This window comes from Balaenoptera physalus, assembly GCF_965194825.1.
Source record: "Balaenoptera physalus genome assembly, chromosome: 2".
Lineage (NCBI taxonomy): Eukaryota > Metazoa > Chordata > Mammalia > Artiodactyla > Balaenopteridae > Balaenoptera > Balaenoptera physalus.
In genome coordinates, this window is record NC_138883.1 from 25,245,666 (window position 1) to 25,529,114 (window position 283,449).

Sequence of the window (283,449 nt, forward strand, 5' to 3'; positions counted from 1 at the left end):
ACTTTTAAAAAAAAATAACACAGTGTGTTATTAAATTTTTTATTATTATTAGTCTTTTGACTAATCTGATAGGTGAAAAAGGTATCTTAGTGTAGTTTTGGTTTTCATTTCATTCATTATCAGTGAGGGTGAACATCTTTCCATAAGTTTAGAAATTATGTGAATCTCTTTTTCTGTGCATTGTGACACTAGCTTGCTATGTCACACCACTGCAACCACAAGGCTTGGACCCTAGGTGATGTCAGGTTACCAAAGACCTCCATGTTGCCAAATCCAATGATCAATCTTTGATTATTTTATTTATATTACTAGCAATATTTAACAAAGATGGCCAGGGCTCTTCAGACACTTACTGTGCTTGACTTCCAGGACCCATACTCTCCTAGTTTTCCTTTTGTATGTTCCATCTCATTTCCCCACCTCTGTAGCATTGGGCTGCCTCAGGCCTCAGTCCTGGGACCTTCTCCATTGACACCCATTCACATGTGCTTTCGTCTAGTCTCAGGGCTTTCAACCATTTCTACACTGAGTGTCCCAAATTTGTATGTCCAGCTCCAACCTCTCCCTTATTCAAAATCCCCACTTGGATGTTTAAAAGTAATCTCAAACTAACATGTCCAAATCAAAACTCAATGCCTCCCTTCCAAAAAAAATAAAACCTCCTGCCACGGTCTTCTCTATCTCAGTTAATAGCACAACACTGTGTCGCCAGTTGCCCGGGCCAAAAACCTAGCAGTCATCCTTGACTCCTCTCTCTATCTCGGCACTTCCTCATCTAATCCTCGGCAACCTACCAGCTCTACTTTAAAAATTTATCTAGAACACCATGTCCACAGCCCCGTCATGGTCCCTAGCTTATTGGAGTGGCCTCCAAATGACTTCCCTGCTCCCTACCATCTACTGGCAGTGGTATGCCTACCGGAATGATCCCATTAAAACATAAGTCCTATCAAGTCACTCCAATCAAAACACTCCATTGGATTCCCATATTACTCTAAGTAACATTCAGCTCTTACAATAGTCTACAAAGCCCTTTTTGATCAGCCCTCTTGGCCAGTACTTCTCCAATCTTATCTCTACTACTTCCCTTTCATATACTCTACTCCAGTCATACAGGCTTCCTGTACCTCAAACAGACCAAGCACATTCCAGCCTTAGGGATTTTGGTACTTGCTGGTCCCTCAGCCTGGAATAATCTCCTAGATAGCCAAGCTGCTGGTCCCTTATCTCCTTGGTGTTCAAATGCCATCTCATCAAGGAGGCCTTTACTTATTTAAATAGTAACGTCTACCCTCTCTCCAGAACTCCCTGTCCCCTTTTCCTGCTTTCTTGTCACAGCACGTATCATGACTTGAGACACTGTCCACCACCACCCCCACCAGGATTATAAGCTCCGTGAGGACAAGGAGTTGAAGTTATTTTATTTATTGCTAAATCCCTAGCACCTAGAAAGTTATTGGCACGTAACAGGCACTCAGTAAGTATCTATATGACTAAATCAATGAATGAAGCTAATATAAGACCTGTGGGACTTTCGTGTAAACGGGACCAGAAGATGTAAACTTGGGGAGAAATGGGAGTGGATGAAACTACCTTAAAGGAGGTAAAGCTGTAGATGGGAAATACTAGGTCACAAGTCTTGTTAAGAGTTAAGTGTCTAGTCAACTATATTTCAATTGAAAAAAGTTAAGTGTCTAAACTGGAGATGAAGAGTTTATTGAGAACAAGATGAAAATGCTGTAGGCAGGTGAGGGTCAATAGTAAGAGCCAACACATAAGATATGTCAGGCACTTTATATGTATTAATTTACAACAACTGTAAGGGTTCAATACTATTACTATTTCCAATTTACTGGTAACTAAATGAGCAGAGAGCACTGGAGACTCGGCCAGGGCCATTTGGCAAAGCTGCAGTTAGAAACTGGGCTTTTAGTCTTCGTGTTTTTCCCACTGCACTGTGACTGCCTTGATAAGAGCTTATTAGGACAGCACCAAGATTGTGGAGGACCCCATCTCCAGTCCCCATCACTGTGCCCAACAAGAAATGCAGGAAGAGCACACTTAGAGTGAGCCGAAGAGGTCCATGAGGGCTGAAACTCATTACCAGAAAGAGCTTTGGGTGGAGGACCAGGAGACACGGGTTCTCATCCTGGCTTTGCCACTAACTCTCAGGAACCGGGGACTAGTTACTGCCCGCTCTGACCATCCCCTTCCTCATTCTGCAAAGAGGGAGCCAACTCATACAATCCAGTTTGGAAATTCCAGTCTATAAACAAGCACCAACTCCATTAGCAAGTGAGAGTAGCACATACCATAGACGCACCTTTCCTGTAACACCAGGTACAAGGCGTTAGGGGAAAATCAACAAATAATTGGCAGTTAGTAGAAAGACATTTTCTGATGGGATCAAAAGCTCTAAGAAGCTTACTAGGAATCATAACTTGGAAAGGTGGTGTGATGGAGAGGACTGGGCAACTGAAATGTCCCTATACATCGGCACTGCACAACTTGGAGGTGTATTTGTAAACGGAGTTCTTCCTTTCATTATTATAATGATGAGCAAAAATGGAAACTCTGCAACATGTCAAGGGAGAAGTTAGGAATAAAATTTAATTCCTGAAGACCTGGATAGAACCTTATAGCAGCCATGATCCTAAAAGGAGGAGTTATTATGCATATACATAGATCTATAAATAACTGGAAGTTTGTGTTGACTCTACACATACCTGCCCACATCCTGTGTTTTGTGTACATGCATATATACACATCACATGTGCACATCTAAGAGTACATGTGTATCTATATATACCCACAGGAGTGGCCAGATCTATATTTATATATTAGAGCCTGGCTTAAAATGGGGGATAATGACACTGAAAATTATTCTAAGCTTTTCAAAGACATAAATGACCAAAACGCCTCCTGACTCCTGAATTACATTACCCAGAAAGAACTTAATAACATGTTATTATCGCTTCTCCTCACTGACAGGATTTCAGGGCTGAAAAGACAAATAAGAAACGCGTTCGTAATCACCAGCACAGTCACCTCTGCCGAGCTGTGGCCACTGCTAATTCCAGGTAGGTGCTGTTGGGTGGAAGAAAGCCTGGGGCTGGTAATGTGACTTGGTGCTTGGTAACTGTCACCAGTTCAGTTGGACTGTCACCATCTGAGAGGGCGTGGCTATGGGGAGCTCATGGAACAAACAGAGAATCCCATGGGTGAAGGTCAGAGGAGAGAGAATGCATTATGGGAACCAAAACAGAATTTCTCGGTTCAACTGACATAATGGAGGTGAAATTCCTTGTAAACTGTAAAGCGCTTCACAAATGTCACTGTAAATGGGAAGGGCTATCATTAATGGGTCCTGTTTGAGTTATCAAGGCTGCCATGTATAGCTGTACAGGCTGTGCATTGCTCAACTTCTGAGAATGTCATTAGTTTATGTGAATAGTGCCCCCTGGAGTTGTACATTGTGGCAGCCTTGTTGGTGGAAGTGGGGCTAAGTTGGTTGACAAAGACCAATATGGGGGCTGATGTTCCCCTCCTGGACAATGCTTGAGCCCCAGTGATGAACAATCCAGAGAGCTGGTCAACAATTCTAACAGCAACTTGCCAATGGTTTGGAAAATTTGCTGCAGGGTTATTAAAAGGCAATTAAAAATAAGATCCTTGAGGGCAGGAGCCATGTCTTATTCACTTAGTATCCTGAGTCTTACAACATGTTTGGTATATGATAAATGTTCAGAAAATGTTTGTCAAATGTAAGAATGGATGGATATTGAATGAATGAAAGATGGAGACTCATCAGGGTCAGCTCCTGGGGAGAACTGGTTGTAGTGATTGCAAAAAGCATGTTTAGCTCAGCAGATGTGACTGCACACTCTGCCCCATGTCTCGTCTCCCATGATTCGGGTTATGACAAGCCTTTTGTGAAGTGCCATGGGCAGGTCATGAGTTCAGCAAGGGTTTGTTCAAGATTTATGATATGCCTCACCCGATGCTGGGTGCTATGGGCCTGTGTAGTGGTGATGACAGTGGAGCCAGCAAACAGATCACAATGCCTGCCATCAAGGATCTTACAATCACAATGGTTTAGTCAGATGTAAGGCCATGGAGAAATGAAATAATGCTATAAGTGATATGAGCCCAAATGCCAATGAACAGCAAAGATGGTAAGTAGTATAGAAGTTCAGGACAAAAAACACAGATTTCTGCTCTGCCACTTGCTGTATGCTCATGAGAAATTTACTAACCTATTCTGAGACTCCCTTTTCCAGTTTGTAAGACTGAGGTAATCATGCCTACCATGCAAGGCCCTTAAACAGAAGATTAAAACAGATAATGTATTTTAAATGCATAGCATAGTGCCTGGCACATGGTAGAAATTTCCGGAACGTTGGTTCTTGTATAAGGACTCTCCAGTTAAACGTGACAGAATCCCAGATGATCCCAACTTAAGAAAGAAAAAAAAAAAAAAAGGTGTGTGGGGGGGGTTGGTGTGTATATATAACCCCAAAGTGAAGCAGTATGAAGGCTTCTGGCATAGACGGATCCAGGAGCTCAATCAGTACCACTAGGGTTCTGCCTGTATTTCCATTTCTCATACAAACTTTCTCTAGAGCTTTTCTAGGGTAGGAACAGCTGCCAGCACCCAGAGTCCAGCTTAGCCTCAGAAAGAAGAGCTCTCCTCCCAGAAACTGGGAATAGGAAAGTCTCAGGGAGCACTCTGATTGGTCCAGCACCACCCATGAAACCACCCCTTATCCAATGGCTGTGGCCAGAATAATGAAATGATCTGATTGGCGAGGCCTGAGTTGTTCCCGCTCCTGAGCTTACGGGAGCGGTGGGGGGGGGGGGAGGGTGTTTAGCCCTATCCAAACCTTGTGGAATGACTTTCTGAGTGGAAAAGTGTTGCCTATTTCTTCTATATACTCGGAAGAAATAAATAAAAGACACAGCCGCGTGTGTTTAGAAAAAAAATATATATATAGGAGAGCTAGTTATTTCTTGACAGAAGCAAAAAAAAAAAAAAAAAATAGATTCCTATTAGATAAATATACAAACACCAGGTGTATGTGTGTAAATTCCCTTGGCCCCTGGACTCAGAAATGGTACCCACTCAGCTGGGGTAAGCGAGCCAGGACTTTGCGACCCCTGGTGAGCAGGCACGAGCGCTACAGTTACACTCCGCAAAGCAGGAGGCAGGAAAGCCAATTCGGGTGGGGTCACGAGAGGCTGTGCGAGACCAAAAGCTGAGCTTTGGTCAGCTTTGTGGGGAGATGGTGGCATAGGAAGGGGAGGGAGACAGTGACAAGCCCCGTCTGGCTGACCTCCTGGCCCCTTCTGCAGGACCCAGGGACGGGCTCCAGAGTCAGCGTTGATCTAAGTGCCTATTCCAGACACGCACGGGGCAGGGACGTCCTGGCGCCCAGGGAGGAGCCGCTCGTGGTTACAGCAGCGCAGAGGGTCCCCCCCGGCCATGACAGCGGGAGGGGGCCGGGCCGGGTGGCTGCACAGCCTCTGCACAGGCCAGTCAGCCACTCTGAGACGCCGAGAAGCCTCCTTCCCTAATGTTCTGTTCCATTTTCTTGTCTTGAAAAAAAAAAAAAAAAAAAAAGAGTGGGGAGGGGGGGATTGTTTACTTAAACATCCTGTAACTGTGGCCTTGAGTAACCAAGCATTTAATGTCAGAGAGCAGAAGGGAGGGAAGGGAGAGAGAGGAGCCGGAGACAGAAAGAGAGAGAACATGCAGCACATACATAAAACTTGCCATCACTATCGTCATTTTAAATCACTTATCATGCATTTGTTTGTCACTGCATATTTTTCTAAATTCAATTTAGGACAGGAGTTAGAGCAGGCCCCAGAGTCAAAACACACCGGTTCATATCCCAGCCCCCTCTGTAAAATGCAGTAGTTGTGAGAATTAGAATAAAGGATGTTAAAGTACTGAAGAGCACCTGGCATACAGAAACTACCATGGTCATTGACTTTATGGTGCTTTAGTCAGGGACTGCCCTCAATAAGGTCCCCACCTTCTTTGAGTTTATATCAACTCGAACATAGAAACCCAGTTTGGAGTTTCTACTTGTTATGATATCTACCGAGCTGAAAGAGATGTTCTGTGATAGACTGAATTCTAAGAGGGCTCCCAAGACTCCCACCCCCTCAACTGCCACACACAACCCCATACATCTTGTATAATCCCCTCCCTTTAAATGTGGGTGAGACTGAATATGATGGGATGCCACTCCATGATTTGGTCATGTTACTTGGCAAAGGTGGAAGGATTTTGCAGCATCCTTGAGTTGGAGATAACCAAAATGGAGCTTATCCTGGGTGGGCCTGGCTTAATCAGGTGAGCCCTTAAAAGAGGGACTAGGTCCTTCCTGAGGTTAGAGACACACTCTCCTGCTGGCCTTGAAGAAGCAAAGCCATGTTGTGAACTGCCTGTGGAAAGGGGCAGCCTTTGAGAGCTGAGGGCCTCCATGCTACAACCACAAGGACCTGAATTCTGCCAACAACCTCACTGAACTTGAAAGAGGGTCTCAAGCCTCAGAAAAGAACACAACCAGGCTGACTCTGTGTTCAGCCTTGATCATAACCTTGTGAGACCCTGGGCAGAGGACCCAGCTAAGATGTGGGACTCCTGACCTACAAAAGTGTGAGAGAAACGTGTGCTGTCGGAAGTGACTAAGTCTGTGATATTGTTACACAGCAACAGAAAACTAATATATATTCTATGTCTGCTTAAAGCCTTGTTGAACTCTGTTTTAAAACGGGGTGTTCCTGAGTGTGTGTGTGTGTGTGTGTGTGTGTGTGTGTGTGTGTGTGTGTGAGGAAGAGAGAAATGATTTAAAACATGGCCCCAGGGACTTCCCTGGTGGCACAGTGGTTAAGAATCCGCCTGCTAATGCAGGGAACATGGGTTCGGGCCCTGGTCCGGGAAGATCCCACATGCCGTGGCCCATGCGCCACAACTAATGAGCCTGTGCTCTAGAGCCTGCGAGCCACAACTACTGAGCCCACGTGCCACAACTACTGAAGCCCGTGTGCCTAGAACCCATGCTTCACAACAAGAGAAGCCACTGCAATGAGAAGCCCGCGCACCGCAATGAAGAGTAGCCCCCGCGCACCGCAACGAAGAGTAGCCCCCGCTCACCTCAACTAGAGAAAGCCCGCACGCAGCAACAAAGACCCAACGCAGCCAAAAATAATAAATAAATAAAAAACAAACAATAAAAACCCCAAAAAAAAACAAAAGCAAAAAAACATGGCCCCATTATTTTTGTTATAGTTGAAAATATGGAGTATCATTCATTCAACAAGTATTTACCGAGTACATACTTACTATATGCAAGGCAATGGACCAGGAACTTAATCAGGATCAGAAACCAAAGCTGGAAACTTGTCACTGCTGCTTCCTAAGAGAATTAAAGGGAAAATGTTTAATGTTGAAACATGTCTTCTTAAACCACTGTTATCAGAGCTTATGTTTGTCAAGGATGAGTTTCTTTGAGATAGTGAATGAATAATAATAATAGTAGTAGTAGTAGTAATGATAATAATAGCTAATGTTATTAAGGGCCTAGTATGCCCCAAGCCTCTTCCCATTCAATCCTCATAACGCTAAGAGGTAGGAAGTTAGTATCTTTATTATTTTTGTATTATAGAGGAAGATACGGAAGAATAGAAAGGTAAATGACTTGTCCAAGGACCCACACAGCTGGTAGAAAGCAAAGCCAGAGTTAACCCAGCTCTGTCTGGCAAATTCCATGCAAACAAACTTTTGTTGATCACCTACTATCTTGTGGGATCTTAAATGGTTCTTTTTGCTTCTTATCCCCTTCGCCACCCACCTTCCAGAGGATGTCTCTCCCTTCCGTTTTACTGAGACAATGGTGGCTACCCATGTTTGTCTCCCCAGATTTGCTCCAGAAACAATAGAGAAGAAGAAGAAAAATTAAAGCTACACAAAAACCACACCCTCAGCATGGCTGGAAGACAGAGAATGCCTAAACTTCAAAATCACTGTAAGTCAAAAAAGAAGGGACTTCCCTAGTGGCACAGTGGTTAAGAATCCACCTGCCAATGCAGGGGACACGGGTTCAAGCCCTGGTCCGGGAAGATCCCACATGCCGCGGAGCAACTAAGCCCGTGCGTCACAACTACTGAGCCTGCGCTCGAGAGCCCGCGAGCCACAACTACTGAGCCTACGTGATGCAACTACTGAAGCCCGCGCGCCTAGAGCCCGTGCTCCTCAACGAGAGAAGCCACCGCAATGAGAAGCCCGTGCACTGCAAGGAAGAGTAGCCCCCACTTGCCGCAACTAGAGAAAGCCCGCGTGCAGCAACAAAGACCCAACACAGCCAAAAATAAATTTTTAAAAATAAAAAAATAAAAAATTCCCACTGAGTGAACTTTCACATTCCTGCTTCACCACCAGAGCTCCAGTGAGCTCAGGGAAACCTGCACGCATGTATTCTGGGGGAGAAACAGGGCCAAAGGAAGGGAGAGGCGTCCTTTGGCAGTGGGCTGGTCCTGCAATTCAAAAGAGAACTGAAAGATCAGAAGTATCTCATTATGCATCCTTTACCAAATGGAAGACTCGGTATATTGTGACAGATTAAGATTTTTGCACTCTTCAGTGCTGGGACCCTCCCCTCCCCATTTGCTGTTCCTGCCCTTTTCCGCATCCCCACCATCAAGCAACAACAAGCCTTCTCCCTTTTACTGGCTGGGAAGAGATAAGACTGCAAAATGGCAGGGGGGGGGCCTTTACTAGCTTTTGATTCAAAAAGCTAGCTATTTGGATTTTTCTTTAGGGGATGGAATAGGCTCAAAACTTAAGCAAAGGATCTGGGAGAAAACATTAGGATAAAGAGCAAGATTCCCTCCTCCCCCCACACCCTCCAACACGTCCCCCAATCCGACCCCAACGACAAAAAAAATTTTTTCCCCAGAGGTGGTAAGAGGGGAGATAGAGGAACCTGATGAAAGCTGAGGCATCACTGGGTCCCAGAGAAGGAGCCCTACATCCTCTACCTTACTCCTATTTTAGGTCTCAGGAGTCCAGAGGGGTGTGTGGTCAGAGCACACGTGTGAGCATTTCCTAGGTAGAGCTGCCTCTGGACTGGAGAATGGTCACCTAGTGTCTCTACTTTTACGGTCTCAGCGCTTCCCTGTGCCCCAGTGTGGCTCAGGACAGTGGTCCGTCTGGTGACTGCTGTGCCCAGAAGTCACGACGAAGTTGCCCTGAGAGGGTGGAGAAGAGAGGAATGAGGGTCATTCTGGCAAACATGGTGTTACAGGTTCACAAGGTAAATGTCTCCAGGAAAGGTAAGCAGTAGCCGAGGACTGGTCCAGCCCAGCGAATGCCTGCATGGTCAGACAGCATCAGGGGGACGTCGGCCCCTGTGGATGCTTTGGCCCCATGGAAACCCTCAGAACTCAGAAACGGGGGAGAAATGACTATGATGAAACCTCTCCCTCCTGGATGAATGGGCTTCAGGCTGAATTGCAGAGACCCCGTGGCCTTCCTGACCCCCGCCTCCTTTGTGAGAGAGGTAGAGCATGGCTGTGGAGCACTGCTTGGGGAGCCGAGGCAGGGAGAAGCAGGCGGAGGCTGAGCCAGGAGGAGAAGGTGGTCCCACAGCTCGGGGATTCTCAGGCTGATGAGACATCATCAGACCTGCTGCAACGACAACAGACATGATTACAGCTCTTCCTCTTTGAGAAACAGCCAGTGGCCAGCACCCCATTCCCTCTTTGATTGTCCAGCAACAGGGTGTTACTGGAAACTGAGGAGGAGGGGTGGAGGACAAGGAGAAATGCAGAGGCAAGTGGAAGGAGACAGGTAAAGAATTCTGGGAGTGGAGGCTTTCCATCTGACCAGCTGGTTCCCAGATGACCCTCCGACTCAGGTTCCCAAGTGGACCAGGCTGCTCGCATCGCTGGGAAAGTGGACGTACAATCACCTTGACGCCAGGGCACAGCTGGTCCTTAGCATCCCCTGGAACAGAGCGCCACACAGGTTGCTCCACATGGGGTACTGATCACATTGTAAGACCATGTGTTTGTTTGCTTGCCTGCCTTTCCCACCCCAAGGGATATCTTTCTTTTTACCTCTGTCTCTCCTTTTTCTATAGGACCCAGCTCCTCCAGGGTGGACACGAAGTATTCGGTGAATTAATCACTTCACAAACGCCTAACAACCTCTGGGACGTGTCACCTTTGTCACCACCTCTGAACTCACCTAGTGAGCTACTTAATACAGCCACTACCAGCAGAAATAAGAACACATGCCCCATAAAGAAACACAGCGGACAAGGAGGAAGTAACCCCAGTGCAATTGGAGAGTAACTGTCCCGCTCTGGGAGACCCCTGACTGCAGTTAGGTGTCATAACTTTGCTTTGGCTTCTCCCTCAAGGAGAAGGAATGTCAGCACCTGAAAGGAGGGTAATCCGGTGATCCTGGCACCTTGCGACTCAAGGTGTGGTCCCTAGACTGGCAGCATCAGCGTCACCTGGGGGCTTGTTGGAAATGCAGGACCTCAGGCCCCACCCAGACCTGCTGAATCAGAGTTTGCATTTAACAAGAATACGGATTCAGGTTTGAGTAGCAAGGCCTTTGATTACAGAGAAAGGTTAGGAGTGGGGAGACCAGTGAGGTGATGCAACTAATTATTATTCAACAGTCAAAAGAAAACCAAAGAGACCTAGAGCACAACGTGTGACATCCCATGCCAAAACCAGCCTGCCTGATCCCAGCATGGCCGTTGTGAGATTTTTAGCCTGTGAACATTCACAACTGAACTAGAAGGCCAGTGGGTTGTACGCACCTGCCACTTCCCCAGCAAAGCCTTGGTCACTACCCCTTGTCGGTAGCAGGCCTGTCTTGACAACCCTAACCCCCCTCTAACCCCTCTCCTCAGGAAAAATTGACCATTTCCTACTTTATTCCCAGCACAAAGTAGGCACTCAATAATTGTGTGCCAAATAATGAAAGTGTTGTGCTAGCAGGCTTGGATCAATTAGTGATTGTAACTGAAGCTGAATGTAATTAATTATATAATTTTGGGCTGTTCAAGTTTACTTCTACTAAAATTACATCATGAGAATGGGGCATGAGGAAGGATTACAGAGAGAAGGAGGGGAGGTAAGTTTCCACGTACGATAGTTGCCCATGGAGTCAGACACCCCTGCCGACAGTCAAAGATGCATGTGGCTGTGTATGTAACTAGGACATTCTGATCCTGAATCCCATCTGGACACAGAGTCCAAAATCAAAGACTTAACCCCAGTACCAGGGTTCTGTGGCAGTGGGCACTCTCAGCCACAGACTCTGCTCAATTAGGGGACCTCAATCCTTGCCTTGATCCATTGCTACTGCTGCATGTTTTCCATTATTCATGCCAAGTGAGTCTCCTCTCTACTCACACTCAGAGGATGTCAGAGCTAAAAAGGCTCTTTGGGGATCTCTAGACCAGTGCTTTTTAGCCCAGTCAGACCTAATGCACCCTTTTTACAACAAATATTTTGCAATGCCCCTGACCATCCTGAAATAAAATCCATAGAAACTATAATCTATCTATGTATATATAAAATTAATCTACTTGCATAATTTTTGAAAGTCAGACTGATGCAGGTACACTGGCCATTCAAATGCAGGCTCTGCATTGTCATTGGTTATGTGCTTTCCCAGAAGAGTGACCAATAATTCCTAAAGAAACAAATCACCCCTCAACGCTCACGGTAATTGCATTCCTGGAAAATTCAACAGGTATTAATACCATGAAAAAAAAAAAAAAGGTTTGCCTTTATATGTAAAACAGAGTTAGGCTGTAGATTCAGTTCAGTCGGGATTTTTACCACATGAATATCCTGGACACCACACTGGTCACAGGACAATTCTTCGTTGGGTAAAGCTGCCCTGCCCATAGGAAGATGTCTAGCGTCCCTGACCCCACCTGATCGGTGCCAGTAGCAATCCCTTAGTCATTATGATAACCAAAAATGTCCTCACACATTTCCAGAAAGTGCCTGGGGGTAATAGCACCCCCATGGAGAACCACTCATTTAGCCCAGTCTCCTTAATTTGCAGGTAAGAAATCAGAGGATTAGGGAGGAGAAGATTTGCCCTAAGTGACCAGCTGGTCAGCACCCACCGGTCTCCGGACTCCCATTCCAGGATCCCTCCTAGCTCCACACTGCAGCTTCCAAGCTGAACCCTGCGGGATGAGATCAGGCTTTTGGCCGGAACTCCTTTGGTTCCCATGCACAGATTCGTTATTTCTCCCCACACCCCCAGAAGACCAAAGTCCCTACAAAGGAAAACACAGCCATACAGTGTCAAATAAAGTCCTCTAAGCTAGGGAATGACATCTCAACGCCTTTCAATTAATCTGCCCAAATGAGCCCAAGATGTCTCCTCCCCACCACCAGAAAGCTAACTTGATCGTCCTCCTGTCTTCATTTATGAGAGCTCTGAAACTCTCCCAGGTAAAGAAAGGATCCTACTTTGAGGCCCAAAACAGCACTTAGGCATTACATGCCAACACTGCTCAATCAGGAGCAGTTGACGTGTGTGCTGTGTTAAGAAGGATTCTGGAGCCATATCCCAGTTCAACTTGAGAGGATACAATGATCAACTTGTGGAGTTTGCATTGGCCATGGTAGGGGCCAGGTGTTTGTTATGTCTGTCTTAGAACCCTAGACAAATCCAATCTATTTTCCTAGGTCAAAAGCTTTGCCAATGACAGTCTATTTTATACCACTGGCTTCTCTGTTTAAAACTTGAGGCAAATGTCTCCTTCCTGATGGTTGACACAGTTGAGTCATGAGACAAATTGCTTTGCTACAAATGGCAGTACTAGACTCTCACCTCAGAATCTCACTCATTCACTCAGGACCTGTGAGTTGAGCATACACTATGCATCAGTCATTGGCAGTGGGGAGATGTAGCAAACCTGTCACATTGCATGTAAGAATCATCCTTTTCCAAGGTCTCTAATTCATAAAATAGTATGCACCACACAAAACTCAGCATTAATACCCACCATTTTCCATCTGAAATTGATGTACCCTTAGTTAAGGGATCAAGATGACACAGTGCAATATACCCTGAGAAAACCATAATTCAAAAAGAGACATGTACCACAATGTTCACTGCAGCACTATTTACAATAGCCAGGACATGGAAGCAACCTAAGTGTCCATCGACAGATGAATGGATAAAGAAGATGTGGCACATATATACAGTGGAATACTACTCAGCTATAAAAAGAAATGAAATTGAGTTATTTGTAGTGAGGTGGATGGACCTAGAGTCTGTCATACAGAGTGAAGTAAGTCAGAAAGAGAAAAACAAATACCGTATACTAACACATACATATGGAATCTAAAAAAAAACAAAACCAAAAACAGGTTCTCATGAACCTACGGGCAGGACAGGAATAAAGACACAGACATAGAGAATGGACATGAGGACACAGGGAGGGGGAAGAGTAAGCTGGGACAAAGTAAGAGAGTAGCATTGACATATATACACTACCAAATGTAAAACAGATAGCTAGTGGGAAGCAGCTGCATGGCACAGGGAGATCAGCTCAGTGCTTTGCGACCACCTAGAGGGGTGGGATAAGGAGGGTGGGAGGGAGACACAAGAGGGAGGGGATATGGGGATATATGTATACATATAGCTGATTCACTTTGTTATACAGCAGAAACTAAGACAACGCTGTAAGGCAGTTATACTCCAATAAAGATGTTAAAAAAAAAAAAAGATGACACAGTGCATAGCAATTGATTATAATTAATGCCTTGAATATTTTTTTTTTTTGCTAGGACAGCCATATTTTAAGGAAAGCGTCTTTAGAAAAAATGGCTAAATATTGGCTATCTTTAAAGTTAATGAAAATAGGTAATCTAGAAAAAGATGTCCATAGGAATACAAAATAATCATTCAAAGAGCTGCCTGTTTAATAAATACTTATTAGAAATACAAAATTAAGTCAAATACTCTTGCAGGAATTGGTTTAAAAAATCTTTAAAGTGAAAAAAAAAGGCAAGAAATAATAGGAAGGTTAAATGGATCTGAAAACATCCAAGAATACTTAATTTGAGGTAAACTGGTCTTTGGGAGAATTGATCCTTGGGCAAACAGGTTTTTGGCCATATGACTGTAGGCAAGTTGGCTTTAGGTGAATTGAACAAGAGCCAGTTTGGTGGGACATGTTGGGAGGCTAGGAGACCGATGAGGGGATCAGATCTGAACCAGGATGCTGGTGGTAGAGTGGGAGAGGAAAGGATACAGGACATACAAGGTGATATAGTTTATGGGGCATTCCTATGAAGGTCAAGACCCTCACTTCAAAGGCTGACTCCTGGCTTTTGCACCTCGGTGACTGCTGGTGGCACCAACCACTAAGACAGTGAATGCAGGTCCCTTGGTAAAAATGAAATTTGGCGAAATACTGGCCCCGAAGAGAGATAGAGATGGTCTCATCAAATCTTGCTTCCAGGTAGAGCTGCTGACCGGCATCACTGGTCCCCAAGAGTTGTTTAAATCCTTTTCTCTCCTCCCAGACCACAGACCTCCTGGCTCACCACTGCCCCCACCAGCAGGAGGCTCTCTCCTTACCCAAAGCCAGCTGCTCTTGTGAAAGATACCCCAGTTCCTTAAAGGCAGGCGTCATGTCTGATTCATCTTGTCTCTCCACTCCCCTCCCCAACAAAAGGGCACTGAAGGAATGCATGTGACATACATGAATCGAGGCATGTGTAAATGGCCACGTGATGACCAATGAAAGGCTTACTATGGCCTCCACTGTCCTGGTGCCAAAGAACATGCAAGAGACAAAGAAGTGGCCCTTGCCCTCCAAGGACTGCACAGGGCAGGTAGACAGTTGAGTGTGGATGGTGGGGGTAGAGAGACGTATCAAGAGAACTGGGAGGAGGAGGAGGAGGAGCTCAACAAGGGCAGTGATCTTGGGAAGTTCCCTATAGAAGGCAGGACTTGAGAGCTGTCATGAATATAGAAAGCAGAGGGCTTGGATATAAGGAAAAGCAGAGAGAGGCAGAGTGAACACCCAGAGCAAGACCATGGAGATGGGGTGAGCCTGATGTCTCTAAAACATCAAGATCAGCCTGTTTAGGAATCTCACAACCCAGACAGGCAGAGAGAGACGACAACCCTCAAATGAGCTCTCATCTCACTCAACCGGACGTGTGAAGTAGGAAAAGCAGAAGAAAGAGAAGCTTCCACACACACAGTCCAGTTCCCAAACTCATCCTTGGTTAAACATGGGCTCTGTGAACTGGCCAGCTCCGCTCTCAGGCCAATGCGGAGCACCTACGTGAGGCTGTCTTTATCTTAAATGCTCCCAGGATGTCTCTTTCGAACTAATACTGTGATTAAAGAAAGAGCTCCTGCCAGCTCTCTGGTGGCAACCTGGGTGGAGAGCAACTAGCAGAATCAATAAGAGAAATTAAGTCTATTTCAGCCAAAAAGCCAGTTTCTAAATACCCCATGGATCATCAGAAAATAGCCGTGACTATTATAGAAAGTGTGTCCATACAACTGGTATCCAGCCAGAATGGCATGGCCTTTGTGTTGGTTTTGACCAGAAAATAACATATAAGGTAACCAATCAGCAGCCCTCACTCTCATTTTCCCAACAACAGCAGTAACAATAAGACCTTACTGTAATTTAACTCTGTTTTCTCTTGCTCAGCTCTCTGGAGAGTGTCCAGTCTATAATCGTCTCTTTATTTTCTATCCCTGTAGACATGTCTATTATTCTCCTCTAGACTTCCTCTGGGCTCTCCACATCTTCCGAACGTGGGTCCAGGGCCCTTAAAGATAATAGCTGCAATGATAAAGGCACTTTTGGTTAAAACGCAAATACCCAATTTAAAGTAACACACAAAAAAAGGGAGAGCCAGATTTATTGGCTCATGTAAATGAAAAACCAAGGTGGATCTGGCCTGCAGGAATGGCTGGATCTAGGAGTTCAAAAGAGAGGCAGGCAAGATAGCCACTGGAACTTAGTAACCAATGGAAAGATAGTCATCCTCCATAGTCTTTGCTGAAAGTCACAGGAATGCCCTTGGAGTCATGAGCCCATACTGGAGCCAATGTCTGTGGCCAGAGAGATGGCCATCTGTCTACCCCCACGGCGTGTGGGAGACACTGGATCAGCATACTCGCAGGAATGGGCGTCGCTACAGGAGAAGGGAGTTCTGTTAAAGCTGCAAGGGATGCTGGGTAGATAAACTGTTCACTTGCACGCTGTGTACCTGTGAGTTTCTGAGTGTTGCTTTTCCCTGTCGCTTTCACTGGCACTATCTGTTCACATTCATCACAGTCCTCCAAGAAAGGCAACCTATGGACAACCACTCCATTTCACAGCAGGGGAAGCAGAGGCTCAGAAACCAGAACAACCTGCCCAGTGATAGCAGAATTAGGTTGATGGGCCTGACCTCCAGCTGCCCGGCTCAGTGTAGGCGACACTGGCCCCTGTCCAGAGAATATGGTCCAGGACAAAGGTAGGAAAAAGATCAGAGCCTACTCTGGACACATTGTGCCATCTGATTATTATGGACATAAGCTGTTACAAGTCAGAACTCACTTCTCATCAGCTCATTATAACATCCTGAATGTTCCTGGTTTCTCTCCTAAATCCCATGTCAGTCATCACTTTTCCCTGCATACCTGAGGGGAGGCAGGAGGGAGAGGAAGAAGTGAAAAAGGCAGAACCTCCTCTACATTCTTACTTACCATGGGGCAAAATTGAATCTCTGCCAATGTCAACTTCCCTTATAAGGATTTCCCTAGAAGGGGGTGCATTCCAGCATCCAGAGCTGCCCAAGAGGCTTGATGTGAGGCCTCGTTGGCTGGGTGAGCTCTGGGCCATACAGGCCCACCCTCTGCAGAGAAATGACTACTCCTAGGGTGCCACTGACCAGCTGCACTCACTGCAGGAAGCACAGAAGCCCACCACTGCAGGAACCCACTAGCTCCAGACTGAGGAGGCTGCAGGAAGGCAGGACGGGTCCAACCTCTAGCAGGCTCAGTGGAAGCAGTCCACTCCAGCAGAGGAAAATGGAAAGTCAGGAGTTGAAAGCCGAAGCTCTGGCTGCAGACTACCTTGGCTCAAAGCCTGGCTCCACCATTCACTGCTTGTGTGCCTCTAGCAAGCAACCTAAGCCTCTGTGCCTCAGTTTACTCACCTGTACACAGAGGATAATAGTGGTCCCTAGACTTCATAGGGTTGTCACGTGCCTGGGAGGAGTGATGTCCAGCATCCAGCAGAGGTTGCTACACGCCCAAATAAAACATCAAGTTGTACCTACCACCTCAAGATCACAAAACGGCTGCTAAAGTTCCAGACATCCAAAACCACACACCAGTCTCCACTGCTGGAATGAAGAAGAAGGGGCAATACTAACAAACTATACCTTTATCAATATCTAAAAAAAGAACTTCCCAGAATCGCTCCAAAAGATTCCTCTTCACCTGCCATGTCATATGCCACCACCAGCTGCAAGGGAAGCTGGGAAACCAAGACCTCACTTTTTCAGCCTCTCAAGTAGAGGGCAGGGTTAAGAAAAGGCGTTGCGAATACGGTCTGCCATGGGGGCTAATCATAAAAATAAGTGACATTTATTGAGCATTTGCTATGGTTTCTTTTCTCTAAGCATTTCTGCAAGTACACTGCATATATTATCTAACTTCATCCTCCCAATGACCCTGTGAGGTAGGTACTATTATTCCCACTATTCAAATCTAGGAATTGAAGCCCAGAGAAGTTGTGTTGCTTGCCCAAGATCACACAGAACACTGAGGGCAACAGGATTTGAACTCAGGCCAACTGTAGAGCCCAGGCCCTTGGGCCGGAGGGCATCACCTCCATGATGGTAGCAGCCGCTGTCAACAGATGTTTGTAGATACTCTGATGTGCACATGCTTACATTTGGCACAAAAAGGAGCAAGCACCCAGGGGCCAGGGAAGAAGACCCCCACCTACACACAGCCCTGGAAACTCCAAGAGGGCAAGGAATACCCAGAGCCCCTGACCTCTGTCCCCAATTCATCAACCTGGAAGGACTTCATGTCCCACCCAGTGTCACCTTGGAGGGAGGAAAGTCCTGCTGCTGGCACACCATCCTCCAGCCTTCCCTCTCTGTTATTACTCACCTAGAGGAAGGATCACCAAGCACTTCCATCATTCATGGCTTGGGCAGTCAGTCGTGGGCTAGAAACAGTCGGCCACCAGCCCAGCTGAGACTCTGACTTCCCCTCTGGGCACTGGGAGGTGGCTGCCAGGCCAGGCTGATGCAGAGGACACCAGGCCCACCACTCAGGGGTGACTGGCCAGAGGGCTCCCTGCCAACCTCCCACTAGTGATTTCCATGTCTAGGACTGCAAATACACCTGGAAAACAAAATTGCTAGTGCCAGGCCTATCTTTTGGTGGGAGGGGTTTGGTGCTCACGCTTCTGATGTTACATCCATTTGTCACTACATTTGTGTGTTTGCTTAAAGAGTTAACGTGTGGTAAATGTAAACATTAAAATTACACAGCCATTTGTATTACCTTGTGTTGGTATAGCTGCATTTTTTAGTTTCCTGGGAGCCTTTTAATTTGGAAATAGCCAGTCCTCCCTTAACCTCAAAGAGGCTCTGCCTAACGCCCACCTGTGGAGAAGTTCACAAGCTGCATTTCTTCCTTCTCCAGAAGATACCTGGAAGGTGCATGAGCCTAACACTGGGTCCCAACCCTGGCTGGGGAGCTTTAAAGAACAAAATCAGTACATCCCCCCCCGTCCATATGATGTTTCCCGGGGTGCGGCATGATGAGGGGTGTTCCTCCTTTGTGGTGTTCTGCCTCAAACCCGTAATCCCATTCTCATCACAAGAAAACATCAGACAAACCAAACTTGAAAGACGATCTACAAATACCTGACCCTTCCAAAGTGTCAAGGTCATGAAAAACAAGGGACATCTGAGGAGCTGTCCCAGAGCAGGGACTAAGGAGACGTGACAAATGAATGTAAATTTCGTCCTAGACTGGATCCTGGGACGTGGTGAGGACATTCGTGGGGAAATTGATGAAACTGGAATAGTTTAGTTGATGGTGTTGTACTAATGTTAATTCTTAGTGTTAATAAAGGTACCCTGGTTATGTAAGTTGTTAGCATTAGGGAGAGCTAGGTGAATGCTATGTGGGTACCCTCTGGGTACTATCTTTACAACCTACTGTACATCTAAAGTTATTTCAAAATAAAAAGTTTTAAAAAATTGTTTTAAATGCCTGGCCCTCATTCAAACCAAGTTAATCAGAATCTTGGGCATTCAGAGCTCTCCCGGTGATCCCGATGTGCAGGTAGAGTTGAGAACTACAGACCAGAGATTTCAACCGTGAGTGTGTACATCAGAATTCCCTGGAGGGCTTGTTAAAACAGACTGGTGGGTCCCACCCCCCGAGTTTCTGCTTCAGCAGATCTGCATTTCTCACCAGCTCCTGGCTTATGCTGATGCCGCCTGCCCCGGGACCGCACCTTCAGAACCACCGATCAGAACCTTGCAGCTCAAAGCATCATCCTCAGACAAGCAGCGCCAGCAGCCCCTGGGAGCTGGTTAGAAATGCTGAATCTCAGGCCCCACGCAGACCCACTGAGGCAGAGCCTGTGTTTTAACACGAGCCTAGGTTACTTACATGTACAGGGAAGTTTGGAAAGCACTGCTCAGGAAGAAGGGATGAGGAAATGGGAGCTGAAATGTCAGGGGTCAGGGGGCTACTGGTACCCATCACTTCACCACTTCACCAGCCTGGACTTCCCTTTACACACGAGAAAGAGAAAAACACCAGAGGCTCTTTGCTATTATTAAGCCAAAGGCAGAACTGGGCAGAACGAGTGCTTTCTGTCCCTGGCAGTGCTGGCCAGGGGCACGGTGACCTGGCTAGAAGAGGAGCTAGCCGATGACGGGGGCTGAGGCAGCCTCCAGAGAAGTCAAGTAAACCGGGCCAGGAGGCACTGGCCGTAGGAACATGGACATCACAGCCCAAGGCTTAAAATTTACTCTGCTGAGGGCCCCTCATCCTTCCTTTAGAAAAGGAGAGAGCAGCTTTGTAATAAGCTTTACTCCACAGGAGGGAAGGAGGGAGGGAGGGAGGAAGGAAAGGAGGTGAGAGCAGAGCCTTTCTGAACAAATGGGTTTTTACCAAAATATTTGCAGACTTAAGGCTTAGGAGACGGGGCCTCCCCAGTCCCCCTTGGCCAGTTACAAACAGCAGCGGCACCAGGTCGCCAGGCATTCAAGGCCTCTCACCCCCGATCTAGCCCAGCAAACATCACCCCCAGCAGGCCAGGCTGCCAGGAACTCTCTGCGACCCTGTTCATCCTGTCTATTCAGATCTTGCCCAGTCACCAGTTCCCAGCTCAGACCCTAGCTCTGCCTGGCCACACCCTGAGACTGCTGAAGCCCCAAGTGTCCCTCGGCAAGGCTCCATCCCACCCTTCTCACATTTGCTTACACTGAGGGTAATTCCAAACCTCCAAAGCACTGCCCCTGAGGATTTGTGCCGCTTGGAGCCACACTCATTTTCTGAGATGTCATTGGAAGTCCCTACAGCCGTGAAGTGGTGGAGGACAGGGGCACCTAGCAGCCCATCATGCTGAGATTGACCAACCCTGATCCCGGGAGTGGGCTCGGAACACTGCGGAAATTAACCGGACAATCAGACAAGGCAGTGTTCCTAGCAGAGGGAGACTGGCATGTGCAGCTTCTTTTTAAATACACAGGTTTCAACTCCCTTGAAAAGACTGACGCATTCTGAGAGTCTAAATATTTGCGTGTTTATTGAGCACTTACTACAAACCAGGACATCCGCACTTCCTATGAGCTGGGTACATATTTGAGAAGCCAAATGGGCCATCGAGTTGGAATTCTCCTCCGGTGGATGAGAAGAGGGAAGGGGAACTATAGCCATGTTGCCCAAATCAAAGAAGCCAACACCTAAATTGAGTAAGGATCCAAGGGTTAAAAGAGAAGGCGCTCTTCGAAGTAAGCCGGTGCTGACTTTCTGACACATTGTAACTGCTGGGAGAAGCAAGCCGCAGGATTTTACTGGAAGCACCGAAGCCAAATCAATGTATGGAAGCGCCACAGGACAGAGAAGGGAGCAGGGCAAAGGCCCCACGTACAAACTCACGTGCGCACTCTCTGAACTGCAGAACAGAGATCTTGAGATGGATCCACCAGAGACGGCTCCACCTGGCGAAGCAGAAGGCGCAGACCAGTGGTCAGTCGATAAAGACGCACCTCAGGCCAAGTACCCAGGATGGGGAGACACCAGAGTGCTTGTTGTATAGTGAAGAATCTGCCTGGTCTTTGTTGCTTCGTCTGCTCCTGGGAGACGACCTCTCAATCCTTGGACTTTCTTAGTGACGGGAGTATCTTTGTTATTCACGGTGTGCCCCCTGGATCACACCTGAGCTTATGCTAAATGACTCAGGATGGGGTTGAGAGCAGCCCCACCTTCTCCAGGGAGGGAAGGCGGGGCTGGAGATTGTGTTCAATCATGTGGTCAATGATTCAATCAATTGTGCTTATATAATGAAACCCTGATAAAAACTCTGGACACGGAAGCTCAGCGAACGCATTTCTGTGCCAAGAGGTTCCTTTCACATCAGGAACCCAGAAGCTCTGCATTCAGGATCCTCCCAGACCTCACCCCATGTGTCTCTTCATTTGCCTGGTCACAAGTGTAGTGCTTCCCTGAGTTCTGTGAGTCATTCAGCAAATTATCAAATCTGAGGGGGTTGTGGGAACCCCCAAATTTGTAGTCAGTTGGCCAAAAGTGTAGATGGCCTAGGGACCCCCAAACCTGCAACTTGTGTCTGAAGTGAGGGCAGTCTTATGGGAACTATGCCCTTAAGGGAACAGAGTCTGTACTAACTCCAGGTGATCAGCATCGGAATTGCACTGCAGTATCACAGTGGTCCAGGTCCAGCCTGTCTTAGGCCCGAGGAACATGCAGGACTCAGTCTGCACTTCCAGAACTTTTTGTCTCCTTTACCCATCCACTCCCCCACTTCCACTGAAAACCCAACTTTCTCTGAAGTCAGGGTGTTAGAGTCACAATTCAGGCACATGTGACAGCTCACGGAGCAGGCGTAATCCATATCTCCAGCACTGTGGAATAAAAAGCAAAGCATGGACCCCCATTCAGCAGCTGTGTGACTTCAAGCAAATTACTAAACTTCTCTGAGCCTCAGTTCCCATCTCCGTGAGATGAGGCTAACGACCCCTCGCCCTCATAGAGCTGATGAGACAAATCAATGATGTAACTTATTTACAAAGAACCTAGCATGTTCTCTCACACATGGAAGGCACTCAGTAAACACTGACCCCCCTTATTCTCAAACTGCTCTGTACCCCAAACTCTCCCAGCCTCTCAGCTCTCTCTGGATAACTGTTCTGGCAGCATGCTGATGTTTTAGATCCCAAGGCAGCAGGAAGCCAACCATTAAACCAAAAGTGAAAAGCAAGTAACCATTACCTTGAACAAAAAGGACATTTATATTTACTTCAGTGGCTATAAAAGACACCACAAAATGTAATATGCAGCGTGCATCCTCATGACTCATAACAGATCTTGCAAATTATTCTCTCAGGTCTCTGGGTGCATCCAACTGGTCACTAGGAACAATTAATTCTTTCAGGAAATAAAGGGATTGCGAATCATCTCTGGTCAGTGAAAAATCTGCTTGTTGTATTATGAATAAAGAGAACAGAAAATGAGACTTAAATTTAGATTTTTTTCTGCCCTCATGAATGCAGTGAAGTAAGATCGGAGAGATTCAAACACAGTTACTCTCTGTGAGCCTGGGTGCTCAGTGAGAGCTAGGACCTGCCATATCTGGGGTCTTAGGGATCTGGAGACCACACAGACACAGGAGTTAGAGCAGGAGTTTGCGGGTGTCCCCAAAACAGGACCAGATGATCGAGTGGGGGGAGGGGCAGGCTGGCAACAGGCAATAAGGTAGAAGTAGAGTCCAGACAGGTGACAAAGAGGTTTCAGAGTGGAAGCCCAGCCACGGTGACTGAACTTTAGACTACAGTCTCCAGGACTGGGGGTATCAAATGATGAATCCAAGGGCTAAGTCAGAAGCCAATTGGTAGAACAAGGCAGGTGCCAGGTCTCAGGGAATGAGGTGAGAAGCCGGGGGAACCAAAGTCAGAGGTTTCAGCTGAGCCTCTGAGTTCCTGGCCTTGGGCTTCCTAACAACTCCAACCAAGGTCTCAGTCTTAGAAAGTGAGAGAAACATACAAGAATCAGAAAGCTGCTGCACAGTGGAAGGGTGGAAGGATTTCAGGGACAAGAAGCCAAGCAGATCACAATGGCACATGGCACACGGCATTCAGATCCACTCCTACCTAGTGGCCAAAGTGGATTCACTCCCAACCTGGAATAAAAATCCACTGACCAAGCTCTGCTCTGCAACCCTGAAGGGGTTTTTATTGAATCACAGTACATAAAACACCAAAGGGGTCACCACGACAGCAGTGAACTCACAGCTGCAACAGAGCCTGGCTCGGGTGCCAAGCCACCTGGCTAAGGTCGGCACCTCTGGGGAGTGACAGCGCAAGGAGAGGAGACTGCTCTCCAGTTCAGAGACCACGCTCCCCTCCAGCAAAATCAAACTTCCTACAAGTTAAATGTGCCCTCAGTGGGATTCATGGTCCATCCTGATAACAGGAAGGGTTAACGGAAGTGGGGGGCATCCAACCCAATGGCCCACACGGGGAGCGGGAAAGCAGACTGCCATGCCTTCTCCCTGGATACAGAGAGAAAGAAACCTATCACACGGCGCAGCTTGGGGGGGTCCCACGACAAGGGCTCCAAAGGAGAGGAATTTCAGAGGTGGAGCGTAACGGTGCCATGGACAGCAACCCTGGGGCTCCAGGCCACCAGCTGGCAGAAACGGGGCAAGTGGGTAGAGACATGATGGAAGAGCGAGGAGTGAAAAGACCCCCTGGCCACCACAAGGTCACACCGGGAAGGGAACAGCAAGTCCACTCAGTGTGGAGCAGGCAACAGCCAGCAGAGCAGGGCCAAGACCCAGCTGGCCAGCCTCAGCCCCTTCACACGCAGAACGAGTTCATGAAGGTTGATCTGCCATAAGTTGAAGGCCTCACTGAAAGAGATCTGAGTCCTTCTGAAGAATGAATGGGTATTCTTCTTCTTGTGCCTGCAGGAGGGGCAGGAAGGAAGGAGAGAACAGGAGATAAAGAGGTAAGAAATACTCAGTATCATCAGAAAAATGGAAGATGGTGGCTTTGCCAACTCACCAGCCCCCTGCCCCAGTGGACAACTCCTGGTTACGGATCAGACCACGGCCCACTCAGGGACCAGAGGAACTCAGCTATTCCAAAGGCATTTCCCAGGTAAGTGGGGTCAGCAAAAGCAGTTGTTTCACAGCACATCAAAGGTCTAGTGGACCCAGTGGGTAGCACGTTCCAATGTTTCCCTTTTTCCAAAAGTACAGTTAATATCTATCAAATCAGAATCCCCCAAACCCTAATGTAAAAGCTTTCCCAAAATTTCTGAAGGTAAGAATCACTTGGAAACCTAATCAAGGTAGCCCTGGGAGGCTGGGGCCACTGTGGATTCAGCCCAGCTCAATCTCTTCTGCACCAACAAAAGGACATGACGAAAATTGGTGTTTATGATGACCACCTATTCAAGACTTGTTTCCTTTTTCTTTTGGCTGTGCCGTGTGGCTTGCAGGATCTTAGTTCCCCGACAAGGGATTGAACCTGGGCCCCGGCAGTGAAAGCATCCAGTCCTAACCACTGGACCGCCCGGGAACTCCCAAGACATTGTTTCCTGAACCTCAGAGGAAGAATAAATCATGTTCGGCCCTTTGTGTATGCAATCTATTTTCCTGTAATCTAACTCAGTATTTGATAGTGGGTGCATGATGTATGTGGTCAACACTCCCTTCGCCCATTTACCAGAACGACCCATTCACTGCCTAGAATGGACGGGCTCGGAGCTGACCACAGTCCAGGCCTGCCCTCTCAGGTGAGAGCATTCAGCCAGAGCTAGGCCTTCCTGTGTATTTGCTACTGTCAGGTAGGAGAGCCTAGAACCCTCTTTCCTCTGTTGCTACCCCCCTGAGGAAGCACCCTTCCCTTCCTCGTCAACACCTCAAGGGTGCTGAGACATCTAAAAAGACCTGAGATTCCAAGGTGGCCTGCTGGTGACACTCTCCTGAGTCACAGCCACACTTGCAGGGAAAAGAACACTGGCCTCACTGCCTGGCCAACGCTGGGGACACAGTCCCGGGACCAGCTAGAGATGGGATGCGAACCCGGGCATCCCGATCCCAAGTCCGGGGGACGCTTGAATGGGACTGAGATTTTCCGAAAACACTGTAAACTTTACTAAGGGTAAGAATCACCTGGAAAGCTTGCCCGGGAGGGTGAGGTCCTAGAATCCACAATTTTAACAAGTAGAGGCGGCTCTCTGGACCACCTTAAAACACAGCCCCGAGGCATCAGCCAGGTCACTGGAGCTGTTTTCTGCCCCTAACTTCCTGCAGGGAGAGCTGGAGATTGGGGAGCTCAGGCACGGCCCTGGGGACTGGTGGGAAAAACTGGAGGTGTGCAGACCCCTGGGGCTGGTCGGGGAGCTAGAGGGGAGGAGGGGCCAGAGCCCACACTCACGCGGCCAGGGCCTTGATGCAGCAACGTGACATGTTGAGGAAGGAGCTGGCGCTGGCGCGGGTGCCCAGGGCGGCCTCGATGCCCCGCAGCAGGTCGTTGGTCTTGAAGATGAGCAGCATCTGACGCGGCACGAGGTTGAGGAGGTGGCTGATCTGGGGGAGGTAGTTGGCCGCATTGTTGCGGATCTCTGAGTCCTGAAGCAGAGACAGGAAGACAAACAGACGGCTGGCATGGGAAGTGGGGTCCCGGGTGGCGGGTGGTCTGGGCAGCCTGTGACCTGAGGGGCTGCAAGGAAGCTCCGGGAGGGAGCGTCTAGCACAGCTGCCTCAGCAGCACTGGGAATCCTCCCCAGAGGGAAGCCCAGCCCCAGGGGCTTTGTAGCCGGACAAACCTGGATGGGACATCTCACCCAACTTCTAGCCAAGCACCGGACACAGTACAGGAGCAGGAGCCAGGCCGCATTTCTGCCGCCTCTGCCATCCTAGCTCCTGGCAGCCGAGGTCACCCATACCCCGCCCCAAGCCCCCAAGCCCACACTGACTGGTGCGTGAAGTCTACCTCCCCACCAACCATTTGATGAGTCCAGCCTCTCAGTCCGGGGCCCACCCTTGTGTGATTTTCTAAGGCTTCTTCGCTGGCCACCAATTTCAGGCCAGGCCTGGAAGGAGCCTTGGAATCTGGTGCTTCTGAGTCGTGTCCCCCCATCCCTCCAGCCAAGCCCAGGCTGGTGCAGTTGAGAGGTCTGAGCTGCTGACCCCAAACCCAAATCCAAAGTCCTGGCCCATACCCTGCCTGGCCCCGCGCCCCACCAGACCTGCGCGCCTGGCCACCGCTTATCCTCCAGGCTGGAGCCAGCGTCAGCCCGCCCATGGCCCGAGGTCCTCCTGTCCCCAGAGCAGGATTCAGGGTTAGCCCCTTGCCCCATCCTGGTGGGTAAGTTTGGGGTCTGGCTTCCCAGCCTTCCCCGTCCCTGAGCTCTGCATGGTTCTGGGCAGATAAACTGCCTCTAGCCAGAGTCCTGAGTATAGAGTGAGGCTCTGATCCCTTCTCAGTCTCCAGAGAAACAGTGATGGTGACAAGGACGACAACGGTCCACACGTACGGAGCATCACTAAGTAAGCCGGGCACTGCGACAGTGCCTGCACGTGCTAACTCATCTCATCGCACGGCAACCCCGGTAGGCGAGCGTGTACCCCCATGGGAGAGGAGGAAACTGAGGCACTGAGAAGTTAAGTTACCTCCCCAAGGTCCACAGCTAGTAAGAGGTGAGTCAGAAGTCAAACCCAGGCCGTGCAGCTCCCAAGCCCGCACCCTCACCACTACACTGCCTGTCATCTCACAGAGGACTGTGTGACCCAGTGTCCTCCCCAAAAAACTGGGCATGTTAACACCGTCTGTGCCCACCTCCCAGCAGAACCCAGAGGGTCATCAGGGATAAGGTACGGGGAGGCGCGTGGGGCACGTCAAAGTCACCCCAAGGGGCCCAGCAATGCTGCCAAGCGCTTCACCCCGCCCAGCCGCTTTCTGCAGCAGCAGCAGAACTCTCGGCTCTTTCAGCAACACGTGGGCACCGCTGACAACTGAGCCGCTGTGAAACCTGAAATGTCCCCCAGGCAGGAGCTATCAGACTGGAACATCTCAACACGAGCCAGACACCAAGAGGCTGTCTGCCTCCCCGCCACCTCCCGCACAGCTGCAGGTGGCCCTGCTTGCGGGGGCTAAGGCCAGATCAAGGTCCCGCTCACCAGACCCCCTCTCAGCCCAAACGGAAGCCCCTGTGTCCACCCAGGCTACCCCGAGGGGCTCTTTCTCAGAGCAGCACAGCCTTCAAGCTTGGAACCTGCTGGATGTCTACCCGACTGCAAAAATAAAACTCTAACTTAGTTAATAAAAACAGGTATCATTCACTGAGAACCTACTGTGTGCCACGCAATCTTGTCCGTCCCTGTGGCTTTAACACCATCTATACGCTGAGGACTCCCAAACTTGTATGTCCCGAGGCTGGATCTCTGAGCACCAGGCTTAACTGCCCACGACACCTCTCTCTGAACGCTCACGAGAACTACTGACCCTCCCACCCCGAACATGTCCTTCCCCAAGTCTTCCTATGTCAGGAAGTGGTGCCCCCTCCACCCCATAACTCACCTCAAAAAGCTACGATGCAACTCTGACTCTCCCCTTTTCCTCCCCTCACGTCCAAGCCGACAGAAAGGCCTCTCGCTCTTATGTCCAAAATACACCTCGGCTCCATCTGCTTCTCTCCACCTCCAGTAGCGTAGTCTGAGCCCCATGATCTTTCCATCTGGAGTCCTGCCCCACTGCTCATCTTGCCCCACTCCAGAGAAACACTTAACATAGCGAGTCTGAGCACATCCTTCTGTTCAAAACCTGTCAAAGGCTCTGCTTTGTCCTGAGAATGAATCTGAAATTCTCCCTGTGTGATGCTCTCCCAGCTCAGCCCTCCAAACGCTTCTCAGTCCACCATCCTCCTCTCACACTCCAGACCACCCAACCCTGCCCCCTTAATGCATCGCATGCCCTCTGCCTGCAGTGCTTTCTCCAAGCCCTTCCTGTGGTTGGTGCCTTTCTTGTCCTTCGGGCCTCAGCTTACATGTCAACTCCCCAGAGAGACCTCCTCTACAGCATCCCCCCATCACCCATCATCACGGCACCCTGCTTATTTCCCGCCCCCCCCCAGCACCTCTAACCTGCAATTATTCCATTTACCTGTTTATTCACTTGTTTACTGTCTGTCTTCCTCTACAAGTGCAAATTACATGGAAGTCCTGTCTGTCTGCTCGTCACTGGATCCACAGGCACCCAGTCCAGGGTCCAGCAAAAACAAATGTTTATTCCATGAACAAATTTCAGAAACTATGAGGAGGCATTTTACATGCATTATCAATAAAGCAGAAATTATCATCCCTATTCAACAAACGAAGGAGATTGTTTTTCTTCTCCTGAGATGATGAGCTGAAAGCTGTGTAAGCCTGGGGTAAAACTGGTGATCATCTTTGCCACCAAGTTTGCTGGGGAATGATGTCAACTTGGAGGAAAGCAGAGCCAAGAGATGGCAAGAGGTGGTTGGTGGTTTGGTGACATCGCTGGAGACTCTGGACCCAGCCATTCCTACAGCCCCCACCACAAGGCAGCTCGCAAGGGGGGACTCTGAGGCTCAGAGAGGTGACTAGAACCATCCAAGGTCAGGCCACCAGAAGCAGGTGCTGGAACCAGAGCCCAGGTCTTTCTACTGCGCAAGCAGGACCCTGTCCCTTGTGGTGCGCATAAGCCCCTCCCCACATGGACACGGGCGAGTCTGCAAAGGTCTGCAAACTGACAGACTGGGAAGACAGAAGGCAATTCCATGAGGGATTAAGAAGCCTGGGAGGCAGCTCTCCCTGAGCCAGGAAGAATGAGCTACCCGGTAAGTCCCTACTGGAGGGGCAGAGGTAAGTACAAGTACAGGGAGAAGGTGTTCCTAGGATCGGTCTCAGCCCAGACTCCAGATCCAATGGAGGAATGAGCTACAAACAAGACCAAAAGAGCTGTTTCACTAAAAACTCCACAGGAATGAAGGGACAAGCAGCCCTTGGGTACGGCATGAGGAGTGAAGCCCCCTGCCCAGGAGGGTGCCCTAGAGCAACCCCACGATGGGAGATGGTGCCCAGCAGGAGACAGTGGGTGGTGCCAGACGTATTTACCAGACAGTCCCTGGGGAGTCCCAGAAGTCCTGGGGGAGAACTTGGTGGAAGCCTGAAATCTTAGGAGAGCAGGTTGTAGTGAAAGTCACAGAGCCTGGATTATACAGTTAACGTGACCTACTTATATTCCAGGTTGATAAGGCCAGGAGGGACACAGTGGGACACCGTCCCCTTTCCCGCCGTCCATCCAGGCACACTCTTTCTCCCTCCCTCCCTCCCTTCTAATCCAGTACATCTCTAATTCTGCCCCCTACTCCATCCCCACAGCCCACCAGTATAGAACCCCAGACCCTGGGTTGGCAGGGCTCCAAAGGCCATCCCTGGCCCTGTCCCTTGCATCCGGGACAGAGCAGGACCAGGGTGGGGCACCCACCTCAGTGGCGGTGACTGGAGTTTGGCCAATGCCCCTGTTGACTGAGTCCCACGACCGGGCTGTCAGCATGCAGGTGAACAAGGGGTAGAGGTCCCCGGCTCCCAGGCGCTGGCTGTACTTCTTCACGTTCTTCATGTCGGTCCAGATCAGCGACTGCCAGAGGTGGCAGTAATCCAGGCGGAACTCCTCCGTGAGCACCTACAGCGGGGGCAGCATGGCAGGACCTGGGCCCCCTCTCCCCATGAAAGACCTAGTCCCTGGCTGGTGTGACCACTACAAAGGGGAGCGGAGGGAGACCACGGCTCCTGCACAATGCCTGCTCCTCTCCCACAGTCAGCCATCTTTGAAGGTCCAAGTACAAAGCCACTATTTGGCCAGCCTTGGTCCTGAGTGGCAGAGGCTACCAAAAGCCCACCAAAATCTATATTTCCCCCTTCGTCCCAAGTACAGTCTAAGATCCCCGCCTCCCTCCTAGTTAGATGGAGCCTTCTGCCTGAGCTCTGACCAATGGAATGTGGCAGAAGCTCCACTTCCAGGCCTGGTCCATGAAGACTTTCCCATGCATGCTCCTCTGAGCCCTTCCCCTGCTGCTGGTGGATGGCGAGACCCCCAAGGAGACCTGGGAGCAACAGCCTCGGTCAGCCCCTGCTTTCAGGCTCCTCCACGCACCCCAGACTGGTGTGTGAGCAGGCAATTAGACATCTGTTGTGTTTAGGCCATCGTTCACTTGGGGGCTGTGTCTACCTTAAACTAACATGCCCAACATCACTGAGCCTTTCAAAGGAAGCCCAGATTTGGGGATGTGGGATCAGGGCTCTGAGGGGAGGAGCAGGAGACCATCGGGGAAACCTCCCCAGGACCACCTGCCTCATGGAATCAAGCCAGGACCTGGGTCCTGGGATTGACACTGAACTTCTCAACTTCCAGGCAGGAACACGTGGCTCGCTGGAACCAGCTCTGTGTCCCAAGTTCCAGAGGATAGTCAGGACCATCCAACCCCTATCAGTTCCCTGCGCCCTTTCCCATTACATATGACCTCCTCACTGGGGCTGAGTTACCCTTCCCCCTGAAGTCCAGCTCATGTAAGGGCAGCTCACCTCCCAGGGTCTGGCTGGCCGGCCTGGGCTTCCCTGGGAAAAAGGTTTTTTTTGCAGCTGACAAAGTCCATTCACACATCCAGGCACAATCTCATCTACCCCTCACAGCTGCCTCTAAAGGAGGTGTTATCACTCTCACTCTATTAGGAGGAAGCTGACGCTCCAAGAGCTTGGAGAGCTCATATGACCTTGACTTCCACAAAATAACAGCTCTAGGGGTAGGGCTGGGCCCTCTTCAGCTACCTTGCTATCTGCTTCCCATTTCTGTGGCCAATAGGGGAGTTCAGCGGGCTCTGAGCCCAGGCAGGACCAGACCCTGGAGGGGAAAGGGCTCTCCTACCTGGTAAAGCCCATGGTCCAACAGGACGATCTCCGCCTTTCCTGTGCCCGGGCACTTCCGCACCAGCACATTGCCTGGGTGAGGGTCACAGTGCACGAAGCCGTTGACAAAGATCATCTCACTGTACATCTTGCCCAGGTGGCGCGAGATCTGAAAGAGAAGGGAGGCGGGTGGGAGTTGCACCTCATTACCACATGCCTCAGACATTTCTACTCTGGCCCCTGAATCTGGCCACTCTCAAGAGGAAGGCCTGAGCAATCACGGTGGAAGGGATGGCTTGAGAATGCAGAGTTCTTGATAGATAGAAGCTGAACGCTCATCCAGCTTTTCCTAACTTCAGCTGCACATTAGATTCAGCTGGAACTCAGAAATGTTAGGGGTGGTACCCAGGCATCAGTATTTTTTTAAGTGCCCAAGGTGATTTTAATGGATGGCAAGGTAGGAGAACCGTTGTTTCTAGGTTTTCGGAAGGCTGTAACACCCACCTCCCACACCTGCCCCTCCACTCTTCCCTGGTTTTTCTCTTCTATCAGTCCCTCTTCATTTTTTCCCCCAAAGCTGAATATGGGTTGGAAAGCTGGGTTGGGGTAGGGATCACTCTACCTGCCCCTTCTCCAAAGAACAAGGCCAGGGGGCTGAGGAACAGGAATAGATGACCCCATCACCCTCTGGGGCTGCCCCAGCAGCTCCAGGCCAGTCCCAGGAGGACCCAGAATCACAAGCCCTTCTCCCCTCTCCCTCAGGCCCCTTTCCCTACTCCCCTCCCTGCCAGAGTCCAATGCTAATCTGATTTATGATGTCTGCATAGAAGAAATGACACTGGAGAGGCCGTTTAAATCATCCTGTCACTGCTGCTCTCCCTGCCGAGGCAGCCTCCTTATCTCTACTCCCTTTTTATTAAAGCTAAAAGCCTCTTCCCAGCTAGGGAACAGCTGCTGAACAGAGCAAGACCCGGACCCACAGATGGTCTGCTGATGGGTTTCCACGGGACAAAGAGATGCTTAACCCAGGAAGCTGACGCCCTAGGACACACACTGCCCTTGGCATGCCTCAGCCTTGGCTGGACCCCATGGTCACTAACAAACATATCCCAGCTAGAGGAGAGAAGCTGGGGCCCGTGGGATGGGGAACATAGGATTAGGGTCTTAAGATAAAGACTCAAGTCCTTTCCTTGGTTTACAAAGTCCTGTACAACCAGGCCCAGTCTCTCTCCCTGGTCTCATCTTGTGCCACACTGACATTCCAGCCATATTTGCTCTCTTCCTCTTCTCTAATAATCTCTGTGCCTTCCTAACTCTGGGCCTTTGCACATGATATTCCAGGAACATTGCTTCATCTCCCCTTCACCTGGTTCACTCCTCTCTTCCTTCCCACCCCAACTGAGCATCACCTCCCTGGGGAAGCCTTCCCTGACCTCCTAGACTAAATGATGTTCTCCTGCCATACACCCTCACACTTTTCTATCACTAGCACACTTTTTGTATTATTATTTGATTAACAACCATCTAGCCCGCTATCATAAGCTCCTATATGATGGCAGGAACTGGCTCTATTTTGTTAAACAGCTTCATTGCAGGCCTAAGTTACATATCATAGACTGGTTTTATTATTCATCCCCTTGCCTGTAACAGGCCAAACATGTGAGTATAGGACCCTGCCTTCAACATGAGTGAGACCCTTGTCTCTCCACGTTTTTCTGGGATGCTGAGGTGCCGGCCTCTGATGCTTATCCTAACCCCATTAGTCTCCTCTGAATCCCAATCAATGATAATTGGCCTCCAATTAAATCATCAAGAATAAGTCTACTTTAGTAACAGTAGTTGTCATCCTTATTAAAAGCCCTAAAAGTAAGTACAATCATGATCCCCATTTTGCAGATTAGGAACTGAGACTCGTCAAGGTTTAATGTACCCAGAGCTACCTGGCTGGAAAGAGGTGGAGACAGAATTCAAACCAGGTGTGACCCACAGCCTTCCAGTAACCACTATTCTATACTGGCTCACGCCGACTTCTGCACTTCTCAATTGAACTTTGTGACCTTAAAGAAGTTAGTCATACTCTCAACTTCAGCAAAATGGAAATAATAATAGTGCCACTCTCACGGGCTACTGTCAGGTAAATGAGAGTATCATGGTGCTTGGGACCTAGTAACCTCTCCTAGGTGCTCCTGATTCCTCATAACACTCTTGGGAGGGCGGCAGACTAGGTTTCATTGTACCTTTTTAAGATATGATGAAATCAGGGTTAAAGAGGCTATCTAAAGTCATGACACTTAAGACTGTCGCTCTGTGCCCTGCTACCACACGCTCCTGACATTTTTCTTGGGGGAAAGGAATGCCCAGTACTCAGTGTCTGTGGGCATCAAGAACAGAACTTTACCCCGTGTCAAGTTCCCAGACTCAGGCTGAGATGTTGGCTGCCCCAGGGCCACCATTTTCTGTTTCCTGGGAGAGGGGGCCCAGCCAGAGCTGATCCTGGATGAGCCAGCATGTCCCCACCTCGGGACCACTGAGAACCCCTCCTGTTAGGATATTTGGAGCTCTACGGAGACGAGCTCTGAAAGGCCATATTTGCCAAACCAATTGCATTTATTAAGTAATAATTCATTTTTATTTGTCAAGGATGCCTATAAGGTCCGATCAGGGCTCCTGATCAGCCCAAGATAAGCAGGGCAGCCAGACAGAGCTGACAGAATTCCAGCCAAAAGCAGAGCAATGACATTTCATTTAGTCTGGGCAGACCTGTCATGGGGAGATGTATGACCTCCCTTAAGCTTTCTGAAATATTGCTAGTCGCTGCGGGCCCCCTGTTACTACATTGAAAGGTGGCCCCTAGGGCTCCGGGGACTCAGGCTGGGGGAGCCTTGGCCCATGAGGAGTGAGCGGCTGCTATAGGAGGAGGAGAAGAGGCTGCCAACTGCGGCCCATATACACGCAGGCAAAGCCACCAGAGCAGCCCTCCCCTTCCAGCGGCCCCTACCTGGGTGTCTTTCCTTTTATGGGCTGTTCCTGATGTTCATTTTAACCAGATCTCACCGGGATAGGCAGGTGTGGAAGGCAGAAACAGGAGGGAGAACCAGCCTATGTCACTGGCTTCACTGTGGGGCCCTGTTGGCCCTGCCACCGTGGGCATGGGTGACCTGGGGGACAAGTCACCTCCCTTCTCAATCTGGGTCTAAGTTCCCTGAGCTGTTTGGTGAGCCTAGCCCCACCTACTCTATTTCCTCACAGAGCTACCTAGAGATTCAAGGTCAAAATGTGATTGCTTGTGGGAAGGCACTTTATCCGCTACACTCTACGACACAAACGTGCTTGTTTGTTTTCTGTCATGTGGTAGCTTACTTTAAACCTGGAAAAAAATATACCCACTATCACCATCAAAGAGTAATTTTCGAAAAGTTAAAAACTTGACTTTCACACAAATATAGAATGAGCACATGTCAAACATTGTGTAACTCATCAGTAAAGGAGCAAGTAAGAAAGTAGAGCTGGTTCAAAGATAATTTTAAGGGACTGGGTATTTATGGGTATTTAAACAGGAATAAGAGACTAAGATTCCAGGATTAGATACAAAACTGGTTACTGGCCTACTGGGCAATAAGGAAATCATAACCTTCTGGGTTATCTTTTCTAGTAGGGAGAAATTATTTGCATCTCTACTGGATAAGATCCACAGGTTGACATATGACTTCAGTCTGAGCCCTTAATTAATTGTCAATAGCAAAGTCAAACAAAAGTACATTCCCTTAGATATGAAAAAATCCTCAGGTAGGCTGCTTGAACAATGCCCAAGAATGACTTTGAAAGGACAAACCGCACACTCCTTTTTCTGAATTTTAGGTAATTTTTCTTAACATCTATCAGAGTTGCAGTAAATAGTCTCTGAGAACCAATTTGCCCAGAGAAAGGCAGCCAGCCCCCTCCTACTCACAGAGGCACTGAGAGTCCCAGGAGAAACCTAAGGCCATCACTGGACACAAAACCCTCTCTCCACCCCTTCCATATACTTAGCTATGTCTCCTCCTCAAGAACAGACAATTGTAAATAAGGCTGCAATGAATATGGGAGTTCAGGTATCCTTTTAATATTGATTTCATTTCCTTCGGACGTACACCCAGAAGTGGAAATGCTGGATCATATGGTAGGTCTATTTTCAGTGTTTTAAGGAACCTCCATACTGTTCTCCATAGTGGCTGTATCAATTTACATTCCCACCAACAGTGCACGGGGGTTCCCTTTTCTCCACACCCTCACCAACACCGTTATCTCTTGTCCTCTTGATGACAGCCATTCTAACAGGTGTGAGGTGATGTCACATTGTGGTTTTTATTTGTATTTCCCTGACAATTAGTGATGTTGAGCACCTTTTCATGTGCCCCTTGGCCATCTGTATACCTTTTTTGGAGAAATGTCGGTTCAGTTCCTCTAAGGCTGCCCCTTGCCCTGTTAACGGCAGCATCTGCATACAGAAAGGAATCCCACCTTTTTAGAAAGGTAACAGCTAACGCTCTGTGCCATGCACCATTCCAGGTACGTTACATGGACTCACAGCCACCTCTGCAGTAGACAGGTGAGGGAAGCGAGATACAAAAGGAGGAGGAAGCTTGGTCACCTGGCCAGCAGTTAGTGAAACCGGGATCCAAACCCAGGTGGCCTGGCTCCAGGGAACAATCTCTCAATCACCAGCCCCTCCTGCCTCTCCACTCACTGGGAAGCTTCTTCCTGGTGGCAGGAGCTGCACCAAAACCCTCTGCAGGTCCCCACGGCAACCAAGAAAGCATTCCGTTTGGAGAAAAGAGTCGCAGTGGGAAATCCAGAGCTGTTTGTCTAACCAAAAATACACTGTTAACTAAAGCCATACTACAGCTCTTTTCATAAAAAAAAAAAAAAAAATCAGTGACAAGTCTTTAATTGTTCCATGTAAAAAGAATGTGCCGCTCACGTAAGTGATTTCCATAATTACGCAATGCCTTTATGTTCTAACAGTAGGCAGGGGAAAACCCAGGAATCTATAAAAAGTCTGAGTAAAGAATTAATTTAGTAAATAATATTTAAATCAAAGAGTTATTTTTGGACTTTTCTCAAAACTTGAATTGGCTGAAAGTACTTTAATTATCCTATAATTGCATGGATGAATTTATTCCCACCCCCAAGGGAAAGTCTATTAATGTTCTTGGGGGGTGTCAAGGAAGCAAGGTCAAGATCTCTGAAAGAAACAGGAGCATGGTGTTGCAGGGTATTAATAATCACACAAGTAGCCCGATATTAAGTATAAGGAGGTTAATAATTCAAGCTCTCTTTGCCCCTCCCCTGGAGTCTGCCCAGGCTTCTAGAGGCAGAACCACAGCCCCAAGGACCAGACTGGACCACTGCCTAGAGCGTTTTACTCTCCAGCCCACCCCACCCCCAGGAACCACCCCTGGGATGTATAGACCTCAGGTCCCTCGCTGCTGCCCATTCACGGAGCGGGTCAATCTTGGACCAGCAAACGCTGAGATGAAGTCCCTGAGTGTGAAGGCAGTGGGAACTTCTTCAGCCACACGTGGTGTTGGGAGCGGTAATGAGGAAGAAAGAAGAGGAGCCGGGTTAATTACAGGAACCTGGGGGAGTTTTTCTAATCTCTGAGCCTCTAGGAGCTTGGTGAAAGCTTCTCTAGATTCTGCTTGAACCGGGACAGCACCTGAGAGCCAGGGCATGGGGTATCCACAGGCCAATAAGGGCTCCTCAGGGCTCCTGGCCAGTGAGACTCAAAGGGTCACGGCTACCAGAGTGGCGGGGAGTGGATCCCAGGGGCCACGACTACTGGAAGACACACATGATGACCTCTGACATCCCTGCCTCGGGCAGCAACTCACTCCAAAGAAATACGTCCACATCTGTCCACCTTACCTGGGTCAGGATAAAGAAAATGAGCAAAGGGTTTCTTCCCTACATTTCCCCCTTCTTCTGGCTAATATTTTACTGCCAGCACCACAGAGGGAGCCGGGGGTTAGAATTCCAGCAAAACAGCCTGTGATGAGCACGGACTGTGGGCACTGCACCAGCTGCTTCATGTTTCAATCATCAAACAATCCAGTACTATTTTTTTTTTTTTTTTTTGGCCACACCACACAGCATGCGGGATCTTAGTTTCCCAACCAGGGATCAAACCTGTGCCCCTGCAGTGGAAGCGTGGAAACTCAACCACTGGACCGCCAGGGAAGTCCCTGACACTCTCTTGTATCCACTTTACAGCAGGAACCTGGGCCTTCCCAAGGGTGATGAGCTCCACCGAGGCAGCACAGCTCGCAAGCAGCAGAGCCAGCAACAGAAGCCAGGAAGGCCACCTCCAAAGCGATGCCGTTCCCCACTCCTGACACGCCTGCTGTTGGGGAAATAAGTCTCCAGGAACCCATCTGTGCACCTGGACCCCTCCAACATCCCCAAGCTTCTCAAGATTTGGTGTGAGAAGGTACAGAGGGTGGACGATGGGAGGAGGTGTTTTCATTCTAGTGATTTCAGTAACCCGGGGGTCTTTGTGCCCCTCTGGCTTCTCTTCCCTAGTCTTCTGAGCGCCTTCCAGCACCGAACCAGAGTGACCCGCCAGGTGGTGGGTGATGCTGAGCACAAAGCAAATGTCCTACACAATCCGAGCCGGTGTCGGGAGACAAGAGGAAACACGTGGGCAGCGTGGCTTTTAGAGATAGGAAAGGGGGTGCCCATTTGCTCAGTCAGTGACCACGGATCACCCCGGAGTCTACATACTCGTGGACAACAGAGGTAGGTGGACAGGAGAGGAGCAAGAAGATTCTTGGAGATTCTGTGGAGGAAGACATGCCTCTGTGACTAATAACCTCATGAATTATAAAGGACTTTTTTTTTGTTTTAACAGAACTTCACAGCCTGCAAAGCCACACAACGACCCTGTGAAGGAAGTATGGTTATCACTCCAACTGTACAGATGAGGAAACTCAGACTCGGAGTTTAAGTAACTTACCCAAGGGTACCTGGCCAATAAATGGCAGAGCTACACACAACCCCAGGTGGCCCGACTTTGAACCCTCTGCCCCTCCCATCATACACGCAGCCTCGGTGACGCCTGACCAGCCCACTTGTCCCACACTCTGTCCACACCTCTCCTACGGCACTGACATGAGGGGCCTGCACCTAGCAGGTGCTCAAGAAGCGTCTGCTGAAAGACGCGTTTGAGATGCTTTCACTGCTTCTCCAGTGACACGGAATAGAAAAACGACTCGAAGGAAGAAACATGGCAAGGGCAGCTGGCTACACATAGCAGATGGAACCCAGGCACTGACTGCATTCCCTCACCAGCCCCGCTAAAACGACTCTAAAAGCAACAAATAAGGCCGAGACCCCACTGCAACAGAGAGTAGAATGGCCAAAAACAGCACACAAAGAGATCAGCCAGGCTGTGCTTGCCAGAGGGGAGCAGACAGCTACTGAAAAATGGCTCAGCAGGCTAGACGACAGGGCACCCTAAGCCGACAGTGGGGGAACTTGATGTTTGCTGTCTCGGAGCCGAGAGAGGCCAGAAACTCGGGCCCTGGCACCTCCGATACATGGGTTGGGAGTCCAAAGCAAGAGCTAAACCTCCAGATCCCCTTCAGATCCTTATGGAAGACAAGATTTACTCTCTGGAGTGGTAAAAAGACGGGCTCTACAAGCCACACCACAGACCAGAGGGCCATCATGGGGACAGAGGACCCGGTCAAAGTCCACATAATGACCACTGCGGAGCACCCGGCCTTCTCTCCCCAGCAGGCTCCCGGGCCCCCGCGATGGACAGACTGGCGTCTCTTGCAAGCCCGCCATCCCTGCACCCAACCCGTCCTTCACAGACTGTGGATGTCGCCCACCAGGCCTCCAGTCCCTGCCTCACCCAACCCCAGCTCCGGACTTTGTCACCTTTCTCCCAGCTAATTTCACACAAATTCAATTGGGCCTCAGCCCATGTGGGGTCTTAAACACACACTCACTGAAATCCAATTAACGTTCGATAAAGGTCCTGCAATCAATAGTCGTCCTGTGGCTTAAGGAGGCTCCATTCAGCCCAGGAAAGCGTGCTCCTGCACAACCTTTATTCTTAATGAAATCAATGACAGTCACTGTCACCAGCTCTTAAAGTGACTGGCAAATATGATCACCGGGTCAGGCCCTCAATAATATGCTGCTTCTGGGCTCAGAGCACAGACAAACGAGGGCCCCTGCAGGCTGCTGGCTCCCCAGGCTCCGTGCTCCCTGGCCAGACAACACACCTGGGCAGGGCCTGGACGTGCAAAACAGTGGAGGTGAGGCTTGTGGGCTCACCTGGGGCAGCCAGGGACCCCCTGGTCTTGTGGCAGGTGGTTCCTGAACTCCAGTGAGTGCCTGAACCACCTGGAGGGTTTGTTAAAATGCAGATTCTTGCAACCCTTCCCACCCCAGATTCTGATAAGTAAGTTTGGGGTGGGGCCCAGGAATCTGCATTCAAGTCTTATCTCCAAGCAAGCCAAGAGTCGCTGTTCTGTAAAGTATCCAAGCAGGACAGACCCTTAGAGTCCAGCTAACCCAACGCCTTCAGTAAGAAAATTGAGGCCCAGAGGAGGGGAGTGATGTGTCCAAGGTCACACAGCGGACCACTGGCAGAGATGGAGCTTGAACCCAGGTCTCTTGTCTCCTAAACTGGTGTTTCCCTACCTGAGCCTATGGGGAACTGGCCACTTGGACTGGTCTTCAGGTCCTCACATACTAGCCCAACTGGGCTGGGATGCTGCGGGGTGAGGAGGGCTCTTCAAAGTGGAGTGGGGATGACTAACAAGTGTTTGGAGGGGTCTAGAGCCCTCCTCACCCTCGGGAACAATTCCTTCTAGAGCCACTTCCTGCTGAGCCCCATCTTCCAGCTGAGTCAACAACTTGTAGCAGCCAAGATGCCACTAACTATCCTCTCCCCCAGGATTTGGGGTGCGATCTTTGCCCCTTGTCACTCCTATCTGTCCCCTGTATTTCCCTTCCCAGGCAACACTCACAGCCAGGCTGTCCTCAGGAGGGAGAGTCACTCCAGGGACAGGCCCACTCAGTCCCACAGTCCTAGACAGGTTTTAGAACCTCAGAATTTTTTTAGAAACTTTCAGTCATGTGGAGTCTTTCATGCTACACACACACACACACACACACACACACACACACACCACTAGTCTTCCATGAGGCCTGTGGCTTTGAGGTTGGTTGGTAAGAGCCATAACAGGTTAATTTCTGCACAGTAGGGCCTGTCCCTAGTCTCCCAACCTCACCGATTGTCAGCAACGGCACAGTAGAGCATGTGGCCCAGCGCCCACTGCCCAGCCTGAGGTTCCTGTGGAAGTATTTAATGACATCATTTCAGAATACTACCAAGGAGGCTCCCAGGTCATGCAAACCCTAGAAGCCAGGGGCAGGGGATTAAGGAAATAAGGAATTAAGACAGTATGGTTATTATTGCAAGGACAGACCAACAGACCAATGGAAGAAAACAGCTTCCAGAAAAGACCCACAGCCAATTGAGGACAAAGATTCCAGGCCTAAATTACTATATGGTATGATGCCATTGACATGAAATTCAGTAAGGGAGAAGGTGATCTATGGTGACAGAAGTCAGAATAGCGGGAGCTCTGGTGGGGGTGAGGGTATCAACTGGGAGGGGGCAGGAGGGGGCCTGCCAGGGGGCCAGAAATGGTTTGTCCCTTTATCTGGCTGGTGAGTAACACAGTATATCCATATGAAAACTCACTGAGGTGTACCATGAAGATCTGGGACCTCAAGTAAGTTTACCTTCCCTCTCTGAGTCTCTGATTCTTCATCTGCAAAATGGAGACAAGACCTCCCTCCTAAGTTTGTAATGCAGATCGGGCCCAGCACCCAGAGTCAGGCAGTCAGTAAACGTTAATGGTCAAAGGCGGTAACGGAGGAAAGGACAGGGCCCAGTGATGATAAGAATAATGAAAACAGCAACAACCATCAACTAGCTACCAGTTCAGAGTTCTAGCCACTTGCCAGGAGCTGTGCTAGGAGGGCTCATCTAGTCCTCACAACATCTCTAGAAAATGGAACAACGTTTGTAATATGAACTTGATGTAAGCTAGAGAGAGAAGGGCTGCATTTAGATGGTGCCCTGGGAGCTGGGCAAAACTTCTGTCAGTATTCCAACTCCTTCTTCAAGGAGTTACTGGCATGGCTGTCAACCAGGTGGCCCCAGGATCCACTGCAGCCCCAGGCAAATCGTTGGGAGGGAGACAGAGAAGGTGGAGGAGCAAGGACTTTGAAGTCATGCAGACCTGGGTTTGACTCCTGACTCTGCCCCTGCTAGCTGTGTGATGTTGGGCAAATTGTTTAACCTCTCTGAGCTTCACCTTTCTCATCTATAAATGGGGTTAACGATATATCCTTGGAGGACATCTGTAAGGAGTAGAGATTATATTTGTCACATGCTTGGTACATATAAGTTGCTTATAATAATTATTGCTATTGTTTTTCCCAAACTACTCTGATATCAGCCTGCCCGACTCTGTATGTCCATGGAAACAAAAACCAACACTCTACCCCAGCCCTGCCTCATAGAGGCCAATCCAGGGCATGAGACTGGCTTAATTTGTTTACTAATTCATAGGATGTCCACCAAGGGTCTGCTCTGCACAGAACGCTGGCCTTATCTGCAAAGCTGGTTCAAGAGGGTTGGAAGCAGGAGCAGATGAGCCCAGGCCCTCAGAGGGCATCACCCAGCCCCAGCTCCCACCAGCCACCTCCAACCTCCTCCCAGGTACCTCACTCAGCCAAGAGCAAGCAACTACACCAGAGCACATCTTTGTCTGCACTTGTCTTTGAAAATCAAAGCTGCCTGATTAAACGCCGTTACAGCCCTGGGTTCACTGGATCCAAAGAGATTAATGAATTTAGGTGTGCTGCTGGCATGAAAAGCCCACCGCAGCTGGCAGTAACTAAATGCCAGTAACCTGAGGCCCCTCGAGTCTTTCCTGATCAGCAGGCAGAGAGACCCTGCTCCCCTTTAAGACTGTTCAGGATAAACAAGAGGTGACTTCCCCTCCCCTCCTCTCCCCTCCCCTCCCTTCCCCTCCTCACTGGTGCCAAAGACTTTGTACTCAAGAGTCCTGGTGGACAAAGGACAAAGGATCCCTGGCTAGATGCAGGGACATACCCCCACCCCAACCAACAGAGGAAGAGATGGGCAAGCAGGTCTTACCACTCCCTCCTCTGCAGGAAGCTCTGCCCAGACACCCCCTAGCCAACAGTGAGGGAAGCAGAGTCAGAAGCCCCAAGTTGTGCTACTGCCAGGTGACCTCGGGAAAGACATTTGCTATCTCTCTGAGCGTCCCCTGAATTGGAACAGTAGTTTTCTCATCCTCCCCCTGCCCCCAGCCCCCGAGCAGCAGATCTCTTCCAAAAGAGCCCAATAGGCAACTCAGGCGATGGCAGAGCTGCCCTGGGTGAAGCAGGGTAGGGAGTAGAGAGGCCCACCCAGCCTCCCCACCCATCCAGAGGCCCCTGAAGGGTTCTGGGAGCACTGTTCCCTAAGTCAGGGGACAATAGCTGTCCCCAGCATCCAAGGCCAGCTGTGGCTAAACATGCTCCTGGCAGCAGCTCCATACCCTCTGCTGCAGGCCCTCCTTTTATGAACTAAGAGGAGTACTGGAGTCATCGAGACTTGGGTTTCAATCCTAGCTCTACTAGCTGTGTGACCTTGGGCAAGTTACCTTCCTTCTCTGAATCTCTGATTCCTCATCTGCAAAATGGAGACAATAAAACCTACCTCCTGAGTTTATTATGGAGAAAAGGGCCTGGCACAGGCAGTCAGGCATTCAGCAAACATTAACCGTAAAAGGAGATAAAGGAGGAGGAAGGAAAGGCCAGAGCCCAAAGAAAAGAGTGAAAACAACAGTCCTGCTGCCATTTTGGAGTGCTCAGCATACACCAGGCACCGTTCTTTTTTTTTTTTTTTCCTCTGGAGCATCAAGTTTATTAACTAGAATTGGAAGAACCAAGGAGTTCTTGGAACAAGAACTATCCCCCTCCCCCACCAACACGGAAGACAGAAGAGTAGGGGAGGGGAGACGTGCCCCAGGAATGACAGTCCAGTCTCTCAAGTTTCACTCAGGTGGGGGTTGAGGGGCAGACCTGCAGCCACGGTGGCCTCGCTTTCGGTCGCCCGGGCTGCTCTGGACCAATCCTCTGAGCTGGCCAGGGTCTTGGATACGATGCTTCTGAAGGCCGCGCGGAGAACACACTCCTCTTCCCCTGCACCGGGCCCCAGGGAGCGCGGCGGCCTGACCTTCCTGCCTCGGTGATCCATGGGGTTCACATGGGCTCACTTTATTATGACGCCTCATGCTGGGCAGCTTGCAACAAAGATGTTTCAAAATAAAGTTCCAGATTCTCCCAGCCACCCCTTGCTTTTTCTGGCTCTGGTCAGAGACAGTGGATGAGGACACACTCTCAGGCTGCCCAGCGTGGGAGGACCTTCCAGTGTTGGATACACCCGGGGGGCAGCTGCTTCCCTCTGGGGCTCCAATCCTGCTGCTGGTGGAGGGGGATGTCCCAGTGCCACACTGGGGGGTTGGGCTGGGGGTGGCAGTCCTCGCCTCCAGGCTGGGTGGGGGACAGGCAGACTCACCGGTCTTCTGCCCTGCCTGCTGGTCTTCCTGCAGCTGCACATCGTTTCTGTGGTAGAGCCACCTGGTTTGCAGGGAGGACACCACAGGGCTTGGAGAAGGCTCAAGTTCACTGCCACGGAGGTCCCCGCAAGAGAAGGGCTTCAGAGTTATGATGGAGACCTCCACCTTGGGTTTCTTGGCGCTCACACTGCCTGTCCCAGTGTCCTGGATCTGGTCGCAAGTCAAGCCCGGAGTCCTCACCATTGTCACCTCCCGGTCCTCTTCACAGGGTGGCTGGAGTGGCTTCTTCTGGCCCATCTTGACCCATGGATGCTTCATGAGGTCAGGTAAGGTGCCTCTGTCACTGGGGTTGAGGGCAATCATTTTTTGTAACAGATCCCTTATCTTCAAAGACAGATAAGGTGGGATGGGGTACTGCCCTTGTAGGATTTTCTTCCGCAGCTCCTGGAAGTCTTTTCCCACAAAGGGCCGGGACCCAGTTACCATGGTGTACAGCACTGCTCCCAAGCTCCACACGTCCACCGCAGGGCTGCTGGAGCTCTGCCCCAGGAAGAGTTCCGGGGCAGCATAAGGGTGTGTGCCGCAGATCGTGTCCAGTTGGAAAATGTCATCACACTTGTTGCTGAGGCCAAAGTCTGTAAGTTTGATATTCATCTTGGAATCAAAGAGGAGGCTCGGTGGCTTCAGGTCTCGGTGCACGATGCCCCTCCGGTGGCAGTGCTGCAGGGCGGAGACCAGCTGCTGGAACGGGCCTCGGGCCTCCGCCTCTGTCATACGGCCATGGATCTTCAAATAGCGGTACATGTCCCCCCCACTGAGGTACTCCATCACCACGAAAAATGTCTCCTCTGTGTCAATCACCCCCAGCAGTTTTACAATATTGGGGTGATTCAGAGCCTTCAGACTGCACACTTCCCGGAAAAGTGCCTGGACACTTGAGAAGCTCTGACGCCTTTTCTTTATGACCTTCACAGCCACCTGTGTCCCGGTCAGAATGTGCCGGGCCAACTTCACTTTACCGAAGGTGCCTTCACCAATGGTGTGGAGGATCTGGAAGTCATCAATATGAGCCTTCTTGCCAGCAGATTTGGCTGTGAGGCCCTGCATCCTGGTGATCTGCTAACTACACTGACTGACAGCACTACCGAGCAACGCTAACTACGCTAACTAACAATGCTAACTGTACTAACAGGGCTAAGTATGCTGTCTCTACTAACAACGCTAACTACGCTAACTGTACCAACAGCGCTAACTAGTACTAACTACACTAACTATGCTAATAAACTATTAACTATACCAACTGTGCTAACTATACCAACAATACTGACTATGCTAACTGTAGAAAGAAAAATGAGACAAATAAAAAAGAGTAGAGAAAAGAGAAAAAAAAATCAACAAAATGGCAGAAACAAGGAAAACACAAGCTAACTGTAGGTCCAAGGCCGTCAGGTCACCAAAAGCAGCTTCCTGGGCTCTAAGGACCAAAAACCTGGGCCCACCTTTCTCTTTAATAGGGCTTTGTGAAGTACATCACAATGGTGCACTCTGAGGTCAGAGCAAGAAATGGACCCATCACCGCTGGGGATACACCACAGTGGTTTTCTCACTTTTTGAGTTCAAGGCCCCTTTACACTTAGGAAAAAGGATCCCAAAGAAATTTTTCTTTACGTGTGTTATTAGATATTGGTATTCACTTTGTTATAAATAAAAATCTGCAGGATGCTTCAGTGGCCTTTTTATTTCTAGTTTGAAAATGCGTAATAATTTTAAAGACCTCATAATGTCTACACTTGAAATGTTCAATTCCTTTTCCTTAAATTCTGGTCTCAAAATAAGGTTACAACTTAACTGACTTCACGATACTATACAAAATGTTCTGTTGCATAAGACATGATACGGTACATTATGAAAGTCTATGAAGCTGAGAGAAGATTTGCCAGAAAGGTCATTGAGCAGATTTCTCATCAGGAGCCTCGGAGGCCAGATGGCATGACTCAATGTACTTGAAGTGTTGAAGGAAAGAAACCGTCAACCAAGAATCCTATATCTAGCAAAACTTTCCTTCGAAAATGAGGGAGAGATCAAGACATTCCCAGTTAATCAAGAGTTGAGAGAGTTCTTAACCACCAGACCCGCCTGCCACAGGGAGTTCTTCAGGTTGGAGTCAAGGACCCTGGACAGTAGCTCAAAGCCTTACGAAGAAATAAAGACCTCTGGTAAAAGTAGACAGACAGGCGACGAGAAAAGCTAGTACTGTTGTAACTTTGGTTTGTAGCTCCACTTTTTGTCTTCTATTTGATTTAAGAGACTAATATATAATAAAACACACACACACAAATCAAAAAAAAAAAAAAGATCACGTCTTCACCTAGAAAAGTTACTTCACCCCCACTTTAGCCTAACTTTGGGAATTCCCATCAACAACATTCTTCTTTCCACGGTAGGAAGCAACGCTGCCAGAAGCTATGGCAAGCAGAGCCTCTTCTAAAATGCCTTTGATGACTGCAGCAACATGGATGCAACTAGAGATTATTAAGTGAAGTAAGTCAGAAAGAGAAAGACAAATACCATGTGATACCACTTACATGTGGAATCTAAAGTATGGCACAAATGAACCTATCTATGAAACAGCAACAGACTCACAGACATAGAGAACAGACTTGTGGTTGCCAAGGAGGAGGGGGGTGGGAGAGGGAAGGGCTGGGAGTGTGGCATTAGCAGATGTAAACTATTATATATAGGAGGGATAAACAACAAGGTCCTACTCTACAGCACAGGGAACTAGAGTCAATATCCTGTGATAAACTGTAATGGAAAAGAATATAAAAAAAGAATGTCTATATGTGTATAACTGAGTCACTTTGCCATACAGCAGATTGGCACAAGATTGTAAATCAACTATACGTCAATAAAAACAATAAAATAAAATAAAAAATGCCTCTGATGATGTACACAGACCCTGCTCCTGCTGACTACCTCTCTGCAGCACCCAACACTGTGAAACCCCGCCCCCAGCAGAGGTCACTCCAGTCCTGTGTCTCCTTCCTTTGTCCTCTGTCTCCCACCAGTGTTTCTCTAACAGAAACACAAAGAACTCCTGTGTTTTCACTCAGTCTCACTGTTCACGTTCCCACGCTTGATTTGGGCATCAGACCTGCAAGAGTTCAAAACTTACTGGGTGGTAGAACTGCCATTTCTCTGCCTGTCTCTCATTATAAAGAACTTCTCTGAAATTCTGAATTCACTGGTCTGGTCATCCGTTCACCAGCAAGTATCTAGGTACTGGGGTTAAGAGCTAGGAATGAGATACAGTTGTTAGTAAAGAAACAACAAACCCCAAATGGAGTCACTTGTGCTAAGTCCCATGTCAGCAAACCGAGACTTAATAGCTAACCTAATTGCAGTTTCAGCCTCTCTCAGGAATGGGACCTTTCACCAATAGATCTGGAATTACCTGGTCAGCACTAGAGGGGTGACCCCCCCCCACCTTCCCCCAAAAGGAAGGTGACCCTGCCTGAAACAATCCACTCTTAGCTAGAAACTTCCCTTTTCTGCCCCCTCCTGCCTGTAAAGTTCTTGCATTTTTTACAGCTCCGCAGAGCTCCTTTCTACTTGCTCAATGGGATGCTGCCCGATTCATAAATCATTGAATAAAGCCAATTCGATCTTCAAATTTACTCAGTTAGAATTTTATGTTTTTAATACAGTGATGAGCAAAACAAATAAAAAGAGAGGCACCAAACTCTTCAGAGAGTGTATCCCATTATCCCTCACACTCTTGGAAGCCTGGGTCAGCAGAAATGGAGGAGAGCCAGTGACAAGAAAAAGCCTCTTGAAAACCAAATCAGAGGTCCTGAAATACTACAGACTTACTTGTACAAGTGGGTGGGAACAAGCAGAGAGTAGCAGTTGTTTATTACTGTACACTGTAATCGAGGGAAACATTTGGAGTTCAAGAATAGAGATTTAAAGATGAGATGCTAAAATTCATAACAACTTGTCCAAAACAGGCCAGAAAACCTTAAGTTTTCGCCTTGTTTAAAGGAAGTCCTAAGTAAAGGGAAAATCAAATATTATGAAAAATTTTGGAGACATCTCACACACCAACCTTCCCTTTATTTGAATTACTTCATTATCATTCCTTTAGAGTTATGTACACTCATAAAAGTTCATTTATTCTGAGTTGAGAAGTCCATTTTATCATCATGTGTATTGTGCTTACATTTTAAAATCAGAAACAACTTCCCCAAGATAAAACTGATTCTTCATCTCTTTTGGTTTTACTATTCCAAAATAGATTAGGTGACTTGGGGCATTATTTTTACCCTATGTTGATTTGCCTACCTTGTAAAGGAGCAAGGAACTTTTCCTTCAACCCTTATTTTCCTAGTGATTTGTTTAAAATGAAAGGTAAATATGTGTTTGTGGGCATATAAGTGTGTGTGTGTACAATCATTTTTATATAGAGATCTATTATCTCTCAATTTATTTTGTACAAGAGGTTTCTCTCAGAAAATCAGTGTCTTCTTTTTTTTTTTTTTTTTTCACGATTCATATCTTTAATACTCTCTGAGAGGCAAGTGAAAAGCAACAATGGATTGTTAAAAGGACCATGTCTGACACATGTCTGACAACACTGAGTGTGGGGGAGGAGGGAAGTTAACCAGCTAGCACAGTGCCTTGCATGTAGTAAGCACTGCAACATTTGTTAAATTGCAATGACTTGAAGTTGAAGATCATGATATATATATATATATTTTTTAGATTTTTAGAAATTTCATGTAATGTCTGAAACATTTATATTAACATATTTCCATACAAATAACCCAATGAAAGTTTAGTATTAGTTGTTTTGTTTGTTTGTTTTTTTATACTGCAGGTTCTTATTAGGCATCAATTTTATACACATCAGTGTATACATGTCAATCCCAATCGCCCAATTCAGCACACCACCATCCCCACCCCACCGCAGTTTTCCCCCCTTGGTGTCCATATGTCCATTCTCTACATCTGTGTCTCAACTTCTGCCCTGCAAACCGGCTCATCTGTACCATTTTTCTAGGTTCCACATACATGCATTAATATACGATATTTGTTTTTCTCCTTCTGACTTACCTCACTCTGTATGACAGTCTCTAGATCCATCCACTTCTCAACAAATGACTCAATTTCGTTCCTTTTTATGGCTGAGTAATATTCCATTGTATATATGTACCACAACTTCTTTATCCATTCGTCTGTTGATGGGCATTTAGGTTGCTTCCATGACCTGGCTATTGTAAATAGTGCTGCAATGAACATTCGGGTGCATGTGTCTTTTTGAATTACGGTTTTCTCTGGGTATATGCCCAGTAGTGGGATTGCTGAGTCATATGGTAATTCTATTTTTAGTTTTTTAAGGAACCTCCATATTGTTCTCCATAGTGGCTGTATCAATTTACATTCCCACCAACAGTGCAAGAGGGTTCCCTTTTCTCCACACCCTCTCCAGCATTTGTTGTTTGTGGATTTTCTGATGATGCCCATTCTAACAGGAGTGAGGTGATACCTCATTGTAGTTTTGATTTGCATTTCTCTAATAATTAGTGATGTTGAGCATCTTTTCATGTGCTTCGTGGCCGTCTGTATGTCTTCTTTGGAGAAATGTCTATTTAGGTCTTCTGCCCATTTTTGGATTGGGGTGTTTGTTTCTTTAATATTGAGCTGAATGAGCTGTTTATATATTTTGGAGATTAATCCTTTGTCCGTTGATTCGTTTGCAAATATTTTCTCCCATTCTGAGGGTTGTCTTTTCGTCTTGTTTATGGTTTCCTTTGCTGTGCAAAAGCTTTGAAGTTTCATAAGGTCCCATTTGTTTATTTTTGTTTTTATTTCCATTACTCTAGGAGGTGGATCAAAAAAGATCTTGCTGTGATTTATGTCAAAGAGTGTTCTTCCTATGTTTTCCTCTAAGAGTTTTATAGTGTCCGGTCTTATATTTAGGTCTCTAATCCATTTTGAATTTATTTTTGTGTATGGTGTTAGGGAGTGTTCTAATTTCATTCTTTTACATGTAGCTCTCCAGTTTTCCCAGCACCACTTATTGAAGAGACTGTCTTTTCTCCATTGTATATCTTTGCCTCCTTTGTCATAGATTAGTTGACCATAGGTGCGTGGGTTAATCTCTGGGCTTTCTATCTTGTTCCATTGATCTATGTTTCTGTTTTGGTGCCAGTACCATATTGTCTTGATTACTGTAGCTTTGTAGTATAGTCTGAAGTCAGGGAGTCTGATTCCTCCAGCTCCATTTTTTTCCCTCAAGACTGCTTTGGCTATTCGGGGTCTTTTGTGTCTCCATACAAATTTTAAGATGATTTGTTCTAGCTCCGTAAAAAATGCCATTGGTAATTTGATAGGGACTGCATTGAATCTGTAGATTGCTTTGGGTAGTATACTCATTTTCACAATGTTGATTCTTCCAATCCAAGAACATGGTATATCTCTCCATCTGTTGGTATCATCTTTAATTTCTTTCATCAGTGTCTTATAGTTTTCTGCATACAGGTCTTTTGTCTCCCTAGGTAGGTTTATTCCTAGGTATTTTATTCTTTTTGTTGCAATGGTAAATGGCAGTGTTTCCATAATTTCTCTTTCAGATTTTTCATCATTAGTGTATAGGAATGCAAGAGATTTCTGTGCATTAATTTTGTATCCTGCAATGTTACCATATTCATTAATTAGCTCTAGCAGTTTTCTGGTGGCAGTTTTAGGATTCTCTATGTATAGTATCATGTCATCCACAAACAGTGACAGTTTTACTTCTTCTTTTCCAATTTGTATTCCTTTTATTTCTTTTTCTTCTCTGATTGCCGTGGCTAGGACTTCCAGAACTATGTTGAATAATAGTGGTGAGAGTGGACATCCTTGTCTCGTTCCTGATCTTAGAGGAAATGCTTTCAGTTTTTCACCATTGAGAATGATGTTTGCTGTGGGTTTGTCCTATATGGCCTTTATTATGTTGAGGTAGGTTCCCTCTATGCCCACTTTCTGGAGAGTTTTTATCATAAATGGGTGTTGAATTTTGTCAAAAGCTTTTTCTGCATCTATTGAGATGATCATATGGTTTTTATTCTTCAATTTGTTAATATGGTGTATCACATTGATTGATTTGCGTATATTGAAGAATCCTTGCATCCCTGGGATAAATCCCACTTGATCGTGGTGTATGATCCTTTTAATGTGTTGTTGGATTCTGTTTGCTAGTATTTTGTTGAGGAGTTTTGCATCTATATTCATCAGTGATATTGGTCTGTAATTTTCTTTTTTTGTAGTGTCTTTGTCTGGTTTTGGTATCAGGGTGATGGTGGCCTCATAGAATGAGTTTGGGAGTGTTCCTTCCTCTGCAATTTTTTGGAAGAGTTTGAGAAGGATAGGTGTTAGCTCTTCTCTAAATGTTTGATAGAATTCACCTGTGAAGCCATCTGGTCCTGGACTTTTGTTTGTTGGAAGATTTTTAATCACAGTTTCAATTTCATTACTTGTGATTGGTCTGTTCATATTTTCTGTTTCTTCCTGGTTCAGTCTTGGAAGGTTATACCTTTCTAAAAATTTGTCCATTTCTTCCAGGTTGTCCATTTTATTAGCATAAAGTTGCTTGTAGTAGTCTCTTAGGATGCTTTGTATTTCTGCGGTGTCTGTTGTAACTTCTCCTTTTTCATTTCTGATTTTATTGATTTGAGTCCTCTCCCTCTTTTTCTTGATGAGTCTGGCTAATGGCTTATCAATTTTGTTTATCTTCTCAAAGAACCAACTTTTAGTTTTATTGATCTTTGCTATTGTTTTCTTTGTTTCTATTTCATTTATTTCTGCTCTGATCTTTATGATTTCTTTTCTTCTGCTAACTTTGGGTTTTGTTTGTTCTTCTTTCTCTAGTTTCTTTAGGTGTAAGGTTAGATTGTTTACTTGAGATTTTTCTTGTTTCTTTAGGTAGGCTTGTATAGCTATAAACTTCCCTCTTAGAACTGCTTTTGCTGTATCCCATAGGTTTTGGGTTGTCGTGTTTTCATTGTCATTTGTCTCTAGGTATTTTTTTATTTCCTCTTTGATGTCTTCAGTGATCTCTTGGTTATTTAGTAACGTATTGTTTAGCCTCCATGTGTTTGTCTTTTTTACGTTTTTTTCCCTGTAATTCATTTCTAATCTCATAGCGTTGTGGTCAGAAAAGATGCTTGATATGATTTCAATTTTCTTAAATTTACTGAGGCTTGATTTGTGACCCAAGATGTGATCTATCCTGGAGAATGTTCCATGCGCACTTGAGAAGAACGTGTAATCTGCTGTTTTTGGATGGAATGTCCTATATATATCAATAAAATCTATCTGGTCTATTGTGTCATTTAAAGCTTCTGTTTCCTTATTTATTTTCATTTTGGATGATCTGTCCATTGGTGTAAGTGAGGTGTTAAAGTGCCCCACTATGATTGTGTTACTGTCAATTTCCTTTTTTATAGCTGTTAGCAGTTGCCTTATGTATTGAGGTGCTCCTATGTTGGGTGCATATATATTTATAATTGTTATATCTTCTTCTTGGATTGGTCCCTTGATCATTATGTAGTGTCCTTTCTTGTCTCTTGTAACATTCTTTATTTTAAAGTCTATTTTATCTGATATGAGTATAGCTACTCCAGCTTTCTTTTGATTTCCATTTGCATGGAATATCTTTTTCCATCCCCTCATTTTCAGTCTGTATGTGTCCCTAGGTCTAAAGTGGGTCTCTTGTAGACAGCATATATATGGGTCTTGTTTTTGTATCCATTCAGCCAGTCTATGTCTTTTGGTTGGGGCATTTAATCCATTCACGTTTAAGGTAATTATCGATATGTATGTTCCTATGACCATTTTCTTAATTGTTTTGGGTTTGTTTTTGTAGGTCCTTTTCTTCTCTTGTGTTTCCCACTTAGAGAAGTTCCTTTAGCATTTGTTGTAGAGCTGGTTTGGTGGTGCTGAATTCTCTTAGCTTTTGCTTGTCTGTAAAGCTTTTGATTTCTCCATCAAATCTAAATGAGATCCTTGCCGGGTAGAGTAATCTTGGTTGTAGGTTCTTCCCTTTCATCACTTTAAATATATCATGCCACTCCCTTCTGGCTTGCAGAGTTTCTGCTGAGAAATCAGCTGTTAACCTTATGGGAGTTCCCTTGTATGTTATTTGTCGTTTTTCCCTTGCTGCTTTCAATAATTTTTCTTTGTCTTTAATTTTTGCCAGTTTGATTACTATGTGTCTCGGCGAGTTTCTCCTTGGGTTTATCCTGTATGGGACTCTCTGCGCTTCCTGGACTTGGGTGGCTATTGCCTTTCCCATGTTAGGGAAGTTTTCGACTATAATCTCTTCAAATATTTTCTCTGGTCCTTTCTCTCTCTCTTCACCTTCTGGGACCCCTATAATGCGAATGTTGTTGCGTTTAATGTTGTCCCAGAGGTCTCTTAGGCTGTCTTCATTTCTTTTCATTCTTTTTTCTTTAGTCTGTTCCGCAGCAGTGAATTCCACCATTCTGTCTTCCAGGTCACTTATCCGTTCTTCTGCCTCAGTTATTCTGCTATTGATTCCTTCTAGTGTAGTTTTCATTTCAGTTATTGTATTGTTCATCTCTGTTTGTTTGTTCTTGAATTCTTCTAGGTCTTTGTTAAACATTTCTTGCATCTTCTCAATCTTTGCCTCCATTCTTATTCCGAGGTCCTGGATCATCTTCACTATCATTATTCTGAATTCTTTTTCTGGAAGGTTGCCTATCTCCACTTCATTTAGTTGTTTTTCTGGGGTTTTTTCTTGTTCCTTCATCTGGTACATAGCCCTCTGCCTTTTCATCTTGTCTATCTTTCTGTAACTGTGGTTTTTGGTCCACAGGATGCAGGATTGTAGTTTTTCTTGCTTCTGCTGTCTGCCCTCTGGCGGTTGAGGCTATCTAAGAGGCTTGATGGGAGGCTCTGGTGGTGGGTAGAGCTGACTGTTGCTGTGGCGGTCAGAGCTCAGTAAAACTTTAATCCACTTGACTGTTTATGGGTGGGGCTGGGTTCCCTCCCTGTTGGTTGTTTTGCCTGAGGCAACCCAACACTGGAGCCTACCTGGGCTCTTTGGTGGGGCTAATGGCAGACTCTGGGAGGGCTCACGCCAAGAAGCACTTCCCAGAACCTCCGCTGCCAGAGTCCTTGTCCCCACAGTGAAACAGAGCCACCCCCCGCCTCTGCAGGAGACCCCCCAACACCAGCAGGTAGGTCTGGTTCAGTCTCCCCCAGGGTCACTGCTCCTTCCCCTGGGTCCCGATGCGCACACTACTTTGTGTGTGCCCTCCAAGAGTGGGGTGTCTGTTTCCCCCAGTCGTGTCGAAGTCCTGCAATCAATTCCCACTAGGCTTCAAAGTCTGATTCTCTAGGAATTCCTCCTCCTGTTGCCGGACCCCCAGGTTGGGAAGCCTGACGTGGGGCTCAGAACCTTCACTCCAGTGGGTGGACTTCTGTGGTATAAGTGTTCGCCAGTCTGTGAGTCACCCACCCAGCAGTTATGGGATTAGATTTTACTCTGATTGCGCCCCTCCTACCGTCTCACTGTGGCTTCTTCTCTGTCCTTGGACGTGGGGTATCCTCCTTGGTGAAGTCCAGGGTCTTCCTGTCAGTGATTGTCCAGCAGCCAGTTGTGATTCTGGTGCTCTCGCAAGAGGGAGAGAGAGCACGTCCTTCTATTCCGCCATCTTGGTTAATCCCCAATAATCACCAGGCACCATTCTAAGCACTGTTGTGCACTAACTCTTGAGGTCCTCCCAACCTTCTTAGAAGTAAGGCTATCATCGTCTGCATTGCAGAGGCCACACAGGCACCCAAGGCCTGGGCTCACAATCTGCACACTCTCCTGCCGTTCCCACTGGCTCGTCTGCTGAGCCAAAGTATGGCTTTTTCCTCTGGGCCACCACTGGGACCCCAGGCTCATCTTCGTGTGCTGCCCGAGAGGGAGTAGCCAAGAGCATTCACTTCTACTGGGTCTGGTCCCTTTCCTTCCTTCCTCCCACCAGCCAGAGGGGTCACGTCACTGCACTCCTCACCCTTCAGTGACTCCCCAGTACCTCGGGGTCATGCCCAAGGCCTTCACCATCTGCCTGCAGCCCTGCAAAACCTCACCACTCCTTTACCCTTCCTTGCAGTACCACCTCTGCGCCCCCAACTCCTCCACCCTGACACACACACACACACACACACACACACACACATCCCTGGCAAATTCCCGCTCATCCTGCTGGGGAAGCCGGCCTGGGGCAGAGGTGAGCACTTCTTCCTCGTGGCTCCCTGGGGACTGGCTCACCCCTCGTTGCATTGCCTGAGAGATGGCTATAAGGATAGAGTTGTGTGTCTGACTCCCATGCTAGGCTGGGAACTCCTTGACAAAGGGAATTGTGTCTAGTTCCTCTCTGAACCCTCACACCTAGCACAGAGTAGGGACTAAAAAATGATGAATGCTGGTGGAAAAAGGACAACCCCATCCCTACCTGTGGGACCCCATGGTGACCAAGAAGAAGAAAATGGGGTACAGGTCCCAGCCCACCGGTCAGCTTTCTCTGAGGCCAATCAGGTGGCAGGCGGGAGACAGAAGCCCCTCTTTTTTTCACTCTAGGCCACTAGCTGGCTACTGCTGAGCCCCTTTGGCCTGATACCTGGAGATCTGGGGAGGGCAGGAAGAGGGAGGAGGTGCGTCCAGGGCCCGCAGGGCAGAGGATTAAGTCCCATGGATTTGCACCACTGTTCTTCAGTTTCTCTGCACTGCGGGGCTCAGATGGCACAAGAAGACAGATGGTAATCCCCTGTCCAGGCAGGAGCTTCTGGGGGGGGCAGGTGGGGCTCAGTACATGCCCCACCCCACTGCCTGCTGCCAACCCCAGCTCTTGGAGATGGGCAGAGAGCTGCCATAGAGGACCTGGAAGGCTGCTTTGTGCTCAGAGATGTTATAATTCTTCAGACAACAGGCCCCACTTCAAGGCCGTGAGACCTCACCCAGACACACCTGCCCTTGCTAGGCAGCCCCGCCCAAGCCCGCGTCCCTCGCCAGCAGCCAAGCATCCTTGACCTTACCTCATTGACGTCAATCTTGTTCCTCTCCATGTAGTCTCTGTCGTTGACCTGCCCGCCGTCCACAAACTCCATCAGAAGGACCCGCTTGGTGGACAGCTCCCAGTAGATTTGGGGGACCTGGAACAGGAAAGGGCAGGTCAGAAGGAGGCAGGAGGCTGGAAGCTGCGGGCAAGGGCTGCAGACGGGCGCGTGAGCCAGACATCAGCACACGTTCCTCCCAGGAACAGAAGGGAAGGCCCCCCCCCCAGTAGGGATTGGTGGGGGAAGCGGGAGGCAGGCCAAGAGAGAAGGGTAGGCTGTTCCGCCTCCACCAGCGAGGCGCCAGGCCTCCTTTAGTGACCCCTCCTGCCTGGGGACCAGAGAAGGGCTTCCCACCCTCCTCAGTGCCTTCCAGACACAATGAAGAGCCCACACTAAAACTGGGACTTAGGGGAAAATGCATGGAACCTCTCATATCTGAGCCAGAGTTGGTGTTAGAAGCTATTTCTCTCTCACACCAGGCTTATTTCAGGCTCCTCATGTGAATATAAACTCTCTGCCTCAGTTTCTTCACCTGTGCAATGGGTGTTATTATATGTATGATTGATTGAATGAATGAATTTTTGCTGAGTGATAAATTTTTCAGTCACGAAGTCATGAGTTTTCTCATGCCCGTTTCCTACAAGCCTCCTGTGGCAGGCAGTGCTGAAGCCTAACCCAACACCTATTCCCAATCCTCCTCTTCCCCCGAGACAGGGGAAACTAAATACTTTCCCTGCCTGCCTTGCAATAATTATGGCCACGTGACACAGTTCTGGCTTATGAGACATAAGTGGAGGTCTGTTATGGGGTGTAGGAAGGTTTTTATTTTCTTAATAAAAAGGGATGTTTGTAAATATTGCAACTCTTCTTACCCTTCTCTTCCTACCTTGAGAGTGAATGTGTTACCTGGAGCTGCAGCAGCTATCTTATAACCATGAGGAAAAGTCTAAGAAAATCACAGAGATGCCAGCTCTGATACTGTCAAACCACTGAGACAATATCAACAGGCAACTGCTACAAGCCTTCTTGCTATGTGAGGAAAATACATCCTTTTTGTTTAAGACACTCTGAATGGAGCTGTCAGTTACCTGCAGACAAATGCATTCCTAACTGATATGCTCTCCAACCCCCTCTGACTCTAAGGACACCCAACAGCCAAAAAGAGAACAGATTTCCCCAGGAGTAGCCAAGAGATTGGGCTGCACCAAGGACTGCTGGGCTGCCATGTGAGTGAGTGACACCTATGAGACCCACCATGGCCAGGAGGGAGGAATGACCAGGATTTCAGCATGCCATGATTCCCCAACAACTTAATGGGTTTATTCCACTTACAAACGAAGAAGCAAGGGCACCTAATTCAAGTGTTTTGGGGAATAAGGACTTCCCTCATCCCAACCCCCAAAGCTCAACTAGCAGTAAGATAGCAGCCCTCAAGCCAAGAAACCTTTCTTGTTCCTGGTTCTGCTAACAACTGTTGTGTCTGAGTCCAGACACTTAACTCCTCCATGCCTCAGTTTCCCTCATTAGAAAGGAGATTGTTCCTGCTCCATCTCAATAAGGAGCTCTGGGGACAAAAGGTGCCATACATACAAGTGAACACACTGGGCTCCCTGGAACAAAAGTTCCTACTGAAATCAAGGTGTCATTTTGGTTTGCTCCTTTCCTGCAGTTTTTGCCATTTGAAAATCTAGGCCATTAGAGAAATTTGTGACCCTATGTTACTTTGAACTCAAAATTCAGTCTCGCTTGGCATTTTTCAAAAAATCTCTTTAAAAATATGAGTGCAAGTTTGCTGCTGTTGGCGGTGGCTTCCAAATGAAAGGGACATATTTGGGGGTTAAGTCCTTCCCCTGCTTTGTTTGGGACCCAAGCTTGGCCGTGGGTGCCTGGGGCTCTGGAAACTGGAGGTCAGACCCCGCCTCCATATCCGCCTGGGGCAACAGGGAAAACAGCCAAGAAAGAGCCACACACCAGAGAGAAAACCCAAAAGCTGGAGACTCCCTGGGCTTGTTAGTCAGGGTCACCAGTGTACTGGGTTCCCCCTCTTCCACCTTTCCCCCCAGTCTCCCCCCAGATGCAACCAACCCAGTCTCCCAGTGGAATGTGCGCCTGCTTCAGCTGCTTAGCTCTGAAACAGCAGAGACAGCAAAAAAATGGGAGGCAGAAGGGTCTGTCCTGGGAGCTCAGGGAGGGCTGCAGTTGCCCCTCGATGGATGTAACATGGAAATGACTGCAAAATGCAAATGTGCCTCCTGCTCAATTAGGAGAAACTTGGCTTGACAGGGGACACAAGGTCAAGTGACTCGCTCCTAAATCATCATGTGAGCAGGAGGCTCTGGGGCTGTAAGGTGAAATTTACTTCACCCCAACAGCAATGCTTCACCACCATTCCTTCCTCAGCTTCTTCCATCAAGGAATGGAAAATTAAAGAGAAAATTTTTAAAGAGGCGATAAGAACCACGCTGTCCCCTGCCCAAACAAAAATAAACCCCGAGAGGCTCCTGGCCAGGGTGCCTGCTGACCCCACGGAGGCCATCAGGACCTCTGGGTCTGGCGTCTAAACTCCTCACCACAGAGCTGAGGCCCCACTCCTGTAGGCTCTGCCTGCCCCCATACCAGAGCCAATCCTGACCCCCGGAAGGAGGGCACAGATTATGGAAAGTTCCAGCCCCAAACCCTGGCCTCAGCCTCATTAACTGGCCTGTGCTTCCTCTTTGTTCCTGTGCTTGGTCAGCACACCCGGCTTGTCCGGGCCAGCCCCCGTCATCGAGGGCCACAGTCGTCCCATTAGCCGAGCCCAGTGGGGCAGAGCATAGACCTGAAGTCAGACTGTCAGGCTGGAGCCCCTGCTCTGCCACCTCCAAGCTGTGTGACTTGGGTGAGTTTTATAACCTCTCTGAGTGGAGTTCCCTCACTGTAAAAGGGTGACGACAGTTACAAGGAAAGCGACGCTCCTTACTTCCTACTAGCACGTGTGAGGTCCTGGAGCTCAGCACGGCAGCTGCCATATGACAGCCACGTAGAATTTCACCGGTTCTGAAACACAACCGGGGCTGAGAGCTAATGCAACAGACAGTTCAGCATAACTCAGATCTGCCCATAAATTATTATGGAGGGAGAAGAGCTCAGAGGTTTAACATGCAGGCTTGGGGCCAGGCTGCCTCTGTCCCTTACCAGGAAACCGTGTAACCTTGGGCAAGTGGCTTCATCTCTCTGGGCCTCAGCTTCCCCGCTGCTGACATGGAGCTAATAATGGCATTTCCCTTGTGGGGCTGTATAAGGATTAAAGAGTAAATATACATAAAGCACTTTAAAAGTGTCTAACACAGCATAGGCATGTAAAAAATATTAACTAACACTAATTATTACACATCAGCGCTTCTTAAGCTTTGAGAGTCTTAGGAAGTTATGGTGTTTCACCAAATGCATGCTCATCTCCTCAGCGTTCGCCCACGGTTTCTGGAGTGTCCCAGGCCCCTTACCTAGCACTAAAAAGCCCTGGTGTGGCCCCTGCTCAAGAGACAACCTCCCACCAAGCCCCACCTCCACATATACAGACACACCCTCATCCCTTCCAGTCCCAAACCCTGTGGTTTTAAGGCTTCTCCCTCTATCTTGTCCCAGTTGTCCCCAAGGTCAGTCACAAACCTCACTGCTTGTCCTGTCCCCTCCCCACAGCATACACACACGCTGATGCCAGATCTACAAATGCCCTGGTCTGACCGTTAGGCCTGGCTGCCCCCTCGCCTTCTCCCCGTCTCCCCGACACCACATTTGCATTCAGTGCCTGTCTGAGGCTCAGAGATTTATACCACAGGGCTGAGGTTATTAAACCCCACTGCAAGAGGCCTCACACACCGAGAGGTAAACTCTTTGCTGAGGCTTAATTATGCACAGATGTTGTGATGGGGTGCCAGTGTGCAAAAGCAATCTATCTCCTGTTTTAAGAGCTGAACTGGGTTCGCAACGCAAAATTTGCTTCCCACTTGTTATGTGTTTAGAGAAAATTAATTACTCAGGAGCCTTAATTCTAACATTGTCTTAGGAATGGTGTGAGGGTTTCAGAAGCAGCAGGTCAAATCATTACACTAATTATTTACCCATTTGGCATCCTCGTTTCAAAAATTTGTGTTATTATTATTATTATTACATGTCTTGGTCTGACAGATGCTAGTTGGCCCCAGCCAGGGGACGATTTTGCTGTTTCCATGGGAACAGTGGAGGAGATGGTTCTGCTTGGCGCGGAGGACCACCCCTGCCGGCTAAGAGGCAACAGAATGTCCTTAGACGAGCCTCAGAGTTGAAGTCAGAAAATCCTGTTTGTACCCTAACTCCTCTCCTCTAAGATTACCATCTGTAAAATGGGATGATGGTTGTTGGAAGGATTCAGTGTCCTAGTATCAGCATAGTGTTCAGTGCCACAGAAGAAACATTCAGTAAACATTGCCCATCCCTTTGTACAATCAACACGTCTTGGAAGCCCCCTCTGAGCTCCTTATCTGGGTGGAATTAAGTACTTCCTCTTGGGCATCCACAGAAACAAAGATCAGTCTCTGGCATAGTGCTAACCAACCTGTACGATAACAACATGTTGTGTGTTTGTCCCCCACTAGATGGGAGGTCTTCCCAGGCAGGAGCCAACCATCTCTTACTCATCTAGGTACCCTCCAGATCCTAGCACAGTAACAGGCTCAGAAAATGCTCAATAAATGTGGAATAATGGAATGAAAGAAAAGGAATATGTAAGTGGAAGCATAATTCAGATCCCACAGCATTATTCTAATTAGTTAATATTATTACTTGCATTAGAAAGCCAAGTTTTCATTGAATTGGTGGTTTGAAGCTCAAGGCTGGGGCAATGTTACCAGATCATCCGGATTTGCCCAAGCAAGAGGGTCTGTACAAATAATGGCATTTGCCTTGTAGGGCTGTTTAAGGAAAAGCCAGTCAAGCACACTGGGGGCATCTTGACAGACCTGACCCCCAACTCACTCAAAAAGCTGAACTTTGCCAGTGGCTACACCTTCCACCAAATCAGCGTATCAAGACGCCACACTGATCATCACAGTTGTAGGTCTTCCTCCCGTGCACCAAGCTTTAGGACTCTCAGGCAGCTAGGGTAGATGCACCCTCAGTCTCCCCATCTCTATTAATCAATCCGGATAGCAGAAGTACAGTATAAACACGGTCTCTGTTTCTCAGGGTGCTCAAGGTCTTGCAACTGTAGGTCATTCAATAAAAAAATATTTGTTCAAAAAGTCAACAATCCCCTTTGCTAATTTGTATCAATAACTTTGCCTTCAAGGGCTTTAATGTGCATCACCAGGGACAAATCAGTCACCCTCAGAGAGAAGATTCAGGAAGGAGACGTCCCCGCTCATGTCTTGCAAGGCGGGATGCTCAGGGTTGGGACCAGTTTTCCCCTGCCCTCTTCCGCCCGACCACCAGGGCCCCATGGCCCTGACCTCCTACCTTTAAGAAGTCAAAGTGTTTGAGCATTTGGGCCACTTTCTCGGCGTTCCTCCCCTCGTTGAGGAAATCCAGCTCCAAAGGCAGGTTCTTCTTGGCTTCATCCACCAACCACATGAACTCAAACTCTGGAAATAGCTGCTTCACAGCCAGGACAAGCACCTAAAACCCATCAAGCACCCCATCAGTCTGTCCATGGCCCCCACCAAGGGAGGTACATTCTCTGTCCTCCTGCTTGGGTCTGGGCGTTGACAAGTCCCCAGGCCGCCCCTGGAGTAAGGGTGGGTGGGGAAACGGTTCCCCTGGGGCCCATCTCTGCAGTCCAAATCCAAGATTATGAAAGCCCAACAGCCGCGAGCAGAAACCTCCACCACCATTTACTGAGCGCACCCCACTTGCCCAGCACTGGGTAAGCACTATTACCTGCCTTATTCCTCCATTTATTCTTCACAGTGTCTCTGGGAGGTACACACCCTTATCATCTGCATTTTACAGATGAAGAAAGTTGAGGCTCTGAGAGGTTATGTGATTTTCCTGAATTTGCCCAGCAAGGAAGCAGAGCCAGAATTCCCCTTGGGTCTACCCAGCCCCAAAACCCTTGTGCTTAAGCACATTGCTGAATTGCTGCCTTTGCTTCTCCCAGATTTGTGCTTCGTGGTCCTGTTTATAAAGGGCTGGGAGGGGGCAGCAGCTACATTTTATTTATTTCTTAGGCTGAGTGGTTGGTACCTGAGCATTTATATTATTTTCTATGCTTTTTGTATTGAATACGTCTAAAATATTTCATGATAAAAAATCAAATTGGAATAAGAAACCAAGGTTGGATAAGACAAGAGGAGTAAGAGATAAGGGATTTGACCAATTGGGTAAAAAGCTTGGATTTTTGGAAATCTGGGCCCACTGTGCACTCTTGAGTCAGGACATGATGAAAGAGTGAGTTTCAGAAGACTTACCTGGCATTTCAGTTGTCAGTTTAATTATGTGAAACAAACATCACTGGCAGAGAACAAGAGCCCACAGACATCTGCAGAGCACACCACGGCGCCTCCGTGGGCAGGGACTCAGTTCTGAGGCTACCCCACCACTGGAGCTCTGGATTTGAGATGGTCTCACAAGTTCACAGACTATAGCACTGTAGTGGGTAAGCAAGGGTGATGCCAGGGACATGGGGGATGTTCCAGCATTGGGGGGGGGGGGTGGGGGGGGGGGAGAGGGAGGGACGCAGAAGGCACCTCTCCTGTTCTTCTATAAGCCCTCCTGTTGGTGTTCAAAGTCGGTCCTGGGGAGAACCACTGACAGATCCTCCCAGTAATTCTTGGTATAGATTATGGTTCAAGTTCTCTGAGAATCCCCATCTCTAGCCCTGGCTAAAGCAGAAAGATAAGGAACAAGAACTAAAGAACCATGGACTTATTGGTACCAAGAGACCTTCCCCATCTGTTATGGACTTAATGCTTATGTAGCCCCCAAATTCATATGTTAAGCCCTAACCTCAGGGTGATGGTGTTTGGAGGTGGGGCCTTTGGGAAGTAATTGGGTCTAGATGAGCTCATGAAAGTAGGGCCCCTGTGACAAGATTAGTGTCCTTATAAGAAGAGAAAGAGAGATCAGAGCTCTCCGCTTCTTCGCCAGGTGAGGACACAGGGAGAAGGCAACCATCTGTCTACAAGCCAGGAAGAGGCTCCTACCAGGAACCGAGTCAGCTGGCACCTTGCTCTTAGACTTCCCAGCCTCTAGAACTGTGGGAAATAAGTGTCTGTCATTTAAGCCTCCCAGTCTATGGTATTTTGTTATGGCAGCCTGAGCTGACCACGACACCACCCAGTCTATCCAGAAGGCCTTACGGAGCCCCAGCTATGAGCCTTGTCTCATGCTTCTGTTTGCCCTGGTCTATGATATGATGTCCAACACTGTACTAGGCACGTGCAGCACAAAGAAATAAGTCTAAAGTAGGGCCATTAACTACAAGGCATTTTACAGCTTTGTTTTTAAATCCTATGTCCAAGGCAATGTACCGGACGCCATTCTAAAAGAATCATCACACAGGGTTATTATACTCAATTTCTCTCAAACGCTTTTTAATTACATTCGGCTGCAGTCTAATTTCCTTTAAGTCTTGTCTAGTCTTTCAGGGGCTAGACCTGTGACCTTATGATAATCGATTTAGTTTATGTTTTGTTTCTGTTTCCGTCACACGAAACAAGAAGGAAGAGGTGGCAACAGTGAGGCCCAGGCCGCATGTGTCAGAGCCGGGCATCCCGTCTCGTCACCGTGCCCTCAGATGGCCCTCAGCTGTCACCAAAGGGGAGGCAGAGCTGGTGCACAGGAAACAGAAGCACCTGCCTGGCCCAGGCCAAGGGCACACCTGTCATCCGAGACCCCTGAATTCCAATCTCTGGGCTCTGAGTTCAAGCAAGAACCCTCTTGGGTGTTTTGCTCCAGCCTAGATTCCAGAGCTTCTCACCCAGGAGGGACAAGGAAGGAGCCACAATGAGTCTCACTCATTTGTTCAATCAAAATGTACTGATTACCTTCTTGGTAATGACTTTGGACCAGACGCAGGTATACACAGAGACCCACATGTAGCCCAGTGGAGTCTATACCAGGAGATGAGGCTTCTGGCCACACAATAACTCCTCATCATTTGTATGGTCACTGTTATTTGTGAAATTTTTAATTATCATTTACATCCAAACAGCACTGAAAGGCACTTTAAAGACTCTTCTGTTACTAATCAATTATGTGATTAGTCATTACTAGTACTATTGATTATTATTAATACTTAATGTCATGAATCATAAAAGCAGCCAAAGACTTTATTGATTGATATTAATTGCTAATAATTAATTAGTAAACTAATTCATAACCCAAAAAACTTTGCACTACTCATAAAACTGGTTTCAAAAGCATTCTGTGGTGGTTGGCCTGTCACTTCCTTGGTTACTTTAAAATGAGAGGGTCTGTTTGAATGGAAGTCAGGGGTTCTTAGCTTTATAGGACACCATCCCCTTTATAGGAAGTCACCAATTTGAAATTTTGATGCCAGCTATGAAGCCCAGAAAATGTAAATACTCCCATAATTTTGTACATAATTCAGGGGGGTTATCAACCCCTTGAACTTCACAGTGGGTGGAGAGAGGGGTCAGGTTAAAAGTTGTCTGGTCCAAGTCTAAAACGGTTTGGGCTGCTGTCACTTTAGACTTTTCTTGGCTTGGGAAAATAAAATAAAACTCCTCAGTTTCACCTTCTGTTTTTATTCTATTCCCTTCTTAAGAGCCTGCCCTAAGTAGATTCAAGTTTTTCTTTTTTGACAACAGATGCAACCAACGAAAATAAAACAGGTGTTGTTATCAATTTGACTTTTTGATTTTTCTCCCAAATTTATCTTCTCCATAAAATTCTTCCAGCAGCCAATTTTCCACCAGTGCCTAGCACGTACTCAATAACCAGCAGATGTTTACTGAATATTCACATGAATGAATGAGTGAATGAATAAATGAACATTCCAAAAGGTTTGCCCTCTCCCCAGAAATAATTATATGTTCACATGTGCATTACCCAAATGCATTAAGTTTTTATGCCTCTAAGATTTTGGTGGAGAAAGGACTACCTCTGAATTTTGGGGAACCACAGTTTTAAGATGCCTGAGAATATTCTACTTGATTTGGAGTCTTGTTAATCAATCAAGGTATATTCAACAATTAATACTTCCTTCAAGGTAGAATAATGAAATCATTCTCCTATAGGGCTATTGGCTCACAGTAGGAAAAATAAATTATGAGCCACACAGAAATGTAATGGAAAAATTGAGAGTCACATAAAAGTTTGAAAACTAGTGACTGCTATTTATAATAGCAAAAAAAAAAAAAAAAAGGTAATTATCATTATCCAGGCATAGGCACTGCGCTATGAGGCACTTTATACACATGCTCTCATTTCTTCCTCTTCTTGCCCATTTCACAGAGAAGGGAATCAGATCCAAGAGGTTAAAGCATTTCTCAAGGTCACATAGCTTTTAATTTCAAATGCAGGACTTGGACCCACGTGTTGGTTTGTTTTTTTTTTTTCACTTCTTTCTTTATGCAGCCCTGTCTCAGGCAATACAATACAGGACAATACAATAGGAAGCTTGAGATAAGGCATAAAAAGAGCTTTGTAAACTGTAAAATGCAACTGAAATTCGAGTTACTGCTATCAAGTTATTATATATTATAAAAGAAATAATGTTCTACGGAAAAACAGGACACTAAATAGAACGCCTACACGGATCTGAACTGGTAAAAATGGATGTTCGACAAGGATCGAAGATCAGTTCAGAGTGATGTAAATAGCTTACCATTCATGGGGTTTATTAAAGTGCATACTTTTTAGAAAGCAGAATTACAGGGTGAAGAGAAGTTTCCATGGGATGGTCTACATCTCTGGGGCTTTTAAAAATGTATTTAAAAAAAATAAAATCAGCTGTTGGATTCTGTGCCGACACAAACATTACCTAGCCACCCACCGTTCAATCAACACATTCAGAAAAGAAACAAGATGACAGACAGCATGCATTGAAAATGTTGTTCAAAAAAAATCAAAAACATAACTGTCACAGGTCTTTACTTTTAGAGTCCCTTGGTATGGGCTGGATGACATCAAATGGTGGATGGGATTCTGGTGCTCAGATCAGAGAGTTCTACCCTAGTGCTGCAGAGCACCTTGGGGACAGGTGGTACATGAAGGGCAGGGCGCCTGGCCATGAGTTAGATTCTTTAGGGGGTGATAGAGCACGGGGGTGTTCATCATCAATTTCAGAAGCTTAAGAGATAACAGGGAGTGATACGGGATAGTGCTATTGGGACCTGGGAATGATGGTCTTACTACCGCCTCATGGGTCAACTGAGTCCTACCCTGTTCTCAAACGGTGAGTGTGGCAGTGAGACCCGGCCTGCTAAGCTCCCTGCTATCGTGGGCAGGCAAGAACTGCTGCAAAGCCAGCCCGCCAGCAGACAGACTCTGCCTTGTCAGTTCTCCCCTTGCTGCTGAATCACTGTTCCAATCTCTGGGCCCAATTAGTCTGGCTCTGGACAGCCACTCAAATCAATAAGAGTCACTGGTCGTGCATCTAGAAGTAGAGTTGCCCCAAATATTAAAGGGACAATATCAGGTGATAATGACAAAGCTGAAAACACCCTTGGCCGTGCCTTTCTCTTTTGTGCAAAGTCACCGACACCATCAGGTTCATCACCATTTACTGAGAGTCAGTCTCTGTTTCTCTAGCACTGGTCAACAGCTATCACCGAGACCATCCCCTTCCCCAAGAGGAGGAGACACAAAGCACCAGGGTGGCACATGCTATTGGGTGCCAACTTCCTGGCTAACAGAACCTCAATTTTCTGCATCTTTCTTGTCCTTCAAGGAAGGCAGGCCTTAGCCTGAGAAGGCAAATCATGATTGGTCTAAGCCAATCAAAGTGGTCCCAATCCTCTTGCCAAGACTGATTCAGGCTTGGGGATGTGGGCCTGCTTCTGGCCAATGAAAACTGAAAGGAATTCTATTAAGGGGCTACTTTTTAATATGAGGGAAGAAACAGGCCCTCTCTAGCATCTGGACGTCATCTACTTGTAATAGCAGGAACCCTGCAGCTGTTTTGCGGCTATAAGGGGCACTACCTTAGAAGGACACGCCAGGAAGCTGAGCTGGCAGAGTGGAAGACATAAAGAACCTAGGTCCTTAAAAACCACAAAGAAGTGATAGATTAGTCAACCTTGAAACAGCTGACCCTACTTCCAGATGTCTTGTAATGTAAGATAATATAGGTTAACTATTATTTATACCACTTTTAGTTGGATTTCCTGATACATGCAGTTAAAAGCATACTAACTGATATAGCTAGTAGCCCCCACCTCCTTATTCTCAAAAGTCGCATTCCTGCAAACCTCTATCCTTACAGCAGATATGTGTTTGGATTTACAAGCCCACTTCTTAAACTGCAAATATCCAGAGGTTAAGCCTATTAGCCACTCTCTCCTTAGTATGAACTACTTTAATCAGGTTTTCTTCCTCTCAAGAACAGGCTGTGATCAATCACAGGGTTGGAGATGAGAGAGCGACAATAGTGGGCAGTGGGAGAGAAGCATGAGGACACACAATACCTGGAATTGGCATGAAAAGAAACACCAGAAGGCTCTGCAGAAAAGTAGCTTTGCCTCCCCTCTGTCTCTAAGTTTCTGGTGGGTACGATAGCCCTAATGCCTCCTAGAAATCATTTTTTTCCTACTAAGCACACTGGAGCACGTGTCATTCCTAAAATCAAGTCACCATTTAGGTCTGGACTCAGAAAAAAATAGTAATACTCATTTCAAATATAAAACAAAATGAGCTTTCCAGTTGGCACCTCTTAGTTGTAAAGCAGAGAAGGGTGACCAGACGGGACTTTTTCCCACCAGAGGCCAAGCCCAGTGACAAGGCAGTACCACTGTGTGCTGCTGCTAACGCGGACGGTCCATGGAGGTGGTGACCTCCGGCCTCATTTCCAGCTTCTCTCCTGAAGGCTGTGAGTGCGGCTCTCTGATCTGCCTCGCGATCCCAGCCCCAGCCACTGCGAAGGAGCCGCTCTGTGCTCTGCACGTAGTCACAGGGCTGGTAATTTCCACGAAAAGCATCTGATGCTTATCTCAGGGAGGAAGATGCCAAATCTTTATCACTGCTATTATTGATAGTGACCTTACGGCCACCATTACTTAGGGAGCAGTGAGGCTCTGAGCAGAGAAAAGAGAGAAAAGATGTCAGCTGTCCTCCCAGCCCCAGTGGGTCTGCTGGCACCACCGGGCAGAGACAGGTTCCCAGCTAATGCAGGCATGGCTGGCTTCAGAAAACTTCAGAAAACTAAGGTTTCCAGGTGGCTGCCCCATGCCACTCGGCAACCCCGCCCCCGAGCCCCGGTCAGCTCCCTTTTCCACTGCACCCGGCAATATTCCAAACCTTCATCTCCCCGCTCAAGCCTCCATGCCACCTCCTACCCCCTCTTTCTCAGCAGATGGTCTTACCTCCTACTTCAGAGAAAAAATAGAGGCTATCAGGCTGGTACAACTCAGCTGTCCACTTTCTCCACCTTCCCCCTCTGCCCCACTCACTCATCTGTAGCCAGCCCTACTACCTTCCTCTAGCCTCAAACAAAGGCTGCCAAAGCCTAATGTTTCCACCTGTGTCCTTGGAGCCCAATCCCTCCAGGCTCCTCCTAAACCAGATCTATCAGTTACTTCTCTCTCCTAAATCTCCAAGTCCCCAACTCCGCTGCCCCTTCCCCATCAGCTACAGCCTGCCCCAGGTCCCCGCCGCTAATCCTGTGCTCTGCTCTAACCACTACGCTCACCCTCCCCCACCATCCATGGCTAAACATGAAAAGAGTAGTCTACATTAACCGTCTCTGCTCCCTGAGGCCTCAGTTCTCTTCCACCCCACTCACCCCACTCTCCCTGCTCTTCCCAAGAACTCTAAGTCGCCAAATCCAAAATACTCTTTTCAGAGCTTTATGAATTTATATTGCATTTGACAACATGAAGTAATTCTGACAGACTATATTCTCCAAAATGGCTGCAACAATATCTCCCACTCTAATGCTCTTCTGGAACCGTGCCACTCCCCCATCAAGAGGTAGAGTCTGTTTCCCTGCCTCTTAAACCAAGGGGGACTTTGTGACTCTTGCTCTTACCAATAAAGTAAGGAAGAAGTAACCTGCGTGACTGCCACGGCTAGGTCATAAAACTATGATGTGCTTTCAGCCTTATTCTCTTGGGACACTCCCTCTTTGAACCCAGCCACCATGCTGTGAGGAAGCCCAACCAGCCTTGGAGAGGCCTTGGTGAGGATCTAAGGCCCTGACCCACAGTCCCGGCTGAGCTCCCAGCCAACAGCCAGAACCCACTTGCCAGCCGTGTGAGCGGGTCCTCCTGTTGCAGTTAAGCCACCCCAGCTGGTGCCACATAAAACAGAGATGAGTCTCTCTACCACACCCTGCCCAGATTGCAGAGTCATGAGCAAAATACACGACTGGTGTTTTAAGCCACTACGTTTTGAGGTGGCCCATCACGCAGACTAGTGGCTGTATCAGTTGGGATGCTAGATAACTGACAGCGCTCTCTTCTTTACATTGTTTTCATTGGATGTAGCTGCTCAGTCCTGGTTCTCCTCTAATCCCTCTGACCACGCCCTCTTAGTTCCCTCAGGAACTCATCCTCCTGGGCACACTCCCCAGAAGATGCTCCTCACCATTCTTTCTTTGCCCCCTCCTTTTATTTTTACTCTATACAGCTAATCTAAGTCATCTCAGCTACTGCCCCAGATTCGGCTCCCATGAGTCTCCTTGCTGATAAATCCAGAATCTGTATTTCCAGCCTGAACTGCAGACCGACAGAGAGATCCTGATCTAAAACTACTGACGGCAATGTCTTACAGAACATAGTTGCTCCATCACCCACTCCACTTGCTCTAACATCCAGCCCACCCCCTTAATCTCATAAGAAACTACATTCCCCAGGCTCCCTTGCCAACTGGCTTCCAGCTAGGTTTGGTGCAATACGGGGGGTGGGCGGGGGGGAACAGGAGGAGGTGAAACACCCACTGCCTCAAACAGCATCTGTGGCTCAAACCCCAGGTGACAGGCCCGAGGTCTGTGGTCCACTCCCCTCAGGTGGCCCCAGCACCTGGGCTCCAGGGAACTACCTCTTCTCCTTGTCCCTCCACCTGGAGGGTGGCAGTGGCTTGCTGCTATTGGTGACTATCTCACCATTCCACTTGGCTTCTCAGCAATTCCATCCCCTGTGAACCCCATGTTCTGTTTTAAATTCCCTCTGAAATACCTAGAGCAAGTTCTTTTTCCCCCCCAACTGAATCCCGACTGATACACATCGTTAAAGGCACCTAAGTTTAATCATTTAAGCCAGAAACTTACAATTTGTTTTCATTTTCATTCATACCAGTATTTTCCCCCACCCCACGTAAAGCTGGTCACAAAGTCCTGACGATTCCACCCTGTGAATCCATGCCTCTCCTCCACCCCCATTACACTGCCTTGGTTCACATCATCATTTCTCTCTCAGACCAAGACTGCAGCCCCTCAATTAGTCTCCCTGGCTACAGTCTTTCTGCCTTCCAATACATCCTCCAGACTGTCAACAGACTTTTATTTCTAAGGCACATCTGATCACGACATTCCCCTGATTAAAATTCTTAAATGGTTCCCCACTGACTACAGAAGAAAATCAGATCTGCTCGGTTCCACAGTAAATACGTACTTACTATGTATACCATTCTGCGCCTGAGCCTGGAATACGAGGCCTTTCATGTTCTGTCCTGCCTACCTTCCCAGCCTCATCTGCACCCAGGCCCAGCTCGTTCCATCTGAACCAGCTGAAGCTCTCCAAGCACACCCTGCTCCCCTAAGACTCAGGGCCTTCGCACAGGCTGGGTCATCCTTCCCCTGCCCGGCTGTCTCGTGGGTGCCTTGGTGAAGCCCCCCTGATGCCCCCAACGGTCCAGGCACAGGGTTCCACGGCACTCCGCAAACACCCCCTTGACGGAGCTCATAGTCAAGGGCTGTTTTGTGTACAAGCCTGTCTGCTCCACTAAACGGGGAGCTGCCCTGAAGATGAAGATGCAGGTCACTCACTCTTGTGTCCTATGTCCGTGTTAAGTTTAGTCAAAGTGAGCTGAAAGAATAAACTATGTGTCCAAAGTGAGGAAAGGGAACCAAGGAAAGGGAAAGAGAAAAGGAAGGAGCGGGACAAGCTGGCAGGGTAGGCAGACTGCTGACCTCCACTGGGGGTGCTGGCTACCGCCCAAGCCCAAGGCCGCTCACCCTTTTTCCTTGCTCCAGGAGTGGAGCTAGAAAAGTCCAGAGGCACAGTCCCCACTACAGCTGTCCCAGGGCCATTTTAGGGCATACACGTTTTGTTCATTCAAAACAAAATATCAGGGAAGCAAATGTGCAACCTGCATAAATATTTCTATGTGATGTGCCTGTCATCTCCATATCCCTTGAGTGACCACATGCTCCCTTTTGTTATAAGTTAACAAATTAGGAAGTAACTTTTTCTACCCCCAAGGAAATCACCTGTGGGTCATCTCATTTCTACAATATCCCCCTGAGGTCTCCTTGGCCCCGGCAGCTGCCCACCGTGTTCTGAGACCACCCACAGACAGTTCCCAGGAATGAATCAAAAATCAAGCAACCCTGCCATGGTTCCCCTGGTCACAGCGCTGTCATGACACCTTTGTGGTCTCAAGCTCTCCTCTTTCACTCTGCTGCTCAAAGGGCCACACACACTCCAAACTATAGGCCTTGAACCAGTTTCACTGGGACTGCCTGGATCCCAGGGAAATGTAGAATGAGTATGAAGGAACAGGAAGGTGGAAGGCTCTCACCTCCATCAGAAGAATGTCCTTTGAGCTCTGAGCCTGCACCTTTGGGTGCTGGACCTTCACGGCCACCGTCCGCCCATCATGCAGCACTGCCTTGTGGACCTGGGCCAGGGAGGCAGCTCCCAGAGGCGTGTCGTCAAAGCTCATGAACAAATCATGAATCTGTCAAGAGTGGAGAGAGAACAGAGCAATTAAGATGACTCGATTCAGTGAGAGGGGCCAGGAGGATGGGCCAGGGCCAGCACTGCCCAGTGCCCCCAAGACAGATTTTCTCCTCTATCAGTTGCTTTGCCTGGGCCCTTTACTGCCATGGAAATTCACACCAGCCACGTGCAGGGAGTGAGACAGAAAACACACGTGGAGGGTGGGTCTCATACCTGTGCATGGGTACCCTGAGCACCTCCATTTAAAGCCAAAAAAGTGCCATCTCGAGTGTTCAGAACCGTGCGACATCCACCCATTTAATTACCCACCGTTGTGTCTCCAAGGCTCTCACATATGGATATGATCAAAAGTTAACAGAACCTGGGTCCAGGGCAGCCCAAGCCCGGAGATCATATGGAAGATATTCCAACCCCGCCAATCTGGAAAGCTCAAGGAAGCCCAGGCTAGAGGCTCCAAACCCAACAGCTACCACTTGTTGCTGCCTGAACCTCAACGTGGGTCCCCAAGTCCGCTCTTGACCCAGCCACCTGGCAGAGATCTCTGCACACCGGAGCCCTGCTTTCAGTCTTCATGTGTGATGCCGCCCCAAGTACCTTGGGCAGATCCCTGCCCCTTCTGTGCCTCACTTTCTCTAGGAAATGGAACATATACCCCTTACTCTTCCATCTTCTCTTCCCTTCTTCCTTCCCTCCTTCCCTCTTAGAAATGCCATTCCAGCTCTCCTGAAGGAAAAAGTCTGTCTGACTTGAGTGGTCAGATAAATGGTCCAGATATGAATATTCTACCAGATGGGAAGGAGGGCCCCAAAAGCCTTTTGCAAAATTGTCCAGGCCTGAAATTCTCATACCCTCCATTTCTTTTTTTTTAAATTAATTAATTAATTAATTTATTTATTTATTTATTTATGGCTGTGCTGGGTCTTCGTTTCTGTGCGAGGGCTTTCTCTAGTTGCGGCAAGCAGGGGCCGCTCTTCATCGCGGTGCGCGGGCCTCTCACTATCGCGGCCTCTCTTGTTGCGGAGCACAGGCTCCAGACGCGCAGGCTCAGTAGTTGTGGCTCACGGGCCTAGCTGCTCCGCGGCATGTGGGATCTTCCCAGACCAGGGCCCGAACCCGTGTCCCCTGCATTGGCAGGCAGATTCTCAACCACTGCGCCACCAGGGAAGCGCCCCCCTCCATTTCTTGAATTCCCTGTATAGCCTCACAATTCTGGAAAGGCCAGACATTCACACACACACACACACGCGAATGTGTATATGTATGACACACGCCTCCCCTCCTCCTCACACCGCCCAGGCTCTCACGCTGAGGTCCGCTCAGTCCGTGCCCCTGTTGCCTCTCTTTGTCCCCCTCCTGCAGCAGCCACTCCATCCTACCCCTCAGCCCCCCTCCTCTCCTTGGACTTCAGAGGTCACACGACCCACGGCCACCACCCCATCTCTTTGTTTGCTAGGCTGCACCATCACTTTGCTAATCTCATCTCATAAATCACTCCCTCCAGTCCTGTCATCATTTTGGTGGCTTTCACTAACTCCATGCCATTTATCAACATCCTGCGGGGACCAAAGGTCCAGGCAACACGGGAGGGGCCGACCCTTTTCTGTCACGGGAGATGGGTACAGATTGGCTTCCCGTCCCCCTTCTTCCTTATTGGGTTTTTATTTGTACCCCTCCTATTGCCCCCTTCCCCAACTTGCCTTTTTCCCTCTCTCGTGAGTTCTGGGCTCCCTAAGGGCCAGATTCTTCCCACATCATCCCCCTGAATCACCCTGGGTCTCTCCACACAAGAACCCTTTATCCTGGACCTGGGCTTAGATTAAGAACGAAAGGGCCATCAGCCCTATAACGCGTTAGAACATCAGTTCCAAATAGGCAGCAATTTTTTTCTGTTTTGTTCGCTGCTGACTTCCCTACACTTAGAACAGGACTGGAACTAGTCAGTGCTAAACAAATATTTGTTGAAGGACTGAATCCACTATTCTTTCTATTGGAGAGGGATTGTATCAGCTCTTTCCCCCTTTTGAAATGGCTGGACCATCCTGCTCCCACACTGCTACTATCCCAAAGGCCTCAAACATAAAAGCCCATGTCACGAGTGGGATTTACCTAGGTGGACTCCACCTGTTACTCCAGAGTGGGGTGAGACCCTGGCCTGATCAATCAGAACCCCGGGTACCTCAGGCCACACTGATTACATCAGAGATTGACACGTGACCCAACTGGTCCAATCAGACTCAACTGTTTTACTTTTGCTTGAACTGTAGAAGCGCTTTTCTTTCTTTCTGCTCAACTTGAAGCTGAATATTGAACTTGAAGCCTGGAGCTACCAGGGGTCACACAGTAGCAACAAAGAGGAAAGCAGAGCCAAGAGAGAGAGTGAATCCTGGTCACAATGGCTGAGCCCCTGGGTCTAGCCATGCCTGGATACCCACCCTATAGTATCTTTTTCTGCTGAAGGTAGTTTGAGTTGTTTTCTGTCACACACAACTGAAGGGGCTCTGACTGACGCAGTGTGTTCTCAGGCCCCAGCAGGGATAGATGAAAGAAACCTGGGCATGGTGCCCGGTACCCCCAAGAGGCCAGTACGTGAGAGTTCCATTTCCTCCCCACCCTCTTGCTGGGACTGGGATCCAGGAACCGAAGGGAGATGGAACTTCAGCAACATTCCTGTCCGTTACATAATGAGATCAACACCACTTCCTTGGAAAGCCTCTGGTGATTCCTGAAGGAGCACCAAGGAGAATGTTTTCTGGAGAAAAGCTGTGAACTCAGACCCTCACCTCTGGCAGCTAGGATGGGCGAGGGGACCTGGGGGTCATCTGACCCCACTCCCACCCCAAGCCTCCGCCTGGCTCCCTGGGAACACTTGCTCGTTCTCTGAGAAGGACAACCAGTCTTCAAATCAGAGTCATTGCAGGGACGCTGCAGAGTCACTGCAACTGACGAGTGACATGGCATCACTAGGGCTGTGTGGCAGGAACAGCTGCCAGGAGCGCTGCAGGGGGCGGGGGGGGGGCGGGGGGAGGAACTCGCCAAGGCAAACATATCCCAATCTTCAGGGTAAGAGGAAGACTGGTCCCCCATATCCCCAGGGAATGGGGAGAGGGGCCTCCCACAGTTCCCTGCTCCCACCAGGGGTCTGGGGGGGGGTCCCAAGATACCACCAAAGCCCAGGTGCCCATTCAGCACCCTGCACAAGGCCCAGCTGTAAGGACTTGCCCAAATCCTCAATTTGACCAGTGGAAGCAAAGAGGCATGCCAAGTGAGGATGCACTACTCACTCGGCCCAGGGAACCTGTTGGGCAGATATCCTGCCCACCCCACCCCACCCCACCCTTGCACGTCCACCACCTCCGGGGTGCCCCTGCAGCCATCCTCTTCCCCTTTATCAGTAAGCACGTCAGACACCCACACCCTCCTGTGCTTACACACACTCACACACAACACACACACACAATTATTGATTGCTAGTGAATGTTCCTAGCCGGCTTATAAAAAACCGTAATTAAAGATTGGGGCTACAGGCTGTAATTAAATATGAATAAAGTATCTCTAAATGGAACCTTGATTCAAAGTGTTCGCTGGAAGTACTTTATGCTGATAGAGAGTAAGGAAAAATAGACCCTGTCCCGAAAGCAGAATTTTACCCCTCGTGCAGCTGAAACAAACGTCACCCCCCTCCAATCAGGCCTCATCCCCCAGACCTTTAGCAGAAAACCATTAGCAGAAACAAACTGCAGCATTTGCAGCAATTAGATTCAAGCAGGGCCCTCAGCTGACTCCAGTCACTCGCAGAAACCTCTCTCCCCTTCTAAGGCTTTCTTTCCCCTGTTCTTTTTTTTCTCCCTCTGGGTCTGGCGGCAAAATCAATTAACTAAAACAACTACATTTTAAAATGACGTTATGTGCTTTTTAATTACTGTCAGCCCATGATTCAAATATATCGATGTCCCTGTCTGGAAAAGGAAAAATAATCAGGGAAAAAGTTTCTCTAGCTTTGTATTGGGGGAGGTGTGTGTGTGTGTGTGTGTGTGTGTGTGTGTGTGTGTGTGTGTGTGTGTGTGTGTGTGTGTGTGTGTGTGTGTGTGTGTGTGTGTGTGTGTGTGTGTGTGTGTGTGTGTGTGTGTGTGTGTGTGTGTGTGTGTGTGTGTGTGTGTGTGTGTTAGGGGTGGGGAGTTTATGAACATCAGAAGGGCAAGAAGAAATGTGTCACCTCCTAGGGGCTTAGCTGACCAGGGGCTCAGGTTAAGACTTCAGCACGTCTATATGAGATGATGGATGTGAACTAAATTTACTGCAGTAATCATTTCACAATATATGTAAGTCAAACCATCACGCTGTACACCTTAAACTAGTACAGTGATGGATGTCAATTATACCTCAATAAAACAGGAAGAAAAAAAAATGTCAGCAGACTGCCTTCAGCTGGGGTCCAAGAATCAAGAGACCACGTGACATGATGCCCTAGTACTGGGCAGAATGAGAGACCCTCCAGAAAATCAACCAGGAGGATTCCCATAAAGCCAGGTTACCAGGCAATGTTTCCAAAATGCCACATTAAGCAGCCAAGCACTGGCCAGGTCCTCATTCAGCCCAAAATAAGGAGGCAGGAAGTCAGGATCTTCTAGAGAAGCCTCAATATGACCCCTGGGGGGAGTTTCACTTGGGTCTCTTAGCCAGCCCCACCAGAGCCTGCAGCCCAGGCAGCCCCAGCCTCATGGGGACTGGCCCATCAGTCACAAGATGGGGGATGTCCCAGATTTTCCAAGATGGTCCAATTTCAAATACTCTATCCTGTTGTCCCCATACTCATTCACATCAGACATATTCTGGATTCAGAAACTACATCACCAAAAGATAATGCTAACAAATCCAGCAAACCCTGAACTGGCCAGCTCCGGATGAAGACAGAAGCAAATCCAGGCCTTGATGCCAAGGCCAGGCAGTTCCCACTTAGGAGCCAGGAAGGCTGCCCAGGGCACCTGAGCAGGTTACCATGGCATCAGCAGCAAACAACATCTGGCTCTCAAGGTCTTGAGATGGCCCACCCCACACCTGGCTGGGTGCCAGCAGCCATCCACTGCTGCCTGATGGGGAGAAGGACAAGTCCCCGTGCTAATGAAGTGGCTGGAGTGAACCGTACCCACCCCAGCCTGAGGCAGACAATAGAGCTCTAGCTGGCTAGGACTCTGCAAAAACACTGATGTCTGATGTCTGCCTTGGGCAGAAAATCCATCCCCCCTCTCAGCACCAGGAAGCCCTACATCTCACAGTCACCCTATCAGCTGATACCCCATTTTGCTGCAATTCCTGCCCCTCAAGTAGAGGCTGGACTTAATGACCCACTCCTAACAAATAGCACATGGAGGAAGTGACAGTGTCCAATTTCCAAGACTGTCACCAAGATGTCCTCCTTGCTTTGTCTCTTGGAATGCTTGTTCAGGAGGAAGCAAGTTGCCATGTCATGAGGACACTCAAGCAACCTGTGGAGAGGTCCATGTGGTAAGGAACCGAGGCCTCCTGCCAACAGTGGGCCATCTTGGAAGCAGCTCCTCCCTCTCCACTCAGGCCTTCAGATGACTCTACCCCAGCTAACATCTCGACTAGAACCTCATGAAGAGACTGAGCCAAAGCTATCCAGTAAGCCACTCCCAAATTCCTGACCCGCAGAAACTGTAAGATATCAAATGTCTGTTGTTTTAAGGCACTAAGTTTTGGGGTAATTTGTTATGCAGCAATAGCTAATTAATGTACCCCAAGCACACCCTGCCAGACATCACTAATCATTCACAGCCTTCATTCCTGCTGGGCCCAGGTGATGCCTCAAAATCTCTCTCAACCCCAGTGTTCCACGCAGCCACTACCAACTGACAAAAGGTAAGATATGAAATGAAACCAATTTGCCATTTCTTAGCCTAAGCCAATGAATATTTACTGCAGGCCCATCAAATGACAGACGCCATGCTAGGAACATGGGCCAACAAAACAGGCAGTCCCTAGCCATGAGGAGACCTTGGTCCAGCAGAATGTCCTACTGGAAAAAGGCAACAGCCTCTGAAAAACACACCTGCATTTTAGCAGTACCTGCTGGAGAAAGTGCCCCCTGCCCAGTGCTGCTTAACCCAACCCTGAAAGGACCGTCTGGCAAGGTAAGAAGAGGGGACCTCCAATATCACCATGTAGACCCTGGGGGGTCAGGGGAGGGGACAAGGCATCCAGGTGTCTCTCCGTCTCCCCACTCAATAGCTGCCCTGCCTCAAGGTGGGAGCAGCCCCATCTCCAGCTTCCCACTCAGAACAATTTATTATAATAAAAATCGTAATGACAATAATAGCTCAAGGACACCTAGAACCTGTTTTCCATGGAATCTGTGTTCTTTCTGGGGTTCTAAAAGATCAAAGCGTTGGTTCTGCAGAGCCATTAGCTATTGCTACCGCCAAGCTGGGCCAACAGCAGAACTTGAGGCCCTTCTCAACAAGGGTCCTCCCCAGAAATTACAAAACAGCATTCCTGTCTAAGTTCTGGCAAGGAGGCTGGCACGATGCTAAACTCTTACCAGTTTGCTGAAGAGCCTCCAGGTACAGGATAATCATCCACCTGGCTCTGCCAAGGGCATCACAGGTCAGACCAAGCTTCTTTTCTCCTGCAGGATGGTGACAAGTAGCTGACAGAAAGAGAAGCAAGAAGCCAGGAGCGGCCCACCCTAGGATGGCCATGGGCATGCTCTCTGGGAATGCCCACCTGCTGGCCAGGACAGGCGGATCTGAGAGGCAGCAAGGCATAGTGATTCCAGTGCAAGCTCTGGGGCAAACTGCCCCGACTCAAATTCTGGCTCCAAGGTGCATCAGCTTCGGCAGTGACACAATCCCTCTGTACCTCAGCTTCCTCATCTGTAAAATGGGAATTTGGGTACCTACCTCATAGAGTTGTATGAAACAACATACATAAAGGGTCTAGAATAGAGCCTACAGAAGACCCCCAATAATTGTAGCAGGAGTAGTGGGTGCCCCACCTGATGCCTCCATGAAGAGGACAGAGTGGTCTAATGAAAAGAGCACTGGATAAGGAGGCTCTCAGGTCTGTTCTCTCAGTGAGTAAAAGCCACCATCCTCTTCTACCCAAAGACTCCTAACTGGTCTGCCCACTCACGTTCCTTTCTGTGCCAAGCCATCTTCCCCATACAGCTAAGGTAAGTTTTCCAAACATAAGCTGATCATGTCACTTCTTGCTTCAACTACTTCACCAGCTTCCCAGGGCCAAAATCCTTAGCATGACCCACAGGGTCTGACCCTGCCTACATGTCCTGCCCCTTCTCCTCCCTCTGCCCTCCCCAAGCTCCATCTGCCCTGAAGAGATGGCCTCTTTTGACCACCAGCACACTCCCTCACTGCCCAGGGCCTTTGCACGTGCCATCCCCTCTGCCGAGAAGGAATGAACAGGAATTCTTCATCGAGGGAATTCCTACCCATCCTTCAAATCACAGCTCAACTGTCACCTCCTCAGGGAAGCCTCCCTGTGTACATTCTCAGAGTTCATTGCCTTCCTCAAGAGCAATTACACAACTGCACTTTTGCCTCAATTTATATTTGCTTCATCTCCCTCCTTCCTTCTAGATGATAGACTTCTGGTTTTGCTCAGCATTGCATGCAAGGCACCTGGCACACAATTGGTGCCCAGTATGTATTTCCTAGTGAATGAATGGATGTGAGGTTTGACTTCCCCATCCTCTTCCTGGTGAGGGGTCTCCAGGCCTTCCAGCTGATCCAGGAGAGCTAAAACACCTCCCAGAAGTGGCTACAGTTCCCTCAAGGTGGCTGGGCACTTTGAGAGCTGTGGGTAGAGGGACTCTATGGAAATGTTGTGATAATAATGATTAATAAAAAGCAGATAAACACCCAGTGTGGCCGGCCAGCCCGGGAAGCCATCCATTAGATCTGTCATTCATTAGAGGTGGGGGAGGGCACAGTCCAATCAGATCTTCTCAGTTTAAGCAAACCTTCTGTAAATTGTAGGCTGCAGGCACTGACATTTGATAAATTATTCTTCATAACCCACCATTGGCTGTCATAAATCTAATCTTTCAACATTTCCCATCTTAATAACTTGTCCAGCTGCACAGGGTGACAGGTCTATGTCTCTGCCTGTGACAGAGATCTCTGGGGTAAAGAGACCAGAGATCCTAGGCAGTGCTGTATGAAGCTGAGGACTCCCACAGCCCGGGCCCCACCAGGGCAGGCATCACCTGGGTTATCAGAGTACAGAGGTGATGAGCTGTCCGTGGGGCTGCAGAGCGCCCGGGGAGTCCAGTGCTCACACCCCATCCCAGGGTCCAGAGACAGGCGGTGCCAGGAGCTCAGACCCAAGAACCAGGCAGGCTGAGCTCTACACCCTCCACTGCATGCCTGCCCATGTGAGGACTCACCACTTCTTCCTTGAACTTGAGCTTGGTTGGAATAAGGGATGTCAGGATATCTTTGCTCTGCAGGCACTGAATGCTCAACCATGGGTAATTCTTTGTATTTGCATAATATCTTGCTCTTATGTAATTCTCAACCCTCTCTTGAGGTTAAGGTAGAGGAGATACAATCACCTCCATTGTACAGAGTAGAATATATTCCCTAAAGGTCATTCGTTTATTCATCCAACAAATGCTTATTGAGTGACTACTATGTGCAGGGCCCTGTGCTGGTCAGTGGGGACTCAGTGGGGAGTGAGTCCAAATCGGGTACAGCCACCAGCCTCTGGAGTTACTACAGGAACGTGAAGTCCAATAGGGAGACAGGAATTAATCACGAAATCACAAAGAAAGATAAATGGCCAGCTCTGATAAGTGCATGAAGAGAGAGGTAGCTGGTACCATAAGAGCCTGTGTTCAGAGGATTAAACCCAGGCTGGGAGAACTTCTTGGAGGAGGAGACAAAGAACTGAGCTCTGAAGGATGAGGAACCAGTTAACTAGTTAACTAGCTGAAGAAAGGAAAGAGGAGCCTTCCAGGCAGAGGGGACAGCCTGTGTGAACCACGAATACGGGGAATAAGTTATGGAGACAGCAGAGAGCCGGAGAGAAGATGACCACCAACTCCCAACCTGGAATCAGGCCCCCTTGGGCTCCCCGGGTCTCCCCCCGGTTGCCGAGGAGGGTCCTCAGCCACAGCTCATGCCCACGGCGGAGAAAGCCTGGCCGTAGTGACTCGCATTCATACTTCTAAAACCAGATGGGCTCACCCTCACAAAACCCCAAAGGCCTTCTCCCAACAACCTTCAGATGTTCCTACATCCAAAAATATAGGAAGGCAAAAACTAAAGCCTAAGCATTCTTTGCTTATAGCGGCACCATTTGCTGTCAGGACAGACTTCCTTAGCCTTTGGGAGGTGGCAAAATGCCACACGGCAAATGAGCCCAAGCTATGTTCCTATGCCTCAGAGCCCCAAACAAGAAGGTTCGCGTACCAAAGCCCTTGCGATCTTTCTATAACACCTGAGCGTGTTCCATCCAATAAGAAGTTTCCCAGATTTACTTTGCATGTGACAGCAGCAGTGCCCAGGAAACTTAGAGGGAGGTAAACCCAGACTTGCTGGATCTACGGGGAAGATAAAGCTCACATTTGGGGGAAACCACGCACACTCCTGGCTAACCCTATCTGCCAACATATAGCCAAGTGGCCTTGGGCAAACTGCTTAGCTGCACTAACGTTCTGCAAATGGGAGTGATAATAATACCCATTGGTAGGGGAGTTCTAAAGGTTAAAGGATATTATGCATCTAGAGAGGGGGCCAGGAAACTATAGCCCATGGGCCAAACTAGGCCTCTGCCTGCTTTTCTGTAGCCCACAAGCAAAGAATACTTTTTTACATTTTTAAGAGAGAAAAATCAAAATGATAATATTTTGTGACATGTGAAAATTACATGAAATTCAATTTCCATGACCATGAATAAAGTTTTATTGGGACACAGCATGCCCATTCATTACTTACTGTCTATGGCCACTCTCATCCTGCAACGGCAGAATTAAGTAGTTGCAACAGAGAGTGTGTGGCCTGCAAAACCTAAAATATTTACCATCTGGCACTGTGGTAGGCAGAAAAATGGCCCCCTAAAGATGTCCATATCCCAATCCCCAAAGGTGTGATGAAGGTAAGACTCTTGAGATGAGGAGAGTATCCTGAATTCCCATGTAGGCCCAACGGAACCACAAGGGTCCTTATAAAAGGGAGGCAGGAGGGTCAGTGTCAGAGCAGAGATATGACAATGGAAACAGAGGTGAAAGGACAAGAGAGAGAAAAAAATTTTAAGAAGCTAAGCTGATGGCTTTGAAGATGGAGGAAGGGGCCACAAGCAAAGGAATGCAGGCGGCCTCTAGAAGCTGGCAAAGGCAAAGAGATTCTCCCACAGAGCCTCCAGAAGGAACGCAGCAGCCAGCACCTGAATTTCAGGGCTTCTGACCCACAGGACAATAAGATAATGAACGTGTATTGTTTTAAGCCACTAAATTTGTGGTAATTCATTACAGCAGCAATAGGAACCTAAAACAGGCCCTGAGATAGAGCATTAGTGTAACACTCTCAGTACAAGTCGGTTTTTATTGTTTTGTTGCATTTCCCAGGACAGAGGCAGGGCTAGAAAGCTGGGGAATGTGACAAGGGGCTGCCCTGGCAGTGGGGGGAGCACAGGTCAAGTGCAAACCGTGAGATGTGGAAATAGGAAGGGCACATAGCTGCTCCCAGTTCTGCTGTGCCAGGTGACACACCTAGAGCCAGTCCTGTCCTCACCCGCTTCCCAGGGCAAGGCATCCTCTGCCCCCCCCAGCTGCCGCCTACATGTCATTCCTTCCCAGCCCCCAGGCCGAAACAGCATCTTCCCCTCTTCCCAAGGAGCTTCAGTCCTCACGCAGAACTACCTGTCATCGGCTCACACACCAAAGATGGGAGGAGCAATGGGGACCCATGAGAGACCCCTCATCACAATGCTGATGACATAGTTAATTTGCAGAAGCTGTTCCAGCTGTTCAAGTAACAGCTTCTCCTTCTACAAAATCCGTTACACACACACACACACATGGCCCTGGAGCTCACGTCAGATCAGGGTACTTTTTTAATATCTGGAAACCAGGAACCCAGTGCTGGATCCCAGTCTCTCAATGCTGAACCCCAAATTACTCAGACCCATGTGGACTCTCCGGCCTTCTCTGACCACTAAGGAGAGAGGGGGCCACTGTGCAAACCCTAGCCCTGTAGAAAGACCCTTCCCCAAACTGCTTGCAGGCTGACCTGCTAACACACCCTCCTCACCGTCCCCTCCAGTGCTGTGGTCAGAACCCCAGGAGGCCACTGTGGCACCTCCCTCTCCCTGGCCCCTCCCCATGTGAGTCATCCTTGAGTCCTGTTGATTCAGCCTCCAAAGCACGTCTGTCCACTCCTCGTCCAAGTCACCATCACCTCTTGCCTGGACGACCACAGGAGCCTTGTAACTGGTCGCCCAGTTCCACCCTGATCCCCTGCAAGTCTGCAGGCTGGGCCGCGCCGTCCTCTGCAGGGAGCCGGTCAGTGCCAACCTCGGCTCCCCCGAGTGGGCCCAGCACCTCTCCAGCCTCACCTTCCAGGGTGTCTCTCTGTCCAGCCACTACCACCCCTTTTCTGCCCCCAGACAGATCCACTGTCTTCCCCACCCTGAGGCCTCTGCATTCTCTGCTCTCTGTGCTGCCTCCCCTTCCCCTAATTACCCTCTGGCCTCAGCTTAATCCTCACGTCCTCAGAAAGGCCACCCAGCCCCACACTCAGAGCACTCCTCCTCTCTCGTGGCATTTATCACAAGTGTCGTTAGATTTTCATTTTCCTCATCGCTTGTTTAGCATCTGCCATCCCCACAACTGGATCACAAGCACCCTGACGGCAGCTTGTTCACGCACACAACCCCCGGCGCCCGCACGGCAGAGCTCAGTACGCATCTGCTGAGCCAATAAATGAAGCAGCAAAAGATCGGTGACGTCCTGGAAGGGAGGTGGAGGGTCCACACACGGGAGCCCCAGCCTGTGGCGCAGCCTCACCAGCCAGGCCCAGAGGTACAGGCTCCCTGATCTGGCTCAGATTCAGACGCCTCCCTGAGATCCTCAGCCCTGCCTCTGCCCGTCAGCTCATGCCACTCCACCTGCCCAAAGGCCCTCTCCAGGCCTTTCTGCTCGTTCTCCTTTTACAGCACTGAAGTCCCACTCAGGTTTCTCCTCCCTCAGAGAGTGTCCTGATTCACCCCTCCCTAAGACCCTATTCACTGATTCCAAGAACACCTGAAAAGTGTGGCCCAAACTTCAGAGAACTTTCTCTCAGCCTGTCTTAACCTCTCATTAAGTTACATCTACAGCTCATTCTGTACCTAAAATACAAGCTCCTCCGGGATGTCAGAGTTGTATGATGTCAATAACTCAAGGAGAGCAGCCCACACAGTACCTTTCTCTGACTCTGCCCTGCTTGTACTGCTGTGGAAAGTGTTCTGTCCTCTGAATAAGGGGGTCTAACCCCACCTCTGCCACCAACCAGCAGCGTGACCTTAGGGAAGTTGCTTCACCTTTTCTGGGTCTTAATTCCTCACTTGTAAAAGGAGGTGTCAGGGGACTTGATCCTTGATCACCCTCCCACTTCTGTGATCCTGTGACACTTACCTTCCATCCAACGCTCCCCTAATTGTTCCCCAGCCCATCCCACCCTCTACACAGGCACCCATGCACCCATGCACACGACATCCGGTTCTCCACCTGGAGTCAGCTTACCCTCTCTGGTCTCACACACACACACACACACACACACACACACGGAGTCACCTCCAAAGTGGCACAGGCCAGGCACCCAAGAGGTTCTCCTTGAAGCTGGGCCCCCCTACGGCAGAAATCACCAAGGGAGCCTGGCCTGGGACATGGGCTTGTTCCTAAAGCTCCATGAATAAAGAAGCAGGCACAGCTGGCCTATTCATAATCAGCATAAAAAATTGATTAGCCCTTTCCAGATTAAACATTATTGTTTCAACGATGAACATAAATCAGGCGGACGTGGAGGGCTTGCCTCCCTCTGCTGCCAAGGAGCAGCATCAGGTAGACGGCGAGCGGGGGCAGTGGGAGGAGAGGGGGGCTCCTCCCTGGAGAAGTCCGTGGGGGAGCAGCCCACTCCCCCATCGCCAGCCCCTGCCTGCACACACACAGGGGGAGCACCTTGTCCAGAGGTGAGATGGAGAGGAGAGCCTGATGACCTCCCTGCAGGCTCCTTAGAGCACCTCCTCAGCTACCATCGGATTGGCTCTCGAGGCAACATAGGCCCAGGGCCAGCCCAGGGCTGAAGGCAAGAGGGCAGACTGGGGTGATGTCAGAGGAAAGAGCATGGCCCTCAGAGGCAGACTGGGTCCCACAGGCCCATCAGCGCGGCCTTGAACCAGCCCCTCGCCTCCATGAAGGGTGTGGGTCTCTGGAGTCAGACAACACTAAGGTTCAGTTCCCAGTTGAGCCACTGTCCTGCTGTGTGATACTGAGTAAGTTACTTAGCGTCTCTGAATCTCAGTTTCTACATCTGGAAAAAATGGGGAAAGGGATACCTACCTCACTGAGCTGTTGTGAGGACTAAATGAGACCTTGTGTTTGAAAACACCTAACACATGCTAGGGAAGGAGAAAACACTTAATAAACATTCAGTTCCTTGACCTGCCAGGTTCCCCATCTGCCTGTCCTGCCTCCCACTCAGGAATGCTGGGAGAATCCATCAAATGCCAGAAATATGAAACCTTGTGAAAAGCACAGCGTTCCTTACAGATAACAAGGGAACGCAGTGGTTAGGAGCTTGGGTTCTGCAGTCAGCCCTGGCTTTTGCTCCTGACTCTGCCTGGTACTCTCTGTGTGACCTCAAGCGTGTGACTCAACCTCTCTGGTCTTGGTTTGCTCCTCTGTAAAATGGGAATAATAATAGTACTTCCCCTCATAGGGCAGCTGTGAGGATTATAGGAGATGATGCCTGCAAAGTTTGCCAGTGTCCCCCCATTCCCTCAGGTCTTTCCTCCTTCTCTGGCCTGATTTGTAATTCTCTGTATTTGCATCTGTGCCTGAGGACTCCTCCTCCAAAGCTGCAGGAATTAACAGCCCTCTGGGGCAGCCATCACTCAGGAAGTTAGAAAGCTGGTGTATAAACACCCTACCTTCTCCCTTGGCTGTTGGGTGGGATGATTCTAAGGTGACCGTTTAGCACCGTTTCCCAGTCTCCCCACAGCATTAACCTTCATTCACCCACTGTGGCAGCTGGTTTAAGAGCACACAGCCACCGGCTGACTTCTCTTCCCTGGACCACGTTCCCACTTCCTACTGGAAGACCCTGAGCTTCCCACAAAACCACTTGCACTGGAACCCTTTTCTTGGAGTCATCTTCTGGGAACCCCCAGCTAGGATGAGCACCTCTCACGCCATAAGCACTGGGCCAAGGTTGGCAATTACGTCCCCTGTAGGATGCGGCAGAACCTGGGACTCCTCCAGACCATCGCTTCTCCACCCGCCATCACCAGTAAAGACAACTGCTTGGCTCACATGGAGACAGAAACCACTGCGAGCACATCCAGCCGGCCCACACCACCAACCCCAGCCCTGAGGGTTGCAAGTGGAGACCCACCCCTTCTCCCTGGGAAGGGGAGGAAAGGCCACAGTTTCGTTCAAGGAGAAGATGAGGACCCTGCAGTCCCTCCAGCAGTCCCAGAGGGCATGGGGTCAGCTGTCCGGCCAGCTCCTTCAAGAGCAGTGACCGTGGCATTCATCCTCTGGCTTGTAGCCTCCTGACTCACTGCCCAGCTCGGGACATTTGCTCGGAGCTCCAGGGGGATGGCGAGAGGAGAAACTGGCCAAGCCCCAGGAGACAGCTACAAAAGGCTCTGTAGGGGGAGTTCACCTCTGCCAGATGTGGATGATGGGAAGAGCCCCTTCCCACAGCTCCTGCCTTGGGCCCCTCCATCCATCCTGCCACGTTGGCTAACTCTGCCCGAAATGTCTTTTTCCATCAGTCACGGGAGCTTGCACACACGTACGCATGCACGCGCACACACACACACACAATTAGCTGATTTGACTTAACATTACTTCCTGGGGCCTGGGGCCACCCCCTAAAGCCTACACATCAAGGCCCAACACTTATGTCCACTCTAACGCCCTCCGGGAACCAGTCCCTCAGGGCTAGCAGCTGGAATGCAGGAGGGGCAAGGCCTTAGGCAACAGAGTTCAAAGCCTGGCTCTGCTTCCTTCAGCTATGTGACTGTGGCTGTTACTTAACCTCTCAGGGTCTCTGCTTCCTCATATGGAAAATTGGAACGGCAAAATCTATCACACTTGCAGAATTATTTTTAAGGGTTGGAAACAATATCTGTAAAACATCCTGCCAATGTGTACTACATAGCAAGTACCAAATAAAAAGAAACTAACATTATCATCCACTGACATGAACATCTCCGGTTCTGTTGGCCTTACGCACATTTATGCCTTCTTCTGCCTTGCTGCTTCCCGGGAACCCGACCCCAACTCTAAACCTTGGGGTTTAAATGAGGGGGGTAATTATCTTACAGACCCCACCTCCTCCGACCACAGTGATTGGTCCGTATGGAACAGACAACTGTATTTGCTAATTAGAGCTACCACACCAAATTACCACTAACTGGGGGGGCTTAAAACAACGGAAATTTATTGTCTCACAGTTCTAAAAGCTCAGCTCATCTGCAGTCAAGGTGTTGGCAGGCCTGCGTTCCCTCTGAAGGTTCTAAGGGAGAATGCTTCCTTGCATCTTCTTAGATTCTGCTGACTGCCACCAATCTTCAGAGTTCCTCAGTTTATAGTTACATCACTCAAATCTCTGCTTCCACTGTCACATGGTCTTCTTATAAGGACACCAGTCATTGGGGAACCACCCTAATCCAGTGTAAACTCATCTTAAGTTGCCTAATTACATCTGCAAAAACCTTATTTCAGTCTCAGGTTCCAGACAGACATGAATTGGGGGTAAGAATGGGGACACTTTATTTTATAAAATGAAACTAGAGTGGTGGGGGGAATTCCTCCTGGGGCCACAGCTGGAAAGAGGTGAGGCTGAGAGCTGCTGGTGCCAGGTGGTCATGGAGGGAACATGAATGAAGCTGACCTGCAGGAAGAAGTGGAGAGACAGAGAGAAGAGTCCGGGAAGAGCTCCCCAAAGGCTCAACTCCACCCCAAGCCTTCCTAAGATGTGGTTACATTAGACAAGATGCCTTTTTGCCTCAGCTAGATCAAGTTGGGGTTCTGATCCTCACAACCACAAAAGACCCAATGCACCCATCTGTTATGGGTTGATTTGTGTCCTCTGAATATGCAGGTGTTAAAGTCCTAACCCCCAGTACTAAGAACATGAATTTATTTGGAAACAGTGTCTTTGCAGGTGTAATTAGTTAAGATGAGGTCATGCTGGCATAGGGTGGGACCCCTAATCCAACATGACCGCGTTTATGAAAAGGGGCAATTCAGACACAGAGACAGACACGCACACACACACACGTGCACACACACACAGGGAGAATGCTAGTAAGAGCGAAGGCAGAGATCAGGGTGATGCTTCTACAAGCCAAGGAACACCAAAGATTGGCTTCCAAACACCAGACGCGAGGGGAGAGGCAGGGAACAGATTCTCCCTGACAGCCCTCAGGTGAACCATCCCTGCCAACACCTGGATCTTGGACTTCCAGGCATCAGAACTACAAGACAACAGAGTTCTGCTGTATAAGTCACCCAATTTGTGGTACTTTGTTACAACAGCCCTAGCAAACTAATACACCCCAACAAAGTTCCATGTCATTCCAACCCCACTGGTCTGCTCTCGGCACAAAACAAGCTGCGGTCAGCCCTTGCCACCACACTGCCCAGCCTCATGTGCTATCGTACTTTCCCTCCTTAAATCTAACTCATCCTCTAAGGGCCAGCTCAAGGCCCACCTCCTACAAGAACCCCCTTCTGAACTTCCCCCAAACCTTTCCTTCATCAGCCCCACTGAAGTGAGGCCTTAATTGTTCTCTAATTACTGCCTCTGTGTATTGTTTTGTCTGCCTGGCTTTGGGGTGGGAGGGGGGAGGCGGGAGGGAGTGACGTGGCTTTGACATTTTCTGTATCCACCACAGCGTTGGCACAGAGGTAAGAACCTATCAGCTGCTCAACAAACCTGTATTTTCTGAGTGAGCAAAGCAGCAAGTGGTCGCCCCAACCTTCCTGAGTCAGTGAGTGGGACCACCATGAGCTGAGGCCCTTTCTTTCTCCACGGAACAGCCCAGACACAGCAGCTAAGCAGAGGGTTTGGACACCACCCTGCAGGACAGACCCCAGAGAAGGGAAGCACCCCAGGCGTGGCCTGTGGGCCAAAGGTGAACTGGTAAGCGCATGCGTATAATCTCCCCAAACCACAGACAAGGACCGATAGAAGGATACGAAGAAGAGAATCCATCCCTTTGAGGGATGAACTTAGGAAAATACAGCTTCCTGAAAGTCCACAAGAAACTACAAGGTCCCAAGTAGGGTGGAAGCTACCTGAGGCCCTCTGGGTTTCGTTGAGAGCAAGACCGGTCTCATTTCCTGTGCGGGGCCTCTCCTTCTGGGCACTAAGCTTCCAGCCCTGAACAGAACAGTCCAGGAGCACTAGCCCTGGACCAGGAGTCATGAGACCCAGGTTCTAGTCCTGCTTCTACCACTAAGCAGCTGTACCACCCTGGGCAAGTTACTTGCCCTCTCTGAGCCTCAGTTCCCTCACCTGTGAAAAACTGGGGTTGAACAAGATGATTTCTAAACCCTTACAATGCGTGAGTTAGTGACGCTCTTGGATAACTTGTGTCTAAAGCAGCTGTCGCTGGACAATGAGGGCTGAACGAGAAGATCCAGTGTTTGTCAAACCCCAGGAAGATCCAAGTACCAGGTGAGGTGCTGGATATAATCTGAGGGTCCCGTCTTATTGCTTCAGTTCTTCCTCACAACCTTATACACGACAACCACAGCTAACAGCTACTGGGATTCACCATACGCTGCGCACTGCATTTTAGATGGGTTAATCTTTCAATCCTCATCACAGCCCTATTAATACAAAGGTTTTATTACCACTCTTGTTTACAGATGAGGAAACTAGGGCTCAGAAAGAACTAATGATACAATTAGAATATGGTAGCATTTGGGATTTGTGCAAGGCCCTCTGAATTCAGAGCCTATTTTATTAACCTTCATGCCATGCTGCCTCAGAAATGATCCTTTTGCTCCTTCTAGAAGCCAGACCCTGACTGAGCCTCAGCCTGTAGTTTATTTTTTTATTTTATTTTATTTTTTTTAAAGACTTTTTTGATGTGGATCATTTTTAAAGTCTTTATTGAGCTTGTTACAATATTGCTTCTGTTTTATGTTTTGGTTTTTTGGCCCCCAGGCATGTGGGATCTTAGGTCTCTGACCAGGGGTGGAACCTGCACCCCCTGCATTGGAAGGCGAAGTCTTAATCACTGGACCGCCAGGGAAGGCCCTCAGCCCGTAGTTTAGATAGCCCCAGACGCACCCTCGCACGGCCCTCCACAGGCTCAGATGGGAACGTCCCAGGGAACAAGGGGGCCAGTACCGAGCCAGGGGCGGAGCTGCCCACCCCAAGGACCCCAGGCCCTCCAACCCCACACCACGATGTCCTACGCTGGATGGAGTGTCTCAACGTGTGTTATAATCCATTATTAAGCATCTTTTGTGTGCCGAGCACTGGACAGAGCTCTGAGGAAACCCCAAGATGAGTGGGAAGAGACCTGCCATCCTGAGAACATAAACCGAGCTCTGAGATGACCAGACGACCAGGCTGAAGTGAGAGGACAGGCCTGTTCAAGGGGACAGGGGCATCTGAAGTAGTTCTACAAGTCAACCCAACCACATTCTAACACCTACTATGCACAGAGCCCACACAAGGCCTCATAGGGGACTCAAGACGGAAAAGCGACCGATCCTAACGCAACAAAGAACTGCAACGGGGGACGCGCAAAGGAGCCATTAATCCTGACTGGGAGTACATGAGGAGGCCCAGGGGGACCACTTCACCAGACACTGTACCTCAGTTTCCTATCTGTAAAATAAGGAATAATAGTATCCATCTCAGAGGGTTCTAGTGAGAAGTGAGGTGATCCATGTGAAAGCTTTAAAGCAATGCCTGATACCTGGCAGGCATTGTGTGTGTGTGTGTGTGTGTGTGTGTGTGTGTGTGTGTGTGTGTGTGTGTGTGTGTGTGTGTGTGTGTGTGTGTGTGTGTGTGTGTGTGTGTGTGTGTACACGCACACGGTCGTGGTTATCATCTTTTATCAAAGGACGATAAAGAGCCTGAGAAATAAAGGAGGGACATGAGAGGACAGGCCTGAGGTACAAACGCAGGTTGATGGGAGAACCCTGTGCAGCCAGGGTGCAGCTGCGGGAAGAGTGGAGAGGCCAGCGGGGCTGGAAAGAAAGCAGGGGGCGGGGGCAGCGCTTGAGTTGCTCTCCGGGGGCCTCCATTCCATAGGCGTGAGAGGGACGTGGCCCAGGCTGGGTAAGGTTCACCCAGGAGCTGCAGAAGAATCGGACGGTAGGCGCCCCAGAGACCGGCATGGGCGCCCGCCCACCCCAGAGGAGGAGGCCTGGAGAGGGGTGTAGGGCCTGAGGTGGAGCCGGGCCAGGAGGCCTGGGGAGGAAGGGCCAGTGTGGCTGCCTCAGTCTCTCGCCCAGTGACTAATGGCACGCCATCCGTCCCGGCTGACAGGAATGCTTCCCGCCAGCCATCTCCCACTCGTTAAATTACCATTTTATGGCCAAAATCTCTCTCTCATAATTGATAAAAATCTCCTTTTGATGTTCAGCATTATTGGGGGCAAAATGTTTTTCTATTCTTCATTATGTTTTTAATATAAATGTATTTTTTATTGAGAGCTGCTGGGAAGGCTGGATGAGCCCAGGTCGGGAGGGAGGGTCAGCTCCCCCCGCCCGTCCCCCCCACCCCATCCCCTCCGCATTCCAGCTCCTTCTGTTCCATTCCCAGAACGCTCACACGGTAGCCTTGGGGAGGAGGGGGTGCTGTCTGGGGAGACAAAGAAACCAGACGCCAGAAGAAGACCGAAAGAAGCAATTCTACAGACAGCTGAAGCCCTCAGGGTGGTCCTCAGCTGCAGGCCAGTGGAGCAGCCCAGGGGTGGCAAAGGGTGAGCTGACCTTGGCCCGGCCCCCGCCAGTGTGTGCGAGAACAGGGAAGGAGCCCCAGAGGGCGGGACCCCCGGGGGCGGGCATGGTACCTGGCACGGAGGAGTGCTCCATAAATATGTGTGAACAAATAAGAGACGGAGAGGGAGAGAAGTTGGAGTGGCACTGGAAAGAAGGCGGCACGGAACATGAGAGCACGGAGGCATGTGTCATCAGGGAGGAAAGTATTCTGCCAGCCGCGGGCCCCCAGGTGGAATTAGCCCCGGGGGCAGGAGGGGCTCCTCTTACCTCTGTCCTAAGTGCTTCTCTAGCCCTAGTCCAGCCCAGGGCATGTTCGTCCCTGTGCACATCCCATACCCACCTCCTCCAGGACAAGGGAAGTTGAGTCCAGCTGCCTTCCTGCAAGTGAGGAGGGCACGGTGGGTCCTGGACACAGCACCGCCGCCAACTCACGGCCCTGGGCACCCGTGGCTCCACCTCATCCATGGAATCAGACCAAGAGTACACAGGAGGTGCTGCTGATGGGCCTCAGGAAACTGCCCGCTGAGGCAGGTGGGGGGTCTGTTGGGAGAGTGGTGCTCAGGAAGCCCAGGAGACAGGCTCCAAGGCAGCCTGTGCGAGGTTTCTAACAGTGGGAGGGAAGGGGCTGGCCACTAGACGGAACGCTGGGTACCAATCAGGAAGGGGAAGAGAAAGGCCGATTCTTCTAGCAAAATAGTATCTGGGACCATACCTTGTATCAGAAAACCTGGTTAAAGACCCAACTCCACCATTTAAAGTCTCTCAGAACCTTGGTTCCTGGCACATATGAAGCATCCAGCACAGCGGAGAAACAATAGCTAACCTTTGCTGGTCATCTGCTCTGTGCCAGGCATGCTCTAAATGCTCCACATTCATTAATTCATTTAATCCCTGCAGCAAGCCTATGAGGCAGGTACTGTTATTATCCCCATTTTACTGATGAGGACACTGAGGGACAGAGAAGATACGTAACATGTCCAAGGTCACAAAGCCAGTAAACCAACAGGCAGTCTGGCTCCTACCCACCTCAAAGTCTCAAAAAGAAGCTCAAGGGCCATGTGAAAGCAGGACCTAGGGTACAAACATGCAAGCCAAGCCAAGGGCCGTGTGGGGAACTATGAGGGTTAATTTTACGTGTCAACTTGGCTGGGCCACAGTGCCCAGAAATCTGGTCAAACATTATTCTGATGTTTCTGTAAGGGTGTTTTGGGATGAGATATATATTTAAATTAGTAGACTCTGAGTAAAGCAGACTGCCCTCCTTAATATGGGTGGGCCTCATCCAATCAGTTGAAGGCCAGAATCGAACAAGACTGACCTCCCCAAGCAAGAGAAAATTCTGCCAGCAGATGCACATCAGCTCTTCTTGGGTCTCCAGCCCGATGGCCCACGCTGAAGACTTTTGACTTGCCAGCCTCCATAACTGCATAAGCCAATTCCTTAAAATCAATCAATCAATCACTATTTATTTATTAGATAAAAGAACACACATGTATCCTACTGGTTCTGTTTCTCTGGCGAATCCTGACTAACAGAAGAATAAAAATCCAGCCCTGGTAGAGTGGTCACCGCCTGGAGGAAGGGATGCCCAGCTCAGGCACCTTTTCCTAGTTCTCACAAAGTTCTCTGCATGCCAGCAGAAGTCCTATGTGCAGGCATGCAGAAATGATATGGCTCAGCCCAGAGCCGGTCATTCACTCTCCAAGCCTACGGTCCCCTCCTGCAGCCCCGAGGCCTCCACCCAAGCCCCTGTTCCAGTCTCTGCACGGCCCCCACCCAGTGGTCCCACACCAGGAACCCCTTGCCCAGGCCAGGAGTTCCTGCCTCACCTCCCCGCCTTCTGCTTTTGCCTCCGCTGGTCCTCACGTCAACAGTGCCTTCTCTCTGCCACCCCCACCAAGCTTGAGAGATGAACGATGTTCTTGGGAGCAGAGCTTCTTTATCTCTTTTTCTGAACTTTGCTTACAACTTAAACATCGCCCTCCACCCGTACCTGTAGGTTTGTATGAAACAATGACGGGTGCATTTTCCCATCTGAAGCACAGTGGTTCTCTTCTGCATTCTCATAGCCACTCTGGCCAGATGGCCCATCAAAACACTGAGCTCTTGTCCCTGGGAGCTATGGGGATTTACAAAACATGGTCAAGTCTAGATCCCCACCCTGTGGGAGCTCAGGGGTAAAAGACGGATAAAACATCTTTCGGAGCCCAGAAGCCAAACCCCAGCACCCCAATACCAGCACAAGCATTACCCCTAACAAAGGTATTTCTGTGCTCTGCTCCAGCCCCTAACCTCATTTCCTTTCGTTTTTCATAGAATTTAAGGGTTAGAAAGAACGTTATCTGATACAACTACGTTCCGGGACGATAAACAAAACTGGATCATTCACTGAAATATACTGTAAGGAGATTGGACTTGTCTGCATGTGCTGGGGAGGTGGGGAGAGATATGTGTGTGTGTTTATGACCAAAGATAACTGTCCCATTGCAGCTGAGGGTTCTGTCATCTCTTCCGAAGTCCCACTGTAACTCCTACCCCCAAGCTCTCCATCCACCTCAAACCTCCCACCTCCACCTTCCCCACCTGTAAAAGATGACCTCATCTCCCATGTTACTAAGAAAATTCGGCTCCACTCTGTCCTTCTTTGCTCAGGCCCCTCTCCAAGTCCTCCTCTCCTCCAGGCTCACATTATGAAAAGAACATTCAAAGGCCCCTCTCAGTGTAACCTCAGCCCCAACTTTGCAACCTTGGCTCCACTGGCCACCAGCTTGAACCCCATACACTAGTCAACAAGACTATTCACCGTGCACTCTCTGTACTTTATGCTTTCCACTGCCTGCATCTTTGGCACATCTCATTAATCAGTAATCCCCTCCTCCAACCTCCACCTCCTCCAATCCCACCCATCTCTGTGATCCTGGGTCAGATGCCACCTGCTTCAGAAAGCTTCTATCCACCCAAATATAATATCTGTCTCTCTCCCTCTCTCCGTCTCTCTCTCTCGCGCAGGCACTTACATGGCCAGGTATTACAGTGATGAGTGTACCTCTTGATGACCCCAGACTACAGGGGCCAGAATGAGGTCTTACCCATTTTGGCTGCAGCCACAGCTTCCAGCTCTGTGCCTTTCTCACTAAAGTCAAGCTGCTTAGACAACAAAGAGAAAGAAGAAATGGAAAAATGAAGGAAAACGTGTTGAACCATAGAACTGCATGCTGTTAGAGCCTGCAGGGGGCCTTAGAGGACTCCTACTCCAAACGAGGAAGCCGTAAGGATAGGCTGGTGGTCAGTGTGAAGAACCCTGCCAGGTCCTCCAACACACAGCCGAGAGCTCCTTGGGACCAGGATGGTCAACAGTCTCGTACCTTAGGCTTGTGTCTGCCCCATTCAGGGTCAGAGGTGTCAGCCCAGGCTCCCTCCACAGCATGGACTATGCCCAGGAGTAGAAATCATCTGAATCTCAGCCAGCTGCTGGGGCTCCCCTCTGTGAGGAAGGACCGTGTCTTCAACACCCCTCCCTGACTCTCGAGCTCAGGCGCCATCTGCTGGTCGAGATCAACACTGCACCTGGACCCACAGCCCCAAGGGCAGTCAGGAGACCAAGGCTGAGACCATCCCCAATCCACTCCAGATCCAAGTCACTTTGCGGGCAGCAGAAATGACCCCACCTCCTAGAGTTATGACTTCTGACTGATTCCCAGGACCTGTCCTTCAGGACTTAAGCCTAACATTCAAAAGAAAAAGAAAAAAGTAAGTTTCTTTGTGGTAATAATAGTAGAAACTTCCAAGGCACAGACACACGGACACATAGAAAAGTGATTTACAGAGGATTTCTGCCAGGCAGAAGCTCTGTTACATAAGAGACAAAGCACTGGCCAGAAGATCAGGAGATCTGAGGTCTTGTCCCACCCCTCACATGCCGTTCCCTTAGCTACCTGGTCCCCCCGACTCCCTACCTAGGCCAATCCCTATGCCAGGCTGGTACCCTTTCACTTGCCCTCACCTCTGCACTGACAGCACTGGCTGCTGTCCAGGGATGTGGACTGATCCAGAACCAAGTGTAAATCATGGGATCCAGAAGAGCCGCCACCTCACCCTCATCCCCCATGCTGGGGATACCCCTCAGGGCCAGCCCTATCTGCCTGGAACAGGGATCAGTCTGAGGGTGTCAGTGACCCCCCAAGGCCTCTGCTGATGGGAGGGGCCCCCAAGAGCATAGAGGGAACCAAGCAGTGCAAGCTGGAGCGCACCGGCCTCGAGCTCCTCTGGCCACCTCTCCCCACTCTTCAGTCGGAGATCTAGGGGCAGCTATGCAGTCTTTGAGCTCCAGGTAACCTCAGAGCCCACACAAGGACTCAGACCTAGAAAGAAGGTGGTGATGCATGGCAGACTCGGCTTCCTTTCACCACACTCCTGGAACCAGGGACGGAATGGAGGGTCCCAGGGCAGGCGTGGAGCCCAGGATCAGTGGGGCTGGCTCAAACATCTTCCTGGGGGGAGGGCTGCTCCCCGAGAAGTATCACAGGAGGGGCCGGAGGAGGAGGGAAGTGCAGAGTGAGTGACTTTCCCCGCCCTCACAGCCCCACAACCACCTACCCTGCTTCCCACATGTCTCCTTTCCCCTCCCTCCACCCACAGGCTGAGAAAGTGTGTCACCGGGAACAAATGCCATCTTCCCGGGAAGGAGGAGGAGGAAGGGGTGAGGGAAGACTTTGACTGTGCGCCTGTAGTGCCGGGTAAGAAACCAGAGGTCTCTGAGCTTCCCAGCTGTGAGGGGCGCCCCCTCTGAGCCATGACCTTGACATGAGCCTCCTTTTCTCAGAGGGCTCGAGTCAAGCTGTGGGTCAGAAGCCACAGGCCACCACGCTCAGGAGGACTTGGCCGGGGGGCCTAGAGAAGAGACCCGAAAGATGCAGGCAGCATCCTCCAACCCCAGACATGCCAGCTGGGCGGGCACACCATGACTGCTGACACCCCCAGCTTCCCATCGCGCTTCACCCTGGCTCGGAGGAAGCCACTGCCCTGCTCTTGCCTCCCCCTCCAGCTCTCCAGAGACGAGTCGGCCTCCAAGGGTTAATCTGCTGCCTTCCCTCCCTTGCCTCCGCCCCCCACTGAGCTGCCACATGCTAGCAATGATGCACTTCACACTGTTATTACAGTGATTTATTTAGTTTTAATTTGGGGGTGCACCTCATGCTGTAGGAAGCAGGAGGCCAACAGTCTTGGCAAGAAGCAAAGGCACACACGGCTGTGCCATGCCTATCCCGACCCCTCTGCCTGCGGCCCCTGCCTCCTAACCCCGCTCTTCCCAGCCTGTGGTCTGCTCCTGACACCAGCCCTAAATCTTCACTCAATCTTCCCCCCGTCCCCTTGGAGGAGATGTTCTTCCTCAGTAGGAAGGGAATCCACAGAGGTTTCTATGCTCACCTCCTGCGTGACCCAGACCCCCCCAGAGAGTCAGTTAATGAGGCCAGCCCAGGCCAGGCTATCACGGAGGAGTGGTTCACCTTTGGCTGGATGCCGGGCACAAGATACCAGCTCTACAGAAAGGCACCAACAGCCAGGGCCAGCTCCACGCAGACCAGAGAACATGGAACATGGTCTTTATGAACCTCTGCCCCTACTCTCCGCCTAGTCTGCAGTAGCCTAAGGAAATTGTCACTTATCAGCCATTGGTTCATTAAACAAACACTGGTGCCCACGATATACCACATCCTATTCTGGAACTGCAGACAGGATTAAAAGGACCATCATGGTCTTCATCCCCAGACTTTACAACTTACAGTGAAACCAACTAGACACAACTAACCAAACTACGAGAGGCACAAGCAGAAGAAGCAAAGGTGTGCAGAGGGTCAGAGAAGATTTCACAGGAGAGCTGGGATTTGGCCAGGACACACAGTGCCCAGCATTTGGTAGACAGATGGATGAATGGCCTAGAAACACAAGGAATCACTTGACAGGGAGAGAATGGGGTAAAGAGATTCCAGGCAGACAGAGACCATAGCAACTTGAAAGTGGATGGGGTAGACCTTGAAAGTCCTGCTAAAGATTTTATTTGGGGAAACTGGGAGGCACCAAAGGTAATAAAATAACCTCAGGAAAGGCATCAGCTGATCTAGGCTTGACTTTAAGATTATTTTGCTCAGAAAAGTTCTAGATCCAAAGGATTCTCTCTCTAAGAGGAGAATTTCAAATATAGTAATAGGTGAAGGGAGAAAAGAAGTTTTTTTTTATTATTAGCGTTTTCTGGGGTACCATGAAATTATAGCACATAATTTGTAAGGCTGGGCCTGATCGGCCAATCGGCACCCTGCAGACGGCTGCTCCAATCCCTCCCCATGCCCAGAATCAAGATGAGCAGAACAGGTCAGCAAGGAGCCACACCACTGTGGCAATCTGGGTTCCACACATCCTGCAGGTCACCGGCATGAGTCCAAAGGAGTGTGACCAGGGCTGTGTATGGAAGGGCCCTCAGCCCCTTTCTCTGTTGCTCCAGGGGGTGGATGAAGATCAGGAAAGTTTAAGAGGGCAGGTCTAGCCCTTAGGAGGAAGCATGTATAACAGTTAGAGATGAGTGATAATAGAATGGACCACCTTAGGCAGCAGGTAAGAGAATAAGCTTCCTGTCACTGGAGGTAATCAAGCAGTGGCCCAGAGACGTTCTGGAAAAATCATAGCATTGAATGATTAGGATAGCTCACTGACAGAGCAGTGCACTGGAATCACTTACTAACCGTCCCCTTGGATGCTCTACCTGATCACTCTAAGTCTCCATCCCTCATCTGCAAGATGGGGTTAATGATGGTACCTACCTCATAGGTTTGCCCTGAGGACTAAGTGAGATAACATGTGGGAAACAGCACAGCTGTGAGCGCACAGTAAACCCTCAATAATTGATAGGTATTATTAAATTCAACCATATGAATCATATTAAGTTACAGGTCAAAAACAGTCAAATATCAACGATTTCGTATGGTCCAACTAATATTTTATACCGAGGGCCACTCAGGTTCCTTCTGACCCCTCTGCTTTCACACTGAAAGTTTCTGCGAAGCGTAGTTCCACGCCACTGGTGGAGCCCCAGGGCCTGGGGCCAAGCAGCGAGAACTCTGCGGGGGCCTTTTCGGAAGCCCACCCCCCCTGGCAGAGGTGGGTACCTCTTTGCCCAGGTCCTCTCGGATGACCTGGCGGACCTCCTGCATGCTGCTCTGCGGGGCCTGGCTGTGCAGCACCTTCAGCGTGCGGGTGTACTCCTCCGGCAGCAGGTAGTCCAGAGCCCCCAGGTGCTGGCCCACCTTGATGAACGTGCCCCGGTTGGCACAGCAGAGCTCGCAAAGGCGCCTGGCAGAGCGAAGGTGCACCTGCAGGAAGACAGGCGGGGCCGGAGAGATGTGAGTGTTCACTGTCCGGTGGATGCTCTTCTCTTTTCCTGCCCCCTCTGCTTAGAAACCCTGATTCACACTCCCCCCCCAGTGTACGTACACGTACACACACACACACCCACACACACACACACACACACACACACCGTCATTCACCTTCAGTCTCCTAGTACCCAGAGCAGTCGATTCCAACCTCAAACTGCAGCCAGCCTCCTGACATGGCCCGATGCTTCTGATCGCCTTTCCTTCAAAACTTACCTGGTCCAAGTCCCACTCCCTCAGAAACTAGCGTTTGTCCAAGGCTTTCAACCAATTCTAATCTACTTATGATTCATTCGAGGATACATTGAGTTCACACATTTGCCACCCACCCCTCAGTCATACTAATAATACTATCTGTTTGTTTGGAGGTCTACAATTTTTAAACATGGTCACATTCATTATTTTTTTAATCCTTACAACAATTTAGGGAGGCAAGTATTGGTATCTTTAAGGATAAGAAACTCAGATGTTTTGCTTATCAAGAAATAGCTAACAAATGTCAAAGGAAAGTCTAGAAAACACTTCCAACCTAGAGCTCTTTAATACAGCAAACTTTCGCAGGGGTCTCCTGTTAACTGAAGGAAAACTTTACAGGGAGCATCAGGCACATGGGGTAGGCAGCAGGGCAGGCTGTGCAGGACAAGCCGGCCTTAACTTGCAGCCTGTTGCCCACCTATCCTCCCAGAGAGGGAGGTGGCCCCCATCCGCCCCCCAGGCTACACATCCCCAGTCATCACCCCAGCTCAGCTGAGGGTCTTGGAATTTTGAGGGTCCTGCCTTCCTGGAGCTACAGTTCCTGAAGCAGGATGAAGCCATGGGCACACACAAAAGACAAGGGAGGCCAGTGCCCTGTGGGAACCTGGTACCCTCTTCCACCCATAAGTCAACCGGGAGAGTGAATATCTAGGATGGACTTACACTCTCTTAAGTGCTATGAAGGATGCTGACACAATTAAGTGTGTACTGGAGGCAATAAACCACATGAAGAGACAAATAACCGTTGGCAACAAAGATGGAAGAAACGTTCAAAGATACTACATAATTAGTTGCTGAGTGAACCATACAGAAAACCGCTACCTTAGGAACTGAGAAGAGAACACTGCAGCCCTGAACACCCTGGTCCCAGCAGCCAGGGAGCCATCTCTCCACTCCCTCTATAGCAGAGGGATGCCCCACACTCCGGGCACTCGCGAGCTGTCCTTAGGCCCTCAAGGGCTCTGCTGGGCACCTCTGCATCCCGTCCCAACCCACTACTGGGGAAGCCTATGTCCACGTGACTCTACCCCCCTGAACAGAGCGCTCCAGCCTCAGTGTGGGCACCTGGTCCAAACTAGGCCACGGAGAGTCTTTCCTCCCTGACAGGAGGGTGCAGAGAGAAGGGAATTGACTCTAAGAATTAAGGTGGGGCGGGTGTGGGGAGAGAACACATCTTCCTAGATGGGTAAAAGGCCCATGGGGGCAGCAGTGGGGGCGGACTGGGAACTGAGCTGGCCGGTGTCAGATGGTAGAAGGTCACTACTGTCCAAGGCCACACTCAAGTTCTGAGGAAGTGAGAAAGAAGGCAAACATGGTCAAATATGGAACTGGGCTTTTCCCCACCCTCCCTGAGTCCAGGCTGTTATGAACAAATGACTCTTTACAGTTCAAATAATCAACCCCAATTCCCACCCTGCCGAATAAGAGGCAGCCAGAAAGTCATCCACAATCCATTTGTCCTAAGGTACAGTGTGACGGGAACCCAGGTCCCACCAGAGGCTCCCGGTGAGGCTGCCCTGGCACCCAGCTCCCCCAAGGAGGCATGCTCAGCCCTCACGCCAAAGCCACTGCAGGGTCAAGGCCGAGGACTGGGAGGCGGGGGGAGGACACACCCCACTGTCTCTGCCCCTCCCAGGAAAGACATCAGCCACTGTGTATTCACTGGGGGCTGACTGAGTCCCACGCCCTCCACCTCGTGGGGAGATGTGACAGAGCCACTCACTCACAGAGAATGACACGTGGCAGTGGGATCACACTGAGGACCACGGAGCTCACAGATGGGAGAAACAAGAGGGCTGGAATTAGAGAGGCTTGGCTCCTGGGGAGAAGCAGGGTGTGTGCAGCTCAGGAACACAGGGCCTCTCAGCTGCAAATCCACCCTTCTTTGCCGTGCGCTGTGATACTGGTGCTAGACCCTGTGTCATTTCTCCTTTGTCAGATGGGTCGCTGTTAGGCTTTGTCAACAGGGGGCTCTGGGGGACACTGCAAGGCCACAGCACAAGGAGGCTCCCTTATTGTCCCTGTGCACTGTTTTCAGCTCATCAGTCAGTGGGTCAGTGGCTTGGGGGTGACCACTTTGGTGGCCCTCACGGACCAGCCCACCCTCCGTAAATTTCTCCACTACCTGATGGGCCCCTCCTGTGGACCAACTCAGGCCCCATACCCTCCAGCAAGTGTTCTGACCACCCAGCAGGTGGCTCCTACACACTAGCTCCAGGTCGCACCCTCCTACAAATTTCTCTGCCACCCGGCAGGCTGTTCCCATGGACCATGCCCGCCACCACGTCTCATCACCAGGGCAGCGCAGCATCCCAGCCTTGCAGGTGGGAGGCCCCCAGCTGAGTCTTTAGCTCTATTCTTGTTCACCACCCCCTCAGCCCTAGAGGGAGCAGGTGCTTTATGCATTTACTACTTCTGCACCTTTAGAATCTTCTTTTACTCCTTTTAGGAGTTAACTACCTTCTCCTAGTGAATAAGTCTTTATATTTAAATTACAGGTATGACTAGTTCCTAGCTGATACATAGGATTAGCCCCTGAAATTGAACCTGAAAAGATTAGAATAAAAAAAGGAGGGCATTTCAGATCGAGAGAACAACATAACAACATGCATCTGTGTGTGTGTGTGTGTGTGTGTGTGTGTGTGTGTGAGAGAGAGAGAGAGAGAGAGAGAGAGAGAGAGAGAGAGAGAGAGAGAAAGAGAGAGATGCTGAAGACCCGCTCCACCATTTTCTTTAGACTGGATTCACATCTGCATTTATCTCTGCTGCTGGCAGCCCTCAGAAAGCATTAGCCTCACCCTAACAAGCCCTCCTACCAAGGAGCAGAGCCAGGGCTCTGTTGCCCCTCACTTGTGGCCTGAGCCAGTCCTGTGTAGGGTGTCTTTTGGCACAAAGTGATGGTCACCTTCGGGACACCGTCTGGGCAATGCAGGGAGCCCTCTCTGGTCACACAAGCCCAGGAAGGCTGGTCTACTGCTGACTCACTGGTTACTTGGTACATCAGCCATTGGGGACAGAGACCATGTGTGTCCCCTGTAGACTCTGTGTACCCCAGGGCAAGCCATGCATGAGCTATAAATGTAGACTGATGACAACCTTGGGTCATACACTCACAAAACCATCATGCATGAAGCTGAATCAGCATCTACTGCAAATGGCACCCACCTTTCAACCAAAGAAGCCCCAAAGTCACCTTCAACCAGCTTCTAATTAAATACACACACATGCACACACAGAGTCACATGGGGGTGAGGGACATTGCCACTAACCAAAAAGTGTAAATGTTTTTTTAAAGCCAAAAGACACAAATGTTGAATAACAGAGCAGGCACTCTGGTCTCCAGCATCCCTTTCTAGCTCCAGCTCCTACAGCTCCACCATCCTTTGGGATCAGAAGGCAGGTCCCACTCAGAATTTCAAGAAATTACTGGCTTAGTGCAAACTCCCTCTGTCAGCATTCACGTCCTGCTTGCTGGTACCTGGGGTGGAGGATTGCCCTTCCCCCAGCTCACTGAGCATCCTTGCTTCTGGGATCTGTAAGTAATAATAAATCTTGTGACTCTACTTCCTGTGTGCGGGTGTATTTAAACTGTACCTTCAATCAAAACAACCCACTACGTTTCACTTCCCCAGTGGAAGTTTGGATGCTGAGGGAGCTACCAGCCAACCCCACGTAGGAGGCTTGTGCCCCTCATTCATCAGGTCATAAACTACATAGTCTTAATACACCAGCTCTTGCTTCTCAACACATGTCACTGCCCTCACACTGCCCACCCATTTGCTCACTGGACCCGAGGCCTGCCCTTACGCAGCACCTGGTTTCACGAGCTAGTTGGGTATGTCACTGTCGCGTGTCCTCACTGCAGAGTCCCCACACTCCCCCTTCCGTTCCTGCCAAAACACGGCAGGAACAGCTGGCACAGTCTCTCTGCCCCTCCTCCAACTTTGTTTTCACTCCCAGCTCAGTAACTTGCCTTATGATTATCTCATTACCAATAACCTTGTTGTAATGAGCTTTCATCTGCCTCATATTAATTAAAAGCATTGTCATTAGCCAGCTTGGGTTGGGGTTGCGGGGGCAGGCAGTGAAGAGCTAATAAGATCAACTCAGTACTGATTAATTATTGATTGGGAGGGATGGAGCAAAGGCCCAAGGAGAGCAATCCTTTACTCGTGTCTAAATCCCCAAGAGTAGGGATCTCGAGCCCCAAACTTGGCAGAAAGGTACCAAAGCCAGACCGAATCAAAGCGGCTTCCCATCAGAATTGAGCAGTGTCTCTGATGGGATTTTGGGGTGTGATTGTGAGACAGAGACGAAAGAGACAGACGCACATACATACCCCACACATCACAGGAAGAAAGAAACAGTGAAAGACGAGGTCACAGACAGACCCCAAAACAGACAAGCCCCTTGACGGATTCTTCTAATCAAAGATTCAAGACCCAAAGGAAATGCACTGACATGTAAACAGTATTATCTCTGGGCAGTGAGATTAAAAGAGTACTTTTCTTTATAGGTTTTTATGTATTTTTCAAATTTCTTAAAACTAATATGTATTATATCAATAATAGGGAGAATTTTAAAAAATAATCCCTTCTTCAACATCTGCTGGAAATAGAAAAGTCCAGCTGACAAGATTCTCCCATGCAGACTGGACCAGCTTGGTGCAGAATTCAGAATCTCTTCCCCAATTTTCCAGGGTGCTATGATCCACGTGTGTGTTTTTCATCATGAAAATGGAACTGCAACTCCTTCATCCCCAAGAAATCAGGCCAGGACGGTCTCCAAGGTTGCTTTTCTGGATGTCACCCTTTGCTTTAAAGCTCTCATTTAAGCAAAAAAGTAAAACTAACTCATCATGTCTTGGGGGAAAAAAAAACCAGTTGCAGTTTATAAAAGTCTTGAAGGAGCTTGACCACAAATTTAATCCCACTCCTTGGGAGTGTCCTCTGTCTCTCCTCTGACTACCTGTCAGGTAGATCCTGGTTAAGAGCACAGGGCCAGTATCAGATTGCCACAGTCTATATCCCAACTTCAGCACTCAGAATTTGGTGATCTTGGGCAAGTTATGTAACCTCTGTTTACTTCTGACTGCTCATCTATAAAAGAAAGACAATGATAGTACCTACCTCACAGGGCTGCTGTGAAGATTAAATGAGGTGAGGTAATGCATGTACTTCACTTAGCCAGAGCTGGCATTTCTACACTTGTTGTAAGGGTACCTAGAATTTGTTTTAAGGTATGGTAAGACACACAGACATGGAAATGACTATCATAAAGAAAGAAGTTTTTACTCACAACTCCTTACAAGTAGGAGAGTTGGCATGCCACACAAAGCCACACCGGGAAGCACCAGGGTTGGCCAGGAGAGAGAGGGAGTGAGGGGAAATGTGGGTAAAGCTTTTATTGTGGATTCCATGGGAAAGAATGGGTGAGACTTAGGAGTGGCTAGTTTTAAGTATTTCATTTGGCTTTGGGGCATAGGGGATGTTCCTAGTTGTTTGGTACCTGGCCCTGGGGTGAATAAGGCAGGTGGATAGTGGATAGTGACCCAGAGTGTAACAGCTCAGTAACTGAGGTGGTTGGCAGGTATGGGCTCCAGATTGGTTGGTTTGCCTATGAAAGGCATGCTCACAGGTGAGTTGTTTACTACCTCTTGGAACTAGTTAACCTTGAAAGCAGCAGTACCCCCAGTTTCAAAGCATCAGAAAATAAAAAACATGATCAACACAATACTCTAGCTATACTCCCTTGGGGAATCTCACCCAGAATCATGGTGGTAAATACCGTCTACACACTGATGATACACAAATGTGTCTCCCCTGCCCAGACCTCTCCCCTGACTCCAGACTCACATATCCAACTGCTTCTCTGACATCACCCAATGTCCAATGAGCTTCTCAAACTCAGCGTGACTTTCCCACCACTTCTACCACCACCAAACCTACTCCTCCCTCAGTCTTCCCCATCTTAGGAAATTGCAACTCTAAGCTTGGAGTTGCCAAAGCCATAAATATTGATGTCACCCTTAACATCTCTTCCCAAATGGGGACCAAAATTACCTTCCCATCTGAAATAACAAAAAACTGGACAAGGTTTACCAAGAAAAGAAAAAAAAAAGTTTTCTAAGGCATTGGGCATCAGGAAAGGAAGGAGAGTGGTTCCTGAGAGATGGGAAGCAAACAAGGTGAACACTATGGTTGCCCCAATTTACAGCATTGAGGGTTTCCAGGCCACAGTGCAGGGAAGGGGAACCCAGGCAGTGAACAGGAGATTCTCTGAATTGAAGAGACAGAGCTGAGAGGCCAGAAAGACCAAAGTAGCTAGAGTTCACAAGACAGAGTACTGGAGAGTGGACAGATGTACAAAGAAAGAACTCTGAAGATCTGCAGAGGGTCCATCTCACATATTCAGCTAAGTACTAGTCAGCACATGCGCACAAGAAAACAACCTGAGCCAGAGAAATAACAACCACAAAAGACTAGGGTTAACAGTACCCAGTGTTCATATAATGTCTATTTCTACCAGCCAGACCAGAAAATCTCATAATTCTTGAGGCTTTTGTTATAATACCCAGAAGGGGCTTGCCTCAGTTAAGGGGAATATGCCAAACTAAACACTGTTCCATTCCTACCTAATAAATATTAAAAGAAAGACTTGAAAAAAAATCACTGTTTCCAAGTAACTTAACTGTGTCCCAGAACAAAGCTCAAGAATATTTATAAGAATACAACTATATCTAGTACCCAAAAAGATAAAACTGCAATGTCTGGCACCTAATAAAAAATTTACCAGGCATGCAAATAAACAGAAAAATAAAACACATAATGAGAAAAAAAAATCAATCAATCAAACCAACCCAAAACTGAAACCTATACTAGTAAAGGAGGACAGCTGTTATAACTGCATTTCATATGTTCAAAAAGTTAAGCAGCAACATGGGCAATATAAAAAAAGAGAGCGAGATCCAAATGAAACTTCTAGAGATGAACACTGTAATGTTTGATATGAAAAATACACTGGATGGGATAAATGGCAGATTAGACATTGTAGAAGAAAGGATTAGTGAACCTCAAGACCTACCAATAGAAACTATTTAAAATGAAACACACAGAGGAAAAAAAATTTTTTTTAATGAAAAGAGCATCGGTAATCTGTGGGACAAATTCAAGCAGCCTTGAAAACATGTAGTTGGAATTCCCAAAGGAGATGGGATGGGAGAGGTGGAGAAAAAATATTTAAAGAAATAATCACTGAATTTTTTTCAAATTTGATTTTCAAAATCTACAAACCAACAGGTCCAAGAATCTCAACAAGCCCCAAGCATAAAAAACATGAAGAAAACTACATAATGAAGTTGTTCATAATCAGTGATAAAGAGAAAATCCTGAAAGTATCCACAGAAAAAAGACACATTATGGAGAAAGGAACAAAGATAAGAATGACAGCAGATCTCTACTGGCAACAATACAAGCAGAAGTTAGTGGAGCAACATCTCTGAAAGCACTGAAAGAAAACCCAGAATTCTATACCCAGCAAAAACATCTTTCAAAACCAAAGGTAAAAAAAAAAAGCTCTTTCAGACATATAAAAGTTGATAGAATTCATCTCCCTACACTACAAGAAATGTTAAAGGACATCTTTCAGGCAGAAGGAAAGTGATATTGGAGAGAAACATGGATCTACATAAAGGAAAAAGAGACCAGAAATAGAAACTTCAGGTAAACATATAAGAATTTTTTTTTATATTCTATATCTCTTTAAAAGATAACTGACTGCTTAAACAAAAATAATAACAATGTAATGTGGAGTTTATAGCATATGGAAAAGCAAAATGTATTACAATAGCATAAAGGCTGGAAAGAAAGAAATGAAAGTACACGATTATAAGATTCTTATACTCTGTGAAGGAAGTAGTATAATGTCACTTGAATGTAGACTGTGACAAGTTAAAGATTTATGCTATGAACTGATGCAATCACTAAAATAACAAAAAGAATTATAGCTCATAAGCCAACAAAGGAGACAAAATGGAACCATGAAAAAAATATTCAATCCAAAAGAAGGCATGAGAGGAAACAAGGAATAAAGCATAAATTGGACAAGTAGAAAACAAATAACAAGATGAAAGAGATAAATCTAACCATATCAATCATCTCTTTAAATATAAATGGTCTAAACACCCAAATTAAAAGCCAGAGATTGTCAAACTGGATAAAAAAGAAAGACTCAAATATATGCTACCTATAAGAAATTGCCCTTTTAATATTAAAACACAAATAGGTTAAATGTAAAAGGATGGAAAAGGATAAATCATGCCAACACCAATTAAAATAAAGCTGGAATGGTGTATATCAGACAAAGAAACTCTGACCCGAGATGGTGTCACAGTTGAATTCTATCAAACATTTAAGGAAGAAATATTGCCAATTCCACATAAACCCTTCCAGAAAACTGAAGACAGAATACCTCCCAACTCATTCTATGAGACGAGCATAACCCCAATATCAAAACTAGACAGAAAATACAAGGGGAAAAAAAGCTATAGTCCAATATTCATAGTGAACATGCGAAAATTCTTTTTTTTAAAAAGTGTTAGCTAATTGAATCCAACAATTTATAAACAGACTCTGTTCTTCTCATTACAACCTGGTGGTGCATAATTTTGATTTGTCTCCCTAGAGACAATGTTAATTTTGATAATGTCATTAAGATGGTTATCCACCTAACTTCCTCACTTAAGTTACTTGTTTTCTTTTTATAATTAAGTGTTTTATGGGAAAGTCCTTCCAAATTTTATAAATAGCCAGTTCTTTACCAAAATTTCAATTTATTCATTTGTTTATTTATATCAGTATGGACTCATGGATTTCTAATTTTTTCAAAGGATCATAATCCATTAACATCATTTTTTGTTTTAACAGCCTCACTGAGGTATTGATATTTTGACACAGTACACTGCACATATTTAAAATGTAAAATCTGATACTTTTTGACATATGTATACACCTATGAATCCATCACCATAATCAAGCTTGCAAACATACCCATCATCTCTCAAAAGCTTTGATGTCCCTTGGTAATTCCAGCCCCATCCCTCCACATACCTCCCATCTCCAGAAAACCACTGATCTGCTTTCTATCAGTATAGACTAGAATTTTCTAGAGTTTTATATAAGTGGAATCATATAGCCCATACTCTTTATCCAGCCTTTTTCATTCAACATAATTTTTCTGAGACCCATCATGCTGTTGCATATATCAATAGTTTATTCTTTTTTTTTTTTAACTGAGTAGTATTCTACTGCGTAAATATACCACAAACGTTTCTACACTGCATTGCCTTTTCACCACTGTATAAAATTCATTGTTCATATTATGTGTGGGTCTATTTCTGGACCCTCTAATCTGTTCCATAGATCAGTTTGTCTATCTTTACACCAATACCACACTATGTTATTACTACAGTTTTATAGTAAGTCTTGAAATCAGATAGTATTAGTCCTCAATTTTGTTCTTTCTCAGTGTTATCTTCTAGAATTGACTCTAAAACCCTCTGCATTCTCATATAAATTTTAGAATCGGACTGTCAATTTCTACAAAAAAGCCTGCTGGGATTTTGATTGGGACTGTTATGAATCTATAGATTTATTTGGGGAAAACAGACATCTTAACAATATTGAATCTTCCAACCCATGAACATGATATATTTCTCCATTTATCAGGTCTTCTTTAATTTCTCTCAGCAATGTTTTGATTCATATATATCATTTTAGAAATCCCTCCTAAGTAAATAATCCAGGACATAGGGAAAAACCCTATGTACAGAGAGGTTCAGCACAGTGCTAATTATGAAAGAAAAACATATAGATAGATGCATCCTAAAAGTAGAAAAAGGGTTAAGTAAATTATGGAACAGTCACACAGTGCAGTAGCTATTTTAGGTGAAGACCATGAAGATTATTGTAACAAAATGGAAAATGCTAAAGATAACACAGTAAATCAGAAAACCAGATAATTATGTTGATAGAACTATGGATATAATAGGAAAGGGTTAGAAGAGAGCATATCAAAATCATAATGTTTGAATTGGTGAAATTATAGATTTTTTCTTGAATCTCTAAGTTTTTTATAATTACTGCTTTAATAAATTAAATTAAGTTTTCTATTTTTTTAATTGCGATATAATTCACACACCATAAAATTCACCATTTTTTTTTTGGCTGCACCAAACGGCATGCGGGAACTTAGTTCTCTGACCAGGGATCAAACCCGAGCTCCCTGCAGTGGAAGCGCAGAGTCTTAACCAATGGACACCAGGGAAGTCCCTAAAATTCACCATTTAAAAATATACAATTTGGTGGCTTTCACTATATTCACTAAGTTGTGCAACTATCACCACTATCTAATTCCAGGACATAAAAATTGTTTTATTTTTTAAAATCAATTATAATATTTTAGAACAATACAATTTAATTTTACACAATTTAATTTTAAATGTATACATTTACACTTTATATAAACATCCATCTTGAGCCTTTGAAATAAGACTGTCTTCATTCAATTTATCAGTACTCATTAATAGATGATAAAGGTTGTGAATGCCCAGTATGTATGAGTTTCCTATTATCTTAGGTTTTACTAACACTCAAGTTCAGTTAATAATTTCATATTAAAATGAGGGTCAAACTAAGATGCCAAATGACTTGTCAGCACAATGCAAGTACAAATAGGTCCCTAATTTATAATTTTCACATACTCTTCTCCATAATCATTAGCTTCTATTTGAATTGTTGATTCACTATACCAGCATATAAGCCGCTGGGAAACAAAGTCTTGTTCATCACACACTCTGTAATAATGGTCCTCAGCAGTAAATGCACAATTCTTTGTAAGTGCATTAAACCTTTCACACACATTATCTCACCTGATCCAGGTAAGAGCCCCTCGGGTGGGTATCACCATTCTCTCCAAGGCCCCTAACAGAAAAGCTAGGGGCCTTGCTAGGGTTACTCAGCCAGTAAATGGGAGATCCAAGGTTTGAGTCATTGTCTTCTGACCCCAAAACCCATCTCCTTCTGCTAGGCTCTGCTGCTCCTCCAAAAACACTGTTAAACATTCTTCATGAATTAGAAGGAAAAAGTCCAGGTGGCCAGTGCCTGCCATGGGCCCTGGGTGTTGCCCTCCCCACTCCCGCCCCCAGCTATTTCCCACAACTAGGTCACATGGCCGCCATGGCACCTGGCCGTGTCTGGGCTCCCAGGAGCCATTCCAGTCAGCCGGCTAACACCAAGATTAGGAACAAATTCATGAGCACACAGGGGCCTGGAAAACACCAGTCACACAAACAAACTGCAATCAGGGAGCCACTGGGAGAAGGAAAAGAGGGAAGCCCGGGAGGCATAATGTGTCTCACTACAGACACAGGACAAGACCACAAGACTGTACAGCCCAGGCAGGCAGGTCACGAAGGGGCAGGACACTGGCCACAGTGGGAAAAGGGAAATAGCCTTCCATGATAACCCTCCAGAAGTCCCCACTGTCCTTGGTATGAAATCCAAACTCCTACCAGGCCCATCACGATGCAACCCAGGTGCCCTCTGAACTCATCACTTACCCTCCCCACTCACTCCCTATCCCCAACCACAGTGATCAGTCCTGCGCCATCCCCTGCCCCCCGGCCTCTGCACAGGCAGTTCCATAACCTCACCACCCCTTTCTCCTTCGCACCTGTCAAAATCCTCTTCAGCCTGGACCCAGGCCTCACTCCCCTCACCTCTTCCTAGTCCCAGCCCGGCCCATTCTCCTCTCCTCCCCGTCTACCTTCTCCCAGATGATGTGACTGCTGCCCACCATCTCAGAACTAACAGCAGAGCCAGAGCTCCATCTCCAAGGTGCCTCTCAATCCTCCCTTTTTCTGAACCTCCGTTAGAAAAAACTGGGCTCCTGAGCATGCTGCAGCTCTGGGGCTATAATCGTCTGCTCAGCTCTGGGCCCAGACAACGAGACGCAGGGAAGCCACCCCAGACACGGCCAGGTTGCCACCAAACTTGGTTGTGATCCAAGATGAAAGGCCCAAAGCAACAGAGCTTCCAAACGTTAGGGACAATGATGTGACTGCCCTCCAACGGGGATGGCCTCCTTCCCACAGCCCCCTGTCCCCCCTTTGTCTGCCGGGAACAGACAGGCAGACCCTAAGAAGGCCTCTATTTGAGGATCCAGAGCGGAGGCTTTTCCCCCACAGCCAGTGAGTCACAGATGATTCCCTTAACGGAAGCCACACGCCCATCACAGCACCCAGGGAGCCCTCCCCACCGCTGCAGCTCCCTTCCCCTACACACTCCAAGAGGAGCCACTGGGCCCTGCTTCCATGAGGAACTGAGCACGCTACCAAGAGGCGAAGTCGAATAATGCAGGGGTAGACCATGGTCCTGCGGGAGTCAGCCCCAAGTCCCATCCCCCCAGACCAGACATCCGGGACTATCACGGACCCCTCCTGGCTCTCAAGGCCTCCCTGGGTCCCCCTCAAGGTCACCCAAAGGGACCACTGACAAGGGCCTGCATGGCTGGACTAAGACATGAAGAGGACCCCAGCACAGTTATGGGTCCAGGCTCTGCCTGGGCCCTGCTTTCTAAGCCCACTGGAGAGGCGGGTGTGAGGGGAGGGGGCTGGCACCAGCTGGGCACTGATGCCCAGTCAGCAAACTAGGTTGGGGGATGGGAGCACATACTGGCTCAGGGGAGCAGGGATGGTCTGGGGAGATGCTATAGCAATGTTCCGATCAGAGGAGAGACCAGGCAAAATGGCCACCGAGGCCTCTTTGGCAGCTGGTCCTCAGGGAACGCCACCAGGCCTCCAGGGCTTTGTCGATGCCCCAAACCAAAACAAACTCCTGTGGAGTGTGAAGTGTGACGCCCCAAACGTGGGCATTTACAGGCCCAGCACCATCTCACACTTGGTTGTTGGTACTGTGGGACTTTTCATCACCAAATTACAAATTCCAGGAACACATCAAACACAGAAAATCCCAGAGCATTCAATAGGGAAGGAAGAGAAGCAGGTGTGTGAGAGGTAACTCTGCAAGACACTGCAGAGGGGGTGACCATGGGGAGGTTTTGTGTCCGTATCCAGCAATAATCTAGAAGGACAAGGCAATAAAAATTTTAATTAAGTTACTAACATTTATTAAGTATTCACTATGTATAGGCCCTAATCCAAACACTTTATACACATATTATCTCATTTAATTCCATAACCACCCTATAAGGTAGGCACAATTATTATCCCCTGTTTTACAGATAAAGAAGCAATGACTCAGAAAAGTTAAATAACTTGGCCCAGGGCACACAGCTAACTAAGACCTGAACCCAGGCAGTCTGACTCCAAGACCACATGCTCTTCAACCACAGTGAAATGCTTCTTAGAATACCTGGATACTTCAGAAGAAAGGGTTTTGAACCAGGATTCAAGGGACCTGGATTCTGGGCCAATTCTGCCCCTAATTTGTAACCCCTACTTATATAATCCTGAACAAATCATCCCAGCTTTCAGGACCTCAGCTGGCCCATGTGTACAATGAGAGGTTGCAGAGAATCAGGAATACAAGTGCGGCATACATGCCTCCCCTCTATTACCATGGCACCCATCAGACATCACTAATCGACCACAACACACTGAGCCCAGGTGAAGACTCACTCATTCTCCACCCTCCCCTCAACCACTATGTATCAACTGGAATTGACAAATAAAATGCATTTGCTTTCCCAGAGTTAGACTGTTTCTAAGGTGTCTTCTGACTCTAAAAATCTAAAACTGTGTTACTGGGGTTCTGAAGACAAAATTTTAATTCTAGCCCCACTCCAACTATATTTTGTCCTTACGCTTCCATCTTCCTTCTGCAAAATGGACATTATGTTACACGTGGTCAGCTCCACTTTCTCCCCAACCCACAATGGACTACACTCCAAGCCAATGCTTAATCGTAGTTACATGAACTGGATGTGCTGGCCCTCTCTCTCCTCTGTCTCTCTAAGGGAGCCCAATAAAAGGGAGATCTAAGGCCAAAGCCACTGACATAATAGGATGAAGGGGTACAGGTTCCTCTGTACTAAGTATTGTGTTCCCAGAAATTTCCACTTAAAATACAAATACTCCCTAGAGATGGTAACACAGGAAATTATTATCAGTCATTGACACCTTGGCATGAGTTTCTGTCTGTTTTCCCAGCTTCAGCAACTAGCTGAGAGCAGAGTTCTCTCTTTGGAATGAGAAAGACTCCAAACATAGGTTCTGTTTCAGAGAAGCCCATCCTAAAAAGAAAGTTGCGGGAGGGGGCATTTGGGGAGGGCAGCCACTAGTGGCTGAGAAAGCTTTATGAATAAAACATGCTACACAGCTGCCAAGGCTACTTGCATTTTAATAGGGAACAGTTTGGGGCCAAAAGAATTAATCTCTAATGGTGGAATTACAAGCATCAGCAATGATTTAGGGAGGTATTAAGCAAAGAAAGTTGTTTCAGCATCCCTGAAATCCCATCAAATGAGCTGATGTGAGTGCGCAGGCCCTCAGCAAACAGCAAATATGCTGCAAATTTAAGGGATTAATAATATTATTACTGACAACTTCTGACTCTGCCTGCCAGTGAGCAAGCCTGCCACTACAGAGACAAACCCAGATGCCCATGGGAGCCCAGGGCACTCATTCTTTGGTCTGGAAAGCATCCATTTGGGAACCTAGTTGCCAGAAAAACTGAAGAGAACCCTTCCCTCCATCTGCCCCTTAATCACACACACTGAGAAGATGCATAATTAATTTGTTCTCAACAGTTGCTCTGTGGCTAGAAGAGTGAGGGCATTTCTGGAATGGCAATTACAAGCAAAAAAAAAAAAAAAAAAAAAAAGAGAGAGAGAGAAATGTTAGACCACAAGCAGAATAACATATCCATCCAGTCTGTTTCCCTTCCCTTCCCCATCAACCCTGTTCAGGCCACGGGCCTGGGTGTGGGACAGGAGTGGGAAGGAACAAAAAACAAAATCCTGAAAGATACAGAGAAGGAAGACTCATTCTAACCTCAGAAGAAGAAAAGGTGCAAAGCTCAGGTACAACGTGAAGATCAACAGGCAGGGTATTTGAGGGACAACTGAATATACACAGGAATTCGATGAAGTTAAAGAATTCTTGTTAATTTCATTCATTGTGATAATGACGTCAATACTTATAAAAATGTCAGTTGTTAGAGATGCATGTTGAAATTACAGTTGAAATGCCATGATTTCTATAATTTAAAATTCTTCAGCAAAAAATATAAATAAATAAATGAAAGAATTATGGCAACATATTTTAGATCTAGGTGCCAGGTATAGGGTTCACCATATTATTCTCTCTACTTTTTAATTATATTTGAGATTTTTTATATGGAGTTGGGTTTTTTTGGGGGAGGGATTGTTTTTTGTTTGTTTGCTAGTTTTTTTCAGATTTAAGGCAGATCCCTACCTGCTGTTCCTAATCTTTCACTGTGGCCTAGGAGGCCCTGTGTGCTCGACCCATGCCAGCCTCTCTTGATTAATTTTGTACCACATGCCCTGTCATCTACTCTAGTCCATCATGCCAGCCTCCTTTCGGGTCCTTGAACAAGCTGTGCTTGTTCCCATCTCGGGACTTTTAGGCTTGTAGCCTCCTCTTCCCAGGGCCAGCTTCATGGACATGTGACCAGTGCAGTCAGACTGCACCCTGCACTCAGAAAGGCTCCACACTTGTGGTTTAATGTGGAAAACAGAATAATACCCCCCTAACAAAGATGTCCACAACCCTAATCCCTGGAACCTGTGAATATGTTACCTTACATGGCAAAGGAGAATTAAGGTTGCAGAAGAAATTGAGGTTGCTGATGAGCTGACCTTGAGACAGATTAGCTCAGGATATCCAGGTGGGTCCAGTGTAATCACAATGGTTCTTTTAAGTGGAATGGGGGGCAAAAGAAGAGAACCAGAGAGGTAGCAGCATGAGGACCTGGCCAGACATTGTTGGCTCTGAAGATAGAGAAAAGGTGCTTTGAGCCAAGGAATGTAGGTGGCCAATAAAAGCTAGGAAAGACAAGGAAATGAAATTCTCCCCTAGAGCCCCCAGAAGGAATAAAGCCCTGCTGACACGTTCATTTTAGTCCAGTGAGAACCATTATAGACTTCTGACCTCCAGAGCTGTAAAAGAATAAATTTATATTGTTATAAGCCACTAAGTTTTGTTTTGTTTTTTTTTTTTTTGGTCTGCATTGGGTCCTCGTTGCTGTGCACGGGCTTTCCCTAGTTGTGGTGGGCAGGGGCTACTCTTCGTTGCGGTGCGCAGGCTTCTCATTGTGGTGGCTTCTCCTGTTGTGGAGCACAGGCTCTAGGGCGCACGGGCTTCAGTAGTTGTGGCACATGGGCTCAGTAGTTGTGGCGCACAGGCTTGGTTGCTCTGCAGCATGTGGGATCTTCCCGGGCCAGGGATCGAACCCTTGTCCCCTGCATTAGCAGGCGGATTCTTAACCACTGCGCCACCAGGGAAGTCCAGCCACTAAGTTTATAGTAGTTTGTTACAGCAGCAATAGGAAACTAATACAGAGTAGCTGTCTTGAAATTCTTAATTTTATCTTTGAATTTGTGTGTTGCAAGTGAAGCCGAATGGGACAACGGAGCATGCACTGGGGGACTCAGCGCACACACAGTCCCACCTCCCCGGTGGGTCCTCAGCTGCCCATTCCTCACCCAAGCCCAGAACCCTGGCTCCATCCAGCCTACTCACCTCCTCCCCACAATTACAGCTGCTCTCCACCCAGCATGGCAAACAGGTCATGTTGCTGGCAGAGGTCTACATTCTTCCATTGCCCTTCGTCCCTACTGGGGGCCTGGGTACAGGCATAGGAAGGATCGGGATCTAGCCTCACCACGACAAGTTCAGCAGGTGACTCAGCAGGACTTCTCACTCATGCCCAATCCAGAGCCTGAGCACATCCCAGCACAGAGGCTGCAATCCCTTGGGAGCTTCTCATCCACTGCGGGTCGGGGCAGCAGGGCCACAAGAAGGGGAGATTGACTTCCCACGCAGCCACAGCCCTGCATTGTCATTTTGCACTGGGCCCTGTAAATTACATAGCCCGCCCTGCCTCTTCCTCTAACAATATTCTCCCAGCTCTTCACTTGCTGGTTCTTTCATCACTTTTCAGTTTCAACTGAAAAACCCCATGTAAGAGAGATTTTCCAAAGCCCAGCTTCCATCACTCTTTATCCCATGACCACGTTTTATCTCATTTAGGGAAGTCAGCAAGAGCTGACATTATCTTGTTTACTCACCCCATTGAGTCACTAAAAAGTATTCACTGAGCCTGTTGTGTGCCAAGCACTGTTTCAAGTGCTAAGGATACAGCAGCAAGAAAAACAGATCGAGTCTCTGCCCTCCTGGACCAAACACTCTTGTGAGTGCCATCAATTGCTAATGATCTCCTATCCCCTCAAGAATAGACCATTGTACACCCAGCACCTCGCCCAGTACCTGGCTCATAGTAAGTGCTCAAAAATATTTGCTGCACAATTGACTGTATGAACGGTGAGTGGCCCAGGTACTCTGGGCTGTGACCGGGCACAGCATGGAGACATCCCTCTTCATCCTATAGAGTGTGGGGCATGAAGAGCCATCCCAAAAGCAAGAAACTGGAGGGAAGGAGAGGCCTGGAGACAGACTGGGGGTGGGAGGGGGCAGTGCCCCAGTTCCCAAACCATGCTGCCTTAAATTAGCTTCACATATGTCCCGCCATTATCTGTCAACAGTTTATCTGTATATTTAAGTGAAGTTATTCTGCTAATTGGACATATGTCTCACGGTTCTACAAGGAAAAGTCTATTAAAAAGTCTTGCTGTAACAGGGAAGAGCTTTGAGGGTAGTTTTATTCAGGAACAGGAAAGGAGCTGAGTGGATTTTAATTTGGTAGAAAATAGCTGCTTGGGGCCAAGACAGTGAGAAGTCTTGATCAAGAACAGGCTATTAGATTATTAGTGTTGTTAACAACTGCCTCCATCACCCTTACAGCTGCAGATTCCTTCCATCAACTTTATTAGTTGTATTATGGCCTTCCATCTACCCCTGCTATTCCACCGATTCCCATTTTGGAGACATGGCCACTGAGGCAAGAAAAATGCATCTCGCCCAAGCCAGTATGAGTGTGGCCTCACAGCCCCTAGGGCCTCACCTCCCAAGCACATCAAGGTGCGAGAATTTCTGCATCTGAGATGAACAGCCCAAAGGGTTTCAGGAGAAATGGTGGAGGGTCGAGGCGATAGGAGAGAGGTAGAGGAAAATACTGGTTTGTCAACTCCCCGATACAGCAAGTTAATCCATGCCTCGACTGCTGGACTAGAGGAAGCCTAGAAGCTCATCCAGTCCAGGAGACAGAGCCAGGAGGTTGAGTGGTTATAGGCATAGGCTCAGGAGCCACCCTATCTGGGATTAAATCCAAGACCCTACAGTGGGTTGAATGGTGGCACCCAAAAGATATGCCCATGTCTTATTACCCCCAGAACCTATGATTCTAACCTTAACTGGAAGAAAGGGTCTTCATAGATTTAATTAAGTTAAGAATCTTGAGATAAGAACATCCTGGATTGCCCAGATAGGCCCTAATCCAATGACAAGAAGAAAAGAAAAGAGAAGACAGAGGCAGATATTGGAGTGATGCAGCCACAAGGAATGCCTGGAGCCACCAGAAGCAGCAAGGAAGGATTCTTCCCTAGAGCCTCCAGAAGGAGCGTGGCCCTGTCGGCACTTTGTTTTCATTGTGCTGGCCTCTAGAACTGTAAGAGAATAAACTTCTGTTGTCATTGGCCACCTAACTTGTGGCCATTTGTCATAACAATCACAGGAAACTAATATACCTGCTTACTAGCTGTACGCCCTTGGACAAGTCACTTAATCTGTTTGTGCTTCAGTTTGTCCATCTGTAAAATAGGGATGATCATGATAGCATCTACCTCGAGGTCACTGTGAAGTTAAAGGAGATAATACAGAGAGAGCTCTCAGCACAGTGCCTGTCTCGTGGTGTTCAGTCAATGTAAACACTTGCTCTTAGCATCAGAAGCCCACCTGGGGAAAAAAAAAGAAGCCCACCTGGGGAACCCATTTTAAAAAATGGGTTCTCCAGGCCTCACCCCAGAATCACTGAAAATAAATTTTAGAGTATAGAGTCTAAGAATCTGTACTTTTAAGGCTCCCCATCTGACAGGTGAGAAACCATCTGTGAGCTCCACAACAGAGTCTCTGCTGTTTTCTGGAAAGCTGCCCTTCCAGATACAGATTTCACATCTGTCCTTGGTAACCCAGTCCAGTACTAAAGAACCTCAGCGGTAAGGAAGTCCTAGGTTTTGCCTACTCCGAATCCCCCATCACGCAGCTTCATTCCATTTCCCTGCAGAGGTGGAAAGACCTTGGTCATGGTGAAAGCACCCAGTCCAGGACAAGAAAGGAAACGGCAGGGAGGTTTTCAGTGGAAAAAGCAATCAGCAGTGAGAAGCCCAGCCCTGGTTAGTCTGGGATGGGATCTGAGATGAGCAAAGAACAGACTGAAGTTGGGGTTTCTCCAGCTCCTGCCCCATTACGGGCAGGCTAAACCCTCAACACAGCACCATCTCTGGGGAGCAGGGCCCTTTGCCTTCCTCTGGCCACTCCACAGAACCAGGTGGCAGGGGCAGCTGGAGAGCAGATCTGCAGCAGCAGAAAGCCAGCTCTGAGCGTCAAGGCAGCCCATGTAGGCAAGGGAGCTGCAGACACTGCAAATGAGGAACTGGCTAATGGTGATAATCGTGCTGGTCAGGATGAGAGACGCCCAGCACAGGCAACGGCCTCCCATCACCAGAAACCCAGGGGCTGAGTTCGTTGGGGTTTTCTTGGGTTTTTTTTGTTTTTTTTTCTGATTTTGTTTTATTTCAGCTGTGCCCTTTGGAAAGGGATCGCTACTTCTGCGCAGCAGGAGCAAATACCATCCCATCACATAGCTTCAAGCCCAAAGCAGCCCCAGGAGATACACAGGGTGAGCTAGGGGAAGAGAAAAGCTAGAAAGAGCGTAGCCAAACCCAGCAGGGGAAAGACCGAGGCAATGGAGGGCGCAAGCCAGAGTCTGGCCCAGCATCTGCTAGCGATGGTGCAGCCTGTGTTTCTCTAAGTGTGACCTGGTACCAGTGTTAAAAAAAAAAAAAAAAAAAAAGTGGTACAAGAGGCAATTTTGGGTGGTATCCAGAACACGTCTTACTTGCATATGCATTAGACCCCAAAAAAGAAAGCTAGTCTATCAAACCTGCAATTTCACAGATATGTTTGCTTAGAACAAAACCAAGTAAAGGAAAAAGAGTCAGTGAAATGAAAAATATCATACCAATACATAAATAGTTGGGTATAAAGAAGTGCATGGGAATGACACCTGGTTACTCAGGAGGAAGGCCGGAATCAGGGAAGAAATACCTAGGGGTCTACAATTATAAGGTTAAGGTATCTTTTCTGAAATTGAGCAGGGAGTGTAAGGGTGATCACTAAATTATTCTTTATACTTTGTTTTAGGTCTTATATATTTCACATGTTTTTAAAAATATAAAAGGTATGCAGGCATGGCAAAGTGGGTACTGTTATTGGCCATGGTCCATAGGTCACTGAGAAGTCTAGAGCAACCAGGAAGACAGCTTGGCATTTGTGTGGTCTGCCCGGGAACTACAGAGAAGCCACCACACAGTGGGCCCAGTCTCCTGGGGAAGCTCAAGGCACACCACATTTTCCCCCAGGGTCCCCACTAATGGGAGTGGACCCCACCAAGGCTTTCCCCAGCCCACACCAAGGCCCAAGAGCCTCCTGCTATGTAACTCTCTCTGAATCAGAAAGACTTTGGGGTCAGGGCCACTGCAGCAAGTTGTGTAGGTTTGCAATGCAGTACTCAGAAAGATTTGGGTATGCAGAAAACTGAAAAGGAGGTGCTAGATTCAGTAGCTGACTCTGGTCTCCCTACTCCACAGGCCTGGTCCTTAGATGACCCAACCAGGGCAAATTAAATGCAGCTCATGTTCCTGCAGAAATTATCACAAACTCTGAGAAAGCCAGTCACCAAGACAGCAAGGATTCAATTTCCCTCCTCCTCTGTGCAGAATATTCTCAGGCAAATATTCCATGATGACAAACAAAAGCAGCAAAAGGGGATCTGAGGGACAGAGTGCATTAAAACTCACTGAAAAGCCTCCACGGCAGGTTGACAGACACCAAACGTGCAAAAGGAACAGCAACACAATTAGGAAAGGCAACTCCAGGCCTTCTAGGCATGTACCCCCACCCCCCAGGCGGGGTTAGCAGCCCCTCCCACGCAGGGCTCCTGCCCACCGGGCCCGCCCCACCCACCCCGATCCTCCTGGCTAGGAGTTAGCTGCTGTCAGGGGCCAGAGCTAGAATGAAAACACATTGACCTTCTGCAACTGGAGATTTCACGTCTGGTTCCCCCACTAGACTGTGAGCAACTGGAGGGCAGAGATCGAGTCTTATTTCCCTTTATATCCTCTGAGCCTGAGCCTGACGCAGGACCTGGCACACAGCAGGCTCAGTTAATGTTGGTTAAAATAACAGGTGGATGGAAGAATGGTGAAGACATGTCCTGGTTTGGCCAGAATAGTCCCAGGTTTCAGAGAATATTCCTAAAAACGCTGCTACAGTTCCCCTTGCAAAGCAAGAAGAGCTTTAAAATGCTTGTTGAATTATCATACCCTCACTAAGCTGGGAGTGTGGTTAGCCTCAAAACCAGCAGTTGCTCAATAGCTTAAGAGTTGAAACTCCCAAAGCAATCTACTGATTCCTTTGGAGGGTCTACACTCCCCTCCACTGGGGAGTGCGAAGTCCAGATATTTGTTGAATTAATAACTCTTTGGGGGCTTCCCTGGTGGTGCAGTGGTTGAGAATCTGCCTGCCAATGCAAGGGACACGGGTTCGAGCCCTGGTCTGGGAAGATCCCACATGCCACAGAGCAACTAGGCCCGTGAGCCACAACTACTGAGCCTGTGCGTCTGGAGCCTGTGCTCCGCAACAAGAGAGGCCGCAACAGTGAGATGCCCGCGCACCGCGATGAAGCGTGGCCCCCGCTTGCCGCAACTAGAGAAAGCCCTCACACAGAAATGAAGACCCAACACAGCCAAAAATAAATAAAATAAATAAATTAATTTAAAAAAATAATAATAAATAACTCTTTGGTTGATGGGTTAAATAAGTAAAGGAATCCCAGGGAGAAGGCTCTATTGCCCTTCTCTCTCTTCCTCTGTGTTTCCCCAGCCCACCCCAGGCAGCATCACAGCCTCAGGGCTCGCACCAGAGGGCGCAGACCAGGAGGAGAAGCTGCACAGGCATCTTTGGTTCTACTTTCTATCCAACTTGGTGCTTTCCCCCAGGTTGCAAGTGGATAAAAAGGGAGACAACCAAGTATAAAGTGCAAAGAACATGAGATTGGGCAAGATCTGGATGTCCAAGACCAAGTCTGAGATCTGCCAAAACCTGCAGCAGGCTGGGGGGTGCCTAAAGAAGTCACATCCTGCTCTGGGCCTCCAGTTCCACATTTGTACATTAGAGGTTTGAGTTAGCTGATGCCAAAGATGTCTTTCTCAAGTTCAATGGAATGATTATAAACAACCATCACCTTACCTGAGCTCCTTATTCTGCTCCTCTGACCAATACCCACTGGTCAGAAGTGGAGCCCATTTTCCCCCAAAATACCCTACCACATGCCATAATTCTAAAGGTAGACAGCATATGACTCCTCCCTCTAAATGCAGATTTCAGTAATGCTGAAATTGTCAGCCCATATTCAAGCCCGAAGCAGCCTGTGTCCCTATACAAGGTCAGGTGTAAAGGTTAGCAGGATTTAATGGGCACAAAAGGTTCTTACAGCAAATTTAAAGCTACCTTCCCCTCCGAGGGTAAGTGCTGCAGGCAAACCTCCTTTCACTAAGTTTCAGGCAAGCACGCGGAGGGAGCCCCATCTCTCTTCCCTCTCCCTCCCTCCCTGCGGGAGGAGGAATCGTCAACCGGATTGGTGAGTTTGGGAGAAGAAACAGCTCACCTCTTCCTCTCTCCTCCCTTTTGGGATCTGCATATACCTGCAGAACACTGGTATTCAGTCCCTCCCTGCCCTAAGAGGCAGGCCCCCATCTGAGAGGCTTGTCCTGCCACGTCTGTGCCTGGGTAGGGAAGTCTATCAAATTCAGGGGTGAAGCTCAACAAGCCCACTTGTTCACAGGCCCAAGCCACGTGATCCAACCCAACATTTATAGTAATAAAGCTGACGTTTTGATCTCTACCTGGTAGAGTCCTGCATCTCCTTGGTTCTGCTTCTTGAGCAAAGAGGAAAACAGTATTTATATCTTTACCTCCTAAGCCCAAATATTTATTAAGTACTATAGTAACTAATATGACGCACACATACTGCAGACCTGAAGCATCCCAGGAAGCATACCACAGGAGCCCAGTGACCTGCTCCATAACAAGAAACTGAATTCAGCTAAAGAGTCCCAGTCACAGCAACAATCAAGGTCCCCTCCCTATATTAGGATTAAGAAAGGAAAAGGCACATGCGATTTCTCTCACTCTCTTGCTTTATCCTCTCCACACACATACACATACATACACACGCACACACACACACCACTTTTACTCATTGTCTAACTCAAAGCAGAAGCTCAAAAAATATTCAGTAACTGATGACTTTAAGCATTCTCATTCATTAACAGCTTAACAAAACTTTACTCTAGAACTTTCCAGGGCTCCCTACTGTCCTGGTATAAAACTTGGCCTTTAGTCCCTCTGCAACCTACCTCTAATTCTGTTTCCCAGTATAACCCTTCACTCACTCATAATCTAGTCTCCAGTAACCCTGAACTACTCTCTGCTTCTTATAGACAATCGCCAAAATTTTACCCATCAACCTCAGCTCAGATCACCTTGTCCCCCAATGCTACATGTTTCAATCTTATGCATCTTTCCAAACCCAGCTCAAATACCCCCTTAATTCATCTTGAGTCACTCTCTCTGCTCTTGTGTGCCTTAGGGTTGTTAACTAATTTGGGGTATACTAGGGTTGAACAAATAAGTGAATATATTGTAGATAATAGGCATTCTCACTGTTGGAGAAATAAGTTACATATAAGGAAAGGGAGAAGGCTATGATGAACTCTGTGAGTTTAGACTGAAATTAGAGGTATCAGCATGAACTCATGGTTTTTTAATAGACAGATGTGTTTATGCATGAGTAAGTATACATCCATATATTTCCTAGCTATGTCTCCTGGAAGAGCCTAGAAACAACAGCACCCCAGTAGCAATATGCATCCACATCTTGGTTTCTGAATACCATTCTCCAATAAAAGGAATCAGGGCTCCTTGGAGAGGTGACTGATTCCAGGGATTGGGCAATGAAAATACAAGATGAGCCTGGGGCAACTTGTGGTACCAGAAAGTTAAGATAGTGCTCAAAAAATGATGGGGCAGGGCTTCCCTGGTGGCGCAGTGGTTAAGAATCTGCCTGCCAATGCAGGGGACACAGGTTCGAGCCCTAGTCTGGGAAGATTCCACATGCCGCGGAGCGACTGAGCCCGTGAGCCACAACTACTGAGCCTGTGCGTCTGGAGCCTGTGCTCCGCAACGGGAGAGGCCACGACGGTGAGAGGCCCGCGCACCGCGATGAAGAGTGGCCCCCGCTCACCGCAACTAGAGAAAGCCCTCGCACAGAAACGAAGACCCAACACTATAAATATAAATAAATAAATAAATTTATTAAAAAAAAAAAAATGACGGGGCATATCAAAAGAACACAGGAGACAATCTGAAGAAGCTCCCAATGGCCAAAGTCAGAACAATTTGAGTGATAAAAAGAAATAATGATTGTTTTGGACTCTAACCCATAGGATAAAATAAATATCCATGGTTTGATACTGATAAAAATAAACAAATAACTGATTGAGAAGGGACAGCTATTTCTTATAGAATAATTCCAATTAATAAATGTAAAAATAAGAAAAATAGAAAATAATTAACTTGTTCATTAAAATGATAAGGAGCCATCAAGGCAAACTGTGCTTCTAGATCTCCTCTCTGGCTGGTTAAATAATCCACAGTATTTAAGTAAAGCTTCTCATCTCTGTTCTTACAAACTTAGCTGGGGCAAAGACCCACTTTACAGTTAGGGAAGTAGAGGTGTTTGGTGATGGACCAGGAGCTCTAGGTCCAAAATGGCTCAAATTCTACCCAGCACCATCATTCTATCTCCTCATCCTTCATGGGCCTTGGAATTTCTGAATTTCATTTCTTTCCTTGAGTTACTGGTCCTTCTGTGACCTATCAAAACCCTAATTATGCTTCGCCAAGAGTTTATCAGAACTCATTTGGCTGCAAGGAACAGAAAACTGAACTCAAAACATCTTAAACAAAAAGAGAATTTCCTGGCATAAATAATTGAAAAGTCCAGTGGTAGTCTAGCTTAGGACTCAAATACATCTCTCCACAATACTGGCTCCATTCACAGATGGGCTCTCCCCTCGTGGTGGCAAGATGGCTGCCAGCAGCTCTAAGCCAACATCTGATACTCTCAGCTAATCCAGGAGAAAAGGCAGTGTCACAGGGGGGACACCCCCAAAAGTCCTGGAGCTGATTTAAGTTCACTGACAAGCACTGGCTTAGATACTCATCCTTGAATCAATCACTAGGGCCAGAGGAATGGACTACTCTGACAGCCAAAGTCACATGCCCACCCTGAGGGTGGGGTGAGCTCCACTCAAACCTCACAGCATGTATATGAGATAGGAGTGGTTCCCCAAAGGAAAGTTTAGATGCTGCTCCCTAAAACAAGAATGGCTCCTGTGCTGCAAAATTAACATATGTCCACTACACCCCTACTCCTTGGTCAGAATCAACTCAGTCCTGCCTCCTCCAGCCCATCGTCTGGACATCTGTACCAGCAGTGACTTCTTTCTGCTTCAGGCACAGGCAAGTTCACACCCGTCCTTTCTGTTTATAAGCATCCTGGGCACCAGGAGTCTCGTTCTCCAAAGCATCTGGGTCCCGTCCCACGCCCTCACTGCCTAGCAAAGTGCCACTGTGCCCCTAGAAAACACACCTTCATGCTGGCTCCCACCCCCTCTCGAAGCAGAGCTGAGTCACTGCGATCCCAGCCAGCTGAGCACCAACCTTGAAAGTGCTTCTCGAAGTCACTGCCTGCCAAGCTCCTGGCTCTGGCACACTCCAGGACCTGGGGACGCTGGCTTAACAGGTGAGATAATTATGTTTTACCCTTCACTCACTTCTTTATCAGTCTCACAGACCAGAACAGATAAGTGCTCTGATGCAAGAAAACACTCCTGCAGTATTTACTTGTGCTCTTTAGTGCCGGCCGGCTCTCCCTTCCTAGGCACAACTCCCAGGGACCAGCCTGCACCCTGTTATCTGGTGCCAGTCACCTCGCACTGCTGCTCTCTTGTCAACTGCCAGACTGTACTTTCCTAACTGCACCCCCCAAGCTTCTCCAGGACCTGCAGCACCACTGCTTTCCAGACGACTTACACATGAAGGGCAACTGTCTTCACGACATCCATCCCCCTGTCTGCTCTGCAGATTCCCCAAGGCAGAGGGCTTGCCCCTGTGCCCTGGCCTGGACCTCTCTGCAAAATGTGGCTCTGGTGGGTTCCAAGGCCCATAGCATTGGTTAGATGGAGAAAAGGGGGTAGGGAAAAGCAGGGGGCATTAGGTCTCAGAGACAAGGACTTTGAGATCTTCCAATACAAACTAACATTTCATTCATTCATTCGTTCAACAAACCTTTATTTAGGAGCTACTGTGTCCTGGGTACTGCAGTATGTGCTGCAGACGTGAAGATACACAACACAGACCAAGTCTCTGTCCTCATGGAACATACCTTCTAGTAGACATCTTACTTATTTTTGATACCTGCTTTACATTTACATTCACAACACACTGTCTCAGATATTATCCATATAATCCTCAGTAAGTGGTATAACCATCTGTAGACCACAGACTCCAGAAGTCTGAATGACCTTCTCCAAAGCCAAGGCACAAACTCAGGTCTTCTGACTACAAACCTTACTCTCTTTCTGGGGCCTCTCCCAAGGCAGGGAGCTAGCAGGGTACAGCCTGGCATTGAGACAGACGTTAACTCAACTCAGTCCCAGGCATCACTGCTAGAGACAGAAGATGTAAAAATGAAAGACCCATCCCTGATCTAAAAGAATTTATGGTCTAAAGAGAGAGAAAGACATAACCAACTATCATCTATGACAGGAATAAAGAACATAGAGTGGTTAAATCCAAATAGGAAGATCTCTCTGGAAAGATATACAGGAAATAATGATCACCTCCAGGCAGAAAAATTGGGTACCTGAGAAACAGGGATAGGAGGGTCACTTTGTATGTTCAAATATTATATATTTTGAATTGTGTACCGTTGAATTTACTTCTCATTAAATGACACTGTGAAGATGCAATCAGCCAAATCCTGAATGTAGGAAATTCCACAGGATAAATGATCTGGTTTCTTCAACAAGCAAATAGCTCCCAAAAAAAGGAGGGAGGGGAAATATTATAGACTTAAAAAGATTTAGGAAACATCAGCCAAACGTAATATATGAACCTTGTTTGGATCCAGATTTGAATCAACTTAAAAAAGAAATTTTGGGGACAATGTGGAAGATTTTTTTTTAAATAAATTTATTTATTTATTTATTTTTGGCTGTGTTGGGTCTTTGTTGCTGCCTGCGGGCTTTCTCTAGTTGCGGCGAGGAGGGGCTACTCTTCGTTGTGCTGCGCAGGCTTCTCATTGTGGTGGCTTCTCTTGTTGTGGAGCGCGAGCTCTAGGCACACGGGCTTCAGCAGTTGTGGCATGCGGGCTCAGTAGTTGTGGCTCACGGGCTCTAGAGCACAGGCTCAGTAGTTGTGGCGCACGGGCTTAGTTGCTCCGCAGCATGTGGGATCTTCCTGGACCAGGGCTCAAACCCGCATCCCCTGCATTGGCAGGCGGATTCTTAACCACTGCGCCACCAGGGAAGTCCCAAAAAGGAAGATTTTGAATATGCACTAGCTATTAGAGGTTATTAAGGAATTATTATCAATTTTGTTTGGTATGATCATGGTACTGTAGTTAAGGTTTTTTTAAGGTCCTTATCTGCTAGAGATACATTCTGAAGTATTTACAAATGAAATAATATGATGCCAGAGATTTGTTTTTAAATATTTCAGCAAAAAATAATAATAAATAAATAAATGAATAAAGACGTAAATGAAGGAATGAATAAATAAAGGGGAGAGTAGATGAAACAAGATTGGCAAAAGGTTGACAATTTCTGAAGTTGGATGACAGTTCCATAGGGGTTCATACTACTCTACCCTTATGGATGGTTGAAATTTCCATAATGAAAAGTTTAAATAAAAATTTAAAAATTAATTATTCCAGCCACCTAGGATGACTGAGGAGGAAAGTGTCACAGAGGAAAAGTATTGGAGCTGAGTCCTGAAGGATGACTGGGAATTTTCTAAGGGGCAAAGGGCCTTCCAGGCTGAGTAAAGATACACAGATCTATCACAAACCTCTCTCTGGGAGAACCAAAGTTATCTATACTTGACCTCAAACTCAACTTACATCCCGCACAAGTGCCCTCTTGCTGAATCCCCCAACTCTCTGGGACATGTAGACATAGCACCAAAATCAACTATCCTGTTCCAAATGAGAACAGAGTGTGTGGTCGACAGCTCCACTCAGAGACCTACAACAGGCCCCGGTGTAGCCTTCAGAGGACAGGAAAGCAATTAACCTCTTTCAGTTGGGTTTTGCCTGACAAGGCAGTTTGGAAGTCAGCTGAGTTATCTCAGGGACAGAGCCTTCATCCCTCCTGAGTCATCCCAGACACGTGCCCTCCCCAGACACACACACCAGCCCCCCCAGCAGCACCTTATAGATTTATAACCTCAGTACTGGGCGGTCCAGCTTGATGGCAGCTTGGCAGCCCAGCCCATGGGCACTAAAACACCCCCTCTCCTTCCTCCCAAGCCCCCAGTCTCAATCCCTACACTGCCCCCGCCCACCTCCAGCTGCAGACAGGAAGCTTGCTGGCTTTGCAGTCACTTCAGGACTTATCCAGGCCTGGCCTGGCTCAGATGGGTCCCACAGGTCCCTTACCTTGGATCGAAGCTGCAAGTATTCCTCTGAGCCATAGGGGACACTCCTCAAGGAGGTAAGATAGTCGTAACTGATGACAGCTGTCTGTGAACCAAGGAAGAGGAAGGCTTAGCACCAGACATCAAATATTACTCCTCTGTCCAAGGCCTGCAGCTGCAGCCCCCTGACACAGGTGGTATGTCTACAGAAGCAGTCCAACCTCTAAGAGGCCCTGCCCCCAGATTTCGATCTGGCTGGCTTCTTCCTGTCATTCAAGGCTCTGCACAAATGCTACCCCTGCAGAGACCCTCAATCTAAAGTTACCGCCACCCACCAAGAACTCCCAATTATTTATCATAACAAACCACCGTCCAAAATTACCTTGCTCATTTGTTTCCTTGTATATGGATGGTTTCCACTTCACTATAAATTAAGCTCTATAAGCTCAGGGGCATGTCCTTCCTGTTCATCATCGTATCCCCTGCACCTTTCACAGTGCCAGGCACACAGGTAAATGCTCAATAAATACTAGTTGGATGAATGCTGTTGGATAAACTTATCCCACCCCTCTTTATCACAAATAAACACCATTTCATATTTATGTTTGCTCTAATAGCATATAAGTTTTAATTCTGGGTCCCTTTGCAAAAACTCCAAGAGAGGTTCCCTTATGCTTGGTGAATCAGGAAATTACAGGCTCGCAGGTATCTTCAGGCACAGAGGAGCCTTAAGGGTTGCTGAGCCCAAACCTTCCCTTTTAGAACTGGGCAACTGAGGCCCGTAGAAATTAAGGGGCTTACAAGGCTGGTATTGAGAAGAGTCCATTCCTTTGTCTATACTCCCAAATCTTTATTCCATTCCACATATACTTGCTGAATACCAACCACTAGCAAGACCTGGCCTGAGTGGTGCACAAGGCTAATCAAGACCAGAGCCCTGAATTATGGTCAATGAGATAAGTCAGACAGAGAAAGACAAATACTGAATGATATCACTTATACCTGGAATCTAAAAAATACAATAAATTAATGAATATAACAAAAAAGAAGCAGACTCACAGATATAGAGAACAAACTCGTGATTACCAGTGGGGAGAGGGCAGTGGGAAGGGGCAGAATTGGGGTAGGAGATTAAGAGGTATATACAAACTATTATATATAAAATAAGCTACAAGGATATATTGTACAACATGGGGAATAGAGCCGATATTTTAAAATAACTATAAATGGAGCATAAGCTTTAAAACTTGTGAATCACTATATTGTACACCTGCAACTTATATAATATTGTACAGCAACCATACATCAATAAAGAAAAATTTTTAAACATCACCTCCCCAAAAATAGACCAGAGCCCTGGCCTTTAAAGAATATACAGCCTAGTGGCTAGTTTATAAAGCACTGATTTATGCCTTCTTCCCTCCTCTCCAACTATTCAAATCCCTAAGGTTCCATCCAACCCTACTTTCCCTAAGGCACTCATCCTGACCCCAGCCCACAGGACTCACTCCTGTGTCTGAGGTCCCACAGCAGCTGTCACCCGAGTCACGCAATTTGACACAATACATGGCTTTAGATTGTTTTGTTTTGTTTTGTTTTTCAAGTTATTTATTGATTTTTGGCTGCGTTGGGTCTTCGTTGCTGCACGCGGGCTTTCTCTAGTTGCAGCGAATGGGGGCTACTCTTCATTGCAGTGCACGGGCTTCTCGTGGTGGCTTCTCTCGTTGTGAAGCACAGGCTCTAGGCGTGTGGGCTTCAGTAGTTGTGGCACGCGGGCTTGGTAGTTGTGGCTTGCAAGCTCTAGAGCGCAGGCTCAGTAGTTGTGGCACATGGGCTTAGTTGCTCCGCGGCATGTGGGATCTTCCCAGACCAGGGCTCAAACCCATGTCCCCCTGCATTGGTAGGCGGATTCTTAACCACTGTGCAATCAGGGAAGCCCTAGATTGTTTTTTGACCCATTCATGTGAACACTCCTCAGCCAGAAGCTCATTCAAAGCTGCACCTGCGTGGGACAGTTCGTTTCTACCCCTGAGGCATATAAGACAATGCTGGGCCCAAAAAAGGCATTCAGCAAACACTTAGGAATCGCAACATATTCCATGGCCTGTTTATCTATTTGCTAATCTTGAGTCTATGACCCAGTTTACGTTAAGGAGCAGGCACCACATCTGAGCCAGGCTAGGAAGAAGACGGGACAACACTGAGTATTAAGGAAATGATCAGACAACAGCCCAGACAGACTGTGCATCAGAGTATATCTACACCAAGGGGAAGAAAGCATGAGCTCATCCTGCAGCAGACAAAGGAGGAAAGAAAGCAAGACGCGTGTGGCGCTCTACCCACCAATGGAGCAATTATGTAGGGGTGTCTGGAACAGCCACTTTCAGCAGAGATAAAGAGGATGTGATCACACCAGAACGATGTTCCTGAACCACTGGAGAAAACCTCTAACAGTCAAATATTCAATTCAGATTCTGTTAGTTTGGAGCTTGGAGGGGATCTGCAAAGTTCTTCAAGGCATAGATACTCTGAGCATGAGCCCTGCATCACAAACCATTCACGAGCTCACTGGAGGCAGACCAAGTTTTCTGGTAGAATTTAATCAAAGCTGCAAAGCCTTCTTTCCATGTGTTTCCTGAGAAGACCGCCTCCTGAGTCTGTCACTAAAATAAGATAAGGAGGTCTGTAAAGGTAAAGGTTTCAGAACAGAGACCCCATGCAATCCCACTCTGTTTAACTTCAGGATGCCAGAGGTTGTGTGAACAGGGATATAGGTACACAGGGGTGCACATCCATGCCTGTGCAACTGTGTAGTGGGAGCTTCACACATGTAAGGGTACATGTGAATCTCCACATATGTGTGACTGGCAGGTACATCTGCTACATGTATGAACACATGCAAGTAATACTGCAGTTCCTCTGCCCCTCCCAAAAGGAGAAGAACCTACCGTGGCAACTGCTCTGCCCACCCTGACAGCGCCAAAGTCGTTGAGGTCCAAGTACTTGTTGCTGTAGAGGTAGAAGCCAGAGGCGGCAAGAGCCATGCTGGTCCACGAAGCAAGTTTGAGAGCCCTCCTGGCCATGTCCCCAGACCCTGAAGAAGGAAAGCAGAGGAAGGGGAACAGTTAAGAGTTTCATAGGTAGTCAAATTCAAATCCAGGCTCTGCCACTTAGACTGTATGACCTTGGGTCACTTCCTCAGTCTCATTGCACCTGTGTTTCCTCATTTGTAAAACAGGATGATACCTACCTCACAAGCTGTTGGGATAAAATGAGATCGTGTATATGAAATGCTTAGCACAGTACCCAGCATAAGTCAACTCTCAAAGTCATTCTTCCTTCAACAGTACCAGGCACTGTTCTAGGCACTAGGGAGAGAGCCAAGAAAACAGACAAAGTTCTTACAGTCTAGAGGGGATGACAGATCACAAGCAAACAGACATGTATTAGAATAGCAGCAGGTATTCAGTGCTGAGAAGAAAATCAAAGTGGGTAAGAGGAAGGATGACGAATATGTGATGAAGGATGCTGTTTTAGATAAGAGAAGCGAGTGCATGTTAACCACTCTTACGGAAACTATGATTGTACCACTAAGCACACACAGGCGTCATTAGCCCCCATGCCCAGGTCAGAAGTAACCACAGCCAAGATGGCAGCTGGTCAGACCAGCCAGGTAAGCCCTCCACGTCTGACTGATTTTCAAAATATTTATTTTGATTAGAATAGACAGCCCCTTTTCTAGACTGTAAGCTCCCTGAGGGCAAACACCATGCCTGTTACTACCTTGTCCACTCACAGTCCTCCAGGCTGCTTTCTGGTTAGGGGCTCAAGGTCCACCTGCTGACCTGCTCTGTTTAAGCAAACTCACACTCCCATTCAGTGGGACAAAGTGGGCTCCTGGCTCCCTTTCCCCACCCTACTTGTACTGCTCAGCCTGCCAGGTGGCTGCACAGACAGTCTTTGGGGCCACTGTAGCCAGTGGGCAGATTCCCCTTCAATGCCCGGGAATTCTATATCAGATTAAAGTCCTTGACCACAGCTGCAGCTGCCAGTGGAGAAGTCCCACCCAGAAGTGCCACCATCAAGCCACTTGCAGGTGCAAACCCGGCACAAATGCAGCAGGAAAATTCAGGCCATCACCCTGTTTGCTTCTGCCCCGGACTCGGTCTGTGACCATCCCCTCCCTGCTCTGTGCCTCTGTTTCCCCTTTGTACGGAAACAGTTGCTCCAAACAGCCTTGTCTGCATTTTCTTTAAAGTCTATTTTGACTCATGCCTCATAATATAGTCACAGATTTTTTTAAAGTATCCACAGGGACATATTTTTCCATTCTTTTACTTTCAACTTACACTTTCTACTGTTTCTCTAAATAGCATATAGTTGATTTTGTTTGCATTTAACATAATCACTTATGTATTTGGATTTAATTTTACCGCCTTCTGTGCTTTCTATATTCCTACCTGTTCTGTTTCTTTTTCTCTCCTTTCTTGACTTTTCTGGACCCAGTTCTTTTTATAATCCCATTGTTTTTCCCTTTGCAGTGTTCTTTTCCTAGCCAGCATTTCTAAAGTGTGGTCAGAGGAACTCTTGCAAAAAATATCAATCTGGGTGCCATTTCAAAAATGTAGATTTCTGCTAGACTCACAGACATAGAAAGCAAGCTTATGATTACCAAAGGGGAAAGTGGGAGAAGGGATAAATTGGGAATTTGAGACTAACAGATACATGCTACTATATATAAAATAGATAAACAACAAGGACCTACTGTAAAGCATAGGGAACTGTATTCAATATCTTATAATAACCTATAATGGAAAAGAATCTGAAAAACAATATATATGTATAACTGAATCACTTTGCTATATACCTGAAACACTGTAAATCAACTAGACTCCAGAAAAATAATAATAATGATAATGATATAGCAAAGTAAAAAAAAAAAAAAAAAAATGCAGATTTCTGAAGTCCACCCCTTGGCCCACTGAATCATCAAAGCTGGGGGTAGGACTCAGGAAATATATATAAATATATATATTTATATTATATATATTTATATATTTATATATATTTATATATATATAATATATATAAATATAATAGGAAATATAATGGATTATTTTTATGTAAAGTTTGAGAACCACTCTTCTAAATATTTCATTTTTAATAAAGAGAGCCTTCATATGTTCAAATTCATCAGTGAAACCATGCCCCTTTCCAAGTTTATCCTACCCACTCGCAACCCCAGATGACTGCATTCACCCCACAAGGATGACTGCAAGCAATTTTTTTTTTTTTTTTTGGCTGCATGGGATCTTCGTTGCTGCACGTGGGCTTTCTCTAGTTGCAGTGAGCGGGGGCTTCTCTTTGTCGTGGTGCGTGGGCTTCTCACTGCGGTGGCTTCTCTTGTTGCAGAGCACGGGCTCTAGGCGCACGGGTTTCAGTAGTTGTGGCATGTGGGCTCAGCAGTTGTGGCTCGCGGGCTCTAGAGCTCAGGCTCAGTAGTTGTGGTGCATGGGCTTAGTTGCTCCGTGACATGTGAGATCTTCCCGGACCAGGGCTCAAACCTGTGTCCCCTGCATCAGCAGGTGGATTCTTAACCACTGCGCCACCAAGGAAGTGCCATGCAAGCAATTATTTTTAAAGGGATAATTTAAGAAACTCATTTCTTTCACTAAAAGCAAATGCTCTGGCCCAACTCCTGGGAGCAGTTCCTAACTCTGCAAGAAAGGGGTTTATAAACAAAAAGAATAAATTAAACCTTGCTTTGTAGTGTCCCCTTTCTTTACATCTTCTTTGTTTTATGAAAACCGCCCTACCCCATCCCTCATTCCTTTCAGATGAGAGAGAGCACGGTGGTTGAGAATAAGCACTCCAGAATCCAGTGGGCCTGAGTTTGAGTCCCGACACCATCACTTACACATCGAGTAGGCAGGGGCAGACTGCTAACTCTCTCTGAATCCCATGACCTTGTCTGTAACATGGGGATGATCATAGCAGTGCCTACTTGATGAGGTGATGAGGAATGAGGAAATCATGCAAAATGTTTAGCAAGGTGCCACCTACACAGTAAGAACACAGTAGCAATTACTATTGTTAGGGAACCTTGGACCGAAACTGCCCACCCTGGCCAGGCACGGTAATAACCACTTGCATGAGTTGTCTCACAACAGGAGGTCCCAATAAGGAGCAGGATACTGACAAGCTGCCACCAAAGAAGAATTGGGGAGGGGCCAAGAGAAGGGAGGAGACCCCCGCCCATAATATGTTCTGCCAACCTCCCAGAAACCCTCACGCTGGAAACCATCTCGGCTGAGAGATGCACGTGCCACCAGGAAGGACCCCAAATATGAGCACAAAGATGACTGGCCAGAGACAACCCAGAAAGCTAACCCCCTCGCCATAAAACCTGAGACTGCAAGCCACGTGGCAGAGCAGTCCTCCTGGGTCCCCTTACCCTGCTGCTCTCCGCTGGAGTGCCCCTTTTCAATAAAGCCCTTTGTTTTGTCAGTACCTGTGTCTCCTTGGACAATTCATTTCCGAGTTAGACAAGAGCCCACGCCCGGACCCTAGAAGGGGTCCCCCTCCAGTAACACTATTACCACCACCGCCATTGTGGTGGTTGTTATTCTGTCTTCACCCAATGCCAGGCTTAGTAAAGGATCTTATTACTCCCCTATCAACTTCTGCATGCCCCACTTCTAGCATCTTGGCAGTCCCCCCCCAGCCCTACCTTTTCATCTTGCTCTCTACACCCTCAGCCTGTAGCATTTGCTATCGAAAGGGGCAGCACACTCAATGTCCCCTCCACCTTGTTTCTGCCAAGACACAGGTTCCCAGCTGGACCCGGACGCAGGCCTTAATTTAGGCTGAGTGCCCTCAGCTCCTCACACACCTTCCTCCTTCAAGATCATCAGTTTGAAAAGGTCCATGAGGGGTGATCCAGGGACCTTCCTTGTGGGGCCTTCAGAAAAGCCCACACTAAGACGGCAGTACAGAGAAACCAGTGGTCAGGAACTCAGCCTCTGGAGCCGGGAAGAACCCCCGGCTCTACTGCTCACCAGCTGTGTGACCGTAAGCAAACCACAACCTCTTAGAGCCTCCATTTACAAAAGAGGCTCTTGATAGTACCTACCTCATAGGGTCATTGTGAGAATTAAGTGAGATGCTGCTTTAACAGAATGCCTACCATGCTCAGTAAATGAGACTTCTTTTCCTTATTGTTATCTTAAACTTCATTTCTTCTTCTCTGAAAAGCTGAAGAGCTTATATAGAAGAACTCGTAGCTCTCAGGGACCAGAATTCAGCACAACCTTGTACAATTAATAAAGGAGGTGGGAGAAACCCATCACATCTTGCCTGAACCATTCAACCATTCCCCATTCCAAACACTTCCCCACATCCCAGCCACCCTTCACTCTGCCACGCAAATCATCATCATCCTAACCCACAAGTGCATTCTTATCACTCTTACCTACCCACTCTCTACCAAAAAGTCCAAATTCCCTAGCAAGGCATTCAAGGCCCACCCCATTCTCATCCCAATCCACCTTTCCAGCTTCATCTCCCAAAATATCCCCCCCCCACACTCAATTCTGCATTATCCCTCTATGAAGTTTTGTCAGCCAATCACTCAGAATTCCTTGCTCCTTCCTCTCTGGTCTCATTGTACACTGCTTTTACCTCTAATAATCTGGTCCTATATCTGCCTCTTCCACTAAATGCAAAGGGCAGAATTCGCTAATAAATAATAAGTGAGTAAATAAGTCTGCTAATAAAAAAAAAAACAGACTGAATGAATGAATGAGAGAGTGAAAATTTCCCCAGTCTATTCTCAACATGGAAACTTAAGTCAAACTCTGCATTCCTCTGCTCTAAACTCTCCAATGGCTCCCACTTCACTCAAAGTGAGACAGGAGGGAAGGGGACAGGGCACAACCTTTAAAAGAATGACACAGCCATTGAGGATATGATATAAACTAGTTAGAACCAATTAGGCCCAAGATGGCAGAAGATTCGACTTCCAGTGGACCTTGAGCCTCATTATATGCTCATTGTGATACATTAGCTAAATGATACACCCAAAGGCGCCATGACAGTTCAGAGGCTGATCATAAACGGCCAAAAAGTGGGTGATGATCTAATTCCTGGAAATCCCCACCCTTTCCCCAAAATGATTGGAATAATCCTCCCACTTATTGGCCTATGAAATTACTCAGCCCATAAAAACTAACCACCCCATATCTCAGGGTCTCTCGCCTTCTGAGACGGCCCACAATCTGTCTATGGAGTGTGTATCTCACGAAATAAACCTGCTTTCCCACTTAGTTCTCAGGGCAGAGCCCCCTTGCCTGCCTGCTTCTATTCCTCACAAGTGTCCTATATTAATGAATCTACTTCTTGCCTACCACTTTGCCTCTCACTGAATTCCTTCTGCGCTGAGACGTAAAGAACCTGAGCTTCAGTAAGTCCTGACACCAGGTGAGTGATTTTAATTAAAAGACAGTGGGTTCAAGTCCCAATAGGAATTTTGGCTGGATTCGAATCCCATCTGAGGTGCAATTGGGTTCGAGTCCCAGTCTGAGGTACGTGGTTTCAAAAGAGCCAAGGTCTTGGCATGACCTGCGAGGCCCTTCATGATCTGACTCCCCAGTTCTCTCCAGTGTTTCAGGCCATTCCACTGTCCCCCCTTGCTCACTTCACCCCAATGGCAGCAGCCTCCTTGCTATTCCTCAAACACGCCAGGCACATTCCAGCCTCAGTGCTTTTTTTTTTTTTTTTAACATCTTTATTGGAGTATAATTGCTTTACAATGGTGTGTTAGTTTCTGCTTTATGACAAAGTGAATCAGTTATACATATACATATGTTCCCATATCTCCTCCCTCTTGCATCTCCCTCCCTCCCACCCTCCCTATCCCACCCCTCTAGGTGGTCACAAAGCACAGAGCTGATCTCCCTGTGCTATGCGGTTGCAGCCTCAGTGCTTTTGCACTTGCTATTCTCTCTGCCTAGAATAGGGGTCAGCAAACTTTTTCCGTAAAGGACCATATAGAAATATTTTTGGCTTTGCAGGCTATAACATCTCTGTTATAACTACTCAACTCTGCATTGTAGTGCAAGGCAAAAGACAGCCATAGACACTATGTAAAGTAATGGGTGTGGTCAGATTTGGCCTGCAGGCTATAGATGGCCATGACCTTGCTTAGCACATGGAATAGGTGCTCCAAAAGTATTCACTGAATGAATGAATTAATGAAGGGGTAAACTATACCCTATGAGACCTGTACAGAGTCAGTAACAACACAGGTTCCCAGGTGAGAATCACAAACTTGGGCTGACAATTCTACAGCCATCCTCCTCCAGTCACCCCCAACACCCCTCCCAGACTTCCCTCCCGGAGCCCCATCCTCCTCAGGTTGCACCATCCTCCAGGCCTGTCCCTCTAGGCAACGAGGCCACCCCAGCCTTAAGCCCACCTCTGAGTGGGGAAGCAGCAGCAAAGCAGACACAACTCCCAAGACCCAGTTTTCATGCAAATGTCTTCAGTAATAAAAGAGGTGGAAATTGAAAAACATAAAATAGATGATATAGGAGTCAAACTGTATCTAAGTAGACTGGAGCTGGAGTTTTCCATAAGGTGTCAGTGAGTCTTTAACATGTAAATGAGTTGCTTCCCTCGGGGTAGCAATTTTAAAAGACCCTGTCAGCCGTGAAATATGTCTGTCGATGAAAAACACTTTTCATTATTAAATCTTTTGTTAATGAATCACCTGCCCTGTTCTGTTTACTTGCCTTTTTTGACTTTCACCTGAGTTGTTTCTCGTAACAGCACATCCTTTTCTTCGGTTGGGGGTGGGAGGGGGAGGTGCCTGGGGCCACTGGACCCTAAAACCTAACCATTAGATAATAATATTAGCAATAACTGATCTTTACACAGCCCTTTGCACTCATTATCTCATTAGTTATTCCACACAACCCAGTGAGGTGAGACAGATATTACTACCATCCCCAGGTATAAATGAGGAAACCAAGGAGCAGAGAGGGTGAGTGATTTGCCCCAGGTGGCTCAGCTGGTAAATGGCAGAGTGGACCTTCAGCCCTTTCTCTTTATGGCACGTGACCTTCCTGACAGGGACTCGCAGACCTCCAATCCCCAACATTCTTAACCCCATTCTCAAGTAACTGCATCAGTCACTATGATTTCTGACCCTCTACCACCCCCAAACAGTGCCAGATACAGGGAAGACACTGCTTGGCACCCTGGAAATCAACAGCATGTCACAGATCAACCAAAGCACCTCACTAGAAACCACCAATTCCAGGCTATGAAACATTTAGGAGAGCTGTGTTATTGTCAAATCAAGGATGAGCATGGAATCCATCTTGCTGGACCACAGGAAACATACTAGCAAGTATTGAGACAAGGCAAGAGGAGAGTCTGGGAAGTTCTACAAATTAAAAGTTGATGGTCAAATGAAATTCCACCCTCTGTACAGAACTAAATAGGGAACCAAGCACTTACTGTTCACAGGGCTAGGCCTTTTCAGCTACCATCCACCTGCTGCCTGCTCCCCATGCCACATTACAGGACAGTAAGCCTAGAATCACCGCTCCCTGTTTGGTGCACAGGTGAGAATAGCCACAGAGGAAAGAATTTAGGGCTCCAATCCCATTAATCCCATAAAGTGACCACAGCTCCTCCTCCCATTTCCTAGAGAGACCGTTAGACAAACGAGCAGTATTTCTTTTGGTCCGCTCCCAAGACTGGAAAAGACCCAATAATACATTTGGAGAGAGTGATCCGGTTTTCAGGGAAAACAGGTTACTGATGCAGATAAAAAGCAACCAAGGTGGATGATACCATCATGTCTCACATCAATGCTGAGGGACCATCTAGTTGACCTGAGCAGGTTTATAGCCTGCCCTGCCCTGCCCTGTAGATAGGAATGTAACCCAAATGTAATCACTCCCTTTCCTAGTGTTTGATGCCCAGAAGGTGATTCAATCAATATTGATTAAAGGAATCCCCAACTGATGCCAAAGTCCCAGAGTAGATGGGAAAAATAAATCTCATCCAGGCCAGGAATAGAATTCTCCACTTACTTCATCCAGAGATAGGGGGACTCAGGGAGAACAGTGGAAAACCAAGCACAAAGAGTGAGTAGCACGCAAGAGGAGAAGAGTGAGTGAGATTGTAACTGGAAATGTACAGCGCCAAGTGCTTAAACATCTCATGTAACTCTCACCACTACATTCTGGGGTGCATCCTATTAGAGCCTCATTCTACAGATCAGGAAGCTGAGTTTTAGAAAAGGTAAGAAACTTGGCTGGGAAGCTACTAAGTGATGCAGCCAGGACTTGAATACAGGTGTGTCTGCTCCAGTCAAGAGAGCACAAGGTGGATGAGAACAGGGCTTGCTGGGCCCTGAGGTGGGTCCCTGAAGTGCCTCTGATGTAGATAGCTAAACTGAGATGGTTTATTCAGTGACTTGGGGTGGGGGGGGGAGGGGAATGCATGAACCAAGCACTATTCTTGTCTTATAGGTCCCCTGTGTGACAAGAAAATAAGTGTATATCAGAAAGGGAAAAAATGTAAACTCTCCCAGCAGAGGTCAAAGTTTACATCCTGAGGGCTGCTGAGAAATGGCCAAAGATACAATATGATGTAACCCAGGAAAATTGACACAAGTGTAGACTACATGAAAATCTGTATATAATGTGGGGGAAGAAACGATGAACAAAGTAATACGTACATGTTTACTATCACTACCGAAGTTAAACTGGCAAGCCAGGACAGAAAGGCCCAGGACCAGGAGTGACGAGTTGGTGCTTTAAGTTCACAGGAATTTTTCCTACAAAACAGTGATACTCCAAAGTATGTTCCCAGACCAGCAGCATCCGTAAGTCCTAGGAGCATGTTAGAAATGCAAATGCTCGCTCCCCACCCCAGACCTACTGAATCAGAAACCTGGGGGCTGGGGTCCAGGTTTCTGTGTTGTAACAAGCCCTCCAGGTGATTCTGATGCACGCTAAAGTTTAAGAACTACTGCTTAAAGAAAACATGTGAAGGCACAGATAAAACCTAATTCACTTTCAACACCGCAAATATTTCCTGAGCAGCCACTAAGTGCCAAGAATCATGGAGGTGATCAATAAGTACTTGTTGAATCTAGTGACTTCCTAGTTAGTAGAAAGGAAATGCCACTTAACCTGGGGAGAGAGCTGTACTAGACGTCTTCTAAAGGCTTCTCTCCACACAGCGCTGTCATCAGCACACGTTTACTGTGTGATCCGGAAGCTCAGGTCCCCGCAAGCTCAGGGCCCCGCAAGCTCAGGGCCCCGCCAAGTGCTACAGATACGGCGCGCTCCGGGGTCGCGCAGGCCCCTGCGGAGGGCAAGGATATCTGCGCGCCCCCGCTCTTATCCAGCCTGCGCTCCAGCCCCGGACGCCTGCGCCTCGGAGCCGACAGACCACCTAGGCTGAGGAGGTCTAGGTGAGCCGTCTACTGCCTCCCTCCAGCTCCAGCTCTACCTACACGCAGGACTGCGCCACGCTTCCGCCCACTGGTGAGCCAGGCTGGAGAGTCGCCGCAGAGGGGATGGGGCACTGCCAGTCACCCGAGTCACGTGGCCGCGCGCCGGGCCCCGGGTGATAAGGTCACCGGCCTAGGGTTCCCTCCCGGCTGGAGGCCCCAGCAGAGGCGGGCGCCCGGCGCGTCCATACTGGCTTACCCGCGCCCCGCGGCCGTGGCAGCCCGGGTTTTGCGCGGGCCTCCGAGGAGCTGCCCCTACTCACCCCGTGGGAAACAGAGACGCGGCTCCCGGCTTCCAGCAGCAGCCTGGTGGCGGGAGTTCGCGGGGAACTTTGCTTGCCGCCACCCCCGGATTGCTCTTAGTGAAGCCGGGGCGCCGCGCGGCCTGCCGGGAGTTGTAGTTCTTCTTGGTTCCCTAAGCCGTGGGGACAAGGGCCAAAGAACAACCGCGGTCGCCCTGGACCGCTCCACCTAGGGAGGCAGAGGGGTCGCAGACACTTGACCTGTCAGATAGCCTGTTTCTTTGCCTGCGCTGCGGCCAGGAGCCTTCCTGAAAACTTATTTTCAAGAAGCTATCCAAATTGGTCATAGATTTATGTTCAGTAGGAGGATGGAGTCGTGGGTTTGTGTATTAACAACAGGCAAAGAAGAATTTTACAGACAGTTGCTGAATAGTAAGAAAGTGCTGATCGATCTTAGTCATTTTGTCCCCCATTCATTCATTGACCTCTATTTACTGAATGTTTGTTTATAAGATGTACTTTGGAGACAATTATCAGACCTTCATTCCTTCTATAAACATCTCTTGAGCTACTTCGTGGGGGAACAGAGATGGGGTGGAAGATTCATCTATCAATTCAATGCAATTCTAATAAATTTTCCAACAGGATTTTCTCTGGACGTTTACAAGCTAAGCTAAAATTTGTATGGAAAAACAAAGGACAAAGCAGAGCCTAAACACTCTTGAAGAAGAGTAACATGTTTCAAGGACTTATCCTTACATATATCAACATTTATTATGAAGCTATAAAAATTAAGACTATGGGATATTAGTATAGGGATAGGCAGAGAGGGAAAATGAAACAGCCTAGAGAGCCCAAAACCAATCCAGGCACATGTGGAATCTTGATCTATGACAGAGCTGGCAAATGAGCTGAACCAACTGGTTATCTGTTGGGCCCTAACACAAAAAATTAATTCCAAATAGATTAAAGAATTTAAAAGGAAAAAGTAAAATCAGAACTTTTGAAGGAAAATTTCCTACTATCTCAGGGAAGGGTTTATTAAATGACATCAGCAAAACGGTATAGAAAACTTTGACAAATTTGGATTACGTTAAAGTTAAGAACTTTCCCATCAAAAGGCATGAAGAAAAAAGACAAGCCACTAACTGGGAGAAGACACTTGCAGTACAGGGCTACAGTACAGAGCTAGCAGTACTATAGAGTTGCATAATACAGCTGCCACCACCTCGAGTTTGCAATGTATAGGTGTTAAGATTAAAAAAATGAAAAATTTCCGGGCTTCCCTGGTGGTGCAACGGTTAAGAATCCAGCTGCCAATGCAGGGGACATGGGTTCGAGCCCTGGTCCGGGAAGATCCCACGTGCCGCGGAGCCACTAAGCCCATGCGCCGCAACTACTGAGCCTGTGCTCTTAGAGCCCATGAGCCACAACTACTGAGCCCACGTGCCACAACTACTGAAGCCCATGCACCTAGAGCCCATGCTCCACAACTAGAGAAGCCACTGCAATGAGAAGTCCGCACAACGCAGGGAAGAGTAGCCCCCACTCGCCACAACTAGAGAAAGCCCACGCACAGCAATGAAGACACAATGCAGCCAAAAATAAATTAATTAATTTTAAAAAAAAAGGAATAATTTCCAAGTGGTGTGATTACTGTTAGAATAGAGGTATGAACAAAGTGGTATAGGAACATAAACAAGGGAGCATTAATTTTGCCCAGGAGATTTTGAAATGCTTTGTAAACTAAGACATGACTTATAGGCTGAGAATCAAAGGTTGAACAGGGGCTCCCCGGGAGAAGGGTGTTGGGGAGCAGACCAGGCATAGGAAAATTCATAGAAAAAAGCATAAAGATGAAGAATACAGTAAAAGACATAAAGACATTTAAACTAAAATGGAAAATTTTAAACCACAGAGAAAATATATTAAAAACTTAATATGGTTGCTCTAATTGGACGTTAACTTTAACTATGAAATCGTTACCAGCAGGCTAGCAGCTAACCCTCAGGAACGGGAATGGGGGATGTGGGGCTGGCGTACTTTCAGTTTATACTGTACCCTTTTGTAATATTTGAATTTTTTACAGTGGATGTATGTATAACTTTTATAATTAAAATTTAATAGTTTAAAATTTTTTTAATTTTTAATTTAGCAGGTTTCCAGTTCAACATGGTATATTTAGTATACCCATTTAAATCCACGCCTGCCTAAAATCCCATGAAAATGACAGGAAAGGAATAAAAAAGGCATAAACCTCAAAAGGAACAAGAAAGGAGACAACAGCAGATAGAAAAAATTTAAAAATATATGTGGGAGGCTCCAAAGCAGATAGGCAAGTGAGGGGCTTTTAAACAAGCTAGTGCCTGAGCCCCAGCCCCAGAAATTCTAATTTTGGAGTCTGGGCCTCTGTAATTCCTACGAAGTTGCCATGGTGATTTTAATGGGCAGTTTAGTGGACAGGCTCTGTCAAGAAGACAGTTCATATAGTGAAAAGTGGGTAGACTGAGAGCAGTGTAGAGTTCTAGCCCCTGCAGAATCACTTGGAGAGCTTTAACAATCCTCCTGGGACACACCCTGGAGCTCTTAAATCCATTTTCCAGGGACAGAACCCAGATAGAAGGATTTTGCAGAGCTCCCCAGAGGATTTCCATGCACAGCCAAGGTTAAACACCACGGATTCACACAATCTTGTTTGAACTGTGTGACTTAAAGCAAGTTTTCTCACTTAGCAGAGCTTTCATTTTCGTCTTAATAAAATGGTGGTTTCCTTCTTGATAAAAGATATGAACTATCATCTGTCCTGCTTACCTCAGAGGTTCTTGTGAGGATCAAGTGAGATGGTGTTTGTGCTTTGGAAACTGAATAGTGCTGTACAGATGTGTCCCATCACACTTAGAAGAAAATACAGATTCTATACCCAGCCCTCCCTTCTGCCCATGGCTGTTACCACTCCCTCTGTCTCCAGCCTTTGTTTCCCACCCATCTCCCCCAGCTCACACCACTCTAGTCACACCAGCTTCCTTTTTCTTCCTCAACCTGCCAATCTGCCTGCTCCCTTGAGGCCCTTACACTTGCTGTTCCCCCATAATTTCAAAGGTCTGCTCTGTCACAGCAATCTGTTCTCTCTTTCATCATCACCCCTCCAGAGAGGCCATCCCTGATTACCCTTATCTAACCACCACCACCCCTCCACATTCCCTGAGACACATTCTATCCCCTTACACTGCTTTATTTATTAAAGTACTCATCAATACTAAAAATTATATCATTCATTTGTTTAAGATGGCTTTTATCTGTCTCCTCCACTAGAATATAAGCTCCATGAGAGCATGGATTTAGATCCATGGTGCCTAGAACAGTGCCTGCCACACAGTAGGTGCTAAGGATATAATGGTGAATAAAACGGGCAAGGTCCTTGCCCTCACAGAGTGTCATCTGCCTGAGGTGGAGAAAGAGGAGACAGACAATAGACGTGCAAAGAAGTAACAGGATAGTTGCATGATGTAATAAACTCTGTGAAGGAAGGAAGCAGGGGGGTGTGGTAAAGAGTAACTGGACAGAGGCCATTGATTGCGTCTTTGGAGAGAGTAGTCACACAAGGCCTCTTTGAGGAAGCTGCACCCAAATGGATGAGCACATCAGCCATGGGGAAGGTGAGGAAGCATGTTCCAAGCAGGGGGAACAGCAAGCCCAGGGGTAGGAAAGAGCTTGGTATGTTTGAGGAACAGGAAGGAACCCAGTGTGACTGAGCAGAGAGAATGGTGTGGGAGGAAGTAGGAGAAGCAGGCAGGGGCCTTTGGAGGTCTCATCAGTTTGGATTTTAGTCCAAGTGCACTAGGAGGCCATTGAAGGGATTTAAATTGAGAGGGGACATGACCAGCGAAGCTAAATAGAAAATGCACTGAGCAACCAAAGCCATTAAGGAAAGCAACTAACTCATTCCAGTTACATTTCTGGGACAGCAAGGCCTGGGTTTGCTACATTGAGTGTTTAGAATGCTGTCCAAGAGAGGTTTTCATTCAGGGTGCTGTGTGGCTTATCCCAGAGGTGGACCATCTGGGAGAAAGCATCACACAGCCAACCAGAGGAAAAGCAAGAGAAACCAAGGTACAAAGTTCTTCCTTAAGGCAACAAGGAAAAAGCACAGCAGAGGAAGTAATAAGGGAACTGTGTTCTAGGCAGGGGGAGAAGGCTTAGGGCCTGTGGTAAAGGAAGCAGGAAAGCTGCATTGGCTCCCAGCAGCATCCCAAAGGGGAGCAATGCCCCACAGGAGTCCATCCACAGAAGCAGAAGCAGAAGGAAGCATGGGCTAGAGGCCCGAAGCTGGTGTTAGCACCTGCCCAGGACAGAATGTTCCAGCAGGACAAAGGAAGTCAACTCAGACCCAGGGCCAGAAGGTCAGGGTCCAGCTACCCCAGAGGGCAGTTTAGTGTTTGCCAGAGGATCCGCAGCCCAATCCATATGCCAATCCAGGTACATCTGTGTAGTAGAGCGGAAGGGCAGAAACCTGCTTGGCCTGCCCCATGAGGTGGTCAGACGGGCCTGGACTTGATGGAAGCCTAAAGGGATTTTTTTTTTAGTATCTGGGAGGAAGTAAATCAAGATGAGTAATCTGGAATTAATTTCCAACCTGGGGGCTGGAGTGATATGGAGAACAGGGATTTCTTATCTGCCTCTGACTGACTGAGAAATCCCACAAAAGGCACATCACCCAGGCCCTTCAGGCTTCTTTTGTTTTCCAAATTTATTGAAATCTAATTGACATACCCTTCAATTTTCTTATCTGTCATAAGGGAAAAGAAAAATTCCTTGTGAAAAATAGCTGATATATCTCAGTAAGGGTAAAAAAACCATATAAATTCTTAACCAGAATTGCAAATCTATTTATTGGAATATATATATATATTTCCCATATATATTTATATATTCTAATAAATATTATATATACATATATATGCTATCATTTATCAAGCACTCATTGCCAGATGCTAGTCTAAGTGCTTTAAGTATGTACGTTTTCTCATATAATCCTCATGATATATGAGATACATATCACTATTATCCCCATTTTATAGTTGAACAAACTGAGGCACAGAGAGTTAAGCAACTTGTCCAAGGTCATGCCGAAGGGCAGAGCTGGGCTTCCAACCCATGAGTCTAACTCCAGAGCCCACACTCTGGAATGGGCAGCCCACTATGATCACAGATGTATTTAGAGAGGGAATCATTTGAGGCAAATGTCTGGGGCCAAAGTAAAATATACCCTGAGGTCTTTGAGCAGTTTTAACAGGAAATAGGCAAGCTGGCTCAGCAGTAATCCTTTATTACCAACGATTAATTGACCACAGTTCTCAAATTAAGAGGCATGATGGACTGGGAGCTGGGGAGCTGGGGAGCTGTGTTCCAGTCCTGCCTATGCTACTAATTAGCAGCTGACCTGGGACCTGTCATTTTACATCCCTGGGATTCAGGATCCTCTTTTGTAAAGGAATTCTATGGGCAGAACTCTAAGGACTCTTCCATCGTTCACATTCCACGATTCTTTTTTTTTTTTTTAAGTTTAATTTATTTATTTGTTTATTTATTTATTTATGGCTGTGTTGGGTCTTCATTTCTGTGCGAGGGCTTTCTCTAGTTGTGGCAAGTGGGGGCCACTCTTCATCGCGGTGCGCGGGCCTCTCACTATCGCGGCCTCTCTTGTTGCGGAGCACAGGCTCCGGATGCGCAGGCTCAGTAATTGTGGCTCACGGGCCCAGTTGCTCCGCGGCATGTGGGATCCTCCCAGACCAGGGCTCGAACCCGTGTCCCCTGCATTGGCAGGCAGATTGTCAACCACTGCGCCACCAGGGAAGCCCCTCCACGATTCTTTGAGTCTGTAAGCACTGTCCTACCCCTAGAGACTGACACGGAGGGCAGGCTTGAGTAAGCCCCTGTGCTGAATATGCTCTGTATCCTCCCCAAGGTCCTCTCTCCACCCTTCTCTGCCCTGCTCCATGCCCAGGAGGCTGACCAGTACAGGCTGCATCCCTGAGACTCCCCTGCCCTCTGTCTTCTAGTTGAGCTTGGCCAGTGGTAAGCGTGAGTAGGAGGCAGGGAGGCCAAAGAAGAGAGAGACCCCGATGTCTGCACACACACACACACACACACACACACACACACACACACACACACACACACACACACACACACACACACACCCCTTCCACATGTGCTCCCAGCCTTCCTGTCTGTGTTCTGGCAGTGGCTGGGTTCCTCTCTTGCCACAGCTCCTGTTGGAGACCTCTGCCCTAGCCCCAGCTCCCACTGGGCTACAGGAGCACCACTCCCACACCACACCCCTTTAGACTTAGGGATGACAATGACTTCCTGCTCTGCTGGTGCCCAGCTGCTTCCCGTTAACTTCCCACACCTCCTCTAAGCAGGCCATCCGTTCAGTTCTCTGGATTTAAACCCTTGAATGTGCCATCTGTTTCCCATAGGACCCTGACTGCTGCAGCCCCTGGGAGTGGGGTGGCTTTCTTCCTTGTCATTGCCACCATCTCTCCATGTGTCATAAATCAACATAGGAATCCCAGACCTCCTTTCAGAGTCCTACAGGCATCCTCACCAAGTCAGAGGGCCTAGAAATAGGCACTTTCAGGGTGAGGGGGCAGGATTCCCCAATTCTCCTATGGTGGTGGGAGCATCAGTACCAATGTTCTATTAGCCAAAGTCTATAAAAAACTCTTGGGCTCTTTTGAGAGAGGTGACATGGAGTCAGACAGACCTGCGTTGGAATCCGGGCTCAGACTCACTGGGTTTGAACCCTGGCTCAGCTACTAACAGGCTGTGAGACCTTCCTGTGCCTTAGAATCCTCATCTGTAAATTGAGGAAAATAACATTTGCCTCTCAGCCTTGCTGCAAGGATTGAATATGATAATCTATGCAAAGGTTTTGTACAATGCCTGGCACATTCTAAATAGATGCTCAGTAAATGTTAATTCCCTTTCTCTATTAGGCAACTAGGAGGAAGAGAGGTGAAGCCATGAAAACAATTAGATGGGTTAAAGTGGCTTCTCGAGAAATACCATACCAACTCCTTCAGTTCTCCAATGGGATAGCCAGGGGCTGATATGGCAATGGACCAAGGCAGGGGAAGGAAAAAAAAAAAGAACAACTCCTCGGAAACCAGGCTTTTGTCAAAAAAAAAAACAAAACACAACTGCAGCAAGCAATTAGGGAACAATAGCTAAATACTTTCTATAATTAGAGAGAGAAAGCATCGGCAAGTGATCAGAGTGCCTTTCTCTGCACTGACCCTCTTCACCCAAAGAATATCTTGGCTCACATGATATGGAGACTGGGGATCTTTGTGGTTTTTTTAGTTTACTTGAGAAATTTAATCTCACACCACCCTTCTGTTGCCAAAAAAGGAGGACAGCAGAGGCAGCGAGGACCCTCTCATCAGAAGGAAAGGCGATTGGAAATGTGACTCATGTCTAGGACTAATTCAATCCTGAAAGAGGAGACGATATTACAGCTTTGCCTGGGGGTTCCTGACACCCTGGGCCTACCCTGCTCGTGGGGCAGGTGGGTGGGTTGGAATTTCTGTAGGAAGAGGAGACAGATGGGTTTTGACATCCACCTAGCCTGCTCCTTTTGCTAAAATCTGGGGGGCAGCAAATCCTTACTTTTTTTTTTTAATATTTATTTATTTATTTATTTGGCTGTGCCGGGTCTTAGTTGTGGCATGCAAGATCTTTTAGTTGTGGCATGCAGGATCTTGTTCCCTGACCAGGCATCGAACCTGGGCCCCCTGCATTGGAAACTTGGAGTCTTAACCACTGGACTACCAGGGAAGTCCCGGAGCGCACAGTTCTTTTTTTTAATTTTTTTAATTTATTTATTTATTTTTGGTTATTTTGGGTCTTCGTTGCTGCGCACGGGCTTTCTCAATCGTTGCGGTGTGGGGGCTTCTCATTGCGGTGGCTTCTCTTGCTGCAGAGCACGGGCTCTAGGCACGTGGGCTTCAGTAGCTGTGGCATACAGGCTCAGTAGTTGTGGCGCACGGGCTTAGTTGCTCCGCAGCATGTGGGATCTTTCCAGACCAGGGCTCGAACCCGTGTCCCCAGCATTGGCAGGTGAATTCTTAACCACCGCGCTACCAGGGAAGTCCAAATCCTTACTTTTTAAACGATGGATATTCCAGACAAAAGCAAAGGAGAGGATATTTCCACAAACATTTGTGCTAGAGAACTGATCTCTTGGTCTTGACAGAAGGACCAAGCTGGCTTCCTCACCCAGAATCTCTATGCCTTCCCAGGCACTGCTATTCTCCCAAGCCCCCAGGTTCTAACCCAAGTCATCCTTTTTCCTTCATTCTTCTCAACCCCTCATCACGAACTCAGCCTCTTGACACTTCCTTCTATAACCCTTCCCATCTTTCTCTTCCTCCCCATTCCTATCACCACAAGCATTGTCAAGCTCCCCACACATCCCATGACTAGACTTCCACAGACTTCCGTCCAGTACCCCTTCCTCCAGACTCCTCCCCCTCAAAGACTTTCCAAGAAACACCACCTAAGGCACTGCATTCACAATGCCATTCTGTATACCCAGACTTTCTAAACTATGGTACAAGTGGCCCTGGTGGTAGATAATTTTAGGTGGTGTGGTACACACAGTGTTCTGCCCAGGTCCCCTTGAGCAGGCCAGTATGCCCATCACTCAGCTGCTGTGAATGTTGGCTGCTAACAGCTCACAGCTGCCTCAATCTCCAGAAAATTGATGGGCTGAAGGGAGCTGCCTCACCGTGAAATGTCTGGAAGGTTACATCCTCACACATTCCTACATCATGTTTTCAAGAAAATATCCTGTTTCTTGAATGATGGGGTGTGACAAACCGTTTCTTTGGAAGAAAACCAGGTCAGTCTAGGAAAATCTAGGACACCTGCAATTCCAGTCTGTGAGAGGCCATGGAGACCTAGTTGTCTCCCACTCCCTGCCTGGAAGGAACAGTTGTTGGGGCGTCTACCATGACCCAGGTACCGAGCCACTATTAAGCACCACACCTTGTTTTGAGAATACTGATGTAAATAAGATGATGTCCCTGCCCCACTGAGAAGTCCATAGTTCAGTAGTAGACACAGATTTTTTTTTTAATTTTACAATCAGTTTTAAAAGTGCCATATAGATAAATGTGTAAAGTAATACTGGGGGAGGGGCGAGCTCCTCTGCTCCTGCTACAACGGAGCACAGTGAAGTTCAGGATTCAGCAGCTGAGTTCCAGGGTGGACTCTTCCGCTTACTTGCTGAGAGACCCCAGGCAAGTCACTGATGGTATCTGCTGGCAAAAAAAAGAGCAATTAACATGCCCTTTAGAAGCCCAGAAGGATATACACCAACTTCATGGAAATTGGATTATAGAATTGCAGGTGGTTTTTATTTTCTTCTATTTGCTTTTCTACATTTAAAATTTTCCACAGAGAATAAAATCTTTCTGAAATCAGAAAAAGAGAAACACTAAATTTTTTTTAATGTGGTTCTCAGAAATAAGCTCCAGGGTGCAATCTTTTGAGGTATATACCCTCCTCCCCATACTTTATCTGCCTGTCTATCTATCTGGAAGGACTCCTCAAAGGGTAGTTTTTATGACTCATTCCAGATCAGGGGATGGAAATGTGTAAGATGATCCTGGAATATCTTGTCATACCAGAAAGCATGGAAGTTATCAGACTACTGGGGTTGGGTCAAAAGGATTCAGAAGTCAACATGAAGAGCCTCCCACTTGCTAAAGGTGGGACAATTTGATCAATTGGCTAAAATCATCAATGGATTGAAGCACATCAAATATGTTTAACTCCATAAAGTTTACAACGATACCCCCCCACCAAAAAGTCACCTCTGAAGAATACTAGGAAACCACTTAATTATTTTAAAAGGTGGTCAATAAAGAGAAAGAAATGAGCATCCATTCTCTCTTCCCTTTGTGATCTGTGCCAAAGGGTAGTCAAATAGTTGATGAAGGGAAAATTCTCTTTTACAGAATATTTTAACTAATAAATGGAAAAGGAATGATTGAACATCACCAATTTGCAATTACTAATGATTTATGGTGTAGCAATGATCATAAATGGCTGCTAACATCACAGGAAACACAAGGAGACTTTGGATCTTCCTAATAAAAGTAAACACTACCGGGGCTTCCCTGGTGGCGCAGTGGTTGAGAGTCTGCCTGCCAATGCAGGGGACACGGGTTCGAGCCCTGGTCTGGGAAGATCCCACGTGCCGCGGAGCAGCTGGGCCCGTGAGCCACAATTACTGAGCCTGCGTGTCTGGAGCCTGTGCTCCGCAACAAGAGAGGCCGCGATAGTGAGAGGCCCGCGCACCGCGATGAAGAGTGGCCCCCACGTGCCACAACTAGAGAAAGCCCTCGCACAGAAACGAAGACCCAACACAGCCATAAATAAATAAATAAACAAATACTTTAAAAAAAAAAAAAGAAGTAAACACTACTATCTGTGAAGTTACTTTATCCCTCCCCCCACCGCACCGCAAAAATAAAGCAAAACAAAACCCTGAATCCAACCAGGCCTTTATATCTAATTAAACATTTACAGGAAACAGAGGAGGAACAACATCACAAAGATAGAAAGTAGAGGTTATAGGAAACTCTACAAGGCAAATGACCTAGTTTCTTCAACAAAATATTGCATAAAAAATAAATAAATAAAAGAGATGGAGGGGGAACCTATAAGTAAAAGAGAAATGATGTTACTGAACTCAGGTTCAGCTGCTCACCACTAGAAAATCAGTACTGGAGAGTGCCGGTAGAAACGGAAAACGTTGCTTTTAGTCAGAAAGCTGGCAATCTGGGGAGAAGGCAGACTCGCGTCCCAAAACTAACTCTGAAGATTCTGCTTGCCCATGAAAGTTTTTAAAGGGAAAAGGGGAAGTAATCTCAGTTAATCATTGAGTTAGGGGATCAGACGTAGCCATCTCCCACTGTGTGCAGGCTTGTCAACTCCTTGCGACCTTTCTTTAGATGCTACCTCGTTCACACAGTTTATTCGCGAGATTACTGACGGGGAAGCTGGGGAAGAGATCTGGTCATCTGTTAATTACTTATTCTTCATTTCTACTTCTTTGATCTATGGAAAGAACTAACAGGTTAGGGAAGGTATTTTGTGATCAAAAGATTGGAAAGGTGTGCTTGGGCTGGAGATGAGTAGAGCCTGATGGTGCCTGGTTTGAGGTTAGTTACAATATAGCTTTGCTAAAGTTATAAAACAAAAGGGGTCTCCTGCAGAGAGCTCTTTCCTGCCAAAAGCTGCTTGTAAATCCCCACTTGTCAGAACATCATTCCACTTCTATGGGATTATGGGTGAAGGTCTGTCTTCTTTTACTTTGTCATGCTAACATAGGGCGCCCTATTCTCAGAGTGGAAGATGTTGACATGGGTCTGTAGCCTCTCTTGGCTGACAATTTTAGTTGCCTGCTTACGTATATGGCCAGAACAAGCTACAATTATTTTGATGCCCACAAAGATATAGATTATTATGAGCAACAGTGTTAATCCCATTCTCTTAAGGCCAGTTCTTGGAATTGTGCTAGCCATAGATTCAGTACTGCTCAAGATGGAGCAGCTTAAGTCATGGCTGCAGTCTGGTCATCCCTCTGGTGGCAGTTATAGTATCTGTAAAACAACTCAGATGCTGAAAGATTCTGTGACTCTATTGTCCTGATCGTTAACTGCTTGAGCCTGCTCTTTTGTGACACAGGGAGGCCTGGGAGACTTCAGTTTTTCTACAAACAAGAGGCAGGGGACATGGAGGGGCCTTTGTACCTGGAGGGGCCCTGCAGGATTCTGCTCAGTTCCATGAGATATATCAACCAATGACAAGGGATAAAACTTACTTGGATCTCAATTCAGGTAAGCAAAACTGTGTGTGTGTGTGTGTGTGTGTGTGTGTGTGTGTGTGTGTGTGTGTGTGTGTAAAGCAAAACCAAGAACACATTAAAAAAAACATGTAAAGCCTAATTTTAAGACAATCAGGGAAATTCAAACACTGGATATTTGATGATATCAAGGAATTATTTTTTTAAATTTAGGCATGACAATGGTACTGTGGTTGTGGTTTTTAAACAGGAGTCTGTCTTTTAGAGAAACATAATGAAAGTTTTACAAATGAAATATAATGTTTGAGATTTGCATCAAAATAATCCGGGAGAGGGAATAGGAAAGGGTATATGATAGGCAAGATTGGCCCTGTGTTGAAAATTGTTAAAGTCGGTGGTGTATTCATCAGTTTCACTTTTCTGTGCTCTCTATTTTTGAATATCTTTGAAATTTTCATCAATAATATATTCTGGAAGTTCACAGCTAAAACTTGAAACTTTCAGAAAAGTAAAAGAAGAAAACTTATATTATCCATAATCTCAGCCTGCAGAGATAATCACTACTATCATTTTACAGTATATTCTTCTTGACTTTTAAATAATATATAAAATAGAAATCCTGCTGTGAATATTGTTTTGTAATATGCTTCTTTCACTTAAGATAGCATTTTTTCTTTCCATTAAAGACTCTAAAACATTATTCTTAATAGCTGCAATAGTGTTTTAGTTCCTAACATTTATTTAATGAAAGCTCTATTTTTACTGTTAAAAATTATTCTGCTATAAACATCCTTGAAAATCTTTCTTTGGGGGCACCGCTTATTTTTAAAAAGTAGAATTAGTGTTTAAAAGACAATAAACATTTTCAGGTATTTAATACATTTAATACATTTAATTTAATACCAAACCACTCTCTAGGAAGGTTATCCACTTAATGTCCTACCAATAGTGAGGTAGAATTCCCCTTTGCCCCAAATCTTACTCTTCTGGAAGAATTTAATTTTCCCTATTTAATAAAAAACTCTAAGTCAAAAGAGCAATTGATAAGTGTGTTGGAGCCAGACCTTTGAATCCTATTAACTGTGTGACATTGGGAGAGTTACTTAACATCTGTGGTCCTGGGAAAAGAACAGCACTGGGAGGTCATAACCATTGAATAATGTCATAAATGTAATGGTATATTGTCTGTAAATTTCCTAGCCACCATGCCTGGCTTGGCAGAAGTTAGCTATAACTATCATCATTATCATTATTATTGTTATTACATACTACCTTCCTATAGAATAAAATTCATATTTTTGTAACAGCTGTTTTCCTTTTCATGAAGAGGCCTTTTTACTTGTTCCTGCATTCAAGTCTGTATTTAAGATAGCTTATGGATAAGTTAGGATGCCTTTGGTTGCATCCAAAAAAAAGCCCAAGTTAAGCCAATAGAGCTGCAGCACCCAGAGGTACGAAGGATTCAGAAAACGTGGCCTGACTGTCCTCAATGATTCCCTTGGTTCTGCCCATCTCTGACTGTTGTTTTCAACCCCATACTGATGTCGCTAGAAAAAGGCAGCTGTCAAATAAAAGAGACACAACTATATCTACATGCTTCTTTGTTCCCTTCCAGCTGGAAAAAGAAAAAACCCCTGCCCCCTACCCTCCAGTTAGATCTTGAGATGTATACTGATTGAGAAAACTGTTTTTGTTTTATTTAGTTTTCAGTTTGTGTGTGTGTGTGTGTGTGTGTGAGTGTGTGTGTGTGTGGAACTTGATAAGCAGATTCTCAAGGTAAAGGGCCAAGATGTAACGCACTATTGAATAAGGAGAACAAGCTGAGAGGACTTGCTGAAACAGGAACAGAATAAGGAGCCCCCAAGCAGACCTACACATATGGTTACTTGCTACCTGACAGACGTGGCCTGCAGAGCAGTGAGAAAAGAACAGATTTTTTAATAAATGGTGCTGATAAAATTGAGTATCCATGTAGAAAAAAATTGAAATTGCACTTGTATCTCACCTCATACACAATAGTCAATTCCAGGTGGAATTGACCTAAGTGTAAAAGGGAAAACTATAAAGCTTTTACAAGATAGTACAGGAAAGCATATTGAAGACCTTGAGACAGGGAAGAATTTCTTAAACAAGACATGAAAAGCACTACCATTATAGAAAAGATTCATAAATTTGCTTACTTAAGAATTAAAATTTTCTATTCATCAAAAGATACCATTGTTAGAGCAAAAAGACAAGCAGAGTAATAGAAAATACTTGCAATACTACAAAACAGACTCACAGACATAGAGCACAGACTTATTGTTGTCAAGGAGGTGGCGGGGGTGAGGGGATTGAGAGTTTGGGGTCAGCAGAGGCAAACTATTATATAGAGAATGGACAAACAGCAAGGTCCTACTGTATACCACTGGGAACTAGATTCAGTATCCTGTTATAAACCATAATGGAACAGAATATGAAAAAGAATGTAAATATATGTATAACTGAATCACTTTGCTGTACAGCAAAAATTAACACAACATTGTAAATCAACTATACTTCAATAAAATAAATTTTTAAAAAATACTTGCAATAGACAAAGCACTAGTTTCCAAACCACGTGAAGAATTCTCACAAATCGACGAGAAAAAAACTTATCAACCAGTAAGAAATGGACAAGAAACTTGAACAGGATCTTCATAAAAGAGTAAATCAAAGACACTCCCCTCATCAGTAAGCATGGAAATGCAAATTAAAATCAATGCCATCGTTACATACCAGATGTAAAATTTTACATGATGAGTATATCAAGTGTTGGAGGTGGGAATGTAAACTGAATCACAAACTTTGGAAAAGAGTTTGGCATTATCTGGAAATAGGAAGATCCACATACCCTGTGACTCAGCAATCTACTCCTAAGTGTGTACCCTAGAGAAACTGATGGGCAAATACCCAAAGTTGCACTATTCATTAATTACACCAAATTGGAAACAGCTCAAATGTTCATCAACAGGAGAGCAAAGTCTTGGACAAGCTTGCCATTACCCTCTCTAATAAAAATTAATTAATTAATAATAGCTAATCTTTTTATGAGGTATGGTTGAATAATAGCTAATCTTATTGGGCACTTACCATGTGCTAAATACTGTTCTAGGGTTTTAATATATAAACAATCATGAAAAATACTAATACAGAATTTACTATGTGCCAGGTACTGTTCTAAATAGGCTTCATATATTTAATTATTTTATCTTCACACTTAACCTATGAAGGAGTCCCTGTAAGCAGCTTTTGGCAGGAAAAAGCTCTTTGCAGGAAGGAGCTCTCTGCAGGAGGCACCCTTTTGTCTTGTCACTAACCTTAAGTCAGGTACCCCCATGCTCTACTCATCTCTGGCGCTAGCACACCTTTCAAATCTTCCAATCACGCAATACCTTGCCTAACTTGTCGGTTCTTTCCGTAGATCGAGGAAGTAGAAATGAAGAATAAGTAATTAACAGATGACCAGATCTCTTCCCCAGCTTCCCCGCGAATACACTGTGTGAACAAGATAGCATCTAAAGAAAGATTGCCGGGAGTCGACAAGTCTGCACACAAGCCTGCACAGAGTGGGAGATGGCTATGAGTCCAATCCCCTATCTCAGTGATTAACGAGATTACGTCCCCTTTTCCCTTTAAAAACTTTCATGGCCAAGCAGAATCTTCGGAGGTGTTTTTGTGGGACACTGAGTCCACCATTTCCGCAGATTGCTGGCATTCTGATTAAAAGCACCTTTCCTTTCTACCAACATTTGTCTCTCTCTCTCTCGAGTATTAATTTTTCCAGCGGCAAGCAGCTGGACCTGATTCAGTAACAATGCAATTATTATCCTCATTTTTCAAATGAGGAAATTGAGGCCAGGAAGTTAACTAACTTGCTCAAGATCACACAACCGTTAGTGGTAAAGTTGGGAGTCTGCCTTCATGGAGCATAAGTAGAAAAGGGTCTAAAGCAGAACCTTAAGAAAAGCCAGCAGATAAGGAGTTAATGCATAAAGAGAGGCTAAGGAATCTTTTTACAAGACAAGGGGAGAGAGACAAAAGTCCCTTGTGGCTTCTATTTATCTCAGAGGGAGTGTGAGGAAACTTGGAGCAGAGATTTTTTTTAGTATCAGCTTTACTGAGATGTAATTCCACATACCATAAAATTCACCTTCTCAAAGTGTACAATTCAGGGACTTCCCTGGGGGTCCAGTGGTAAAGAATCTGCCTTCCAATGCAGGGGACGCAGGTTCGATCCCTGGTCAGGCAACTAAGATCCCACATGGTGTGGGGCAACTAAGCCCGCGTGCCACAAACTACAGAGCCCAGGCGCTCTGGACCCCACGTGCCACAACTACAGAGAAGCCCTCGCCACAACGAAGAACCCACGTGCCGCAACAATAAAACAACATCCCGCATGCCACAACTAAGACCTGATGCAGCCAAAAAATAAAAATAAATAAATCTGCTAGCAAAATAAAGTAAGACTAATATAGGATTTAAAAAGAAGTGTACAATTCAGTGGGCTTTAACAGAGTTGTACAACCATCACCACTATCTAATGTTAGGACTTTTTTAAGACTCCAAAAAGAAACCTGTACCCAGTACCAGTCACTTCTCCTTCCCAGTCTCCCCTTCCTGTCCTCCCACCCTGGCCCTAAGCCCCTGGCAACCGCTAATCTACATTCTATACGGATAGGCCTATTCTGGACATTTCATATACGTAGAATCATATAATATCTAGTCTTTTGTGGCTGGCTTCTTTCATTTAGCATAATGTTTTCAAGATTCATGTATGATGTATCACCTATGGGTACTTCATTCCTTCTTACTGCCGAAGAATATTCTGTTGTATGAATATATGTAACACATTTTGTTTACCCACTCATCAGTTGATGGACATTTGGGTTGTTTCCACATTTTGGCTATTATGAATAATGCTGCTATGAACACTTTGTACAAGTTTCAATGTGAACATATATTTTCATTTCTCTTGGGTATACACCTAGGAGTGGAATTTCTGGGTCATATGGTAACTCTATGTTTAACATTTTGAGGAACTGCCGGACTGTATTCCAAAGCGACTGCATCACTTTACATTCCCACCAACAATGTATGAGAGTTTCAGTTTCTCTACATCCTCTCTGGTACTTGTTGTCTGCCTTTTTTGATTATAGCCATCCTCGTGGGTGTGGAGTGGTATCATATTGTGGTTTGGAGCAAATTTATCTTTTTTTTTTTTGACCACACTGCACGGCTTACAGGGTCTCAGTTCTCAGTTCCCTGACCAGGGACTGAACCCAGGCCACAGTGGTGAAAGCCCCGAATCCTAACCACTAGGCCACCAGGGAACTCCCTGGAGCAAATTTCTTGACAGTAGGTTGAACTTCACCTTGAATATTCTCTTCCATCCTCAGCTTTCACCCAGCCTTTGCCAAGTCTCTCAGACCCCTCGTAAGAAAGGGCTCCCGATGCCCTCAAAAAATAAAAATAAAAAAATTCTCAGTCTACCCACTATGAAGAACATTATTTTTCCTATGGGCTGAGCCTGAGCCCGACCCTGACCCTGTCCATTCAGACAGGTTTCCATTCTCATGTTGAAAGGAGCTAGATTCCTTCTCTCTCCGCTTTTCTAGATTCTCCCAGAAATACTCTCACCTCACCTCTGGAGGCTTCTCTTTACTGCCCTGGGAGGAATTTAACTTGCTTTTGTCAGGAACAGCATTTAGGGTGGTTATTTTGTAAGGGGATATAAATTCTACCTGCCACACGAACTCTGACTTCTATTATTTAAACACTAAAATATTCTCAGCCCCTCATCTGAAGAAATAGCCCTATATTATTGTTGGTGTATAACTGGGTGATGGGTATAAAGACTTCTTCTATTAGGAGCCTCTGTTGATGGGATTTTGACAGGTGGTCCCCAAGGGTATATGTGTGTCTGGTGAGTCAAGGAGAACCTCGGGATATGCATGCAGCTAGTATATGGAGCCAGGAAGTCTCAGCCATCAATCAGCTGGGTTCAGTCATCTTTTCTCTCCCAGTGATGAGAGAGCCAGAGACTCCACTTGCCCCTGGGATGGGGTCTGGGTAGAAAGTTAAAGGCAGGTGAATAGATCAAAGAACAGACAGGCTGTTGCTGCTACGTCTGAGCCCTTTCCCATGCTGTTCCGTCTGCTCAAACAGCTCCCCGACTCCACCCCCCACCCAAACCTCTGACACTGTCCTTCTGGGTCTCACCTACTAATGGCACGTGGTCTTGGAAGCATCCTCTGAAGCCCCAGGCTCTGCCAAGTGCCTTTCTTTTGTACTTCCAAAGCATCTGGGGCTTACCTCCAGACCACACTGTGATGAGGTTACCTCTTTTTACCAGGGGTTGCAAACTCAAATGCCTACAGAGGCCAGAAAGATGAGAAAAATAAGTGAAGCAGGTCAGACAAGATAATAATCCTGGCTTTTAAACGAAAACAAAAATTTCATCTGTTTTTCTTAAATCACACAGTTCCCTTGATTTACCTTTTGTTTTCTGTCAAGAGCATCATAGGTACATGAAGCATGTCACTTCCTTTACTAAAGAAAACAGTGCAGGGACTTCCCTGGTGGTCCAGTGGTTAAGACTCCATGCTCCAACTGCAGGGGGAACGGGTTCAATCCCTGGTCAGGGAACTAAGATCCAGCATGCACATGGCACGGCCAAAAAAAACGAAAAGAAAACAGTGCACAACTGCAACCGTGAATGGCTGCTGACCCCCTCAGATACAAGAGGGAGTGGTGGGGACTGTGGCCCACATTCCCACATTGGCAAACTGCCTCCTAGATGATTGCTGCCATGTGAGAATATAGGCCCAGTATTGCCAGCTCTACTAGCTTTCCAAAGCTGGAAATACAGATTTTTATTAAAGTCTCCCAATTTTTAAATGTCTGCAACTAATTCAAAAGTTTTGAAGCATGTGTGGACCAACAGAACACTTCTGAAGGCCAGATTCAGCCCCCAAGCCCCAGATCTACAAACCCCCTGGTCTTTAGGACTCAGACTGTGCAGTATTTAACTCCAAGTCCCCCCAGATTAGCACAGGGTCCGGTACAGAGAAAGCACTTGATATGTTTTTGAAGGAAAACACCTGATATTCATTTAGTACTCACTGGACCAAGCACTTATGCACTTTATTATCTCATAGCATCCTCAAAGCTTTATGAGGTAGGTAGACTTGCTAAAGGTTATAGAACTAGGAAGCAAGGGAGGCAGGACTCAAACTCAGGTCTGTCTGACTCCAAATTTTTAGAAAGGTACCCTCTTCCACTTGGGAGCCAGTATGGAATAGTGGTTAAGAACATATTTGGGAGGTTTAAGTCACTTTGCAGATTTGTCACTTTCCATTTGTCGTCTTGGGCAACTTACATAACATCTCTAAGCCTCCATTTCCCAATCTGTAAAATGGGGACAAATAAGAGTTAACTACTCTTAGGGCTGTTGTAAGAGTCAAATGAAATAAATAGATACAGAGGAGCTCATCAACACACAATAACTATTCTTATTGCCCCCGTATTTTCCCCCTTAGGGTTACTAAATCATAGCCATCCACGCCCACATCAGCTCCTTAGTACACAAACAGGCATATTTTAGTGGGATATCTTGTTACAAGACAAGAGAAAAGACAAGGAAGTAATGTAAGGAGTCACTTCAGGTATCAGATGGCTGCCTTCTGAGCCAGCAGCACACTTGATAGGAATGAAAACGATCAAAATAAATGACAGTGCTCAGGGCAAGGGGCAAATTGTTCTCCTGCCAGGCTGTTCAATAGCAAAAGGAATAGTTATCTTGGGTCTAAAGCTTCATCCCCACTGGAGCCTTGTGTTTCAAATCCCCTTGAGGTTAGAGCCAACTTTCAAAAAGAATAATTAAATCTGGAAAGAAATGGGGTCAGCAGGTCTCGCAGTGCTTTCAATCAGGAAGTCTCAGAGCTGGAGGAGGGAAGTAGCTGCCAGCAAAGCTGCTTTCCTCCATATCAACCCAAAGAACTGCTCATTCCCAGGAAGAAGACATAGGAGCCCATCTCACCACATACAAGTTGACCTTAACTTTGTCATCTACAGTCAAAAAATTGATTCTATTCATAAATTGATGCATCTCAGAACACTTTTGACTTGCTTAATAAAACAATTACAGTTACATTTAGTAATCATATAAAAACAGACTGTATTCATGATAACAAAGAAATGAAATACCTAACAATCGATATCCTGAGAGATGTGTACAATCTATGTAAAGAAAACTTCAGTATGTTATTGGAAGAGATGAAAGATGATTTTAATACATCAAAGTCTAAACACTGTTCCTGAGATATAAAATTGTAAGGATATCAGCTCTCAAAGTTAATTTATGGTCAACTCAATGACAATCAATATTCCTACAGACTTTTTAAAAAGAACTCAACAAAATAATTCTAAATTTCATTTGGAAAAAAAAATGAATGGAGGGATAGCATACTTTTATTCACTTATTTATTCATTTTATTAATTTTGCATTTTGACTTTGCTTTTACAGCTTTATTGAGATATATTTCACATTTCATAAAATTCACCTTTTCAAAATGTACAGATCAGTGGTTTTTAGTATATTCATAGAGTTGTGTCAACATCAGCACTCTATAATTTTTCCTTTTTTTTTCTTTTTTTTTTTGGCCTGAGCCCTTGGCAGTGAAAGCACAGAGTCCTAATGACTAGACCACCAGGGAATTCCCTATAATTTTTCAATATTCAAAAAAAAAAACCCCACTTTATGACATTGACATTTTGAAGACTCCAGGCCAGTTGTCCTGTAAAATGTCTCATATTCTGGATTTTTCTGATTGCTTCCTCATGCTATTCAACCAATACCTCTATCTCCTGAATTTCTTGTGAGGTCAAAGTTAGATCTAGCTTGATCAGGTAATTTAGGAACATCCTGTCAGAAGCACCTAATATCAAATTGTCCCTCGATCCAGATTTCTCCACTATAAAGGTACATTTTTTCTTTTGCAGTTAATAAGTAATCTGTGAGTCTAGCCTTTTAAACTGTGCTTCAGTACAAATCAGTACTTTGATTTAAAAAAATTTTTTTAAGATTGTGAAGGCATATGAAAGGCTTCTAAAAAGGTAGGACAGTGCTACTTTTCACCAGGGAATGAATATAAATAAATAAAGCAGCAATAACTAAAGCATAATGGCATCAGAGCATAAAATACTGGCATTGCAATAAATAAAAACATGCATCATACAGGAGAATAGAATGTTAGTTGGAAGGTACCCTAGAAATAAAATTGAGTTTAACTGCCTCACTTTACAAATGCAAAACCTGAAGCTCAAGAAGCTTAATAAATGTTGTTAAGGCCAATTAAATTAAGTCCAGAAAATAATAATAATTTTTTGAGTACTTACTCTATCCTGGATATTATTCCAGTACTTTATGTGATTAAATTAATTAATGAGTTCATTTAATTATCCCAACAGCTTTATGAGATTAGATTATAATTACTTTCCCCATTTTTTTGGCCAGCAAGAAATTTAGACAGAAGTTAAGTGACTTGCCCTAATTCCCTAGTAAATTAGGGAGCTGGGATGGGAACCCAGGAAAGCTGACTCCAGAATCTGTGTGTTTAAGAGCTCCACGCTTCTACCTCACAAGTTATGTCACTGTGGCTATGGGGCCACAGCTAGTTAGGAATCAGATTAGGCCCTCTGAGGATGAATTCCTCCCTCTATCTGGAATCCCAAGAGTGGAGTCAGTTGACTGTTCCTCGTAATCTGGAGCATCGCCAATTCTAGCCTACACTGGGCAGTCTATTATGAGCAGGCAGCTGCTACTTACCTGTGATAATAAGGGAAGAATGCTACAAGCACGATCCAGCACAGCTGAACACAAGCCCCCTCCCCACAAAACTGAATAAAGTACTTGGCCTTGGGGTATAATATCATGTTACTTTTTCAGTAGATTTGCCTTCTTAATTATGTTTCGCTAAGATTGCTATTAAGGTCAGTTGCTATTCTCTATACACCCCACGGACGGCAAGGGACCACAAATGGTAGAAATGCTTCACATGGATATGCCTCTGAAAAATGAGACTGGATTGTAAAAGCTCTTCTCCACCCCTTTCTTTCAATCCTACATCCCAGATCTTGATCTATATCTTACTGATTTCCCATGTTAATTATTTTAACCTTTTCCTCAGCGGGCTCCTTTGTCTCTCATCACCATAGAAAACCATTCTGCCTTAAGAATTGTCTTCCTTGCCAGTTTCTTTGACCCAGGCCCTCTGTTTATGTCCTCCTTCAGCTCCAAGTCACCTGCTGAATTAAATCTAAGCTTCTTGATCTTGGCTTTGGGACCTTCTCTAATTTGCCCCTCTTTTATTCTCTTTTAAGAAATAATACATTCCTGGAGCAGAGGTTAAAGCAGATCACTGTCAGCCAAAATATTAACAGAAATAACTAATATATTTACACAGTACTTTAGATTTGAGTAAAACATATTCACCTACATTACCTCAATTAAGTCTCACAATCACTCTGTGATATATATGTAAAGCAGGTAACAAGATCAGCATTTTAAGTTTGATAAAATTGGGGGCCAAAGAAGTAGTGTCTTGACCATGATAACACAGCTTACCAGTGAAGCTATAGCTTGAATTTATATCTTCAGACTCCCAGATCACGCTTGGTACATTATACAATACAATCAATAATCCTGCATTTACCAAAATATTTTTTGTCTTTTGGCTTATATCCTGTGGCAGGCAGAATTCTAAGATCTCTCCCATGATCCTCTCCCCACACCCAGCTCTGTGTACATGCCCTGGGGCTGTGAATATGATGAGATATCAGTCCCCTGATTGTGTTATGTTTATATGGCAAAGTTGATTTTAAAATAAGGAGATTATCTGGGGGAGCCTGACCTAATCTATGGGTCCTATAAAAGCAAAAAGACTTTTCTCTGGCTGATAGCAGAGGAGAAAGTCAGAGAGATGTGCTCCATCCGGCCTGGAAGAAAGCAAACAGCCATGATGTGAACTGACCACAGGGGTCATGTGGGAAGGACCTGAGAGCGGCGTGTAGGAGGTGAGGGTGATCCTCACCAACAGCACACAACAAAACAGGGACCTCAGTCCTACAACTGCAACAACTCGAATGAGCTTAGAAATGGATTTTTCACCAGAGCCTCAGCCTGAAGAGAATTCAGTCCAGTCAACATCTGATTTCAGCTTTATGATACCCGCAGCAGAGAACCCATTCATGCTGTGCCAGCCTTCTGACCTACAGAAATGTGAGTTCATCAATGGGTGTTGTTTCAAGCCACTAAGTTTGGGATAACTTGTTATACAGCAATAGAAAACAAATACATCTAATATTCCCTTACTCTTCTTAAAAACAAAAAAACAAAAAAACACGTTTTCTGAAATCACTTCTATGGGCCTAGGAACCCAAGATGTGCTCTGAATCACAGCAAGTGTAGAGTAAACGTTGCTGATGCAGAATGAGGCTAAGTAGGCCCTTCTAACAGTATGGTAGTAAGAACTGGACCAGGCATTTTTTTAATTTTATTTTTTTAATTGTCATACAGTAAAACTGACTTTTTGGGTGTACGGTTCTATGAATTTTAGCACATGTATAGTTGCATGTAACCACCATCACAGTCAGGACACAGAACAATTCCATCACCCCCCAAAATTGCCTTGTAGAGGGTCACATCTTTCCCCTACCCCTCATCCCTGGCAACCACTGATCCGTTCTCTGTCACTATAGTTTTATCTTTTGAAGAATGTCATAAATAAAATTACATAACATGTAATCTTTTGAGACTGGCTTATTTCACTCATCATGATGCCTTTGAGATTCACTTCAGTTGTTGTATGTATCAGTAGTCCCTGAAATGGCATATTTTTAAACCTCTTTATGTCGAAGTTTAAAAACTAGAGAAAAGTACCAACAATCAAAGGATGTTGACACTAGAAGGGATGTTTGCTATTACCTGGGCCTATGCTGTTCTTTCACAAATGAGGAATCTGAAATAGAGTGAGGGTTGAGGACTTGCCCAAAATTGTATGGGCACAAGTGAATGGTGAGAGAGGTTCAATCTCCCTTGCAGTCACATAACCCATCAAAATCTATAAAGTGTAGTAAATGTTAAGACTGGGGGAAGTTCGACAGAGAAATTAAAACCTTTACAGACATGCAAAAGCTAAGAGAATTCAGCACCACCAAACCAGCTTTACAACAAATGCTAAAGGAACTTCCCTTGGCAGGAAACACAAGATAAGGAAAAGAACTACAATAACAAACCCAAAACAATTAAGAAAATGGTAACAGGAACATACATATCGATAACTACCTTAAATGTAAATGGATTAAATGCTCCAACTAAAAGACATAGACTGGCAGAATGAACACAAAGACAAGACCCACATATATGCTGTCTACAAGAGACCCACTTCAGACCTAGGGACACATACAGACTGAAAGTGAGGGAATGGAAAAAGATATTCCATGCAAATGGAAATCAAAAGAAAGCTGGAGTAGCAATTCTCATATCAGACAAAATAGACTTTAAAATAAAGACTATTACAAGAGACAAAGAAGGGCACTACATAATGATCAACGGATCAATCCAAGAAGAAGATATAACAATTGTAAATATTTATGCACCCAACATAAGAGCACCTCAATACATAAAGCAAATGCTAACAGCCATAAAAGGGAAAATTGACAGTAACACAATTATAGTAGGGGACTTTAACACCCAACTTTCACCTATGGACAGATCATCCAAAATGAAAATAAATAAGGAAACAGAAGCTTTAAATGACACAATAGACCAGATAGATTTAATTGATATTTATAGGACATTCCATCCAAAAACAACAGAATACACTTTCTTCTCAAGTGCTCATGGAACATTCTCCAGGATAGATCATACTTTAGGTCACAAATCAAGCCTTGGTAAATTTAAGAAAATTGAAATCTTATCAAGTATCTTTTCCGACCACAACGCTATGAGACTAGATATCAATTACAGGAAAAAATCTGTAAAAACTACAAACACATGGAGGCTAAACAACACACTACTTAATAACCAAGAGATCACTGAAGAAATCAAAGAGGAAATCAAAAACTACTTAGAAACAAATGACAATGAAAACACGATGACCCAAAACCTATGGGATGCAGCAAAAGCAGTTCTAAGAGGGAAGTTTATAGCAATACAATCCTACCTCAAGAAACAAGAAACTTCTCAAATAAACAACCTAACCTTACACCTAAAGGAATTAGAGAAAGAAGAACAAAAAAAACCCCAAAGTTAGCAGAAAGAAAGAAATCATAAAGATCAGATCAGAAATAAATGAAAAAGAAATGAGGGAAACAATAGCAAAGATCAATAAAACTAAAAGCTGGTTCTCTGAGAAGATAAACAAAATTGATAAACCATTAGCCAGACTCATCAAGAAAAAAAGGGAGAAAACCCAAATCAACAGAATTAGAAATGAAAAAGGAGAAGTAACAACTGACCCTGCAGAAATACAAAGGATCATGAGAGATTACTACAAGCAACTCTATGCCAATAAAATGGACAACCTGCAAGAAATGGACAACTTCTTACAAAAGCACAACCTTCCGAGACTGAACCAGGAAGAAATAGAAAATATAAGCAGACCAATCACAAGCACTGAAATTGAGACTGTGATTAAAAATCTTCCAATAAACAAAAGCCCACGACCAGATGGCTTCACAGGCAAATTCTATCAAACATTTAGAGAAGAGCTAACACCTGTCCTTCTCAAACTTTTCCAAAATATAGCAGAGGGAGGAATGCTCCCAAACTCATTCTACGAGGCCACCATCACCCTGATACCAAAACCAGACAAAGATGTCACAAGAAAAGAAAACTACAGGCCAATATCATTGATGACCATAGATGCAGAAGTCCTCAAACAAAATACTAGCAAACAGAATCCCACAGCACATTAAAAGGATCATACACCATGATCAAGTGGGATTTATCCCAGGAATGCAAGGATTCTTCAATATACGCAAATCAATCAATGTGATAAACCGTATTAACAGATTGAAGGAGAAAAACCATATGATCATCTCAATAGATGCAGAAAAAGCTTTCAACAAAATTCAACACCGATTTATGATAAAAACCCTCCAGAAAGTAGGCAGAGGGAACTTACCTCAACATAATAAAGGCCATATATGGCAAACCCACAGCCAACATCATTCTCAATGGTGAAAAACTGAAACCATTTCCATTAAGATCAGAACAAGACAAGGTTGTCCATTCTCACCACTATTATTCAACATAGTTTTGGAAGTTTTAGCCACAGCAATCACAGAAGAAAAAGAAATAAAAGGAATCCAAATCAGAAAAGAAGAAATAAAGCTGTCACTCTTTGCAGATGACATGATACTATACATAGAGAATCCTAAAGATGCTACCAGAAAACTACTAGAGCTAATCAACGAATTTGGTAAAGTAGCAGGATACAAAATTAATGTACAGAAATCTCTTGCATTCCTATACACTAATGATGAAAAATCTGAAAGAGAAATTAAGGAAACACTCCCATTTACCACTGCAACAAAAAGAATAAAATACCTAGGAATAAACCTACCTGAGGAGACAAAAGACCTATATGCAGAAAACTATAAGACACTGATGAAAGAAATTAAAGATGATACAAACAGATGGAGAGATATACCATGTTCTTGGATTGGAAGAATCAACATTGTGAAAACGACTATACTACCCAAAGCAATCTACAGATTCAATGCAATCCCTATCAAACTACCAATGGCATTTTCCACAGAACTATAACAAAATATTTCACAATTTGTATGGAAACACAAAAGACCCCGAATAGCCAAAGCAATCTTGAGAACGAAAAATGGAGCTGTAGGAATCAGGTTCCCTGACTTCAGACTATACTACAAAGCTACAGTAATCAAGACAGTACGGTACCGGCACAAAAACAGAAATATAGATCAATGGAACAGGATAGAAAGCCCAGAGATAAACCCACGCACATATGGTCACCTTATTTTTGATAAAGGAGGCAAGAATATACAATGGAGAAAAGACAGCCTCTTCAATAAGTGGTGCCGAGAAAACTGGACAGCTACATGTAAAAGAATGAAATTAGAACAATCCCTAACACCACACACAAAAATAAACTCAAAATGGATTAAAGACCTAAATGTAAGGCCAGACACTATAAAACTCTTAGAGGAAAACATAGGCAGAACACTCTATGACATAAATCACAGCAAGATCCTTTTTGACCCACCTCCTAGAGAATTGGAAATAAAAACAAAAATAAACAAATGGGACCTAATGAAACTTAAAAGCTTTTGCACAGCAAAGAAAACCATAAACAAGACGAAAAGACAACCCTCAGAATGGGAGAAAGTATTTGCAAATGAAGCAACTGACAAAGGATTAATCTCCTAAATATACAAGCATCTCATGCAGCTCCATATCAAAAAAACAAACAACGCAATCGAAAAATGGGCAGAAGACCTAAATTGACATTTCTCCAAAGAAGATATACAGATTGCCAACAAACACATGAAAGAATGCTCAACATCACTAATCATTAGAGAAATGCAAATCAAAACTACAATGAGGTATCACCTCACACCAGTCAGAATGACCATCATCAAAAAATCTATAAACAATAAATGCTAGAGAGGGTGTGGAGAAAAGAGAACCCTCTTGCACTGTTGGTGAGTATGTAAATTGATACAGCCACTATGGAAAACAGCATGGAGGTTCCTTAAAAAACTAAAAATAGGACTACCATATGACCCAGCAATCCCACTACTGGGCATATACCCCGAGAGAACCATAATTCAAAACGAGTCATGTACCACAATGTTCATTGCAGCTCTATTTACAATAGCCAGGACATGGAAGCAACCTAAGTGCCCATCGACAGATGAGTGGATAAAGAAGATGTGGCACATATATACAATGGAATATTACTCAGCCATAAAAAGAAACGAAACTGAGTTATTTGTAGTGAGGTGGATGGACCTAGAGTCTGTCATACAGAGTGAAGTAAGTCAGAAAGAGAAAAACAAATATAGTATGCTAACACATATGTATGGAATCGAAAAAAAAAATGGTTCCGAAGAACCTAGGGGCAGGACAGGAATAAAGACGCAGATGTAGAGAATGGACTTGAGGACACGGGGAGGGGGAAGGGTAAGCTGGGATGAAGTGAGAGAGTGGCACGGACTTATAAATACTACCAAATGTAAAATAGATAGCTAGTGGGAAGCAGCCGCATAGCACAGGGAGATCAGCTCGGTGCTTTGTGACCACCTCGAGGGGTGGGATAGAGAGGGTGGGAGGGAGATGCAAGAGGGAGGAGATAGGGGTATATATGTATATGTATAGCTGATTCACTTTGTTATAAAGCAGAAACTAAAACACACTATTATAAAGCAATTATACTCCAATAAAGATGTTAAAAAAAAAAAAAAGACTGGGGGAAGAACAAGTATTATGGGAGCACAGAAAATAACCTTTTTGTTGTAAATGACAACAAACTCAAACTAGTTTAAAGCAACAAAATAATTTATTGGCTCACTTGGTTAAAAAAATTGAAGGTGATGTGGTCTTTAGGCACTGCTGGATCCAGGAACTCCCATGATGTTGTTCAGAGGTCTCAACCTCTATCAATCTCTTACTCTCCTCTTTACTCTCTGGTCTCTCCTTTTTGCATGGTGGCTTCATTCTTCCCTGTCACAGGCTCTTGCTTTATGCCAGGAAAGATAGATACTGGTAAATCACACCTACAACCTTATAGCTTCTGATCCAAAAGAAAGACGTATGCTTTCTCTCCTAATTCCATTGATCAAACCTCTAGCAGTTCTCTCTCAGTCTCCTTACTGGTTCCTCCCATCTCCCCAACTTCTAAACTCCAGAAGTCTGTCCTTGGACTACTTCTCTTCTGTACCCGCACTCCCTCCATTGGTAATCTCATCTGGTATCATGAATGTAAGTACTATCTGTCTCCAAAGGTCTCCAACCTAGATCATTTCCCCCATACTTCAAGCTTGTATACAAACTGCCTGCTTGACACATTTACTTGGCTGTCTAACAAGGCATTTCAAATGTAACATGTTCAAAACCAAATTCCTGATCTTCCTTCCCCCCCAAAACATGACCCTCTTGCAGTTTTCCCATCTCAGTAAATGGCAACTCTATCCTGGTTGGAGTCATCCTTGATTACTCTCTTTCATACCTCACATCAATTCCATCATCAAAATTTGTTGCTTATACCTTCAAAATAGATCCAGATTCCAACTTCTTACCATATCCACTACTATCTCCCTGCCTAAGCCATCAGCATCTCTCCCCAAATTATCTCAAAAGCTATGCATTGGTCTCCCCATTTCCTTCCTTGCTTCTTGGAATCCATTTTTAACATAGTAGTCATAATGATCGTCTTAAAAACATACGTCAGATCAAGTTTTTTCTCTGCTCAGAATCTCCGATGTAATCTCTATATACTGCAAAGGAGTGATCTCCCAGATATATTAACAAGCGGAAAAAAGCAAAGTGAAGAAAAGTGTGTATAGTATCTGCTACTTGTCTAAGAAAGAAAAAGAAGTATAAAAAATATATATGGGGACTTCCCTGGTGGTGCAGTGGTTAAGAATCCGCTTGCCAGTTCATGGGACATGGGTTCAAGCCCTGGTCTGGGAAGATCCCACATGCGTGGAGCAACTAAGCCCATGCCCAACTACTGAGCCTGCGCTCTAGAGCCCACAAGCCACAACTATGGAGCCCGCGTGCCACAACTACTGAAGACTGTGGACCGGGAGCCTGTGCTCTGCAACAAAAGAAGCCACTGCAATGAGAAGTGCTCACCACAACGAAGAGTGGCCACCTTTCGCCGCAACTAGAGAAACCCACACGCAGCAACAAAGACCCAATGCAGCCAAAAAATAAATTAATTAAATAAATAAATTTATTAAAAAATATATATATATACTTATTTGTGTATACTTTTAAATGGAAGGATAAACTATAAAAAATATTTTTAAACGTTATCTACAGGGTGAGGAAAGGAAAAAGAAGGAAGAGACTGGGAAATAATCTAGACTTCTCTAAATGTACTACCTGCTTGGTAAATTTTGGATTAGAAACCATATAACTGTTTCACAAAACTATTTTTTTTTTATAAAGCAGCTCCCAAAAATCCAAAGCAAAATGAAATATTCAGACCTAACTGGGTATCAAGTTAGTGGCATAATCACACACAGAGGAATTATTCCAAGTCACTTTAAAGCAATGCAACTTGACTGTACGTGCCTAGAGAGATATACTCTGAGGACAAAAAAGACTTGAAAAAAAAATTCAGAAACTATTATCATTAGGCATATGTTTAGTAATCATATTAGAAATGTTATTCTGAAACCATTATATATATAGTAGGATAAAGCAAATGAGTAATTATGTTAACACCATTAGGTACTGAGATTTTCAGAAGAGATACACATATAAAATCAAAGTAAAATCTGTATAATCCTAAACTTGGATTGGAATATTAATATAAATGCATGATGCATTTTCTTAAAAAATATGAGTATATGTGAATTTTTTTAGCTCTGTCCACTGAAAAGGCTTACAAACAATAATTGCCCAGTAACGATGAGCATTTGTAGCATCCAGATTGTTTTCTTTAAATATCACTTTCCAGGGCTTCCCTGGTGGCGCAGTGGTTGAGAATCCGCCTGCCAATGCAGGGGACACGGGTTCGAGCCCTGGTCTGGGAGGATCCCACATGCTCCGGAGCAACTAGGCCCGTGAGCCACAACTACTGAGCCTGCGCGACTGGAGCCTGTGCTCCGCAACAAGAGAGGCCGCGATAGTGAGAGGCCCGTGCACCGCGATGAAGAGTGGCCTCTGCTTGCCACTAGAGAAAGCCCTTGCACAGAAACTAAGACCCAACACAGCCAAAAATAAATAAATAAATAAATTAAAAAAAAAATATATCACTTTCCATTTAAAGAAAACCTTCTTGGAAAAAGGACTGATTCAAGGTCTGGGGCAGAAAAAGTACTAAATTAGCCTTGAACATCTTGTCACACCAGAAATCAAGTGATCTTGGATGTGGGGTGCTTCTGCTGCTGTTCAAACTAGTGTGTGTGGTTTGGAAAAATTCAAAGAACTGTACACTGAGTGCATGCACCTTTCTGTATGTGTGCTATACTGCTATTAAAAGTTCGTTTCTACATCATGGAAGATTTCAAACGTATACAAGAGTAGAGAGAATAATATAATAAATATCCATTTCCCCATTATCTAGCCTCAACAGTGATCAAAACTCACAGCTATTCTTGTTTCATCTACAGTATATTCCACCCACCTCCCTCTCCCCAATATTTTGAAGCAGATTTCATTTATCCTATCACTTCATCAAAGACTATGTTTATTCCATAATCTATGTAAAAGACAATCTATCTAAAACACCTACGTATATAAAAACATACATACATAATACACATAAGGAGTGTTCTGAAGGTAACTTACTAAGGATCACACAATACCTCCGCCCCTGGAGAGTGTTTTGGAGGTGGAGTGTGGAGAAAGAAGACAGCGTGTAAAAATTTTTGAGTGTGAATGTTTTCACAGCGTCCAATAATTCTCCATTCGTCAGTCTCACGATTTCCCACTCTTTTATTTAACGTTGCCGCCCCCGGAAGGCTTTCGTATTTGGGACCCCACAAGGAAAATGAGATTAAGGGTAGAATAAAATAAAGAGACTTAAAAGGCATCTCAACTTCGTTAGTATTTTGCCTAGAGAACGCTCTATCGTGTCACAGTGGAAGAGTGATGCATTTGCTTTTTCTTAACTGAAGCGCTTATCCCGTGATAACTCCGGTTAGAAGAGAACCGAATTGTAGTCTTGTTCAAAGAACTACAAATCCCAGAAGGCCAGTCGGCTGGGGGCGCCTGCGCACCGCTCGCTCCTTCCTTTCCCCAACTCTGTGCCGGGAAAGACCCGCCCCGCGGTGCTGTCGCTCGCGCTGAAAGAAGCGGAAGAAGATGGCGCTCACCAGGTGGGTTGTTGATTTGGGTGCTCGATACGGAAGGGTCTGGGAGTACCCACCTTTTTCATTTCTCTGCCCACACTCTCCGGGCAGTAACCCGGCCCGGGCCACAGAGCGACACAGGCCGAGGCCACGGCTAGGCCCTCTCGCCGGCCGCCGGGGCGACTAGGCCTCGCCGAAGCTGGGGTCTTTCCTGAGCGGCTTCCCGGGTTGAGTTCGCCCCCTCACTAGGACCGAAAGCCGCGGCGTGGCGAATAGTTCTCTGGCTTAAGATGCCGAGGAGTCGCATGTGTTTTCGCTTAAGCATCTTGGGGGTGTGGAGAGAGCTCCCTCGGGTCCGCGGCTCGGGTGGGCGCGATGGGGGTGTGGAGGGCAGTGGCTTATTTGTCTTGGCAGAGTGAAGTGGGTGGGAGGCGACCGCTTGGCTTACGGCCGTTCGCCTGCCGAAGTCTCTCTCCTGTCTCTGTCCCGAAACAAGGATTCCTGGGAAAAAAAAGGGGGGGGGGCGCGGCACTGAACGGAGATTTAAAATCAGCCACAGTAGTGGTCGCTGTCTACTAATTCGCGCCGCTGCTCTGCACTTTAACTTTGGGCCTTAGGATTTCTTCCTGTAGATGGAACCACTTCGGATTTTTGCTGTCCCGGTTGCCTTGGCAACCGCAAGTAAAGTGGTCCCCGCCTTTAAGAGAAAGATGCTTAAGGGGGAGATTCCAAGGAGTTACGTAACTCCTATTAGTTGTCGACCTTGCTGCCCCATCTAAATAGAAAAACTTTACATGCGAACGAACGCAACAGGAAAAGTTGAGTGTCACAGAGGGTAAAGAAAGTAATCATGTTAGTACATACGATTGAGTTCCTTAAACACCCTTCATTCTCCTCATATACGTTTTTCCTGGCTGATGACAGTTATGAATCCTAAACATATTTGAATCAGAAAATTCTTTTGGGAATTACTTTTGGGTGCCTTGCTCTATCCTAGGGCTTGTGTGTATACAGAAGGAAATCTGACAGTCTTTGGCTGCAGTAAAGATGGGGTACAAGGCATACAGATATGAAACAAAGAACAACACAGAATGCTTATTGTGTAGTACTAACCTTAAGTGCAAAAAGAATTAGATGGAATGCGCTGAATGAAATGGAGCGTTTTCTTTAGTAAATGTTGCAGGCAGCAAACATTTGATTGAGTGCTCTCCAGATGGGAGAAGTGTGACAAAGACTAGTCGAGTTATGAGAAAAGGCTTTGTGGAAAAGATGGAACTTGAAAAGGACACAAAGGAAAAATATCAGAGATATTGTGGGTATTGTGTGCTTAAAACTGCAGTGGCAGGGACTTCCCTGGTGGTCCAGTGGTTAACACTCAGCGCTTCCAGGGCAGAGGACGCGGGTTCAATCCCTGATTGGGGGAACTGCGTGGCGTGGCCAAAAAATTTTTTTTTTTTTTTCCTTAAAATTGCAGGGGCAGAGTGCAGTCTTTAAATAGCTTGACTTACATAGCTTTCTGATTTTGTTGAGTTTTAGCTGATTTGGTTTCTGGAGATGGTCTCAAGTTTCCAGGTGAACTGTTCTCTCTGAAATCTACCAGGGATTCTTAACAGCAGGGACTGGACATGCTGATGTGTTACAGTCCTGGTGTTACTAACTAAAGATTTAAAGTCATACTGATTTAACTTTCTAAACTCGTGTATTTAAGGTTCTGTATCTAATAATATCACTTGCATTTAATACGCTTTCTTTAGTAAAGGGGAAAGGATAGACTAAGATGTCTCCACAGTGGCACTATTGACGTTTTGGACTGGATAATTCATTCTTATGGGACTGTCATAAGACAGTATGGGACTGTCCTGCGCATATTAAGATGTTTAGCAGCATATTTGGCCTCTACCCACTAGATGCCAGTGGAACCTCCAAACCCCTTTCTACCCCCTACCTCCCAAGTTCTAACAATCAAGATGTCTCCAGACATTGTCAGATGTCTATGTTGTAGATATTTTGCTCCCAGTTGAGAAACACTGAGGTGGACTTTTTGCTGACTTATGCAGCCCACCCCCACCATTCCTCATGGGAATATCATCCTTTACAGGGAGCAACAAAATTAAGACCCCCTGGAAGGCTAGGGTGTGTTCTCATCATAATCCAGGCCAGATTTCCTGTTTACTGGTTTGTCCAAACTCTGCTTTTTGATCATTTTACTGACTGGTTCTTCCAACAGAAGGTAAAGACAAGAGAAATGAAACATAAGTAAATATTTTGGCTTCTTTGTTACTGTCTTTGTATCCCTCCTATGTATTGGGTATACATGGTTTACTGAAAACAACTGTGGTATAAGCCCAAAACGTTTGACTCCATTCATCCAGTTAGTAAATCGCATGTGTTGAAAGTCTACCATGTGTCAGGCTAGGGTTGGTTTTACAGTATTGAATCAGTCAGGCAAACTTCTTATCCTCACAGAACTTATATTCTAGGGAAGACAGACTGCAGGAGTAAACAAATCAGTAATGCAAGTTCAGGTAGTAAGTACTAAGAATAAAATACAAATAAAGGGATAGAGAGTGACTCAAAGTGTGGGGTGGAATGCTGTTTTGGACAAGGTGGTCATGTAACAGCTGTTGGGAGATGTAATTGAGCAGGGACATGAATACTAAGAAGCAAGCACTAAAAAATCTGGGGAAGAGTTTTCTTAATAAGTAAATAAGAATACTTTATGGCAGTGGGAAAGCAAATGTAAAGATCCTGAGATGGCTTGTTTAAAGGAACAAGTGACATAAAAATGAGTGCAAAGGGAAGAGTGAATATATTTCTTTTGCCAACATTGAAGTAGGCCCTGCTGTGAGCTAGCTAGACAATGCGTGGAGAGTTAGGAATAAAAGAAACAGAAGGCGTGATTCCTGCCCTCAAGTTGCCTACAGTCTAATGAGAGAAAGAAAGGTAAATAAGTAGATGATAGCAATAAATAAGGTAGATGTTGTAATAATGATACATAGAGGGTCTTGTGAGAGCATGGGTGGTTAGTTTGGGCAACTAACCCAAACTGGGGGAATTGGAGAACAGCTCCAAATAATCAAATATTTATGGAACACATATTGAATGGTATTTAGACACCGTGCCAAGTGGTTCATGGGTACTGTCATTTAATACTTACTACAGCTCTGTGAGATAGGTAATCTTTTGGTCTGTCATTACAAATGAGAAAACTGAGGTTCAGAGAGGTAAACAACTAATCCAGGTTAGTGAGTGGCATGGGTAGGATTTGAACTCAGTTCTTAGCCATCACATTACCTGACCCGCCAGACTGGATTAGAGCCCTCTGACATACACTGTCATAACACTCTGTACTTTTTCTTACCACTTAGTAAGTGGATTCCTATGGATTTGTGTGATTTTGATTGTCTCTCTCCCCTGCAAGACTCAGCTGTCTTTTTCTGTTCATCATCTCATTGCCTACCTAACACAGTGCCTGCACCCCAGCAACCACTAAATATTTTTGAATAAATAAGCTCTACTGCTTATTCACATATTCTTACTAGTCAAGAATCACAAAGGAACCTTAACTTTTCCATTAAATATATTATTCATATACTGGAATCCTTTTGTGGTACTTTGGGATATCTGTATAATAACATTTATCATACTTAAAAGTTAAGAATGGTTTAGTAGAAAGACTGTTTTGATTAAAGAGTACCAAATTACATCTTTAGAATTTCTGCTTTGAATCTTTGAACTCTTAAATTTTAAATTGCATTCTAAACTATATACCTTGGGAAAACACACTTAAATATGCAACTCGTGTTTTCTTATTTTATCCACCTCTTTGTTACATTCAGTGCTAATATTTATTTTTTTGTATTGATGCTAAAATAGTTAAAAGTAGGAAGCATAAGAGTAAAATAGTTGAAAATAAGGAGTAAAAGAATAGTAAAGACACTAAGAAAACCATATACTAGAGAGTTGACCCCTTGGTAATTGAGAAAATTTACTTGCTTACTATAAGAAAAGAAAGGTGGAAGCATAAAAACTCAATGGTTTATTATGTGAAATATCTGTTAATTTTTTATTCTGGGCACCAGTTGCCTGCATCCTGGTCAGGTGTTTTTACTGTATGTCTCTTAGTACTTATTGCTTTCCAGGCATAATAAAATGACTGATAATCCTGCCATAAATCATTGGAAAGTTTGCTCTTTTGCTCAAAGGAAAAAGTATTACAGGAAAATAGTGTCTGATGGCCAAATTGCAATAATCAAATATAAGAGTTTTTAAAATTCTGACTTTTATTATCTTTGCTTATAGCTTTTTACCTGCACCTACTCAGCTATCTCAGGACCAGCTTGAGGCTGAAGAAAAAGCAAGATCGCAGAGATCACGACAGACCTCACTGGTCTCCTCCCGAAGAGAACCTCCCCCATACGGGTACCGGAAAGGCTGGATACCTCGGTTATTAGAGGTAAATAATTGTGCTGAAAATTATTATAGCACCTTTGTAAAATAAATTTAAACCCTAGAACTTCTGCATATGAATGTCAGTATGATAGAAATTCTGGTTGTGAGCTCTCAAGACATGTACTTCCCTCAGAAGATTGAGCTTTTTCTTCTTGCTTATTCTCACTGCTTTATGATCACTGGAGAAGTGTACAATTTATGTCTATTCTTATGTCAAACTGTTACTCATGTACAGAAGAAACAAACCCTTTATGTTTGGGGGGGATTATAGTATATGGAAAATAATGGGAAAGTAAGAGGAAAAAGATGAAAGAATGGTTTCATGTTCAGGTGCCTTTCCCTCCCTCTCCCCTTCATGCACAATGCCACATCACCCTGAAGAAACAACTTTCCTCCAGGGAAAACTCCAGCAGCATTTCCTTTTCTGATTTCTTTCCTGTTGGTATAGTGGATAGAACACTGACAAGGAGTTTTTTTTAATTAATTGTTTTGCATTATAGCTGTGTTCCTTACTCTTTGTGTGACCCTGGACAGATCCTAAGCTCTCTTCATCTGTTTTCTTATCTTCAACTTGAGAATGTTAATATATTCTAACATACAGATTAGATGAATTTGCGGGAAGGTATAAGAGACAGAATTTGTTGGTTGATTCGGAGGCAGTGAGGGAGAAGGAGGAATCTGAAATGATCTTTTTATATATCTAGCTTGTTCCCAAAGAACAAACTTTTTTGGCAGCACCTATTCTCCTAATTACTCAGGATCTTGTGCAGCAGTTCAATGCGTATTCCTTTCCCTAATTCCAGGGCATACTGCCCATGCTTGATCACCTTTTTTTTAATCTAGGGAGAAACGCAAACATTTGAGACTTTCCTCCTTTTCAAAGCCGCTTCCTGTTCTCCATCTCCCTGTATTCATTCTGACTCCTGCAAATTTTCCTCCTCCAATTCCCAAGGGATATACCTGCCCTATTAAAAACCTCTGTGCCTATTCATGTTTGTACCCAGTTATTTTCGTTTTATCACTTTGTCATGTTCTGTCTTTATATGGTTATAATTTTACTTTACAAATGGGAAGGGCCCAGTGTCCTTAGCTTTTTTTCATATGCCTCCAAGTGGTGATCATAGTGAACTAAGTATTCAGTGGATTGAAATATGTTGCTTAGCACCTATAAAAAGGCAACTGTATTCTCAGCCTCTCTCATGTTTGTCATTACCCCTGCCCTACCAAACTCTTCGTACAGCCTAGAAGAGGAACACTCAACTAGAGAGATCATGTCTTCTCCTAACGTATTCCCTGGTGATTTTTTTGTTTCTTTGGTTGATTTTTGTTCAGCTGTCCTCTGGTCCTTATTAATTCTAGTGTGTGAAAGCCAGTCTTATCCACACTTATGATGGGATTTTTTTTGTTGTTGCTTTTGTTTTCACTGATAATGTAATTTGTGAGAAGCAGAGCAAAATAAAAGATATTAAGGAAGCTGTGATGCCGTCTTATCTGTGGCAAAAAGACAGAACTTGTCATTATCTAACAGAAGGCTTGAGTTGTTTCTTTTTAGGGATTACAGATGCTCTACTTTTGGCCTCTTGATGGATTAGGGTGGGATGGCAGGCATCATTTTACCTACAGTAGAAATCTCATCTTTACTTGCATTTCAGCATCAGGGCATTCAGCTACTGTTAGCTTTTAAAATCTTACTTGACTATCAAAAGTGTCATATATCCTGGTGGAGCAGAACAGTTTATTTGAAAACCAAACCAAAATGGCCAGCTAATAGAAATACTGTGAATGCTTCTTGAGGAGAGTGAAAGTTCTGTGGAAGAAAGCATTTTGTCCTAGTTTTTAAAGTAAAAGCTATGATTTTTCTGGCAAGCTTTATGACCATGTAATGCCACATCTACAGTCCTGAAGTGCTTATTATAGTTGAAGAACTCTAGTAAATCTGAGCCCATGTCAGATTGATGGCCTGGGTACAGGTAGGACCTTTCTTGGGAATACCTTAACTATTTTCTACCTAATTTACAAGAAAATGTCTCCTTTAGCTTTATTGTTTGTTTTAAAAAATGTCAAACCTTTCTTTAGCAAGTAAGCATGTTGTACCTAGAAAATCATATATCCAGGATCTAATGGAATATTTCTTGAAGGAGGAGATCATATAAAAGTGGCTATTTTCATAATTTTTTTTCCATCAAACCCCCTCTAAATGATTAATATTAATATATTTTTTCTCTCATTTCTTAGTGAAATGATTTGCCTTTTTTTGAGCCAGGGTATTTCAGTTTAGTAAAAAATTTAAAGACTTTTGTAGTCAAAAGATCTGGGTTCAGGTCCTCGTAGCTATCCATGAGAACTTGGAAAAATCACTTCTAACTTTTCTAAACTTGAATTTTTTCCATATGAAAATATGAGGTGTTGAAGAACTACAAGAATTAAATGAGAATATATGTGTGGATTATATTTTGTAAATTATAATAAGGTACTAAGCAAGTATTATTAAATTTAAGAAAACTAAATTATATTTAATATTCATACGTTAATTTGATGATATACGTTTTTGTAATATTAAACTTCATTGACAGACTTAGCTTGTTCTACTTTAGAGGTCTTAATTCTCTCTTCTAAGTAATTGTATAATCTTCGTTAGAAATGTGGTAAACTCATTTCTGGGTCCTTCCTACTTATTTGCTTCTCATGGAACACTGAATAAATAGTATGTTGTTAAAATCTGAAGAAGAAATATAATTCTTTACTTTTTTTTTTTTTTTTTGGCTGTACCGCTCAGCTTGTGGGATCTCAGTTCCCCGACCAGGGACTGAACCTGGGCCACAGTGGTGAAAGCCCAGAATACTAACCACTAGGCCACCAGGGAACTCCCTAATACTTTACATTTTTGCTCTAACTATAGCATGACCTGTCCTTCACTAAGAAAATTATGTATGAAAAATCTTTTCCTTATGCTAAACATTTTGTTTAATTTCTTCCTGTCATGTACATAAAATCCACATCCTTGCCATGGTCTAGAAGCCCTTTCGTGATCTGGTGTTTGTCCACCCATGCAGACTTATCACCTATATGTCTGCTCCTCTGCCCTCAATAAGCTACAGCCCCAATGGACACTCATTTCCTAGAACATGCCAAGCTCGTTCTTGCAGCAGGGCCTTCACACTTGCTGTATAATCTGCCTAGAAAATGCTTCCTTCAGATCTTCCCATGACTGATTTCTCATCATTCAGGCTTTAGCTCATGTTACCTCTTCACAAAGGTTATCCCAACCACACTATCAAAAATAGCCCCTCTTGGGACTTCCCTGGTGGCGCAGTGGTTAAGAATCCGCCTGCCAATGCAGGGGACATGGGTTCGAGCCCTGGTCCGGGAAGATCCCACACGCCGCAGAGCAACTAAGCCTGTGCACCACAACTACTGAGCCTGCATTCTAGAGCCCGTGAGCCACAACTACTGAAGCCCACGCATCTAGAGCCTGTGCTCAGCAGCAAGAGAAGCCACCACAATGAGAAGCCCGCGCACCGCAAGGAGGACTAGCCCCTGTTCACTGCAACTAGAGAAAGCCCGCGCGCAGCAACAAAGACCCAATGCAGCCAAAAACAAATTAATAAATAAATTCATTAAAAAAATAATAATAATAAAGAAAATAGCCCCTCTTCCCAGTCCCTTTATTGCTTTCAAGGCATTTATCACAAGCCAAAAATTATGCTTTTTATACCTTTGCCCACTAAAATGTACACTCCACAAGGTCAGAGACCTCTGTTTTGTTTACTGCCATTTCTGTAACTTCTAGCATAATAAGGGTTCAATGGTTATTTGTTGAATGAGTGAATATATCTTAAATCTCAAACTACTATTAAATATTCTTTTTATTTCTTTTTAATATATAGGATTTTGGAGATGGAGGTGCTTTTCCAGAGATCCACGTGGCCCAGTATCCCCTGGATATGGGACGAAAGAAAAAAATGTCAAATGCACTGGCCATTCAGGTGGATGCTGAAGGAAAAATTAAGTATGATGCAATTGCTCGACAGGGACAGTCAAAAGACAAGGTAACCTTCTCATTGTTTTTTTTCCCCATTGATAAATATTTTGTGAGGAGTTTTTTTAATTGTATGAAAAATGATAAATCTGGCCATTTAGTTTATGTTAAAAGTAACAGTGAAGTATACTTAGGCTAACAGAAGATGACTTCATAACAATATGAACAATATAATATGACTTCATAACAGCAATGACTTTTTCCTTTAAAATTCCCCAAATTGATGACAGGTTATGTATACTTAAGGGTTTTTATGTATTTGTTTTACATTTTAAAAACAGTTCTTTTTTTTCCCTTCTAGTTTTATTGAGATATAATTGACATACAGCACTGTATATTAAAAACAATTCTTTTATAGTACTAACTTTTTTAAAGGCTAGCAAATTTTTAAAAATCTACAATCCTAGCACCCTAAAAAAATTAAATTTAGTTTTGTCTATAGTCTTCTATTTCTCTTCCATGTACTTAAAGAGTACATAGATACTTAATTATTTTAATGGTTCATTTGAATAGAATTAATCACATAGACTTCTTTCTCCCTTGATTAAGTACAAAACTGGCACTTGCTACTTTTAGGATGGCCCTGCTTACAAAGTAATCCAAAGACAAAAAATGAAGTTTACTTAAAATAATCTCATCACAGAGCAGCCACACTCAGAGCCAAGGAACTGTTTTTAAGACCTAGTTTTTTATTTTTAATAAATAAATACTCCAAGTAGAGGTAAAAGGGCTCTTTGGAATTGAAGATATTGGGGAAAGTACTTGAGAACCTTCACTACTGTCCTTTGCTTCTCTCTCTCCCAAGCATTTTCATTTTACCCTGTAAGACAGCACTGATGATAAACCATCCTTTGGTCCTCCATCATGGCTGCTAGTTTTGGGGGAAAACAATTATGCAGTCATGCAAATTTGTATCTCAGGTTTCAGCAGAGCTGTCTTGATGTTCCTCCAAGCTTAACTCCTACTCCTCTCCATCCCCTCTCAGTTTAACAGGTGACTCCCCATCTGTTTGCAGATAAGACTACTGGAAGAAAATTGTTGGCTTTCTTTATCCTGCACGTGTCTTTTTGTCTTGACTATTCCTTTTTTTTTTTTTTTAATATTTTATTTATTTATTTATTTTTTATATTTATTTTTGGCTGTGTTGAGTCCTTGTTTCTGTGCGAGGGCTTTCTCTAGTTGCGGCAAGTAGGGGCCACTCTTCATCGCGGTGCGCAGGCCTCTCACCATCGTGGCCTCTCCTTGCGGAGCACAGGCTCCAGACGCGCAGGCTCAGTAGTTGTGGCTCACGGGCCTAGTTGCTCCGCGGCATGTGGGATCTTCCCAGACCAGGGCTCAAACCCGTGTCCCCTGCATTAGCAGGCAGACTCTCAACCGCTGCACCACCGGGGAAGCCCTTGACTATTCCTTTTGTCTCTATAACAAATCTCTTCTCCTATCTAAACCTAATCTTGTCAAGTGTATTCTAGTGTATCCTGGATCTCATCCCTTCCCCTTTTCTTTCTAACCTCACCTTTACATGTATTCCCACTTTACATATATACACACTCACATATACACTCAAACATACACATCTTTTTTTTACATGAATGAGATTTTAATTCTCATAACTCCTATAGACGCTTTTTTTTTTTACTTAAGATGTTTTGAAGATTTTCCTTAAGAAAAATCTATATAGATATTCTAAGCATTAGTGGTTTCCAATTTTTTAGTTTTGCACACAGTGCTGTATTCAAGATCCATATATAAACATCTTTTTGCACATGAGTATTTGTGTAAAATAAATTCTTAGTAGTCTGTACATTGGGTCAAAGGATATTCACATTTCAAATGTGGCACATAATGCCAGTATGTTCTTTAAAAAGCCTTTGCTTAACAATCATTCCATTCTTTTGTGTTTCCCTCAGACCCTCCATCTGTTAGTCACCATGATTTATCTTATTTCCTTAACATTTCTCTGGTATAGTCCCTTCTCTGCTACTTAGTTCAGACCCTTATTTTTTCTTGCTTAATTTACTGCAGTAGAGTCTGAACCCATCTCCTGGGCATTTGTCTTGCCTGCCTGAAAAAACAGTCATTCACATTTTTCTGTTTCTCTCCCTCTCTCCCCCACATAAACACACACAAGCATGCACACTTAAAATCTTTCCATAGCCTTCAGGATAAGAACCAGCCAAGCACCTTATGGCACACTTGACCCCTTGCTTACCTTTCTAGCCTAGCATCAACTTTCATGACCAGAATACTGAAATCCGAAAATAAAGAGTCCAGTTTTAGCCATTCTATTTATTTTCAATACAAAATAATCACCATAACAGGTGGTGGTTAAAGAAGAAGAAACTTTCAGGCATTCCCTATGAATGTCTGCTATGAGGAACTTCTTGCAGCTCCCCTATTATGGCATGTTCTTTCTTACCTTGGGAGCTTCCTCTGGGTGCCCTCCTATGCTGGGGAAAGCCGTCTCCCTATTCTTTTTTCTGGCTAAATTCTATTGCTTTCAAGTCGCAGCTCGCTCTTCACTATTCCAGGATACTCTCCCTGATCCTCCCTAGCTAGATTGGGTGTCCGTCCTCCCTATTCCCTGTGTTTACTGTAAAGTAGCAGTTGTAATTATCCATTTTGTTGCAGTTATCCTTTTGTTGTAGTTATCCATTCACTAATAATGTTCTATGTCATTTGACTAAAAGCTCCTTGAGTACAGAGATTATATCTTTTCATTTTCCTCTTTGGCACCTAACTTAGTGCCTGACAGCTTGACACACAGACATTCAGAAGTGTTTGTTGGAGGTATTATAGCAATATTTATTGAATAACAGAAAACCACTTTTCCTGAAGCCACTAAGGAAGCACAGTCCACTCCTGCAAAAGGAAAAATAAGTCCCTATACATGCAGGGCATATACTGGTAGTTTACCCTGGGCCATGAAGGCCTTCATCCACCTTTGTTTTGGTGCACCTCTCCTTCTCTGGAATAATAACTATGCTTTATTGGTATGTGCTACCTCTCCTCTCATTTATTAGGAAAAAGCAGCATTTTAGGACAATAATTTGACATTGACAGGATGTGTAATTTTGAATGAAATACAGTTTTAGCCCATTTTACATGTATATTGGTGATTCTTTTGTATTGAAAGTAGAGTAGAAATGTTAAAACTGAACTGTTTATTTTTAGATTTCAGTATTCTGGCCAAATAACATCTCCAAAGTATTGTTCGTTACACAGTAAAAACCTTACATGTTTGCCTAGAAATCAGCCACTGGAAATGAACCCTAGTAGTTTATAGGGGTACCACTCTCAGGTTCATACTAACCCTGACTGTAATGGGGAAGCTGTACATGTGTGGGGTGGGGGTGTATAGGAAATCTCTCTACATCCTGTTAATTTTGCTGTGAACCAAAAACTGCTCTGAAAACTGCTCCTACGACTGCTTAAAAAAAATCATAATAAGTAACCACAATGAAGATTAAAAAAAAAAAAAAAGAATAGGGCACGCAATGAGTTGAGAAGAAAGATACTGAATAGAGTGACTACCTGGAGGATTCTAACATTGTTTATGATGGATGTATTTCCTTGCTGGACTTTATACCCTGGAATATACATTTGAATTCCTTACACAAATTTAATGAATATGTTATTTTAAAAAGTGGATGTATTAATGCATGAAGTTTTAGACTGCATGTAATAATTCAACATTAACTATGCATTGGCATTTGGAGGAGGGGAACACTTCTTGATTGTTTGGGACTGTCTTGAGCATTGTATTATGTTTAACATAACTGGCGCTACCTATTAAATGCCAGTAGTGCCCCCTCCTGCACCCCCGCCATTGTCGTAAACAGAAACATCTCACGTGTTTTCAAAGGCCCTGGGAGGGGAGTTGGAGGGGTTAACATTGCCCTGTGTTAAAACCACTGGTTTTCCTGTTTCAGAAGTAGGAATTGGCTATTAAATGCACAAAATGAGATTTTTAAAAAATTCATTGTCATTCAGAATGCTGATATGCAGGGTCCTTGACATAGGATGAAAATGGCTTATTGGATTATTGAATTTGCGCTATACTGCAGTGGTTTCTGATTTGTATCAGAGGGATCTGGCACTCTTCAGAAACCAGGGACTTCTCACTGAAATATTAATAATGAAAGAGCAAGAATGGAAAATGCTAGCTGTAGGTATAAGAGGTGAACAAGGCAAGGTTCCAAGGGATAATATTCTAGGGCAAGTCTAAGGCCATTGATCTCTCTAAATGTAAAGTAAATACTGTGTACAAGACTTAATAGTAATACAAAATTGGGAAGGAGAAAAAAAAATTTAAGTAAATCTCAATAGAACTAAATCCTTTTTTATTTTTTTCCAAATTGTGACTTCAGTCATAAATCTTAAAATAAAAAGCCTGGTGTTTACATTTTTCCTTCTGAAATCGTTAAATAGGAAATGTTACATACATGATATTGCCTAAAAGAATGCCTTCAACCCCTCAACCCCCCCCCAAAAAAACTCCAAACAACCTTAACCCCAAGATAAATTGTATGTTATTACCTTGGTCATATGATTTCACAAACTATGTCTATAAAGACAGCGTTTTCTTTCTACCTCTGAAATGGTAGCTATGCTGACAAGCTTATCCTTTTAGTCAATCCAATCCTTTGCCAGTTTTCAGTAACAAAAAACTTCTGTTTCGTAGATGAGTTATTACTTTATCTTGTTCACAAAACTCATTTGCGCTCCTGATACCTTCGAAAGTATATTGTAATTTTTCGGATAATCCTCCCCAGCCCCTTTGCCCCCGAGATATACTGAGTTTCTTCAGCACATTTGGTTCTCAGGCAATAAAAATTTGGGGTTTTATAGTGAATACCATGGAGGAATCTTGCTCTTCAGATGTCCTTCACTCAGCTTTGTGAAATGCTAGAATCTTATTGATGCTCATTTAAAGGGTTATTAACTTTGGAATACCCAAATAAGAAGCAGCAAATGGCTCTTGTATGCTAAATTAGTATTGAGATTTTATGTTGAGCATATACAACTACCAGGGAGTAGAATCCCTTCCTGTAGCAATTACTGTGTAAAAGTAATTAACTCTTCATAGTCTTGGTATTATTTTCTAGAGATTGTTATATAACTTTTAATTCTTATGATATAGATTTTTTCCATCCTGAAAAGAAGTAAGACTTTTTTTATTTTAATTTATTTTTATTGTTGGTCGTGTTGGGTCTTTGTTGCTGCGCGCGGGCTTTCTCTAGTTGCGGCGAGTAGGGGCTGCTCTTTGTTGCAGTGCGCAGGCTTCTCATTGCCGTGGCTACTCTTGTTGCAGAGCACGGGCTCTAGGCACGCGGGCTTCAGTAGTTGCGGCACGTGGGCTTCAGTAGTTGCGGCACGTGGGCTCAGTAGTTGTGGCTTGCAGGCTCTAGAGCACAGGCTCAGTAGTTGTGGCGCACGGGCTTAGTTGCTCCACGGCATGTGGGATCTTCCCTGACCAGAGCTCGAACCCGTGTCCCCTGCATTGGCAGGCGGATTCTTAACCACTGCGCCACCAGGGAAGCCCAAGAAATAAGACTTTGGAGGTCAGCTACGAGCTGTGTGATCTTAATGCACTGAGCCTTGCTTTTCTCACTGGAGTGCGCTTTAGGGTCCCTTCCAAAATGAACACTCTGAGAGGATGGTGACACTAGTAGCTCCCATATCAATAGACATGTTTTGTGGTAAATTATCTACATTTCTTACCTGATCCCTTTTCTTATTCCTGAGAAAAACAAGCTGGAGATTTCAGTCTATAGTCATGATACAGTTTTTCCAGGAAATCAACAGCTTATATAGAACATTCTGCAGGCCCAAAATATATGTACCTTTAGCATAGAATAGAGCGTCTCTGAAAGTCATACATTCAATCATTTGTACAAAAACTATTGACTGAATGCCTCCTGTGGACCAGGCATTGTTATAAGCACTGGAGACACTTAAATGAATAAGAGATTCCTCATCAATAATATAGGTATAATCATTGTGCGCACCTCATAGGGTTGATGCGAAAGTTAGGTTAGTTTATATATATAAAGCAAAAGAACAGTGGCACAAAATAAGTGCTTAATAAATGTTACCTATTATAATTGTTATTACTTTAATGGGGAAGACAGGTAAAGATTTAAAATAGAGAATAATCTCATACTGTGAGCAGTGCTTTGAAGAGAGTATACCGAGTTCTGGGACACTGAATGATTGGGTAGGGAGGGGTTGCCCCTTTAGTGAGGGTAGTCATAGGAGGCCTCACCCTCGCATACCTGACCTTTGAACCAAGACTCAGGTTGAGAACCCAACTGAAGAACCGGGAGCAATACTCTGTAAAGGCTCAGAATTGGGGGAAAGCAGGTTGTGTTCAAAAAACAGAAGAGTCCATGTGACTGAAGCATAATGAATGAGGGAGCGAGAGGTACAGGGGAAGATTGAAGCTGTAGGCAAAGCCAGGTCAGGTCGTATAGGCCATTAAGTTTTTTTTGCTCTGTTGTTTGGAGTGAGAAATTAGCAATAGCATGCATTTCCTTTAAGCTATTTTAAGGAATGTCATGGTAGAATGCAATTATTGATATAAGACTTTGACTTATAGTAGTAAACATTTTCTTCTGCAGAAAATTTCTGAAGATCTCAAGTGCCCAGGAATTTTGTTTTCTTTCATATTTATAAGTTGTCCTTTATCTGTATGTGTGTCAAAGAATTCCCAACTCAAGCAGCAAAATCTAGAATGCTGCTTATTTGTTAAATTTCCAGTACTTCTGTTTTTCTATAAAATCTGCCATGTAAGTTATTATGGAAGTATTCGAAAGGATAGATGGACATGAAAGTCAGTAATATTCTATTTGGCAGAGGCCTACCAATCAGATAACAGTCCAAAATTTGGAAAATGAGTGTAAAATAAGGTGTGTGTATAGAATTTTTTTTTTTTCAGGGAAGAAAGTGTTCTGGGTTTTTTTGACCATGGCATATGTTCATTTTCTTAGTCTATGAATAGAGTTGATGCCATAAAAGACAAACATTATAAGTAGGGCGAGGTCAATGAAATTTTTTAGGCCTCCTGAATTTGGAAATTATTCAGTAACCTGACTTACATTCCAATGAGCTTGTAATCCAAGATAATGGTGCTATAGGCGGTTTATATCATCATTAATTTCAAATCCTAGTGAGCCTTAAAAATAGGGATCACTGATGCATAAGATTTTGTTGGCACAATTTATTTGGATACTGACTTGATTAGAAGATCTCAAATAATTTAAATGCATGAGGTCAGAGGAAAATTATTAACTTTTATAGCCAGGGCAGCAACTTGTGTATATATATATTTAAACTTCCTTGGTTTTAAAATCTAAAAGACAAAATCTGTGTCCTAAATTTATAAGTGTGCTGAGAGGACATTTTGACTTCTGAAATGACTTAATGAGGTTGCTTCTCTTCATTCTTTGCTTTTCTTAAGGCTGCTTGTGTTTGAACATTTTAGGTCATTTATAGCAAGTACACTGACCTGGTTCCCAAAGAAGTCATGAATGCAGATGACCCAGACCTGCAAAGACCTGATGAAGAAGCCATTAAAGAGGTAACTGGGAGTTGATATATGTAATTATTTTAGATGACTTTTTACATCTTTATTAACTTTCCAACCACTCAATGTGTTGTTTCTTATCTCAGATAACAGAAAAGACAAGGGTAGCCTTAGAAAAATCCGTATCGCAGAAGGTTGCTGCGGCCATGCCAGTGCGAGCAGCTGATAAACTGGCTCCTGCTCAGTATATCCGGTATGAATCATGCCTGGAGGTTTTAGTTTCATGTTGGAAGTGATTGGATTTGGGGGTCCTGGTATTCTTTCACTATCTTTAGTCACAATTGTAAATGCAGTTTTTTGAATAATGACTTGAAGCCTATTGACTCTTTGTGCATTCCGTTGAAAGCAGAATTTTTTAAGCTATCCACTTTTAAGATGTTGGCTATTATGCTATTTTAAAAACATATTTTTTGTTTTTAGAAATTAACAATTACATAGAGTATGTGATGCAAACCACAATGATTATAGTTTTCAATTTTTATATAATATATATGTATATAATATATAACATTAGTATATAGGAAATATTATATAGTATAATACTATTATAATTATTTAATATAATAATAGTATACTATAAATATTAATAATATATTAATATCATTTATATAATAATAGCCATCCTTATAATACTTCCAAATTTTGAGGGATTTCACTCAACTAAATCTTTATGTGGAAAGATGATTCATATATAGATATTAACGGAAAATTTAGAGCTGTTAGGACTGCTGCCATTATTCTTTCTGTTTTACAGCCTATGCTTAGTCAAAAACTATTAACTATAAGTTGCTTGCTGAGGATATTTTGAGGCATTTTTTCCTCAAATGCAGACTTACGAAATAGGTGCTATTTTCTAGACCTCTTATCTGTGAAATTGAACACTGTGGCTTCCAGGGTTCAAAATGGACTGTGATGGATTATTTGCAAATTAATACAACTGTAGTTTACATTGTGCTTATAACTCAGAATTGCTGTTAGTTCTCTTATCTCCGTTGCTATCTGCTCTGCCTAAATATTGTTGCAATTTTCGATTAATACTTTGTGAGAGAAGTTGACAATGTAGTCCAGTTTAGGATTGTAATAGAAGAAAAATACCTATTGAAAACTTGAACTGGATATACCTTTAGTTTCATCTACATTCTTTAGATACACACCATCTCAACAAGGAGTGGCTTTCAACTCTGGAGCTAAACAGAGAGTTATTCGAATGGTGGAAATGCAGAAAGATCCAATGGAGCCTCCAAGGTTCAAGTAAGTAGGTGGTTTCATGAGAAGGAACCACTATTCTTAAAAAAAGATATCAAAGGAGGAAAATGTCTATCGACGTGTGAATGGATAAACAGATTGTGAGACATCTATACGTGGAATACTGTTGAGCAATAAAAAGGAATAAACTTTAATACGTGCAGTAAAGTGACATGGGTGAATCTCAAAATAATTATGCTGAGTGAAAGAAGTGAGACAAAAACAAGTACATACTGTATGATTCTTTTTATATAAAACTCTAGAAAATGCAAACTAGTCTACGATGACAGGAAGTAGATCAGTGGTTGCCTGCCGGGAAGGAGGGAGTATGGATAGGCGATGAGAGGAAAAAGAGGGATAGACAAAGGGGCATGCAGAAACTTTTGGAGGTGATGGGTATCTTCACTATTTTGATTGTGATGATGGTTTCATAGGTATTTACTTGTGTCAGAAGTTAATCAGATTGTACACTTCATGTATTGTTAATTGTACATTAGTTGTACCTCAATAAAGCTGTTTCTTAAGAAGGCAAAAATATATTGCCCGATGAAATGATGTTAATAGTGTGGAGGTGAAGTGGGTAATGATGATGAGAGAGTTGGCTGTGTTTTAATAATTGTTGAAGCTGAGTGGTTGTGATGAGAAAAACAACTTTTGAGGAAAACAACTTTTTTTTTCCTGAGTTGCTGCCTAGGCATTTTACAGTATGATAACCCTGCTCACACCTAGAGACTGGACATTTAGATTAGGACTTGTGTTTAGGATGCCGGTCATAAGTTCCCCCTTTGCCTTTCCCAGGGAACCTTTTAAAATATAGTTGGCCCTTTGTATCTGCAGGTTCTGCACCCGTGATTCCAACCAACCACAGATCAAAAATATTCGGGAGGGTTTTCCCTGGTGGTCGAGTGGTTAGGACTCCGTGCTTCCACTGCAGGGGGCACGGGTTCAGTCCCTGGTCGGGGAGCTAAGATCCCACATGCCGCGTGGCATGGCCAAAAGAATAATTTTTTTAAAAAAATTCAGGAAAAAAAATTCCAGAAAGTTCTCAAAAGCAAAACTTAATTTGCCACACCTACCAGAACTATTTATATAACATTTACATTGTATTAGGTATTATACGTAATCTAGAAATGATTTAAAGTATATGGGAGGATGTGTATAGGTTATATGCAAATACTGTGCCACTTTAATAAAGGACTTGAGCATTCACAGCTTTTGGTATCCTCAGGCGTCCAGGAACCAGTCCTCCTCAGATACCAAAGGGTGACTATAACCACTTAGAGTTAAGCCCCAGGAAAAATTAGTATCCTCTGTCCCAACTACCTTGTAAGTACTAGGTATTGCTACCCTGCTCTCTCTCTCCTGCTCACATGTGGCCTAGGACAGAAGATTATCCTTCCTCCAGTTCTTTCCCCGCTCCTCACTCCTCACTTCTGGGATCTGAAAGTAATAATAAATCTTGTGACTCTACTTCCTCAGGTGGGTGTATTAAAACTGCACCTTTAATTGAAACAACCCAATGGGTTTCACTTCCCCAGAGTGGGAGCTTGGATGCTGAGAGAGCTATCTGCGGACCCTGGGTGGGTGTCTTGTGCCCCTCATTCAGCAGGTCATAATCTGCACATTCTTAATTGAATACACCAGCTCTAGCTTCTCAACACATTGCTATATAATAGGTGGACGTTTGTTATACACTCTGTTTTTGTATCTGTTTGAAGCTTTACATAATAAAAAATGAGAAGGGGAGACGACTATTAACTAAAAAGGAAAAATCTGTATCACTCTGTGGTTGTGCTTTGGTTTATCCTTCAGGATTAATAAGAAAATTCCCCGGGGACCACCTTCTCCTCCTGCACCTGTCATGCATTCTCCTAGCCGAAAGGTAATCTTTGCTCTAGTTTAAAATCTCTTTTTGTACTCATGATTACTAATTTTATAAATAACCTCACATAGAATAAAGTCTAGATGCCTATGTAGTTACATTTCACCACACTTACTGTTTCTTTAATTTGTTTTCCAAGATCAAATAGGGACCCACTCAAGATTATAACATGCAGTTCCAGAGTGCCTATGAGAATGTATGTAAAATGTTAGCTATTAGTTTTATTATTATTAACCTAACCCCTGCATTTAACGGAATGAAAAGGGTCTGGTATTTGACAAGAAGAATGTTATCATAGTTATAGGAAGTAAGTAGCTGGGATCATTAGGTCTGTGCTTGATAGTCCAAGTGGCTTTTTTTAGATATATTTTATTACCCAACTAAAAGAACAAGTTCTCATCTGAAAGAAGTCACATCAGTTTAAATATGTAAAAATACTAACCAGCATATATAACTGTCAAAAATAATTTATAGATTATTTTCCATTTTTTATATTAAAGTTATTACTAGAACCCATGATATGGGAACATAGTATATAGTGCCACCAAACAAATGGAATTAGGACCTTTGACTAAATCCATCCATATGTAGTGTATACTGAGCTGTCTTTGAAGAGAAAGATTGCACTTAGGTTTTTAGTTAGACTATAAATCTAAAAATGTCTCTTCTTCCTCTCTTTTCTCGATTCAGATGACCGTGAAGGAACAACAAGAGTGGAAGATTCCTCCCTGTATTTCAAACTGGAAAAATGCAAAGGTAATTAACTTGTCATAAAATCAGTCTCTTAGTTTTAGAACCTCCTGGAAAACACCCAGGAAGGACCTTCAGCCTGGGTACCTTTAGTTGAAACCTCAGCATCTCATTTAGCTGAAGATTTTCAAGAAGGAACACTCAACTTATGTGACTTTTCTCTTTTTATTTTAATGTAATAGAAATGTTAGTATGCCAGGCACATGAATACCATGTGGATTCTCCTAGTAAGTTGTAGTTACCGGAAGCATATAGACAAGGAATGGGTAGAATAAAGTAACATATCAATGAAAGATGGTATTCTTTAGAAAACTCAACTTTATATCTAAAATTCTTCCTGAAAGGATTTAAACCAATTTAAATAATCCCATGACAAAACAGAGTAAATGTTTGGATATATTCAGTGCTTTAATTTTTAAATTATTTGTTTCTGTTTATAACAATGCAAGTATAAACTATTTAAATCCTAGATATCTCTACTAATCACCAAAGCTTCCAGGAGTCATGAAGAATCTGTAAAATAATGTGGAATAAATTTCCTAATCACTGTTTCCTCTTTTCTCCCAAATAATATTTCATGATTCTGATGTTGATGGGTGAAGAAGGCCACTTTAACCCATGGTTTAAATATAAATTATTCCTTAAAGGAAGTTAGGGAATTCCCTGGTGGTCCAGTGGATAAGACTCCGTGCTTTCACTGCCAAGGGCCCGGGTTCAATCCCTGGTTGGGGAAGTAAGATCCCACAAGCTGTGCAGCGTGTCTGAAAAAAAAAAAAAGAAGAAGTTATACACTCATCCTGAAACAAAAAGATTGTTGGGTGGTCTGGTTTGGATTGATTAATATATATGTAACTATGAGGTATCTTGAGCTGACTCTGTAACACTTCCTTATATTAGGAATAAAGACATTGGACTAGAGGTCAGTATTTGGGAGTCTAGTCAGAAATCTGGAAGAATAAAGCTAAGCCTGAAAGTTACATGAATGTTCAAACGTATTCCTTGAGTTGTTGAAATAGGATGCAAAATTTCAAAACACAGAATCTTAGTTGTCTAGCAAATTTTATCTTTTTTCCATTTACTAAAACTTGCAGGGTTCCGAGAATCTGACAAGTCATGAGAACAGTACAGCAGATTAAGCTACCTATAGACACTGTGATTTTAGTGATTTGTTCTACCTTTGTATGACTGTTACATTTACTTGATGAACAACTATTAACTATTTGATAGTGATTTCCTTTTATTATAACCCACAATCTTAACATGAGAATCTGTTTTCCCAGAGCTTGCACTCTGAAATCATACTGCCCAAGTTTGAATCCTAGTTTGTCTGTTTATTAACTGTATGACCTTGGTGACATTACCTCAGTATCCTTAATTTGTGAAATGGAAATAATAATGTTACCAGTCTTACAGAATTGTTGTGAAGGTTAAATGAGGCCATGGATATAAAGTGCTTAAACAATCCTCCACAGAAAGCACTCATTGTTAGCTGCTGCTGTTGTTGCTTAATTGTGAAGAAAGATGTAAGGAAAAAACTTTAAATGGTTGTCAGAACGGACATATATAAACCTAGTTTTAAAGACTCTGTAGTAGCTCTTTTGTGACCAGTGTTTTCTATCTGCCTTCACGCTAGGGTTATACAATTCCATTAGATAAACGTCTGGCAGCTGATGGAAGAGGACTGCAGACAGTTCACATCAATGAAAATTTTGCAAAACTAGCCGAAGCCCTCTACATTGCTGATCGGAAGGTTGGTCTGCTATAATTAAGTTGTTTAATGCTCTTGATAATTTGTAAATCCGTTCTCAGTTACCTAAGATACTGTTATTTTAGCTACATTGCTGAGTACCTGAAGAGGCTGTCACCTGTGGATGTGTTCCAAAGATGACAGGTGCTGGTTGCAGCTCTGTACCTGATCTCAGCGTTCGTAGACTCGTACACCTTCCTCACCAATGGTGATTCAGCTTGCTCACAAAATTCCAGAATAATGGTTCACTAGGCTGATCTCATTTTGGGAAGATGGCCAGCTGCTCTTTTTAGGTTTCATCATTTTTCTCTCTTTTAAATGTAGGTGTCTCTCAAAAGGTCAGTATCAGGGAAGGGCAAATAAACATTCCGATGTGTTGAATGCTATAGAAAATGACATTCATAATATTGGCTGTCTATTAATATCATGGTATTAATATGTGTCTTTGAACTTTACATACATCATGGCATGTGTATAGAACATAGAAGAGTATACCTTCTGTATCACCGTGAGCACCCTTATGGAAATTATCTCTTGCACATCTACACTAAAGCTTTATCTTTTTTTTTTGAATTTTATTTTATTTATCTTTTTATACAGCAGGTTCTTAATAGTCATCCATTTTATCCACATCAGTGTATACATGTCAATCGCAATCTCCCAATTTATCACACCTTACCCCCCCGCCACTTTCCCCCCCTTGGTGTCCATACATTTGTTCTCTGCATCTGTGTCTCAACTTCTGCCCTGCAAACCGGTTCATCTGTACCACTTTTCTAGGTTCCACATATATGCGTTAATATACGATATTTGGTTTTCTCTTTCTGACTTACTTCACTCTGTATGACAGTCTCTAGATCCATCCATGTCTCTACAAATGACCCAATTTCATTACTTTTTATAGCTGAGTAATATTCCATTGTATATATGTACCACATCTTCTTTATCCATTCATCTGTCGATGGGCATTTAGGTTGCTTCCATGACCTGGCTATTGTAAATAGTGCTGCAGTGAACACTGAGGTGCACGTGTCGTTTTGAATGATGGTTTTCTCTGGGTATATGCCCAGTAGTGGGATTGCTGGATCATATGGTAATTCTATTTTTAGTTTTTTAAGGAACCTCCATGCCGTTCTCCATAATGGCTGTATCAATTTACATTCCCACCAACAGTCCACACCCTCTCCAGCATTTGTTGTTTGTAGATTTTCTGATGCCCATTCTAACTGGTGTGAGGTGATACCTCATTGTAGTTTTGATTTGCATTTCTCTAATAATTAGTGATGTTGAGAAGCTTTTCATGTGCTTCTCGGCCATCTGTATGTCTTCTTTGGAGAAATGTCTATTTAGGTCTTCTGCCCATTTTTGGATTGGGTTTTTTTTTTTTAATATTGAGCTGTGTGAGCTGTTTATATATTTTGGAGATTAATTCTTTGTCCGTTGATTCGTTTGCAAATATTTTCTCCTATTCTGAGGGTTATCTTTTCATCTTGTTCATGGTTTCCTTTGCTGTGCAAAAGCGCTGAAGTTTCATTAGGTCCCATTTGTTTATTTTTGATTTTATTTCCATAACTCTAGGAGGTGGATCAAAAAAGATCTTGCTGTGATTTATGTCAAAGAGTGTTCTTCCTATGTTTTCCTCTAAGAGTTTTATAGTGTCTGGTCTTACATTTAGGTCTGTAATCCATTTTGAGTTTATTTTTGTGTATGGTGTTAGGGAGTGTTCTAATTTCATTCTTTTACATGTAGCTGTCCAGTTTTCCCAGCACCACTTATTGAAGAGACTGTCTTTTCTCCATTGTGTATCCTTGCCTCCTTTGTCATAGATTAGTTGACCATAGGTGCGTGGGTTTATGTCTGGGCTTTCTGTCTTGTTCCATTGATCTGTGTTTCTGTTTTTGTGCCAGTACCATATTGTCTTGATTACTGTAGCTTCGTAGTATAGCCTGAAGTCAGGGAGTCTGATTCCTCCAGCTCCGTTTTTTTCCCTCAAGACTGCTTTGGCTATTCGGGGTCTTTTGTGTCTCCATACAAATTTTATGATTTTTTGTTCTAGTTCTGTAAAAAATGCCATTGGTAATTTGATAGGGATTGCATTGAATCTGTAGATTGCTTTGGGTAGTATAGTCATTTTCACAATATTGATTCTTCCAATCCAAGAACATGGTATATCTCCATCTGTTGGTATCATCTTTAATTTCTTTCATCAGTGTCTTATAGTGTTCTGCATACAGGTCTTTTGTCTCCCTAGGTAGGTTTATTCCTAGGTATTTTATTCTTTTTGTTGCAGTGGTAAATGGGAGTGTTTCCTTAATTTCTCTTTCAGATTTTTCATCATTAGTGTATAGGAATGCAAGAGAGTTCTGTGCATTGATTTTGTATCCTGCAACTTTACCAAGTTCATTGATTAGCTCCAGTAGTTTTCTGGTGGCATCTTTAGGATTCTCTATGTATAGTATCATGTCATCTGCAAACAGTGACAGTTTTACTTCTTCTTTTCCAATTTGTATTCCTTTTATTTCTTTTTCTTCTCTGATTGCCGTGGCTAGGACTTCCAAAACTAGGTTGAATAATGGTGAGAGTGGACATCCTTGTCTTCTTCCTGATCTTAGAGGAAATGCTTTCAGTTTTTCACCATTGAGAATGATGTTTGCTGTGGGTTTGTCCTATATGGCCTTTATTATGTTGAGGTAGGTTCCCTCTATGCCCACTTTCTGGAGAGTTTTTATCATAAATGGGTGCAGAATTTTGTCAAAAGATTTTTCTGCATCTATTGAGATGATCATATGGTTTTTATTCTTCAGTTTGTTAATATAGTGTATCACATTGATTGATTTGCGTATGTTGAAGAATCTTTGCATCCCTGGGATAAATCCCACTTGATCATGGTGTATGATCCTTTTAATGTGTTGTTGGATTCTGTTTGCTAGTATTTTGTTGAGGAGTTTTGCATCTATATTCATCAGTGATTTGGTCTCTAATTTTCTTGTTTTGTAGTATCTTTGTCTGGTTTTGGTATCAGGGTAATAGTGACCTCATAGAATGAGTTTGGGAGTGTTCCTTCCTCCACCATTTTTTGGAAGAGTTTGAGAAAGATGGGTGTTAGCTCTTCTCTAAATGTTTGATAGAATTCACCTGTGAAGCCATCTGGTCCTGGACTTTTGTTTGTTGGAAGATTTTTAATCACAGTTTCAATTTCCTTGCTTGTGATTGGTCTGTTCATATTTTCTGTTTCTTCCTGGTTCAGTCTTGGAAGGTTATACCTTTCTAAGAATTTGTCCATTTCTTCCAGGTTGTCCATTTTATTGGCATAGAGTTGCTTGTAGTAGTCTCTTAGGATGCTTTGTATTTCTGCGGTGTCTGTTGTAACTTCTCCTTTTTCATTTCTGATTTTATTGATTTGAGTCCTCTCCCTCTTTTTCTTGATGAGTCTGGCTAATGGCTTATCAATTTTGTTTATCTTCTCAAAGAACCAGCTTTTAGTTTTATTGATCTTTGCTGTCGTTTTCTTTGTTTCTATTTCATTTATGTGCACTCTGATCGTTATGATTTCTTTCCTTCTGCTAACTTTGGGTTTTGTTTGTTCTTCTTTCTCTAGGTCCTTTAGGTGTAAGGTTAGATTGTTTATTTGAGATCTTTCTTGTTTCTTTAGGTAGGCTTGTATAGCTATAAACTTCCCTCTTAGAACTGCTTTTGCCGCATCCCATAGGTTTTGGATCGTCTTGTGTTCATTGTCATTTGTTTCTAGGTATTTTTTGATTTCCTCTTTGATTTCTTCAGTGGTCCCTTGGTTATTTAGTAACATATTGTTTAACCTCCATGTGTTTGTGTTTTTTAGGTTTTTTTCCATGTAATTCATTTCTAATCTCATAGCGTTGTGGTCAGAAAAGATGCTTGATATGATTTCAATTTTCTTAAATTTACTGAGGCTGGATTTGTGACCCAAGATGTGATCTATCTTGGAGAATGTTCCGTGCGCACTTGAGAAGAAAGTGTAATCTGCTGTTTTTGGATGGAATGTCCTATAAATATCAATTAAATCTGTCTGGTCTATTGTGTCATTTAAAGCTTGTGTTTTCTTATTAATTTTCTGTCTGGATGATCTGTCCACTGGTGTGAGGTGTTAAAATCCCTCACTGTTACTGTGTTACCGTCAATTTCCTCTTTTATAGCTGTTAGCAGTTGCCTTATGTATTGAGGTGCTCCTATGTTGGGTGCATGTATATTTATAATTGTTATATCTTCTTCTTGGATTGATCCCTTGATCATTATGTAGTGTTGTTCCTTGTCTCTTGTAACATTCTTTATTTTAAAGTCTATTTTATCAGATATGAGTATTGCTACTCCAGCTTTCTTTTGATTTCCATTTGCATGGAATATCTTTTTCCATCCCCTCACTTTCAGTCTGTATGTGTCCCTAGGTGTGAAGTGGGTCTCTTGTAGACAGCATATATATGGGTCTTGTTTCTGTATCCATTCAGCAAGCCTCTGTCTTTTGGTTGGAGTGTTTAATCCATTCCTGTTTAAGGTAATTATCGATATGTATGTTCCTATGACCATTTTCTTAATTGTTTGGGTTTGTTTTTGTAGGTCCTTTTCTCCTCTTGTTTTTCCCCCTTAGAGAAGTTCCTTTAGCATTTGTTGTAGAGCTGGTTTGGTGGTGCTTAATTCTCTTAGATTTTGCTTGTCTGTAAAGCTTTTGGTTTCTCTGTTGAATCTGAATGAGATCCTTGCTGGGTAGAGTAATCTTGGTTGTAGGTTCTTCCCTTTCATCACTTTAAGTATGATCATGCCACTCCCTTCTGGCTTGTGGAGTTTCTGCTGAGAAATCAGCTGTTAACCTTATGGGAGTTCCCTTGTATGTTATTTGTTGTTTTTCCCTTGCTGCTTTCAATAATTTTTCTTTGTGTTTAATTTTTTTTTTTTTTTTTTAATTTATGGCTGTGTTGGGTCTTCGTTTCTGTGTGAGGGCTTTCTCCAGTTGCGGCAAGTGGGGGCCACTCTTCATCGCGGTGCGCGGGCCTCTCACCATCGCGGCCTCTCCTGTTGCGGAGCACAGGCTCCAGACGTGCAGGCTCAGGAACCGTGGCTCATGGGCCCAGTCGCTCCGCGGCATGTGGGATCTTCCCAGACCAGGGCTCGAACCCATGTCCCCTGCATTGGCAGGCAGATTCTCAACCACTGCGCCACCAGGGAAGCCCCTGTCTTTAATTTTTGCCAATTTGATTAGTATGTGTCTTGGCGTGTTTCTCCTTGGGTTTATCCTGTATGGGACTCTCTGCGCTTCCTGGACTTGGGTGGCTATTTCCTTTCCCATGTTAGGGAAGTTTTTGACTATAATCTCTTCACATATTTTCTAGGGTCCTTTCTCTCTCTCTTCTCCTTCTGGAACCCCTATAATGCGAATGTTGTTGCATTTAACGTTTTCCCAGAGGTCTCTTAGGCTGTCTTCATTTCTTTTCATTCTTTTTTCTTTAGTCTGTTCCGCAGCAGTGAATTCCACCATTCTGTCTTCCAGGTCACTTATCCGTTCTTCTGCCTCAGTTATTCTGCTATTGATTCCTTCTAGTGTAGTTTTCATTTCAGTTATTGTATTGTTCACGTCTGTTTGTTTGTTCTTTAATTCTTCTAGGTCTTTGTTAAACATTTCTTGCATCTTCTCGATCTTTGCCTCCATTCTTATTCCGAGGTCCTGGATCATCTTCACTGTCATTATTCTGAATTCTTTTTCTGGAAGGTTGCCTATCTCCACTTCCTTTAGTTGTTTCTCTGGGGTTTTATCTTGTTCCTTCATCTGGTACATAGCCCTCTGCCTTTTCATCTTGTCTATCTTTCTGTGAATGTGGTTTTTGTTCCACAGGCTGCAGAATTGTAATTCTTCTTGCTTCTGCTTTCTGCTCTCTAAGGCTTTATCTTGATTTGGTCTGATTGATTTTGAGAATATAACCAGTTCCTGTTATTGATATTGAAAATTGCTTTACTGGAGTCTTGTTTAATTTTATTTTTTAGATTGTTTCTGAGAAAACACTAGTGAAATACTGACTTACAAGATTGATTGGGGTCACTATAGTTTCAACCACTAAAACATTTCTCTGAGTGAAAAAGCTAAATTTGCAATGTCGTCTAGGCAAGTTATCTTTTTATAGACAAGAATCTTTGTTTTAATCAGCAATAACAAATTTGAATTCTTTATAACTGTTCTTTCAAGCCAGAGTTTAGTCAGAGAGTTACATGACAGCTGTAATTCTTTATCCCCGTTAGTGTCTTATTTAACATCTGACTTTACTAACAGGCTCGTGAAGCTGTGGAAATGCGTGCTCAAGTAGAGAGAAAGATGGCTCAAAAAGAAAAGGAGAAACATGAAGAGAAACTTAGAGAAATGGCCCAGAAAGCCAGGGAGAGGAGAGCTGGGATCAAAACCCATGTGGAAAAAGGTATGACATACTCATTACTGAACTGAATTTGCACTGTGAGTAATAATAGCTATCTCATTTTAGAAAATCTCTATTGTTTTTTATTGCATACAGAAGCAGTACATACATATAAAGAAAATATAGATATTTCAGAAATAATGTAGAAGTGAAACAGTAATTTCTGCCTTATGAAGCTGAAGCAGTAGAAAATAAAGAATGTGTATTTAAATGTGGGCCTCTAATATGCAAGAGCACCAGAAGTTTTTAAAGTTCTGAGCAGTATACTTTTAAAAATCACATATTACTCAAATGATAGGCTTAATTTTCTCTTATTTTAGTTTTCTTGAAACTTAGAAAGAGATATCTGATCTCCAACTGAATAATTCATCTCTCCCACATGGTAAACTAATCCAGAGTTTTTCTGTCTTGTCGGCCTTTGATCATTAAATCTGCCAGTATTTTCTCTCTGGCTTTATCTAGTGGTCTACATTGGTATATTAATGCAGTTAGAATGAGAAGACTAATTCTAATTCAAGAAAATTATGAGCGTGGTTTTTCTTTCATTAATAAATCCTAGTGTAATTATTCATTCAGTTCATATTGAGCACCTACTGTGTGCAAGGCTCTCTTCTAGACACAGAGTTTTCTACTAGACAGGTAGGGGTATAGCAGTGAGCATTTTAGTGAATGTAGACAGACCCAAAAAAGTTAGTCATGTAGTATATTAGAAGGTGATAGTAGCTATGGAGAAAAATAAAACAGAGAAGGAGTATAAAAGTGCCAGATGGAGGGAGCGGTCGGAATAGGCCTCACTTCTGAGATAGTAACATTAGCATAAACACTTGAAGGAAGTAAGGAAGTGAGCCATGTGGATATCTGAGGGAAGAGCATCCCAGATAGAAGGAACAGCAAGTGCAAAAGCCCTGAGTTGGGAGTATAACTGGTGTGTTCAAGGAAAAGCAGGAGGCCAGTATGGGTGGATTAGACTGAGAAAGCTAAGCAGTAGGAGATGAGGTGTCAGAGTAGTTAGGGCAAAGTGGCCAGATCACGTATGCCTTTTTAGTCGTTGTAAGAACATAGCTTTTACTTCAAGTAACAAGGGAAGCAATTTGAAGAGTTTTGAGCAGAGTGACATGATCTTGCATATGTTACAAGGCTGTGGAATGGTCATTTGGAGAAGCAGGGAAACCGTTTGGAAAGCTATTGCAATAATCCAGATGAGAGATAATAATGAGAGGTAGTGAAAACATGGTCAGATACTGGATGTATTTTGGAAGTAGAGCTGACAAAATTTGCTTATGGATTTGGTAGACGAATGACAGAAAAGGAGTCAAGGATGACTCTAGAACTTTTGATCTAAATATTTGAGAAGGATTGAGTTGCCATTTACTAATAGTGAGAAGACTGCAGGGGGAAGAGATTTGGGAGGGAAAGATTAAGAGTTTAGTTGTGGACATGTTAAGTTTAAAATGGAGGTGTCAAGCAGGCAGTTGGTTATAGGACTCTAGAGTTCAACTATAGGGAAGTAACTAAGGTTATAAGTAGTAATCCACTTCCTTGAATCATACATAAATGTCTTAATGAGGCAAGATATAAAAACCTACCTGTTGTAACCTAGCCACTGAAGGTAATTCAGAGTAAAAACTTCCCTGTATCTAAGTTCTCTAAACTGATTAAAAAAAAAAAAAAAAAAAAAACAGAATGGTTCTTGAGAAATTAGTTAAAAATTTTAAAAATATCTTGCCAAATATTAATAAAAGCTAACGCTTATTGAGTGTTTATCATGGCAGGCACAGCTCTGAGCACTTTACATATATTACCTTATGTAATCCCTACAGCAACCCTATGCAGTGGTTCTATTATTATCACTGTTTTACAGAGGAGGAGACGAAGGCTCATAGGGGTTAAGTCGTCGGCACAATTTCCCATTGCTAATCTGTTGTAGAAACAGGATTTGAATCCAGTCTGGCTCCAAAGCTCATGCTGTACACTGTATTCCTTCTATATCTATCTACACTATATCCCTTCAGCCTGGAGAGGGCAGAGAAAATGAAGATAGACATAAACACAATAGATACAGATCAGGGTGCAGCCAGCCCCAGTGTACCATGAGCAAAAGGTTCTTTATTCGAAGTCAGTCTTTGAAAATATAAGGATAAACTTTGCATAATTCTTTTTCCTGACATTTTATTATGAAAATTTTAAAGCACATAGAAAAGTTGAAAGAATTGTACAATGAACACCCATATCTCCACCACCTAGATTCTACAGTTAACATTTATTTAAAAACAATTAGCATTGCTAAATTTGCTTTATCACATACCTACCCAGCTGTCTCTCCATCTGTCAATCCGCCATACTACTTTGATGTGTTTCATAAAGATATCAGTACACTTTATGCCTAAACACTTCAGCTGCATTCATGATTCTGGAATTCACATTCAAAAATTAAACCAATACCGTTGGATTTAAATTAATTGCAAGTAAGGTTAGAAGGGCTGAATGTGAGTACAAAGAAATTCATGGATTTTTCTGTCTAAGGTTAAAGAATATTCTCTTGTTCAAAATATTAATGGGTAATATAGTGATAAAGTAATTTTCAACTGTGTCCACACAGAGGATGGGGAGGCACGTGAGAGGGATGAAATCCGGCATGACAGGCGAAAAGAGAGACAGCATGACCGGAATCTTTCCAGGGCCGCTCCAGATAAGAGGTAGGTACTATTTGAGATAAATACGAATTATGAAGAGTGGCCTCTGTGAACCTTTTAGAGAGGAGGTTTAGTGCACTAAGACCAGTTTGCTTCTCTTTCCTCTTCAGGTTGATAACTTAATAAATCAGCACTTATTTTCTTGTACTTAACTGCTTACTCTGTCTTAGCAGAAGAACTAACTATCCATGGAAGTTATCTTTTCTTCCATTACCTTGTAGAGTCAGCTAGAATTGAGAATGATAGGGATATAGAAAAGGGAATTGAGATCATGTTTGTGAATAGAAAGTCGTGGATATGCCTGTTCTGGTCTGTTCCTTTCCTGTTTCAAATGGTGAGACAAATTTATCATGTGCCTATTCCTCTAGACAGGAAATAAGCTTCTGTACCTTTATTGAGATCCTTTCACGTGCAGAGTACTGTACCAAGTACAGTGGGGAAGAAGAGCAGGTTTTGTAAGAAGTGAAAGTCAGCCTCTTTTCATGAGCAGTTTCACTTAAAATTCAGAAAGACAGAGCTGTCATTTGAAATTACTTAGGAAAATTGACAGAGCGCTCTTAATAAGTACAGACTTGTAAAGAACAAAGGAAATACATGTATGGAGACTGGGAATAAAGTAGGGATTAGTGAAGTTTGTGGTTCACCAAAGGCCGAGGACTGAAATTGCTGAAAAGTTGAAGAAATGCTTTAATACAGAGGTGGAATTCTGAGTAAGGGTTAAATGCAAATGTAAAACATTTTCTTTCCAAATAAGCAGTTTTCCATGCTCTCATTCTCCTCTTAGCTGATACAATCTATTTTTTCCAAGTCATATCTTAAACAGATTCCTGCTGGTGGTGTTCTTTGTTGTTTAATGACATATTTCATCTCCCTGAATAAGTGAAGTCATGGAGAAGCAGAAAATCTGAATTTAGAGTTGTGTTTAAATGTACAGTGTAGGAGAGAGGAACAGAGTATCAAAGTGCACAGTTAATAACACTCTTAGTCTGAAATTCCTAAGCTGTAAAAATCAAAATGGCTCTGGATAAATTGAGCCCTTAAAACCAGTAAAGTGACTATGAGAATTGATAACATAGAAAAGCTTTAAACTTGTGATTGTATGAAAATTAGATTGTCTATAGAAATCATTTTACGACCTGAGCCTCTAGTAAAATAAGTGATGAGGTTACCATGGTATCACTGCGATGTAGATTGCATATATACTGAAACAGCAAGGGAATTAAGTTAATCTGAATGTCAAAAATCATACTGAGTAATCCAGTCATTGACATGTTTACCTCAGAATTCTAATAGGATAAACTTACTAAATGTGGTTAGGTAAAAGAACTGATTCAAGCTTATTGAAAATGATTCGTGTGATACATCTAATTTGCATCTACTCCCCCTAACCCTTTATAATAATAGCAGATATAGACCATAACAGTTTCATATCTTAGCATGCATTACAAGGTGATTGCTTGTATTAAAGACTTCCATATCAAGAATGATTCTTTTGAGAAAGGACAGTCTTCAGTAAATGGTATTGGAAAAACTGGACAGCTACAGGCAAAAGAATGAAACTAGACCACTGTCTTACACCATGCACAAAAATTAACTCAAAATGAATTAAGGATTTGAATGTAAGACCTTAAACCATAAAATTCCTAGAAGAACACACTGGTAGTAATAAGCTCTTTGATATTGGTCTTAGCAATGTTTTTTGTGAATCTGACTCCAAAGGCAAAGGAAACAAAAGGAAAAATAAATAAATGGGACTATATTAAACTAAAAACTTCTGCACGGTGAAGGAAACCATCATCAAAACGAAAAGGCAACCTACTGAATGGGAGAAGATACTTGCAAATCATATATCCAACAAAGGATTAATATCTAGAATATATAAAGAACTCATACAACTCAACAACAAAAAAACAAACCCAATTAAATTGGCAGAGGATCTGGATAGACATTTTTGCAAAGAAGACATGCAGATGGTCAACAGGCACATGAAAAGATAACATCACTAATTATTAGGGAAATGCAAATTAAAACCACACACCTGTTAGAATGGCTCTTAGCATAAAGACAAGAAATAGCAAGCATTGGAGAGGATGTGGAGAAAAGAGAACCCTCATGCACTGTTTGTGGGAATATAAATTGGTGCAGTCAGTATGGAAAACACTATGGAGATTCCTCAAAAAATTAAGAATAGAACTACCATATGATCCAGCTATTCCACTTCTGGGCATTTATCTGAAGAATACAAAAACACGAATTCAAAACAGAATATGCATCCCTGTGTTCACTGCAGCATTATTTACAATAGCCAAGATATGGAAGCAACCTAAGTGCCCAGCAACAGATGAATGGATAAAGATGATCTGGGGCATGTGTGTGTACACTAGAATACAACTCAGGCATAAAAATGAAATCCTGCCATTTGTGACAACATGGATGAACCTTGGTATTATGCCAACTGAGACAAGTCAGAGAAAGAAAAATACTGTGTGATTTCACTCATGTGAAGTCTACAAAAACAGAACAAAATGACCAAACAATACAAAATCAAACTCATAGATACAGAAAACAGATTGGTGGTTACCAGAGGGGAAGGGGATTGAGGGATTGGTGAAGTGGCTGAAGGTCAGGTGTATGGTGATGGACAGTATCTAGACTTCTGGTGATGGTCACTCTGTGTAGGCGTCCAGATGCCGAATTATGTCGTAGTCCTGAAACTTATAAAATGTTATACACCAATTTTATCTCAAAGAAAAAAAAAGTCTCTTAGCAGTTCTTTTCTGCTATCAGGAAGGCTTAACTGTAAAACCCTATCTCTTATAATCATGTATCTGAAATGCTTTAAGAGCTGCCATCCTCGTTATGCATTATCAAGGAATATATATATATTCACAAGGTGTGAATGTACATATTTACTCTGCTTCTGATATCGGTTGTATTTAAGTGGAAATTCAACTTGTTTGTGAAGAATTTTCAGTTTGTGGCATGGTATTTCAAAACAGGTCGAAACTGCAGAGAAATGAAAATCGAGATATCAGTGAAGTCATTGCTCTTGGTGTGCCCAATCCTCGGACTTCCAATGACGTTCAGTATGACCAAAGGCTCTTCAACCAATCCAAGGTACAAAGAGTCTAGAAATAGCATATATTAAGTGTTGATATGAATACCAATCCTCAGGGAAAAGGAAATTAACATACTAGTATCCTCCAATTTTAAAGACCACTACGCCAAAGCAGTCAGTTGTTAATGAATACCATATTTAATCTGAGAACCCAAAGGTGGTATGAACAAAAGTTAATGGACTTTGTGACCATTCTTTAATGACCTTTTTATTTGCAGTTCAGATTGTTGAAAATGTGAGCTATAAATGAGCAAGGGTTTTTACTCTTCACAAGAATGTAATCAGATTCAACTTTTAATAAATAATAACATGTACATTTTTAACATCCTCTATTTTTCCACAGGGTATGGACAGTGGTTTTGCAGGTGGAGAAGATGAAATTTACAATGTTTATGATCAAGCCTGGAGAGGTGGTAAAGATATGGCCCAGAATATTTACAGGCCCAGTAAAAATCTGGACAAGGACATGTATGGTGATGACCTAGAAGCCAGAATAAAGACTAACAGGTACCAAGGCAGACAGTTTAGTTTATGTCTGCACCAGTGAAAACAAAGTAGTTCATGTCGTTTCTCTTTTTCCCTAGATTTGTTCCCGATAAGGAGTTTTCTGGTTCAGACCGTAGACAAAGAGGCCGAGAAGGACCAGTTCAGTTTGAGGAGGATCCTTTTGGTTTGGACAAATTTTTGGAAGAAGCCAAACAGCACGGTGGCTCTAAAAGACCCTCAGATAGCAGCCGCCCCAAGGAACATGAGCATGAAGGCAAGAAGAGGAGAAAGGAGTAGATACTTTCTGCAGAGTGAATGAACTGTTATTCATAACCCTAATGATGCAAGTCATATGGGGGAACACTTTGTAAATGGCCAGGATAAAACCCAAATCTGGGTGTCAGAGCCCAGCACTACTTTTTATTATAGGAGAAAGGGGGGGGGGGATGGAAAAATTCTACTTTGAATTATTTAGTTTTTTTAGAGTGGGTTGTGTTTGTGCTTCTCCCACCTTTTGGCATTTATAGAACATACTACCCCACACATGAAATTAAGGCCACTTCCTTTCGAGTGACATTAGTACTTTGGGGTTAATATTTTGTCTAAGAATGACTGCTTATAAATAAAGTTACCCCAACCACAGTGCGTAGAAAGAAGGATGTTCACATATTGGAACTGTCCTGCCAAATGATGTTTGCCCCTGTTGTGCTCTATTTTAATTTGGAGTGGGGAAAGTAAGCTCTTGCTTGGTGCAGCTATCTGTTTCCAATAAAAACATTTAGACAAAATTTCCAGTTTTGTTTACTTTATTTAATAGGCAGTGATGGTCTCAAAAATCTTACTCTTCATCAGATGTTTGGTCCCCTTGCAAAGCTTTGGGTTTTTGAGCTTGAACATGGAGCTGGGGGAAAAAAAAAAGAAAATCACATAAGCACTGTAAGGAAAGGCAATGTCTGCAAAAACATTAAAACTGAAAACTGTTGTTTTATTAGGGAGTCAGCACCAGGAAGTCAAAGTATGTTATTTGTTCCTTGTACTTAAGACTCTCTGAACTTCAATTAAAAATTGTAAATCAGTCTGGCCCAAGGTCACATAGTAAGTAGAAAAGCCAGGATTTCAACCAGGGTCTCCCTGCTGTTTCCACTGTTCTGTGTTGCATATACCTTGCTAACCATTAAAGTGTCTTCTTGTACTTCCCTTTCCAGACCTTTTAGAACTGGGCACTCTCCCACCACCACCATTCTTTAATAAACATTAAGTTACAAATCTTCCAAAGTCCCTGTCATTTCACACTTCTGACCTATTTAACTGATATACAGAAAGCTCATGACATGATATAGAAAAATATTTACCTTTACTCCATCAATAACATGATTTTCCTGTTGTAGTGCATTGTGAAGTTCTTCTTCTGAAGAAAATTGAATCCAACCCATACCTCTGTGAAAGCCAGTCTCTTTGTCCTAAAAATTCAAAATTTAGGAAGAGATTAATAATCATGAACTTGAGAAAGTTTCCAGGAGATCCAAATCAAACTACCAACTTTTTCATCTGCCAAAATGGAGTAAAAGACATTTTAATAAATATCAAAAACCCTGCTTTAATATAAATACTCTATTTACCCAAAGCTTAATCTCTGTTAATCATAACACTCTCTGCTTTTCTACTGCCACTGGAGAAATAAAATATGAGTAAAGAGCTTTCTGTGTCATTCTAGATATAAACCATTAACAGCAATAGTCAAGCGAAATTTTGATCACATAAAGAAGTACTCTTCCTGTTTCTAACTTCTTCACTTCTAGAAACTAGAAAATTAACCCTTAAAACCTAGGTGCATTTCTAGTAATTTCTGAGACTAACCACCCTCATCACAACTACCACCATTAATCATCACATGCTCCTAATGAAAAAGGAAAAAAAAGTTACCCTTATTTACCTAGTTCTAGACTTCTGGTTAATTTAAGCAGTTCTGCTACTTCCCTTGTGCAAAAGACAGAGTGCTTATCATTCAACCTATACATCAGATTCTATATGTCTTATACATCAGAGATTCTAGTGTACTTAGACGTACCCTGCCCAGCCCTCCAGCCCTTCTATGTAAAAAATGCCAAGATGTCTATTCACTCAATGTACATCATCAGTCTTGTTACAAAGTTATGTTGTGCTCTGCCCCCAAAAACACATTCTTGGAAATTGCCCCCATATACCTGGAAGGTAAGTTTATAAGTATTAACCTAGAACACAGGAAAAGTTTCTGTTAATGTCCCAGTGATTCACTCCTTACCTCATGATGATTTCTAAAGCACTCTACTCCACTGGGCCATTTCCATTTGTAAAGGCATTAACATTTCTGTGCTAAAATTTAGATACTATGTATCTAAAATTGGAACCTGGATTTCTAACTTGAGTACAATGAACTTGTTACTAGAAACAAATTTTCTTCCTGTTACACATAATTTTCCCAAGAATCAAAACCTTCTCATGTTTAAATCTAAAATCTGTTAACTCCAGGTCCTAAATTCTTTTAACAGGGAAATGGCAACCAAGAAAAATGTGACCTTTTGGAGAAACTTTTTTTATTTTTTAATATTTTTATTTATTTATTTATTTTTTGGCCGGTGGCATGCGGGATCTTGGTTCCCCCACTAGGGATCGAACCCTTGCCCCCTGCAGTAGAAGCACAGAGTCCTAACCACTGGACCGCCAGGGAATTCCCAAGAAACTTTTTTTTAAATGCTCTTCAAAAAATACAAATTTCATATACTTTTAAAACTATTTTTTATGCTTATAGATTTTCATGTCTGTAATACACATGCCTCATTTTTTTAATCAACTATAAATCCCATTGTATCAATGAATTAGTATCTATTTAACCAACCCCACTGATGAACACTTAGGTTCTTTCCAATTACAATATTATTAAACAATGCTGTTTTGAACATTCTTGACCTCACATTTCTGTAAAATAAATTCCTAGAAATGGAACTGCTAGATCAAAGCAAAGGCAAATTCTTATTGTTAATAGATTTTGCCAAATTACCCTTCAGTGAAGGTATCAGTTAACTTCTCAACAATTTCAGTACCAGTTTCCCTACACCTTTACTAGCACTGGATATGCATAATCTGTTAGATCTTTGGAAGCCAAGTAACATTAAACCAAGCATTAAGAATTTAAGTTGCTTTAAGTTGATACTTTACCACAGCCTTTTCAGTGCCATGAGGAAAAAAGCAGTTTTAGTGAAGTATGTGTAAACTCTCTGTGTACTCACGTCACACACCCCAAAAAACAGTAATCTAGAAAGTCCACAGAAAAATATAGCCCAGGATAAAGTACAACAACAAATCTGTAGATTGATTTCTTTTTTTTTAAGACTTTTTTTTGGAATTAAAGGACTCCATTACATTTTTTTTTTTAACTTATTTACTTATTTATGCCACACCCCAAGGCTTGTGGGATCTTAGTTCCCCCACCAGGGATTGAACCCACGCCCTCCACAGTGAGAGCACAGAGTCCTTACCACTGGACCACCAGGGAATTCCCTATAGATTGATTTCTAAACCCTCATGAGGAGGCAATGAAAATGTAACAAATATAAACACACACAAAAAGCACTCAACTCAATGAGGATGAAGGTTAAAATATTCTCCACCAGTTAGTTTTATGATAAAATTATCCTCTACTCTCTGAAGTCCTTATTACAACACTGTAATAGACAAAATTCCAAAACAGCCCCAAGATCTCCATGTGTCCCACCATGTTGACCCTGTATAATCTCTCCCCTTGAATGTGGGCAAGGCCTACAACACGCTTCTAACCATAAGAATATAGCAAAAGTGATGGGCTATTGCTCCCTTGATCAGGTTATATAGTAAGGATGATGGGGTGTCACTCCAAAGACTACATTATAAAACTGTCTTACCAGACCAGAGAAACTCCCTTGCTGACTTTGAAGCAAGCTGCCATGTTGGGACTAGACCAGAGAAACTCCCTTGCTGACTTTGAAGCAAGCTGCCACATGGGAGAGAAGCTGGGTAACAAGGAACTGCAGACAGTTCCTAGGAGCTGAGAGCAGCCTCCAGCTGAAAGCCAGCAAGATAGCAGACACCCCAGTCCTACAGCTGAAAGACTAATTCTACCAACAACCTAAGGGAGCTTGGAAATCAATCTTTCCCAGTTGAGCCTCTGATGAGACTGCAGCTCCAGCTGACACCTGGATTGCAGCTACGTGAAACTCTGAACAGAGGACCCAGCAAAGCTATGCCTGGACTCCTGATCTGTACAAACTGTGAGATAATGTATGTGTGTTGTTTTGAGCCATTAACTTTGTGATAATTTTATGCAACAATAAAAAACTAACACAAATACCTCAAATACCTAGGATAAGATTTATTTTTTTAAACCACTATCACCCATAATTTAATCAACAAAGACTGAACAGCTTCACTTCATTACAAATTCTATAAATTGATAATGCTTTCACACAAAAAAATCAAGAATTACAGGATAACATTATTACTTTTTTAAAAAATACTCACAAAAGGAACAGTGCACTTTCGTACATGGCCAAACTGTGAAAAGTGTTCTCTCAGTTCACCTGTATAAGAAGAGAAAACTATTAAAAGAGTTGTTAATTTTGTATCCTCCATCCTAGATTGATACAGAAACCAAAAGGGCTCCTAGAGCTCCCAAACTTCTTGTGAACAGGAGTTACTTTGTATTCCCCTGAAGCCTTAAGATCTAGGAAACAGCTATGGTATTGATTATAAAATTGTAATGTACTAGATTTGGGGAGGTGATGGGGTGGGAACATGGACAGATAAATTGCTGAGTTGACTGTAATCTTCATCCCCAGCAAATACTGAGTGTCTTCACCACACCAGGTACTGTGCTAAACGCATGTATTATAATCCCTGAGAAGATTACACACAAGACAGAAAAACAATTACAGTACAGCATGTTGTTAGCTATGTTAGAGATTTCCAAATAAAATCTCAATTTACTTGCCTTTCATAATTTACAGTTTACATCAGGTTAAATCGTTGTTACTCTTAATAAAATTTGTTGAGTCGACCCTACCTATCCTTCCTGCCTTACTTCCCATTGCATGCCCACAGTTACTTTCTAGTACAACAAATGAGAATCTGTGTATCTGTCCCGTGGATTCCTGTCTTTGCCTGCTGTTCTTTCCCTTTAACATGTCAGTAATCCAATCTCCTTTTGCCTAAATTGTATCTATCCTTCAAGATCCAGGCCAAAAACATTCACAGATTTTATTGGGCTCCTACTGCAAAAGAAGACAACATACTAGCCCTGTGAGGCCTCAAAGATGAATAGTAGATTATTTTAAAGATCAAGGCGTGCCCGCCTCCAGGAAGTGCGGGGTGACGACGTAAACTCTGGGGTGAGAGACTAACGTGTGGAAACCTGCACCCCGCACCTGCTGCAGAAGCTGTGCAGGGCCGGATGGGTGCGGGATCGGTACGTCATGATGCTCTCGGCGCCCAGGAAGAGCGTGAAGCGCGAGACTGGGACGAGGAAGTGTGGGTGCTACTTTTTCCTGCACAGCCTGCAGCTGCAAACCAGAACTCACAGGTTTGCAGGAGCCCAGACTCAAATTTAACCGCGCAGCAGTGGTTCACCCCCAGTGTAGTTCACCAGGCCTGGAGACTCGAAGGTGTCCAACAAACTTGGCCGTATGCATGCAGCTGAGGCCTCACAGCTTCCCCAATGTCTCCAGCGCTCTGGCTGCGCGCCCAGGTGTATCTCGTTGAGGGGGACACGGAGGGCGCCGGCAGCTTCAGGGCTTGCTGCACACCTTTGGAGCCCACCTCCCCCAGAGCTTCTGCTGAATCCTTACCGGATCCCACCTGGCCGCCGCTGGCCTCCTCCCCGCCGCGTGGCTCCCCACCCGGACTTGGGTAAGTGGGTACCGCGTGTCCCTGATCGGATGGCTGCGCAGATGGCAGCAGGGTTCCCGGTTTCCTTTTGGCCCCGAAGCTGAACGTTCGTGCTTCTCCTCACTCTGCCCAAACTGCCTGCAGCCTTCAGGTGTGTGCCCACTGCCCCCGGTTTCCCAGGAGGTTACTGAGCAGCCTCACTGCATCAGCCCGACTTGTGCTGTGAAGAGACCCTTCCCTTGCCCCTGTGAAACAGCCTTTACTGGCCTGCAACTCTGGCTGAGCCTATCAGCTGCTCCTTCTCCTAACTACTGTTTTCTGTTGTCGATGCAAATCAGCAGCCTAACCTTAAAATACTGAAACACTGAAAATACTGAAGACCTTTTAGCTAGCAGGCAGCAGCAGGCAGAATAGTTCAAAATAAGCATTGTTCACCTAGTAGAGTCAAACTGAGGCATACACAGACCTTCAGGGATGTGAGTGTGTAGTGTGTGAGTAGTTGTGCTAAAGTTGGGAGTAGTAAAGGTGATGACCCACAATACTACGTTACAACACACCAGTGGATCCATAGAGAAACTGGATGTTAACCTCAATATAGGACGAAAAGTCACTCATTTAAATTCGTTCTCTAAGAACAGGAAGTAAAAGAAGAAACAATACATTAATTTGTCCATCTCTACCAAGAACAAATTAACAGCTCTGGGAAGCATAGATAGGAAGCTGAACCATCCTCTGGAGATTGATGTGATCACTGGGCATGGCCAGAGGAGAGACCCCACAAAATGAACATAGATCCTCTTCCCTGAGGTGTAGCAGTTAAACAGTGAGGAGTCTTCAAAAAATTGCTTCCTGAATTAGGTAGTGACATCTACACATACTGGCTGCAAGCAGAGATGCACAAATCCACCCACAATCTAAATTCAGTCATTCTTAACACTCTGTCATATACACATATCTATATGCATGCATATATATGCAGTTTTTCAAAAACATTTTTAAGTAAGATACACACATCAGTCCCATTACGTCTCTCAATACTTCAGCACTCCTGTCCTAGGAATAAAGACATAATTTATAGCCACAATATCATTATCACACTTACAAGTCAATGATAATTTCCTAATTTCACCTAACTCCCAGTGTAATAGAGAAGAACTTTTGTATTCTATTACAAGTTAATCACTAAAGGGATGTTGCCTATAAAGCTTAAATTATACATAATGGCCCATCTCTGGGAACCCTGCCTCCCTGGTAATGAGTGTTAAGCTAAAATACCTTTGTTTAGCTTATAGGAAATGTCCTGACCAGGCCCACCTGTGAATGGCTGTACCAAAGAAGAAATTAACACATCCCCTCCGGAGTCTGGCTGGAACCAGGTCTTTACCCGCTTCCCTTTCAGTATAAAAGAAGCCTGAATTTTAACTCAGGGAAGGTGTTTCTTTGGAACACTAGTCCACCATCTTCTTGGTCTGTTGGCTTTCCGAATAAAGCTGCTATTCTTTGCCCCACCCAACAACTCATCTCTCAATTTACTGGCCTGTCGTGCAGTGAGGAGCACAAGCTTGGACTTGGTAACACCAGTATATATTTTAAATTTCCAAATTGTTTCCTAAATGTGTTTTTAAAATTTACCCCCTCAACACAGGATCTATTAAAAATCACACATTAAATTTGAAAAAAAACCACAAAACTACAGGATCGCTTTCTCTTCTGTACTACAGTGCTTGTACTTTCACTGATTTACATTTCATGTTACCTGTTTCACCACCCTAGTTCATCTAAACCTCACTGGTTCAAAAACTGCCTATATTTGTTGTTTGTAAGTCTCCTCACCCCCACCACTATACCATAAGCTTGCCAAGTGTTGAGTCCACTATGTCCACAGTGATTGATAAACAACAGGGCAATATTTGCTGAATGAATAAATGTCCAGTAATCCTTCAACCAGCCACAGGGGCTAAACTTCTGAAGTGCTCTAATAGTTGATCAAACCAGTTGGCAAGATCAGGCTCTCACACAGAACATGTTACTGGAGGATAAACAAAATAGTTTTAAACCAGGTATTAAAAGTTCTAGAAAACATTCACTTCCAAAACAAACTAGCTCTAGAAAGTAACCCTTTTCCCAAATTACCTACAACTGTTATGGAAAAACAGCTGCAAGCACCAAGAACAATGCCTACCACATAACAGATACTCCTTAAACATTTGCTGAATGAATGAACTGAGAGAGACTATAGTCAAAGTCGTATTTTATACACTCTTTGAGGATCTTGAGCAAGTCCGTTATGGTCTGGAAACGCATCTGCAAGATGCTTGCAGAAACCCCTCGGCCTTTCCAGTTTCACAGGGCCTAAGCAAGACATTCTGCTGGGTGTGGTCTGAGAAGGTGGGGCACAAACTGATCTATTTCCCATTCTACTACCTACACTCATTCCATTCCTTGTTTAAGGGAGCTGACCTGATACATGAATATCTGCAAAAGTGACCATGGATTTTTAAATTTTTGTAAGCATATGTAAAAACCTTAACTCAAAACTGCAGCTGACAAAAATCAATGTTGGTGAGAGATTTCAGTACTGATTACTCCCAGCCCTGTATCTCCAGCCTAGGCCTCTCCCATGAGCTTCAATTTTTGTAATCATGAAAACAACTATCATTTATTGAGTACTTACTCTGTATTGAGCACAAGTCTAAGCAGTTTACATATAAATTCATTTAATCCAATCAACAATCCTAGGAGGAAGTTATTACTGACTCCATTTTATAGATGATGAAACTGAGGCACGGTAGTGAGCCCTTTTCCCCAGTTACTTCCGTTAGTCAGGTTACACAACTACCAAATGGCCAAGCTGGAATTCTAACCCAAGGAGTACGGTTTCAGAGTGCATTTCTCCATCGATACACACCGTCCTCTGTCCAACTAACGGAGACCTCACAGGTTTTTCAAACTAAACACATTTAAACTTTACTCCTCATCTTCTTTCGATCTGCTTCTCCTACATTCTAATCACGAAATTCACCAACGCTAAAAACCTGAGAGTCATTCCACCCTTTCCCCCATCCGTACTCTTCCCCCATTCAAGCCATCTGTCGATTTTGTTTGGTTAACATAAGTGAATCTGACTCTTCCTTCTACCACTACCCTGAAATCCTCACCTTTGAGCTAAATCACTGAAACTACTTGCCACTTTGAATCCATCCTCCACCCTGCAGTCAAAATAACTCCTTCTAAATCCTTCGTCTGAAATTTCCAAGTAATTAAACCTTTAAACTCCGAAAGGCCAGAAACCGTGAATACGTGCCCCCAAAGCTCAAGGGGCATCCCTAAACGGCTAATTGCAAACAAAATTTCTTTCTACTCACTGGCTTGCTCAGGAGCATACTCAGCCGCCTTAATCCAACCACCACGCTGATTTAAGCGCTCCGCAGAAAGCAAGGTTTTTCAGGATTGCTTGGACCTAAAACTTCCGCCCCTACTACATCTCCAACTCACTCGAGGCCGCGGTCCACGGAATTTTTCTGACAAACGCAACAGGCCGGCGGATATTCGTACGCAGTGCCATTGCGGCCCTCGTTGCCGAAGCCGTCATCTTCAGAATGAGGGACCTCCAGTGACCTGAGGGCACGACCCCGGAAGAGCCTGCCTGATCCAGAGCACGGAAATCAGCTTCCGGGTCAAAGGGGGCCGGGCGGCGAGATGGGGAAGATGGCGGCGGCCGTGGGGCCTGTGGCGACGCTGGCGGCGGAGCCTGGGGAGGACGCCTTTCGGAAGCTTTTCCGCTTCTACCGGCAGAGCCGCCCCGGGACCGTAGACCTGAGAGGGGTCATCGACTTCTCGGTAGCCCACGCAGCCCGCGGCACGGGGCCTGGTGCCCACAAGGTACGGAGAGAGGGGCGGCGCGCGCCTCTCCGTCGCCACGCCTCGCTTTTTGGAGAGGTTTCAGTGTTCTCCTAACCTCTTTTCGCTTCCAGGCTGATGGCTATTGAGCGACCCCCGCCTTCCATGGGTGCACAGTTGAACTGCCCACAAAGTGTCACACTTTGGCGATGGAGGGCTCTGTTGACCGTTTCTCCACGCAGCTATTCCTGGCTGCGGCCTCGGTCAAAAAATGCCTGGGAATTGGTGTTTATTCCTTCCATTAATTGTCCATTTGAATTTGCACCTAGATTTGTGTGAAAACCCGTAAACCGTGTTCGCAGACGTTAGGGTAGCGCTCTACAACTTGAAGAAACCAATTACCCGAGTGTTCCCAGAAGCCGTTGTCCATAAAAGGCCCTGTCTTCCCTGGGACCTTTAGAAAGAGGGCATTGAAAGATTCTGAGATAATCCCTCCAGGTTGAAAGTAAAGGGCAGCTGAATCCAAGCACTATACATTATTTCTACCTTATTTCTGCATTATTTCTCGTGGAAATTGAAGAAAACACGGGGGGAGGGGGAGGGGACGCAGGGAGAATCACAACTATAACGTATGTTTTCTTTTCAGTCGCTTTAACACTGAAGATAGATCCCTAATTTGCCATTGGTGTTGTCCACAGGTGGCTGGATGAGGCATTCTTTTCAAGCTTAGTGATAGAGCTCAATAAAATTGGAATGCTATAGTGACATCATATTTGTCTAGAACTCAGCTTCTTAGAAACTTCATTTGTTAGCAGAGATGGTCTTAGAGTTGTCAAAATAACATACAGAAAGTCCAGAAATAGTGTACTTGGCTCATGGGAGAACCCCTCAGACTTTCGTTCAACTCCTTTTTCACATATTTTACCGTAATACTTACATAATTTTAAAATGCAAGCCACCTGAGAAGGGAACATTGTGTCTGCCATAGTACCTAAAACAGTAAGTACACAGTAAATGCACTATCTATTGAGTACATAAAAACATGGGTAGTATTTCATTCTCCAGCTCAGAACAGATTGAAAGTAGCAAATTAGAGAAGAAGAAAGTTGCCATTAATAAGACATCAGATGAGAGCGGAGGAGAAAGTGATGGCTAACGGTCTGACAAGGGAGGAAGCAGAAAAACTTTAAAAGGCTGAGAGGTTTGATTCAGCTTAGAATATGATAGATTAGGTCCACAAACTTCTTTCCAGTTTGAGGGTGTTGCTGAATTACAGTGCAGTATTAAGTATGATCTATTTAAGAAATCATTATGAAATGTTTGAAATGAAAACATTCTGTTCTCTGGGTACTTGAAAGAGTTAGGTGGTCAGGACTCTCAGAGTTTCAGATAGCCATTTCATTATAGAGACTGGGTATACAGCAGCCACTTGTTGGTAGTTTGTCTGGAAATCTGCACTCTTGGCAAAGTTAATAGATTAAGAGATCATCATATCTTTTGGGGAGAGAACATTGGAGGTATTCTAAGGCAAGCCAGACCCTGAGTTTATTATTAATACAAGAATAGTTTGTTTTTTTTTAAATATCCTTAGTTACTTTAGTGACTGAATATTGGATTTCTCAACTAGTTTAATGAGCCATCCATAAGATACTCTTAAATGCAAAGAAACCTTCATAGGCCCCTTAAAAGCTTAATTTTTAAGTAATTAACAAAGTCAAAAAATTACAAGTTTCATTTTGAAGTTCCATCTAAGAGAGCAAATATTGTACTTTTAGCAAACAGCATTCCCAGTGTTTTATTGAACCATTTTTTCTGAGTGGTTTGAGCACTCACCCTCCCCAGCCTGGTGTTCCTCATAGCTCTGTTTAAACACCATCTGTGTACAAGTTCCTCAGGAGCATTATTGTTAGCCCTAACTGAAGTAAATAGCATTGTGACTTAAGGTATTCCATATACCAAACACCTTTCATAATTCAGAGTCCTATAAGAAATCACAAAGGTGTGGTATCATAGGAAAAGATAGTCTTAAAGGCCAAAGTCAGTCTGCTTCTCATCATTACTTCAGTTTTGTATAGCTCTGTTGTGTTTATTAGTATGTAGCTGAGGAAACTGAGGTTCTAAGAAGTTAAGTGACTTATCTAAGTCTTGCATTAAGTAAGTGATAGAGCTAAGTTTAGGACCCCAAACTTATGACTCCTAACTGCCCCATATCAGAAATGCCTTTAGAGGTTTGAGGTTCTCACAGTTAATCTGTAAAATAGCTTTAGCCCACTGACTTCTGTTTCCTTCCTGCCAGGTGGTCAAATCTCACCTAAATGTGTCCTCAGTCAGTGACCATGATGCATACAGAGCTGGACTTCAGCCGGTAAGCAAGTGGAGAGCCTACGGACTCCAAGGCTATCCTGGTGAGTGCACTTGAGCTCAGAAGGCAAAATGAATCATTTGTCTAATTTTGGAGGGGGAGTTAAAATCAAGTAAATAGACAAAGAAGAAAACTAAACACACAAATATTCCACTCCCACACCCCTCCTGAATTCTGCCGTGTCTAAGATTTCCATTTATTTGGCATTCCCAAAGGATAGAACAGGAGTCAGTAATGCCTGCCTTATAGTGCAGAAAGTGACAAACCAGGTACAAATCAAAAATTAGGACACTGACTCTGGGCTCCCTGCTGCAGCTCTGAACATCTACTCTGGCAAAAGAAGCACTTCGAATTGATAGAGTAACTCATAATGTTCACTCAAGTCACAAAATCCCTACATTCGCAAATGGCATAACAACTTAAAAATTGTTGCTTTCATCGAGGCTGAATTTTTGAAAAGAATTAAAGTTAATGAGATCAAAAGTCCTAAAAGACTAAATAATCTAGAATTTTGAATTTTAGTGATATCAGGTAGTTCATTTTACAGATAGAGAAATTAAGACAATGATGAAGGGTGGGTAATGTTATTAACCTTTTTTCTAGGCTCATGGGACCATTGTGTTGATAGATTAATTATCATGAACGATTTAGAAAATTTGCAAATGCCTTATTTGGCCAAACGATTTTATATTTGCATCCTGTTTCTAGAAGACATAAAGTTAACATTGCACTTGTGATTTCAAATATGGATCAAAAGCAAGAAAAATTCCTTTAAAAAATATTAATTTTCGTTGTTCCAAGGGCCAGGTCTGTGTTACAGTTATTAGTACATTATCAGCACTGAAGTATATGTTGATAACATTGGAAGGGGTAACAGCTTTAAAACTTTTATAAAAGGCATTGTGCACTTTAGTTCTATATTAAAGAACTAAAGACCAGTTTTGTGTCTGAAGTCACAAAGGAAACAGTTGAATGGTGGCTTTTATATATGAAAGCATTGCTCTTCACGAGTTTGAGTAAATGAGGAGCATACATCACCAGTAGTGTTTTGTGCACCTTTTGTTCTTGAATGCTGCGCTTTACCTTTCAGGCCTTGCTCCTGTTTTCATGGCCATGTTTCTGTTGCTGTGCCTTCTTCCCTTAACAGATTGTTCAGACTACAAAGTTATCAATCCCACTTCGGTTTTCTATAGTCCAGATTGGAGTATACCTCATTTTATTGTGCTTCACAGATACTGTTTTTTGTTTGTTTGTTTTTCTTTTTTACAAACTGAAGGTTTTTGGCAACACTGCATTAAGCAAGTCTGTCGGTGCCATTTTCCCAACAGCATTTGCTCACTTTGTGTCTCTGTCACATTTTGATAATTCTCGTAATATTTCAAACCCTCCACCGGCAAAAAAGTTACAACTCAGTAAAGGCTCACATGATGGTTAGCATTTTTTAGCATTATTTTATATAATTAAAATAAATAAATTAAATTTTTTAATTAAAGTGTGTTCATTGTTTTTTTAGACATAATGCTATTGCACAGTCAATAGAGTACAGTAGAGCATAAGTATAAGTTTTATATGCACTGGGAAACAAAAAATTGGTGTGACTTGCAATATTTGCTTTATTGCTGTGGTCTAGAACCAAAGTTGCAGTATCTCTGAGGTATGATTGTACTTGCTATTTGAGGTTTCCTAGGACTTCACACTTAAGCCACATCATTTGAGTTGGTACCTCATTATGTTATGTTTCCTGCCATTGTAAGCTGCATTTAATTGAAGTACAATGTCCAGAACATGTGAAAGGAGTCTCCTCTTACTCTGACTTGATCAGAAGGATTATGTTTACTTCCGGATCCTGCTTATTCTGAAGGAACCTGAGTATACCACAAGCTGTCCTTACAAGAGTGAGCAGGAAGGTGATGGGTCTGAAGACCAGAAGCTGAGCCTGGGGAAGAGTAGACCTGAGTGGGAACATGACAGCATCAAACATTTGAAATTTTGCCGTACACAAAAAGGGGTGGGAAGCAATGCATACTAGTGATTAAGGTCTGACACCAGATTACATGGCTTCATGTCCTGGCTCTATCACTTCCTACTGTATGATCTTGGGCAGGTTTCTTAATCTCTCTTGGCCTCAGTTTCCTCGTACGTAAAATGTGTCTAAAGATAGTACCCACTTCATAAGGTTAGGATTAAATGTGGTGTACAGGTAAAGTACTTAGGTCAGTGCCTTGCACATAGTAAATGCTCAGTAAATGTTAGCTACAGAGTTAGAGGCATTTATCAAGAAGAATTGACAACTGATTTGGGGTTGCTGTATGTGTCAGGACCTGAGACCAATGCATGAAAAATTAAAAAGAGGCAAATTTTAACTCCATAAAAGGAAGACAGCAGTTGTCTGGAATGGACTGCCTATAAAAGTACTCAGTTTCCTGTCACTGTTCAAACTTGAATTAGATCAGAAGTATTCTTCCTTTGATGTGATATCTTTGTGGGTATTATAATATTCTTATTTTGTGAAATAGTGGTGATAGCAGACAGTAGGTTATTGGAAATTTTTTTCATATCTTCTTTTTTTTCTTTAAAAATATTGACAGTCCTGTTACTCCTAAATTATTTGGAGAATTTGACTAATACATGACATGCAGAAGTAGCCTCCAACTTATAAGTGAATGTCCATTCCTGTCCTCCAATTTTAGAGGAAAAGGGATTGCTTCTGTTCAAAACTACTCCCTTCACCCTTTAATCCCACCTTCTTTTACCCCTTCCAGCTTTCAAGACCTTGCTGTGTTCCTTTCTTCTCTTCTGTTTTCAACCAGTTCCTTTCTGCTGGCTCTTTGCTCATGTAAGCATGCTTAGGTCTTTCCAAACTCTAAAAACGATAAACTCCCCCCTTATTCTTCTGTGACTACTCCTCAGCCTTTGTTTCCTTTCACAGCCAGACTTCTAAAGGCATTATCTGTATAACCGTCTCTACTGTTCTATCTCCAGGAACTTAGGAGAAAGTTTTTCATCTCTTTATCTCTAATTCTTCTTTTTTTTTTTTTTTAATATTTATTTATTTATTTATTTTTGGCTGTGTTGGGTCTTCGTTTCTGTGCGAGGGCTTTCTCTAGTTGTGGCAAGCGGGGGCCACTCTTCATTGCGGTGCGCGGGCCTCTCACTATCGCGGCCTCTCTTGTTGCGGAGCACAGGCTCCAGACGCGCAGGCTCAGTAGTTGTGGCTCACGGGCCCAGCTGCTCCACGGCATGTGGGATCTTCCCAGACCAGGGCTCGAACCCGTGTCCCCTGCATTAGCAGGCAGATTCTCAACCACTGCGCCACCAGGGAAGCCCTATCTCTAATTCTTAAGAAAGTACATATAGTGTACATTTGTTGAATGTTTGATGAATGGATCTTTAACCATGCGTAGCATTCCAGTTAAGTATTGTTATTCGTCTTTTACAGAGGAGAAATGGTTAGGTATTTGCATACTGAGCAGATGTCTATACCACCTTTCTTCCCTTTTATAGTAGTCAAAGTTCAAAGGAAGCAGAAATCACACCAATTATTTTAACAGATGATGTAATATAAAAAAAAATCATTAGCCAGATATTAGAAAACAAAAAAGGCAACACTGAGATATCACAAAAGTAGTAACTTCAGGAAGCAGTTTCCACCTCTCTAAATGATACCTGGTGAAATTTGAGGGGTGACTTGTCAGTTTCAGTTCTGAAGTTTGCTTTGGAATAACACAATTGATAATTGTGTAATATTTGTTTCTCTTGAGGGTAACCCAAAAAAACTAGAGATATTTGCATAGTGGTAGATGTCTAACATTCATCATCAAAACAGCTTTTTTATTAACTTGAAGGAACTCCTCTTCCTCTAAAATTAGAGAATAGAAATGAGAATATACGCTTATGTGTGGAAGCCACTGGAAGCATTAGCAAAAGGAGACACGGAATAAATAATAATGTAATGGGTATAAGGATGTCAACAAAAATACATGATCTGATTAACTGATGGAGGATTTCCTCCTCTTCTTTTTTTCTCATCCATCTTTTGTATAGGATTTATTTTTATCCCAAACCCCTTCCTCCCAGGTTACCAGTGGCACTGGGTGAAGCAGTGCCTTAAGTTATATTCTCAGAAACCTAATGTGTGTAACCTGGACAAACATATGACTCAAGAAGAGACCCAAGATTTGTGGGAACAGAGCAAAGAGTTTCTAAGGTAAGTCTTACCAGTCACAATAAAGCATTAGTATTCAGCTCACGTCATCACAGATCTTTGAAGGAACTACTCTATAATAGTTCAGTGAAAGTAACTAACATATTTATTTTTCCTCATTTCCACTCAAATACAGCACAATTATATTCTTTCCCCCAGGAACATTTGGACAGACACTTTGACAGTTATATTAAATTGAGGTCCACTTTAAAGATTTGCTTATCATATCTTAGATATCGAGTTCATCCTTATTAATCATCAGATGATCCATTTTCATTTGGCTTCAGCCCTTTTTTCTACCTAAAGTGAGTTCCTTTGGAGACTTACGGTATCCTGAAGAAAGTAACACTGAAAGCACTACTCTCCTAGATGAAGTCAGTGTTACTGCCTGTTTTACGGTAGGTCAGCTGTTGTTCATGGAAACTAGTCCTTGTACCTTAATGTTGTTTCAGCATTTCATTCATTCTACAGATGTATTTTTAAAATTTATTTATTTTTATTTATTTTACTATTGTTTGTATTTATTTAGTTATTTTTTGTCTTCGTTGGGTCTTCGTTGCTGCGCGCGGGCTTTCTTTAGTTGTCACGAGCAGGGGCTTCTTTTCATTGTGGCATGCGGGCTTCTCATTGCAGTGGCTTCTTTTGTTGCGGAGCACAGGCTCCAGGCACACAGGCTTCAGTAGTTGTGGCACATGGGCTCAGTGGTTGTGGCTCGCGGGCTCTAGAGCACAGGCTCAGTAGTTGTGGTGCACGGGCTTAGTTGCTCTGTGGCATGTGGGATTTTATCGGACCAGGGCTTGAACCTGTGTCCCTTGCATTGGCAGGCAGATTCTTAACCACCGTGCCACCAGGGAAGCCCCTACAAATATTTTTTGAGGGTCAGTTATGTACCAGGTGTGATGCTAAGCACTGGAGATAAAAAGATAAACGGGACACTGTCCCTGCACTCAGGAGTGCATAGTCTACAGCAGGAACTCAGTCTCGAAAGGAATAAAATAATAGAGCTCAGAAACTGCTACGATAGGTGTTTAGGAAAATGCAGTGGGGGCCAGAGGAAGAAATTCTTCCAGGCAAGAAGGAGGTGTCAAGGAAAAATGATTTTTTAATTGGGCCCATTATCCTCTTTTTTTCTCTGTCCATTTGAAATGAGTCTTCAAAAATGATAAGGAGTTTGCCAGTCAGAAAAGCAAGAAGGCTGTTGTCAGTAGAGAAAGCAGCCTGAGCAAAGACAGAGTAACTTGTTCTGTGAGATAGGAGCACAGAATATGTACATTCATGTGTTCATTCAACAAATATCTGTTGAGTTTCTGCTGTGTCAGATGCTGTGCTTGTGTGTTAGAGATTCAAGACCAAAAAGACGCAGTTCCTGCCTTCAAGCAGTTTGTAGGTTAGTCGAGGACAGAGACATGTAAACATAATTAAATACAATTTGGCAGGTACAGGGATAGAGTTTATAAAATTATGAGTATGGTCATTTAAGTGGCTAGATTGAAGATAGATGATGGGAGATGCTTTCTGGCAGTCATGAATAGAATTGGCAAGAGATGACACCAGAAAGGTAGGTTAGGGCCAGATTGTAAAGAGTTCAGTGATGTAAAGTACTAGTTCTAGAGTCAGATTGCCTGAGTTCAAATCCCAGCTCTGCCACTTACTAGCTTTGTTAACTTAAGCAGTTTCTTAACCTTTCTGTACTTCAGAGTAGTTTTTTCCTCATTTAATAGTGTGAGGATTAAACAAGATAATATGTGAGAAATCCTTAGAACAGCCTGTTAAAACCATTATACCAGCTTTGTGTGGTCTGTTTGAACTTAAGTGGCTCTAATGGTATAGTTTTCAGAAACTATGTCATGTTAATTCTAGCGGGGAAATAGACGATTTTCTTAAGTTGAAAGGAAAATGAAGATTAAGTGCATTGGTTTTCCTTTAAAACACTCTTGGTCTGTAGGTTATGTTATAGGCAAGAGCAGTAAGGAAAATCCTGTTCTCAAGTATGTCTTCTGTAGAATTGAGAGCAAAGTAAAGGAAGATCATGACTGAGTGAAATTAGTCAGAGAGCTTAGAGTTTGTTACTAAGCCAGCCTATGTTTTCAAGTAATTGATTTTTTTGTTTCTGACAAATGACTCTGTAGAAATCCCAGTTGTCATCTTCTAAAATAGCTCAGATGAATCTCTTTAATAAATCATCCTGTAAACAATGGTGAGATACCTTTTTTTGGGTCTAATAAATTAGCAAAAATGAAAAATGCTATGGTCATACCTTCTGTTGTCAAGGGTTGGAAGAAATTGATATGCTCAGACATTGCTGGCAGCACTGAAAATCGATGAGGGACTAGTTCTCCTTCTGTCACTGTATAGAATGTGTGTTTCAATTTCCTTATCTGGGAAACAAAGGGATTGGGCTGGATAAGCCATTCAAAGTGGCTGAATCACGGTCAGAGTCACCTAGACAGTACATGCCAGTTCTCCCACTGTCCCAGAGCATATCAGAAAGGGAGAGGGTCTGTGGTTCAAAAAGATTTCCCTAGAGATTCTGATTATCTACCATAACATTCACATTGAGAACCACTGAACTAGAGGACCTCTAAGAATCCTTTCGATTTTAACTTTCTAGGTTTCTGTGGTCAGGGGAGAAGAAACTTTTAAGTAGGAAATGAAGGAATATTTGGAACATATTAGCAAAAATGGCTTGTTCACAATATTAGGACACCTCAATTCTATGTTTTGTTCAAAGTTTATTGTCAGTGAATAGTGTAGCTAGAGATTCTTGCACAAGAGTACAATAGTTAGGTGTAAGCATCTTTATTGCAGCATTGTTTGTAATGGGGGGAAAATGAGAAACAAGTGTCTGTCAGCAGGAGATCAGATAAATCAAGCATGACAGACCCCAGCAGTAGAGTGCAGCCACTACACAGCCATTAAAAAATCCTAACTCCAACCCTCCAGCAAATATAGTAGGGTCTACAGTTGTAATAAACAAAATCATTCCTCAGCATCTCCATCACGACCACTGTAGTCTAAGCCACCATCATTTACTGCAGTAGCCTCCTAACCAGTCTCCCTGTGTCTGCTCTTGTGCCTCTTCAGTCTGTTTTCTACAGAGTATAGAAACCGTGTCATTTCTTTTATAGTTTCTAATGTGCAATACTGCAGTTCAATTCTAATGCAAACCATCCAGAGTCAGCACAGACATCACAAGTTAAGGGCGTGGTCCTTAACCAAATTACCCTCACTTCAGACACCACCTACAAGTTTGGGAGGGCCCCAGGCTGTACACGCTTCTTACCAACTGGTTACAAATTCAGGGGAATTCCCATGATCTCCTCAGGTTCATTAACTCACTAGAACAACTCCTAAAACTCAATATACTTCTGATTATAATTTTACTATAAAGGATACAAATCAGGGCCATCCAATGAAGAGATCTGTAGGGTGATGTCTGGGAGGGTCCTGAATACAGAGCTTCCATGTCCTCTTCCCATGGAATCAGGGCATGTAGCCCTCCCAGGAAGCTCTCCCAAGGCCTAGTGTTCACAGTTTTTATTGGGATTTCACTACTTGAATATGACTGATTGACTCATTGGCCGCATGCTTGAGCTCAGTCTTTAGCCCTCCACCTATCGAGTAGGTCATGCTAATATCACTTCAAGCCTAAACCCTCTAAGTTGACACTGGTCGTTCTAGCTTAACAAACCCACATCCTGAGTCATCTTTTTAGCATAAACTCAGGTGTGGTCTTAGGGTCCACAGTGAATAACAGATACTCCTATCCCTCCCAGAAATTCCAAGGGTTTAAAACCTTGCTGTAAAGAACCAAGGACAAAGGCCAGTCAGATTCTTTGTTTACAGCCCCATCACACTTGGAATAAAATCAGACGTTAAGGCCATGAGGCCTAGATGATCTGGCTCTCCCGCCTCATCTCCTTTTCCTTTTCATTTATTCTCCAGCAGTACTGGCTTCCATTCTATTCCTTAAACGCATCAGGCATGCTCAGATTCTTTTTGTACAAGCTGTTTGTTCTCATGTCATTTTATGAGATGATTCCTTTATTCAGTTAAAAATAGCCCGTTTCCCGTCCTCTTTATCCCTTTGCCCTGTGTTTTTGTTTTGTTTTGTTTTGTTTTGTTTTTTAAATTTATTTATTTTTATTTATTTATTTATGGCTGTGTTGGGTCTTCGTTTCTGTGCGAGGGCTTTCTCTAGTTGCGGCGAGCGGGGGCCACTCTTCATCGCGGTGCACGGGCCTCTCACTGTCGCAGCCTCTCTTGTTGCAGAGCACAAGCTCCAGACGTGCAGGCTCAGTAGTTGTGGCTCACGGGCCTAGTTGCTCCGCGGCATGTGGGATCTTCCCAGACCAGGGCTCGAACCCGTGTCCCCTGCATTGGCAGGCAGACTCTCAACCACTGCGCCACCAGGGAAGCCCTGCCCTGTGTTTTTATTCTTCAGTGCATGGTAGTTACTAAATAAATATTTGTAGAATTACTTAGTTAATGGATATTTTCTTATGCCTTATGAATTTTGTGAATGTATTATCTATTCAAAAATAACTTTTTAAAGAATAAGGCAAGGGAAAATATACATTTAAATAAAGCAGCTTAGCTTTATTTATTCCGTAAGTTAGCTTATGAAGTGCTTTGTATCCATATTTGTATGTGTGCTTTTTTCCATTGATATTCTCAGTGTGGAAGCAGAACTAATTCCTTCCCCTTTTTGTTTCTTTAAGACTTTGTTTATGATGCTGTTATAGCATTTATTGTAGTGAATCCTGTCATCTGCCCCCTTCTCCTTCCTACTACCTGCCCTGCCCCTATCCCTGTGCCCAGACCTTGAAATTCTTGTAGCCTTGGCGCCAACCACAGTTCTTAGTATATATTAGAAGGTGTTCAGTAAATACTAATTTTAAGTAAATTGATATCTTCTCTATTGGCCCAATAAAAGCATAATGCTGAATTTGAGAATCATCAATTAAAAACTGTATAGTACAATACCTTTCCATCTTATTTTCATTAATTTATTAAATAGTGTACATTTGTGCTTTAGGAAATATTTGGTGCTAGCATAGATATAAAACTCATTCCATGTCTTTGAGGAAGGGACTATTAAAGGAGGAATTCAGGTGCTTTCATAAGGTGTTTACAGCACTAAAGCTGTATTCTTTAATAGAGGAAGTTGCAAGGTGCTGTATGGGCACAGTAGAGGGAGAGACTGAGTCGAGGATAAAGATTTCCCTTAAGTGTTTAAACTATGTGTGGAAAAGCAAGTTAGAAAAATCTGCTACACAGTAGAGTAGGAGAGGAGAGAGTATTTCAGTAGAAAATTGTATGGTCAAAAACACAGCCATGAAAGAAGGAGTGTAGGATACCTTGTAGGAAATGCTTGAAGATAAAACTAGAAAGGTTCGTGCCAGATTATAAGGGGGTTTGCATGCCATATAGTATAGGCAAAGAATTAATCGATCAAAGAAAGAAATGGAAACATTTTATTCGAGCCAAATTGAGGATTATTACCTGGAAACAGCATGTCGGAAAGCTCCAAGAACTGTTCAGCCATTAGAAATCAAGGCACAGTTATATAAGTTTTTTGACACAGAGAGTTGTATATTAAGTGATGGATTATTGACCGTTTACACATCCAGATCTAAGCATCCCCTTACAAGAACAAGAAGGAACGTTATCTTTTAAGGAGTTGTCTTGTTGCTAAGAGAATGTTGCTCTTTATGTGAGCAGGTATTTCTGCCGATGGGGGAGGTTTGCTCGATGCATAATGCAGATACACAATGCACAGTAAGGGGAAGAGAGGGAGCCAAAGGGCAGAGAAGATTTTTTTATGTTTAAATTTTTCTTGTCTTGGGAGTTCCCTGGCTGTCCGATGGTTGAGACTCCACACTCTCACTGCCAAGGGCCCAGGTTCAGTCCCTGGTCAAGGAACTAAGATCTCACAAGAAGCGCGGCGCAGCAAATGAATGAATGAATGAATGAATTTATCTCGTCTTGCCAAAAAACATAAATTTTATTTCACAGTAGGAAAATGTGGACTTTGTCCTTATAAACAGGAGGAATTCATCAAGATTAGTAATAGATTTTTCACTTTAGAGAGATAATTCTTGTGGCAGTGAGGAAAGTGGATTGAAAATTTAGTCATTGCAAAAAGCACAATTAAGAATTTAGCTTAAGGGACTTCCCTGGCGGTCCAGTGGTTAAGACTGCGCGCTTCCACTGCAGGGGGCGCGGGTTCAGTCCCTGGCTGGCGAACTAAGATCCTGCATGCTGCGCAGTGCAGCCAAAAAAAAAGAATTTAGCTTAATAACCCACGCAAAAGATGATAAAGGCCTGGAAAAGACATGTGTATAGGGCTTGGGAACCAAGAGATTATGAAAAGTGACATAGAAGTAGTTAAGGATTATGCACAGACTTCTAAGTGACAGGCAGGTTTACACTTAAGTTGTGGGGGTTCCCCCAGGTTTATTGAGATAATTGACATATAACAGTGTGTTAGTCCAGGGTGTATGGCATGATGATTTCATACGTGTGTATATTCCAGATGGTTATCACAATAAATTTCGTTCACGTCAGTCACCTTGCATCATTACAAATTATTTTTCTTGTGATAATAACTTTTAAGATCTACTCTCTTAGCAACTTTCTAGTATATAATACAGGGTTAACTATAGTCACCATGCTGTACTTTACATCCCCAAAACTTACTTCTCCTACAATGACAAGTTTTTATCTTTTGACCACCTTTACCCATTTCTCACTCACACACACACACAGACACACACACACACACACACACACTACCCCAGCCTCTGGCAACCACCAGTCTGTTCTATTTCAGATTTTTTAGAGTCCACATAAAAGTATGATCATTTGTCTTTATCTCATTTATTCCATTTAGCATAATGCCATCAAGTTTCATCCAAGTTGTCACAAATGGCAGGATTTCCCTTTTTTATGTCTGAATAATATTCTACTGTGTGTGTATCACATTTTCTTTATCCATTCATCTGTCATTGCACACTTAGGTTGTTTCCATGTCTTGGCTGTTGTAAATAATGCTGTAATTATTTATTTATGCAAAACAGTATAGAAGTTTCTCAGAAAATTAAAAATAGAACTACCATATGATCCAGCAATTCCACTTCTCAGTCTATATCCAAAGGAAACAAAATCATTATCTCAAAAACATACCTGCACCTCTGTGTTCCTCAGTGGAACATTATATACTAAGATTTAATAGAAATAAGGTTTGGAGGAAGAGGAGAATGAGCAGAGATGATCCTTAGTGTAGTTTGGGGCTTATTGTTTTTGAAATGCCTGTGGAGTGTCCACATGGAGATGTCTAGTATGCCTTTGGAAATATGGAACTGAGCTTAGGAGCATAATGAGAGAGAGGGAGAGAAACAGAGATAGATAGATGTGGGAGTTACACATGAAGGCCATAGTGAAGCGAACAGTGGGAATAATGTGTTTTTTTGTTTGTTTATGGAAAACATACAGAGAAAAGAAGGCGATTGGCCCTAGGAAGCATCAGCTCTGGGTGGGAAAAATAGTACTATTATAAGCCAAGGCAGGAAAGTGTTTCCAAAGTAAGAGAAGGACCAACCATGTCTGTAGTCCTGGGATTTGACAATTAAATGGTATAATTGAAACTAAACTAGCTTTGGTGGAGTGGTGTAAGCAAAAGTCAGATCTCAGAGGGGGTGGGCAGCAAATATTGAGTCCTTTTAGGAACGTTTAATTGTGAAGAGAAGAAGCGATGTGGAGCAGAGGGAGGCAGGACATATAGGGTACCCGAGGAAGAGGTCAAGTTGAAAAGATGTTTTCTCAAGTATGTGGAAATGTTGAACATTTTTGCAGATCAAGAGGAAGAAACAAGTACGCAGGAAGAGTTGAAAATATGAGAAGAAAGATGATAATGGAGAAGGGCCTCAGAGGCTACATCAGGGAAATGGGAGATAGTATAGGTGGAGAATTGGCCTTAATGAAAAGAAGTAAGACCACTGCTGAAACCAGGAAGGAAGGACAGAGTAAGGATTTCAAAAAGTTTAGAGGTGTAGGGGAGGAAAGTTGAAATCATTAACTGGATCACTTGATCAGGCCTCGTATTCTCCTTGTCCTGGAAGGGAGTAAGAGCAGGACTGAGGACTTGGGATAAATGGTGAAAGTTTAGAACAGAAGGTAGAAGATTAGATAAGACTAACATTTGCAAGATAGCAAAAGGGTGTTAAGGTAGAGTTGGATGTCCATTTGCGCTGACTGAGAGATTCAGGTTGAGAAGGGAAACAAAACTGGAAGCACTCAAATACTGAAAAAATGGAGTTCTAGGGACAGGAGATGGAACTTTAGGTTTAAGGGAAATGAGAGACTCGGAAAGGAAGAAGGACAGAAAGCTGTAGTCGTGGAGGGAAATATTCAGAGTTATGAAAGACACAATCCCTAAATCTTTAAAAATGATGGAAAAAGCAATACCTGCAATAGGATTTTGAAGGTTTTCTGTCATAAACAACCTTCAGACTTCTGTCCTGAGTGAGTAGTTTTGCTTTCACAATGGTTCACTAATGTCCCTTGAGGCAAGAAAGAAAAGAAAATACCAGTGCTTACCCACTGCACAGAGAGTGGACAAGCAGGACAGGAGTTCATTTCCACCCAGTTAGGGTTCAGTTGAAAGCAGTGCTATAGGATGAGATTGCTGAAAGAAATGCCAGCGCTTACATCAAGCTTTTACCCCTGACAGAAAGTGAGCAAAGTGCTGGGTGGGCACATTCACCAGGGGAGAAGGTGCCAGCCCACCCATCCATCATCCTCCAGCTAGTGCCTGGAGGGGCAGCATGTTTCTGTTTGCAGTGAGAACCAATAATTAGGGTCACACCTGCTTGAAAACATTCTTTTGGATAATTGGGTGAAGATTTAAAGTTAGGTTAGGTGCCAACATATTCCCTGCATTCCTTAGGGTGGATAAGTGGCTCCACTGGCACTGAGCCTTCTTGGCTTCTTTTTTGGACAAATCAGGTACAAAAAAAGAACAGCCCACCCATCCTTTCATTAATCCCTCAGTATTTTCTGTTTGAAAAAGATCTGGGAGCATGTGAAACTTGGTTTGGGCCTTACACTATTCACAATGTTCAAGTGAATTTTTTGGAATCTTTGTTACCCACGAGGCCCGTGGGCACCAGAAAGGTCCCTAAGTGGTACTAAGACAAGAAATGTCTAGCACTGGCCAGTCCTGCTCTCACATCTTGAAGGCAAGTGTTACAACAATTGTTGCTACTTTCCTTCCAGAAATTCTATACAAAGGCAAGAATGGAAGTCAAGTTCTCAGAAGAGGATATGAAATAAGGGATAGAATCTCATACCTACCTGGGTCTAACACATTACATACATACACACACACATTTTCACCTCAAAATGGCACACTCGGTGATCACAACTGTTCTTTCACTAAGCGTCTTTAAGCTTTTTTTTTTCCTTTTTGTTATGAGGACTGGGCTTAATGCTTGTGAAAGTATGGCTCTTCTCTGGCTTGTTTTGCATCCTGGACCTATCCCCCTCTCTAATATAAGGCAATACCCAAAGCCTTTTTTATAGTGATACAGTTAAGGTAGAAAAGACATGTTCTTTTGGTTTCCTAAAAAAGAAACTAAATTTTAAAGGGTATGTTATAGGCTATATCTTCATGTTTGGTTGTTACTATAATTTTGATAATTTTATTAACACCATAAACCTATGTTAATTATAATAATGTATACCCTGTTCTTAAAGAACATTAGACCCAATCTTTTGATGAAAAGCAGCTTATTGGTGCCATATCAAATGTCTAAAATGCCATCAAGTTTTCAGAGCTGCCTTGTTATCTTTATTTGTACAGATCAATCTGATTTTGGGTTCTTTGTCAAGAATAAAATGATCTCTTATTGAGCTAGAAAGAGACAGAGTTTTCTTTTTTAATTTTGGCTAGAATAGTGTTTCTCAAAGTGTGGTTCCTGGACCAGCAGCATCAGCATGATCTAAAGAAGCTGAGTGCCCAGATTGTTACTAGGGGATGGCACGTAGGTAGTCTCTGCCTGACAGGTACCAAAATCCAGACTCCCAGAGGGGAGGCAGGTGTTCAGCATAAACTGTATTGTTTATAGAGACAATGTAGGCACAGTGAGTGCTGGCAGTGGTGTGAACCTCCCCAGAATCCAAGTTCCAGATGCTTGCCAAGGGCCAACCTAATATGCAGTGCTTTCAAAGGATAGCAGTCGGACCTGCTATGCCTCTTTTCTTCACAGCTGTCCTAAATATATCAGTGTTTGATCCATTCTTTTTATTTAGTTACTGGTCTTGATGTATGTCTGTGTGGCAATTTCCTTAGAATGTAAACTCTTTGAGGACAGATAGCATCTATTCTGTAAACTTTGTCAGACCTCAAGATGAGTGCTACTTACACTGTGAGCCTGCAATAAATCCTTTGCTTCTGTTCATGCTTTGTGCCTATATTGCCTATTGCATCACTCCTTGTTTAAATGCTGGCCATTCTTCAATGCCATACTCAACTCCCCAACTCTGCCATGAAGCCTTAACTGATTAGACAGTTGACTTTGAGCTCTCCTTTTTCTTAATTCTAGTGGCCTTCCAAGTCTTGTGCTATTCAGTTTAGTGCTAGATTTTATACTACCTTAAATTTTCCCCTCATTTCTTATACTTATCTGTCGTCTCCTGTCAAAATATAAACTCCTTAAAGCAGCCTAATCTTTTCTTTTTTAAAGAGCAGTGGTTCTTAGACCCCCAAAAAATTTTTTTTGATTAATGATGTAAATTACATAGAAAAAACAAACTAAATAAAATGATTAGACCTAGCTTTCTTGTATTTTTAGATATTTAGAGGTAAACAAACAAGCTTCCTCTTTAGAAGGAGAGTAGTTAGGGAATTCCCTGATGGTCCAGTGGTTAGGACTCTGTGCTTTCACTGACGAGTGCCCTGGGTTCAATCCCTGGTCGGGGAACTAAGGTCCCGCAAGCCACACAGCATGGCCAAAAAAGAAAAGAAAAAGAGTAGTTAATCCCATAGATTTGATTAGACAAGATATAATTACAGAAAGGATACCTCCATTTTACAGAAACCTCCTGTGGTTTGAATAAGGGAATGTCAGAAACCAAATCAATTACGGTGGCCCTTAATTGTTAGCTGAGCCTCAGTTATCTGAGTTGTTAATATGGGGTTAAAGAAGTCATGTTAAACCAGTCATTTTTGATTGTATACTGTATTTTGCCAAATGTTTTTTCCCCCAAACTACAATTCTGGGAAGCCACCATTATTCTAGACATAGTGATAGCTATAATTAATCACATCCTGCTTCTGGCAAACCAAACTGAACATGTTCTGTTAGCCAAATTTTCAGTTATCTGTAGGGCTCTTCGTCCCATTTCCCATGGACAGGTAAAGGCATTTCTGTTGTCATTTTGTTTTATCATTATTGAGATGCTAGAGATTTGACATTTAAAATTGATCCCATTCAGCAGAGGATTTAGAACCAACGATTAGAAATTAGAAATGCTAACGTGTGTTTTAGTAGTATTGTATTCTTGGTCAACTCATTTCTGTTCTAATTTCCCCTGTGGAGATCTTGGCTAACAGCTTATATAGAATACCAAATTTAGACTCCAGGATCCATACAACAGGCTATTGCTGCCATTTGAAATGAATAAATCATCTTTTGTCTCCAATCTTTGCAGGTATAAAGAAGTGAATAAACGGAGACCCCGAAGTTTACTAGAGAAACTACGCTGGGTGACCCTAGGCTACCATTATAACTGGGACAATAAGGTATTCAAATTTTCTTGCTAATTCCATTGTTTTTCCATTTTTATGCTTTTTGGGCCCACATAGTTTGACTTCTTCCTGGCCAAGCTTAAAGTATCAGATTATACATTTGCGGAAGGATTTCTTTTATTTATTCCCTCCTAAAATCCTCTTGTTATGGTATCTCAAGAGGAATGAATAATTTATCAAGAGGAAATTACTTTTTCATATGTTCTAAGGTTATATTATTTTCTCAGAAGTCATTGGTGCTTCTTCTGGGGAGGTTTCAGGGATACAGATTTTTCTTTACTGTATTCAAGAGCAGTTCTCAATTACAATCTTTATTTCCATTATTATTTAGTGTTTGTTGATCATTTATTTTCTACATACTATGTGCCTGGAGTAAAAGAAGCTCCATGTACTTCTGGTATTCTCTTCCATCAACTCACAAAAGAACTTTCAAGATCTATACGCCTTTGACTGCTATATAAGGTCTGATCAGGAGAGAGATGGGAAAGAATGTCCTACAGTTAACAAAGTTCCATGTTTTCTTGAGGTACAATTTCTTCTTTCCTGACCCCTACAATTCAGAAAATGCCTCCTTTATCGCTGGCATCTCAGTGCCTCTTTTCTCAGTGAGATGTTTGCCACCAAGTGGAAGGACTAATTGAGAGTAAACTGGATAAAGCAAATTGGTATAGACCATCTTCCTACTAATCAGTTACTTTTTAAGAGCTCCATAGTTTCAGTCAACCCACCTCATTAATAATTATGTTAACTACTCAAAATAATGGTAAATGTTGCTCAGAGCTATTCATGATAAAATTCTTATTTTCAGTGATTAGATTTAATGGAAAACTAGACATCTGTATTTGGGGAAATGGCCATGTGGTTTTCTTTGGGTTAGACAGCCTGGATTTGAATCTTGGCTTCAGTATGGATAGTGCCTCCCTCATAAGGTGGTTGTGAGGATTAAATGATTAACGCCTTTGTAGTAATAACAACAGTGCCTGGCTATTCTAAGCAGTTAAATGTACTAACACCATAAATGTTAGCTTATTGTTCTTTATGATATTAATTTTACTGTAGATATTGTTATTCCCCAAGGAATAAGTTGACCTCATTTACTAAGAAAAACATGGAGTGAAAATTATCAAAAACACTGAAAGGGTAATCAGAAAAAGAGAAACAGAATTAAGAAAGAAGAGTAGTACATAGACAGTTTGGATAGGGATGAAAGCCCAAAAAGGTAATTCTTTCATTATAGCAGAGGTAATCTAGTGCTAGAACAGGAGCTCTAAGTGGCTGGTCTTCTGAAGGACTAAAACAAAACGGTAGAGAAAACCTTAAAGTTCTCTAACTACACCCTTAGTTTTGAGAAATTAAATAGGAGCTCTTATTTGCAGTTCAGGAAAAGAAGAAAAAAGTAAAACAGATTCCAACTGAAGAGGCTTGGCCATCCATCAAAGACTTTTCAGAAAAGTCTTTCTTAATGTGCAGTTAAAGCTCACTTCTCAGCTCTGAACCAAGATGTCAGAGTAGAAGGAGGTGCTCTCACTCCCTCTTGTGAGAACACCAGAATCACAACTAGCTGCTACACAATCATCGACTGGAAGACACTGGAACTCACCAAAAAAAGATACCCCACATCTGAAGACAAAGGAGAAGCCACAATGAGACGGTAGGAGGGGTGCACTCACAGTAAAATCAAATCCCATAACTGCTGGGTGGTTGACTCACAGACTGGAGAACACTTATACCACAGAAGTCCACCCACTGGAGTGAAGGTTCTGAGCCCCACATCAGGCTTCCCAACCTGGGGGTCCAGCAACGGAAGGAGGAATTCCTAGAGAATCAGGCTTTGAAGGCTAGTGGGATTTGATTGCAGGACTTCGACAGGACTGGGGGAAACAGAGACTCCACTCTTGGCGGGCATACACAAAGTAGTGTGGGCATCGGGACCCAGGGGAAGGAGCAGTGACCCCAGGGGAGACTGAACCAGACCTACCTGCTAGTGTTGGAGGGTCTCCTGCAGAGGCAGGGGGTGGCTGTGGCTCACCGTGGGGACAAGGACACTGGCCAACCAACAGGGAGGGAACCCAGCTCCACCCATCAGCAGTCAAGCGGATTAAAGTTTTACTGAGCTCTGCCCACCAGAGCAACACTCAGCTCTACCCACCACCAGTCCCTCCCATCAGGAAGCTTGCACAAGCCTCTTAGATAGCCTCATCCACCAGAGAGCAGACAGCAGAAGCAAGAAGAACTACAGTCCTGTAGCCTGTGGAACAAAAACCACAGTTACAGAAAGATAGACAAGATGAAAAGGCAGAGGGCTATGTACCAGATGAAGGAACAAGAAAAAACCCCAGAAAAACAACTAAATGAAGTGGAGATAGGCAACCTTCCAGAAAAAGAATTCAGAATAATGATAGTGAAGATGATACAGGACCTCGGAAAAAGAATGGAGGCAAAGATCAAGAAGATGCAAGAAATGTTTAACAAAGACCTAGAAGAATTAAAGAACAAATACCTAGAAGAATTAAAGAATAAACAAACAGAGATGAACAATACAATAACCGAAATGAAAATTACACTAGAAGGAATCAATAGCAGAATAACTGAGGCAGAAGAATGGATAAGTGACCTGGAAGACAGAATGGTGGAATTCACTGCTGTGGAACAGAATAAAGAAAAAAGAATGAAAAGAAATGAAGACAGCCTAGGAGACCTCTGGGACAACATTAAACACAACAACATTCGCATTATAGGAGTCCCAGAAGGCAAAGAGAGAGAGAAGGGACCGGAGAAAATATTTGAAGAGATTATAGTCAAAAACTTCCCTAACATGGGAAAGGAAATAGCCACCCAAGTCCAGGAAGCACAGAGTCCCAGGCAGGATAAACCCAAGGAGAAACATGCCGAGACACATAGTAATCAAATTGACAAAAATCAAAGACAAAGAAAAATTATTGAAAGCAACAAGGGGAAAATGACAAATAACATACAAGGGAACTCCTCCCATAAGGTTAACAGCTGATTTCTCAGTAGGAACTCTACAAGCCAGAAGGGAGTGGCACGATATACTTTAAGTGATGAAAGGGAAGAACCTACGACCAAGATTACTCTACCCGGCAAGGATCTCATTCAGATTCGATGGAGAAATCAAAAGCTTTACAGACGAGAATTCAGCACCACCAGACCAGCTCTACAACAAATGCTAAAAGAACTTCTCTAAGTGGGAAACATAAGAGAAGAAGAGGACCTACAAAAACAAACCCATAACAATTAAGAAAATGGTCATAGGAACATACATGTTGATAATTACCTTAAACGTGAATGGATTAAATGCTCCTACCAAAAGACACAGGCTCGCTGAACGGATACTAAAACAAGACCCATATATATGCTGTCTGCAAGAGACCCACTTCACACCTAGGGACACATACAGACTCTCATATCAGATAAAATAGACTTTAAAATAAAGAATGTTACAAGAGACAAGGAAGGACACTACATAATGATCAAGGGATCAATCCAAGAAGAAGATATAACAATTATAAATATATATGAACCCAACATAGGAGCCCCTCAATACATAAGGCAAATGCTAACAGCTATAAAAGAGGAAATCGACGGTAACACAGTAACAGTGAGGGATTTTAACACCTCACACCAGTGGACAGATCATCCAGACAGAAAATTAATAAGGAAACACAAGCTTTAAATGACACAATAGACCAGATAGATTTAATTGATATTTATAGGACATTCCATCCAAAAACAACAGATTACACTTTCTTCTCAAGTGCGCACAGAACGTTCTCCAGGATAGATCACATCTTGGGTCACAAATCCAGCCTCAGTCAATTTAAGGAAATTGAAATCATATCAAGCATCTTTTCTGACCACAACACTATGAGATTAGAAATGAATTACAGGGAAAAAAACATAAAAAACACAAACACATGGAGGCTAAACAATATGTTACTAAATAACCAGGAGATCACTGAAGAAATCAAAGAGGAAATCCAAAAATACCTAGAGACTAATGACAGTGAAAACACGATGATCCAAAACCTGTGGGATGCAGCAAAAGCAGTTCCAAGAGAGAAGTTTATAGCTATACAAGCCTACCTCAAGAAACAAGAAAGATCTCAAATAAACAATCTAACCTTACACCTAAAGGAACTAGAGAAAGAAGAACAAACAAAACCCAAAGTTAGCAGAAGGAAAGAAATGATAAAGATCAGAGCAGAAATACAAACAAAGAAAACAACAGCAAAGATCAATAAAACTAAAAGCTGGTTCTTTGAGAAGATAAACAAAATTGATAAACCAGTAGCCAGACTCATCAAGAAAAAGAGGGAGAGGACTCAATAAAATTAGAAATGAAAAAGGAGAAGTTACAACAGACATGGCAGAAATACAAAGCGTCCTAAGAGACTACTACAAGCAACTCTATGCCAATCAAATGGACAACCTGGAAGAAATGGACAAATTTTTAGAAAGGTATAACCTTCCAAGACTGAACCAGGAAGAAACGGAAAATATGGACAGACCAGTCACAAGTAATGAAATTGAAACTGTGATTAAAAATCTTCCAACAAACAAAAGTCCAGGACCAGATGGCTTCACAGGTGAATTCTATCAAACATTTAGAGAAGAGCTAACACCCATCCTTCTCAAACTCTTCCAAAAAATGGCGGAGGAAGGAACACTCCCAAACTCATTCTATGGGGCCACCATCACCCTAATACCAAAACCAGACAAAGATACTACAAAACAAGAAAATTACAGACCAATATCACTGATGAATATAGATGCGAAACTCCTCAACAAAATACTAGCAAACAGAATCCAACAACACATTAAAAGGATCATACACCATGATCAAGTGGGATTTATCCCAGGGATGCAAGGATTCTTCAACATACGCAAATCAAACAATGTGTGACACACCATATTAGCAAGTTGAGTAATAAAAACCATATGATCATCTCAATAGATGCAGAAAAAGCTTTTGACAAAATTCAACACCCATTTATGATAAAAACTCTCCAGATAGTGGGCATAGAGGGAACCTACCTCTACATAATAAAGGCCATATATGACAAACCCACAGCAAGCATTCTCAATGGTGAAAAACTGAAAGCACTTCCTGTAAGATCAGGAACAAGACAAGGATGTCCACTCTCACCACTACTATTCAACATAGTTTTGGAAGTCCTAGCCACGGCAATCAGAGAAGAAAAAGAAATAAAAGGAATACAAATTGGAAAAGAAGTAAAACTGCAGATGACATCATACTATATATGGAGAATCCTAAAGATGCCACCAGAAAACTACTACAGCTAATCAATGAATTTGGTAAAGTTGCAGGATACAAAATTAATGCACAGAAATCTTTTGCATTCCTATACACTAATGATGAAAAATCTGAAAGAGAAATTAAGGAAACACTCCCATTTACCATTGCAACAAAAAGAATAAAATACCTAGGAATAAACCTACCTAGGGAGACAAAAGAGCTGTATGCAGAAAACTGTAAGACACTGATGAAAGAAATTAAAGATGATACCAACAGATGGAGAGATATACCATGTTCTTGGATTGGAAGAATCAATATTGTGAAAATGACTGTACTACCCAAAACAATCTACAGATTCAATGCAATCCCTATCAAATTACCAATGGCATTTTTTACAGAACTAGAACAAAAAATCTTAAAAGTTGCATGGGGACACAAAAGACCCCGAATAGCTAAAGCAGTCTTGAGGGAAAAAAGCGGAGCTAGAGGAATCAGACTCCCTTACTTCAGACTATACTACAAAGCTACAGTAATCAAGACAATATGGTACTGGCACAAAAACAGAAATATAGATCAATGGAACAAGATAGAAAGCCCAGAGGTAAACCCATGCACCTATGGTCAGCTAATCTGTGACAAAGGAGGGAAGGATATACAATGGAGAAAAGACAGTCTCTTCAATAAGTGGTGCTGGGAAAGAAAACTGGACAGCTACATGTAAAAAGAATGAAATTAGAACACTCCCTAACACCATACACAAAAATAAACTCAAAATGGATTAGAGACCTAAATGTAAGACCAGACACTATAAAACTCTTAGAGGAAAACATAGGAAGAACACTTTGACATAAATCACAGCAAGATATTTTTTGATCCACCTCCTAGAGTAATGGAAATAAAAACAAAAATAAACAAATGGGACCTAATGAAATTTAAAAGCTTTTGCACAGCAAAGGAAACCATAAACAAGACGAAAAGACAACTCTCAGAATGGGAGAAAATATTTGCAAATGAATCAACGGACAAAGGGTTAATCTCCAAAATATATAAACAGCTTATGCAGCTCAATATTAAAAAAACAAACAACCCAATCCAAAAATGGGCAGAAGACCTAAATAGACATTTTTCAAAGAAGACATAACAGATGGCCAGGAAGCACATGAAAAGCTTCTCAGCATCACTAATTATTAGAGAAATGCAAATCAAAACTACAATGAGGTATCACCTCACACCAGTTAGAATGGGCATCATCAGAAAATCTACAAACAACAAATGCTGGAGAGGGTGTGGAGAAAAGGGAACCCTCTTGCACTGCTGGTGGGAATGTAAATTGATACAGCCACTATGGAGAACAGTATGGAGCTTCCTTAAAAAGCTAAAAATAGAATTACCAAATGACCCAGCAATCCCACTACTGGGCATATACCCAGAGAAAACCATAATTCAAAAAGACACATGCACCCCAATGTTCATTGCAGCACTATTTACAATAGCCAGGTTATAGAAGCAACCTAAATGCCCATTGACAGACGAATGGATAAAGAAAATGTGGTACATACATACAATGAAATACTACTCAGCCATAAAAAGGAACGAAGTTGGGTCATTTGTTGAGACGTGGATGGATCTAGAGACTGTCATACAGAGTGAAGTAAGTGAGAGAGAAAAACCAATATCGTATATTAACGCATATATGTGGAACCTAGGAAAATGGAACAGTTGAACCGGTTTGCAGGGCAGAAGTTGAGACACAGATGCAGAGAACAAACGTATGGACACCAAGGGGGAAAAGTGGCGGGGGTGGAGGTGGGGGTGTGATGAATTGGGCGATTGGGATTGACGTGTACACTGATGTGTATAAAATGGATGACTAATAAGGAAAAAATGAAAAAAATGAGGAAGAGGAAGAGAAACAATAAGTATATTAATATACTGAAATAACAAAAATATATTGAAGGCCGTTTTTTTAAATGTGGATGAAAGATTAGTGTGTGTATGTTAGGTTTCTAGTTGTTGTTACTGTTCGCATTCCTGTTAATGGATTGTTTCTGCTGTATTGAATCCTCTGTGCTTTGGAGCAGGTGTGTACCAAATTGTCTTTTGTCCCAGTAATAATCACTTACTGAAGACAAAAAAAAGTAGCTCACTTCTCTCCAGAGCTGTGACCATTGCTCCAGGTAGTGGACACTAGTGGGGATGTGAGACAAAAGTGGATTTTCTAACCACATTTGAGGTTGATTGAGTAACGGGAGGAATGAGAGAGGAGCATCAGACCAAGGAAGAGTATCAGGATGCTGCTGGCTTACATAGCCAGACTAGCCCTCAGACTCATCTGCGTAGGAGGCTGCTGCCTTGTCATTCTCAGAAATTGTGTATGTTTTGTAGAGAGAGTGTTCTGGCCTTTGTTTTTTGTTTTTTAAGAGAAAAAGGATATTTATGATCCTTAGGTACAAAAAATAGAGGCAGTTCAGGGGATAAGTGCTGAAAATTACTTCCATTTTAAGGTCCTGCCTTGACCACAGTGTAAGTCGGTTTAAATTCAGATGTTTTGAGCATGTCATCCCATCAGATTGACCAGTGAAATCACATGAAACTACGTTGCAGGCTGAGGGGTCCAAAATCAAACTGGCTATAGTATTTGAGTTTCCTTTTTTTTTTTTTAAATAAACTTTGTATTTTAGTATAGTTTTAGGTTTACAGAAAAGTTGAAAAGGTAGTACAGAGTTCCCAAATACCCCACACTCAGTTTTCCCTTTTATTAACATCATATTAGTATGGTACCTTTTTCTCAATTAGTGAACCAATAGTAATACATTATTATTATTATTTTTAATATTGATATTTATTTATTTATTTGGCTGCGCTGGGTCTTAGTTGCGGCACGTGGGATCTTCGTTGCTGCATGCGGGATCTTTTAGTTGTGACATGCAGGCTGTTAGTTGCAGCATGTGGGATTTAGTTCCCTGACCAGGGATCAAACCCAGGCCCCCTGCAGTGGGAGTGCGGAGTCTAAACCGCTGGACTACCAGGGAAGTCCCAGTAATACATTATCATAATAGTGAAATCCATACTTCATCTGTATTTCCTTAATTTTTAACTGATGGACTTTCTGTTCCAGGATCCCGTCCAGGTTACATAACATTTAGTCAGCGTGTTTCCTTAGGCACCCCTTGGTAGTGATAGTTTTGAGTTGCCTTTTACCCTAAGAGAACTATCCTGTTTGGGAGTAGAGTATACCAGAGAGAGGTGTAATTGCTTCATATGTTGACTCTATATAGCGTGACTTTGCCTGATTTATCACTGCATAGCACAGTGCCTACCATATAATAGGTGCTCAGTATTTTGAATTGACCCATTATTAGATTATTGGTTGCCTCAAAAATGGATGGCTATTAAGAAGTACAAACTACTATGTACAAAATAAATAAGCTACAAGGATATATTGTACAGCACAGGAAATATAGCCAGTACTTTATCATAACTGTAAATACAGTATAATCTATAAAAATTTGGGGGGCTTCCCTGGTGGCGCAGTGGTTGAGAATCTGCCTGCTAATGCAGGGGACACGGGTTCGAGCCCTGGTCTGGGAAGATCCCACATGCCGTGGAGCAACTAGGCCCGTGAGCCACCACTACTGAGCCTGTGCATCTGGAGCCTGTGCTCCCCAACAAGAGAGGCCGCGACAGTGAGAGGCCCGCGCACCGCGATGAAGAGTGGCCCCCGCTTGCCGCAACTAGAGAAAGCCCTAGCACAGAAACGAAGACCCAACATAGCAATCAATCAATCAATAAATAAATCTTTAAAAAAAAAAAAAATTTTGAATCATTATGTAGTATACCTGAAACTAATGTAATATTGTAAATCAGCTATACCTCAATAAAAAAAATTTTAAGGGGTGGGTAAATCATGCTATATTAATATTACATGTAATAGAGAACAGACTTGTGGTTGCCATGCGGGAGGGAGGGATTGGAAGTTTAGGGTCAGCAGATACAGACTATTATATGGAGAATGGATAAACAACAAGGTCCTACTGTATAGCACAGGGCACTGTATTCAGTATCCTGTGATAAACCATAGTGGAAAAGAATATTAAAAAGAATGTATACATAGGTATAACTGAATCACTTTGCTGTACAGCAGAAACTGACACAACATTGTAAATCAATCAATCAATATATTACATGTAAATTAGATGATTTTAAAGTGGTAATTAATCTTATGCCACAGTTTCGTGTTTTCCTGAGATCATTGTTTATTTTTCTTATTCTCCCTACTTTTATCAAAGAAATACTCAGCAGATCATTATACACCTTTCCCTTCTGACCTGGCTTTCCTCTCAGAGCAAGTAGCCGCTGCCTGTGGATTTCAGGGTTTCCGAGCCGAAGCAGGTATCCTGAATTACTACCGATTAGACTCCACGCTAGGAATCCACGTAGACAGATCTGAACTAGATCACTCCAAACCCCTGCTTTCGTTCAGGTAAGTTGGGTCTAGGGATTTTGAATTACTTTTTATCATTTCATTCCTTTTTCTAAAGAACTTCTAAGCTTAAATAAATAAATAAGACATTAAATTTTTTAAATGGTTGGACTCTATAATCTTTCATTTCTGGGCATCTTAGCCATGTATCATAAGTAAAATTAGCCTAGTCCTTTTAGAGTAATGACCAAATTACAATGAATATTTCTGTTTAAGATGCATGGAGTCTGTCTTTTATAGTGAGAGGTATTGTCAGTGTCTGTGGAATAGATAAGTGGTAAAGGCCATAAGGCAAAGTGAGCAACCTTTTCGGAATAGAGAAGAGCAAAGCACAGAAGCCCGAATAGTTTACTCTCCTTGTCTCCTTAAATGTAAGTTTATATTTTTGCAAAGTACTGCACCTGTATCTCATGAGGAAAGTGCATGAACAGAATCTTTTATTAATTGCCTTATCTTTAAAGTGAACAGGAATGATAAATATATAGTAAAGGACCCAAATAAATTTTAATTTGCTTATTTAATTGCTTCAGATTTTATTTTGCAGCAGTTCTGTGGGCTATAATAAGTTTAAGTAGCAGATCACGGGCTGGTCGCTCATAGACACAAGCCGGAAAAGAAGGATCTTAGCATGGTTTAAAAAGGAGGATTGGGACTTCTCTGGTGGTCCAGTGGTTAGGACTTGATGCTTTCACTGCTGTGGGCCCAGGTTCAGTCCCTGGTCAGGGAACTAAGATCCCGCAAGCTGCACAGTGCAACCAAAAAATAAAAAAGCAGTGGGCAGTAACTTTCCCATTCGTGGCTAGTAACAGAAACTTACTATGTGTATTGTTTTACTTTTTTTTTTTTTATAGCTTCGGACAGTCTGCCATCTTTCTCCTGGGTGGCCTCAAAAGAGATGAAGCCCCCACCCCCATGTTTATGCACAGTGGTGACATCATGGTAATGTCAGGTTTCAGCCGCCTGCTGAACCATGCAGTCCCGAGGGTCCTTCCCAGTCCGGAAGGTGAGAGCCTGCCTTGCTGCCTAGAGACGCCTCTCCCAGCTGACCTCCCCAGAGACTCAGTGGTGGAGCCCTGTTCTGTGGAGGACTGGCAGGTGTGCGCCAGCTACTTGAAAACTGCTCGTGTTAACATGACTGTCCGGCAGGTGCTGGCCATAGGTCATGACTTCCCTTTGGAACCCATGGAGGAGAATAAAAGAGACATCACCACAGAGGGTTCCTGCCATCTGGATGATGAGAAGAGCCAAGTAAAACGAGCTAGGTTAAACCCTGACTGCTGAGACTTGGAGAGCCCCATTCTTTTACTCAGGCAGGTCTTACAGTAAATGACCATGCTGTTTTGTATTGCCGCAGACTTCAGCACAAAGACAGGCCAAAAGCAGAGACAGGGAAAAACTCATCATTCATCACACTGTTGCCTTGGAACCCATCCTGAAGAGAAAACTGATTAACCACTTTGGTCAGAGAAGTGCTTGACACGGTCCAGTCCCGGTTAGGTTTTGGCACTAACGTATGTGAGAAGTCCAAGGAGGTATGAGCTCCCACAACAGCCTTCTCAGCCTCGCCGTTATCTCTGAGCGAGGTAGACGTGAGTTTCCATGTCTGTGGAATCTTTAAATACCTCAGGTTTTACTGATGGAAAACATAATTCCCCTCCACCACCCCGTCTAGTGATTTGTGGTAAAATTGTGGTTCCAGGAACCAACCATTAGTCTTACCTTCTTAATTCTTCCAATCAACACCAAATTCTTTGATCTTCTCTGGCCTTCACAGAAAAATCCTGTACACTTAAGACAATGGAACTGGAAATCACATCTCCTAGAAAAGACATTAATCACAGCTATCTCTCTTGCCTAAACGGTAAATACATATAAACCCAAGGAAAGAGGGACAGTAGTTTCTCAGATGTCTTTCAGGTCTGTAAACTCTTCCCTTTGGCTTTTTTTTTTTTTTTTTTTTTTTTTTTTTTTTTTTCCCCTTTGGCTTTTAAACGCAATTTTAATTGTTGGACTAAAAAAGTCCTAAGGGTGTTCTGTAACTGTTTTCCCCATGAATAAACTTACTCAGTTTTAAATTAAAGATCTGTATCTATGTTTGAGGGTAAGTGTATCTGGGATTTGTTTTTTCCTGTTTTCACTTGCTGTATTGTTCATGCTATTGAAGCCCTCTAGCCGTTTCTGCCCTAAGTATTCTTTGTGGCTGTCTCACAGGAGAGAATATTCCTTGATACTCCAGTCACTGCGGTTTTTTGTGTTGTAGACAGCATGGAAAATGCACGAAACACTGAGTTTAATCTGTGTACCCCCACCAGCTCAGCTCGGTATACCCTGAGCCTTTAAGTTACCTTGTGTCTCGGTGGGCCTCAGTTTCCTCACTCATAAAATGAAAATATTTATTACCATCCTCCTAGATGGATATTGCTATTTCAAACAATAATGGAAATTTAGTGTTCCTTTCTAGATACATAATATTGCCAATATTTTATTACTATCTGGACTCATAGAAACATCCCAGCTTATTTGTTTGTGTGGACAACTGACCAGAAGCTACTTTGATGCCTGCTGCTTGCGACATGACTTGCCAAATTTGCATTTCTCCTCTGTCCTGCCTTTTTTTTCTTATGAGTGTTGAATGTTGAGTTTATATTGTAATCCTTGGTAGGTTTTTTTTGTTTGAAGGAATAAAAATTAACAGGTTCATCCTTTATGTGTACATACATAGGTTCTAAAATTTGTTCGTGATAGGATAATTTTATATAGTTAAAATTACCACTGGAAAAATCCCTTAAATTTTTTATAATGTACATTATATGAACACTGTACATTATATGTGACCCACTGAACACCAACACATGTCATTTAGTAAATCCAGCAGTCAGCTTATCTTTCAGCATTAGAAGATTGCTCTTTAGTCAGTTGATTATCAGATGAAAGTATTAGCTTGTGTTCAGGGTCAATATTTTACAAAAAAATACATGTTCAAACTGTAAACTCACACTCCATCAAGCAAGATATATATGCTGTGAGAAGCATGTGGAAACTGAGGCCAGACAAGAGGATGGAAGACTCCTCTCTGCCAGCCCACGCTTCCTCTAGGGATGTGCTCCTGGACTCATTTGGGGGGTGGAGAGGGCTGAGCAGAATTGTTTGCACAGTTCACTTCTCTCTCGTTTTTATGTATATTTCTGTGAGGCACATATAGTTGAAGATGTATATAATGCAACTATACTTTGACAGCAGAAATTATACAGCTCAAGGAAAAAGGAAAAATTGGTGATTTTTCTACATTTAAATGAGGATTATCCCCCCCCACCAAGTTTGTTTTAGTTGTCTACCAGATGTTTTCTAAGTCAGGTGTCAGCAAACTATGAGCTACTCTCTGTTTTTGTACTGCCCATGGACTAAGAATAGTTTGTACATTCTTAAATGGTGGGGGGGAAAGCTCAGAAGAAGAATATTAGTGACACATGAAAATTATATGAAATTCAAATTTCTGTGTCCATAAATAAAGTTTTATTGGAACACAGCCACACTAATTCATTTCCAGATTATCTGTGGTTGCTTTCATGCTGAAATGACAGAGTTGAATAATTGCAACAAAGTCTAAAAGATATGATCCAGGCTCTACAGCAAACGTTTGCCAACACCTAGAAAGGAAACCAGACCCCTAGAAAGGAACCTGAAACCAAGAGAAAACATCAAGGGGAAGATATTTTGTTTTCTTTATTATTTTATATCAAAAATGCCAGGGTAGATACTCTGTGTTCTAGGATGTATGTGGTATCAAGAGTGGAGTCACAAAATGTTAGGTCCGGGGAAACTGGCACTCTGATGCTCTGCAAGTGGCAGTGTAACTTGCTATAACCTCTAAGGCTCAGTTTGGCATCATGTAACCTGTAATTCTTTTGTACATCCCAGTTGGGCCAGGGTAGTCCTGAATGATGTTCCCTTTTCGTCTCAGAAGGGTTCTGGTTTGATGATAAATTATATGGTCATCCTAATTATGTTCTAAAATGTGTACCATTTGACCCAATAAATTTCACTCCTAGTTGAGTCTAAGGAAGTAATTAGAGCTGTCTGCAAGATTTTTGTATAAGAATATAATAGTTTGAAATAAGCTCAATATCCAGCAACAAGGAGTTGGTTGATTAAATTCATGTGTGTTCAATAAATGGTTATTGAGCACTGTTCTTTGATTTGCACAAAGTACCTGCTTTTGTGGTGCTTATATCCTAGTGGACATGACATAACCATACAGAGGAAAACTATAGCCATTAAAATTCATGTTTTGGAAGAACAAGTAAAGATATGAGGAAATACTTGTGTTTAATGAGAAAATCCAGTTATGAAACCATGCATAGTAACCTAATTCTGTATAGACTGTTTATATATTTTTTAAAAACTTGAAGTATATGTACACCAAAGTGTGAATGATAGTGGGATTATAGTTGATGTTTCTTCTATTTGTGCTTTTCTGTATTTCTATTTTTTTTTACATTGAAAATTTTTTTGTCTTTTTTTTTTTTTAATAAATTTATTTATTTATTTATGGCTGCGTTGGCTTCGTTGCTGCGCGCGGGCTTTCTCTGGTTGCGGCGAGCGGGGGCTACTCTTTGTTGCGGTGCGCAGGCTTCTCATTGCAATGGCTTCTCTTGTTGCAGAGCACAGGCTCTAGGCATGCGGGCTTCAGTAGTTGTGGCACGCGGGGTTCAGTAGTAGTGGCTCGCAGGCTCTAGAGTGCAGGCTCAGTAGTTGTGGCACATGGTCTTAGTTGCTCTGTGGCATGTGGGATCTTCCCGGACCAGGGCTCGAACCCGTGTCCCCTGCATTGGCAGGCAGATTCTTAACCACTGCACCATGAGGGAAGTCCCTAAGTCGTTTTTTAAATAAAGAATACATGCTTGAATTTTTTTCCAATTAAAAAAGATAGTCCTTTACCCTGTAATTCTGTCTCTACTTGAAATATATTAGAACGCAAATCTAGGAACATCAACATTGTCTAACAAGAGGAGCTTGTTGGAGGAAACTATTTTATGTAATAAGATACTATATAACAACTATCAGTCACGTTTTAGAGACATATTCAGTAATCAGAAGAAATGCTCAATATGTTAACTGAGAAAAACAGCTTAACAACAGAATGCACAAGCATTTTACCAGTGCTTTTTGTATGCACAATTTGTATGCACAGAAAAGGCTGGAGGGTTATAATCTTACATCTCCCAAATTTTCTATCGCCAGCATAAATTGCTCTTTTGAAGAAGGCCTTTGTGATGCTTTTTTGGAAGGGGCAGGTAAGGCACACACTGCACTCAGCAGCAGCAGCTCTGTAGAGTGTCCTCTCACCGTTTTAACTGCCCTCATCAGCTCCATTCCAGTCTGTGGCCCTTTCATCTGGCTAAGATAGATCTTCTCACTACTGCTTGCTTATTATTTCAGTAGAGCCTCTTGCCTGTTTCCAGCACCCTACATCAGATTTTTCCTAAAGCATCCCAGGCCCGCAGTGAGACAGAGATGTGCTGAACAGGACAAACTCAGCAAGACTTGGCTTGCCACGTTCTAATTTTCCCAATTCCTTTTTTACTAAGATAAGCTGGTCTTATCCCTTTTCTGTTTTCCCTTAATCTAAAAGCTTGGTTTATTAGAGTAGGGAAAAAAAATAAAACCCTAATACCCTAGTTAGATTCTACTAAGGCAAATTAGAATGGTAATGAGGCGGAAAGGAGCCTGAGGAATGATTATTGATCTCAGTGTGAATGAGGGGCTGGCAGAGCTAGGCAGGAAAGACACCTCACCTGTTTTCTGCTTTGAAGATTACAGTGGAAAAAGCAACGCAAATCTAGTTTCTTAGCCTGCGTAGTAAATTTTTATTGACAATCCTTTTGATCAACTATCCTATCCAAATTTGAGCCCTCATGGAAATGAGTTTGCTGGTTCTCAATTAGTTTTATTGGAAAAACAGATTTCTAAGATAAGATGGGATAGACGATGGAAAGTGAAATAGAGTGGTTATCAGGAAAGGTAAATTTTAATAAAGCTCCAACACTTAGCTGTGTGACCTTGAATAAGTCACTCCACTGAGCCTCAGTTAACCTTTTTGAGCAACCCAGTTTTCTCACCTTTAAGGAGGTTTGACCGAGTAATCCTGTGTTACCTACCAGGTCTGCAATGCTGTTCTTCTAAAATAAGAAATTAATCTCAGAGTTTGGCTAAACAGCAAGGCTACCCAGTAAGCAAGATTGTTGGTAAGGAAGTCAAGTGTTAACCAAGGGAAAGAGGAAGGTAAGGAGGGGTTAGGGAAATGCAAATTAAAGCAATGAGATGTAAGTAAATAAGATGTTTGTACCCATCTATTTGGAAAATCTAAGGAAATTTTAACCTCTTGACTGTTCTTTTTACTTCCACCCTATTTCTTAATGGTAAATATGGCTCTGTTTTCAAAGTATCCAGAATCTAATCCCTTCTTTTTGCCTGTAGCGCCCTGACCCAAGCCACTATCATCCGTCAACTGGATTATTATTGCAATAGCCTTCTGACTTCTTCCATGCTTGTCCCTACCTTCTACTCCTATAGTTTATTCATAGTTTATTCTTAACTATGGCCAAAGAGAGGCTGTTAACACGTAAGGCAGCTCATGTCACTCTGGTGCTCAAAACTTTCTAATGTCACTTGTTGCACTGAGTAAAAGCCGAAGCCCTTTTAGTTGACTACCAGTCCCTCCCCATTCTGGCCCCCCATGTCCTCTTGGTCCTCTCGCCCACTCTGTTCAAGCCACACTGGCCTCCTTGCTGCCCCTCTGAACAGACCAAGCACATCCCTGACCTCTGAGCTGGACTTGCCTTTGCCTAGAACACTCTGTTCTCTGAGATTTGCACTCGCTTCCTTCAAGGAAGGCTCAGAATCACCGGGGTGAGGCCTGCCTTCACTATCCTATTCAAAACCTCAACCCCACTGCCATTCCTCATTTTCTTTACCACGCTCTATTTTCCATAGCATTTATGACATAAAACTTCATTATAGGAAGTAAGGAAATAATAATTTCTTTTTAATAGTAATTTCTTTTTTCCTTATTTTTAAGAAATAAGGAAATAATATTGTTTCCCCCCACTAGACTCTAAGTGCCCTGAGGCAGAGATGTGCCCTAGTTTTCTAGAACAGTGCCTGGCACATAGTAGTTTCTCACTGTATATTTGTTGAATGAATGGATGCCCAGTGTTGGTGGGATGTGTGAAAATGAAATTTACATTGATAAAGCTATTATAATCAATGTTTAGCTAAATTTTGACGCAGCAATTCTACTTCTAGGTATCTTCCTTATAGAAATGCCTATCAGGGACACAATGATATGTGTAAAAAGATGTTCATTACAGTGTTCAAAATAGTGGAAAACTAGAAACAACCCAAATGTTAATCAGTAGAGAAAGTTATTTGAATTATGGTTCATACACACTATGGAATATTAATACTATGGAGCCCTTCACAATAATGTACTGACATGAAAAGTGCTCCAAGGGACTTCCCTGGCGGTCCAGTGGTTAAGACTCCGCGCTTCCATTGCAGGGGGCTCTGGTCCAGGAACTAAGATCCTGCATGCCGCGCAGTGTGGCCAAAAAAAAAAAGTGCTCCAAGACACATTGGTTATTGAAAAACATGAAATAGCAAAATTCTATGTACAGTGTATGAATTAAAATGTAAAAACTAAACAAGACTATTACCTGTATATGCACGTACATGTGTGTAAAGATGGGGGAAAAGATACATCCAAACGTAACAGTGGGAAGGAGAGGGATTGGGAGGTGGTAGAAGGGACTTTTTACTCTATATGCTTTTGTGTGGTCTGATTTCTTTTATAAGAACATATTTATGTATTACTCATATAATTTTTTTTAATTACGCATAGCAAACCCTGTAAAGAATTATATGCAGTAATGAAAAATGGAGGAAATAAATCTCCGAACTCTCTGGAAGTTTCCTATTATAAATAAGATCGGGTACTGTGTTAAGTGATGCAGAAAGCAACCAGTTTCAGCTGCTCCCACAAAGGCTTTAGTTCTGGTTTCTGGGTTGGGATTCTCCATGGGCTGACTAGGGAATGTATGATCCTATCCTTCCAGGCAAGAGAACCAACCTCCATCATGTTTGTGTCTGTCCTAAGCTCAGGTAGCTTGCCGCGCCTAGAAACCTTGTTCTACCTCCGCCATGGAAACACCAGCGTGGGCTTTGGTTGCTAGGGCAGTAAACAGTCAGCCTTAAGGTTGAACCAGTTGGCGAGGGCCACAGTCCTCCCCTGAAAAAGATTACTGTATTCTAGGGACATGGCTGGGCAGATAGCATTGACGTCCACAGGGCCCTAAGATTTATTATTTACTATTTGTTAGGTGAGGGAAAGAGGGAGGAGAGGTAAAATCTGCTCTTGGGGGCACACTGGTGGGTGTTCATGTGCGTGTACCTTTCCTGGGTTCAGTGTGTGTTCCCTTTTGTTAGATGTGAACTGTCCTGTCTACAAAGTGAGATCAGGCCCGAAAATGTGCCCAACTGATGGCCGGCTGCTCCCATTTGCTCCCATCAACAGGAATCAAGCGCTTCCTGAGAGCCACCAGGTAGAGGCCCTAAATGCTTTGCCTTCGTTTTTAAGAGGTGCTCAACACAAAGGCTCTGATCTCAACAGCTGTAAAAGAGTCAACAAACCACCTTGCCTGGGTTCTGGCCATGGAAGATTCTTCTCCTATCTCTGAAGACAACCGTGCCATGTCTGTGTCATTATCCAACTACTCCTGCCTTTGGAGGGGTCGCATGGTAGAAGAATTGCCTACAGGAGTTGAGGAAACATCAGTGTTGCTGCTGTCTGTCAGGCAGCAGCCCTTGTTATTTATTAATCCAGCAACTATTTATTAAGCATCTATGCAGTGTGAGTCACTGTGTTATGCGAATGTGATGGGCATTGTTTCTGCCCTCAGGTCCTACAGTAAGTGGGAAAAATACCTCCGTAAACAGGCAATAAAATACGCTGTGATGAGCCAAGTGCAAGGTGCAACAGGAGGGGCATATAACAGAGAGCTGGGAGGGAAAGGCTTCCTACAGGAAGGAACATAAAAGATGGCAAAGAATGAGCTGGACGTAGCTTCACTACCCTCCTGTGTGGCTAAAGGCCATTTATTATCTCTATTGTTTCTTTGGTCTTGTGGGAATAAAAGCATCTGGAAAATTTGAGGACTTTTTCAAACCTTAATAGTTTATGATTCTGTATGATTCATTCGTTTTGTTCATAGCCCTTAGCAATGTCTGCTATCATGTCCTTTGTTCACTCTATTATCTGTGTCCTCCAAAGAGCAAGCTCCCTAAGGGCAGGCTCTCTTCTGTCTCGTTCACTGATATTTCCCTAACATCTAGAATACTGCTTGGTACATAGCTGCTCAATAAAATACTGTTGCACAATTGAAAATTTTCCAGGCAACCTTTTTTGAGGAGTTTACTGCTTATCCTAAGTGGGAATGCGGTGAGAAAAGGCACTTCCAGCATCATCAACCAAACCCTATGCAAGTGCTCCTCATGCCTTAATCAGGGACCATTCCACTGCAAGACACAAACTTACCAAATTACAAAAAGCATCTGAGGGCAGGAAATGCACAGACCCTCCCTGAGAACCAGAAGCAGGAAAGACCCCTGGACCACAGCAACTGCCACATTTCCCTCCCTCCGCCACCCTCTCTGGTCTTTGCTTCCCTCTGCCGGTGTCCGCTTCCTGGGACTGCAGACCCTTTCTGCTGATTTTACTTACACAAAGCTGCCCCCAAGTTGCACCTTAAACCTTCCAGGCTGTTTGCAAATAGATAATTAACCCCCATCCAGACTGCTGGAGGAGAATCCGCTTGGTATTCTTCATGTTCCCACTGTCCGGTCAGCTGTGGCCAGGGACACAGGGATACTTTGCTCATCAAAATCAAAGGAAGGATAATGGGTGGAAGGAAAGGAAATGATTAGCGGAAGAAATGATTGGCATCTCTACTGACGTTCATTGTACAAATTTCCTTCTAGAATGAAGTGCTGGAGAATGTTAACCCCAGATCACTGGACCCAGAGATAATAGAAGGGGGCCCTATCCATGGCTGTCCCCAAGCCCCTTCACCAGAGGCTACTCCCAGGGCCTCCCCCAGACAAGATTCATCAGTGCCCCCATGACACCTCCCCTGCTTATCACCTCTTGGGCTTTGTGAAAAGGTTGGAGATGAGGGTGAGGCATCTGCTGCCCCCGCACCCCCATTGCTTGGGAGACCAGAGGTGATTGAGGCGCTTTCAGCCAGAAAAATATAATTTAAGGGCTTGGCATCTGGCTGGGAACAGAGAGCTGTGTTGCCATGGCAATGCCTCGCTTCATTTAACAGCAGCATATCCCTGAGTTTGGTCACATCCACACTCGGGCACATGTAGCTCCCTGTCAGCAGCCCCCGCGATGCACACACACACACCTCTGGCAGAAGTCCTTCTGCAGAAGCAAAGCCCATTCCTGCGCCTGCCTCCCCATCACAGACACCCAAGCTCATACGCTTTCCTGCAACCCCTCGGCCAATCATGTGGACTCCAAAAGCACCCCCAGACAGCACAGAGCCCTCCAGGGAATTTAAAGGGCTACATGAGTGCAGAGCCCCCGTACAGGTCCACGTGGAAGCCTGCCAGGGTCTATATGCTTTCCTGCGTTCCTAACACACAGCCGTATCTCCATCTTCCTTTATAAATCTTTGTGCGTCATCTCCAACCCTTTCATGATGCCCAAGAAGATAAGAAAGAGAGAGAGGAACAGTGGTGGCCCGGTGCACAAATGCTTCTTTGTTTTCTAGAGAGGAAAGGGGTTAGGCCAAAACCTTGCAGGTATATTTACCCAGAGGCCCCTAAGCACCTACTGAGGTTCTGTTCCTGCCCCTCCCTTAACTCAGGCAGCAGGGGACAGGACGGATCAGGGCAGGGAGACCTGAAAGCACAAGGATGTTCGTAGCAATGATACTTGTGGCGGTGAACCATCAGAAATAACCTAAATGTCCATTAGTAAGGCATAGGTAAATAAATTTAGAGAAAGAGCAAAGAAAGTACAGCTATTTCACTAGATTCCCAATGATAAGAAATAAATGTTATCAGACTTTGAAATAGCTGTATATGTGAAATAGATGTGCATATTATTACTGAGCTATCAAAATGGATGACAGGATTTTCTGTTCTCTTCTGGATCTCTGCCACTGCTTGCTGATCATTAAGTAATTTTCAGAACCACATTTTCACCCATAAAATGTAATGATTCTCCTTGATGAGGTCTTTGTAAAAAAAAAGGAAGATTGATGATTTCACACTTATACAATATTCCTGCAAAGATGGTTTGGTTCATCAGCACTGATGATTTAATAAAACAGTGCCCCCAAGGCTAGGAACAAGAGGGCAAGCTAAAGAGAAAATAGAAAACCTCAGTCTCAAAATGGCAATTTGAAGCTTCGTGATTCCCAGTATGTCCTGAGTGAGGGCCTGTTATATGCAGAGCGCTGTGCAAAGCATCAAGTTCCCAGGACACAATAGGCATAAGAATAACACTATTAGAAAGATGCCAGGGGTGCCAACCCTAGAGGGAAGAAAGAGGTCACAGGTCACGTGAATGGGATAGGACCACAGACAGAAAGGAAGGATATGAGGGAGGGAACTTCTTCCTCACTCCTGACATTTCCTCCTGGTGAAGGAAGCTTAATTAGTGGAACTTCTGGAACTCTCTCTGCCCCACTGCTCCTCCTGCCCTGGTGTGTAGAGTGGTGGAGAGTGAGTAGTGACTTACTGTTAATTTTGGAAAGAAAACTTGGGCATCCTTGACTCGGCCCACATCTTGTCTCTCTTGGGTGTGAGCCCACCTGTTGAGTAAACCTTCTTCCCACCTTCTTGCTTTTACTTTTATAGGGCAGGACCCCTCTGCGAGGGGAAGGACTGTCTCCACTCAGTGTTGGGATTGGGTGGGTACGTCTGCTTAAATTCTGGGTCTCAGTATTAGCAGACTCAGTTGGCAAAAGACTGTTCTCTTACTACCAATAAAGGTGATATTTCATCTTGCACATTTCGTTTATGTCTTAACTTATGCAAAACCCAGGCAGGAAATAAGAATGCTAACTTTTGGGAACCCCTTGAAGCCTGCAGTAGATATCCGTTGCTGCATAACAAACTACCACCAAACTTAGTGACTTAAAATGACAAACGTGTATTACCTCACACCGTGTCCCAGGGGCACCTTAGCTGAATGGTCATGAGGCTGCAGGTCAGGACTGCCTTCGTCTGAAGCTTGTTCAGAGCTAGAGCATCAGCTTCCAGCATGGCTGTTGGCAGGAGGTCTCGGCTCCACCCTGCGCAGCCTCTCCACAGGACTGCCTGAGGGCCCCCTTGACACAGCTGAGGGCTCCACCAGAGCAGTGATCTAACTGACACAGAGGAGGAAGTCACAGTGCCTTTACAACCTGGTTTCCAAAGTCGAACGCCATCACTTTCTCTGTATTCTTCAGAAGAGAGTCCAGCCCAGAAGGGGAATTGAGCTCCATCTCTCCAGAAGAGTGTCAAAGAACTCGGGATCCTTCTTAAAACCACAGAGTCCTCGACAAAGGAAAAGTGACTCTGCTCTCTCACACAAGAAGCCAGTCAAGAGCTGGAGAAGGAGAAGCCATTCGTTCAAACAGCTTTTACTGCCCACTAGCTTCTGGGCTTCTAGCTGGATATCACGTGGAAAGACAGAAATAACACAAAATCCTTCGCTCAGGATCTGGGTGAAACAGGACACATCCTTTGCTCCCTGCTTTAGCCACAATCCTCTCCTCAAGGCCCAACAGAGGTGCCTACCCAGAGCTCTTAACCTCTTTCTAGACTGTGCTCTGAGCACCAGAATCCCAAAATCTTCCCAAATGGCCCAAGCCTGCTCCCTGGGCCTTTGCAGGCCTCATCCTCAGGTTCATTTTCCCACCAGTGTATGCACCCCTGGGCCCGCAGGCTACTTGCTGGAGTGTGGACAAAGCTTGGCCATGCAGGCTGGGTTGTCCTCACACATGGTGTGGAGGCGAGGCAGGGACAGGAAGAGAAGGAAGATGGGCTGGGAGGGAGATGAGAGGTCGGTTGTAAGATGGAGGTCAAGGTGCCCACAGCATACCGGGGGTGTTCCTTTTCTTCCTAACTTGCCAGTGCGCTTGTCCATAATCTAGCAAGCCTGCCTCAGCCGAAGGGCTGATGTGAGTCAGGATTTGACTGCCTCCGTAGCATGCCTTTTAGGCCAGGGACCAGCAGACTGGCAACAACAGGCAGTGAGGCGCCACTTCTGAGCCCAGGCCTCCCTCTAGTGACCAGTCCGGGGACAACAGCTGGAGGCTCTTGGCCACTCTCCTGAATGGACACCTCTTCCAGAACCTACTTTCCAAAACCCGTATCTGATCCTATTGTTCTTTGCTTAGAAACCTCGAATACAAGCAAAATTTCTCAAGCTCCCCACACACCCCTCCGTGGGCTTCAAGTGAAAAATAAAGCCCAAGCCTCGGGCTTCACTGGTGGCGCAGCGGTTAAGAATCCGCCTGCCAATGCAGGGGACACGGGTTCGAGCCCTGGTCCAGGAAGATCCCACATGCTGTGGAGCAACTAAGCCTGTGAGCCACAACTACTGAGCCCACGTGCTGCATCTACTGAAGCCTGCGTGCCACAACTACTGAGCCCACGTGCTGCATCTACTGAAGCCTGTGCGCCTAAAGCCCATGCTCTGCAATAAGAGAAGCCACGACAATGAGAAGCCCGCGCACCGCAACGAAGAGTAGCCCCTGCTCGCCGCAACTAGAGAAAGCCCGCGCGCAGCAACGAAGACCCAACACAGCCAAAAATACATAAATAAATAAATAAATTTATTTAAAAAAAAAAAAAAGCCCAAGTCTCTTAGCCTGGTTGACAAGGTCCTTCTCAATGTTAAGCGAGCCTACGTTTCCAGGACCCGCCTCTGCCCCACCACCACACACACACACACACATGCACGCACGCGCGCACACACCTGCACCCCCGCAACCTCTGCCTCCCACACGGCACACACACCTGTGCTTAGTTCAAGCCAGAGGGCTTGCTCTTTTCACACCTCTATTCTTTTGCTGGCAATAAACTGCCCATCAAACAAACTCTTACTCCTCCGTAGAGACCCACTTCACTCTTCTTTGTGGCTCCCTAGGGGAGAATTCACGACCCCTCAGAGGGTCCCTCTGAGCACTTTTCTGTAGAACAATAGCTAATGCTGACTGAGCAGTAATGCCAGTACCAGCGCTGAGGGCTCTAGAGACATTATGTCCTTTAATCCTCACTATAACCGCAAAGCCAGGCGCCATGATCATCCCCATTTTACAGACCAGGAAACTGACAGGAGAGGGGTTGTCATATTCCCATGGACACATGGACAGCAAGTGAGAGCCGGGCAGACACAACGCTCTCTTGCGCTCCAAGCCACCTCCTCGACCGCAGCTCTTGGACACATGTCCTTGTTTCCTGCTGAAGAGCCTGAGAGAAGCCTGTTCTCCTGTCTCTGGATCTTGAGCCTGGGACACGACCACCCCTGTGACTGGTGCCTGGAAAGCCCTCAGTCTAGTTCCTGAACTAATGGCAGACAGGAAGGGTTGGCTTTGCCTGCCACACTTTTTCTCAGGTCCTTTCGTTCTGAATCTTTTTAAAATTTATTTATTTATTTTATTTATTTATTTTTGGCTGCCTTGGGTCTTTGTTGCTGTGTGCGGGCTTTCTCTAGTTGCGGAGAGCGGGGCTACTCTTTGTTGCGGCGCACGGGCTTCTCATTGCAGTGGCTTCTCTTGTTGTGGAGCACGGGCTCTAGGTGCGTGGGCTTCAATAGTTGTGGCACATGGGCTCAGTAGTTGTGGCTCACGGGCTCTAGAGCGCAGGCTCAGTAGTTGTGGCGCACAGGCTAAGTTGCTCCGCGGCATGTGGGGTCTTCCCGGACCAGGGCTTGAACCCGTGTTCCCTGCATTGGCAGGCGGATTCTTAACCACTGTGCCACCAGGGAAGTTCCTGGTTCTGAATCTTGATTCTAAATCTCCCATCTTGTTCCAGACTCAGAGCCGGTCACACATTCCTAATAAGGAAGGGCAGACCTGTGGGCATAGTTTGCAGTGTAAAGATTAACTAAGAATAAGAAACAGGGTATAACTTTGAGCTGGTTGCCAAAACAACTGATCCCTGATTCCCCATCTCTAAATGAATAAACCCAAATTGGCGAACTGTCCGGGTTTGTGCTGCCACAGCCAGCTGCTCCCACAGGACTCTCCGTGCCCCGGAGGGCCGCCCACAGTCCCTGCCGTCCCCCTTCCCCTAGAGGGACCAGCGTATGTCATTCCTGCTCCCTCCTTCCTTTCTCCCGACTGCCTGCCTTCTCTGCTCTCTGTCCTCTAATTTAGGCAACAAGCATTAAATTAACACTTTTTTGTCCACCCGAAATACTCAAGTGACTAGTCTGCTATCATTTCTTCCTTTTTTTCTTCAAAATGGAAATACAGGATCATTTTTCTTTTCTTCCTGATTATGAAAGTAATACAGTCTCGTGAAAAATGCAAGCATACAAATGTTTAAAGTAGAAAGTGAAAGTTGCCAGCCATCCCACCTGAACAAGATAATCACTGTCTTCAGTTTGGTTTATAGCATTCCAGATGTGTGTGTGTGTGTGCTTCCATATTAGTCTGAACTGTAAATGAAGACCTATCTCATGGTAATTTTATTCCAGCAGTCCTGGGTTGAAACAATAATGCTGCTACAAGATCCAGGTCAAAAACCATCCAGATTCACCTGAACAGAATTCTCAGACTTCCATGGGGGAGGACTAAAAACAGGGATAAGGAATATTGGAACCTTTGGTTCCAGAAGATTCCTGAGGTCCTTATACCAATTGGTCATAAAAGGTCTATGTATAAAGTGGCCTTTACTAAAGCCATAGGAATGCCATCTTATACTGTTTGCTCAGAGCAAAGTTCTTACCTACTCATATTACCAAAACTAAGGGAGCCAGGTGACATGGTGTTTCCCTCCATAGTAATGAAACACTGCTCTCTTGGGTAATTTGCTCTCTTCCCTTTACAACTGAGCAGACCATGGCACAGTGCTGAGGGAGAGGGAGACGAAGCCACTTCAGCAGACAGCAGGCTTTCATCCCTTCCACAAGCGCAGACTGTGAAGCTGATACCTGGTTCCCGCCCAGAGAAGCTCACAGACTGTGAGAATAATCCCTCCAGAGTGGGAGGCACCAAGGGTAAATTTCTCAGCAAAAGGAAAAACGCCAGACTGTGTAAAGCAGGACTCATGCCCCAATGGCTGATTCACACCACCAAACCCCGAGAGACCGATGCATAAAACCAGGAGAGCAGTTTAATCATTTTCTAATAAGAAGTAAAACTTGTAAACGGATTGATAGGCTACTTGTGTTTGCTGACCAGCAAGTTCTCTCCCTATGGGCTTATGACTACAAAGGAAAATAATAATATATAAATAGTAACAATAACAATTCCAGTTACTCTGTTGAGTGCATACTGTGTGCTAGGTATTGTGCTGAGCATTTTATCTTCATAAATAAGTCTCTCTACAACACTATACAGTGGGTACTATTTTTATCCCCACTTTGCATTGGGGTTCAGAAATGTTTAGAGCAAATAAGTGGTGGACCTACAATTCAAACCCAGTTCTTCCTGCCTCTGAGACCCAAGCTCTGAATTTCCCACCTCCCCGGCCTCTCCTCCCATCTGGGAAACTGGATTGCAATGTGGACTCAGAACAAGGGGCATTATGTGGAGACTCAAACACAACTCAAAGGTAACTGGGCCTCTTTGCAGCCAGTCTCAACACAGTGATGTACAGGGTCTGCATCCCACATACGAAGCGCCCACTGTACTAGCCATCTTACATAGGAGAATTGAGCATCCTCGGATTTAGGTATCCGCAGGGGTCCTGGAACCGAGGGACCACTGTACAAAGAAAGCACAAATCTGACTCCCAAAGCGCCAGTGCTAAGAGTCTTACTTTCCTGAAGGTTTTATGAAAAGAAGAGTGAAGAGTTTACACATCATGAAACTTTCTAAATATTCTGTCTCAACATCTCTGTCTTTTTTTCCAGGTCCCTCTCCCTCTAGGAACTGTCCACACCCCTTTCCTCCTCCTGCTCCGCTCCATTCCACCTTCCCTCCTTTGGGAGTCCTCCTCTACTTCTCTCCAGATTTCTCCTCCCTCCTCCAAATCTCTATCCTGGTTTACCTACCTCAGAGATGGCAGATTGATAGCTCTAAGCTTAGCCTACAACAGTGTTTAGATTGGCTCACACAGTTATTCAAAAATTTGAATTAGTGACAAAATTTTTTTTTTAGCAGTTTGGTTTTTTTTTTAATTTTATTTATTTTATTTTTGGCTGTGTTGGGTCTTCGTTTCTGTGTGAGGGCTTTCTCTAGTTGCGGCAAGCGGGGGCCACTCTTCATCACGGTGCGCGGGCCTTTCACTATCGCGGCGTTTGGTTTTTTTTTTAATTTTATTTATTTTATTTTTGGCTGTGTTGGGTCTTCGTTTCTGTGTGAGGGCTTTCTCTAGTTGCGGCAAGCGGGGGCCACTCTTCATCACGGTGCGCGGGCCTTTCACTATCGCGGCGTCTCTCATTGCAGAGCACAGGCTCCAGACGCTCAGGCTCAATAGTTGTGGCTCACAGGCCCCAGGCGCAGGCTCAGTAATTGTGACACACGGGCCCAGTTGCTCCGCGGCATGTGGGATCCTCCCAGACCAGGGCTCAAACCCGTGTCCCCTGCACTGGCAGGCAGATTCTCAACCACTGCGCCACCAGGGAAGCCCAGTGACAAGATTTAAAATCAGCAGGTTTCACACAAATTTAATTTGCAACTTAAGAAGAAAAAAGGTGTGGTTTTTTTTTTTTCTACTTAGCAACCACTGGTTGGAACTGAGTAGCACCTGCTTTTTCTAGAAGCTCAGATTCTTCCCTTTGTCAGTCTCCTCCCTTCCCCCTGGCCTGCTGACAATGAGTTTGAAGGTCAAGTGCTCTTTGTCATCCTTTTTATCACTAAAGTTATCGCCTGACCTTTTCAGGTATTTGAATTTCCAAGCCCTATTTCTTTATTTGGATACCACAGCATGGTAACTAGTGCAGCTAGACTTTGGAGCAGTCTTTGGGATGGGTTTTCCTGGCACGTCTATGAATATACTTGAACACCTTGTAAATGGGACACTGACGGAGAAGACTATAGTTCTGTACTGGTTTTTATTGAAAATAAAACCTGGGCATGTATATTCATGAGAAATTATCCAAGTGGGTGCACCACAGGAGCACGTGCCCTGTGCACTCAATTGAATACCGAGCAAAGGTCAGGTTTATCTCCTAGAGACTTGCTCTTATCACAGGGTAAGAATCAGTCGGGCAATAAAACATGAATACTTAACACATCAGATGGTGATAGTAACATAATATAGAGAGTTTAATGTTTGTTCTAAGATGGGTGCTTCTTATCTGACTTTTATATTTATGATAAGAATAAGCTTAGTGCCTAGTGATTCATCTTTGAAATAAACTTCCTTATTTTTACTTCAAGCTTGGGGATTCATTTAATTAGAATCCTTGAGACTGTCAGGTGAGCTTTTATCATTTCTAATGATTCCAGTTTCTGTAGTATCTTGCTGTGGTAGACTGTACTGTTGTTTAAGAGTATTCACTGCTTCTCCCTTGGATGAGATTATATGTCCTTGCCTTGTTGACATCAGGCTTGACCATGTGATTTGTTTGGGACAATAAAATGCGAGTGGAAGTGAAATGTGTCACTTCAGAGCCAGAGCTCTAAGAGCTAACAGATGTTCATCATTGTTCTCTCTTCTCTGGACCACAACGAGGAGAGCCAGGATCTGGGGTGAAGGCAACATGGAGCAGAGTCTGCTCCCTGCTGGATATAGAGCCTGAATGAGAAATAAACCTTTGTTACATGCCACTGAGATGTTGGGATAGTTTGTTACGGCAGCATAATCTAACTCATCCTGACCAAGACATGGGCAAACAAAGCAAAAATACTAACTCTGATGCCTCTGATAACACAGCAGATTGCAAAAATTTCAATTTTTTTCTGTGTATCAGAATGATTTATATTTTCTCATTCATTGAGAAGTAAATGCCATAAATTTATTTATTTATTTATTTCTGGCTGCATTGGGTCTTCATTGCTGCACGTGGACTTTCTCTAGTTGCAGCGATCAGGGGCTACTCTTTGTTGCGGTGCTCAGGCTTCTCACTGAGGTGGCTTCTCTTGTTGTGGATCACGGGCTCTAGGTACGTGGGCTTCAGTAGTTGTGGCATGTGGGCTCTAGAGCGCAGGCTCAGTAGTTGTGGTGCACGGGCTTAGTTGCTCCATGGCATGTGGGATCTTCCCGGACCAGGGCTTGAACCCGTGTCCCCTGCATCGGCAGGTGGATTCTTAACCACTGGGCCACCAGGGAAGTCCCGTAAATGCCATAAATTTAAACTCATAAAATAATTATATACTCATAAAATGCTCTCTTTATATGATACATAAAATTACAGATATATAGATACACATATCAGATACACATGCATCACCCTCCCAGGACAAAGCTTAGCTGGGGCACTGTCAATGTTTGCTTTTTTGCATCTCCTTTTTTAAACACCCATTGCTGAACAAACCCCTTTCCAACAGACATATTCTTTCTTGAGATAGGCCAATGGCTTCAATCAAGCTACCGTGTCAAGTTCTGCTAACCTGGAAGGCATTCTGCCTCTTTAAGGTGGCTGTGTATGTCTCAGCTCAAATCCATTATGAGTGAAATATTTTAAAATTATTGCCGTAATGCATGTACCTGGAAAAAAATGCCAGAGTATAAAATGATAAGCAAATTCTCCCTCCCTGCCCCAATTCCCAGTACCACTCTACAGAAGTAATCCCGTTAGGAGTTTCTTATCAGGGCCAGCTTCATGGGTGTACTACCTCTGCAGTCACCCAGACCCCCATGCTCAGCACTCTGCACTTGGTTTAATGTTCTGCCATTACCATCTGAAATTCTTAATCACTTTCGAACAAGGACCTAGCATTTTCATTTTGCACTGGGCCCCCAAATTATGCAGCTGGTCCTGCTTATGTATATCCTTCCAGAAACGTTTTTATGCACACACAAGCGTATGTTTGCTTATTTTTTTTAAAACACAGTGGCTCATCAAGCCCTTTTCTTCTTCCTGGGCCTACAGAAAGACGACATTTCTCAGCCTCTTTTGCAATTAAGTTGGAACTCCGTGACAGCTCGGGCCAGTGGAAGGCAGGCAGAAGTGATATATACTACTTCCAGAAGGATCCCCTAAAGGGACCTGCCCACTTTTCTGCACAGCCCTTCTGCTGTATGTATGGCTCTCTATGTTTGCATGGAAATGAAGGACTCTAAGGGGGCACAGTTACATGATAGGGGGATCCCATCATGAGTCATCACTGGAAGGGGAGCCACGTGCAAGAACCTCTAACCCACATTAGACTGCTATTCTGTACAGCTATGGAGGCTTTGGGGTTGTTTACTACAACAGCTATAGTGTTAATTACTGTAAGACATACACAAACGGGATCACGGTATACATTTATACATAAATGTATGTGTGTGTGTGTAGGTCTTTTGGCACCTTTAAAAAAAACCCCACATATTTTAGAAGTGTTTTCATCACATGTATGTTGAATTTATACTAAATTCATCATGAGTTCTTGGTAGGCAACTCACCACGGCCCTTGAGTAATGACAACCTAAGTTATGTTTGTCAAGCATAGAGCAGGAGAATTTCTATGAAGCTCTTCGGGCCAGTCCAAGCCCCAGATCTATTTACCTACTCCCCCTGCTCTGTGTCAAAGCAGGACTGGCTCCTGGAGACTGCATTTCCCACGACTTCCTGAGTCAGCTGGCTTCCTGCGGGGCCTAGCCAATGGAAGACAGGAAATTAGGAGGTGGGAGAAAGGGAAAAGCCAGAGTATTTTCCCCTTTTCTCATTGCCTTGAACAGCATCTTTAGCAGCTGATGAATCTTTTTTTTTTTAAGATTTTTTATTTATTTATTTATTTATTTATTTATTTTATTTTTGGCTGCATTGGGTCTTAGTTGCGGCATGCGGGATCTTCGTTGAGGCACACAGGATCTTTCATTGTGGCACGCGGGTTTTCTCTTCTCTAGTTGTGGCGTGCAGGCTCCAGGGCTCATGGGCTCTGTAGTTGTGGCGTGAGTTCCAGAGTGTGTGGGCTCTGTGGTTTGTGGCACGCAGGCTCTAGTTGAGGCGCGTGAGCTCAGTAGTTGCAGCACGCGGGCTTAGCTGCTCTGCGGCATGTGTCATCTTAGTTGCCTGACCAGGGATCGAACCCGCGTCCCCTGCACTGCAAGGCAGACTCTTTACCACTGGACCACCAGGGAAGTCCCAGCAGCTGCTGAATCTTTTCGGTGCCTCCTGCTGGGCAGGCCCTCCACAGTTATGACTTAAACCAATTGACTCCATCCCTGGGCTCCATAACACCACCTCCCTTTTTTCCCTTCCTTACGGACTGAATGGTTGTGTCCCCCCAGATTCAAATATGTTGAAGCCCTAACCCTCAACATGACTGTACTGGAGATAGGTCTTTTACGGAGGTGATTACCATTTAATGAGGTCATCAGGATGGAATACTGATCCTATTAAGAAGAGACACCAGAGAGCTCTCTCTCTCTCTCCCTCCCTCCCACCCCTTCTCTCCCCCATCACACACAACACAGTGAGTCGGTAGCTGCCTAGAAAAGAGGCCTCAGAATGAATTCTACCTCGCTGGCACCTTGATCTTGGACTTTCCAGCCTCTAGAATTGTTAGAAATAAAGTTCTGCTGCGTAAGCCACCCAGTCTGTGGTATTTTGTTATAGCAGCTTGAACAGACCAAGACACCCTTGCAGCTGAGGAGCTCTGGTAGCTGCCTGGCATTGCTAATTTCTGGGCTGTCTCACCGTCTCCTTCGGGAGTCTCAGCTTTTCTCTCACCAATTCTCTGCATTAAACTCCCTCTATTTCAAGTGCTCACAGTGGTTTCCCGTTTCCTGATCAGACCCTGAATGATTCACTCTATCATTCTCAAAGACATTGCATGGACTAAGATATATCCAGCTCCCTTCTCTGACAACACAGTGTGCTGCTTAAGCAAGACACTATCAAATTAGGCTGACCTGAGTTTGAATCCTGACCCCACCCACTTCCTTGTTCAGTCGCCAAAGTGTAACATTAGTCTCACTAAGCTTCAGTTTCTTCATCTGCAAAATGGGGATAAAAAATATTAATGTCTAGCCCACAGAGGAAATAATGCTTGAAAGGTACTTAGCATAGTGCCTGACACAGAGAAAGTGTTCAGTAAGTGTTAGCTAATATAATAGGAGGAGGGACAGGGCCTGGTGAGAAGCTGACATTGTCGCCCATAATTACCAGAGTGGTCTTATAATTTGCGATGTGTAGTCAGTCTCCTAAAAGTGCTGGGAGCCTCTTGCACAGCATCCTAGAAACTTGTTTATAATCCCCTTGTTTATAATCAGTGTCCGGAACACATTATGGGAGAATCTCAGAAAGTCAGGTTGGCCCTGATTTCCTAATTACCACAGAACACCTTACATTAGGCCTGCCTTTTTTTCTGTACTACCTACAGCTGGCCCTGAACTTGCCCTCGGTTTCCAGGCCTTTAACCAAAGGACCCCAATATCGGACTTCCCTGGTGACACAGTGGTTAAGAATCTGCCTGCCAATGCAGGGGACACGGGTTTGAGCCCTGGTCCAGGAAGATCCCACGTGCCACGGAGCAGCTAAGCCCGTGCACCACACTACTGAGCCTGTGCTCTAGAGCCCGCGAGCCACAACTACTGAAGCCCACGCACCTAGAGCCTGTGCTCCACAACAAGAGAAGCCACTGCAATGAGAAGCCTGTGCACCACAACAAAGAGGAGCCCCTGATTGCCACAACTAGAGAAAGCCCGCGCGCAGCAACCAAGACCCAACGCAGCCAAAAAAAAAAAGCACCCCAATATCTGCAGTCCTCTCTCCCCTCACCCTTCACCCTTCACATACCCCAGCCGGACCCCAGCATCTGAGGCCTTCCAAAGCCATCGAAAACCTAAGGAACTGCTGAGAATTCCCGACCTGGAGTCAGCAAATGTTTTCTGTAAAGGGCCAGATAGTAAATATTTCAAAGTTTGTTTGCAGGCCACTTACAGTTTGCATGCTAACTACTCAGTTCCACCTTTTTAGTGTGAAAGGAGCAGTAAGTGAATGGGCATGGCTGTGTACTAGTCAAACTGTATTTATAGACACTGATATTTGACTTTCATATAATTTTTACCCATCACAAAATATTATTCTTCCTTTGATATTTAACTACCTAAAATATAAAAAATATTCTTAGCTCTCAGGCTGTACAAAAACAGGTAGCAGGCAGAATATGGCCCAGTTTTCTGATGGCTTTTACTCAAGTTCCTGTGCTTTTTTGGTTGTTGCCCTCTTTCTTTCCTTCTTTGCTATGTGACACTGGGTAAGTCACTTAGCCTCTCTGGGCTTCAGGGTTTTTTTAAATTAAATTATTCTTCAGTTTTATTGAGATATAATTGACATACAATACTGTATAAGTTTAAGGTGTACAGCATAATGATTTGACATACATATATTGTGAAATGATTACCACAATAATTTTTTTTTTTTTTCTTTTTGGCCCTGCTGCCTAGCATGCAGGATCTTAGTTCCCCCATCAGGGATCGAACCTGCATTCCCCTGTAGTGGAAGCCCGGAATCTTAACCACTGGACCGCCAGGGAAGTCCCATACCTCAATTTTAGTTCACATCCATCTGGGCTTCAGTTCTTTCCCAGTAATCCCGGAGAAGCAGTAAATGAGTGTTTATTAAAACCAGCTCTTCGGTGAGGATGGGGCAGGAGAGCAGCTGTTGGTTTTGCTGTTCCTGTTTTCAATCTTTTTTTAATTGTTTAGGTTTCCAGGTAAAAATGTCATTTCAACAAAAGTTCCCCGCGAACGAATTAATCTGGGAAATTACTAATTGATCCAGAAGTTCCAAATCTTTCCCCTGCCCTCTCATTCTTTACCAGCACAAAACAAATCCAACATTTCAAAGAGTAGAGACGAAATGGCGTAAAAGTTTACTTTCCTCCCTGAGTACTCCCTTATCAGACGATCAGTATGTTTGTTTATGTCTTGTTTATATATTTGTTCTACGCACAAAGTTCCATTCACTCATTAAAGAAACATTTGCGGAGCATCTCCTATGTGCAGCGCACACCCTGGAGGTTCTGAAGTGAACAAAACAGACTTGATTTCTCCCGGAGGAGCGGAGTGATGAAAGAAGGGGCGGGGGTGGGGTGGGGGGATGGCTAGTGCTGTGCGGATGGACCACGTACGAATGCAGGGAAAGAGGGAGGGACAGAGGGAGGGAGGGACAGTTGGATGGAAATCGACCCCAGCTTCTGTGTTCCCAGAATTGTCCAACTGTCACTCCGAACCCCTGCTATCTTACCTCCCCGACTTCCTTCCGGTGCTTTCGCCAAACACAGGCTTCAGTTTCCCGGGCTAGCGCCTGCGCCAGCGCATCCTTTCCGCCCCTGCCGTTCCCAGCGCACAGGAGAGAGGGGAAAGAGCTTGGAAGTCACACCCTTCTGCCCCGCACGCCCCCAGCCCCCCTCCCTCGCCCTTCTCGGAACTGCTCACTGCCCCGGTCACAGCCGCCGCCCCATTACTGCACTTACCAGTTCGGGCCACGTGAAAACCTGGTGACCCGCGGGGCAGCGTTCTGGCCTCCACGCAGTGTACTCATCTCTGTAGGGAAACAGTATTAAGGCTGACCCCAATCTGTTTCAGTGACCTTTTCTATAGAGAAACGTTGCTGCCAACTATTGCTAGGGAATGCACACAAACACACGTTCTCTGTGGGACTTCGGCCTGAAATAGCCTCAAGTCCTGGCTTTCACTCTTCTGGGGTGGGGCTGGGCTGAGAGGTTAGAGGGACGCCTAATCCTACCCTCTATTTTTCTCAGTGACAACTCTTTCTCTTCTCTAGGGCCAGTCCTTTCTTTCCTTCTTATTCCTTTACCCACCTCTTTTCCTCACTCCTCATTCAAGAAAAGTCCTTACAAGATCGAATTTTGACTTCTTTTCTGAGGAATTTTCAGCAATGCCCAGAGAGAGCTTTTACCTCTTAGCTTTTCACCTGCTGTTGGAATCTGTTTCTCTCAGGCTGATTGGCGCCTTCTCACCCACTCCCTAAACTACTTAACATGATTTTTATCTCCCTTCCTTTCTTCCTCACCCAATATGGTAGACACTTAGGGGTATCTTTTAGCCCCTGTCTCTCCCTTCTTTGAGAATTTCACACACACCACACTTCTGGGTGAGCCCTTGGCAGCCATGTTTGAGTTTGAGCACATGACCTTGCCTCCATGGTATTAACTGGGCCAGGAAAGTACGAGACTCACAACTGGGTCAAGCCTATTCTCTCTTCCAGATTTCGGAATTGAGCTGGAGACTCCAATGGCAACCTGAGCTGGTCTCTTAGGTGCAGGAAATGCAGACAGGGAAGGCTTTGCCATGTGAATGTTGAATCAGTGAAAACTGGTCTGTAGAGAAGAAAGAAGGACACATTCTCAGAAGCAGAGATGAGGCTAGAAGAGTAACTCCCTAAGGATGTGACAGCTTTCTTGTTCCTGTTTCCTGACCTTTGAGAGCAGCTGCCCTTGGGTTCCTTGAGATTCGCAATGAATGTGATATATAAGCCTGTGTGAGATAGGAGGTACTTTACTGCAAGTAAGAGATAACCTAAATCAGGGGTCCCCAACCGGGCTGCACAGCAGGAGGTGAGTGGCGGGTGAGCCAGCAACGCTTCATCTGCTGCTCCCCAATCGCTCCCCATCGCTCCCATTACCACCTGAAGCACCACCCCACCCGCTGCTGTCTGTGGAAGAATTGTCTTCCACGAAACCGGTCCCTGGTGCCAAAAAGGTTGGGGACCTCTGACCTAAATGACAGTTGCTTGAACCATTAGGACATTTTTTTCCTTTAAAAAGTCTGGAGGCAGGCATAGTTGGGGTGTGTTCAGTTCAGCTATGTCATTAAGGACCCAGGTTCTTTCCACCTTTTGGCTATGCTACTCAGCATGATGAATTTCCATTCTTGTGCTTATTGTCGCCTCATGGTCTCAACATTGCTGCCATGGCTCTAGACATCATGTTTTCACATCATTGCATCAAGTAAGAAAGAAGAGAGGAGACAGGAAGGGGCTCAATTTTTGTTAATAAAGAGAAATACCTCTTCCTCAGAGGCTCTGCAGAAGACTTCCTCTTATATTGGCTAGAACAGTGTTGAATATCTACTCTACCTGCAAGGGAGGCTGGAAAAGTGAGTGGCAAAGGGGAATTAGATTTCCATGATTAGCTTAGACCAATTATGATTTGTGCGGTTGGCAGGACATCTGCTGTGAAATCAAGAAATTTCCTTCCTGTACCTAAATAAAATCAGCAAGGAAGAAGGTAAGAGGGGGAGGGGGAGTTGGTGTTGCATATAAAACAAACAGTGTCTGCCACACCTTCCTCAAACTTCCTGTTCCATTTAGGCTAATTTAACTCTATCTGTTACTTGTAACTAAAAGAATCTTGACTAAGACTCCTGTAAAAAGAGAATGCCTCTTTCCCCATTTCTCTGACTTACCTCCTGCCCCTCCTTCCCCAGGGAGGTGGAATGGGGTACCTGGTTGGTGTGGGGTATGCTCTCCCCTGGGTGGGGATGCTCTATTGATGGTCCTGGCTAGGAGGATCTGGTTTCTTTCTTTCTCTCTCCACCAGGACCATTGGGAGACAGAAACATGCATATGTGTTGCAGACTCAAACTTTCCCTTAGGTGGGCTGCCCAAGGTCTAGATTGGAGGTGAGAAGTTGTCACTCACACACAAGCCACAGATCCCTTATAACAGTAATAAAGGTGACATTTTGTCAGGTGACATTTTTGTAAGCTACGTAATTTGGGGGACCCAGTACAAAATGAAAGTTACTGAAAATTTCAAGATGGTGACGGCAGAACATTAAACCAAGTACAGGGCCCTGTGCAATTCACATAGGCCCCAAGCCCATGAATTTAACCCAACACTTTAATTCTGCATCTGCTGACCCTTTTTTCTTACTTCTCAGTTGGTTCAGAACTTTGGTGAAGTTAAGGGTATTATTTACTGGGCCCCTTTGAACCCCAATGACACTTAACATGGATTTTCAGCAGTTATCCCTTTCCTTCCCTTCCCAGCGCCCCCAATCAATGCCCTGATGCACATGCATCTACAGTTCTCTTACTCATATCAAGATAGCTGAGATTCACCCCTATATTTTGAAATCTGTCCTTAAGCCTCACCACCAGAATTATAGAAATTAATATACAGGCTATTGGCTTCGGTGTATACAGCCTTGGGTTCTTATTTTCCCTCTGCCGTTCACTACTAGTATATGGATTTGAGCCTGTTACTGATCCTCTAGGACAGCGGTCCCCAACCTTTTTGGCACCAGGGACCAGTTTCATGGAAGACAATTTTTCCATGGATGGGGGTGGGGCGACGGGGGTGGGGTGGTGGTTCAGGCGGTAATGCGATCGATGGGGAGCAATGGGGAGTGATGGGGAGCGGCAGATGAAGCTTCGCTCGCTCGCCCGCCGCTAACCTCCTGCTGTGCGGCCTGATTCCTAACAGGCCAAGGAGTTGGGGACCCCTGTTCTAGGAGACTCAGTTTCCTCATATGCAAGTTGGGGCCAATGATAATGTATGTTAGCTCTCGGCACACTATAGAAAGTGAATAGTTTTTGAAGGAATATCACAGTCATATCCATCCGTTCCTTCCTCCCCTCCCCTCCCTCCCCCCTGCTCCCCTCCCTCCCCCCTTCTCCCCTCCCTCCCTCCCTCCCTTCCTTCCTTCCTTCCTTTTACTCAATTATTATCAAGTATTCCATGGGCCAGGTACTGAGGTAGGTGCTGCTGAAATTACAGAGTTTATAAAACACAGACCCTTTCCTGTCAATAAAGAGGACACTATCCTGGTGAGAGTTGGTTGGTTTTCTGTTTTGTTTTGTTTAGTAAAGTATCTTAGGTTTTGTTTTTAACAGCTTTATCATGATGTAATTTGTATATATTAAACTTCAACACCTATAGTATACAATGCAGTGAGTGGTTTTTAGTATATTTATAGAGTTGCACCGCCATCACCATAATCTAATTTTAGACTATTTTCATGGTCCCACCCCCAAAACCTGTACCCATTAGCAGTCATTCCCAATCCCTCTGCCCTCTCCTTATTCTACCCCCATATATACCCCACCGTACCCCAGCCCAAGACAATCACTAATTTATTTTCTGTCTCTGGTTTGCCTGTTCTAGACCAATATATAGTTTTTTTGGTCTGGCTTCTTTCACTTATCATAATGTTTTCAAGTTTCATGTATGTTGTAGCATGTATCAGTACTTCACTCCTTTTTTATTGTGAAATAATATTCCATTGTATGGATATACGACCTTTTGTTTATCTATTCAACAGTTGATGTGCATTTGAGTTGTTTCTACATTTTAGATATTATGAATGATGCTGCTATGAAGATTTGTATACAAGTTTTTGTGTTGACATATGTTTTCATTTTTCCTGTGTGGGTATCTAGGAGTGGAATTGCAGGGTCATATGCTAACCCTATGTTTAACATTTTGAGGACCTGCCAAACTGTTTTACAAAGCTGCTGAACCATTTTATATTCCCACCAGCAATGTATGAGGGTTCCAATTCCTCATTAACATTTGCTATTGTCTGGCTTTTAGTTTTAGCTATCTTAGTGGTTATGAAGTTGTGGTTGTTTTTTTTTAATATTAATTAATTAATTTATTTATTTATTCATTCATTCATTCATTTTTGGCTGCATTGGGTCTTCGTTGCTGTGTGTGGGCTTTCTCTAGTTGCGGCGAGTGGGGGCTATTCTTCGTTGTGGTGCGCGGGCTTCTCATTGCGGTGGCTTCTCGTTGCGGAGCACAGACTCTAGGCGCGCGGGCTTCAGTAGTTGTGGCACGTGGGCTCAGTAGCTGTGGCTCACGGGCTCTAGAGCGCAGGCTCAGTAGTTGTAGCGCACGGGCTTAGTTGCTCCGTGGCATATGGGATCTTCCCGGACCAGGGCTCGAACCCATGTCCCCTGCATTGGCAGGCGGATTCTTAACCACTGAACCACCAGGGAAGTCCGAAGTTGTGGTTTTGATTTACATTTCCCAAATGACTAATGATGTTGAGCATGTTTTCATTTGCTTATTAGACATTTGCATTTCCTCTTTGGAGAAATGTTTATTCAAATCCTTTGCCCATTTAAAAATCAAGTTATTTGTCTTTTTATTATTAAACTATAAGAGTTCTCTATATGCTCTGGATACAGGTCTCTTATCAGATGCATGATTTGCAAATATTTCTTCCCATTCTTTTTTTTTTAATAAATTTATTTATTTTTGGCTGCATTGGGTCTTCGTTGCTGCACACGGGCTTCTTCTAGTTGCAGTGAACAGGAGCTACTCTTCTTTGCAGTGCTCAGGCTTCTCATTGTGATGGCTTCTCTTGTTGTGGAGCACGAACTCTAGGCACACGGGCTTCAGTAGTTGTGGCACACGGGGTCAGTAGTTGTGGCACACGGGCTCAGTAGTTGTGGCTTGCAGGCTCTAGAGCGCAGGCTCAGTAGTTGTGGTGCATGGGCTCAGTTGTTCCATAACATGTGTGATCTTCCTGGACCAGGGCTCGAACCCATGTCCCCTGCATTGGCAGGCGGATTCTTAACCACTTGCCACCAGGGAAGTCCCTATTTGTTCCCATTCTGTAGGTTGTCTTTTCACTTTCTTAATGGTGTCCTTTGAATACTAAAAATTCTTAATTTTGATGAAATCCAATCTTTCTATTTTTTCTTTGGTTGCTTATGCTTTTGGTATCATATGTAAAACCATTGCTAAATCCATGGTCATGAAGATTTATACCATTATTTTCTTCTAAGGATTTTATAGTTGTTAGCTCTTACCTTTAGTTCTTTGATCCATTTTGACTTTGCTCACTTCCTGATGTTGCGTCACTCTTACTTGGGCTTTCCTCATGGTAGCCAAATGGCTACAGCAGCTGTAGGCTTCACATTCATACAGCACACCTTCTGGAAGAACAGGTAGATTTCCTCCCTCCAAGCATAGAACCCAAATCTCCAGTCTTACCATGACTGAATCAACTAAGTTCCTGTCTGTCCCTGAACCAATCACTGTGGCAAGGCTCCGGGCAATAGTTAACTCTAAATATATGACTATTGACCAGTGAAGGAAGAATGGAATAGATGCTGGAGACGCAACCAGTTGAAATGTGAGATGTAGATTGGCAGATTAGCATGGGGTGGTCAGCATGGGGAAAGGCAGGTTTGGATTGAAATAGAAGGTGACTCTACAGTTGTCATTTATGTCTTAAAAGGTGTTATTGATATAAAACAGAAATATACTATATTTTGAAATGTTAGAGTATCAGTGTCTTAAAGTAGGTACAAGAAAGTTCCTTTTCCCTGTCAACTGCTTGAGCACCCCTGTTGCATCCCCAGAACTTGTTCTAATTCCTGTGCTTTTCAGGACATCTACTGAGAGAACTTGTTGTGTGACTTTGGAGATACCCCGAGAGCATAAACAACAGAATAGCCCTCTTCTAGATAGAAGTTGAAATGGCTCTCCCAGAGAGCAGGTACCAGAATTGGTTTGGGGGGTAGTAAAAGATAGGAAAAAAAGTGAGGAAAAGTTAGGAAATATTGAGGATGGGGGAAGAACCCCAAAAGGCCATTTTAAAGGAAGTTATTTTGTACAAGAATTATGTAGCATTGTCAAGTGAATATAAAGAGAGTGATGGGGAAGACAGCAAAATCTTTGAAGAGTTCTATGATGAAGTGGAAAAGAAATGGCTGCCTCACTGTAAACAAATTCTGTTTAAATATGTAAACTTCATCACTCCATAGAATACATATGCCACCTTGCCTCAGGACGAATGGCCCTTCTTATTTATGTCATTTTTCTTTTAACTATTTTTTTATTGAGGTATACTTTACATATAGTACAATTTAATTTACGTCATTTAAAATTGACAATACGTAACATTCAGAGCTGGTATGGTTGTCTATGAGTCCTTTGTCACAGTTAATGCTCTCTTAAGGAGTAAATTCTGTCTGTAGAGATGATATTTCTATTTTTCTTATACAACTACATACACAGAGGATGTTTATTAACTGCTTTGAGATGACAGTTTGATGAAGATGATAAGATATTAATCACTTTAATCAGTTTAACTAAACGTAAATTTGGGGTAAATTTCAGAGGTTAGATTTGGGAAGAGGGAGCATCTAGAACCAGTATTTCTTAAAACATCTTCTAAAAGTGTTGAGAATCTCCTAGGCATTCCTTTCCCCTGTCTCTTGTCATCATCATATTCAACATGAGCAGTATAATGGACATCTGTTGTTTATGCCTGCCCAACACCCCTTTTTCTGGTAACAGCACCCATCTCGTCCATTTGGGAAACCACTGATCTCCCATTCTCAGAGCCTGTGGCTCAGAATTGGAGGAGTGGGTGGGCACAAGATTCAGGCCTGGCCAATCAATTCAGCATCCACCTGAGACATGTGACCTGAGCTGGGCCAATGGGAGCTTAGCTAGGACTCTCACTGGGACCCCAGAAAAGAGGCATTCTCTCTCAGCTGAGATTTTAAAGCTGGTGGAAGGCAAGCTTGCCAGCCATGAGCCATCTTTAACATCACTTGGTGAATCTGTCTGGGAATGAAGCCAACTCAGAGGGACGCTAAACCAAAGAATCTGTTTCTGATTCCTGATCACCTGGACCCAGTCAGATCCACCTCTAGTCTTTTTGGTTATGTGAGCCGAACCTCCTCTATGCTTAATCCAGTTTGAACTCAGTTTCAAAACTTGCAAAGCAGAGTCTTGACTAATACCACCGCCATCATCATAATCGTTATCTGCAACGCCACCCCCTTCTCCTCCTTCCTGGAGCTAGAAGCAAAAGTCCACTTCCTGAAGCAGAGCCTCAGATGATTACAATAATCAGTGGAGTGAGTGCCCACAGGAAGTCCAGGGTGGCAGTACGAGTGTGGTGGTTGAGTAGGGCAGAGGAAACACCAGGCAGAGCTCTATCACTGAGAGACAGGCTCCAGCTGCCTATTCTTGGAGTGTTCATCTGTCTCATCTCCGAGCTCTGATTGCAGATGCCTTGTTAGACACAGATTAAAATCACTCTACTGGATGCTCAGCAAGGCACCCCAAACCAATCAGGAAACATCATTCTTCTTAAAGCTTTGCTTTTGCAATCATTCCTTTAAACAGCTCAGGCCTCACAACAATGCAATTCTAAACTCTCGTCTCAGGGCCTACTAAGTTTTGTGAATGCAAACATTGTCACTGAAAATGATCCAAAAACGTTATTCAAGATATTCCAGCAAAAATAGGGCCAGAAACTCTAGGAGAGAAGAAGTAACTCTAAATTCATTGTATTAGCTTAAGAGTAATAAAAAGGGAACTAGCAGACCCATTTCTTGTAAATCAAGACTGTAAATTCAGGGACCACCCTGTGGTCCAGTGGTAAAGAATCCATCTTGCAATGCAGGGGACGTGGGTTCGATCCCTGGTCAGGGAACTAAGATTCCCACAGGCTGCAGGGCAAGTAAGCCTGCGTGACACAACTACTGAGCTTGCGTGCCTCAACAAGAGAGCCCACGTGCCACAAACTACAGAGCCCATGTGCCCTGGAGCCTGCACACCACAACTAGAGAAGAGAAAACCCACACGCCACAACTAGAGAGAAGCCCGCGCACCACAATGAAAAGCCCGCACGACATAACGAAAGATCCCACGTGCTGCAACTAAGACCCAACGCAGCCAAAAATAAATAAAATAAATAAATAATAAATAAATCTTAAAAAAAAAAAAAAAGACTGTAAGCTCCACAAGAGCAGAGACCATGTTTCTATCTGCTTATCATTGTATTTGCAATACCTAGATTGAGGCCCAGAAGAAAATATTTGTTGAATGATTGGCCAAAGAGATAACTGATTTTTAAAAATTAATTAGTTAATTAATTAATTTTTGGCTGCGTTGGGTCTTCGTTGCTGCGCGCGGGCTTTCTCCAGTTGTGGTGAGCGGGGGCTACTCTTTGTTGCGGTGCCTGGGTTTCTCATTGCGGTGGCTTCTCTTGTTGTGGAGCACAGGCTCTAGGCACGCAGGCTTCAGTATTTGTGGCTTGCGGGCTCAGTAGTTGTGGCTCGCGGGCTCTAGAGCACAGGCTCAGTAGTTGTGGCGCATGGGCTTAGTTGCTCCGCGGCATGTGGGATGTTCCTGGACCAGGGCTCGAACCCGTGTCCTCTGCATTGGCAGGCAGATTCTTAACCACTGTGCCACCAGGGAAGTCCAAAAGAGATAAATGATTGAATGAAGCATGAAAGGTTTGGAAAGGGAAGACCAAGTGATGCTCTCAGAGTCAGGATCAGATCAACTCAGCTCTGAGTTGTCCAGCCCTGGGTTTTGTACCAAAGCAGATTTCTTCTGGAGGGCTCTTTCTACCTTATGATTCTATTGTCATTTTAACTACTATTGGACATTGGTCATTTTCGCCTGCCCGGTGTTTGTTCCCTTTTTCTATGAGGTCCTCAATTTCCTTTTGGGAAAGTCCTCTGCTCATTTTGTGTCCTCTTTTGGAGAGGTGAATCCTGTTAGGCACCTTCCACCATGAAAGATGAAGGTATCACGCCCTTTTTTTTTGTTTACCACCCACCCCCATGGACCAATGTGACCTAAAGTCAGCCAATCAGATACTCTCTCCCATGACTGACTCTTGGGCAAGTGACTCAAGGGTGGAAGGGCTGGTTAGAGCTCATTTATTTTGGTGGTGGTGTGCTCACCAGTTTCTGCCACAAACCCTTGCTAAGGTCCTTGCTGCCTAGCCCTCTGGATCTCCCCTTACTCCTGAGTTTTTCTAAGCCTGGCCCCCCAGCCTTCAGCCAGGTCTCTGAGCTGCTAATAACCCTCCAATGAATTCCCATCTGTGCAAGTCAGGCAGCATTAACTTGAGCTGCATGCAACCAAGACCCCTATTTGACAGCGCAGGCCAGCTGCTCCTCCAGCTGTATAGTTTCTCTCACTTTATTTCTCTTCCTAGGCTGCAGTCCTGCATGGCCCTTTAAAAAAATACTACACTGGAAGCCTCCTCCTTTAATACTGATTCCAAGCAATTGTTATTTGTCCTTTCCATTCCCGTTCCTTGTAGTGGAAAATGATAGGGTTGTTCCTTCCTTCTCCACAGTGAATCCTCCTTCTCTGTAACTGATTCCTCACCTCCAGCAGCTTGACCTTGGGCTTTGACCATCATTGATTGGTCAAGCATTAGATATCTCACCTTAAACTGGGCCAATCAGATTTCTGTTTCCTGGGAGTTTGTAAGCTTTACCTAGGGAATGTGAAAGTTATAGGTGGCTGACAGCTAAGCCTCAGAAGTGAGTTGGTTCTAGGGGGAAGGTCTATAATTTTCTGTTGCTGAGGTTTGGGATTCTTTTCTGGGTCCCAACACTTACCTATCTTGAGGAGAGTGCCAATAAATATATATAACTCTCTTTCTTTTTAACATCTTTATTGGAATATAATTGCTTTACAATGGTGTGTTAGTTTCTGCTTTATAACAAAGTGAATCAGCTATACATATACATATATCCCCATATCTCCTCCCTCTTGCATCTCCCTCTGACCCTCCCTATCCCACGCCTCTAGGTGGTCACAAAGCACTGAGCTGATCTCCCTGTGCTATGCCGCTGCTTCCCACTAGCTATCTATTTTACATTTGGTAGTGCATAAAATATAACTTTCTTGATTAAGTGTTCTAATATTGGCTTATCTGCAATCAAAACAACCTTAATTCAATTCACAGTCTCCATGTGATAGAAGGCTCCTTGGAGGCAGGGCCGGATTTTCATTCATTCATCCATTTATTCACTGATCAAACATTTATTGGGTACTTACTATGTTTCAGGCACTATGGTAGGTGCTGAGAACACTAAGAGCAATTAGACAATCCCCTGAATTCACGGAGCCTGCTCTCTGTCTAGTTGGGGTATTAATGTCTTCAATCATTCATTCATTTAACAAATAGTTCATTTATTCTAATGAACTAATCATCACCAGCACTTACTGAATATTATGTGACAGGCCCTGGTACTAAATGCTTTTCTTATTTAATTCTCATAATTCTATGAGATATGTCCCAATTTACAGACGAAGGAACTGAGTCACCGAGAGGTTAGGCAGCTTTGCCAAAGTCACAAAGCTTCTAAGTGCTGGAGATGGGGCTCCAATCCTGTCTGACTACAGAGCTCTTGCTTCTAATCATTGTGTAACCTCGCTCTCAAAATAAAGAATCCCAAAGCAATGTGACAGACGCCTACACAGGTGTGTATAAAGTTCACAGAGAAGAAAGTGACTGATTTTGCCAAGAGGCTGGAGTTCAAGAAAGGTTTCACAGATGAAGAGGTTTGAGCAATCTTGGAGGAAGAGAAGAATTGTAAACCTGGTGCCTTGCACAGTACTTTGCACATGAACTCAGTAAAATGATGATAAGGCAGCTTATGCCTCTGGAAGGAGTTGTTTTCCTGTGTACATGGAGTCTGGGGTGTTTTCTACTGCCTTCTGAGGCATCCCTTTTGTGATTTAGCAACGGTGTGCAAGATGATCAGATCATTTGTGTATTATATCATTCATGTTCACAAAAACTTTGTGAGGTAAGTAGTACAGGTATTAACTTCGTCAGATGGGTGAGGAAGCCAAGGTTGACGTTGCATGACTTGTACAAGACCACACATGGTGAGTAAGTGGCAGAACAAGACAAGGCCCTGGTGTCCTACCCTCTGGAGGGAGGGACTGCCTAGCAGGATTCCTTAATCTAGCCAGGCTCCTTAACTCTTACTCTCCAGTAAGGCATTGCTGTTTCCAGCCTCTGTACCTAAGCTTCCAAAGGTTCCCTCTCCCAGGATCACCCGCCCCTTCCTTCTCATTTCCAGCTCTCCAAATACTGCTCATCCTTCAAGATCAAGCTCATTCCACATCTTCCTCCCAGGCCTTCTCTAGCTTCATTCAGCCCACTGTCTAAGCCCCAGTTAAATCCGTTACCCCTACTTCCAACCAGATTCCTGCCCTGAAAACTTCCTGTATAGGAAGTCTAGACTGGTCACTGTCAACCAGCCTTCCTCATCAGAACTCCTGTTGCCTAATTACTCCAGCCTTTGGTCAGCCTTTTATTGTTGTTTACTTTATTTATTTATTTATTTTAACATTTTTATTGGAGTATAATTGCTTTACAATGGTGTGTTAGTTTCTGCTTTATAACAAAGTGAAACAGCTATACATATACATACATCCCGGTATCTCCTCCCTCTTGGGTCTCCCTCCCACCCTCCCTATCCCACCCCTCTAGGTGGTCACAAAGCACCGAGCTGATCTCGCTTATTGTTTACTTTATGTATGTACATCTTTTCTCTCATAGAATGTGAGAGGCAAACCATATGCTTCTTTTTTAGCGTCATATATCTATTGCAAAACTGCGCTCTTTGGGATCATAGTGTTTGTTGACTCCAAGAGTATATCTGTGCTGCCTACCTGCTGTTAGATTATTCAGCTTCTAAATCATGAAAAATGGATATCCTGTCAACCCCCTTTCTAAAGCTCCTAGGGGGTGGGGGAAGAATGCAGGGGCATGGACGCATTCAGCAATTAATAATAACCAACACTTAGTAATGTATACTAATTGCCAGATCCTGTACAAAATACACTACATGTAATAACTCATTAAATTCTCAGGACCTTTATTATTATCCCCCCTGAACAGCTGAAGACATATAGAGGTCACTCAGGTAGTAAGTGGCACAGCCAGTATTCAAACCCAGACTGACTGCAGAGTCCGTACTCTTAAACATGACACTAAATTCTTTATGGGTAACCGAAAGTTTCTTGCTACAATGTAGATCCATTTCCTCTCTTTCTAATAACTATGGGAATATAGAGCTAAAGCGATGAAAAATAATATGTATACATTATGCTTCTAATATGAGCCAGGTATTGTGATAGGTGCAAAGTGGCTTATTAATGTAATTCTTGCAATGAGTCTATGAAG

The 283,449-nt window shown here is 44.3% G+C and overlaps 4 protein-coding genes and 1 long non-coding RNA gene across 13 annotated transcripts; 2 read left to right on the forward strand and 3 right to left on the reverse strand.

Annotated features, from left to right (window-relative positions):
* Positions 1-23,503: 23,503 nt before the first annotated feature.
* Positions 23,504-143,199, reverse strand: ADCK1 (aarF domain containing kinase 1). Of its 8 annotated transcripts, none has more exons than XM_082451351.1 (12): positions 141,935-143,196; positions 132,088-132,233; positions 129,162-129,245; positions 99,421-99,624; positions 71,882-72,040; positions 61,478-61,636; positions 55,985-56,101; positions 31,255-31,404; positions 29,818-30,015; positions 28,471-28,503; positions 25,744-25,937; positions 23,504-24,263 (listed from the first exon to the last, which is right to left on the reverse strand). In XM_082451351.1, exons 2-12 carry the CDS (start codon positions 132,220-132,222, stop codon positions 24,092-24,094), a joined length of 1,605 nt encoding a protein of 534 aa, XP_082307477.1. In that variant the 5' UTR covers positions 132,223-132,233; positions 141,935-143,196; the 3' UTR covers positions 23,504-24,091. The 8 variants fall into 8 exon arrangements, with proteins under 8 accessions (XP_082307477.1, XP_082307480.1, XP_082307482.1 ...); XM_082451358.1 differs by lacking the exon at positions 23,504-24,263 and adding an exon at positions 29,165-29,267 and having other exon boundaries at positions 25,809-25,937; positions 141,935-143,197; XM_082451354.1 differs by lacking the exon at positions 129,162-129,245 and having other exon boundaries at positions 141,935-143,198.
* A 339-nt stretch (positions 143,200-143,538) lies between these two features.
* On the reverse strand, positions 143,539-149,823 carry LOC309655813. The gene is made up of 2 exons (XR_014261017.1): positions 148,090-149,823; positions 143,539-148,039 (listed from the first exon to the last, which is right to left on the reverse strand). It is a non-coding gene; the product is annotated as an uncharacterized lncRNA (long non-coding RNA).
* A 23,994-nt stretch (positions 149,824-173,817) lies between these two features.
* Positions 173,818-209,092, forward strand: SNW1 (SNW domain containing 1). Its single transcript, XM_082451350.1, has 14 exons — positions 173,818-173,903; positions 178,179-178,332; positions 182,216-182,377; positions 189,851-189,946; positions 190,039-190,145; positions 191,099-191,203; positions 193,010-193,079; positions 193,770-193,835; positions 195,463-195,579; positions 201,869-202,010; positions 204,607-204,703; positions 207,700-207,817; positions 208,162-208,325; positions 208,403-209,092. Exons 1-14 carry the CDS (start codon positions 173,890-173,892, stop codon positions 208,599-208,601), a joined length of 1,611 nt encoding a protein of 536 aa, XP_082307476.1. The 5' UTR covers positions 173,818-173,889; the 3' UTR covers positions 208,602-209,092.
* SLIRP (SRA stem-loop interacting RNA binding protein) lies at positions 209,093-217,858 on the reverse strand. 2 transcript variants are annotated; one of them, XM_082451469.1, is made up of 4 exons: positions 217,695-217,858; positions 212,838-212,914; positions 209,657-209,764; positions 209,093-209,205 (listed from the first exon to the last, which is right to left on the reverse strand). In XM_082451469.1, the coding sequence occupies exons 1-4, from the start codon at positions 217,789-217,791 to the stop codon at positions 209,143-209,145; spliced, it is 345 nt and encodes a 114-aa protein (XP_082307595.1). In that variant the 5' UTR covers positions 217,792-217,858; the 3' UTR covers positions 209,093-209,142. The 2 variants fall into 2 exon arrangements, with proteins under 2 accessions (XP_082307595.1, XP_082307596.1); XM_082451470.1 differs by having other exon boundaries at positions 212,838-212,896; positions 217,695-217,848.
* A 40-nt stretch (positions 217,859-217,898) lies between these two features.
* ALKBH1 (alkB homolog 1, histone H2A dioxygenase) lies at positions 217,899-248,258 on the forward strand (the record flags this gene model as incomplete). The annotated part of the gene is made up of 6 exons (XM_082451390.1): positions 217,899-218,081; positions 220,336-220,444; positions 224,446-224,608; positions 236,321-236,411; positions 245,985-246,178; positions 247,030-248,258. 6 exons carry the CDS (start codon positions 217,899-217,901, stop codon positions 247,457-247,459), a joined length of 1,170 nt encoding a protein of 389 aa, XP_082307516.1. The 3' UTR covers positions 247,460-248,258.
* Between the last annotated feature and the right edge of the window lie 35,191 nt (positions 248,259-283,449).

Coding starts and splice junctions, on each gene's coding strand:
- ADCK1 (XM_082451351.1), bottom strand. CDS start 132,222: ATGGCCAGGAGGGCTCTCAAACTTGCTTCGTGGACCAGCATGGCTCTT. Junction 129,246..132,087: donor TGGGCAGAGCAGTTGCCACG/GTAGGTTCTTCT, acceptor CTTGGTTCACAG/ACAGCTGTCATCAGTTACGA. Junction 61,637..71,881: donor AGGACATTCTTCTGATGGAG/GTGAGAGCCTTC, acceptor GATGGGTTTTAG/GTGCTTGTCCTGGCTGTGAA.
- SNW1 (XM_082451350.1), top strand. Junction 193,836..195,462: donor CAAACTGGAAAAATGCAAAG/GTAATTAACTTG, acceptor CCTTCACGCTAG/GGTTATACAATTCCATTAGA. Junction 207,818..208,161: donor GGCTCTTCAACCAATCCAAG/GTACAAAGAGTC, acceptor ATTTTTCCACAG/GGTATGGACAGTGGTTTTGC.
- SLIRP (XM_082451469.1), bottom strand. CDS start 217,791: ATGACGGCTTCGGCAACGAGGGCCGCAATGGCACTGCGTACGAATATC. Junction 212,915..217,694: donor TCCGTGGACCGCGGCCTCGA/GTGAGTTGGAGA, acceptor CTCTTTTAATAG/TTTTCTCTTCTTATACAGGT. Junction 209,765..212,837: donor GAAAGTGCACTGTTCCTTTT/GTGAGTATTTTT, acceptor TTGAATTTTTAG/GACAAAGAGACTGGCTTTCA.